At 43.2% G+C, this 288,358-nt stretch overlaps 6 protein-coding genes, 3 non-coding genes and 2 pseudogenes across 23 annotated transcripts; 4 read left to right on the plus strand and 7 right to left on the minus strand.

The window, feature by feature from the left end:
* Positions 1–79,082: 79,082 nt before the first annotated feature.
* On the minus strand, positions 79,083–125,713 carry SOD2 (superoxide dismutase 2). 2 transcript variants are annotated; one of them, XM_054492277.2, is made up of 6 exons: positions 125,549–125,713; positions 92,664–92,866; positions 88,121–88,237; positions 84,850–85,029; positions 82,465–82,629; positions 79,083–79,265 (listed from the first exon to the last, which is right to left on the minus strand). In XM_054492277.2, the coding sequence occupies exons 1-5, from the start codon at positions 125,638–125,640 to the stop codon at positions 82,484–82,486; spliced, it is 738 nt and encodes a 245-aa protein (XP_054348252.1). In that variant the 5' UTR covers positions 125,641–125,713; the 3' UTR covers positions 79,083–79,265; positions 82,465–82,483. The 2 variants fall into 2 exon arrangements, with proteins under 2 accessions (XP_054348252.1, XP_054348253.1); XM_054492278.1 differs by lacking the exon at positions 125,549–125,713 and adding an exon at positions 93,146–93,344.
* Positions 109,033–125,599, minus strand: LOC134739767 (heterogeneous nuclear ribonucleoprotein H2-like; annotated as a pseudogene).
* On the minus strand, positions 118,717–118,839 carry LOC129039786 (U4atac minor spliceosomal RNA). The gene has a single exon (XR_008503485.1). It is a non-coding gene; the product is annotated as a U4atac minor spliceosomal RNA (small nuclear RNA).
* On the plus strand, positions 125,258–154,675 carry WTAP (WT1 associated protein). 6 transcript variants are annotated; one of them, XM_054492271.2, is made up of 8 exons: positions 125,258–125,616; positions 134,599–134,636; positions 137,288–137,343; positions 140,384–140,442; positions 141,954–142,081; positions 146,510–146,688; positions 151,793–151,947; positions 153,399–154,675. In XM_054492271.2, the coding sequence occupies exons 2-8, from the start codon at positions 134,607–134,609 to the stop codon at positions 153,980–153,982; spliced, it is 1,191 nt and encodes a 396-aa protein (XP_054348246.1). In that variant the 5' UTR covers positions 125,258–125,616; positions 134,599–134,606; the 3' UTR covers positions 153,983–154,675. The 6 variants fall into 6 exon arrangements, with proteins under 6 accessions (XP_054348246.1, XP_054348250.1, XP_054348247.1 ...); XM_054492272.2 differs by lacking the exon at positions 125,258–125,616 and adding an exon at positions 125,751–125,972; XM_063666799.1 differs by lacking the exon at positions 125,258–125,616 and adding an exon at positions 132,047–133,608 and having other exon boundaries at positions 133,978–134,636.
* A 5,656-nt stretch (positions 154,676–160,331) lies between these two features.
* On the plus strand, positions 160,332–178,389 carry ACAT2 (acetyl-CoA acetyltransferase 2). Of its 2 annotated transcripts, none has more exons than XM_054492280.2 (9): positions 160,332–160,461; positions 161,239–161,373; positions 166,354–166,535; positions 167,861–167,978; positions 174,511–174,654; positions 175,495–175,617; positions 176,645–176,799; positions 177,521–177,631; positions 178,001–178,389. In XM_054492280.2, the coding sequence occupies exons 1-9, from the start codon at positions 160,407–160,409 to the stop codon at positions 178,169–178,171; spliced, it is 1,194 nt and encodes a 397-aa protein (XP_054348255.1). In that variant the 5' UTR covers positions 160,332–160,406; the 3' UTR covers positions 178,172–178,389. The 2 variants fall into 2 exon arrangements, with proteins under 2 accessions (XP_054348255.1, XP_054348256.1); XM_054492281.2 differs by lacking the exon at positions 160,332–160,461 and adding an exon at positions 160,797–161,098.
* TCP1 (t-complex 1) lies at positions 178,292–188,940 on the minus strand. Its single transcript, XM_054492279.2, has 12 exons — positions 188,741–188,940; positions 187,387–187,472; positions 187,072–187,200; positions 185,231–185,328; positions 184,716–184,826; positions 184,001–184,182; positions 183,277–183,403; positions 180,279–180,454; positions 179,782–179,905; positions 179,234–179,426; positions 178,971–179,134; positions 178,292–178,599 (listed from the first exon to the last, which is right to left on the minus strand). Exons 1-12 carry the CDS (start codon positions 188,802–188,804, stop codon positions 178,383–178,385), a joined length of 1,671 nt encoding a protein of 556 aa, XP_054348254.1. The 5' UTR covers positions 188,805–188,940; the 3' UTR covers positions 178,292–178,382.
* On the minus strand, positions 179,589–179,720 carry LOC129039769 (small nucleolar RNA SNORA20). The gene has a single exon (XR_008503470.1). It is a non-coding gene; the product is annotated as a small nucleolar RNA SNORA20 (small nucleolar RNA).
* LOC129039773 (small nucleolar RNA SNORA29) lies at positions 184,924–185,063 on the minus strand. Its single transcript, XR_008503474.1, has one exon. It is a non-coding gene; the product is annotated as a small nucleolar RNA SNORA29 (small nucleolar RNA).
* On the plus strand, positions 188,502–202,713 carry MRPL18 (mitochondrial ribosomal protein L18). 3 transcript variants are annotated; one of them, XM_054492282.2, is made up of 5 exons: positions 188,502–188,940; positions 189,760–189,975; positions 190,275–190,461; positions 201,571–201,802; positions 202,336–202,713. In XM_054492282.2, exons 1-5 carry the CDS (start codon positions 188,922–188,924, stop codon positions 202,405–202,407), a joined length of 726 nt encoding a protein of 241 aa, XP_054348257.2. In that variant the 5' UTR covers positions 188,502–188,921; the 3' UTR covers positions 202,408–202,713. The 3 variants fall into 3 exon arrangements, with proteins under 3 accessions (XP_054348257.2, XP_063522872.1, XP_063522873.1); XM_063666802.1 differs by lacking the exon at positions 188,502–188,940 and adding an exon at positions 189,187–189,285; XM_063666803.1 differs by lacking the exon at positions 188,502–188,940 and having other exon boundaries at positions 189,765–189,975; positions 201,571–201,653; positions 202,336–202,403.
* Positions 202,714–204,134: 1,421 nt separating this feature from the next.
* Positions 204,135–225,011, plus strand: PNLDC1 (PARN like ribonuclease domain containing exonuclease 1). Of its 6 annotated transcripts, none has more exons than XM_054492283.2 (19): positions 204,142–204,649; positions 205,037–205,094; positions 205,372–205,445; positions 207,557–207,596; positions 208,251–208,374; positions 208,823–208,911; positions 210,252–210,352; positions 212,998–213,074; positions 213,273–213,416; positions 214,274–214,343; positions 215,948–216,033; positions 217,816–217,871; positions 220,191–220,255; positions 220,814–220,867; positions 221,406–221,448; positions 222,861–222,960; positions 223,252–223,427; positions 223,560–223,658; positions 224,761–225,011. In XM_054492283.2, the coding sequence occupies exons 1-19, from the start codon at positions 204,574–204,576 to the stop codon at positions 224,822–224,824; spliced, it is 1,596 nt and encodes a 531-aa protein (XP_054348258.2). In that variant the 5' UTR covers positions 204,142–204,573; the 3' UTR covers positions 224,825–225,011. The 6 variants fall into 6 exon arrangements, with proteins under 6 accessions (XP_054348262.2, XP_054348258.2, XP_054348263.2 ...); XM_054492284.2 differs by having other exon boundaries at positions 204,541–204,649; positions 204,969–205,094; XM_054492287.2 differs by lacking the exons at positions 214,274–214,343; positions 215,948–216,033 and having other exon boundaries at positions 204,135–204,649.
* Positions 225,012–260,093: 35,082 nt separating this feature from the next.
* LOC129039145 (mas-related G-protein coupled receptor member H-like) lies at positions 260,094–268,866 on the minus strand (annotated as a pseudogene).
* Positions 268,867–288,358: the final 19,492 nt, after the last annotated feature.

The raw sequence follows: 288,358 nt of genomic DNA on the forward strand, positions 1-288,358 counted from the left end.
TTGATCATTTCAAACACCAGCTCTATCTTCTCCCTCATCATGGGTATCATGTTATGGAATTCACTTCTCCCTTCTTCTCTGCACACTTAAAGGTCTTTACAAGAATGTTTAAATCTCTTTACCCCCTTTTGTCTATGAAGTTCTTCATCCCATAGAAGGGGTGACAGGCTAGGAGGCTGAAGAACATCATGCATTCTGACAGAGAAATAACACTTTCACTACAAACTGAAAAATGTACCCTCCTGAGTCAGTATTTCCCTTGTGTTATTTACACAGTCCTATGAAATAATGAAACGTGGAAAGATCACTCCACCTTGAGGGCCCAGAAGAGTGAGCGATGGCCCTCTGGCTTCAGGGGAGCCCATGGTTAGCAGGCCATGGGCTTTAAGCCCTTCCTGGTTTAAAACTTCATCTGTTTCACGTTAACCTCATTTCTTTCCGGACCATTCTTCACCCTCCTTGCCTTCTCCCTACTGGCATCTCAGGCCTGAAATCACAGCTGTGTGTGAGGTGTAAATGTGTGTAGTGTGAATGTGTGTGTGGCATGAATATATATGTGGTGCATGTGTGGTGTGTGGTGTGTATAGTATGTATGTGTATGTGGTGTGTGGTGTGAACATGTGTGTGGTGTGAATGTATATGTGGTGCATGTGTGGTGTGTATAGTATGTATGTGTATGTGGTGTGTGTTGTGAATGTGCGTGTGGTGTGTGTGTGGTGTGAATGTATATGTGGTGTGTATAGTATGTATGTGTGTGATGTGTGTGGTGTGAATGTGTATGTGTGTGAGTGGATGGTGGGTGTGGAGTGTGTGGTATATGTGTCTGTGTGTGTGTAGTGTGTGGTATATGTGTCTGTGTGTGTGTAGTGTGTGAGTGCATGGGTGGCTGTGGTGTGTGTGGTGTGAGTGTGTGTGGTGTGTGTGATATATGTTGTGAATGGATAGTGAGTGTGGTGGGTGGTGTGAGTGTGAGTGGATGGTGGGTGTGGTGTGTGAGGTGTGAATATGTGTGTGGTGTCTGTTGTATGTGTGCAAGTGGATGGTGAGTGTGGTATGTGTGATGTGAATGTGTGTGTGGTGTGTGAGTGGATGGTAGGGGTGGTGTGTACATGGTGTGGTGTGTGTGTGTTTGTGGGTGTGTGTGTGTGCGTAGGGGGTTGTTCCTCTGGTTCTCACAGCAGCCATGTCAATGTCTTGTTGACACAAACCTCTGTCTTGGAAGTCAGCTTCTGTCTCCACTGCCAGGTTTCTCAGAGCTTTTAATATGCCAGTGTGCATCATGGAATGTATTACTTGACACAGGTGCTTATTGGCGGGTAGGGGCCCTGCTGGTCCCGACCGTCAAGTTATCTCTTCTTCTTTAACGTGATTAATACACCTCTTTTGGAAGCCCTATGTTGCCCTCAGAATCACCAAGGGGCATGCAGTTAGTGAGCAAAAATTAAATACCAGCCTCTGGCAACCCTAAATCCAAATATGTCCCCATTACTAAGTACAGTATAGTAGCCCTACAGGCAAGGGATGGGACTAACTGCATATAAATGACCAGCTCTGTCACCCAGGTTAGAGTGCAATGGCACAATCTCGGCTCACTGCAAACTTTGCCTCCTGGGTTTGAGCAATTCTCCTGTCTCAGCCTCCTGAGTAGCTGGGATTATAGGCATGCACCACCATGCTTGGCTAATTTTGTATTTTTAGTAGAGACGGGGTTTCACCATGTTGATCAGGCTGGTCCAGAATTCCTGACCTCAGATGATCCACCTGCCTCAGCCTCCCAAAGTGCTTTCTATCAGAGCATTTTGGAACTTAAAAGTTGTCCTCACTGTTGAGTTGTAAAGATACTTGTCTCAATGGATTAGCATCCTATGTGTTCTGCCCTGAAATGTAACCTTACATAGAAATCTAAGCTTGAACACCCATTGCTCTGCAAGTCCAGGACAAGAGTCTATTGCCAAAACCCTAGCTGAGTTTTCCAGAAAGAGCCCATATGAAGACTAGGGATGTTCTATCTTCCTCTAATTGCCTCCTAACCTCTTCCCCATTCCACTCTACCAGATCATTCCAAAATGAAGGAGATGAATGCTTTTATAATCCATTAGAGGAAACCCATAGAGGCCTCACCCAAAGCAGATCTGCAGTGAGCATTTGTGGCTAATAAAGATGCTGAAAACTGCCAACTCACCCTCATCAGAACCAGGTGAATAAAAAAAGGGGAAGGGTACTTAATGTGTGTAAGCAGTGCTGGGCAGTGACATAAGATAACTTGTTTGTACCACAAACAGTTTCAAAACATAAGCTTTATTATCTGTTTTACAAATAAGAAAACTCAAGCTCAGAAAGGCTATTTATTTACTTTTTATTTTTATTTTATTATTATTATTATTATTAGAGATGGGATCTCACTATGTTGCCCAGGCTGGTCCTGAACGCCTGGATTCAAGTGATCCTCCTGCCTTGGCCTCCCAAAGTGTTGGGATTATAGGCATGAGCCACCATGACCAGCCAAAAAGGCTATGTAATTTGTTTATGATCACAGCATTAAAAAAGCCATAATTTCAATTCAAGTTTATTTCTGACCTAGAAGCTTAAACTAATTCCACTATATCCACTGCTCTGTGTGGTACTTGTTTACGAGGCAAATGAGAATAGAAATGGTTTTTTGTATTGACACCTTTAACCAGGTTGGAGTTTCCTTCTATTTCTAGTTAACTGAGAGATGTTATCATAAATGAATACTGAATCTGACAATGCTTTCTCTTGGTCTATTGCAATGAAAATATGATTTGACTTTAGGTTTGTTTTTTTTTTGTTTTTGCTATGATATTTTGTTGTTTTTGTTTTAGTTTGTTAATGTGGTGAATTATACAGTTTGATTTTTACATTTTAAACCAATTTTGCATTCCTAGGATAAACTCCAGTTGGCTATAACATGTCATTCTTGTTGTATATTGTTGGATACAATTTGCTAAAAATTTGTTAAGAATTTCTGTAACTATTCTCATGATGATATTAGTCTGTAGTTTTCTTATAATGTCTTTGTCTGGTCTTATTATCCTTTATCATTTATTATAAGGTAATGCTAGCTTCATAGTGTGACATATGAAGTTCTCTCTTCTTTAATTGTCAGGAAGAATTTGGGTAGAACTGGAATAATTTTTTTTTGTAAATAATTGGTATGACTCATCAGTGAAACCATCTGTGCTTGAAGTTTTCTATGTGGGAAAGTTTATAGCTACGAATTCAATATTTTTAATACATACAGGACTATTTAAGTCATCTATCTCTTTTTGAGTGAGCTTTGGTAATTTACATCTCTCAAGGAATGTGCCCATTTCATCCAAGTTGTCAAATTTGTTGGCATAAAATTGTTCACAATAGTCTTTTATTATCTTTTAATATCTGTAGAATCTGTAATGATATCACATCTCTCATTTTTTATATTGGCAATTTGTGTCTTCTGTCTTTTTATCCTGGTCAGTATGGCTAAGATTTATCAATTTTATTAATTTTTCTCAAAGATAAATATTCTCTATTGTTTTTCAAGTATATATTTTATTGATTTCTTTATTATTTCCTCTCTTCTACTTACTTTGAAATTAATTTGCTTTTTAAGAAATTGTTTGTTTCCTGAGTTGGAAAGTGAAGTCACTGATTTAAGACTTTTCTTCTTTTCTGATATAATTTAGCGCCCTAACTTTCCCAAGTACTACTTTAGTGTCATGTCATAAATTGTTATATGCTGCATTTTCATTTTAATTCTGTTGAAAACACTTTTGAATTTCTCCTTTGAATTCTTCTTTGATTTATGAGGTTTTTTTAGAAGTGTGTTGTTTGATTTTCAAAGATCTGGATTTTCTAGAAATTTTTTTGTTACTGATATCTAATTTAATTTTATTAGATGAGAGAACATTTACTGCTGTATAAGTGTACTTATTTTCAATGTATTGAGACTTCTTTTATGGCTAATTATATGATCTATCTTAGTAAATGCTCTGTGTGCACTTGAAAAGAATGTGTATACTGCTATTGTTAAGTGGAGTGTTCTGTAAATGTCAATTAGGTCAAGTTCATTAACAGTGTTGTTCAGGTCCTCTTCTATATCTTTGACAATTTTTCTATCAACTTGTTCTTTTCATTATTAATAAAGAGGTATTGAAATCTCTAACATGCTTGTGGTCTGGCTATTTCTCCTTGTAGTTCTATCAGTTTTCGCATTACATATTTTGAAGCTCTGTTATTAGGCACATAAGTGTTTATAATTGTTATAACCTCTTGAATTGACCCTTTTATCATTATGAAATGATCTTCTTTATTTCTGTTAATTACTTTGTTCTGAAATCTACTTTGTCAGATATCATTATAGCCATCCCAGTTTTCTTTGGATTAATGTTCCCATTAGCATAGTGTTAGCATCCTTTTTTCAATAGTTTTACTCCAATTTGGTGAGAATTAGAAGTCTTCTGGACATCTTTTTTTCTTTTTCAGACTCTGATTCTAAAAGACAATTGACATGCCTTTCCTTGGTCTCAGCTACATGGGATACAGTGGAGGTGGGAGGACTTTTCAGGTTCTTCCCAGCCTGTGACACTTCATATCAGTGGGCCTGGTGAGGCTAGGATAGCTCTGTGAGTTCCCATACAGTTAGTTCCCTACTAGAGTTAGAATATTTGTCCTATGAACCCCATCCCACCTTTTATCCTATTTGCTTCTGAATCTTCATATTCAGCCCAAGAAAACTCTCTCATTTTCCTGATTGGTCTCACTCTTCTAACTGTAATCATGGCATATCTAATTAGACAGTACCCAAAGGTAGTATAGGGAACAGGGTGGGGGCCCTTTTATTCGAAGTGGGCTTACAATCATGGGAGAGATTCAGCTGTGAGTGCAGTCAACTCTAAATGATCAACTGGTTGAGATACAACATAAAAAAGAAATTGGAGTTTAATGAGGTAGTGAGGCTGGGGAGGAAGAGAAAGGTAACAAGGTGCCCTGAAGACAATTAGTTACTAACTACAGACATTTATCTTTCCGTCTTGAGAGAGCTAAAAGCACTACCCAGGAGTAAATATTTGTCAGATGTTGGCATTAGCCAACGCTTCTTCTAAGCTCCTCTTCAGCCATTCATCAATGTGATGCAAGCTCTCTGGTGGCCATGGCTCCAGATCTTCTCTTCTCATTGGAACTCACTTTTCGCCTCACCTACTTCTACCCACATGTGCATTGCTGCGTTCTCTGACTTCATCTTAAAGTTGTCTCTCATTCTTCCCACTTAAACTGCTGGAAACAGAGATAGTACAAACCTTACTCCCCAACCCTGAAACCCCAATGTATCTTGATGAGTACTTGTCCCATCCTTTTGCAAGGCCAGTGGGGCTCTGCTGCCACCTAACTTTTCGGACCAGCAGCACACCTTGCAGACCAGAGATTGCTAACTCATAGCCCCAGGCCAAGTCTGTCCTTCAAGGGTATTTATTGGACGATATATTGTACTTCTATCTTCAATTTCAAAAACTTTAAAAGTCAGGATATTTTATATTAAAATGTTAATTTCCAGCATATCTTGAAAAATCAGAACCTCTGGCAACACAGGATTGGTTTTTCTAAATGGCAACTCTCTTTAAATGGGCACTTGCTCTCCTGGTGGTCACAGTCACCCCCAGCTGGCTTCCCTCACATTCTTTATCTGCTTGGTCCCTATGAACATTTGGCACTGTTACTTCTGCTGCAGATGGAAACTTGTGCAGGATAAATATGGGCAGATGCTTTTTTTCCTCTTTGTTGGATGTCACAAACATAATGTCCAGATGTAAGAATTATTCTTAAGGGAGCAGGCGTATAAGACATTTGGACTAAATTATAAACTGTAATGAAAAAACTCATCATTTTGCTTTGAGAAATATTGCTTTAAGCCATTTCCTTTAGGCTGCTCACCTGCCTCAATTCTCAGAACTATGATTCAGCCCTGTGTTCATCCTTCAGAATTTTTCTGTTTAAAAGATTTGTTTTAAAACACTTAAATACTGACATACAAACTTTTTTTGGCCACAGCATTTTAAACTAAAATAGTATGGAAAGTACATCCCAAGGAAATTCTGAACCTTAAGAAAATGCATATTTTATCACATGTTTTCAATTATTTTGGAATGAAGTTGAAGCTGTGGAGACCAAGCTTGGCACTGGGAAGCATTGGCCTGGTCACCATCCCCACAGCTTTCATCATATGACACATACCAGCCTTCCAAGCAGAGCCTTCTGAGGTCAGCTTCCAAGTGTCATCTGGCCCAGTCCAGGCCTTTTACAAAGAGAGGAAAATATGTATTATCTACCCTCAAGCTCATGCCCCAGTGAATAAACCAGGATGTGAGATTCAGATGCTTCATTTGTCCTGCACATTGACTCTCAGAGGTGCCAGCTGCCTTCCCACCATCTTCCAGGTTTCATTCTTCATTGGAAACAGAAAAGCCTATTAGGGTAAAACTTTATTTTTCTACATGTGTTGCCTTTGAGAGATGGTTTACTTTGAACACCCACCTAGGTTGAATGAGAGTCTTTCCTGACTCAAAAATGGCACACTATTATTTATGGCCAAGTACAAAGTTTCTTTGGATGAATTATAGCAGAGAGATTCCATGAACCAACACTACATCCAAGGGACACTCGAATGGTCCAGTAGCAGTCGATTTAGTGTGTACCAGGAGATCTCAAAGAGTCACTCCTTCAGATGTGTAGGGGAAGAATATTTTTTCTTCAACCCCCATAGGTTCTTAGTTGGAATGGACTCCTTATAACAAAAGACAGATTAACAAAAGAAAAACAAACAGAAGCTTATGAACATGTATGTCTTATATATACATGACATATAAGACACCCAGAGAATGAGTAATTCTCCAAGAGGTAGCCTTGAATTCAGCTTATTTAGAGTCTTCAACAAAGAACAGTTAATTTTTAGAGAAGTGACAAAAGAAAAAAAAAGGACAAAACAAAGGAAAAGTCGCTAGGGGCAGCAACTAGTAAAAGGCAAATAAATGGCAGACAAAGGCTAGTTAGCAAAGCTTGCTCCTATAGATTCTTCTGGTACCATCTCCAGACAACAAAGGTCTAAAGTTGTGTTCAGTGGTTAACCTTCACTCTCTCTGGTAGAAGCACGGCAGGACACCTTTTGACTTTGCAAACCTATGTCCCACTTTAGGCAAACCGAGGGGGGCAGAGAGCTTTCCTGCATCTGCTTTCTCTTGTCTTCAGCTCAACAAACCTTCATGTTCTGGGCTGCATGTTCTGGTCTCCCACAAACAGATGGCATTCCAGCCACTCCTCAAGAGGCCTAGCAGTTCCACAGAAGTGTTTGTGGGCTGCCTCGAGGAGGAAAAGCCAAGAACGAGGGCTCAGCCCCCAACCCAGGCCTCAACTAAAGCAGCTCTGTCTTCATCTGATTTAATATTAGCCTTTAGAGTAATGTTTCATTTAAAGAAAAAAATCCATAAATGAAACATTCAAAAACCACTGCTTAGGTACAGAAAATATTTGGGCACCTAAATACACTCCCACAAAAAGTGTTGTTGTTGTTGTTGTTGTTGAGACACAGTCTCACTCTGTCCCCCAGGCTGGAGTGCAGTGGTGTGATCTCGGCTCACTGCAACCTCCACCTCCTGGGTTCAAGCTATTCTCTTGCCTTAGCCTCCTGAGTAGCTGGGATTACAGGCATGTGCCACCACACCCGGCTAATTTTTTGTATTTTTTAGTAGAGATGGAGTTTCACCATATAGGCCAGGATGGTCTCGATCTCCTGACCTCGTGATCCACCTGCCTCGGCCTCCCAAAGTGCTGGGATTACAGGCGTGAGCCACCATGCCTGGCCTTTGTTGCTTTTAAACAGCATGCATGACCTAATATAACCATCCCTCACTCTTAGAGCTATTTCTTTCCTGAATTTAGTCATGGAAGTCCAGATTGACATGTAAGGCTGCTTCTATTGAGTGACCGCTACCAGGCTCACAGTGTCAAATTTCCACTAAAGCTTCAATTAATTATATATTTTTTGAGATTTTCATGTTTAACCCCAAGCTACAAACATGAAATTTAAGAAAGATTACTGACATACAGAAAATAACATGAACAAAGATTCTACATATCTGACTCATGTTTAAGTCACATCTAATACTCAAAGTTCCTCAATTCATCATTCTAACAAAGGAAATGACAACAAAATGCACACACATTTGGATTTCTGATCACCTGGCCCACCACTGAAAACATGAAAACACTAGGTTACCTCTGAGTTGAGAACCTGACTAATCTGTTAAAAATGTGAATCCTCCTGTAAGTTGCCCCAATAAGCCATTCTTCAGCTCTAGCTCCTTAATAAGGCAAAGCAGAAAGCTGAGCTCAGAATCCCAAGGGAATGCATCATTTCGGGCCAATGGGATGCCACTATGTGGTTTATTTGTTTTTTTGTTTTGTTTTGTTTTGCTTTGTTTTGTTTTGAGACAGAGTCTTGCTCTGTCACCCAGGCTGGAGTGCACTGGCACAATCTTGGCTCACTGCAACCTCCGCCTTCTGGGTTCAATCAATTCTCCTGCCTCAGCCTCCCGAGTAGCTGGGACTACAGGCACGTACCACCACACCTGGCTAATTTTTGCATTTTTAGTAGAGATGGGGTTTCACCATGTTAGCCAGGATGGTCTTGATCTCCTGACCTTGTGATCCGCCCACCTCAGCCTCCCAAAGTTCTGGGATTACAGGCATGAGCCACCACGCCCAGCCCTACGTGTTCTGTAACTGTTTCTCAAGTCCAAAACTAGAATCCTTGGTCTAACACATTTTCCTGTGCTTTGGGGAATATTTATGCTGAATATTTAAAATCTGGACTGTTTAGAAAGTTCTGATTATACTCCCACCAAAAGCCCAGTGTCCCAGTGGGTAATACGGAAAGCCAGAAGACAAAAAATGATGGGCCAGAGGGCCCCAGCAGCAAGGCAGACATATACATCGCATGCCTCACCACTCACTCGCCCTGAGCCCTGAGCTTCACCACTGCTTCTTCCCACAGGTAGTGGAACTGGGGACAGGGGTTGGATAATGTATTAATCCCTTCTCATATTGTTATAAAGAGCTACCTGAGACTGGGTAGTTTATAAAGAAAAGAGGTTTACTTGACTCACAGTTCCACAGGCTGTACAGGAAGCATGGATGGGGAGGCTTCAGGAAATTTACAACTATGGCTGAAGGTGAAGAGGAAGCAGGTATGGCCTTCACATGGCCAGGAGATGGGGGGTGGGTGCTATACACTTCTAAACAAGCAGGTCTAGGAGGATGGTGCTAAGCCATTAGAAACCATCCCCATGATCCAATCACCTCCCACCAGGCCCCACCTCCAACACTAAGGGTCACAACTCAACATGAGATTTGGGTGGGGACAAGGAGCCAAACCATATCCACTACACTGGGAAAATGCCCTGAGCTGCTCAGAAACACCATCAGGACTTGGGCTTAGGAGCCAGTTTCCAAAACTATGCCACAACGCAGAAGATCCTATACGATTTCTTTCAAACAGAATCAATATCTCTCACTTTATTTTCCTTTTTGCCAATGTATAGGTTTCTTTTCAATATTTTCTATGTGACCCAACCCCACTTAATTCTGTAAACATTTCTGTTTGACTTTAGCAGACACTCACCACACACAAAGCAACAATAACATGCACACAGGGTGGGCTGAGAGAAGCACTGATACAGAAGAACACAGGACAAACCAAAGGATGGAGGCTCCAAGGACCCCCACTGCCTGGGTGACAGTGGCTGGAAAGCAGAGGCTATGGACAAAGGGAAGGCCCCTGGAGGCCCCTTTCCCAAACCACAGCCAATCACCGATTTCTACTTGTGTTTAAGATTGTTCATCTTCTTCTTATCGTAAAGGATGAGCGTGGAAAGATGACATCCTTGAGTCCTGCTAAATCCACCCTCTGTGAGTATAGTTTCTCCATGCAGGAGTAGGCACAAATATCCCAGCCCCTACTACAGGGAGCATAGTGCAGATGTCTGCATTTAGCTAGAGGCTAGTCATGTACTTTCTTAAGTCATTACATAGAATTATCAACACATAGGCACTAAGGAAACTTTTTTTGGTGAAAGTTCAAGGGGGAAAATTATCAAAGTGTAAATATTCCATCTTGTTTTTATTCTCCCATTTTATGAAATCATTTGTTTTCTTTCCTTTTGTCTTTCACTCAGTGATCATATATTTAATCATCATGCCCCAGTGGGGAAGCCAGAGACTCTAGAATGAGGATGGGAGTTGATGTAAAATTTCCAGACATCCATGCACTCACTTGTTCCACTGGACCCAGAAGAGCTGTCAAAAGTCCTCATTGCCCTATAAGTCACAGAAAGGAAGTCCTAGATCCTTTTTTCCTGGGTCTGAAAATGAATTTTGTCGAGAAAATCTTTCCAATACCATAATGAAGTGCCTTCTCCAACTGTTCAGCCTAGCAGTGGGCTCATAAGGCAAAAAGGAAACGGAGATGGAAAAGTAGCAAGACAGGCTGTTTCTCTTGGGCCCTGGGCCCCCAGCACACAGACACTGTTTCACAAAGTGTTGTGGGTGGTCGAAGGGAAAATAGAGAAAAGGATTGCCATTTTATCACATCAAAGTTAGGAAAATATATTTTATTTCTTGATTTTACTAAATGAAATGCTTCCACAGCTAACGTTGTTAATTGCTTTTTTTCTATTGATCTTTCCATTCTGTGGATTAGTGCTAGAATAGAGCTATGAAAGCAAATAAGCATGTGTGTTGAATGTCATAAAATGTTAAATATTCCTTCACATATCTTTATAAATATCTATGATAATTTATAAATATAATTAAATATATAACTAAAAATAAAACTACCATTTGATCCAGCAACCCCACTACTGGGTATCTATCTGTATTAATCCGTTCTCACACTGCTGATAAAGATATACCCAAGACTGGATAACTTATAAAGAAAAAGAGGTCTAATGGACTCACAGTTCCACGTGGCTGGGGAAGCCTCATAATCATGGTGGAAGGTGAAAGGCACATCTTACATGGTGGCAGACAAGAGAGAACTTGTGCAGGGAAACTCCCCTTTATAAAACCATCAGATCTCATGAGACTTATTCAATATCAGGAGAACAGCACAGCAGAGACTCATCCCCATCATTCAAATACCTCCCACCAGGTCCCTCCCACAACATGTGGGAATAATGGGAGCTACAATTCAAGATGAGATTTGGGTGGGGACACAGCCAAACCATATCACTATCCAAAGGAAAAGTAATCATTATATCAAAAAGATACCTGCACTCATATGTTTAACACAGCACTATTCACAGCAGCAAAGATGTAGAATCAACCTAAGTATCCATCAACAGATGATTGGATGAGGAAAATGTGGTATATATACACCATGAAATACTAGTCAGCCATAAAAAAGAATAAAATTGTGTCTTTTGCACAACATAGATGGAACTAGAGGCTGTTATCTTAAGTGAAATAACTCAAACAGAAAGTCAAATATCTCATGTTCTCACTTATAAGTGGGAGCTAAATAATGTGAACACATGGACATAAAGTGTGAAATAGTTGACATTGGAGACTCAGAAGGGTAGGAAGAGGTGAAGGATGACAAATTTCTTAATGCATACAATGTACATAACGCAGGTGATGGTTTTACTAAAAGCCCAGACTTCAACACTACACAATATATCCATGAAACAAAGCTACACTTATACCCCTTAAATTTATACAAATAAAAAACATACATTCATTGTGTCTTTATGTATATTAGCATGTTTATAAGTTATTGTTTACAAATTAATATAATTAATTATATCATGTTTATTGACTAATAAATTTGATATTAATTATAAGTATTCATGACATCTTTATAAATATTAGTATACTAATTTTAAAATAAGAAGAGTAGAGAAATAGAAAAATATGACTGAGGGCACATCAGAGGCTTCCCCTATTTCCAGAGGGGAAAAAAACTGGGGAAATAAGAATGAGGAAGAAGGAGAATGAGTAGCTGGGTGGATAGAAGCAAGGTCCAGGTCTTTTTGTTCTCCTGGGATCATCTCCACTGATGGCAGCAGCCAACTTCTCATTCAATGTCATTCTCCATTGGCCCAGGCAGGGCCAGTGCATTTCCCCTAGAGGAGCATCTTCTCTTGGGAATAGTTCATATTTCAATGCAAAAAAAAGTGATTGTTTATCCTCTCAAAATATGAACAAAGAAAAACTAAGGGTGGGAACAGAAATTTGCAAATGAAAGTCAGATTGCAGCCTCTTAAGAGTTTTCAAAAGATGATATCATCTCCATACTATGCACTAACGAGCTCTTGATAATCAGTACTATTTCCATTCTTATATTTACAGCAATCTCTTCAAGCTGTCAGAGCTGTGAGCCTCTGATCCCAGTGGGGCTGTGGAGTTACTACCTTCCAGCAGAAAATCCCCATGCCTATAGACAAAACAAGTAAATAAAGTGCTATATGTACCACTGTTTTCAAATGTATGTAAACACTTTGTAAATCATAAAATATAAGGTTATGTAAGGCATTACTAAAATTAATCTGTTTTTATCTTTACATTTTTTTCTGAGTGATTCAACATAAAAAGTACAACTACTACAAAGCAGATGCACTGGAAATGTCATATTTACTTTCTTTAACTCAGCTTAATTCCAATTCTGAGTTCCCATCCCTCTAGACAGGCAGGAAAATTGTTTTCTCCCAAGTTCCCCTCACTCAGATGCAGTGCTACTGTTCCCTCATCAGTTCTCATTCATTCTCCCCAGAGGTTTCATCAGATGTGGAACTCTTCAGTGCGTCTGGGTAGCAGATGGCTGGGGTCCAGCCCCATTGGGTGCAGCTGGCAGCTTCTAAGGGCATGCACCTGTTAGGGCCAGTACCACAGAGCTCCAAGGTCCTGCCAGTCTCCCGAACTCTCCCTACTCTAGGCTTCAAATGGGAAGGAAATAAATTACATATGGGAACAAACTCAACATGTCTATCAAATATGTACTATCATCTTATATCAGTTGGGGTCTAATTAGGAAACAAAAGAAACCACACAAGAGTTTTAACAGGGAAAGTTTAATATAAAGAAATGCTAATTATAACAGAGGATTAACTACATCCTAGAGATAAACAGAACATAAGGACAAAGAGGGGGTTTAATAAATATTTCACTGAAAATTTGATTGAGTGTCATATATGAATTTTTGTCATTCATAGGGGTAAGGAGAACTTTAAAGAATCCCCAAGGGATGAAGGAGAGTCCTCAAAGAAAAAAATCAAAGGTAAAAAGGTGAGGACCCACCTCTCCAAGGCTGGGATTCAGATCTCACTGGAAGAGGTGTGCTTGCAGCTCACAGGATGGTGGAGAAACTCACTGGGTTTTCCTGAGCCAGAGCCAGTCCACCAGGGCTAGGCAGAGGGTGGCAGACAGAGTACCATGAGCTGGGACTGGCAGTCTAGAAGCCTCCCACTGGCTGCTGGTGGTCCAAGCTATGGGCAAGGAGCTGCAGCTGGGACTGGCAATCAGGAAACACCCTGCTAGGGTGAAGGAGGCTCAAAGCTGAGCAGCTGACCACTAAAGTGCCTGCTAGACTCACTGAGAATCTGCCTGTGGGGAGGTCCCTGAAACTCAATGGAGGTGGGCTCCACTGGGTGTCCTCCATTCATGCCACAGGCTGCCACAGTAGGATTTAAAAGAAACAAACAGACAAAACCAGAACACTGGAACCTGGAAGTGATGCCCATTCTTCTTTACTGTCCATCTGGTGCCCTCTGCTAACAGAGCTTAACAATATACCAGCTGCAAAGGGGAGATACTCACAAGGCCCAGCTCCATTATCATAGAGCAGGCAATGAAGGGTGGAATTAGAGCTGAGAGGCCACAAATAGGTAACTGGCACACCTATAAAGAGATCTAAAAATGTCTTGTGTTACAAACAAGTCCTCATGTTCAAAGCATTCATCATAGACTTTTCATCCTGTTGTCTATGTCTGAGGCCAGGGCCCCAGCTCCGGTGGATATCATGTCTATGAACCACCATCTCTTCCCAAAAGGACCTACACCACAGACTCCTATTTTCTTTTCCAGGATCCAGTCCTTGTACCACTCTTCTCCCAGGGACCAGCCTGTTACATGGACCAGATGCCCAAGAATCCAACATATTTAACAAATATGCAACTTGAGGATTAAAAGGCAAAGACTACGAAAGTTCATATATGACACTTAATCAAACTTTCAGTGAAATATTTATTAAACCCCCTTTCTGGTACAGTTGCTCTATAAATATAACTTCCAAAAGTAACTTACATGCTGGAATATATGCTTCTCTGGTAAGAAATAAAATTGAATTATGTTAAACTGCTGCAGCCATCTACAAAGAACACACTTCATCATTACATATTATGCATCCACATACCCAAATGTATCATATTAGTTCTAATGGAAATAAAGTAAATTTTTGGCACTTTTTATAATTTGAATTAAAGGTCTCCACTGAGTTACAAAGTGCTTAGAAATTTTATTCAGAGATATAGATATTGCAAATAAAGAGAAAAATTTGCAAATGACAGTCTTATGCCACAAAGGGCAGAAATTGAGATTTTAAAGTTAGAATTAACAAAATTTTTCAATGAAGTGGTAAGAAAAACATTTAAACTATTTTCCCATATGCCAGCAAAAAAAAAAATTAAGATATAATGAAAAAAGACATTATATTATTAAAGTATCAGTAATGGTAAATACTTAAAAAGAACTCTATACCTTTTGCAAGAATAACTAGTGTCCAAAGGGCATTGGTAAAACAAAAGTGCTTGAGCCAGTGCCCGATACACAGCAGACTCCCCAAAACATTTACTGCATTGACTGAAATTGAAAACTTAAGACATTTTGGCAAACTGACTTTGATTTATTGAATCATATTTAAAGATAAGCAGAGTTGGCCAGGCGTGGTGGCTCACGTCTGTAATCCCAGCACTTTGGGAGGCCAAGGCTGGTGGATCACGAGGTCAGGAGTTCAAGACCAGCCTCGCCAACATGGTGGAACCTCGTCTTTACTAAAAATACAAAAATTAGCCGGGCGTGGTGGTGCGCATCTGTAGTCCCAGCTATTCGGGAGGCTGAGGCAGGAAAATTGCTTAAACCCAGGAGGCGGAGGTTGCAGTGAGCCGAGATCCCGCCATTGCACTCCAGCCTGGGTGACAGAGCGAGATTCTGTCTCAAAAAAAAAAAAAAAAAAAAAAAGAAAAGAAAAGAAAAAAAAAAAGATAAGCAGAGCTAACCTTTAGTAAATATGTCATCTGCAAAGTGTTGTCCACGAGGATCTATGCTTGACAATGTTGTTAGGGGCTGGCTCCCTCTGATAAAGGAGAACTGCCCGTGGCATGTGACTGAAATAGCACGTGTGCAATGTTGAGTGGAATGCCACCTCACAGCCCAAAAAGGCCAGGGCAATTGCCTGGGCGGAGTATATGAGTTGGGATGAGGGGAGGGCGTGCAGGAATCTTTATAAAGCTAGGAAGGAAATCAGACTTGGGGGGGCATTGTGGAAACTGATGGAAAGCCCATCGAATCAGAAGCTGCGCCCTTGTGTCTGCAGCAGCACAAGAGGCAGGGCCATTCACCTGTCAGGACTGAGAAGCGCATCTAGCACTGACACGGTGTGCAGTGGGCAGGCTTGTCTAGAGTGTGGGTAAAACTAGAGGCTCCTCGAAGCTTCACCCGTCTATGGGTGCCAACAAGATCACATTGATTGTAAGAGTTCCAAGCCGCGCTGGGGCTGGCCTACACTTCCCAACACGAGACCCACCCCCACTCCGCACCTCCAAATCCCACCAACCCCCTCAACCGGCCCCCAGCCCTGCCCACCCACACAGACTTCCCCCTCACTCCCAGGCTCCGTATTTCCTGGGGTCCCCTCGGGGTCTCTCACATGTGCCATAAAACGCCCAACCTTCCCCTGCACATTGGTTGATGCCCGGAAGCAGCTCTCCCCTCCAGTGCTGGAGACGCGCAATCCTGCTTCCCCTCCTGCGGAAGGTGAGCGTTCTCCCAGACTCAGGCAAACATGCTGGCCTCGCATCTCCAGTCGTCAGTTTGCCAACATACCCAGGCTCCAGTGGGGTCAACGTTCAGATTCTATCCCAGGAGGCGCCTCTTTGGTGGGGACTCCACAAAAGACTGAAGGGATTGGCTTCTCTCCCCCAACCCCACTCACAGCAATCAGCAGCTGCCCTCTTCCGCATTCTTTGATCAGTAAAAGAAGTAACATCTGAATCTTGTAGGAAGCCCTACACACAGGCAACTGTCAGACACACTTTCAGCTACGCCCTTCTAGCTTGGTTGCCATCCTCAGGCCCCTCCTACATAAAATTCTGGCATCTCTGCCTCCCAGGATCCCCATCCCGACCCCCACCATAAAGGCTTCTATGGGGCCCATCCTGTTTAGTGATAAATTTGTAGGAACACATCTCCAGCTTTCACAGATTCCAACCAGGACCCTCGAGCACCTACAGCATAATGCCCCACCAGCCACTACTAGATACTTTCTGAAAGAGCAGGTAGGCAGGAAAGCAACCACTTCCCAAACTCTTGCTCCCTTTCTAATGCTATTTCTAAGGTGAACCTTATAAGAAAAAGAATTTTATAATAATAAAGAGCTGGAAAAGATAATGAGCATTTAAAGGATAAGAATTTCTCAAGAATTACTTGTATATAAATTTTCCTTTGGCATTTTTTTTTTCAGAGATGTACCCTCTATTTACAGCAGGAGAAATTAGGCAAAAGGGTCATCTGGATTTGACCCAAAGTGAGGACCTGAGTTACTTGGACAGGTTTTTTGTTAGATTCAAGTTTTTGGGATCATTTTTCATTTTTGGGGGATGAGTTGGTTGGTTCATTGGTTGGTTAGTTAGCTGATATTTTAAATTGTGGAGGCTAGTTTAGTTTTGACAGAGCAACCATGCTCACGGGTGCTAGCTTCACAAAACAAGCAAACAAAAACAAAAAAAACCTCAGTGACTCAGGGATCAGAAGGGAACATAAATATATCCACCCACCTCTCAAACTTCTAGCACAGACATTAAGGGATTATTTTCCCTTGAAACATCCTAAAAAACAAAAGAAAAGAAGGGATGGATGGAGGGAGAGAGGGAGGGAGGGAAAAAAGGAGAGAGAGAGAAGAGAGAAAGGAAAATAAAGAAAAGAAAGAGAGAGTGAGAGTATCGGTTTGTGAGGGATTTTTTTAGATAGCAGCAGGGAGACTTCTTTTAAAAATCATTAAAATATGCATATATTCCAAAAGCAGAAACAGATGTTGGAGGAGGATTAAGAATTTAGCAATTTGCTATTTTAAAACTTTAGTCCTGTCTATACAAGGCTTCTGGGGGAGGGAGAGAGAGAGAGAGAGAGAGAGAGACAGAGAGAGAGAGAGAGAATTGGATCTAAACTCAGAATAGGCAGCTGGGTGGCATGGCCAGAACATTAAAATAAAAGTAGCATTTGTTCTAAACACAGAGAAAAATGTTTAGAATAATAGAATTATACTCAGCAAAGAAATAAGAGCACAGCTGTTACATATTCATATTTGAAACACATTACTGCTTTGGGGTTTACTTTTTACTAGACTTTATAAATTGTGAAACCCAGGATTAATTGCCTTTCTACTTGACAATGATTTTGTTCTTTTGTTAAAACACCGGCAGCTTTTGCTCACAGAGAAGTTCTCAACAGAGCAGTCAGCTCCTGAAAGTTGATCATAGCCTCACCGGCTCCAGTACAACACAGTGTATTAAGTATTTAACTAGAAAAGCAAGTTTCTTTGTCCATAATCCTACTGAAGCTGAGTAAAAGTGGAAAAATAATGGTACCCACCTCTTAAGGTTGTTGTGAGGATGAAATGGGTTATCAGCTGTGCAGCAAATGGCTCTGTGACTGACACATAATAGGCACCCAATAAATGCTAGCTCTAACCTTACTTCTCCTGTCTGGCTACTCTATTTCAAAATTCTTCAAGACCATTCACAGCATTTTCCAACACTTCCTACAAAAGTGGAAAATCTCAGCAATCAGAAGTTATAAAATCTCTTTTTAAATAATTTTTTAAACTTTTTTTGAGACAGGGTCCCACCTCAGCCCCCTAAGTAGCTGGGACTACAGGCATGTGCCACCATGCCAGGTTTTTGTTTGTTTTTTGGTAAAAAGGAGACCTTGCTATTTTGCCCAGGCTAGTCTCAAACTCCTGACCTCAAATTATTCTCCTTGGCCTCGGCCTCCCAAAGTGCTGGGATTACAGGCATGAACCACTGCATCTGGCCATCACCCTAAAATGTCACATATCCCATAGGAAAGTGAAAAGTCTACCATAAAGGAGAGCTTCATGCACAAGTATCTGTAAGCAAATCATCCAGAAGAAAATATCAAGCAACTGTCTAATAAACTGTTCCTAAACTCCATCACATTTATCTCAAGCATCAAAAAGGAAAATTCTTTTTTTCTAAAAGAAAATAGCTTTTTTGAAAATAAACCTTCCATCAAAAGTCTCCTATTTTAATTCTTTTTTTTTTTTTTTTTTGAGACAGAGTTTCACTCTTGTTGCCCAGGCTGGAGTGCAATGGCAAGATATTGGCTCACTGCAACCTCCACCTCCCAGGTTCAAGTGATTCTCCTGCCTCAACCTCCCAAGTAGCTGGGATTACAGGCGTGTGCCACCACACCCAGCTAATTTTTGTGTGTGTGTGTGTGTGTGTATTTTTAGTAGAGGCAGAGTTTCACCATGTTGGCCAAGCTGGTCTCAAACTCCTGACCTCAGGTGATCCACCCATGTCTACCTCCCAAAGTGCGGGAATTACAGGTGTGAGCCACAGCATTCAGCTAAATTCTTAATTTCAAAAAAAGAAAAGCAGTAAACTCTTCTTACAGTTATCCAATGAAATAAGCTAAGACATCTGAAAGACATAGTGTCTTAATCTGTTTTGTGCTACTATAACAGAATACCACAGACTGGCTAATTTAAAAAGAAAAGAAATTCATTTTTTTTAGTTCTGGAGCCTGGGATATCCAGTATCAAGGTACCAGCATCTGGCAAGAGCCTTCTTGCTGTGTCAGCCTATGGTAAAAGGGCAAAGAGAGGGTGAGACGAGAGCAAGAGGGGACTGAACTCATCTTTTTATAAGGAACCCATTCCCACAATAATGGCATTAATCCATTTATGAAGGCGGTGCCCCCGTGACCCAAACACCTTCCATTAGGCCTCACTTCCCAACACCACTGCACTGGGAATCAAATTTGCAACACATGAACTTTGGGGGACACATTCAAATCATAGCAGATACACTGAAATTTCTCTTGCATTTGCACAAATCTCTTCTATCTATTTACCCAGGGGAATGTTTTTCTCACATGGGCCATTAACATGTGAGGAAGAAAAAGGAAAGAAAACAATAAATGCATAAGTTGAAACAAAACATATGATGTAGAAACGCAAATATTTGAAAGTCTGCTGCATTTAAAAAGCTATATTGCATATAGATGGAGATTTTTCTTTACTCCACTTTCTCCTCACCAATATGTGATGCAATATTTTTCATCCAATGTTCTCAAAGTAATTTATCATCAGATTGTCAAGTCCTTCACCAGCCTACCACGAGGAATTTGCAACTGCGCATTCTGAATTTGGAGAATCTTATAAACTGATGACAGGAGACTATGATCATACAAGAAAAGAGAGCTTAGATTTAAGCCAGCCAGGGGGATGAACAAAGAAACAGCTTAGACATCAAGTCACTGTGCTTCAGAGCCTCTAACTCCTCTGGCTCTTCAGATGCTCCCAAATCTTCTTCCTCTTTCCTATTTATTTAAAATATGAAAGAAATATTCCAGCTTTTTACAATATTTAAAATAGAAAAAAAGAAAGAGCTTGAATACACAAAAATTGAAGAATAGTTAAATTATGGTTCACCACCCCAGTTGAGTCCTAGGAAGACATTTAAAATGATGGTGATTGATGCAGTCTGGATATTTGCCTCCTCCAAATATCATGTTGAAACATAATCCCCAATGTTAGAGGTGGGGTCTGGTGGCAGGTGTATGGGTCATGGGGGCAGGTTCTTCATGAATGGCATGGTGTCATCCCCTTCTTGATGAGTGTGTTCTCACTCTATTAGTTCACACGAGAGCTGGTAGTTTAAAAGAGTCTAGCCCCTCCTCCCCTCTTTCTTGCTCCTTCTCTCACCATGGATATGCCCGGCTTACCCCTTTGGCTTCCGCCATGATTGTGAGCTTCTTGAGCCCTCGCCAGAAGCAGATGCTGGACCTGTGCTTCTTGTGCATCCTGCAGAGCCATGAGCCAAATAAACCTCTTTTCTTTATAAATTACCCAGTCGCAGGTGTTCCTTTATAACAAAGCAAAATGGACTAATACAGTGATAAAGACTATGGAAAATGGGAAAATCAGAGCACCTCACACCTTGGGACGTGTGATGGCCATAGTCTGGAAACATAGACAAATTAACATAAGAAATGATGCACTGATATTACATTATAATACATGAGGTGTGAAATAACGTCACATGTTATGTTCACTTTGTTTCCTGTCACCGTGATATGCAATCCATCACAGTGGACACAGTGCTAAGGCTGCATTTCCACCTGTACCTGCATCAGTGATGCACTGCCTCAGATGATTTCTGTCTGATTTTTATGATGAAACCTGTGCGGGGCACAGTGGCTCACGTCTGTAATCACAGCACTGCGGGAGGCCGAGGCAGGAGAATCACTTGAGCCCGGGAGTTTGAGATCAGCCTGAGAAACATGGTGAAACTCTGTGTCTACAAAATATATATATTTTTAATTAGCCAGGCATGGTGGCACATGCCTATAGTCTGAGCTACTCAGGAGGCTAAGGTGGGAAGATCACGTGAGCCCAGGAGGTTAGGATGCAGTGAGCCACGATTGTGCCACTGCACTCCTGGCCCAGATAATAAAGTGAGACCCTGCCTCAAAACAAAAAATTAAATTAAAATTAAATTAACTAAAATTTTTAAAACCTATGCTTTTATCTTATTATAGAAGTAATCAAGGGCCTTCAGATCTAGCAAGCATGGCACCCTCTCCAGTTGGCCACATCATTCACCAGTTTGGGAAATTAATCATCTCACCACTCTGGCATAATGGGTGCTGTACATTCCTGTTAAAATCACTTCAAATGACTTTCTCCAGTCATTTAAAAACAGGCATTAGGATCACTTGAGGCCAGGAGTTTGAGACCAGCCTGGCCAACATAGTGAAACCGCATCTCTACTTTAAAAAATACAAAATTAACCGGGTATGGTGGCACATTATTTTAATCTCAGCTACTAGGGAAGCTGAGGCACAAGAATTGCTTGAACCCAGGAGGCAGAGGTTGCAGTGAGTCGATCTGGTGCCATTGCACTCCAGCCTGGGTGACAGAACAAGATTCTGTCAAAAAAAAAACAAAAAAAAAACTGGCATTAATTGACCACTTTAAAGGGATCAAATACATTGGATGATTGCCTGTGTTATCAGACTTTATGGGGCTGTCTATCGACCCAAGGATTCTGACATATCTCAGTGTGGCTTCAGCACTCTTCAGGGACTCACAAGCCTCTTGGAGAAAGACTTATCCTTAAGGAGAAGGAAATCAGTGTTCAGAGCTTGGCCAAAGAAAAACTCCTTAGCTTTAAAGGAAGGTGCAGTTATGAATACAGCCCTTCTCTCTAATTGTCCTCCAAAGAGCTCTCAAGAACAGACTTTCTTGAGACCTAAAGAGAAGAGGGCCTTGAATAAAATTGACATCTTTATGAAAATCCTGGGGGGTTACTGAGACACAGCTATCTTCAGATTATGTAAATGGGGCAGATCCATTGCCCCTCTGAAACAATGGCTCCAAACGTCCTTGAGTAATGAACAAGAAGAATCACAGAGACCACCTGGCTGGCGGAATCTTAGAAGAAGCATATTATGAGAGTCAATAAATATTTGAGGGTTTCTTACATCGTTTGTGAACTCCAAAATTACAATAACGTCTTCCACCATCTTACACATATTTCATCGTCATCTCAACAAACACTGTGACTATGACTGGGAAGTGAAAGGCAGGGGACAGGTGCTTACAGATATCGTGAGCATATAATTTATCACCCAACCCAGGAAATTTCTGAAGCTGTAAAAAAGACGCTATCAAGAATGATTCCAGGACGGCAGGTGTAAGCCAGGACTGACAAAGGGAAGCCAGTACACAGGATCACCCCATGAATCTACAGGCTGCAGAGAGAAAGCTTTAATCTTTAACTTTAGCCTTTTGTTCTCATCAGTTTTTTTTTTTTTTTTTTTTAATCCTCTCAGCTCTTGCTCTTGTATGCACATCTTTAGTCAAAGAAAATATGCAGGATGGCCGGGCACGGTGGCTCATGCCTGTAATCCCAGCACTTTGGGAGGCCGAGGCGGGTGGATCATGAGGTCAGGAAATTGAGACCATCCTGGCCAACATGGTGACACCCCGTCTCTACTAAAAATACAAAAATTAGCTGGGTGTGGTGGCACGTGCCTGTAATCCCAGCTACTTGGGAAGCTGATGCAGGAGAATCATTTGAACCCGGGAGGCAGAGGTTGCAGTGAGCTGAGATCGTGCCACTGCACTCCAGCCTGGGCGACAAAGTGAGACTCCGTCTCAAAAAAAAGAAAAGAAAAGAAAAAAGCAGGCTTTCCTGGACATCTTAACCTGCCAAACTAGAAAATCCCTAAATAATAGTCCTGTATACATACATTATTTTTATTTTTAAAATTTTTTTATTCTTATTTTTTGAGACAGGGTCTTGCTCTGTCACCCAGTTTGGAGTGCAGTGACACAATCTCGGCTCACTACAGCTTTGACCTCCCGGGCTGAAGCCATCCTTCTGCTGCAGCACCCCCAAGTAGCTGAGACTACAGGCGCACACCACCATGCCTGGCTAGTTGTAGAGACGGGGTTTCGCCATGTTACCCAGGCTGGTCTCAAACTCCTGGATTCAAGCAGTCCACCTGCCTCAGCCTCCCAAAGTGCTGAGCCTGAATAAACAGGCTCAGCATAAGCCACTGTGCCCAGCCTGAAAAAACAAACAAACAAAAAAACAGTTCTTAAATGCAAGGCACCACCCTAGATGTTGAGAACATGTCACTTGGCTCTTGGAGCTTGCACTCAGGGAGGCAGATGATGACTAGGTGGCAAATAAATCATTGAAGAGGTGCCTGATTAAGGTATTACCTCTGGGCATGGAAGAGTCTATTTATTTTAATTTAATTTTTTTTTTTTTTTGAGATGGAGTCTCGCTCTGTTTCCCAGGCTGGAGTGCAATGGCGTGATCTCGGCTCACTGCAACCTCCACCTCCTGGGTTCAAGCCATTCTCCTGCCTCAGCCTCCCAAGTAGCTGGGATTACAGATGCCTACCACCATACCTGGCAATTTTTTGTATTTTTAGTAGAGACAGGTTTGCCATGCTGACCAGGCTGGTCTCGAACTTCTGACCTCAGGTGATCCACCCACCTCAGCCTCCCAAAGTGCTGGGATTACAGGCGTGAGCCACCACACCTGGCTGGAAAAGCTTACTTTTAAAAACAAAGGTCAGGAAAGACATTTCTGAGAAGGTGACATTTGAGAATGTGACATTTGACCTGACTGCAGGACAGCACTGACCAGCCTGACAAACCCCTTCCACAGGCCTACAGTAGTTTTGTTTCCAGCCCTACACCACTTTTCCTGTTTCCTCCCTGTTTTCTTAGATCTCACGTAGTAATGGTAGTAGAAGTGATCCCTCAATGGTTTCCTCATGAGATGGAGTGAATACAGAGAAAAACAAAAGAGCTTTCTGTTGCAGGCTTAGGAAAACCATGGGGAATAGAATTATCACTATCAATCAGCATTGAGCAGCCATAGGGGTGCCTGGAATGAGATGCGCCTGAGTTTGCTTTTAATCATCTACAAAATTATCATGATCTTCTAGGAGTCCTTGGCTTTGAGATCAGTAAAGGAAATTTATACTCAGAGAAAGAGGGAGGACAGACTGTCCTGAGCTTTACTTAAGTGATCACAGTATTCTCTCAACTTTGAGTTCATGTTTACACTGAGGCCAGTGTGTCTCTGACCCCATAAGACTCCTAGTACTATTCCTAGCCTCCGTTGGCCACAGGTCCCACTGACAGATACGTTCTTGTGGTAAGATATTCATAGTGGTCAATATGATTCCTCCTGCAGGCATATTACATTGCAGTTTCTTATCCCACTGTTCATGGCTAATTAGAATAATCACTGTCTCTCTCTTCTAAACGTTAGCCGCATGGGGTCAAGTCAGCATCAAGCTAGTTTTTTTATCATAAACTTTCCATATTCCTCTTTTCTTCCACATACCAGGTCAAGATTGCTACACTCCTCTCAACTTTTTCCAACATATGAATTTTGGAAACGTAACAAGAAGAAAGACTGAATAGACCTTTCAACTGGGGACCAGCAAGAGCCAAAGGAAATGGAATAATGAAGCATGTTCTGCTATTGAGCACGGGTCTGTGACCGTGTCCAAATGAGGCTTTTGCTTTTTATAGGATGCAGATCATATCATTCACTCATGCTCCATAAGACCATAAGATTTATCCATAAGACTTATCCATAATATTTGCTCCAAAAGATTTATCCATAATAGCCTACTCTACTCCCCACTTTCTCACTCACTCTTTCCCCCTTTCTCTCTGTGAACCTTCTACTCAAAGCCAGGCTTTCATAAGGGCACATTTATGAGGCTATTGTTCACAGATGGTTTACCCAATTTTTCTTTATTAATACTCCTTTGATTGCTTTCAGATGTTGTCTCCTATTTTTCCAGATAGGTAACATATTTTTCAATCCTCATCCACACAGTAAAATATTGTCATTTGCCGTATTATTTGGATCCTCAATAGATTTTTTTCAGGTATATTTACTACTACTTGACATCCAGGCAATACCCAATAATAATAGTAAACTCTTAAATAGTATTTACTGTCTTCCAGGCACTGTTTCGAGCACTTTACATTTATTAGCTCATCAGATTCCCCAACAGCCTTGTGAAGTACATGGTGTTACAACAATTTACAGATGAAGAAACTGAGGCACAGAGAAGTCAAGTAAGTTGCCCAGTGTAAATCTCATACAGGTCTATTGTGTTTGTTCCTTGGCACTCAAACTTAGTAAAATTGCGTAATGATTTTGTCCGTGTTAATTTATCAAATTCCTATTTATCTCTTTTCTGAAACAGGAGAAATAGGTCAGTTCAAAATAATCATTAGGCCGGGCACAGTGGCTCACGCCTGTAATCCCAGCACTTTGGGAGGCCGAGGCGGGCAGATCACGAGGTCAACAGATCGAGACCATCCTGGCTAACACGGTGAAACCCTGTCTCTACTAAAAATACACACACAAAAAAAAATTAGCCAGGCGTGGTGGCGGGTGCCTCTAGCCCCAGCTACTTGGGAGGCTGAGGCAGGAGAATGGCGTGAACCCGGGAGACGGAGCTTGCAGTGAGCCGAGATCAGGCCACTGCACTCCAGCATGGGCAACAGAGCGAGACTCCATCTCAAACAAACAAACAAAAATCATTAACAGTCAAAATGGGACCAGACATCTTTTTCTGATTTACTAATTAAATTGGATTGGTTGTAGCTCTGCTCTTCCAGGAGAATGGATGGGTAGCTCCCTTGTAGGGAAATGACTCTGATTAGCTTTTCCAGGCCACTGATCTAACTCATTATCATTTAGGATATTTTTTCTGTCCAAATTCTACAGCTTGGCAAAGTGAACTTTTCATGACCTGCCTCCAGCTTCCTTCTTTCTTTCTTTCTTTTTTTTTTTTTTTTAATAATTTCAGCTTTTATTTTAGATTCAGGGGATATATATGCAGGTTTGTTACCTGGGTATATTGAGTGATGCTGAGGTTTGGGGTACAATTGATCCTGTTACTCAAGTTGTGAGCATAGTACTCAATAGTTAGTTTTTCAGCTCTTGCCCTCTGCTCCATCTCCCCACTCTAGTGGTCCCCAGTGTCTATTGTTGCCATCTTTATGTCCATGAGTACCCAAGGTTTAGGTCCTACTTATAAGTCAGAATATGCTATATTTTGTTTTCTGTTCCTGCATTAATTCATTTAGGATAATGGCCTCCAGCTGTATCCATATTGCTGCAAAGAACATGGTTTCATTCTTTTTATGGCTGCATAATATTCCATGATGTATATGTACCACATTTTCTTTATGCAATCCACTGTTGATGTGCACCTAAGTTGATTCCTTGTCTTTGGTGAATACAGCACTATTTGGTGAATAGTGCTGTAATCCCAGCACTTTGAGAGGCCGAGACAGGCAGATCACCTGAGGTCAGGAGTTCAAGACCAGCCTGGTCAACATAGTGAAACCCCATCTTTACCAAAAATACAAAAATTAGCCAAGCATGGTGGCGCACACCTGTAATCCCAGCTACTTGGGAGGCTGATGCAGGCGAAATCACTTAAATCTGGGAGGCGGAGATTGCAGTGAGCCAAGATCACTCCACTGCACTCCAGCCTGAGTGACAGAGCGAGACTCGGTCAAAGAAAGGAAGGAAGGAAGAAAGGAAGAAAGAGAGAAAGATAGGCCAGGTGCGGTGGCTCACGCCTGTAATCCCAGCACTTCAGGAGGCCGACCCGGGCAGATTGCTTGAGGTCAGGAGTTTGACCAGCCTAGCCAACATGGTGAAACCCCATCTCTACTAAAAAATTACAAAAATTAGCCAGGCATGGTGGTGGGAACCTGTAATCCCAGCTACTCAGGAGGCTGAGACTTGAGAACTGCTTGAACCCAGGAGGCAGAGGTCACAGTTAGCCTCAGCTCACTGTGATTGCACCAGTGCACACTCCAGCCTGGGCAACAGAGCAAGACTCGTCAAAAAACAAAGAAAAAGAAAAAGAAAAACAGCAGTCCCCTGCCCCATTTCCCACCCCCAAGTCTTAGCTACTTTCAACTCTTAATTGTGTCTTCTCCATATTTCTAAACAATATGTTTGTTAAATGAATTAGGATTATGTTCATTTGCAAGTAACAGAAACCCTTCTACAGTGACTTAAACAAGTAAAGAGTGTATTTGTCATACATGAAAAGAAACCCAGGCATGAATCCCAACAGGGCCTTCAGAAGCCAAGCTCCTTTCACCTTTCTATGATACCATTCTTGGTTTGTGACATTCATTCGAATGGTCACAAGGTGGCTGCTGTATCTCCAGGCATTGTGTCCACATCCCAGGAAAAACAGAATGGGGAAGGACAACGGCATCTTTCCTAGAAAAGCTCTGTTTTTAGTTTGAAAATGAATACCCACTGCAAAAACTCCTGCCTGTGCCTTCTTTAGTCTTTTCAAGATTGCGAGTTGTTGGGGCTTGTGGGTGGGGTGGGGGCGGCAGGAAGAGTTTTCTGCTCCTTTGTATAGCATCTCTATTTCCTCCAAATTCTTTTTTTCTGTTTGTTCATGTCTTTGCCATTTGTTTCTTACTGATCTGTCTCTAATGTTCAAAACTTTCCCCGAAGTCTTGTGATTTTTGCCTCCTCTTTCACGTTTAAGAGTAAAGCTCAGACAAAGTGGCTGGAATTTCTACGTGCTTGGACAGGACATGTGGACAGAGGTTTTCACTGCAGGGAGAATAAGTGTACCTTTTTACCGGACATACACTGTTGTCAGTATCTGTAGGCCTTTCACTTGGGCTGCTCAGTTTCCCCAGAGAGAACTCCTCCAGTGTTCTGCTGGTGACCTAGGAGCCTGGTTGACTTCGTCCTAAACAATGACTGGGGAAGGCTTTAGGGGATCTCACCATCAGCAGATCTCTCACCTTAACTGTGTCTGGCATCCCCGAGTCCAGAGTTCTTGTGGTCCAGTCTCTTCACAGAGAACCACACAGTCTTCTGCCAGGAGAAGGAAAGGGTAACTACCTGACCACGCTGAATGAAGGGACCCACTTAGTTCTGCAGACTTTCAACCAGTCCCCCAGCTTCAGCCCCACCTGCGTCTTCAGAGGATCCTGGGTCTCTGGGTCCTGAGCCTCTCCAGGCCCTGCCACATGGGCAGCTTTCACCTGGGCTTCCTTCCCCGCTGCTGTACCTGCTCTGCTAGGTCACTTCCCACTCATCCAGAGGTTTTCTGGCTTCCAGAATATCTCAGCATCCTCTCTACTCCTGCTTTATCATTTGCAATTTAAAGCTTTTCAAAATCACTATGTGGTTGTTTGAATGGGAATTCCAGAGAAAGGAGAGGTGCATCCACTAAGTTTATCCAGAAGTCACTTTTTCCATATCATGATACAGTCATCCCTCGAGGACCAGTGCAAATGTCTGCTCCTCTGTGAAGCTGTCACCGATTTTCTTTCCATCCTTCTCCACCCTAAAATTAATCCCTTCCTCTCTTACATTTCCACAGCACTCAGCACAATGCTCCCATCCTCCCTCTGATCACATCACATCACATCAGGATTGGGGATGCTAGCTCCCAGCTTGAGAACAAACTCGTAAAGGCAAACACATTTTAGCAGTCATCTTTGTATCCCTACCTCCTGCCGGTGTGTTTGACCTAAGTAACTTCTTAACTTTCTGTTTTTTATAAATTAATAAAGGCTGATATAAAAAATAATGGACTAGGGCCGGGCGCGGTGGCTCATGCCTGTAATCCCAGCATTTTGGGAGGCTGAGGTGGGTGGATCATGAGTCAGGAGTTCAAGACCAGCCTGGCCAACATGGTGAAACCCCATCTCTACTAAAAATACAAAAATTAGCCAGGCGTGGTGGCACGTGCCTTGTAATCCCAGCTACTTGGGAGGCTGAGGAAGAAAAATCGCTTGAACCCAGGAGGTGGAGGTTGCAGTGAGCCAAAACCGCACCACTGCACTCCAGCCTGGCGACACAGCAAGACTCTGGTCTCAAAAAAAAAAAAAAAAGAAAAATGGACTAGGAGGCAAGACCTTCAGGATTTCAATCCCAGCTGCTGTGCTGAGTTATTATCACTTTGTGTGCATTGTCCTGGTTCAAAGCCAGTGCTCAGTAAATGATATTATTCTTATTGCCAGTCTCTCTAAATGGCGCAAATGTCCAAATCTCATAGTAAATATAATAAGACAGACAACACACTTACCAGGAAGGGGAACTCCAAGATGAGGAACTCCAAGCTTTGAGCCAATGTCTCAAGAATAGAATAGGAAAAATTCTGGAGGCAGGGCTGGCTTGAGCACTAAGATGGCCAGTTACTTTTATTTTTCAACAGCTTTCTGTGTTGTAAATTAAAAGTAATGTTTGCTTTTAGTCGTAGGTTTTTCTTTAGCGTAAATTACAGTCTTTTAATTAAAAGTATTAGCATGCCTTCCTTAAAATTATTGCTAGTTAGTGATTTCAGTTATAAGAAATTTTATGTAATTATTTCTATGACACATTAGTCTTGTGGATGGCCTCATTTTACAAAAGAAATACAAAAGGCAAAAGCGGTACCTCAGTGGCCAGGATGTGCAGAAACAGACATGCCCAGCCTCTTGATGCAGATTCTTTCCTCTAGGTGGCACTGGGGTACGATTGTACTCTAGGAGCTAAAGCTCATATTTTTAGTAATGGGGTTCATAAGCACTTGTTATTAAACTGAACAATCACACTTCATTTACAAGTGATAAGGACCAGAACTGATATCATCTGATTAAATATTGTGCTTACTCCTAAAAACCATCCCAGGAAAATGATATGAAGTGACTTGAGACTCATTGGTTCTAGTTTTATATGCTGTAATACTCTCAATTCACTTCCACTATAATTGAGCTCACGTATTAAAATAAAGAAGAAAGAACAGCTGGGCACGGTGGCTCACACTTGTAATCCCAGCACTTTGGGAGGCCGAGGTGGGCAGATCACCTGAGGTCAGGAGTTTGAGACCAGCCTGGCCACATGGTGAAACCTCATCTCTGCTAAAAATATGAAAATTAGCTGGGCGTGGTAGTGCGTGCCTGTAATCCCAGCTACTCCGGAGCTGGGGCAGAAGAATCGCTTGGACCCAGGAGGCGGAGGTTGCAGTAAGCCAAGGTGACACCACTGCACTCCAGCCGACTCTGTCTCAAAAAAAAAAAAGGTCACAGAAAATTGAGCTCTCTCACTGAAGTTTCACCAGCTATTACAATGCCAGAAAATTCCTGATAGCTTAGCCCAAACTCTCTGAGGATAATGTTTGGACTTCCAGTGGATATCCCTCATCCGCATTCTTTCTTCTTCAAATGCATAGAAATCTGGGTAAAGTTAGTTATTCACTAGTATATACCCAAGCTCAAAAGCAAGAAAGAGAAAGTGCTAGGAGAAAGAGAGAAGAAGGAACCTTGCAGAGTGGGCAGGTTGGAGGAAATCTCCAGCTGGCCTGTAAGGGAGGAAGCAGAGGCACATGGAGAAACACCCTGGGGCAGGCCACCCGGAGGCAGAAACTGAGGATGAAAGAGCCAAGAAGTGCAAGCTCCTGCAGTGGGCCTGGCCCAGGGTGGGGAATTACTGTTACTACTTCAGCAAGAAGAAAATTTAGCTCAGAAGGGAGAAGAGTGCATGAAGCAATGAGCTTAAAACAAACAATAGAAAACTTGGAAACTCTAAATAAACACCTATCTCAAAAATAAAAATAACAACTCCTTTTGAGATTACAAACACATGTGGAACAAAAATAATAGATAACAATAATATGGAAGATGATAAGTTGATTCAAAGGGAAGTTACAGCATTCTAAGGTCACTGTTCATGAGTAGGATAAAGGTATTTATTAACCTTAGACTTTGTTAGAAAAATAAAAATTATATATGTGTGAATAGAGATAGAACTTATGTTAATAATTTCCAAATCCACAGAAGAACAAGGGAAACTTTTTATAAAAAGAAAGGAAAGAGAAAGAGAGAAAAAAAAGAAAAAGCTCTTTTAGTTCAATAGAATGCAGTAAAGAAAAAATAAGAGCTTGGCCAGCATGGTGGCTCATGAATCTCAGCACTTTGAGAGGCTAAGGAAGGAGGACTGCTTGAGCCCAGGAGTTCAAGACCAGCCTGGGCAACATGGCGAAACTCTGTCTCTACAAAAGATAAAAAAAAATTAGCTGGGCATGGTGGTGCTTGCCCGTGATCCCAGCTACTCAGGAGGCTGAGGCAGGAGGATCACTTAAGCCCAGAAGGTTGAGGCTGCAGTGAGCTGCGTTCACACCACTACCTTTCAGCATGGGTGACACAGCAAAATGCAATCTCAAAAATAAAAAAAAAAAGAAAGAATAAGAACCAAAGAAAAACATCGTTGACACAAAATAAGATGATAGAAAGAAGTCCAAATGCATAGTAATTATAGTAAGTGTAAATACATTTTGACCACTAGCTAAAAGACAGAAACTCCCAGAGGTTTTTTATAGAATATCTAGGCTTTTTATTCAAAAACTGGGTATAAAAATTTGAAAATAAGGCTAATTTAATAGTATTAATTTAGTCAAATAGAATTAAGGCCAACAATACTAATAAAGATAAAAAGGGAGCTAATAATAAAAGGAAAACATAACTAATAAGATGTAGAAATCATAAATTTGCTTCACCTAACAAAATATGCTTGAAATACATATGCCAAAAATTACCAGAATGTAAAAGTACAAATTGACAAATACACAATCATAGTGGTTTTTTTAACACATCTCCATCAGAAACTGTTCCATTAAGCATGATAAGAGCACAAATGATTCAAGCAATACAATCAATAGCTTGATATACATCCCAATAAATACAATTCACAGTCTTTTGTGAAAGCAATTCTCAACGCAGTTCAAAAAAAATTATATAACATAAACCAGGTTCTGTAATTGCAATAACATTACAAACGATAGTAGTTTTTTAATTGAAAAAATAAAAATACCTTTAGAAATTAAAAGGCAGATTTCTAAAATAATTTATGGTTTAAGGAAAAGCTCACATGAAAGTTACAAATATTTAGTACTAACAACAAAAACATAAGATATCAACATTTATTTGATACCACTAAACCAGGAAGCATATTTTAGGAAACAAAAAAGCCAAAACAATGAGATAAAAATCTTCAATCAAAAAGCTACAGAAGTCACAAACTGAAACAAAATTTGAACATCACATATATGGCCAGGCACATATAATATATAAAATTACATGCCTGTAATCCCAGCACTTTGGGAGGCCAAAGCCTGCGGAGACGAGGTCAGGAGTTCAAGACCAGCCTAGCCAAGATGGTGAAACCCCATCTTTACTAAAACTACAAAAATTAGCCAGGCGCGGTGGCAGGTGCCTGTAATCCCAGCTACTCAGGAGGCCGAGGCAGGACAATCGCTTGAACCTGGGAGGTGGAGGTTGCAGTGAGCCAAGATTGCGCCACTGCACTCCAGCCTGGGCAACAGAGTGAGACTCCATCACAAAAAAAAAAGAAAAAAGAAAGAAAGTCACATATATGATCAAGTATTTACATCTAGAAAATATAAAGGACTCTCAACACTCAATAATAAGAAAACAAACAACCCAATGAAAACACTTGGACAAAGTTGAACAGATGCCTTACCAAAGAAGATACACAGACAGCAAATTAGCATGTGAAAAGATGCTCAACATCTTTGATGCTAGTTTTAATTAGCATACCTAATTAAAACTATAATGAGAGCCTGGGCAAATAGCAAAACCCCATCTCTACAAAAAAATACAAAAATTAGCTGGGCATGGTGACACACGCTGTAGTCCCAGCTACTCAGGAGGCTGAGGTAGGAGGATTGTTTGAGCCTAGGAGGTCAAGGCTGCAGTGAGCAGAGATTGTGGCACTGCACTCTGGCCTAGGGGACAGAGTAAGACCCCCATCTCCAAAAAAAAAAAAAAAAAAGCCTATAATGAGATGTCACCATATACTAAATTAAAAGAATTGATCATTTGTAGTGTTGGTGATATGTGAACAAATGTTACCAGAAAGTTTCTTCAGGAGTCATTCCATGACTAGATATTTATTTATCCAAGAGAAATTAAAACATATATCCAAACAAAACTTGTACATAAATGTTCATATCACCTTTCTTTATAATAACTAAAAATCTAGTGAATGAGAAAAAAATATTTTCAGCCCACAAAAGTTCGTAGTTAGTCCAGGTGCAGTGGCCCATGCCTATGATCCCCACACTTTGAGAGGCCAAGGCGGGCAGAACACTTGAGACCACGAGTTCGAGACCAGCCTGGCCAACATAGTGAAACCCCATCTCTACTAAAAATACAAAAATTAGCCAGGTGTGGTTGCGCATGCCTGTAATCCCAGCTACTCAGGAAGCCGAGGCCAAAGAATCGCTTGAACCCGGGAGCCAAGATCATGCCACTACACTCCAGCCTGGGCCTCAGAGCAAGACTCTGTTTCAAAAAAAAAAAGTCTGTAGTTGGGACAGACTTTTGTAACAAAAGACAGATTAACAAGAGAAAAAGAAATTACTAATGTGTACAGTGCCTCAGTGGAAAGTGACTCAGGTAGTAGTTTAGGTGTGTGGCTTATATAGTATATTTAACCAAAAAAAATACATTTTAGAAAAGTGACAAGACAAAATAAAATAGTCCCAGGCTTCCAAAGGCAGGAAACTGTGGGAAGGTAAATATAGGAGAAGACAATAATGGAGTAAAGTCTGTTCACAGGTTTCACTAGTGCCATATCTGAGCTAATAAGGGTTTATCTAATAAAGGAGAATGTACATCCTGTCTTTAGGCAGAAAAGTTGGGGAAGGGGAATAGAAAGACCTTTTGTCTGTAAATTTCTGCCCTGTCTTTTTTTTTTTCTTTTTTTTTGAGATGGAGTCTCACTCTGCTACCCAGGCTGGAGTGCAGTGGCGCAATCTCAGCTCACTGCAACCTCTACCTCCCAGGTTCAAGAGATTATCCTGCCTCAGCCTCCCAAGTAGCTGGGATTACAGGTGCCTGCCACCACACCTGGCTAACTTTTTTATTTTTACTACAGACAAGGTTTCACCATGTTGATCAGGCTGGTCTCAAACTCCTGACCTCAGGTGATCCACCCCCCTCGGCCTCCCAAAGTGCTGGGATTACAGGTGTGAGCTACCACGCCCAGCCTCTGCCCTGCTTTTAAGCAAACAGAGAGAAAGCAGAGAACTCTCCTGCATCTTAACTGTCTTTAGCTCAACCATCTTTTATATTTTGGAGAGGTTATCCTGGTCTCTCACACCATAAACAACCCTAACGTCCATCAGTAAATGGATCAACAAACTGTGGTACATCCATACAATGGAATACTGCTATGCAGTGAAGAGGAATGAATTTCTGATACACACAACAGCATGGAGGAATTTCCAAATAATTATGCCAAGCAAAATAATCTATACAAAAAGAAATGCCTACTGTATGATTCCACTGATACAAGTTCTAGAAAATACAACCTGCACAGTGATGGGAAATGCTGGAACTCAGAGAATGATATCCAAAGTATGAAACTTTGACATGCTGAGTGCTTTAAACTAAAGAAGCAGCCTCAGAACCAAGGTCTTTCTGACTTTTCTCCACCCTGCTGTCTATCCTCTTTCTCCCTCAAAGCATGAGAAGGGGTTCTCTCTGAAGTTTTCTTTCTCTGACTAAGGGAGGTTCCTCCAGAAGGAGTGCCATTGTCATGAACCCCTTCCCTGAAATCTACATTAATCAGAGAAGTTGAACTTGTATTGCAGGAGAGGAGGCAAAAGGTCTCCATCCAGATCACATGCCCAGACTCTTCACCTACTCTTCTGAAGGCAGCTACCTGAGAGATTGCCTGCATAATAAGACAGCCTTTGTTCGCAATGCAGTTCCTCCCCCTGTTCTCCCATAGCTTGTCACCATCGCTCTCCAGGAGCCTCCAAGCCCCATTTCTTTCTGTATCTCAAAATGCTATTTAAGCTTCAACCATCTGGCCCATTTTTGAGTCTAATATTTTGTGTGGTTCCAGTGTGCATGTGCACATAATAAACTTGTATGCCTTTTCTCTTGTTTGTCTAATGTCAGTTGATTCCAGAGACTTAAATTATTGATCCTTTAGAGGATGGAAGGAAAGGTCCCTCTGCCCCTATGAAAGCAAATCATCAGTTGCCAGGATCTGGAGTTGGGAGAGGCAGAAGGAAGGGATTGCCAGGGGCATGAGGAAACTTTCAGGGGTGATGATGCGGTTGTGATTGTGGGGATGGTTTCATGGGTATATAAGTCAAAACTTATGAAACTGTAAACTAAATATGTGCAACGTATTGTATAATTAACAATTATACAATGTGTGTAATGTGCAATTGACCAATTATATCTCAATGAAACTTGTTTGAAAAAACAGTTTGGTGTCTGTGCAAGTGTTGATTAAAAAAAGATCAGTGAATCAGAACAGTGAGCCCATAAATTGATCTGTATATGTATAAATATAAACATATAATGTATATGTTATATATAAATATACATATATGTATATTTAGAAACTTGGTATAGGATAAAGATGGTATTACCAACAGTGGAGAACTGATGAATCATTCAATTAGTGGTATTGAGGCCGCTGGCTTTTCTTATTGAAAAGTTAAAGTAGACGCATACTTCCAAAATAAATATCAGGTTGATCAAAGACTCAAACGTGGAAAGAAGAAAAGAGGTTAAAATTATCAGTAAAGATGAGGAGCAATGACTCATGCCTGTAATTCCAGCATTTTGGGAGATCAAGGCAGGAGTATCACTTAAGGCCATGAGTCCAAGACCAGCCTGGGAAACATAGCAAGACTCTGTCTCTACAAAAAGCAAACAAACAAAATTAACTGGGTGTGGTGGTGCATGCCTATAGTCCCAAGTTATTCAGGAGGCTGAGGAGGGAGGATCCCTTGATCCTAGGAGTTCAAGGTTGCAGTGAACTATGATCACACCACTGCCCTCCAGTCTGGGCAATAGAGCAAGACCCTGCCTTTAAAAATAAAAAATAAACATGTTCATGACTAATCCTTTTCCCCAGGCCAAAGCAGAGTGAATGTTTAGGGGAAAAAAACTAAGTTGGCAAGTTTCTCACTTTTCTGCAGTTTTTATTCTCTCTTTAGTTTTCCTTTGGGACTTTCAGGATTAGTTGATCCAGAAGGCAAACAAAAGGATTTTGATTGAAGGTAGTATAACTGATTCCCAGGAAATAGGACAGAGACATGCATCAGAGTTTCAGCTGGCCTTGACTTTCAGCTGAGAGCCTCTTGAGCACTGGCAGGTGACAAAAGCACAGGGACGAGTTGCTGTCTTCTTACTCCCACAGCACCTCCTTCTTTCCTGCAGGAGCACTTTTCTGCACCTGGGGGAGCAGGACCACTAAGTCTCCAGTAATAGAAGGACTCACATGCCCTGAGGTCACATTTCTGATTTATTGTAGTGCCCTCTATGAATCAGATCCCTGCTAGGCTGGCCTGCCCATAATTCAACTGTCATTTTAAAAACTTACAAATCAATAATACAAAGAAAAACTACCCAATAAAAATATGCCAGGCAATAAATGGGCAAACTTCTTGATTTTCTTTTAGCGAGAACCTCCCAACACAGCCAAGTGCAAGCAGCAGGGCAGCCAGAACAAGGCATCTGGAAGTACCTCAGTTGTCATGTGCAAACTAAAGGAGAGGCCTCCTCTGGGTGGATAAGGTTCAGGGCTGGACTCCACAGCAGCTGAGCTCAGCGCCACTCACCCTCTCTGCCAGGTGCCAGGTGCCTTTTGGCCATGCAGAAATGTCATCATTTTCCATTGTATCCCTGGTCAGAATCCCTTTCCTCAGCTTATAGACCATTCATTAGCCCAGTTTTTCTCATTTGCCACCCTTCTCTCAGGAAGCCTTTTAGACATTTTTTTCCTAATCACTCCCTTCCATAAAGTGGTAATGATACAAGAGATAGAAATAAATTATTTAGGCAGATAGTGAGGGCAAAATAGTCCTCAGCAAAACTTCCTTTCTTACAAAAAGCAGCCCAAGAAATCATTTTCCTCTTACAAAGAGCAGCCAGAAAGATCAAGCTCCAAACATAGATAAAGAAGCTGGTAGCTTGCACGGGGGAATGCCAGCAGCTGTGCCAATAGAAAAAAACTGCCCAGGGCCAGGCATGTCCACCGTGGAAGTTCCACCTTCCCTTTTTTGTTAGCACGTGTACAGTAAGGAAGAAATTGGCAACAAGAGAAGCTCAGGCAGAGAACCCACCTGCATAATAAAAGATTGGGATGGGGGCTGCCAGAGATTCACGCCCTATGTAGTTGGCACATCTGGTTCTAGCCACCTCCCCACTAGCTCATCTATAAATACCCCTGTATTTCCCTGAGGATCAGCAACCAATTTTTTCCCAGACCCCTCTCTGTAGCAGAGAGCTAGTCACTTTCTTTCACCTATTAAATTTCCACTTTTAACCTCACCCTTTGTGTGTCCACATCCTTGATCTCCATGGCCATGAGAAAAGAAACCTCGGGTGTTGCCCAGACAATGAGGCTGCTTCAGTAATACACAGATATACTGCATATTGGTCATGGACTGAAGGACTTTAGAGGCCCTTAAACCATTGGCATTTCCAAGATTTTTTTACCCAACTTTTGAATAAACTTTTGCCCCCATAGGGTGATGTCACACTGTTGAGAGTTCATGCGTTAGCTGTTAGCTGTGGAGCCTGTCCTCCATCACTGGAGGAATCCACTCACCTGCAGTGAGGTTGAACACAGCCTTCACACTGATGGCACTAAGACAACTAGCTGGTACGCTCCAGGACCAGGCACCCAGTGACGGTCCTCCGGTACCACCCGCAGGCAGCAGGAACCTCGCATAGACCCCACCGCCTGCTGTGCCCACTCCTCATGCTCCCTCCACCTCACTAACCTCCACTCTTACCCGGTTTTCTTCTATTCTCACACGCTGCTTCCTGGTTTGTAGGGAGAGAGAGAGAGAGATTTAGCTCACAAGGGAATCTCATTATTTTTGAATGCTTGATGAACAAAACCTCATAGTCTCTAAACTGGCCAGCTGATAAAGTAACAAATTCTTTTATGTGCTAATTTGCTCATTCAATCAATGACAGCAGAAGGAGACGACCCTGTGCTAGGCTCGAAGCTGTGTGTGGGGGAACAGGAAGTTGTCCCGAAACACAGGACATTGGGGTGTGAGAGGTGCAGCGTCGACTCCAGAAAGAGCTGATGCTTGAGCACAGTCTTGAGGAATAAGCACGATTTGGTTTAGTGAATAATTGGGGACCTTTGTGCACAGACCAAGAAAGAAGATGGGCTTGGGAAACTGCATCATAATACAACAGCCATGGTGTGGAGTAAAGGCACGGAAACTGAGGGACTGAGGATGGTGGACAATGGGCTGGGAGATGCAGGCTGTGCCCAGTTGGTTTGTGTTACTAAATGGATAAGAAAAGATGTGGTGGCTCTTGACAAGTGATGCCTCAGGCTGTGCCCACAGAGAGGGGCAGGACTCCTGGGCCTGCAAGAGTTAAGCAGGGCTCTGCTGGAGGCTGCAGAGAGAGAGATAGCCTGTCAGGCTCAGATGGGACAGGACAGGCTTACAGGGAGAGAACTAGACCAGAATCCATCCAGACCCATGGGGCGGATGAAGCCTGAGGGTCTAAGCCTAATGCACTGTCTGATTTTAATAATTTCAGGAAGTCAAACAGGCATATGCACTTGAAAGTAGATTTGAGCCCATCAAGATTTAGGAAGAAAAGACACAGAAACCACTGGCCAAAGGCCTAAGCTGATTCTAATATGTCTGGTATTTAAGCAGCGACTGTGCAGGAAATCATCAGAGTTCAAATGGACAATCCATCTTCAGACCAGAATGGAGGAGCAGTGGGAATAACCAGCAGCCAGAATGAGCACATGAGCTTCCAAACAACAGCTTTCTGCATCCTCCTCAACAGGGAAAGAAAAGGAATGAAAAGAAATGAAGTGAAAAATAAAGTCTGGGTCTTCAGTTGGATTTGTGCCTTTTGCTAAAGAGTAGTATTCTATCTTTCCTTCTTTCCCTCCGCATGCTGCAGCAAATACCTGGAGAGAGGGTTGACTCCCCCACTGTGTTGCAATAGCATGATTTGAGGAGTTGATACCAGCTCCATGGATGGACTCCCTGGTCTACACTAAACAATTGTAATTTGGTCCTCTAAGTAGAGATTGGTTCAGGAACTTAGGCCTGAGCCCATTAGGGAATGGATTGATTCAGAAACGGGCATGTGGCTCAATTCAAACCAACGCAATGCAAGAAGTTTGGGTTTCTGGGTTTCTGCTCTTCAGAGAACCACAAGACATAAAACTCTCTCCCACTGGATGTGAACAGAGAAGCACGAAGCCCTGACTGAGCTGCAGCCAAACCACGACTCCTCAGAAAGCTAGTTTGTGGATGAAACTGATATTGCAGATGTCAGAAGATACCTGGATGCTTGAAGACCAACCACACTGAGCTGCTGGATCAAACAGCCCCAGAGTGCACCATAGCCTTAGATTTCTGTATGTGAGTCATTTCATTTTCTCTTAAAGCTGGCTTGAGTGGAGTTTCTTTTTCTTTGCAATTAAAACACACTAATGGTCCCCCCTCAATTTGGACGAACCCTCAGTCTCATGGTTCAGCATGCTTCTCACTCAATGTTCACCTAAGTGCGGGTGCTTGTCTATTAGCACCTTAAAAATGCAAAATGTGAATTAAAATTTCTAACATGATATTTTTGTTCTTTTATACTCTACAATGTTTCAACAAATTAGTGTTGTACACAATAAAAATTGTGTAATTGCAAGTATACACACACACAAATACATTATTCCCTCCAAAACGTTGATTTTTTTTCCCCCTCGTTAAGATTACACTAAGTAGACAGTAGGGCTCTAGTAAAAACAGTGAGCAAAAACCATAGTAACAGGCATGACACCAAGGATATCACAATAGCCCACATTCTACATGAGTAAATACATCTGTTTGCTGCGCTACTCTGTGGCCAGGTCTGTGCAACGCTAAACATCTGGTTGAAAACTAAAAATAATCAAGTAATAATTAGGGTCTCCAAATAGTCATGGCTTTCGAATATGAAATAGAATTTTACATGTTAAAGTTTTCATCCCACAATCTACCTACAATACAGTTTGTTGGAATTAAATTAAAATCTAAATTTTAATATTTGTGTACTTTGCAAATTAAGAGTTAACATATTGTATTCCTCAACTACTCCATAGACCAGAACTAGAAAATAAAACATAAAATTGAAGTCCCTGTACTTTTTCTTAATAAGGTCATCTAAATTTTGAGACTCCTATACATTTTCCAGATGTAGATTCCACATTAATTTCACAATTTAATTTTGAAACATTAATTTATTTCAAATGTTCACAGATGTTAGAATTCAAACACTCATATTTAAGACACATACATTCTCTGGCAGTAGTAAATATATACCGTATTTTTGAAGAATTCACAGAACACTTCAAAAAATGTTTGTGTAAAGTCAAGGAAAAAAGTAATGACATTTTAACTGAAATCTGCCTCGTGACAATTATGAAAGAACAAAAGCAGATAATTAACCTGTTTATTGTAATATAAACACCAGTAAGTTTTAGATAAACTATCTAATGAATGGTCTAGAATATAACAATATGGTAAACATCATCTCCAAACAAATTTTTAAATATTTGACTTAAGTGGAAAATAAAAAGCAATAGTATTGGCATTTGCCCAAGACACTCACTTGCAAGTTCTTGTATTTATTTTCTAGATCTACAGAGTATCTTTCATCTCAATAATTCCAGTGTAATGTCAAAAATCTTGAAAATAACCAGGGGCTAACACACTGCCTAGTTCTCCTCAAAAAACTCCCTAAGAGATTATATATCCATCAACATGTAAGAATCAGCTTAAACAATTATATTTAAAGAATAACTCTTGGAGGTCAGGCACAGTGGCTCACACCTGTAATCCCAGCACTTTGGAAGGCTGAGACAGGTGGATTGCTTGAGCCCAGGAGATCGAGACCAGCCTAGGCAACATGGCAAAACTCTGTCTGTACAAAAAATACAAGAAATTAGCCGGGTGTGGTGGTGGGCGCCTGTAGTCCCAGCTACTCAGGAGGCTGACGTGGGAGGATCACCTGAGCCAGGGAGGTCAAGGCTGCAATGAGCCGTGATCATGCCACTGCACTCCAGCCTGGGTAACACAGTGAGACCCTGTCTCAAAAAAAAAAAAAAAAAAAAAAAAAAGACTCCTCTCTCTCCCTCCTTCTCTGTCTTTCTCTTTCTTTCTCTCTCTTTCTCTCTCTCTCACACACACACACCCCATGCACATGACCACGTACATAAAGAAAAAAATACCAAATTGATTATTTGGATCTGAATAAATACGCAGTAACTAACTATTTAGCCTAATGTTTTTAAGCTACTATCATCTGATATATTTTTGGAGACTCTCAAATTTTCTGCCTAGATTATTAAATTTTCACTTCTTCATTTCAGTAATAATCTAACATAGTGAATGCAAGCATGCTCTGGGTTATTTAGGTGTCTGATTTCATTTGTGGTTGTGCTTCTTGATTACATGGTCATCAGGTAATATCACTTTAAGTTTGGTGGGCTATGCACAGATAGACTTAATAGATCAAGGTTTTTTTTTTTTTTTTTTTTTTTTTTGGAGACAGAGTCTAGCTCTGTCACTCAGGCTGGAGTGCAGTGGCGCCATCTCTGCTCACTGCAACCTCCCCCTCCCAGGTCAAGCAACCTCCCCCACCCAGGTCAATTCTCCCACCTCAGCCTCCCAAGTAGCTGAGACTACAGGCATGTACCACCACACCCGGCTAATTTTTTTGTATTTTTAGTAAAGACAGGGTTTCACTATGTTGACCAGGCTGGTCTTGAACTCCTGACCTCAAGTGATCCACCCACCTTGGCCTCCCAAAGTGCTGGGATTATAGACATGAGCCACCGTGCCCAGCCTAAGGATTATTTTTAACTCAGTGAAGGTAAATTTCCTTGCAGACCACAGAAGAAATATGTATTTTGCAATATTCTGAATAAAGAAAAGTGTTAGCAGAATTGCATTGCCTCAAGAGCGGAGCCTACCAAAGACCACAGAGGAGGGGAGGGGCAGACAGGAAGATTGTCAAGGTTAGGTGCAAATTTGTTTCACTGATGCTGTTAATTTGAATTAGATTGGTTTCATAACTTTGTTTGGATTAAATGATACATTAATCTTATTTTACAATTGAACAAGATCTGTGTAAATAGAGATGTATAGGTTTGTATTTTTACATATTCATATTAAATATAATAAAAAATAATTTAAGGTTAAAAAAAAAACAGCTAATTGAGTCTCCTGAATTCTTTCATTTACACACGCGCACACACACACACACACACACAATGGGTTTCTTATTAAAATTTACCATTCCTCTGAAATTTCACAACAAATTAGCAGAGTGGGAAATTCCAGACGACTGCTAAATCATGGCCTAACCCAGGCTCCATGACCTGCATCTTGCTAGCATAAAATGTAGACTTACGACATATTCTTAAATACACAGATTTTCACCCAACAATATGTCTGCTTATAGCTCTCCAAACAGAGGTTTCATAACATAGGTTCTGGCATTAAGGGAATAAAAAAATAAAAATAGTCACTGATTCAGTTCATTCATTCAACCAATATTTATTAAGTGTACAGTACACTGTAGCAGGTTCTGGGGATACAATGCTGATTTTCTGATTTTCTTTTCTTTTCTTTTTTTTTTTTTTTAAGAGAGGATCTCGCTCTGTCTCCCAGGCTGGAGTACAGTGGCACAATTATGGCTCGCTGCAGCCTCGAACTCCTGGACTCGAATGATTTTCTCACCTCAGCCTCCCAAATAGCTAGTATTATAGGTGAGCCACCATACCCAGGTAATTTCTTTTTTTTTTTTTTAAGAGAGGATGTCTCACTATCTTGCTCAGGCTGGTCTCAAACTCCTGAGCTCAGGCAGTTCTCTCACTTTGGCCTTCCAAAGTGCTGAGATTATACGCATGAGTCCCCGCACTCAGCCACAATGCTGGATTTCGAAACAACAGCAAGGCTTGTGCCTTCATGAAACTTGTGACCAAGTGGAGGAAATAGCTATTAACCACACAATCACATAATCAAGAAGGTAATAACTAACTGTGGTAAGTGCTCCAAGGCCACCTAGTACTTTGAGAAAGTTATACAGACAACCAAGTCAGGCTTCGTCAATCTAACAGTCTATTGTCAAAAAGGAGCCCTCGCTTTGATCTAGGAGTTGATTTAGACTAGCTTTCTGGCTGACAACACAATGAACACAGCTTTAGAAATCACACAAGTCACACTTTAAATAATCTTTCATAATCTTATCTCTCAACTCTCAGGAACACAGCTGACCCTCACATTGCCATTTAAGGAAAAAAATTTCATGTTGATCCACCAGGAGAAGGAGAAAGAGAGGAAGAGGAAAATGAAGGGAAAGAGGAAGGAAAAAAAGAGATAGAGATGAAGCCTGGCCAACATAGCAAAACCCCATCTCTACTAAAAATACAAAAAATTAGCTGGGCCGTGGTGGCGCACACCTGTAGTCCCAGCTACCCTGGAGGGTGAGGCACAAGAATCACTGGAACCTGAGAGGTGGAGGCTACAGTGAGCTAAGATCACACCTTTGCACTCCAGCCTGGGCAACAGAGTGAGACCCTGTCTCAAAAAAAAAAAAAAAAAGAGACAGAGAGAGATGAAAGAAAAGAAGGAAAAAGGAAAGAAAGGAATGGAGGGAGGTTAAAAGGAAGCAAGGAAGGAAAGAAGAAAGGGAGAGGGTGGGCAAGAGGAGAGGAAGGGAGAAAGGCAGCAGAGAGAGAGAAGGAAGAAGGATGGAGGAAAGCAAGGGCAGAGGGGAAAGAAGAAAGCTATGATATACAAGCTGAGCAACGTACTCTCAACTCACACCCCATCCAATGGCTCCCATCTCATCAGAGCAAAAGCCAGTGGCCCTCCAGAGGCCAATAAAGCCTCAGGGAACCACTTCCCTAGACAATCTTTCCACCTTGAGCCCTGAGTGGGGATGATCTTCCCTAGATATCTGTGTGTCTCACCCCAACTTTCTTCAAGTGTTCACTCAAATGATGCCTCAGGGAGGCCTACCATGCACCCTTCGTATAATGCCCCCTCTTCCCCACAGTCTCACTCTACTCTGCTCCATAGCACCCTTGCCCTCTCCTGTATTCAGTCATTTCCTTAATTTATTATGTTTCCTGCCTGCTCACCCGATGTCAACTAGAATACAATCTTCTTGAGGGCAGGGGTTATTTAATGTTTTGTTCATTGCTCTATCACCAGCAAGTTAAATTATGCCTGGCATGTAATAGTCAATCAACAAATACTTATTGAATAAATGAATGAATGAACATTTTGGCAACAGCCTTACCATAATACCACAAGGGACCCCTGTCTTACAATGTCAGCCCCATGCAGGCCAAGGACAGTACACAAATGTGCAGTTAATAACTATGTTAAAATAATTTTTAAAAATACATTAAAATATATCTCAGCTGGGTGAGGTGGCTCATGCCTGTAATCCCAACACTTTGGGAGGCCAAGGCAGGAGGATTGCTTGAGCCCAGGAGTTTGAGACCAGCCTGGGCAGCATGGCGAGATCCCATCTCGCCATATATATATACGGAGAGAGAGAGCATACTTACTATGGGCCAGGCACTGTGTTAAGTGCTGTCCATGAATTATTTGTTTCATCGTTGCCACAACCCTGTCAAGGGTATCTTTAACCCATGTTACAGATGAGGAAACTGAGGCAGAGAGGTCAGGTAACCTGCCAGCGGTACACGGCTGGCAAGAGGAAGAGCCAGGATCAGAGCAGGGTTCAGATCAGGGCCGTTGGTCTCCACAGCCCAAGCACTCAGCTACTTTCTTTTCCCCACCTGTTCAGTGAATGGAGGTCTACAAAAGGCCGCAATAACTCAGTGCACATGGGCAGCAGCCCAATGGTCTGCCCAGTTCAAGAATAATTTCTAGAGCATCTAGCAAAGTCCAGAGAACAGATAGACTTTACCATCATTATAAAAAAGAAGAGGAAGCCCATGTTGAGGGTGGGGAGAGAGCAAAATCTATCATTTATGGATTACTGTGTAACGTACTAGGCAGTCATGCTTCAGACAAATTCCTATAATTATTATGTCCTAATTTGTATAAATATTGGTCAGCAGTTTGGGGTTTTGCTCTGACAATTATCCAAAGTAAAATTACAGTATATGTTGCAAATTACGGACAGGTCTACCCTCCTCGTGAACCAATAGGGTTGAGGCAGGGTCTCTAGAATAAACTACAATGTGCCATTCACTCCACAGGAGGCGGCCCGGGATGGCAGCCAGAGGCAGAGCCATCATTTCCCAGGGTATGGTTCCAGGACCCCACAACACACAAATGGACCCTTGAACTCCAAGCTGTAGGCCATTAAGGATACCCACAATAATTGTTACCAGGCAAGTGTTTTTAAATGAATTTTACCAAATACTATTTGTAGCTGGGTCTTTTTTTTTTTAAATCTTAGTAAAGAGCCAGAAATGTCTTTAAACATTTTTACTTTTCAGAAGCTTAAATAAACTGAACCAATCATGCAGTGTGCTTAGCAATGAGCCTTCAGAATGACAGTCGGGCTTTGGAAGGGGCTACCTTATGTTACACTCCCTGATGATCATGAGATGTCTATTTAGACAACTCCTTGTTATTCATAATAAAGCCATCAGCATATGGGGTAATGCTTTCTAGTCTGTTTTCCTCAACTAAAAATATACGCCATCTTAACTGGGAAAAACGATGAACTAAAATAAAACGTGAGAAGGAAACACTCAAGGAGAGAGCTGTTAGGTTCTAAATATTCCCCATTTTAAATTGACACGCGCTAGGCGTCAAGCCCTGCGATAAGCTTTCAGGACACAAAAGTGAATAAGAGCCCCATTCCCATCCTGAGAAACTTGAAGTTGTGGGGAAAGCAGACCTAGAAGCAGATTAAACCAGCAAGTATCAGAAAAGAGGGAGGAGTAGAGGGAGTGATCGATTTGGCCTGGGACCTCAAAAAAAGGCACCGTTACACCGAATCACGGAGAATAAGGGGATTTTCCCAGACAGAAGGCACAAGAGAAACATTTGAGGAAACAGGAATTGAGAATTATAACTTACACAAATTGGATTACCTTCTTGTGGGAAGAAACTCCCAGGCAGGAAGTGAAGGGAATAAAATAAATACACACCATCATGATTGGCATTCACATGTGCGGTTACCCTACTGCCCCTTCACATGTCTGAAAACTGACTATGGCAACCTGGTAACCTAAGTAAGTCAGAACAAAGGATTCAGGAAAAAAAGAACTTGAAGCATGAGTTCTTGCCTTAGGAAATGTTTTCTAGATGGGTAAGAAAAAGGAGAACTATACCAGTGCATTCCAATTGGCATATGATAACAATTGATCCCTGTCAGACTGAGGCTGCCTGTGCAGGACTGTGTATGTAGGCTAAATACTCTACTCAAATGTATCGTAGAAGACAAATGGAAAGAGTGTTTTTCCATGGTCCCCACTTGCACAGGGTCATGTCAGCATCTAATGCAGGTTTCAAGTGGGTTTTAGTCCAGGGTGTTGGAGGCCAGAGCCAAGGCCAGCTTCTTAGACGGTGGGACCGGTGCAGATGCACGGGGACCATACACAGAAGATCCTCACTTTGTTTAATGCTCTACTGGCACCATCTGGAAACCCTTAATAATTTTATCTTTGAACTTGTGTTTTGGACGTGAAGTCCAACAGGACAGAGAACATGTGAATGAGCAGAGAAGACAGGCACAATGCCCATGTCTGCAGTTCCCAGATGTCACATGCGTAACATTGGCGATGCCCAGGAGCACAGAATTCCTGTAGCCCATGATGAGTGGCATTCGGTGACACCCAAACCAAGTACACAGCAAGTACATGCCACATTTGTGACAGAGTAACAGGGCACTGACAGCTCCAGGAGCCACACTCTGCATTTCAACTAGAACCTTTTTCTAAAGTAATGAAAGGAACACAAAAGACCAAGGAACCCTATCAAGTTTGTTATGACTCGTGTTATTTTGTTTTAACCAGCCAGCTACACAGAAAATAGTGATGTAGAAGGAAAAGCAAAGAGAGGGCTCCACATCATTCCTTTTCCTTTCCACCCTCCCTTACTCATCAGTAAGCCAAAGGCAGAGAGTGTCATAGAATGTGCATATATCAGGAGGAAATAAAAACAGGTGAGTTAGTGCTGTACGTTGTTTCCACCTTTCTGGTAAGAACAAAATACTCCTGTACGATCTGCAAATTATGCATTCTGTCATTATCAGTGAGTCCCCATATGAGTTAAATGCTCTTATATTTGCATTGAAAACTAGCATTACGGCAAGGCGTGGTGGCTCACACCTGAAGGCTGAGGTGGGCGGATCACCTGAGGTCAGGGGTTCAAGATCAGCCTGGCCAACATGGTGAAACCCCATCTCTACTAAAAATACAAAAGTTAGCTGGGTGTGGTGGCACACGCCCGTAGTCCCAGCTACTTGGGAGGTTGAGGCAGGAGAATCATTTGAACCTGGGAGGCAGAGGTTTCAGTGAGCCGAGATCGTGCCACTGCACTCCAGCCTGGGCGACAGAGCAAGACTCCATCTTGAAAAAAAAAGAAAAGAAAACTATCACTGCACAACATAAAGATGAATGTTAAAATTAATGCTAGTAATTTTTTTTTTTTGGTGTTATCTGCTTTTAATATTACATTTTGTCTCCACTTAAAATCCAAGATGTTATTTTTTTTTTTGAGGGCTCACTCTGTTGAATTTATTTATTTTATTTATTTTTTTTCTTTTTGTTATTATTATTATTATTATTATACTTTAGGCTCTATGGTACATGTGCGCAACGTGCAGGTAAGTTACATATGTATACACGTGCCATGCTGGTGTGCTGCACCCACCAACTCGTCATCTAGCATTAGGTATATCTCCCAATGCTATCCCTTCCCCCTCCCCCCACCCCACAACAGTCCCCGAAGTGTGATGTTCCCCTTCCTGTGTCCATGTGTTCTCATTGTTCAATTCCCACCTATGAGTGAGAATATGCAGTGTTTGGTTTTTTGTTCTTGCGATAGTTTACTGAGAATGATGATTTCCAATTTCATCCATGTCCCTACAAAGGACATGAACTCATCATTTTTTATGGCTGCATAGTATTCCATGGTGTATATGTGCCACATTTTCTTAATCCAGTCTATCATTGTTGAACATTTGGGTTGGTTCCAAGTCTTTGCTATTGTGAATAATGCTGCAATAAACATACGTGTGCATGTGTCTTTATAGCAGCATGATTTATAGTCCTTTGGGTATATACCCAGTAATGGGATGGCTGGGTCAAATGGAATTTCTAGTTCTAGATCCTTGAGGAATCGCCACACTGACTTCCACAAGGGTTGAACTAGTTTACAGTCCCACCAACAGTGTAAAAGTGTTCCTATTTCTCCACATCCTCTCCAGCACCTGTTGTTTGCTGACTTTTTAATGATTGCCATTCTAACTGGTGTGAGATGGTATCTCATTGTGGTTTTGATTTGCATTTCTCTAATGGCCAGTGATGGTGAGCATTTTTTCATGTGTTTTTTGGCTGCATAAATGTCTTCTTTTGAGAAGTGTCTGTTCATGTCCTTCGCCCACTTTTTGATGGGGTTGTTTGTTTTTTTCTTGTAAATTTGTTGGAGTTCATTGTAGATTCTGGATATTAGCCCTTTGTCAGATGAGTAGGTTGCGAAAATTTTCTCCCATTTTGTAGGTTGCCTGTTCACTCTGATGGTAGTTTCCTTTGCTGTGCAGAAGCTCTTTAGTTTAATTAGATCCCATTTGTCAATTTTGGCTTTTGTTGCCATTGCTTTTGGTGTTTTAGACATGAAGTCCTTGCCCATGCCTATGTCCTGAATGGTAATGCCTAGGTTTTCTTCTAGGGTTTTTATGGTTTTAGGTCTAACATTTAAGTCTTTAATCCATCTTGAATTGATTTTTGTATAAGGTGTAAGGAAGGGATCCAGTTTCAGCTTTCTACATATGGCTAGCCAGTTTTCCCAGCACCATTTATTAAATAGGGAATCCTTTCCCCATTTCTTGTTTTTCTCAGGTTTGTCAAAGATCAGATAGTTGTAGATATGTGGCATTATTTCTGACGGCTCTGTTCTGTTCCATTGATCTATATCTCTGTTTTGGTACCAGTACCATGCTGTTTTGGTTACTGTAGCCTTGTAGTATAGTTTGAAGTCAGGTAGTGTGATGCTTCCAGCTTTGTTCTTTTGGCTTAGGATTGACTTGGCGATGCGGGCTCTTTTTTAGTTCCATATGAACTTTAAAGTAGTTTTTTCCAATTCTGTGAAGAAAGTCATTGGTAACTTGATGGGGATGGCATTGAATCTGTAAATTACCTTGGGAAGGATGGCCATTTTCATGATATTGATTCTTCCTACCCATGAGCATGGAATGTTCTTCCATTTGTTTGTATCCTCTTTTATTTCCTTGAGCAGTGGTTTGTAGTTCTCCTTGAAGAGGTCCTTCACATCCCTTGTAAGTTGGATTCCTAGGTATTTTATTCTCTTTGAAGCAATTGTGAATGGGAGTTCACTCATGATTTGGCTCTCTGTTTGTCTGTTATTGATGTATAAGAATGCTTGTGATTTTTGTACATTGATTTTGTATCCTGAGACTTTGCTGAAGTTGCTTATCAGCTTAAGGAGATTTTGGGCTGAGACAGTGGGGTTTTCTAGATATACTATCATGTCATCTGCAAACACGGACAATTTGACTTCCTCTTTTCCTAATTGAATACCCTTGATTTCCTTCTCTTGCCTAATTGCCCTGGCCAGAACTTCCAACACTATGTTGAATAGAAGTGGTGAGAGAGGGCATCCCTGTCTTGTGCCAGTTTTCAAAGGGAATGCTTCCAGTTTTTGCCCATTCAGTATGATATTGGCTGTGGGTTTGTCATAAATAGCTCTTATTATTTTGAGATACATCCCATCAATACCTAATTTATTGAGAGTTTTTAGCATGAAGGGTTGTTGAATTTTGTCAAAGGCCTTTTCTGCATCTATTGAGATAATCATGTGGTTTTTGTCTTTGGTTCTGTTTATATGCTGTATTACATTTATTGATTTGCGTATATTGAACCAGCCTTGCATCCCAGGGATGAAGCCCACTTGATCATGGTGGATAAGCTTTTTGATGTGCTGCTGGATTCTGTTTGCCAGTATTTTATTGAGGATTTTTGCATCAATGTTCATCAAGGATATTGGTCTAAAATTCTCTTTTTTGGTTGTGTCTCTGCCAGGCTTTGGTATCAGGATGATGCTGGCCTCATAAAATGAGTTAGGGAGGATTCCCTCTTTTTCTATTGATTGGAATAGTTTCAGAAGGAATGGTACCAGCTCCTCCTTGTACCTCTGGTAGAATTCGGCTGTGAACCCATCTGGTCCTGGACTTTTTTTGGTGGTAAGCTATTGATTATTGCCACAATTTCAGCTCCTGTTATTGGTCTATTCAGAGATTCAACTTCTTCCTGGTTTAGTCTTGGGAGGGTGTATGTGTTGAGGAATTTATCCATTTCTTCTAGATTTTCTAGTTTATTTGCGTAGAGGTGTTTGTAATATTCTCTGATGGTAGTTTGTATTTCTGTGGGATCGGTGGTGATATCCCCTTTATCATTTTTTATTGCATCTATTTGATTCTTCTCTCTTTTTTCTTTATTATTCTTGCTAGCGGTCTATCAATTTTGTTGATCCTTTCAAAAAACCAGCTCCTGGATTCATTGATTTTTTGAAGGGTTTTTTGTGTCTCTATTTCCTTCAGTTCTGCTCTGATTTTAGTTATTTCTTGCCTTCTGCTAGCTTTTGAATGTGTTTGCTCTTGCTTTTCTAGTTCTTTTAATTGTGATGTTAGGGTGTCAATTTTGGATCTTTCCTGCTTTCTCTTGTGGGCATTTAGTGCTATAAATTTCCCTCTACACACTGCTTTGAATGCATCCCAGAGATTCTGGTATGTTGTGTCTTGGTTCTCGTTGGTTTCAAAGAACATCTTTATTTCTGCCTTCATTTCGTTATGTACCCAGTAGTCATTCAGGAGCAGGTTGTTCAGTTTCCACGTAGTTGAGCGGTTTTGAGTGAGATTCTTAATCCTGAGTTCTAGCTTGATTGCACTGTGATCTGAGAGATAGTTTGTTATAATTTCTGTTCTTTTACATTTATTGAGGAGAGCTTTACTTCCAAGTATATGGTCAATTTTGGAATAGGTGTGGTGTGGTGCTGAAAAAAATGTTTATTCTGTTGATTTGGGGTGGAGAGTTCTGTAGATGTCTATTAGGTCTGCTTGGTGCAGAGCTGAGTTCAATTCCTGGGTATCCTTGTTGACTTTCTGTCTCGTTGATCTGTCTAATGTTGACAGTGGGGTGTTAAAGTCTCCCATTACTAATGTGTGGGAGTCTAAGTCTCTTTGTAGGTCATTCAGGACTTGCTTTATGAATCTGGGTGCTCCTGTATTGGGTGCATATATATTTAGGATAGTTAGCTCTTCTTGTTGAATTAATCCCTTTACCATTATGTAATGGCCTTCTTTGTCTCTTTTGATCTTTGTTGGTTTAAAGTCTGTTTTATCAGAGACTAGGATTGCAACCCCTGCCTTTTTTTGTTTTCCATTTGCTTGGTAGATCTTCCTCCATCCTTTTATTCTGAGCCTATGTGTGTCTCTGCACGTGAGATGGGTTTCCTGAATACAGCACACTGATGGGTCTTGAGTCTTTATCCAATTTGCCAGTCTGTGTCTTTTAATTGGAGCATTTAGTCCATTTACATTTAAAGTTAATATTGTTATGTGTGAATCTGATCCTGTCATTATGATGTTAGCTGGTTATTTTGCTTGTTAGTTGATGCAGTCTCTTCCTAGTCTCGATGGTCTTTACATTTCGGTATGATTTTGCAGTGGCTGGTACCGGTTGTGCCTTTCCATGTTTAGCGCTTCCTTCAGGAGCTCTTTTAGGGCAGGCCTGGTGGTGACAAAATCTCTCAGCATTTGCTTGTCTGTAAAGTATTTTATTTCTCCTTCACTTATGAAGCTTAGTTTGGCTGGATATGAAATTCTGGGTTGAAAATTCTTTTCTTTAAGAATGTTGAATATTGGCCCCCACTCTCTTCTGGCTTGTAGGATTTCTGCCGAGAGATCCGCTGTTAGTCTGATGGGCTTCCCTTTGATTGTAACCCGACCTTTCTCTCTGGCTGCCCTTAACATTTTTTCCTTCATTTCAACTTTGGTGAATCTGACAATTATGTGTCTTGGAGTTGCTCTTCTCGAGGAGTATCTTTGTGGCGTTCTCTGTATTTCCTGAATCTGAATGTTGGCCTGCCTTGCTAGATTGGGGAAGTTCTCCTGGATAATATCCTGCAGAGTGTTTTCCAACTTGTTTCCATTCTCCCCGTCACTTTCAGGTACACCAATCAGATGTAGATTTGGTCTTTTCACATAGTCCCATATTTCTTGAAGGCTTTGCTCGTTTCTTTTTATTCTTTTTTCTCTAAACTTCCCTTCTCGCTTCATTTCATTCATTTCATCTTCCAGGGCTGATACCCTTTCTTCCATTTGATCGCATCGGCTCCTGAGGCTTCTGCATTCTTCACGTAGTTCTCGAGCCTTGGTTTTCAGCTCCATCAGCTCCTTTAAGCACTTCTCTGTATTGGTTATTCTAGTTATACATTCTTCTAAATTTTTTTCAAAGTTTTCAACTTCTTTGCCTTTGGTTTGAATATCCTCCCGTAGCTCGGAGTAATTTGATCGTCTGAAGCCTTCTTCTCTCAGCTCGTCAAAGTCATTCTCCATCCAGCTTTGTTCCGTTGCTGGTGAGGAACTGCGTTCCTTTGGAGGAGGAGAGGTACTCTGCTTTTTAGAGTTTCCAGTTTTTCTGCTCTGTTTTTTCCCCATCTTTGTGGTTTTATCTACTTTTGGTCTTTGATGATGGTGATGTACAGATGGGTTTCTGGTGTGGATGTCCTTTCTGTTAGTTTTCCTTCTAACAGACAGGACCCTCAGCTGCAGGTCTGTTGGAGTACCTGGCTGGCCGTGTGAGGTGTCAGTCTGCCCCTGCTGGGGGGTGCCTCCCAGTTAGGCTGCTCGGGGGTCAGGGGTCAGGGACCCACTTGAGGAGGCAGTCAGCCCGTTCTCAGATCTCCAGCTGCGTGCTGGGAGAACCACTGCTCTCCTCAAAGCTGTCAGACAGGGACATTTAAGTCTGCAGAGGTTACTGCTGTCTTTTTGTTTGTCTGTGCCCTGCCCCCAGAGGTGGAGCCTACAGAGGCAGGCAGGCCTCCTTGAGCTGTGGTGGGCTCCACCCAGTTCAAGCTTCCAGGCTGCTTTGTTTACCTAAGCGAGCCTGGGCAATGGCGGGCACCCCTCCCCCAGCCTCGCTGCCGACTTGCTGTTTGATCTCAGACTGCTGTGCTAGCAATCAGCGAGACTCCGTGGGCATAGGACCCTCTGAGCCAGGTGCGGGCTATACTCTCCTGGGGCACCGTTTCCTAAGCCCGTCGGAAAAGCAGAGTATTCGGGTGGGAGTGACCCGATTTTCCAGGTGCCGTCTGTCACCCCTGGAAAGGGAACTCCCTGACCCCTTGCGCTTCCCGAGTGAGGCAATGCCTCGCCCCTGCTTCGGCTGGCGCACGGTGCACTCACCCACTGACCTGCGCCCACTGTCTGGCACTCCCTAGTGAGATGAACACGATACCTCAGATGGAAATGCAGAAATCACCCGTCTTCTGCGTCGCTCGTGCTGGGAGCTGTAGACCGGAGCTGTTCCTATTCGGCCATCTTGGCTCCTCCCCCTAATTTAAATTTTAAATTATTCTTTCCTTAGAATGGCACTAAATAGCAAACAAAAATACTGTGAAAAGCTGAGAGGCTGTGAAAATACAGCAAAGGTCTATATTTCAGTACCTTTAATGGCCCTTTTTTTCTGCTTTTTGAACAAGGGACACCACATTTTCATTTTGCACTGTGCCTTGCAAATTATGTACACAGCTCTTGTGTGAATTCATGGTTTTCAATATATATAAATATAGAAATAAATGTAGCTGTATTTGTCTGATATATGTATATCTATATATGTATACATAAGTATATCTATACATATATGTATATATTTTTATATATGTATATGGACATATAAAAATATCTGTAGGTATGTGTGTATATGTATATATGTATAGCTATACATATATATTATATCTATATATCTATATAGGTATTTAGCTCTGCCCATCAAAAAGACCCACAAGCAATGATACTCCAATAGCAATGAGCTCACTTGAAACCACTCTACACAAAAAGACCCAGGGCTCTGAGGAGAAATGGCTGCTTTGGGATCAGAGGAAATACAATTTGAACTTTGAACATGTTGTGCCAGAAATTATTGATGGGCATATCAAAAGGTGATAAAAGACATCTTGAAGTACTTTCCACTGACTAAATCTGAAACAATTTGAGCATCAAAATAACCTATTGAAAGAAATAAAAATTCATCAGTCTATAAACAAATAAATAATTTGAAAGTTTGATAATAAACATGATACATAGTCTCAAAGTAACTCCTCACAAAAGTCCTATTAGCTACAAAGGGAAAGAGAATCTGTTTCCAATGGAGAAATCTGGCAGACATGAGGAGAATCAAGTGATCAAAGTTAACATCACTGATAATGAGACAAATCAACATGGTATGCCATCTGATAGTATGCAATGAGATGTCTGCCAAATATGCGTAACTTGAATCTGATATTACAAAATTTAGACAATCCCAAATTGAGGGACATGCTACAAAATAATGCATGTAATCTCAAAAGTATCAAGGTAATGGAAGACAAGGAAAGACTATGGAGCCAGTCTAGTTTGAAGGATGGTAGGAGATATGATAAGTAAATACTCTGGGTGATTGTGGACTGGGTTTTGCTACAAAGAGCACTATTGAAACAATTGGTGAATAGTATCTGAGGATTACAAGATGGTAATGTATCAACGTAAATTTCCTGATTTTGATGGCCATATGGTGGCTATGTAGGAGAATGGCCTTGTTTGCTGGAAATGCACATAAAGTATTCAGCGGTGATGGGACATCACATCAGCAACTTACACCCCAGTGACTCTGGAAAAACTAAGGTTCTTGTACTATAATTGCAACTTTTATGTAAATTTTAGATTGTCTCAGAATAAAAATAATTTAAAAGTTTGATAATGAAAATAAAGTAAAAGATTATCAGTTCTCAGTGAACAAAAAAAAAAAGTTCTGGGTAGAGCTCTGCTTGGTGGCACACACCTGTAATCCCAGGTACTCAGGAAGCTAAAGCAGGGGGATCTCTTTAGCCCAAGAGTTCAAGACCAGCTTGGGAAACACAGTGAGACTCTGTTTTATCTAAAAAAAAAAAAAAAAACAAACAAACAAACTTCTGGGTAATATGTGTCTTAGGAGAACTCCTTTAAGACTGTTCCAACACCCTGAACCCACTCTGCTTTTAGGTAAATCCTATTACATGAAAGGAAGAAAAGTGTAGAAATACTGCCACCTACCGGTTATGGAACAAATATATTTAAGCTAATAGAAAAAAAGAATTCTGAGATTTACTTGGTCGATGGAAAATGGAGCTTTTTAGGGACATTAACCTTAGAAGTTGTTGGAGAGCAAAGGAAACAGAGGTCTTTTAACCTTGAGGCATGCCTAGGAAATCTGAAACTCAGAGCAGATGGCAGATGGTTTTTTGATTTTCAGATGAGCCCCAGGACATACTCTAGAATGGGGAGTTTAAAAGAAGAGGTTCATCTAGAGGGTATAATAAAGACAAAATAATTTTTCACTCCCCACCCCAACCTCAACAGCCTTGGCAAAGATGAATTCCCTAGAAAACAGAAGAAATGGGAGTAGGGTACCAGGCCAGGACTCAAGGAGGGAGAAGACTGCTAGCAAGGCCTAAGCTAACTTGTGGGGCAACTTTGTAAGACCCAGAAGAGGAAGAATATCCTCTTCCTCCGAGCAGGTGCAGCTCCACGGGAGAAGTTTCTGACCATACCTGGAGCTGAGTCAATTTAGAGAGCTGAGTGAATTACAGGGGTAGAAGAAGCAGCGGAAAGGCGCTGGGAGCTCACTGGCCCCCAAGCAGGCCATTCCTGCCTGGCACCACCAGACACCCTTCGGGAGGGTGGCCGGAGGCATGGTGGGGGTGAGGAAAGGATGCCATGGGGAGAAGGAAGTCTCCAGCTGAACTCTGTAACAAAGTAACCATTTGAACTGGGTGAGAAGCCTCCTGGCCAGAACTCGGGGGAGGGTGCGAATCTGGTGTGCAGACTCCACAGGCAAGGAAAGAACCAAAGCCCTTTTCTTTCACAGCTGGGAGGTGGGTAGCCTGGGGCAAGTTCTGAAGCTCTGCTGGGGCTGTTGGCAGGGGCACTGTGGGAGTGAAACCAGCCCTTCGGATTGTGTGGGAGCTGGGTGAGGCCTATGACTCCCAGCTTTCCCCCACTTCCCTGACAACCTGCATGACTCTGCAGAGGCAGCCATAATCCTCCTAAGAACACAACTCCATTGACCTGGGAACCTAACTCCCAACCCCCGCAGCAGCAGCAGCAAGACCTGCCCAAGGAGAGTCAGCTCAGACACTCCTAGACCTGCCCCCACCTGATGGGCCTTCCCTACCCACCCTGGTAACTGAAGACAAAGGGCATATGCTCTGGGGAGTTCTAGGGTTCCGCCCACCGCCAGTTCCTCTCCATACTACCACCGCTGATGCTCTCTAGAAAGAGCCACCTCCAGCAGGAGACCAACCAGCACAAAAATAGAACATTAAACCACCAATGCTAAGAACCCTCACAGAGTCCATTTCACCCCCCTGCCACCTCCACTGGAACAGGTGCTGGTATCCACAGCTGAGAGACCCATAGATGGTTCACATCACAGGACTCTGTGCAGACAACCCCCAATACCAGCCGGAATCCGGCCAGACCCAGAAGAGAGATAACAATTACTGTAGCTCAGCTCACAGCAAGCCACATCCATAGGAAAAGAGGGAGAGTACTACATTAAGGGAATACCCCATGGGACAAAAGAATCTGAACAACAGCCTTCAGCCCTAGACCTTCCCTCTGACAGAACCTACCCAAATGAGAAGGAACCAGAAAACCAACTCCGGTAATATGACAAAACAAGCCTCTTTAACACCCCCCAAAAATCACACTAGCTCACTAGCAATGGATCCAAACCAAGAAGAAATCCATGATTTACCTGAAAAAGAATTCAGGAGGTTAGTTATTAAGCTAATCAGGGAAGCACCAGAGAAAGGTGAAGCCCAATGCAGGGAAACCCAAAACAAACAATACAAGAAGTGAAGGGAGAAATATTTAAGGAAATAGATAGCTTCAAGAAAAAACAATAAAAAATTCAGTAAACACTGGACACGTTTATAGAAATGCAATATGCTCTGGAAAATCTTAGCAATAGAATTGAACAAGTAGAAGAAAGAAAATCCAATCTCAAAGACAAGGTTGTTGAATTAACCCAATTCAACAAAGACAAAGAGAAAAGAATAAGAAAATATGAACAAATTCTGGGATTAAGTTAAACGACCAGACCTAAGATTAATTGGTATTCCTGAGGAAGAAGAGAAATCTGAAAGTTTGGAAAATATATTTGGGGGAGTAATCAAGGAAAACTGGCCTTGCTAGAGACCTAGACATCCAAATACAAGAAGCACAAAGAACACCTGGGAAATTTATCGTAAAAAGATCATCACCTAGGCACTTTGTCATCAGGTTATCTAAAGTTAAGATGAAGGAAAGAATCTTAACTGCTGTGAGACAAAAGCACCAGGTAACCTATAAAGGAAAACATATCAGATGAACAGCATATTTCTCAGTAGAAACCCTACAAGCTAGAAGGGATTGGGGCCCAATCTTCAGCCTTCTCAAACAAAACAGTTATCAGCCAAGAATTTTGTATCCAGTGAAACTAAGCATCATTTGTGAAGGAAAGATACAGTCTTTTGCAGACAAACAAATGCTGAGAGAATTCGCCACTACCAAGCCACCACTACAAGAACTGCTTAAAGGAACTCTAAATCTTGAAACAAATCCTGGAAACACATCAAAACAGAACCTCTTTAAAGCATAAATCACACAGGACCTATAAAACAAAAATACAAGTTAAAAAGCAAAAACAAAACAAACAAACAAACAAAAAACAAGGTATACAGGCAACAGATAGCACGATGAATGCAATGGTACCTCACATCTCACTACCAACATTGTAAATGACCTAAATGCTCCACTTAAAAGATACAGAACTGCAGAATAGATCAGAACTCACCAACCAACTATCCGCTGCCTTCAGGAGACTCACCTAACACGTAAGGACTCACATAAAGTAAAGGGGTGGAAAAAGGCATTTCATGCAAATGGACACCAAAAATGACCAGGGGTAGCTATTCTTATATCAAAAAAACAAACTTTAAAGCAACAGCAGTTAAAACAGACAAAGAGGGACATTATATAATGGTAAAAGGCCTTGTCCAGTCAGAAACTATCACAATCCTAAACATATATGCACCTAATACTGGAGCTCCCAAATTTATAAAACCTAATAGACCTAAGAAATGAGATAGACAGAAACATAATAATAGTGGGGGACTTCAATACTCCATGGACAGCACTAGACAGGTCATCAAGACAGAAAGTCAACAAAGAAACAATGGATTTAAACTATAGCTTGGAACAAATAGACTTAACAGATATATACAAAACATTTCATTCAACAACTGCAGAATGTACATTCTATTCAACAGCACATGGAACTTTCTCTAAGATAGACAATATGATAGGCCATAAAATGAACCTCAATCAATTTAAGAAAATTGAAATTATATCAAGCACCCTTTCAGACCACAGTGGAATAAAACTGGAAATCAACTCAACTCCAGAAGGAACCTTCAAAACCATGCAAATACATGGAAATTAAATAACCTGCTCCTGAATGAGCATTGAGTGAAAAACAAAATCAAGATGAAAATTTTAAAATTCTTCAAACTGAACAACAATAATGACACAACCTATCAAAATCTCTGGGATACAGCTAAGGCAGTGCTAAGAGGAAAGTTCACAGCTCTAAACGCCTACATCAAAAAGACCGAAAGAGCACAGATTGACATTCTAAGGTCACACCTCAAGGAACTAGAGAAACAAGAACAAACCAAACCCAAACCCTGCAGAAGAAAGGAAATAATCAAATCAGAGCAGAACTAAATGAAATTGAAACAAATCCCCCCAAAAAATACAAAAGATAAATAAAACAAAAAGCTGTTTCTCTGAAAAGATAAATAAAATTGATAGACAATTAGCAAGAGTAACCAAGAAAAGAAGAGAGAAAATCCAAATAACCTCATTAAGAAACAGAATGGGAGATATTACAACTGACACCACTGAAATCCAAAAGATGATTCAAGGCTGCTATGAACACCTATATGCACATAAACTAGAAAATCTAGAAGAGATAAATAAATTCCTGGAAAAATACAACCCTCCTAGCTTAAACCAGGAATAATTAGATACAGACCAATAACAAGCAGTGAGACTGAAATGATAATTAAAAGCTTACCACCACCAACAACAAAAAGTCCAGGACCAGACGGATTCAAAGCAGAATTCTACCAGACATTCAAAGAAAAATTGGTACCAATCCTTTTGACTCTATTCCACAAGACAGAGAAAGAGAGAACCTCCCTAATTTATTCTATGAAGCCAGCATCACCCAAATACCAAAACCAGGAAAGGACATAACCAAAAAAGAAAACTATAGACTGATATTCCTGATGAACATAGATGCTAAAATCCTTAACAAAATAATAGCTAACCGAATCCAACAACATATCAAAAAGATAACCCACCATGATCAAGTGGGCTTCATACCAGGGATGCAGGGATGGTTTAACATACACAAGTCAATAAATGTAATACACCACATAAACAGAATGAAAAACAAAAATCACAAGATTATCTAAATAGATGCAGAAAAAGCATTCGACAAAATCCACCATCACTTTTTTTTTTTTTTTTTTTTGAGATGGAGTCTCGCACTACTGCCCAGGCTGGAGTGCAATGGCACGATCTTGGCTCACTGCAACCTCTGCCTCCTGGGTTCAAGTGATTCTCCTGCCTCAGCCTCCCCAGTAGCTGGGCTTACAGGCACTCACCACCAAGCCTGGCTAATTTTTTGTATTTTTTAGTGGAGACAGGGTTTCACTATGTTGGCCAGGCTGGTCTCGAACTCCTGACCTCGTGATCCACCTGCCTCAGCCTTCCAAAGCACTGGGATTATAGGCGTGAGCCACCATGCCCAGCCCAGCATCCCTTTAAGATTAAAACTCTCAGTAAAATCAGCATACAAGGGACATACCTTAATGCAATAAAAGCCGTCTATGACAAACCCACAGCCAACATAATACCGAATGGGGAAAAGTTGAAAGCATTCCCTCTGAGAACTGAAACTGGGCAAGGATGCCCACTCTCACCACTCCTCTTCAACACAGTTCTAGAAGCCCTAGTCAGAGCAATTGAATAAGAGAAAGAAATAAAGGGCATCCAAACCAGTAAAGAGGAAATCAAACTGTCCCTGTTTACTGACGATATGATTGTTTATCTCAAAAAACCCTGAAGACTCCTCCAGAAAGCTCCTAGAACTTATAAAAGAATTCAGCAAAGTTTCTGGATACAAGATTAGTGTACACAAATCAGTAGCTCTTATATCTATCAACAGCAACGAACAGAGAATCAAATCAAGAACTCCACCCCTTTTACAATAGCTGCAAAAAAATAAAATAAAATACTTAGGAATATACCTAATCAAGGAGGCGAAAGACCTCTACAAGGAAAACTACAAAACACTGCTGAAAGAAATCTCAGACAACACAAACAAATGGAAACACAGCTCATGCTCATGGATAGGTAGAATCAATATTGAGAAGATGACCATACTGCCAAAAGCAATCACAAATTCAACACAACCCCTATCAAAATACCACCATCATTCTTCACGGAATTAAAAGAAACAATTCTATAATTCATATGGAACCAAAAAAGAGCCTGCATAGCCAAACAAGACTAAGCAAAAAGAACAAATCTGGAGGCATCACACTACCTGATTTCAAATTATACTATAAGGCCATAGTCACCAAAACAGCGTGGTATTGGTATGAAAATAGTCACATAGAGCAATGGAACAGAATAGAGAACCCAGAAATAAACCCAAATACTTAAAGCCAAATGATATTTGACAAAGCAAACAAAAACATAAAGTGGGGAAAGGACACCCTTTTCAACAAATGGTGCTGGGATAATTGGCAAGCCACATGAAGGAGAATGAAACTGGATCCTCATCTCTCACCTTACACAAAAATCAACACAAGATGGATTAAAGACTTAAATCTAAGACCTGAAACTATAAAAATTCTAGAAGATAACATTGGAAAACTCCTTCTAAGCATTGGTTTAGGCAAGAATTTCATGACCAAGAACCCAAAAGCAAACGCAATGAAAACAATGATAAATAGTTGGGACATAATTAAACTAAAGAGCTTTTGCACAGCAAAAGGAACAGTCAGTAGAGTAAATAGACAACTCACAGAGTGGGAGAAAATCTTCATAATCTATACACCTGACAAAGGACTAGTATCTAGAATCTGCAACAAACTCAAACAAATCAGTAAGATAAAAACAAGCAATCCCATCAAAAAGTGACATGAATAGAAAATTCTCAAAAGAAGATATACAAATGGCCAACAAACATATGAAACAATGCTTAACATCGCTAATGACAAGGAAAATGCAAATCAAAACCACAATGCAATACCACCTTACTCCTGCAAGAATGGTCATAATCAAAAAATCAAAAACAATAGATGTTGGCCTGGATGTGGTGATCAGGTAATACTTCTAAACTGCTGGTGGGAATGTAAATTAGTACAGCTGAGAGATGAAGCCAGTTGAGCTTCTGGGTGAGATGGTGACTTGGAGAACATTTGTGTCTAGCTAAAGGATTGTAAATGCACCAATCAGTGCTCTGTGTCTGGCTAAATGATTGTAAATGCACCAATCAGCACTCTGTAAAATGGACCAATCAGCACTCTGTAAAATGGACCAATCAGCGCTCTGTAAAATGGACCAATCAGGAGGATGTGAGCGGGGCCAAATTAGGGAATAAAAGCTGGCCACCCGAGCCAGCAGCGGCAACTCTTTGGGGTCCTTTTTGGTGCTGTGGAAGCTTTGTTCTTATGCTCTTCACAATAAATCTTGCTGCTGCTCACTCTTTGGGTCCGCACTACCTTTATCAACGGTAACACTCATCGCAAGGGTCTGTGGCTTCATTGCTGAAGTCAACGAGACCATGAACCCACCAGAGGAACAAACAACTCTGGACACGCCACCTTTAAGAGCTGTAACACTCACTGCGAAGGTCTGCGGCTTCACTCCTGAAGTCAGCGAGACCACGAACCCACTGGGAGGAACAAACGACTCCGGACACACCATCTTTGAGAGTTGTAACATTCACTGCGAGGGTCCGCGGCTTCATTCTTGAAGTCAGCAAGACCAAGAACCCATTGGAAGGATCCAATTCCGGACACACAGCCGCTATGGAAAACAGTGTGGAGTTTCCTTAAAGAACTAAAAGTAAAACTAACATTTGATCTGGCAATCCCACTACTGGGTATCTACCCAGAGGAAAAGAAGTTATCATATGAAAAAGATACTTGCACATGGTTTTTTTTTTTGTTGTTTGTTTTTTTTGAGATGGAGTTTCACTCTTGTTTCCCAAGCTAGAGTGCAGTGGCATGATCTCAGCTCACTGCAACCTCCGCCTCCAGGTTCGACCAATTTTCCTGCCTCAGCCTCCCAGATAGCTGGGATTACAGGCATGCACCATCACACCCAGCTAATTTTTGTAGTTTTAGCAGAGACGGGGCTTCACCATGTGGGCCAGGTCGATTTTGTACTCCTGACCTCAGGTCATCCACCCGGCTAGACCTCTCAAAGCGCTGGGGTTACAGGCGTGAGCTACCGTACCCAGCCCAAGCACACGCATGTTTATAGCAGCACAATTTGCATTGCAAAATTGTGGAACCAACCCAAATGCCCATCAATCAATGAGTGGCTAAAGAAACTGTGAGAGAGAGAGAGAGAGAGAGATATATATATATAATATTCCATCATATATATATTCTATCATATATGTATATTCCATCATATATATTCCATCATATATATATTCCATCATATATATATTCCATCATATATATATATTCCATCTATATATGTTCTATAATATATATTCCATCATATATATATTCCATCATATATATATTCCATCACATATATATTCCATCATATATTTCATCATATATATATTCCATCATATATATATTCCATCATATATATATTCCATCATATATATATTCCATCATATATATATATCCCATCATATATATATTCCATCATATATATATTCCATCATATATATGATGGAATTCTACTCAGCCATAAAAAGGAATGAATTAACAGCATTTGCAGTGACTTGGATAAGATTGGAGACTATTATTCTAAGTGAAGTAACTCAGGAATGGAAAACCAAACATTGTGTGTTCTCACTGATATGTTAGAGCTAAGCTATAAGGATGCAAAGGCATAAGAATGATGCAATGGACTTTGGGGACTTGGGGGAAAGGGTGGGAGGGGAGCGAGGAATAAAAGACTACAAATACGATGTCGTGTATACTGCTCAGGTGATGGGTGCACCAAAATCTCACAAGTCACCAATAAAGAACTCACATAACAAAATACCACCTCTACCCCAATAATCTATGGAAATTTTGTTTAAAAAAAGATTAAATGAAGTCATAAGAGTAGAGCTTGAATCTGATAGGACTGTAGCTCTCTCTCTCTCTCTTTCTTGCTCTCTCTTACTCTCTCTCACTCTCTCTGTTGTGTGAAGAACACAGCAAAAAGCCAGCTTTTTGCACACCAGGAAGAGAGTCCTTGCCAGGTTCTTGGACGTCCAGCATCAAGAACTATGAGAAAATAATTGTCTCTTGTTTAAGCCACTCAGTCTATGATATTTTGTTATTGCAGCCTAAGCTAAGAAAAACACTGTTGCCTTCCTGTTGGAAAACTTATTCGATGGAGACAGCTACAACTCCAAAAGACATGGCTATATATCTGTCACTCCAGCCTACATGATATTAATTGAGATATCATATTTGATATGCTTTAGTTCAGGAGAATCATAAACCCTGGAATCAATAGGGACCATAGACAATTTCTGGTCTGGGGATTTCAAACTGCATTGTTAGAACCTCTCAGGGCCTGCCACAGGCAGAGGAGAGTTTATATTTGAGCAACGACTATGTACTAGACACAGTGCCTGGAGAGTCAGCTATGGTACAAGGTTCCTGTCATCTTGAAGCTTACATTCTAATGGGGAGAGACAGATAATAGACAAATAAAAGAGTAAATAGCCAAGATAATGATAGACTCTCCTATGAAGGAAACAATAGGTTAAATAAGATGGTCAGGGGAGGCCTCTTGGGGAAGTGAGGCCATGAGAAGAAAGAGGAGTAACTTCCTAGGTAGAGGGAACAACAGGTTCCAAGGCCCAAATGTGCAAAAAGGCTTCAAGTGGCCTGGGAAAGATGGAATCCAGAATACCTGGCACATACCGAGCAAAGGGGAGAGGATGTGAGATGAGACTGCAGAAGCAGGCAAGAGCCAGCCCATGCAAGACCGTGAACATCTTGGTAGAGGATTTTAGGCTTTAAGAGCAAAAGAATGACACTGGACATTTTTCAAGCAGAAGAATGCACAACTGTAGGATTCTCCTGGTTGCTATATAAGGAATGAGTTAAGGGGAGGCAGGAATGGAAGCTGGAAGACCATTTATGGGGCCTTTGGAGAAGTGCAGGTGAGAGAGTATAGGGAGGAGAAGGTTATATTTTGGAGGTAGACTTGCTGCTAAATTGGATAAAGGAAGGGAAAGAAAGAGAAGACTTAAGAGTAACCTAGGCCAAGCACGGTGGCTCATGCCTGTAATTCCAGCACTTTGGGAGGCCAAGGCGAGTGGATCACCTGAGGTCAGGAGTTCGAGACCAGCCTGACCAACATGGAGAAAACCTGTCCCTACTAAAAATACAAAATTAGCCGGGTGTGGTGGCACATGCCTGTAACTACTTGGGAGGCTGAGGCAGGAGAATTGTTTGAACTCGGGAGGCAGAGGTTGCGGTGAGCCGAGATTGAGCCACTGCACTCCAGCCTGGGCAAAAAGTGAAACTCCATCTCAAAAAAAAAAAAAGAGTAACCTAAATTCTGAGTTCAATCAATTAAGTGTTACCACTCACTGAGGAGAAAGACTCAGAGATGAGCAGATTTGGGAACTGGCAGAATCCAGAGTTCACTTTGGAGCAAGTGAGTTTTGAATGCCTATTAACCACTCCAGTGGAGCAGTGAGATAGGGTGTATGAACTACGAAGTCCAGAGAGTGGAGGCTGGAGCTGGAACTGTAGTGGGGAAGAGTGTAAGTCAGTACTCTTCTGACTGCAAGAGACAAAAATTCAACTCAAGTAGCTTAAGCAAAATAAGTAACTAAACAAAAATTGAATACAATAATATTAGTGAACTTTCAGCTCACATAACCAGTAAACTCAAGGATGGGCTTCAGGCCCAGCTGGACCCAGAGACTCATATAATGCCATGGATTATGCCTCTCTCCATTGCTTGGTTCTTCCTTTCTCGATATACTGGATGAGGTGGCACCATCTCATAGGTCCTCTACACAGGAGTCCAGAGAAAGAGGAAAACTCTTTCCATAGCCCACATGCTGAGGCTTCAGGACAATTCTCATTGGCACAATTTGAGTCATGAGCCCATCTCTGAACTTATCATGCATTCGAAAAATAAAAGGACAACATGACTAGTCTGGGTTGTGAGCCAATGCAATGGGTCAAACTGCGGAAAGGAAGCCACAGAGCACAGAGATAAACAACCTTACCAACCCCTGATGAAGGGAAAAGTAGTTGCTCCCCCAAAGAATAAGTAGGGTACTTTATCAGACAGTGGGGATGGCTGCTAGATGCTGAGTAACATTAGTTATTGTAACAAGCAAATCCCAACATTTCTATGTCTGAACACATTAAAATGCTATTTCCTGCTCACATAATTTTTCTTTTTTGAGACAGGGTCTTGCTCTGTCACTCAGGCTGGAGGGCAGTGACATGATCTCAACTCACTGCAGCTTGGCTCTTCCTGGCTCAAGCCACCCTCACACCTCAGCCTCCTGAGTAGTTGGGACCACAGGCATGAGCCATCATGCCCAACCACTCACATAATCTATGTGTTCTTGATTGGGCAGCTTTCTTTGAAGCAGTGATTTGAGGAAACGGGTTTCTTCCCTTCTGTATCTGTGCCAGCTTCAACAAGCGGCTTCTAAATTTCTAACACTAAGCCAGGCATGGTGGCTTATGCCTGTAATCCCAGCACTTTGGGAGGCTAAGGTGGGCAGATTGCTTGAGCTGGGGAGTTCAAGACCAGCCTGGGAAACTTGGCAAAACCCCATCTGTATGTAAAAAATAAGACAAAAATAAAATAAAAATTTAAGAACAAACAAAAAAATAAAGTAGTAGCACTCACTCCTCTCAAGTCAGCAGAAACGGGTGAAGAAGATTAAGAAGACACACCCATTTCTTCACCACTTCTGGTCACATACAGAACTAGCCATGGGGCCCCACTATGTGAAAGGAAGTCTTGCAGAAGTCATACCTGGCTGGGCAACCACTCCCAGCAGCCACTCTGCACAATGGGAGGGAAACCTAAGCTTTTGGTGGACAGCAGCCATGTCTCCCACAGGTGCTGAGCAGACAAGGAGCAGATGTCCATCTCTAGCATCCAGCCAGCAGTCCTGCGCAGGACGGAGAGTGATCAGCCTGGGCTTACTCCATGCTTTTCTGGGCTGGTCTCTCTCACAGTGAAGCTCCATGTTTATGATTCTTGGCCCTAGATGTATATTAGAATCACTTGTTGCCAGGCGTAGTGGTTCATGCCTGTAATCCCAACACTTGGGAGGCTGAGGTGGGAGGATCACTTGAGCTGAGTTCAAGACCAGCCTGGGCAACACAGAGAAACCTCATCTCTACTAACATTAAAAAAAAAAAAAAATCAGCTGGGTGTGGTAGCACATCCCTGTAGTCCCACCTACTTGGGAGGGGTGGGCTGAGATGGGAGGATAACTTGAGCCCAAGAGGTTAAGGCTGCAGTGAGCCCTGATTGTGCCATTGCATTCCAGCATGGGTGACAGAGCAAGGCCCATATCCATGCTCAGACTGATTGAATCAGTCTTTCATGGGTAGAGCCTGGCATCATTATTTGGGTAAAACTCCTTTGAAGTGGCTCTAATGTGTACCCAGGAATGAGAAACATCTGGCTTAAATAAAAGAAAGACATTTGGCTGGGCACGGTGGCTCACGCCTGTAATCCCAACACTTTGGGAGCCGAGGTGGGCAGATCATCTGAGGTCGGGAGTTCAAGACCACCCTGACCAACATGGAGAAACCTGTCTCTACTAAAAATACAAAATTAGCCAGGCATGGTGGCGGGCGCCTGTAATCCCAGCTACTCTGGAGGCTGAGGCAGGAGAATCGCTGGAACCTGAGGGGTGCAGGTTGCAGTAAGCCAAGATCGCGCCATTACACTCCAGCCCGGGCGACAAGAGCGAAACTCCATCTCAAAAAAGAAAAAAAAAAGAAAAGAAAAAAAGGACATTTAATAGTTCTCAGTAATAAAGAGAGGAACCAACTGTCTTTTAAAATTGTAGTCTTAAAATTTTGAGGGAAGAAACCCAGTGAATCCCATCTTGGGACAGGTGGCCGTCACTATACTGGGGACCATCGCGAAAAAAAAAAAAAAGAAAAAGAAAAATGTGTCAGACAAAACTACAAATGTTCAGCACGGTGTTCAAACACACACTGGGCGTGGCAGCAAGATCAGAGGATGGGAGATGAGAAAGAAGCAGGACTGAAGGCTACACGTTCAAGGAGTTTGTCTCAGAAGGAAACTGCAAAATAAAGACCATCCCTGACATCTTGACATTGATGCTGAAAGGGAGAGAAAGCCCTGAAGGCCGGGCGTGGTGGCTCATGCCTGTAATGCCAGCACTTTGGGAGGCCAAGGCGGGCAGATCACCTGAGGTCGGGAGTTCAAGACCAGCCTGACCAACATGGAGAAACCCCATCTCTACTAAAAATACAAAATTAGTTGGGCATGGTGGCACATGCCTGTAATCCCAGCTACTCCAGAGGCTGAGGCATGAGAATTGCTGGAACCTGAGAGGCGGAGGTTGCGGTAAGCCAAGATTGTGCCTTTGCACTCCAGCCTGAGCAACAAGAGTAAAACTCCATCTCAAAAAAAAAAAAAAGGAAAGCCCTGGAGGAGTGACTCTTGGGACAGAAGTTTTGACACACTCAAAGTGAGAAAATCAATCATTCAGTATACACCATGCACAGGCCCGAACCTGGCCCCAAATATCTCATTTTGCCTGAAAAAAATGAAAATGTCACTTTCAACACCCCCAACCAAAATCTCAATTTGTTTACAAGAACCATGTAAGGAACCTTATTCCTTAACCATTTGATGGTTGAGTTCCCCAAAAATAGAAATTAAAGCCACACACTGTCTTTCATCTGCCCTCTTTGCAGGGGTACATTCACTTTGGGCTCATCCCAGGCATTCTTACAGAAAAGCTTAACCAAATAAAAATAAGCTTTTTAGGGGGTAAAAAACTGTTTTGTAAACAATGATATACTTTGGGACTAAGAAGGAAATGAAAGGATACATTTAAAACATGTATATCAAGAAGTAAATAAAAACATCAGTGGAAGTACTTTATTAAATCAGAAAATTACAGCATTTTTGTACATGAAAAAGCTTTCCCCCTACAACTAATAAGGTACAAATAACAGGCATTCTGTCGGAATTATCATGCACTGTGGTGGAAAGTACACTAAGGCAGGAAGTGGGTTCCAGAACTAGTCTGGTGAATGTTCCATGTGCTGATGAAAAGAACGTGTGTTCTGCAGCTATTAGAATGTTCTGTAAATGTCAGGTCCATTTGGTGTAAAGTGCAATTTAAATCCAATATTTATTGGTTTTATGTCTAGAAAATGTGTCCAATGCTGAGAGTAGAGTTAAGTCCTCAACTACTATTGTATTAGAGTCTATTTCTCCCTTTAAATCTAGTAACATTTGCTTTATACCTGGGTCATCCAGTGTGGGGTACATATATATTTATAATTATAATATCCTCAGGCCTGGCACAGTGGCTCATGCTATAATCCCAGCACCTTGGGAGGCCAAAGCAGGAGAACTGCTTTGAGACCCAGAGTTTGAGACTAGCCAGGCAACATAACATAACCCCATCTCTACAAAAAAATTTTCTTAATAAAAAAATATGATTATATCTTGCATGAATTGATCCTTGTATCATTACATAATGACCTTCTTTCTCTCTTTTTACAGTTTTTGACTTAAAGTCTATTTCATCTCATGTAAGTATAGTTATTTCTGCTCTTTTTTGGTTTCCATTTGTATGCAATATCTTTCTCCATCCCTTCACTTTTAGCCTGTCTTTACAGGAGAGGTTTCTTATAGGCAGCATATAGTCGAGTCATGGTGGTGGTTTTTAATCCATTCAGTCAATCTATATCTTTCAAGTGAGAGAATTTAATCCATTTACATTCAAGATTATCATCAATAGAGGTGCAGACTTTTTAAAAAAAAATATCTTCCCAGGAGAATCACTTGTTTTTTGAGAGACAGGGTCTCTTTCACCCAGACTGGAGTGCAGTGTAGACTCACACTGTAATCACAGCTCACTGTAGACTCCAACTCATGACCTCAAGGGATCCTCCCACCTCAGCCTCTTAAGTAGCTGGGACTATAGGGGTGTGCCAGCATGGCCAGCTAAATTTTAACTTTCTGTAGAGATGCGGTCTTGCTTTGTTGCCCAGGCTGGTCTCAAACTCCTAGACTCAAGAGATCCTCCTGCCTTGGCCTCCCAAAGTACAGGGATTACAAGTATAGGCCATCACACTCAGCCTTGATAGGTGAAGACTTACTTGTGTCATTTTTTAAATTGTTTTCTGGTAAAAATGCTAACAGCAACTAGGAGCTAAAAGATTCATTTGTTTTTTTCCTCTGGGCATCGACTCTGACCCCCAGTGAAGAATGGTGGCAGCTGTAAGCACTACCAGCAAGTATACCCTACTGGTTGGAGAACTTTGTTTAAAGTATATAAGTTGTATGCCTTCTGTAAATGATGATTTAATAATATCAATATCCATTTATCCTCTATAATCATAGTCAATACACAGAGAAAAACAAAAAATGCCAGAGTTGGGTTGGGTTCCAAGATGGCCGAATAGCAACAGCTCCAGTCTACAGCTCCCAGCGTGACCGATGCAGAAGACAGGTGATTTCTGCATTTCTAACTGAGGTACCAGGTTCATCTCACTGGGGCTTGTTGGACAGTGGGTGCAGGAAAGTGGGTGCAGCTCACTGAGCGTGAGCTGAAGCAGGGCAAGGCATCGCCTCACCAGGGAAGGCAAGGAGTCAGGGAATTCCCTTTTCTAGCCAAGGGAAGCTGTGACAGACGGCACCTGGAAAATCGGGTCACTCCCACCCTAATACTGCGTTTTTCTAATGGTCTTAGCAAATGGCACATCCGGAGATTATATCCTGTGCCTGGCTTGGAGGGTCCCATGCCCATGGAGCCTTGCTCATTGCTAGCACAGCAGTCTGAGATCAAACTGCAAGGCGGAAGCAAGGCTAGGGGAGGGGAGCCCGCCATTGCTGAGGCTTGAGTAGGTAAATAAAGCAGCCGGGAAGCTCGAACTGGGTGCAGCCCACTGCAGCTCAAGGAGGCCTGCCTGCCTCTGTAGACTCCACCTCTGGGGGCATGGCATAGCCGAACAAAAGGCAGCAGAAATCTCTGCAGACTTCAATGTCCCTGTCTGACAGCTTTGAAGAGAGTAGTGGTTCTCCCAGCACGGAGTTTGAGATCTGAGGACAGACTGCCTCCTCAAGTTGGTCCCTGATCCCCAAGTAGTCTAACTGGGAGGCACCCCCCAGTAGGGGCAGACTGACACCCCACATGGCCAGGTACCCCTCTGAGATGGAGCTTCCAGAGGAATGATCAGGCAGCAACATTTGCTGTTCAGCAATATTCGCTGTTCTACAGCCTCCACTGTGATACCCAGGCAAACAGGGTCTGGAGTGGACCTCCAGCAAACTCCAACAGACCTGCAGCTGGGGGTCCTGACTGTTAGAAGGAAAACTAACAAACAGAAAGGACATCCACATCAAAACCCCATCTGTACATCACCATCATCAAAGACCAAAGGGAGATAAAACCACAAAGATGGGGAAAAAACAGAGCAGAAAAGCTGAAAATTCTAAAAATCAGAGCGCCTCTCTCCCTCCAAAGGAACATAGCCCCTCGCCAGCAACAGAACAAAGCTGGACGGAGAATGACTTTGATGAGTTGAGAGAAGAAGGCTTCAGATGATCAAACTTCTCCAAGCTAAAGAAGGAAGTTTGAACCCATCACAAAGAAGCTAAAAACCTTGAAAAAAGATTAGACGAATGGCTAACTAGAATAACCAATGCAGAGAAGTCCTTAAAGGACCTGATAGAGCTGAAAACCATGGCACGAGAACTACGTGACGAATGCACAAGCTTCAGTAGCCAATTCGATCAACTGGAAGAAAGGGTATCAGTGATTGAAGATCAAATGAATGAAATGAAGCGAGAAGAGAAGTTTAGAGAAAAAAGAGTAAAAAGAAACAAACAAAGCCTCCAAGAAATATGGGACTATGTGAAAAGACCAAACCTACATCTGATTGGTGTACCTGAAAGTGATGGGGAGAATGGAATCAAGCTGGAAAACGCTCTGCAGGATATTATCCAGGAGAACTTCCCCAACCTAGCAAGGCAGGCCAACATTCAAATTCAGGAAATACAGAGAATGCCACAAAGATACTCTTCGAGAAGAGCAACTCCAAGACACATAATTGTCAGATTCACCAAAGTTGAAATGAAGGAAAAAATGTTAAGGGCAGCCAGAGAGAAAGGTCGGGTTACCCACAAAGGGAAGCCCATCAGACTAACAGCAGGTCTCTCGGCAGAAACTCTACAAGCCAGAAGAGAGTGGGAGCCAATATTCAATGTTCTTAAAGAAAAGAATTTTCAACCCAGAATTTCATATCCAGCCAAACTAAGCTTCATAAGTGAAGGAGAAATAAAATCCTTTACAGACAAGCAAATGCTGAGAGATTTTGTCACCACCAGGCCTGCCTTACAAGAGCTCCTGAAGGAAGCACTAAACATGGAATGGAACAACTGGTACCAGCCACTGCAAAAACATGCCAAACTGTAAAGACCATCGAGGCTAGGAAGAAACAGCATCAACTAACAAGCAAAATAATCAGCGAACATCACAATGACAGGATCAAATTCACACATAACAATATTAACCTTAAATATAAATGGACTAAATGCTCCAATTAAAAGACACAGACTGGCAAACTAGATAAAGAGTCAAGACCCATCAGTCTGCTGTATTCAGGAGACTCATCTCACGTACAGAGACACACATAGGCTCAAAATAAAGGGATGGAGGAAGGTCTACCAAGCAAATGGAAAACAAACAAACAAAAAAGGCAGGGGTTACAATCCTAGTCTCTGATAAAATGGACTTTAAATCAACAAAGATCAAAAGAGACAAAGAAGGCCATTACATAATGGTAAAGGGATCAATTCAACAAGAAGAGCTAACTATCTTAAATATATATGCACCCAATACAGGAGCACCCAGATTCATAAAGCAAGTCCTTAGAGACCTACAAAGAGACTTAGACTCCCACACAACAATAAAGGGAGACTTTAACACCCCACTGTCAACATTGGACAGATAAACGAGACAGAAAGTTAACAAGGATATCCAGGAATGGAATTCAGCTCTGCACCAAGCAGACCTAATAGACATCTACAGAACCCTCCACCCCAAATCAATAGAATGTACATTCTTCTCAGCACCACATTGCACTTATTCCAAAATTGACCACATAGTTGGAAGTAAAGCACTCCTCAGCAAATGTAAAAGAACAGAAATTATAACAAACTGTCTCTCAGACCACAGTGCAATCAAACTAGAACTCAGGATTAAGAAACTCACTCAAAACCACTCAACTACATGGAAACTGAACAACCTGCTCCTGAATGACTACTGGGTACATAACAAAATGAAGGCAGAAATAAAGATGTTCTCTGAAACCAATGAGAACAAAGACACAACATACCAGAATCTCTGGGATGCATTCAAAGCAGTGTGTAGAGGGAAATTTATAGCACTAAATGCCCACAAGAGAAAGCAGGAAAGATCTAAAATTGACACCCTAACATCACAATTAAAAGAACTAGAGAAGCAAGAGCAAACACATTCAAAAGCTAGCAGAAGGGAAGAAATAACTAAGATCAGAGCAGAACTGAAGGAGATAGAGACACAAAAAAGCCTTCAAAAAATCAATGAATCCAGGAGCTGGTTTTTTGAAAAGATCAACACAATTGATAGACCGCTAGCAAGACTAATGAAGAAGAAAAGAGAGAAGAATCAAATAGATGCAATAAAAAATGATAAAGGGGATATCACCACTGATCCCACAGAAATACAGAGTACACAGAGAATACTATAAACACCTCTATGCAAATAAACTAGAAAATCTAGAAGAAATGGATGAATTCCTGGACACATACACCCTCCCAAAACTAAACCAGGAAGAAGTTGAATCCCTGAATTAGACCAATAACAGGCTCTGAAATTGAGGCAATAATTAATAGCCTACCAACCAAAAAAAGTCCAGGACTAGATGGATTCACAGCCAAATTCTACCAGAGGTACAAGGAGGAGCTGGTACCATTCTTTCTGAAACTATTCCAATCAATAGAAAAAGAGGGAATCCTCTCTAACTCATTTTATGAGGCCAGCATCATCCTGATACCAAAGCCGGGCAGAGACACAACCAAAAAAGAGAATTTTAGACCAATATCCCTGATGAAAATCAATGCAAAAATCCTCAATAAAATACTGGCAAACAGAATCCAGCAGCACATCAAAAAGCTTATCCACCATGATCAAGTAGGCTTCATCCCTGGGATGCAAGGCTGGTTCAACATATGCAAGTCAATAAACGTAATCCAGCATATAAACAGAACCAAAGACAAAAACCACATGATTATCTCAATAGATGCAGAAAAGGCCTTTGACAAAATTCAACAGCCCTTCATGCTAAAAACTCTCAATAAATTAGGTATTGATGGGATGTATCTCAAAATAATAAGAACTATTTATGACAAACCCACAGCCAATATCATATTGCATGGGCAAAAACTAGAAGCATTCCCTTTGAAAACTGGCATAAGACAGGGATGCCCTCTCTCACCACTCCTATTCAACATAGTGTTGGAAGTTCTGGCCAGGGCAATCAGGCAGGAGAAGGGAATAAAGGGTATTCAATTAGGAAAAGAGGAAGTCAAATTGTCCCTGTTTGCAGATGATATGATTGTATATCTAGAAAACCCCGTCATCTCAGCCCAAAATCTTAAGCTGATAAGCAACTTCAGCAAAGTCTCAGGATATAAAATCAACGTGCAAAAATCACAAGCATTCTTATACATCAATAACAGACAAACAGAGAGCCAAATCATGAGTGAACTCCCATTCACAATTGCTTCAAAGAGAATAAAATACCTGGGAATCCAACTTACAAGGGATGTGAAGGACCTCTTCAAGGAGAACTACAAACCACTGCTCAATGAAATAAAAAAGGATACAAACAAATGGAAGAACATTCCATGTTCATGGGTAGGAAGAATCAATATTGTGAAAATGGCCATACTGCCTCAGGTAATTTATAGATTCAATGCCATCCCCATCAAGCTACCAATGACTTTCTTCACAGAATTGGAAAAAACTACTTTAAAGTTCATATGGAACCAAAAAAGAGCCTGCATTGCCAACACAATCCTAAGCCAAAAGAACAAAGCTGGAGGCATCATGCTACCTGATTTCAAACTATACTACAAGGCTACAGTAACCAAAACAGCATGGTACTGGTACCAAAACAGAGATATAGATCAATGGAACAGAACAGAGCCCTCAGAAATACCACACATCTACAACCATCTGATCTTTGACAAACCTGACAAAAACAAGAAATGGGGAAAGGATTCCCTATTTAATAAATGGTGTTGGGAAAACTGGCTAGCCATATGTAGAAAGCTGAAACTGGATCCCTTCCTTACACCCTATACAAAAATTAATTCGAGATGGATTAAAGACTTAAATGTTAGACCTAAAATCATAAAAACCCTAGAAGAAAACCTAGGCAATACCATTCAGGACATAGGCATGGGCAAGGACTCCATGTCTAAAACACCAAAAGCAATGGCAACAAAAGCCAAAATTGACAGATGGGATCTAATTAAACTGAAGAGCTTCTGCACAGCAAAAGAAACTACCATCAGAGTGAACAGGCAACCTACAGAATGGGAGAAAATTTTTGCAATCTACTCATCTGACAAAGGGCTAATATCCAGAATCTATAAAGAACTCAAACAACCCCATCAAAAAGTAGGCGAAGGATATGAACAGACACTTCTCAAAAGAAGACATCCATGCAGCTAACAGACACATGAAAAAATGCTCATCATCACTGGCCATCAGAGAAATGCCAATCAAAACCACAATGAGATATCATCTCACACCAGTTAGAATGGCGATCATTAAAAAGTCAGGAAACAACAGGTGCTGGAGAGGATGTGGAGAAATAGGAACACTTTTACACTGTTGGTGGGACTAGTTCAACCATTGTGGAAGACAGTGTGGCGATTCCTCAAGGATCTAGAACTAGAAATACCGTTTGACCCAGCCATCCCATTACTGGGTATATACCCAAAGGATTATAAATCATGTTGCTATAAAGACACATGCACACGTATGTTTATTGCGGCACTGTTCACAATAGCAAAGACTTGGAACCAACCCAAATGTCCAAAAATGATTGACTGGATTAAGAAAATGTGGCACATATACACCATGGAATACTATGCAGCCATAAAAAAGGAAGAGTTCATGTCCTTTGTAGGGAAATGGATGAAGCTGGAAACCATCATTCTCAGCAAACTATCTCAAGGACAAAAAACCAAACACTGCATGTTGTCACTCATAGGTGGGAATTGAACAATGAGAACACTTGGACACAGGAAGGGGAACATCACACACCAGGGCCTGTCGTGGGGTGGGGAGGTGGGGAGGGATAGCATTACGAGATATACCTAATGTAAATGATGAGTTAATAGGTGCAGCACACCAACATGGCACATGTATACATATGTAACAAACCTGCATGTTGTGCACATGTACCCTAGAACTTAAAGTATAATTAAAAAATAAATAAATAAAAAATAAAATGCCAGAGTTGGCACCTTAAGATCCTCTTTCACAGCAAAGAAGCAGGACTAAAACCAGGCATCTTGACCAGTATCCCACAGGTGCTTCGGTAAAATCTCCAAGACCAGGACCCAGGTCTTCCAGTACCTAATTCAGTGTTCTTTCCATGCCCACACAAAAGCAAGCAGCAGAAGGAGGGGCAAGCATAAGGCCTTCCCACTCACCACAGCCATGCTGTCAAACCTCTCTGTGGATATGCTGTGTTAACTTCTGAGCCTTGGGGATACCCATATTTACAATATGATAAATACAGTAAGTCACATTGTTTAATATTTGGATATGGGCCCAGACACACAAATGAACAAGAACCTCACGTCCTGGGACTTCATGGAGCACATATTATAGTGGGCAGAGAGGCAAACTTGGAATCACCATGACGCTGGGCATCGAGACTACTGGGTGCAACAATGGGACACACTGAAAGGTGACTAGCATGTCATAGGAACTTGAAAGCATTGGTGCTCCTTCCTTTTCACAAACTGAGAAATCTTCATTTTTTTTAACGTGTCCCAGAAGCATCTTGACAACAGAAGCACTCTCATTACTGTAAAGCCCACAATGAATAGCAGACGGCATGACTTCATCCTAGACAGGTCATGCCAACTTCATGTCCCTTTCCAAATAGTATGCCAGTACTATACCAAATAGTATACCACTCTAGGAAGAGTGGTACCAGGAGGTAAGCTCCTATATTCCAATGACCAGAGTAAAATATCACCAGAACTTTATGTAAAATACATCTTGCAAAAGTATGGTTGCTTTAGTTTTCAGAGTTAAGGCAATATTCTGTGGTTGGTTAATGTTCTAAGATGTTACAAGAACTTTAAGAAACAAGGTCTCACACTGTCACCCAGGCTGGAGTACAGTAGCACAATCATAGCTCACTACAGCCGCAAACTCCTGGGCCTGTGATCCTCCTGCCTTAGCTTCTTAGTAGCTGGGATGATAGGTGTGAGTAACCACACCCAGCTATTATGAGAAATATATAAAATACTATTTGTGATCATGTTATTTATAAGAAATATATATATTGTCTCAATCCTTGCTTGGTCTCTTGGCTCCTAAACCCCTTGAAGTGTCTTTTGTTTGCCAATGAAATGACTGGTGGCTGGGAGCCTCTAGGTAGCTTCAGGATGGGGGCTGCTTACCAGAAAGACCAAGGCAAGATTAGAAGGTTTGGACTCCCAGCCTCAGCCCCCAACCTCCAGAAAGGGGAGAGGGGCTGAAGGTTGAGTTAATCGCCAATTGCCAATGGTAATGCTGACATAATGCAGCCTCCGTAAAACCCGACCAAAGGGTCGGGGTCCAGATGAGCTTCTGGGCAGCTGATGGCGTGGAGAGGGCATGAAAGCTCCATACCCCTTCCTACATGCCTTGCCCTGTGCATCTCTTCCATCTGGCTGTTCATCTGTATCCTTTGAAATATCCTTTACAGGCCAGAGGCGGTGGCTCACACCTGTAATCTCAGCACTTTGGGAGGCTGAGGTGGGTGGATGACTTGAGGTCAGGAGTTTGAGACCAGCCTGGCCAACAGAGTGAAACCCCATATCTACTAAAAATACAAAAATTAGCTGGGCGTGGTGGTGCACACTTGTAATCCCAGCTACTTGGGAGGCTGAGGCACGAGAATCGCTTGAACTCAGGAGGTGGAGGTTGCAGTGAGCTGAGACTGCGCCACTGCACTCCAGCCTGGGTGACACAGTGAGACTCCATCTCTAAATAAATAAATAAATAAATAAATGAAATATCCTTTACAATAAATTAGTATTGTAACCAATATGTAATTTTAATAAAGTAATAAAATTAAAAATGGGTAAACATAAGTAGAGTGTTTCTCTGTGTTCTGGGAGCTGCTCTAGCAAATAAATCAAAACCAAGGAAGGGGTCATGGGAATCCCACTTTATAGCCAGTCAGTCAGAAGTACAGGGACTTGCGATTGGTATCTGGAGTGGGGGCAGTCTTGTGGGCTGAGCCCTCCACCTGTGGGATCTGACTCCAATTCCAGGTGGACAATGTCAGAATTGAATCATAGGACATCCAGCTGGTGTCCACCGGACAATCTGGTGTAAAAGTATTCAGTGGTATGTGACAACAGCAAAAACACTTTGGTTTTGTCGTATATCCCTAATACTATGCTTTTAGGTTATCAGATGATGTTATTACAGATATGACTGGAGATACAGGTCTTGGTCTTAAGAGTAATATTTCAACTACCCATTATTTACTATTCCTTTCCCATGGAAACTCAGTGAAAATGATAGAACATTATAGGATTTTTAATGTTTTTGACATGCAAGCATAATGCAGACCTCTTTGATGGTTGACAGATTCTTTTATTAACAGTCAAAAACTTCACACAATTGGAAAATAAATGTTTCTTCAATGAATAATCAAAAAAAAATTATCCAGGACCTTATAGGATTTTCAGTATGTACCAGGCTTGATGCACATCTTAGAAGACAGGACATTATCTTGCTGGGATCATTAGGGTATGACTGAAAATGAGAAACAGTAATTTTTAAAACATTTACCTAATAATAGCTTTCCCAAACAGTAGTTCCCCTGAAATTAAAACAGGAAATACAATTTATGTTTATACCTGGTTTTAGATATGACTCAATATACATCAATTTTAACGTTATGGTTTGGTATTACTTTTTTAAAGGTGCTCAATAGAAATTCAGATCTCACTTTAAGACCATGAATTTCAAGTTGCAATGAAGTGTACAATAAAGTTGTAATTTCTCAACATCAAAGTTTAATTATTACAAAATAGTTCAAGCAACAGATAGAATTTCAAAAACAGTATTTGCTTTGTTTCCTTGTTTTGCTCCAACACTAATCATGCTAAGGTTTTTGAAGCACAGCTATGACTAGGGCAGGCACTGCTGATTCAGTCACAAAAACCCTTCTTGGATGAACAATACTTGTTCTTTTCAGAAGAAAAGGCAATTTTACCTTTTCTATTTCTATTATGAAAAACAGAGCTAAACAATCTTTTAAAAATTTTTTTGTATTTTTAGTAGAGACAGGGTTTCACCACGTTGGCCAGGCTGGTCTTGAACTCCTTTCAAGTGGTCTGCCTGCCTTGGCCTCCCAAAGTGCTGGGATTACAGATGTGAGTCACCCGCCCAGCCCTAAACAATCTTAAAGTCTCCTTTTCCACCAGATGACTAAAATCTTTAGTTTGTAAATTCCCTTAGTCTCTTAAAATCAATCTATCCAGAAGAGAAGAAAGACAAACTTAGTGAAGGAAAGAATGCTTCCTCACTCTCTCACCAGAAAGCCAAAGCAAAAATAGAGCCCCATAGAAATTTCAACATTGAATATTTTTTAAATCTTAAAGCTTAGTAGGAATCAAAAAGCTTTATATAAGTCAGCAGATCTGCAAACCTTGTTAGTTCAATACAAACCATGATCTAGCAGACAACTTATATTCAAAAGCTCATCTTTCAAAAGGTTCCACCTTGCCCGTCTATTTAAACAGTCACGACCTTCTTTAGAGAGGCAAGCAGTAATCTTACATGACACATAAAAGCTGTTTCACTGTGATACATATATAATGAAAAGTAATCAGTCTCCAGAGTTTTTCTAATCCACAAGCATGCATACACACACACACATACACACACCGCTTTGGTACTCTTGTCTCTAATAATTTTTAAAACCTACTTTTCTAATTGAATTTTAAACGTACCTTGAATTTAAATTTTTTTTAAACTTCAGTCTTCAATATTGAAACTGCTAAGTTACCCCATTTTTCCATGAAAAAAAAAATAGAAAAATAAACTTGGGGAAAAAATTAAAAATAAAAAATAAACTTGGGAAAACATTACTAAATAGGTTTAAGAAAAAAGCCTATATAGGCCAGGTGCAGTGGCTCACACCTGTAATCCCAGCACTTTGGGAGGCTGAGCCAGACTGATCACTTGAGGTCAGGAGTTCGAGACCACCCTGGCCAACATGGTGAAACCCTGTCTCTGCTAAAAATACAAAAAGTAGCCAGGCGTGGTAGCATGCACCTGTAATCCCAGCTACTCAGGAGGCTGAGGTGGGACAATCACTTGAACCCGGGAAGTGGAGGTTGCAGTGAGCTGAGATCACACCACTGCACTCCAGCCTGGGCAACAGAGCAAGACTCTGTCTCCAAAAAAAAAAAAAAAGAAGAAGAAGAAAAAAAACCGCCTATATAAAGAAAATATTCCAATAGGAGATAAACCTATGTACACAGAGTTGCTCACCCCAGCATTATCTGTAATAACAATTAGAAACAAATGAAATATTCAAAAACAGTAAATTAGGCAGATGATGAAACAACATAGGAAATGCATGATGCTAAGCCAAATATACAAAAAGATCCCTGTGAGACGGAGCAGGGACCCCTCTTTGGGGTGTGCCAGGGGGATTCCCACAAGCACAGAAATAAAGGAGAATCTTGAGTTTCCTTCACCGAAAACTCCAGGCACCCAGCTTGCCCTGAGAAGGAAACCAGCAACCTGATAAGCAAGAAGGTCATAACAGTTTCAAACAACAGCCAGGGAAGTTAGAGTCACCTAGAGACATCCTTAACACGTGCCCCTGAGCTACTTTTCAGAAACTCAGACCCCACCAAATGGATTCACACAGACGTCAGATAAGGGGAAACACCAGGGACTAAACTCTGACCTCCATTCTTTGTTCTCAGTTTCTTCCTGAGGGGCCTGGCCAGACCTTAATGTTCCTTTCTGCGGACCCCAAGTTTTTAGACAAAGCTTTGCTTCCTTAACCAATCACAAATCAGGGAGTCTTTGAATACACCATAACCTGTAAGCCCACCCCCTGCCTACCCCACTTCACCTTTCAGGCCAAACCAATATATAAGCTTCATGTAGGGATTTACAATTTTGGTATACAGCCATACCACCCTGAAGGCACCCGATCTCGACTGATTTACAGTTTTACCTTTAACTTCTGCTTTCCTGAAGTGTACCACTGCCTTTAAAAACTCTAGCTTGTAGGTCATCATGGAGATTGGGTCTTAAGCATGAGCTGCCCAATTCTCCTTGCTTGGCACCCTGCAAATAAACATCCTCCTTTCTCCTGCTGCAAAAACCACCTTTTTGCAGTTTTGCTCTTGAAGTTTGCCTTTGTGCAGGTGAGCAAACCCCAGTTCAGTTCACCTGCTACATTTAAACAGTATACAGCTCTATTTGCAAAAACTATACAGGAACATTTGACCATAACAAAAACCACTGGGTGACATCTACCAGAAGTAGCACTACAGAGGATTACTCGACAAAAAGTGCAATTTTCTATAGAAAGCCGAGTGTTTCCCTTGGGAAAGTGTTAATATTTTATTGTTAAATAACTGGGGCAAAAGACTAGATTTTCTATAACTGCAATAGAATAGGACTAGAAAGGCATCCCTACAAGTCCCCAAAGTATACGGATGGAATATTTTTGATGGTTTTATAAATGACAATTATAATTTAGCTCTCTGAAGAAAATGTCCAATCAGATTCAATCACACAAAGCATTTACTATTTTCAATCACTTGCCCAATAACAAAATGTTTAGTAAGAAATTATTCAGAACATTAAGTTGTTTATGAAATATGTGACTAAGCAACATCAAGAAATGCTACAATAGAGCAGCTTACTGTATTCTGCAGTACTCTATACCACTACAAAAATAGTCATAGAGAGCTTAACATACTCAGTATAATGATCGTGGTTTACTTTTTGCAAGCCATGTATCTTTCTGTTACATTCTCCCAGTTGATTACATTCCAAATAGCTTTTAGATAATCAGGCCTGACATTTTTATACTGAAGGTAGTAAGCGTGCTCCCACACATCAATCCCCAGCAGTGGAATAAGGCCTGTTAGAAAGAAGGGGAAAAAGAACAAACCATCAGTTTCAGTCTAAAACATTACATCTTCTCAATTTCAACTTTTATTATTCTACCCACACAAAATTACCCTTTGTAACAATCTCATTCACTTGTTTCTTTATATAAGTAGGAAATCTAGGTAAGAATGAATATTCCTATAAAATATTTTTAATTTATTGTTTACAAAGAAAATGTGACAAATACTAACAATAAAATAGACTTGGGAAAATTAATAACAGTACTTTAATAGCTATTCTTAAAAATACCAACAAATTCATTCAAGAGCCAATTCCCAGCCTTCCTCATGGTGGTCTTAGGAGCAGCAGGAAGGGTGTGTTACATCTGTGGGAGCGGGCAGAGGCCCACTGAGAACCTCCTCCAAAGGGTCTGGGCACTCACAGGGGTTTACCAGGAACCAGCTCTGCTCCCCAAGGCTAATTTTAATCTTTGGGAATACAGAGCAGATGGAGGACACAGTGTTTTCAGAAATTAAGTGAGGTAAATTAAGAATTTAGTTCTATCTGTAAAACATCCATTTAAAAAAGCTTTCGGGCTGGGTGCAGTGGCTCAGGCCTGTAATCCCAGCACTTTGGGAGGCCGAGGCAGGCAGATCTCTTGAGGTCAGGAGTTCGAGACCAGCCTGGCCAACATGGTGAAACCCCATCTCTACTAAAAATACAAAAAATTAGCCTGGCAAGGTGGCAGGCGCCTGTAATCCCAGCTACTCAGGAAGCTGACACAGGAGAATTGCTTGAACCCGGGAGGCGGAGGTTGCAGTGAGCCAAGATTGCGCCACTACACTCCAGCCTGGGCAACAGAGTGAGACTCCATTACGCACACACAAAAACACTCAAAATAAATTATAGCTCTCTCTATGAAAACAATTCTTAACCAGTATGTCTTGATCAGTTGTGAGAGGGGTCACTAGTAATTTATTATTAATAATTTCAAGTAGCAAAATTTATTAATGATTTTTATAAACAAAAGGCCATGACATTCCCTTATTTTCCTTCTAACGTGTTTTCCACAGGGAGAGAAAGGAGTGTAGCTGGGACTCACAAATATCAGCCTTTCCGGTCATGTAGCTCTATAAATAACCTGACTATACAGATTGGTGCTCACAAATTTTTTGTGGCTTTTACAAATTGTTATGCCATTTCACTGTCCCAAAAGAGCTGTTCAGATTCTGCCAAAATCCGAGTCTATCCTGGGAAGTGAGCCACAGATCAAGAGTATTCCGATGTCAGGGGTAGAAGAAGGCGCGGAGAATGACTGTTGTTGATGTGAAGTTATCACTTTAAGTTCAAAGTCCCAACCCTCTGCCAGACAACTCATGGCTCTATTTCCCATACTCTTCAGTGACATTTTTTAAATCCAATTAGGCTCAACAGCAGAAAAGTATTTGGTGAGCCCAGCCTGGCACTTCCAAGCCAAATATTTTCATATACTCTACCAAAGAGCCCCAGAAAGGCAGAAGGTCTGGAAACCTGAGATCTAGTCCCAGTTTAACCTCAAATGCTCAGCAGAGGAGGTAACAGTACAAGCTCTGAAATCAGTCTCTGCTTATATTTCTTTTCCTCACTCTTGTTCTATAGCTAATTTTTTTTTTATTTTAGTACATATAATTATCTAAGCTGATACTAATTCTCTGTAGAATGAAGCAGAGTTAATAAGTAAAACATTTGGCTGGGCGTGGTGGCTCATGCCTGTAATCCCAGCACTTCAGGAGGCCGAGGCAGGCAGATACCTGAGGTCAGGAGTTCAAGACCAGCCTGGCCAACATGGTGAAACCCTGTCTGTACTAAAAACACAAAAATTAGCTGGGCATGGTGGTATGTGCCTGTAATCCCAGCTATTTGGGAGGCTGAGGCAGGAGAATCACTTGAACCCAGGAGGCGGAAGTTGCAGTGAACTGAGATCACACCACTGCACTCCAGCCTGGGCAACAGTGAGATCTGTCTCAAAAAAAAATAAATAAAAATAAAACATTTTTGTTAATGTACCTATAAAATTATGTGTACCTAATTTTATGAAATATCAGGACTTCTAAAACATTTTTACTTACACAAGACTCTGGGTGTTATCTGTTAAGATTTGCAAATTATTACATGTTCGTAAGTTAAAACACTGTTAGTTGTCCTTATTTCTAGTTGAACGCTTTACAGTAGAGCATCTCTCCCAAATGATATCACAATTTTTAAATCTAACCTGTCGTTCCTTGCAGTGGATCCTGATTCGGACAAGCAGCAATTTGTAAGTGTCCCCGTTCCTTATTGAAACCAAGCCAACCCCAACCTGAGCCTTGGACACCAACAGATGCAGCCGTCAGCTTCTCCTTAAACTTGTCAAAGGAACCAAAGTCACGTTTGATGGCTTCCAGCAACTCCCCTATTAAAAAAAAAATCCAAAAACACCCACAAATGAACAGATTTCAACAATTACAATAAAATGTTATATTACATGTATTAAAATATTTTTGTCATAGGGCCCAAGAAATTAGACAACATCAGAATGCGACACCTGGATCTAAGTTTCACAATTTTAATTCACGTTTTTGTTTTTTATAACTTCAACTTTTTTTTTTTTTTTTTTTTTCCATTTTTTACCTTTTGAGACGGAGTTTCACTCTTGTTGCCCAGGCTGGAGTGCAATGCCATGATCTCGGGTCACTGCAACCTCTGCCTCCCAGGTTCAAGCGATTCTCCTGCCTCAGCCTCCCGAGTAGCTGGGATTACAGACATGCGCCACCACGCCCAGCTAATTTTGTGTTTTTAGTAGAAACAGGGTTTCTCCATGTTGGTTAGGCTGGTCTCAAACTCCCAACCTCAAGTGATCCACCCGCCTCGGCCTCCCAAAATGCTGGGAATACAGGCGTGAACCACCGCGCCCAGTTGAAATTTTATTTTAAATTCAGAGGGTATATGCACAGGTTTGTTACATGGGTATCATATGATGCTGAGGTCTGGGGTGCAACTGATCCCATCACCCAGGTAGTGAGCTTAGTATACAACAGTTTTTCACCCCCTCCCCTTCTTTCTCCCTCCCTGCTCTGTCCCCAGTGTCTGTTATTGCCGTCTTTATATCCATAAGTACTCCATGTTTAGCTTCCACTTGGAAGAGAGACATGTGGTATTTGGTTTTCTGTTCCTGGGTTAATTCGCTTAGGATAACGGCCTCCAGCTGCGTAGTTCACATTTTTTAATGAATCGTGTTAGAGCGATTTCCCCACTCACTGTGCTATTTTCGTTAGGAAAGAAATACTACTTTCTGTTAGCTTTTTCTTTTCCCTGAATAGAAAATTTTCCTTTGACTTCTACCCTCCTTCTTCTATGCCTCCATTGTTAAAATGGAGTTATTAAACAAAATAAAGTTATTGTTCTTCTCCAAGGCAGCCCAGCTCTTCCTGTCTTGATGGAAAGTTCTCTCTACGACTGAACTAAGGGTATACTTTAAGAGCTATAATCCTTTTATTCTGTAGCGATACAGAATATAATTCTAGATTAGTCACATCAACTAAATCAACTGGGTCAAAATTTCACTTCTCTTATTCTACGGGTTTAAAAGTAATCATCTTTGTAAGCACAAATGATGGAATGTGGTACAGATTTAAAAAAAATGGCAGCATACCAAAACCATTGGTTGCATATGAATATATCTGATATTCTGGTAACTGACAAAACTTCAAAAGTATTAACCAATAGTCTAGAAGACTGAACTCAGAAAAAAAATAAGTTGGCCGGGCACGGTGGCTCACACCTGTAATCTCAGTACTTTGGGAGGCCGAGACAGGTGGATCAACTGAGGTCAGGAGTTCGAAACCAGCCTGACCAACATGGAGAAACTCCTCTCTACTAAAAATACAAAAAAATTAGCCGGGCATGGTGGCGGGCACCTATAATCCCAGTTACTCGGGAGGCTGAGGCAGAGAATCGCTTGAACCCAGGATAGGCGGAGGCTGCAGTGAGCCAAAATCAAGCCACTTCACTGTAGCCTGGGTGAAAGAGCTAAACTCCATTTCCAAAATAATAATGAATAAAAACAAAAATAAAGAAAAAGTTGCCCAGTTTCCCATGCTTACTCTCCTCATTCATCATTACCTTAAAATGAAATTGCTTATTTCAAGTGCATAAAATAGGCTGCCTTCCATAACACTGATTAAAAATGAACAATAAAACCACAGAAACTTAGGGTGCATATCTGGAGCCCAGAAACAAGAGACAAGAACTACATTTACGCCTCATGCCTTCCCTGGGTGAGGAAGATAATTAAAGTTATCTGGGCCTCCACAAGCTACACAGGAAGTCAAGGAAACAGTGATAGCGAACAAGACCATCTAGCCCTGTACTCTCCTCATTCCCTGAACACTTTTAAAAAATACCCAGAAAACCTAATTTCCTGGAACAACTGACTTTTTATCAGTTAGGAAGAGTGAAAAATAGCAAATGACACTATAATTTAATTCTCAAAACAATACCACTGTTATCCTTGTATCACATAGATGAAAAAAGGTACAGACGGTTAACTATCTAATCCAGGCCCCAGAAACTAGTAAACAGAAAGTTCATCCTTTCTAGGCTGGACGCGGTGGCTCACATCCATACCACAGCACTTTGGGAGGCCGAGGAGTTCGAGACCAGCCCTGCCAACATGGTGAAACCCTGTCTCTACTAAAAATATAAAAATTAGCCAGGAGTGATGCCACATGCCTGCAATCCCAGCTACTTGGGTGGCTGAGACATGAGAATTGCATGAACCTGAAAGGCGGAGGTTGCAGTGAGCCAAGATCGCACCACTGCACTCCAGCCTGGGCGACTGTAAGACTCCGTCTCAAAAAAAAAAAAAAAGAAAGTTCATAAAACAAAGTTTCTCAGTCTTTCCCTAATATGAAGTACCACCCAGAAACCAGAAGGTGGAGTTGATGTGATATTCTATGTGTGCGTGAACATAAAATCTTACAACATAACCCCATGAATGCATTCTCCATTCCTACTTGGGTCCTTTTGAAAGTTACAACTTTTATCATACTCGTTGTTATGAAAAATATGCCACTATGATACCTCTGGTAAGAATAAGGTAACTTAGGCCAGGCATGGTGGCTCATGCCTGTAATCCCAGCACTTTGGGAGTCCAAGGCGGGCAGATCACGAGGTCAGGAGTTCAAGACCAGCCTGGCCAACATGGTGAAACCTCATCTCTACTAAAAATGCAAAAATTAGCCGGGCATGGTAGCGGGCGCCTGTAATCCCAGCTACTCGGGAGGCTGAGGCAGGAGAATCACTTGAACCCAGGAAGCGGAGGTTGCAGTGAGCCAAGACTGCGCCACTGTACTCCAGCCTGGGCAACAAGAGCAAAACTCCATCTCAAAAAAAAAAACAACAAAAAAAACCCCAAAAAACAAGTATAAGGTAACTTAAGTAAATCAACAATCGATTCCTACTGTGCACAAAATGTAGATAAGGGTGCACCAATATATACCAACCTTTGGGTTCTCCACCACCGTTAGGGCTGAGGTTTGTCCAGAAAATGCTATGATTGATATGACCACCACCATTGAACTTCAGGGCAGGCTGAAGAGCTATCTGGGCTGTAACATCTCCTGAAAAGTTAAAATGCAAACACATTTTTTTTATTAACTCCTACTTTTTCAACCACTGTATACATTATATTTTTTTCTTTGTAAGCTATTAGATAATGGGACCAGCTTATCTATAACATCCCTGTTTGTCCTAAAATTCAGCACCCCCCCGCCCCAAAATTATTTGTCCCAGACATGCTGAACAACTGATGAAGGACCTAGCAGAGGTGGAAAAGCTAGAAAATTCACTCCTGGCTGCTAGGCTCAGGGTTCTCTTAGAAGAGATTTCAGGAAATGAAATACCAAAGAGGACAATCAAATAAAATAATAGAATGCTAAAATGTATGGCTCAACATACAGACTGTACAGAAAACCTTCAACTCTCATTTTCAAGACAGACAACGATTCATTGGGAAATATCTCCAAGTCACATTAACAAGAAACTCAACATACTCAAAATTGAGCTACTGATGTTCAACCCCAAACTTACTCCTCCTATTGTCTTCCCCATTTCAGTAAATGCCAGCTCTGTCCCTCAGGACATCCTTGGGAACCTGATGTCATTTTTGACTCCTCTCCCTTCACCCCACATCCAATCCACCAGCATATCCATTAGCAAAGCCAGCTCTACCTTTAAAATACATCCAGTCTACATAAAAGCACACAGAGAAAAATAAAAGAAAAAAATAAAACACAAGCAGAACCTAATCCCTTCTCCCTAACTCTACTGCCACCTCATTGGGACAGAGGACCAGTATCTCTCACTGCACTGGTGCCACTATCCCCTCAGTTTTGGGGGGTGGGGGTGGGCCTTGCTCCCTCCAAAGGCTCCCCTTCTCACTGGAGTGAACCCTAGGTGTTTACACTCAGCTACTCTCACTACCAAGAGGCGCTGCACTTGATCCCGTCATTGAGCACGTGCTCACCCAGCTGCAGCCACACTGGCCTTTTTGCACTCACATGACCAACTTGGATGTTCCCCTCAAGGCTAGCTGAGCACTGCTGCCTCTGCTGAACACTCTTCCCCAAGACAGTCTCATGCTGCATTCCTGTTCCTCCTTCAAGTCTCCACTGAAACATCAACCCCATCAGTGAAGCCTTCTCTAGCCACCATACATGAATTAGCAATTCCCTGCCACCCCTCCCAGACCCTTTACTCCTTCTCAATAGGCCCTGTAACTCCTGGCATACTGCATGGGTACCTTGCCAAACAAGTAGGCAAAATAAAATATTCTTTTCTATGCCTTCAAGAAGCTACAGATTAAATGAACTATTAGTATTAGAAAAAAATGGAAATCCTCTTGTTTAATAAATATTTTGTGCATATTATCCACAAGATACCAAGAGAAGCAAAGTAAAGGACACAGACCCACTGAGAGCTTTGCTCTCAAGGAGCTTACATTTTGGAAAAAGTTCTCAACTGCTGAACGTTCTGAAAGTGTACATTAAGAACATATGTCTGGGCCGGGTGCGGTGGCTCACGCCTGTAATCCCAGCACTTTGGGAGGCCGAGGCGGGCAGCTCTCTTCAGGTCAGGATTTCAAGACCAGCCTGGCCAACATGGTGAAAACCTGTCTTCACTAAAAATACAGAAATTAGGCAGGTATGGTGGCGTGTGCCTATAATCCCAGCTACTCAGAGCATGAGGCAGGAGAAAGGCTTGAACCCAGGAGGCAGAGGTTGCAGTGAACCAAGATCACGCCACTGCACTCCAGCCTGGGCGACAGGGCAATACTCCATCACCAAAAAAAAAAAAAAAGAAAGAAAAAGAAAAAAAGGTACATACAAAGCCAGGTGAGGTGGCTCACGCCTGTAATCCCAGCACTTTGGGAGGCCGAGGTGGGTGGATCACTTGAGGTCAGGAGTTCCAGACCAGCCTGGCCAACACGGAAAAACCCCGTCTCTACTAAAAAACCCACAAAAAGTAGCCAGGCGTGGTGGCGTACGCCTGTAATCCCAGCTACTCAGGAGGCTGAGGCAGGAGAATTGCTTGAACCCAGGAGACGGAGGTTGTAGTGAGCCGAGATCACATCACTGCACTCCAACCTGGGGGACAGACTGAGATTCCGTCAAAAAAAAAAAAAAAAAAAGTCTGACTAGGCATGGTGGCTCACGCCTGTAATCCCAGCACTCTGGAAGGCCGAGGTGCGTGGATGGGGGAGCCCAGGAATTCAAGAGCAGCCTGGGCAACACAGTGTGACCCCGTCTATTTTTTCAGATAAAATTAAAAAAAATTTTTTTTTAAAAGGAACATACGTAGGCAATGCTGCTTTCTGAAACAAGCTCCAGTTGTTTAGCGATTCAGAAAGGAGGAGAGAACCAACCGATATCTGAATACACAGCTAATCTCAAAGGGTTTTTTAAAGACACCAACTTTTTTTTTTCCTTTGCTAGGTTTACAAATAGTTTTTTGATAGATCTGTGTTTCCCTTATTAAATTTTCTTGAGAGTCACTCTAAAAATAGATGTAAATTTTCTATTGTTTTTTAATAAATCAATAGTAACTAAATTTTTAAAATGGGAAAGATACATGCTTAATGAGAGATAATTTAATAATCTTAACATCTTACAGTTTGCTTACTCATTTTAAAATTAATAAAAATTGAGGGCTTAATATCTGCTTTTAAGAACACTTTTTTGAAATTCAACATTTTATTTGGTTTCAGTTTAGTTTTTGCCTCAAATAATAATAAAAGTCAAATGCTTTTGGTTGAAAAATATTCATATTAGTCAGTTAAATGTGATGAGATTATGACATTGTTTTACCTTTCTTCCCCAAGTTTTCAAACATGAAAATCTAACTTTTTAATAATTTTTAAAATATGTTTAAGTAAAAGAAAGCTCTGCAGGTACTCAATCACCTATAAACAATATAGCACAATATAATAAAAAGTTTTTTTCCAGTGGGTTGTATTACATAAGTAAGGCTCTGATTCCACAAGTAAAGGACTGAAATTAAGTTGTTTTTAAAATACCGAAGAGAAAGGTTCCCGGGTGTCAGATGTTGCCTTACAGGAAGTACTTTCACAACTGGGGTATTCCCCAGTCTCTCCCCATTACATGTTTCCCAAATTTGTTATTTCCTAAATCACGGGTCCTTTTCCCGTAATTCAAGGTTCATCTGTCTCAAGTAAATCTTCCAGAATGTGGTAACTTCCTCCTCTTTCAGTCATTTACTTCAAACACAATCAGGCTGAAATACTGCATTTTTCCACTAGATGCCTCCAGTCAACAAGATGTGACTGTCTAAAAATTACTCAACAAATTTCATAACCCCGAAGTTCAAAACATTTAAGGAAAAGTAAACATTTTTTACTACGTAGTTTGCCAAGCAATACAGTCTAAAAAACATGACTGTCGATTATCTTCCTTGTGCAAACCACTAACGAATAGATTAAAAGGACAATACTATTTTGTAAAAGACGTGAAAACATAACATTCCCATACACACCCCCAAAAGGCACAGACTCAAAAAGTCCACATACCCCTGGTTTTATCAACTGAGCTCTTGAGGAAAAAAAAAAGTTAACACCATATATTTTAATTGCATTACAAATATGAGTCAATAGTAAATAAAAACAAGCCTGTTTCAGTTTCCCACTAAAGGGCTATTTTCCTTGTGAACTTTGACCCCTAAGTGAAATCAAGAAAAGTATCAAGTCTAAAGACCCTGAACTGTTCCACAGTTAGGTTACTGCTTTTTTGGTAACGCACACCATAATGGTGTGCCTCCTCCTCTCCCACCTGAAGTCAACAAGTGGGCTCAGTGAAGTTTCCCCTGCAGGGTAGCTGGGGATGCAGGGAGTCTCCAAGTCCTAGGCTGGACTCCCGACCCCGTTTGCTCTCAGGAGGATGACAAGGACCATGGTTCCTAGAACGGAGTAGTGTCCTCCTGTCTCCCACCTTCAGTGTGACCTGGCAGCAAGGCGCCACTCCCACTTCTATCAGGAGGTGACCCTGACACTCAGAGACACCTGCGGACCCGATGATGTCTGGCCACCAGTGGACAGGCGCGCTCAGCCCTCCTGCAAACGGCTGGCACACCTACCTGAGAGACCAAACATTTCCCCAGAGCGCATTATACAACAAGAACAATTTCAGTTTGCAAAAAAAAGAGTGACACAGTATTGCTTTCTTTTCAGGACCTACAATTCACCAGTGCTGGCAATATGGGTAACGGAATGCGGCTCACAACAGTAAGGCAAGCTCCTTCGCAGGACGCCAAGTTCCCTGAGATGACAGAAGTGTGTTCAAACCCATCGAGGCACTCCTTCTACAATGAGGTAGACCATGTGTTTAAAAGAGAGACTATCGTGCCTGGAAAACTCGGAACCGGTACAAATACGAAGCGAGCTCTCCTCCACGGAGAGGCCCGTCCGTATGGGGCCTGGCTCCCTGGGGTCGCCTCTGCCGGGGACTGCCTCCCGCCGCTCAGCCTGGAACCTACCCTTGGCCAACGCCTCCTGGTACTTCTCCTCGGTGACGTTCAGGTTGTTCACGTAGGCCGCGTGGTGCTTGCTGTGGTGCAGCTGCATGATCTGCGCGTTTATGTGAGGCTCCAGGGCGCCGTAGTCGTAGGGCAGGTCGGGGAGGCTGTGCTTCTGCCTGGAGCCCAGATATCCCAAAGCCGGCGCCAGCTGCCTGCTGGTGCTGAAGACGCGAAAGCACAGCCCGGTCAGTCAGCGCCGCGGGACCGTCTACGCAGGCTGGGCTGCCGAGGAACGGCAGCGCGCGGCGTCCCCCGAGTCCCCGCGTCCCCTCCCTGCGGATCCCCGCTCCAGCCGCCGCGCCGGGCACTCCCGGGAGAACCGCCCGCAGGTGCCCCGGCCCCCAGGCCTGGTGCGGCCACTGTCGCCATTGCCGCGGAGGCCCTGCCCGCCGCGAGCCCCTTCGCCCTTGGGGCCGTGACCGGGTCCCCTTTCATCTCACCCGCACACTGCCCGGCTCAACATGCTGCTAGTGCTGGTGCTACCGCTGATGCCGCCGATCTGCTGAAGCCGCTGCCGAGGCCGCCACAGCCACAACTGCTGCTCCTGGGCCGCCCGCGGGCCTTAAGAAAGCGCGGGGAGCAGCGCCGCGACCCCAGCTGCGCCGCAAGGGCACCGCCGCCCCGCCCCCCCCGCGGGCCCCGCCCCGGGCCCGCCGCGCCCAACCCCGGGGGTGCCCTGCGTGCCTGTCCCACCCGCCCGCGCTTGCCGTACACCCCGCGCCCAGGGCACGGGAGAAAGGAGGCTGCAGGCTAGCCTCGGCCTCGGCAATCTCGCTGCCTGTCTGCCGTACTTGGGTGGCGTGCGGCCGAAGGGAGGCGGCCCCTACCCCCGTGGAGTTGGTACGGCCCGAAGGCCCTGCCTCTGGCTCCGCCCCCTGCGGGTGCCCGCGGGGATCGCGCTGCGCGAGGCGGCTGCGGCGGCTGCGGCGCCTGCCCCTGAGTTTTGGTTGCGCTGCGCGGGGCCGCGGGGTCCAGAGGCCTCACTGCAAAAAGATATTCGTACCCTCCCAGGGCCCCCGTGGCCGTTCCTAGGGAAGACGGGGCCAAGCTGCTGGTCAGCGCCGCCCAGCCGGCCTATGAGCTGAGGGTAGATCCAGCGCCCTTCCAACCCGTATTCAGTACTCTTGCGCCGTACCCTTGCTTTGCAAGTAAGCCGACCTTGGGACCTACTCCAGGACAGGAGGCACACAGACTTTGTCCCCACCGGCTGCCTAAGAACAGTTCTTGGGCATCCACGACGTGCCCGAGACTGCCGGCAGGATTTGCACACATTTATCTTTATTTTTACCCCTAGGGTTGGTATTATTGATTCTAGTAACAGTGAAATCCTCTGAGGTTAAGCAGCTTCTTCTGGGCACAGTTACTAAGTGAGTCAGGACTAGTTCCTACTTTCCTCACTGCTAAGCCCTGGCAGTCATGTTTTGTGTGTTTACAGTAACTCTGTGAACCAACTGTTCAGGATAACATAAAAGGACAACAGAGGATTCTTTCCTGCGCTGTCTTGTAGCCTAGTAAGCTGTTAAGTATCAAGTGCTCTCTCAACAGTTAAACAATCCTGAATGGTGTGAATCTTCCATGTGTAGAGGTTAGGAAATCTACACTGCCATTGGCGGGAGTTGCCCCTTTATTGAAAAGAATATGATGGAAGGTAGCAGGTGCTGAACCGCTTCCGTTGCTTCTTGCAACCCCTGTACAGCCCTCCCAAGGATGACTAGGCTTCGGGTAAGTGGAATGGGAAAACATTCAGGCAAAGAGGAACCACCTGAACTTGGCTTCACAACAGGAAAGGCTGGGCTTGTTTACAGACGTCAGAAGAATGTAACTAGGGCTACGTGTTGGGGTGAAAAAGGAAATTCAGGCTGGGACCAGGTTATAGATACTCTTATTTTTTAAATTTATTACTTATTTATTTTTGAGACAGTCTCGCTCTGTCGCTCAGGCTGGAGTGCAGTGTCACGATGTCGGCTCACTGCAACCTCTGCCTCCCGGGTTCAAGCGATTCTTCTGCCTCAGCCTCCCGAGTAGCTGGAATTACAGGCGTGCGCCTCCACGCCCATTTTTTTTTTTTTTTTTTTTTTTTTTTTGCATTTTTGGTAGAGACGGGGTTTCACTATGTTGGTCAGGGTGGTCTCGAACACCTGACCTCAAGTGATCCACCCACCTCGGCCTTCCAAAGTGCTGGGATTACAGGTAGGAGCCACCGTGCCCGGCCTATAGATACCCTTAAAACGCAGACAAGAGCAGGGGTTCGATGTGGTTGTTAATTGGAAGCTGAGAAACGTTTCTGCTGACACACTGAAAGTGGTTTTTCAGGCAAGGTGGTCTGGCACTGACTTGGGGGGATGAAGGGAGTGCAGGCTAGTTAGGAAGCTGGTACATTTGTCTCAGCAGGAGGTACTGCAGGTCACTTTTAGGGCACTAGCTATGAGAACTGGAAGAAAAGGGCATTTTGAAGGATTAATCCACAGGATTCAGAGACAGATCAGTCATTGTAATGGAAAGACTTGATCTAGTGATAATGAAATATTCCTATTGGGAGGCTGAGCTCAGGCTACTTACTTGCACTTCTTGTTTGTATAGAGAGTGATACTTTGAGAGTTTAAAGCGACTCCTAGGACATGCGCTTTAGAACAAGCACCAAACGTTGGGGACTGGTAGGACTGATAGCAGCAGTCAGAAGAATCTCCAACATTACACCTGTCATCAGCTACATCATTACAAAACACTACCATGACTGTGAGCACATCCAACGTTGTGGGCTATGGGAGGTAAAGAAAAGTTTATCACCTTGTCTACCACACCCAGTGAACAGGCTCCGTTTTCTTTTTCTTTTTGTCGCCCAGGCTGGAGTGCAGCCGCGTGATCACGGCTCATTGCAGCGACTTGCTGGGCTCATGTGATTCTTCTACTTCAGCCTCCCAAGAAGCTGGAACTACAGGTGCATACTACCACGCCTGGCTAATTTTTTGTGTTTTTTGTAGAAACAGAGTTTCTCCACGTTGCCCAGGCTGACCTCAAACTCCTCGGCTCAAGTGATCCTCCCACCTCGGCCTTCCAAAGTTCTGGGATCTATATAGGCTTGAGCCACCGCACCTGGCTGCCTTTTTTTTAGGTGGCCACTGTAGGGGGTACTGAATGGCCTCAGAAGTTAGATTACAGTCGATTGACCTGTGTCCCAAGTTTCTCCAGCCAGCTCAGGATGTCCTCTGCAACATCAGGACACCATGAATATGGATTTCCCATAGATAAACTTCCTAAGGCTACATCACAGCCATCCTGAGACCCACCACAGTGCAGACCTATATTGTTTGGAACAGGCAACCAATGTGGGTTGAGATGAAGTCATTTTGAGCCAGTTATTAACTGCATTCATATTCCAGTAACAGATCCAGCCACAGTTTCTTAAACACAGAAGAGTGTATTCCCTCATGTAACAAAGATCTGGGGCAGTCAGTCCTGGGTTGGGATGAAATTCCATGGAGTCATCAAGGATGCAGGCTTTCTGTCTTCAAAGCTGCCTCATGGTCCATAATAGCTTCCACAGCACCAGCAACCTCATCTCCCTTCTAGGAAAGGGGAAGGACAAAAGACTGGGCTCCCACTGTCTCCCCCAACCTTTTTTTACTTTTTCTTTCCAAATCAAGAGTCTTGCTTTGTTGCCGGGCTGGAGTGCAGTGGTGCGATCTCAGCTCACTGCAACCTCCACCTCCCAAGTTCAAGTGATTCTCCTGCCTTAGCCTCCTGAGTAGCTGGGATTACAGGTGCGTGCCACCACGCCTGTCTAATTTTTGTATTTTTAGTGGAGATGGGGTTTCACCATGTTGGCCAGGCTGGTCTCGAACTCCTGACCTGAAGTGATCTGCCTGCCTCAGCCTCCCAAAGTGCTGGGATTGCAGGCATGAGCCACTGTGCCTGGCCCCACTATCTCCATTGTAAGGATCCTTTGTGGTAGATTCATCCAACAAATTCCACTCGCTGCTCACTGGTCAAAATTTAGGTACAAGGCTACCTAGCACAGCCTAGCCACAAAGGAAGCTGAGAAATGTAGTCAGGTATGGGGCCAGGTGCAGTGGTTCATGCTTGTAATCGCAGCTCTTTGAGAGGCTGAGGTGGGAAGATTGCTTGAGGCCAGGAGTTTGAGACCAGCTTGGGCAACATAGCAAGACTCTGTCTCTACCAAAAAAAGTAGCCGGGTGTGGTAGCATGTGCCTGCAATCCTAGCTATGCCAGGAGGCTGAAGGCAGGAGGATCACTTGAGCCCAAGAGTTCATGGCTGCAATGAGCTATGATTATGCGACCTTACTCCAGTCTGGGCAAGAGAAGGAGACCCTGACACACACACACACGCAGTCAGCTGTACACATTTGAAGTCAGAAAAAACTTGCAATTCTGTACCTACAGGAGAAAATGAGTTTAAAAAAATCGTTGTTGCTACATATCCTCCTATAAGGCATTATTTCCACATGCTCTGACATAAACTGATCATTAATGGAATTACCTTAGCTACATTCTCTTGTTTTTCTTTCTTCCTGCCTGTGGTTTGTGGGGTTTTTTTCTGCTTTTTTAAAATCTGGGGTCACAAATCTTATCCAGGCAGGAATCTGAGAATTGGTTGTACCAACCTGTCCTTTGCAAGAGTGGTATTGTTAATAGGACCAAAAGTAGTACTTAAGTTGCTAAAATGAAATGATCTAGGCTAAAAGAGAAAATGATTGTAGAGCTATATTAAGGTTTCAGTGTGAGCTTAATTTTTTTCCCCACTTCGGGCAAAATTACGATTAGATTGCATCCTCAAAGAACACATTAACTACTGGAAAGGAAAGGCGGAGCTTGGTTCAGAACAAAAGTGTTCTGTTGAACAAAGGGATAATGTGGGCATGTGTGGCAGGTAATCATGAGTCGATTACATCCATAAAGGGCAAAGGGAATTGGCATCATTGAGCAGATCCTCCATGTTGCTAGCTACTAAGTCAAATGCTTTATTCCTACTGTAAGCAAAGATAGTGACTTGACCAAGGTCACACATAGAGCTAGTAGGTAGTAAGGGGGATATGAATGTACGGTTGACCCCTGAATGATGCAGTGTCAGGGGTGCTGGTCCCTTCACAGTCAGAAATCTGCGTATAGGCCCGGCACCATGGCTCACCCCTGTAATCCCAGCACTTTGGGAGGCCGAGGTGGGCGGATCACCTGAGGTCAGGAAATCGAGATCAGCCTAGCCAACATGGTGAAACCCCATCTCTACTAAAAATACAAAAATTGGCAGGGCCCAGTGGCTCATGCCTATAATCCCAGGACTTAGGGAGGCCGAGGCAGGTGGATCATGAGGTCAGGAATTGGAGACCAGCCTGGCCAATATGGTGAAACTCTGTCTTTACTAAAAATACAAAAATTAGCCAGGCGTGGTGGCACGCACCTGTAGTCCCAGCTACTTGGGAGGCTGAGGCAGAAGAATCGCTTGAACCCGGGGGGCGGAGGCTGCAGTGAGCTGAGATCTCGCCACTGCACTCCAGCCTGGGCGACAGAGTGAGACTCAGTGTCAAAAACAAACAAACAAACAAACAAACAAAAAACAAAACAAAAAAAACACTTGAACCCAGGAGGTGGAGACTGCAGTCAGCCGAGATCCTGCCACTGCACTCTGCACTCCGGTCTGGGGAACAGAGGAAGACTCCATCTCAAAACAAACAAAAAATTAGCCAGGCACGGTGGCAAGCACCTGCAGTCCCAGTTACTCAGGAGACTGAGGCAGGAGAATCGCTTGAGCCTGGGAGGCAAAGGTTGCAGTGAGCTGAAATCGCGCCACTGCACTCCTGCCTGGGTGACAGAGTGAGACCTTGTCTCAAAAAAAAAAAACAAATCCAATAAAACATTTAGAAAAAAAAAAACAAGAAAAGAAATCTGACTGTAACTTTTGACTCCCCAAAAACTTAACCACTAATAGCCTGCTGTTGACTGGCAATAACATAAAGTTTGTACATCACAGAGAGGACAATAACAAAGTTGATTAGCACATATTTTTTATGTATATTGTGTTCTTAAAGTAAGCTAGAGAAAAGAAAAATGTTAATAAGAAAATCAAGGAAGAGAAATTATATTTACTATTCATTAAGCAGAAGTGGATCATCATAAAGGTCTTCATCCTCCTCATCTTTATGGTGAGTAGGCTGAGGAAGAGGAGAGGTTGATCTTGCTGTCTGGTGGGGGGGCGGGGGTCGAGGCAGAAGAAAATCTACATAGAAGTGGACCCATGCAGTTCAAACCCATGTTGTTCAAGGGTCAAGTGTATTGCTGTTAAACCTGTGTAACTCCATGCCTTTAAACAGCTGCCACTCCCTCTCCCACATTTTTCACGCCCAAAAGAATTGGGCCCAGCCTTATCTAATTGGAGCCCAAGGTTTGAAACTTTCTTCTTCCTTGTGTCCCTACACAACTTCCCAACTTATCCCTGTCTCAACTCCTGATTGGCCTGCTGTCCCATCTCTTACACATGACTCTGGTCATCACTCTTGGACCTAAAGCTTGATACTGCTTCTCTGCCCTGACCTTGGTCCATCTGCCCCTTAGATCACATTTGCTTTGTAGCCTCAGTGAAGACCCAGCTTCCTGGAGTTTCCCTTCACAATGGCCCAGCTGATTCTTCCCAACCTAGTCTAGTGAAAGACTCAGACTTGCTGGGGACCCAGGAGGCCAAAAGAGAAGGGTTGTCCCATATTGAGAGTCCGGCAGAGCCCTCCATAAGATCCTTTCATGAGGACTTCCTGCAACATCCTGCCTCCTTTATGGAAATGGACACCACCTCTTCCCCATTACTACTCCACGAGGAGAAAAAAAAAAAAAAAAAAAAACACATGGTCACTGCATTCTATGTAAGGGTGGGATCTGTCATTATTAAACTGCCAACTTCTAGTTCATATCCCAGGATTTGTCATGGAGTAAGACTGATTTCAGGTGCACAGTTCCAAGAATGACTCTCAAGAGCTACTCAAGCTACTAAAGAGTAGCCCAGGGCTGTGAGCAAGCATAAGGGTCTTGGCTGGCTGAATCTCTGGGCCAGCACAACCCAAGGGCTGCACTCCACACTGTACATCTACTCGGAGCAGCCAAAATAGGTACACAGGAGGAGTGGCCTCGCATACCACCCAGGTCCATGCCAGACTGTGGTCCACTGAGAACAGTACTGATATCAGAGTATTTCTGGGAACCTATGTCCCATCTCAGGCAACTCCCAGGACTCAATCCATCTTGGCCTGCATCACCCTCCTCTAGTGTCAGCTTACATCTGCATTGACCCTTTGGTGAGAAATTAGATAAAATCGCATAAAATAAAACTTCATTTTCATGCTAAAGACATTTAGTTTGAGGAACTAGTTAGCTATATGTTGGTACACTAGAGGTGAGCCACTAAAAACGATCACTGTTCAGTTAGATGTGGACAAAACATATTTAAGAGTGGGACAATTATTAAACATTTAAGGAATCAGATTGGTTTGCATGTGTCTTTAAATGCCACTCCACTTTAAAGAATTGATGGAAATTAGAGACAACACATTACTAGTGTGGTGATGCAGTAGCTCCAATAATTTTCTGGTTCTTCATCTGAATTCATTTACATGTTTTAAGGTAAAATGCATTGTTGGCCAGGCGCGGTGGCTCACGCCTGTAATCCGAGCATTTTGGGAGGCCGAGGTGGGTGGATCACAAGTTCAGGTGATCGAGACCATCCTGGCTAACACAGCGAAACCCTGTCTCTACTAAAAATACAAAAAATTAGCTGGGCGTGGTGGCAGGCACCTGTAGTCCCTGCTACTCGGGAGGCTGAGGGAGGAGAATGGCATGAACCCAGGAGGCGGAGCTTGCAGTGAGCCAAGATAGCGTCACTGCACTCCAGTCTTGGTGACAGTGCGAGACTCTGTCTCAACAAAAAAAAAAAAAAAAGCATTGTTAACATGTGTGGCATGTTTTCCAACTCCCATTTTTTTTATGGCATAGATAAGACTTAGTCTCTAAGTACTAAATGAAGAAGAACAAATATCTCTGAGTGCACTTTGAAAGTAATGCTTAAATGTCTGGTCTCTGGGACATAACATCTATCTTTGTTAAACTCTGACTTTTTACTGACCTGATTTTCATTTAGGTTCAGTCTAAGCTTTCCAAATCAAGCAGAGACCTAATTTTCTTAAGCTTCCCTGGAACACAATGTAGGATCTCGGCTTTTAGACTGAACTCCAGGAGACACAAATTCTCAGTGATGGGGTGGTCTCCAAAACCATGAAAAAGGGTCCACTTAAAGCAACTGTCAGGCAAGACAATATGTAAGATTTCCCTGTATTCCACCCACATGCCACCACTGTGAGCAATATAAATATAACCCCACACCTGCTTCCTCTCCAGGCCAATCCCTGGGGATGTGAGAAACCATGGTTAGCATGCTCAAAGATGAGCAGCAGCAGCAGAAGGCAAGACGCTAGAGAAGGCACCTGCCAGCTGCCAACATCTTTCTCCCTCTGTAGGCTGCTGGCCTGCTAGAGGCCTGTGATGAAGAAGTTTTTACTTTAAATCACTTTCGGAGTTTTGGTTCTCACATGGGACTGAGCATTTTGGATAGTGAATTGAGCCTGTGTTCTAACTTAAAGTGATTATAAGACTTTTTATTACTAAAGAACATATATTTTTTAAAAGGTCACGGGACCAAGCTGGGCGTGATAGCACATGCCTATACTCCCAGCTACTTGGGAGGCTGAGGCCCGAGGATCAACTTAGCCCAGGAGTTCGAGGCTGCAGTGAGCCATGATCATGCCACTGCACTCCAGCCTGGTGACAGAGTGAGACCCTGTTTCAAAAAAAAAAAAAAAAGTCATGGGACCAGCATTTGATCCAGGGACGAAGAAAAAACAAGCCCATGAAGCAAATTTAATGACCTATTGGGCAATAAAGGAATATCACTTCATGATCTCATCCATGAGTCATTGTTATTGTGTAATAGTCACACATCAGTGCTATGGTGGAATCTCAAAATCTCCCACATTTTTGGTATTTGAATGGTACCCAACATTTCCAGCTTGAATGTGGACTTTTCCCCAGCAATTTGCATATTCTATGAGTCATTTCAGTGGGGATTTTAGGAGAGAACCTGTGCTCATTCCCCCTCTTGCTGGAGGATCACCCACCCCCAGTCAGCCCAAGTGTGACCTTTACAGTTAGAAAGTGCTATACACAGCTGCTTTTCTCTCACTTTTTCCTGGAGAACAAGAACAAAATCTCCCTGCCTTGTATGTAAGGTTTTTCCTACTGAGAGAGAGACTTGTTATTCAGTTCAATGGTTTATGGGCATAAAATAAGGATGCCCCAAATAAGGGACCTTACTTTTATCATATAAATCTGATGAGCTTAAACATACTTTAGATTACATTCTCTGTAGTTAGTTGTGCCTTTATGCTGCTAAGCCTTTGTAGTGGCTAACGCCTGTAATCCCGGTGCTTTGGGAGGCTGAGGCGGGAGGATCCCTTGAAGCCAGGAGTTCAAGACCAGCCTGGGCAGCAAAGCAAGACCCTGTCTGTATAAAAAATTATTTTTTTTTCTTGAGACTGAGTCTCACTCTGTCACCCAGGCTGGAGTGCAGTGGTGCAATCTCGGCTCACTGTAACCTCCGCCTCCCAGGTTGAAGTGATTCTTGTGCCTCAGCCTCCCTAGGAGCTGGGACTACAGATGTGCACTGCCACACCCAGCTAATTTTTATATTTTAAGTAGATGGGGTTTCACCATGTTGGCCAGGCTGGTCTCAACCTCCCAACCTCAGATGATCTGCCCACCTCTGCGGCCTCCCAAAGTGCTGGGAATACAGGTGTGAGCCACCCTGCCCAGCCTATAAACAATTTTTAAAAAACTCAGCCAGCAGCAATACAGGGAGACTCTATCTCTCAAAAAAAAAAAAAAAAAAGAAAGAAAGAAAGAAAAAAAAAGCCAGGCATGGTGGTGTGTGCCTGTAGTCCCAGTTACTGAGAGGCTGAGGTGGGAGGATCACTTGAGCCCAGAAGGCAGAGGATGCAGTATGTTGTGATGGCACCACTGCAGTCCAGCCTGGGCGACAGAGCGAGACCCTATCTCAAAAAAAAAAAAAAAAGCTGGATGTTGTGGTATTTGCCTATAGTCCCAGCTACTCAGGAGGCTAAGGTAGGACTGCTTAATCCCAGGGGTTCGAGGCTGCAGTGAGCTCTGATTGCACCACTGCACTCCAGTCCGGCCAACAGTGAGACCTCATCTTTAAAAAAAATGGCTTCTGGCCGGGCATGGTGGCTCACGCCGGTAATCCCAGCACTTTGGGAGGCCAAGGCAGGCGGATCACCTGAGGTTGGGAGTTCGAGACCAGCCTAACCAACATGGAGAAACCCTGTCTCTACAAAAAATACAAAATTAGCCAGGCGTGGTGGTGCATGCCTGTAATCCCAGCTACTTGGGAGGCTGAGGCAGAAGAATAGCTTGAACCTGGGAGGCGGAGGTTGCAGTGGGCCGAGATTGCACCATTGCACTCCAGCCTGGGCGACAAGAGCAAAGGGCTTCTGTTTTTGTATGTATGTATGGAAATTCTGTTGTGTGTGTTTCAAGGAGTGGACAAAGAAAGCAGCTTACTACATGCAAGTTGAGGCTTTACCTCTTTTTTTTTTTTAAAGGAAGATTTAACAAGTTTCACTTAGTACAATACTTCTAAATGGAAATCACAAGGAAAGATTTAAACCAAAACCTCAGAATTCCATACAAATGAGATGACGAAACTCCTAAAGTATTAGTATTACATCTTAAAATTGTCCCATATCTTAAAAAAAAAGTAAAAGTGTACACTCGAGTGTACACTCACATGCCTTACAGGATATTAAACCAAAAAGCTAGAATTAACAAACATGCCAAATGTTTTCACATTGAATCGCATACACAGCCCCTATATTTGACGTGCATCCAAAATTTTCAATGTATTTGTGGGGTATAAGAGCAACATTTAACATAAGTGAAACTGCATCAACCTAAATATGCTTACTGCTTAGGTACACTCTTACAACATAACTAACTTGAAGAAAGCTGAAAATTTTTTTAATAGTTATGGTCAATACTGAACTTTGTTATGTCCTAGATGAATGTTTCAGTGTTCAAAATTACTGAGCTCAAAGTTTTAAAATAATCTTCCACTTTTACAGTAAGCATGTGACACAAGCCTGTAATGCAAAACTGTTAAACTTTTGTTTTCTTTAAAAAGGAAAGGCTGGGCATGGTGGCTCACGACAGTAATCCCGGCACTTTGGGAAGCTGAGGCGTGCAGATCATGAGGTCAAGAGATCGAGATCATCCTGGCCAACACGGTGAAACCCCATCTCTACTAAAAATACAAAAATTAGGAGAGGCGGATCCAAGATGGCCGAATAGGAACAGCTCCAGTCTACAGCTCCCAGCGTTAGCGATGCAGAAGACGGGTGATTTCTGCATTTCCAACTGAGGTACCGGGTTCATCTCACTGGGGCTTGTCGGAAAGTAGGTGCAGGGCACTGAGTGTGAGCCGAAGCAGGGCCAGGCATTGCCTCACCCGGGAAGTGCAAGGGATCAGGGAATTCACTTTCATAGCCAAGTAAACCTGTGACAGACGGCACCTGGAAAATCGGTTCACTCCCACCCTAATACTGCGCTTTTCCAATGGTCTTAGCAAACAGCACACCAGGAGATTACATCCTGTGCCTGGCTCAGAGGGTCCCACGCCCATGGAGCCTTGTTCACTGCTAGCACAGCAGCCTGAGATCGAACTCCAAGGCAGCAGTGAGGCTGGGGGAGGGGTGCCCGCCATTGCCAAGGCTTGAGTAGGTAAACAAAGTGGCCAGGAAGCTCAAAGTGGTGGAGCCCACTGCAGCTCAAGGAGGCCTGCCTGCCTCTGTAGACTCCACCTCTGGGGGCAGGGCATAGCTGAACAAAAGGCAACAGAAACCTCTGCACACTTCAATGTCCCTGTCTGACAGCTTTGAAGAGAGTAGTGGTTCTCCCAGCACGGAGTTTGAGATCTGAGAACAGACAGACCGCCTCCTCAAGTTGGTCCCTGACCCCCGAGTAGCCTAACTGGGAGGTATCCCCCAGTAGGGGCAGACTGACACCTCACACGGCCAGGTACCCCTCTGAGAGGAAACCTCCAGAGGAACGATCAGGCAGCAACATTTGCTGTTAAGCAATATTCGCTGTTCTGCAGCCTCCACTGCTGATTCCCAGGCAGACAGGGTTTAGAGTGGACCTCCAGCAAACTCCAACAGACCTGCAGCTGAGGGTCCTGTTAGAAGGAAAACTAACAAACAGAAAGGACATCCACACCAAAACCCCATCTGTACGTCACCATCATCAAAGAACAAAGGTAGATAAAACCACAAAGATGGGGAAAAAACAGAGCAGAAAAGCTGAAAATTCTAAAAATCAGAGCGCCTCTCCTCCTCCAAAGGAACACAGCTCCTCACCAGCAATGGAACAAAGCTGGACAGAGAATGACTTTGACGAGGTAAGAGAAGAAGGCTTCAGACGATCAAACTTCTCCGAGCTAAAGAAGGAAGTTTGAACCCATCGCAAAGAAGTTAAAAACATTGAAAAAAGATTAGATGAATGGCTAACTAGAATAACCAATGCAGAGAAGTCCTTAAAGGACCTGATGGAGCTGAAAACCATGGCACGAGAACTACGTGACGAATGCACAAGCTTCAGTAGCCGATTTGATCAACTGGAAGAAAGGGTATCAGTGATTGAAGGTCAAATGAATGAAATGAAGCGAGAAGAGAAGTTTAGAGAAAAAAGAGTAAAAAGAAACAAACAAAGCCTCCAAGAAATATGGGATTATGTGACAAGACCAAATCTATGTCTGATTGGTGTACCTGAAAGTGACGGGGAGAATGGAACCAAGTTGGAAAACGCTCTGCAGCATATTATCCAGGAGAACTTCCCCAACCTAGCAAGGCAGGCCAACATTCAAATGCAGGAAATACAGAGAACGCCACAAAGATACTCCTCGAGAAGAGCAACTCCAAGACACATAATTGTCAGATTCGCCAAAGTTGAAATGAAGCAAAAAATGTTAAGGGCAGCCAGAGAGAAAGGTCGGGTTACCCACAAAGGGAAGCCCATCAGACTAACAGCAGATCTCTCGGCAGAAACTCTACAAGCCAGAAGAGAGTGGGGGCCAATATTCAACGTTCTTAAAGAAAAGAATTTTCAACCCAGAATTTCATATCCAGCCAAACTAAGCTTCATAAGTGAAGGAGAAATAAAATCCATTACAGACAAGCAAATGCTGAGAGATTTTGTCACCACCAGGCCTGCCCTACAAGAGCTCCTGAAGGAAGCACTAAACATAGAAAGGAACAACTGGTACCAGCCACTGCAAAAACATGCCAAATTGTAAAGACCATCGATGCCAGGAAGAAACTGCATCAACTAATGAGCAAAATAACCAGCAAACATCATAATGACAGGATCAAATTCACACATAACAATATTAACCTTAAATGTAAATGGGCTAAATGCTCCAATTAAAAGACACAGACTGGCAAATTGGATAGAGTCAAGACCCATCAGTCTGCTGTATTCAGGAAACCCATCTCACATGCAGAGACACACATAGGCTCAAAATAAAGGGATGGAGGAAGATCTACCACGCAAATGGAATACCAAAAAAGGCAGGGGTTGCAATCCTAGTCTCTGATAAAACAGACTTTAAATCAACAAAGATCAAAAGAGACAAAGAAGGCCATTACATAATGGTAAAGGGATCAATTCAACAAGAAGAGCTAACTATCCTTAATATATATGCACCCAATACAGGAGCACCCAGATTCATAAAGCAAGTCCTTAGAGACCTACAAAGAGACTTATCAACTCCCACACAATAATAATGGGAGACTTTAACACCCCACTGTCAACATTAGACAGATCAACGAGACAGAAAGTTAACAAGGATATCCAGGAATGGAATTCAGCTCTGCACCAAGCGGACCTAATAGACATCCACAGAACTCTCCACCCCAAATCAACAGAATATACATTCTTCTCAGCACCACATTGCACTTATTCCAAAATTGGCCACATAGTTGGAAGTAAAGCACTCCTCAGCAAATGTAAAAGAACAGAAATTATAACAAACTGTCTCTCAGACCACAGTGCAATCAAACTAGAACTCAGGATTAAGAAACTCACTCAAAACCACTCAACTACATGGAAACTGAACAACCTGCTCCTGAATGACTACTGGGTACATAATGAGATGAAGACAAAAATAAAGATGTTCTTTGAAACCAACAAGAACAAAGACACAACATACCAGAATCTCTGGGACACATTTAAAGCAGTGTGTAGAGAGAAATTTATAGCACTAAATGCCCACAAGAGAAAGCAGGAAAGATCTAAAATTGACACCCTAACATCACAATTAAAAGAACTAGAGAAGCAAGAGCAAACATATTCAAAAACTAGCAGAAGGCAAGAAATAACTAAGATCAGAGCAGAACTGAAGGAGACAGAGACACAAAAAACCTTTCAAAAAAATCAATGACTCCAGGAGCTGGTTTTCTGAAAAGATCACAATTGATAGACCGCTAGCAAGACTAATAAAAAAGAAAGAGAGAAGAATCAAATAGACGCAATAAAAAATGATAAAGGAGATATCACCACCGATCCCACAGAAATACAAACTACCATCAGAGAATACTATAAACACCTGTACGCAAATAAACTAGAAAATATAGAAGAAATGGATAAATTCCTGGACACATACACCCTCCCAGGACTAAACCACGAAGAAGTTGAATCTCTGAGTAGACCAATAACAGGCTCTGAAATTGAGGCAATAATTAATAGCTTACCAACCAAAAAAAGTCCAGGACTAGATGGATTCACAGCCAAATTCTACCAGAGGTACAAGGAGGAGCTGGTACCATTCCTTCTGGAACTATTCCAATCAACAAAAAAAGAGGGAATCCTCCCTAACTCATTTTATGAGGCCAGCATCATCCTGATACCAAAGCCGGGCAGAGACACAACAAAAAAAGAGAATTTTAGACCAATATCCCTGATGAACATCGATGCAACAATCCTCAATAAAATACTGGCAAACCGAATCCAGCAGCACATCAGAAGTTTATCCACCATGATCAAGTGGGCGTCATCCCTGGGATGCAAGGCTGGTTCAACATACGCAAACCAATAAACATAATCCAGCATATAAACAGAACCAAAGACAAAAACCACATGATTATCTCAACAGATGCAGAAAAGGCCTTGGACAAAATTCAACAGCCCTTCATGCTAAAAACTCTCAATAAATTAGGTATTGATGGGACGTATCTCAAAATAATAAGAGCTATTTATGACAAACCCACAGCCAATATCATACTGAATGGGCAAAAATTGGAAGCATTCCCTTTGAAAACTGGCACAAGACAGGGATGCCCTCTCTCACCTCTCTTATTCAACACAGTGTTGGAAGTTCTGTCCAGGGCAATCAGGCAGGAGAAAGAAATAAAGGGTATTCAATTAGGAAAAGAGGAAGTCAAATTGTCCCTGTTTGCAGATGACATGATTGTATATCTAGAAAACCCCACTGTCTCAGCCCAAAATCTCCTTAAGCTGATAAGCAACTTCAGCAAAGTCTCAGGATACAAAATCAATGTGCAAAAATCACAAGCATTCTTATACATCAATAACAGACAAACAGCTAAATCATCAGTGAACTCCCATTCACAATTGCTTCAAAAAGAATAAAATACCTAGGAATCCAATTTACAAGGGATGTGAACGACCCCTTCAAGGAGAACTACAAATCATTGCTCAGTGAAATAAAAGAGGACACAAACAAATGGAAGAACATTCCACGCTCATGGATAGGAAGAATCAATATCGTGAAAATGGCCATGCTGCCCAAGGTAATTTATAGATTCAATGCCATCCCCATCAAGCTACCAATGACTTTCTTCACAGAATTAGAAAAAACTACTTTAAAGTTCACATGGAACCAAAAAAAAGCCCACATTGCCAAGTCAATCCTAAGGCAAAAGAACAAAGCTGGAGGCATCACGCTACCTGACTTCAAACTATACTACAAGGCTACAGTAACCAAAACAGCATGGTACTGATACCAAAACAGAGATATAGACCAATGGAACAGAACAGAGCCCTCAGAAATAACACCGCACATCTACAACTATCTGATCTTTGACAAACCTGACAAAAACAAGAAATGGGGAAAGGATTCCCTATTTAACAAATGGTGCTGGGAAAACTGGCTAGCCATATGTAGAAAGCTGAAACTGGATCCCTTCCTTACACCTTATACAAAAATTAATTGAAGATGGATTAAAGACTTAAATGTTAGACCTAAAACCATAAAAACCCTAGAAGAAAACCTAAGCAATACCATTCAGGACATAGGCATGGGCAAGGACTTCATGTCTAAAACACCAAAAGCAATGGCAATAAAAGCCAAAATTGACAAATGGGATCTAATTAAACTAAAGACCTTCTGCACAGCAAAAGAAACTACCATCAGAGTGAACAGGCAACCTACAGAATGGGAGAAAATTTTTGCAATCTACTCATCTGAAAAAGGGCTAATATCCAGAATCTACAATGAACTCAAACAAATTTACAAGAAAAAAACAAACAACCCCATCAAAAAGTGGGCAAAGGATATGAACAGACACTTCCCCAAAGAAGACATTTATGCAGCCAACAGACACATGAAAAAATGCTCATCATCACTGGCCATCAGAGAAATGCAAATCAAAACCACAATGAGATATCATTTCACACCAGTAAGAATGGCAATCATTAAAAAGTCAGGAAACAACAGGTGCTGGAGAGGATGTGGAGAAATAGGAACACTTTTACACTGGTGGTGGGACTCTAAACTAGTTCAACCATTGTGGAAGACAGTGTGGTGATTCCTCAGGGATCTAGAAGTAGAAATAACATTTGACCCAGCCATCCCATTACTAGGTATATACCCAAAGGAATATAAATCATGTTGCTATAAAGACACATGCACACGTATGTTTATTGTGGCACTACTCACAATAGCAAAGACTTGGAACCAACCCAAATGTCCAACAATGATAGACTGGATTAAGAAAATGTGGCACATATACACCATGGAATACTATGCAGCCATAAAAAATGATGAGTTCATGTCCTTTGTAGGGACATGGATGAAGCTGGAAACCATCATTCTCAGCAAACTATCCCAAGGACAAAAAACCAAACACCACATGTTCTCACTCATAGGTGGGAATTGAACAACTGAACTTGGACACATGAAGAGGAACATCACACACTGGGGCCTGTTGTGGGGTGGGGGGGAGGGGGGTGGGATAGCATTAGGAGATATACCTAATGTAAATGACGAGTTAATGGGTGTAGTACACCAACATGGCACATGTATACATATGTAACGAACCTGCACGTTGTGCATATGTACCCTAGAACTGAAAGTATAAATGCATATACATATATATATAAATACAAAAGTTAGCTGGGCATGGTGGCACGTGCCTATAGTCCCAGCTACTGGGAGGCTGAGGCAGGAGAAATCACTTGAACCTGGGAGGCGGAAGTTGCAGTGAGCCAAGATCGTGCCACTGCACTCCAACCTGGCGACAGAGTGAGACTCTGTCTCAAAAAAAGAAGAGAAAGAAAGAAGACAGAGAAGCTGACCAAGGGTGATCAGAATAAATTATATTTCCCATTTACCCATCACACTGGATGTACTAGACATCCCTCCCATTCTATTCAACTCCCATAAATGCACTGCTTTTATATCTGGAGTAGCCTCTTTAGTGCTCCTTCTCTACCTAACCAAGGTTTGACTTACAGTCACTGGAGTTTTCCTCCAGAACGTGGTCATATCCACTCATACTGCTCTGATCACCCTAACCACCTCCATAACCACCACTTGCACTGCTCTGACCACCACAACCACCACTCACACTGCTCTGACCTCCATAACCACCTCTGTAACCACCACTCAGCTGCTCTGACCACCATAACCACCTCCATAACCACCAGTCACACTGCTCTGACCACCAAAACCACCACTCATACTGCTCTGATCACCATAACCACCACTCAGCTGCTCTGACCTCCATAACCACCACTCACACTGCTCTGACCTCCATAACCACCTCCGTAACCACCACTCAGCTGCTCTGACCACCATAACCACCTCCATAACCACCAGTCACACTGCTCTGACCACCAAAACCACCACTCATACTGCTCTGATCACCATAACCACCACTCAGCTGCTCTGACCTCCATAACCACCACTCACACTGCTCGGACCACCATAACCTCCTCCATAACCACCACTCAGCTGCATAACTAGACTGGTTGGATAAGCCCATCTCTCCCATCATTTGGCTACCATAAGCACCACCACTTGCCCCTGCTGTAGAGTCAAGAAAAGTTCTACATAGCTGTGTTCATAAACCCCCCTACTTGTTCCTGCAGCATTTAAAAAGATCTCCATGTACCTGTGCTGCATATTAGCTTTGTCTTTTGCCATAGCTACCACTGCCATCTTTGTGAGCAGCAAACTCAACATCTGCCCTACCAGTAAACTCTGTCATCGGGTCCAATTTCAATATGTACTCTCACGTGGTTAAGAGGTGAATAGAAATGATAACATTCTTAGTGGCTCTGTAAGGTAAACCCCTCGTGTGTACACAGTGCCCTGTGGTGCTCTGGAAACTGGACCCACTATCTCCCTATCTATGATCAGACATTCCTGAAAAACAGTAATTGCAGTCTTTTCCAAATCTATCAGACCTAAAGCCATATCCATCATCACAGCCACAATAGTCATCACAGTCTCTATACCCTCCACCATAGGGACCCTGCCTCATCCTTTCAAACCCAGCTCCTCTGCCAATGCTATTATACCCTCGGCCAGCCCCTGGCCTATCACTGGGACCTGGCCACTGCACAGCCATGAGCTTCTGACAGGGATCACAGTAGGTATGAACTTCAGCTTGGCTATTCTAGAAGATTTCAATGTACCTGTGCCCTATTCTTTCCCTGTGTTTCTTCAACGCCGTCTCAGCTATCTCCTGCGAAGCCAACGGCACAAAGGCTTCCCCTGTGCTTCTGCCCTGAAAGTCCACTCACAGTGTTATCCCATTTGGCACAATTTCCAACCCTGAAAAGAAATGAACAATCTCTTCCTTGGACAGCCAAATGGAAGTCCTCTAAGCCAGACGAAGCCATCGTTGGCAGTATCAGGACTATTCAGACCTGTGTGCTTCGATACCCAATCCATTTCAACACTATTAGACTTGAATACTTCAACGTGTCTGTGTCCCATGGTTTCTCTGTCTTTAAAGCCAGTTCGCTTCATCTGCAGATTCAAGTTCAACAAATGCTTCACCACTTGGTCTGCCTTCTCTGGTGTAGATGAAACAAATACCTGATGTGCCATTTTGTATTTTGCAATCAGAGAAGTGCATCACTTCATCAGCTGAGCAGGACCAGGGTAGGCCCTGGACCTTCACCACGAACCCCTCCCTGCCTTCCGTGCTCAGCATCGTGGCGACTGTTGAGCTCTTGGTGGCAAGTTTGGCGGAATGCAATTTTGGTGTAGTGGGCAATTATCCTCCTTCTGCCTTCAAATGGGCTATAGCAAGATGACAACCAGAACTACTTGTGCTCACATAAGCAAGTGACCACATGAGCACACCGGCTTTACCTCTTATCTCTGCTGCCATCTAACTTCTCTGTGCCTCTGCTGTCCCATCTGTCACACGAGACTAATACAGGCCCTCACTTCCCTAGATGTCGGGTTGTGAGGACCAAAGAAACATCATTCCCCATCTCTTTCTCTGCCTATACCTTTTCCTCTTATTTTTTTCCCCTCCAGAAACCCAATGAGCTTGGACTTCCCTGAGTCCCACACTGGTTGACATATTACATATGGATTCTTCCCTCCAAGGGAAGATGAGCCTAGTTTCCATCGGGAACAGACCAGCACATTCCATCAGTCCCTTCTCCTGACTGTACATTCCCTACTTCACTCTCCAGGCAGGGCCTGGGTAGTGAACTTTTAAGAACCAACACTGATTTGACTTCCACCAGCAGGCTCAGCAGCACAGCCTCTAGATGTTTTGCTCTTGTTTCATCGCCAGGCGGTGCTCTTTCCCAGGGTACTATAAAGCAATTCCTGTTTTTCACTTTGCTGAAAATGTGTGCCAAATGACTGCAATTCTGTGTGCCCAGATTATGATAAGCCTACCCTGGTGTCCTGCCTAATTAATCACATCACAGCCCATTGGCATTTTCATCAGAAGCCTTTGCTTGAGTGGATGGGGGCAGGCTGCAGATTCCTCTCTGTTGTCTGGCTGGAGTAGAGCAGTTACTGTCTGAAGGTTTTCTGTCTTGGTAGACTGCCTCCTTTCCTGGACCTTTAGTTATACATAAGAGGCTTTTGCTGGCAGCTATTTTTGTCTGTGCTTGTTGATGTTTACAGATTGCTGGCTTCTGGGATGTATGAGGCAAAAATGAAACACAGGGAGTCACTCCTGTGTCAGTCCTTGGGTCCTGAAGTCCATAGCCAGTTTGCCTTTCAGTCTTCTTCTGCTTGTTTTACATATAATATTCAGGATTTTTAGCCGTACTTGGTGACAGGAACATGGAAAAGTATGTCTAGTCCATTTTCCCAGGAGTGGAAATTTCCCAGAATTATGTTTAGAAAAGGCTTGTTGTGTAGGAGACAGTTTTGATGGAAAGCAAAGATGAGTGGCAGAGGACCAACTGGGGGGCCACTGTTAGTCGACAACAAAAGCTGAAGACCTGGATTGGCCAGTGGTACTGGGACCCAAATGAGTGGGATAGAGAAAACTATTTAGAGATTTAGAAAAACAGGGAAGAGCAACAAAAACAAGTCTAACAGGAAGTCAGTGTAGTCCACAGTAGAACCATTGCTTAAGGCCCAGTGCTCTCCTCTGGCAGAAGAACGGATTTACAGTTTGTCAAGTCATGTAGTTTTTGAATGGACTTTCTCCTGTCCTAGTGGGTCTTCAATTTGTGGGGAACAAAAAACTGTCCTTTTAAAAACTCAAGAGATTTGACTGAAGGTTCGACCAAACAGGATCTTACTGTTGCATCCATAAGGTTAAACACAATTAGCAAGCAACAGAGGCAAACAGAATAGTATTTTGAAAAGTTCTGAAAATAGGCCAGGCATGGCGGCTCACGCCTGTAATCTAACACTTTGGGAGGCCAAGGTGGGAGGGTCACTTGAGCCCAGGAGTTTGAGACCAGCCTGGGCAACATGGTGAGACTCCATCTCCATAAAAAATGCAAAAATTAGCTGGGTATGGTAGTTCACACCTGTAGTCCCAGCTACTTGGGGGGCTGAGGTGGGAGTATCGCTTGAGCCCAGGAGGTGTAGGCTGCAGTGAACTGAGATCACACCACCAGTCTCCAGCCTGGGCAACAGAGCTAGACCCTGTCTCAAGGAAAAAAAAAAAAGTTCTGAAAATAAAATCCTTCAAGACCCTTATATTTTTATTGCAGTTAGCTTTTTGTCTTATAAAAGTTTGGTTTTCTGGAAATGAATAATGACTTTTAAATTTTTGCTTTATTGTGAAACAAGGGCTATGTACATCATAATGTAAAAACAACAACAATAAAGCAAAGTGTCACAGAAAAACCTAGTTTTGCTGGCACCTCTCCATTTTATTTCACTTGTTGATCATGTAAATGCCCTTCCTCTCTAACTAAGTTAGAATGTGTTTGGCTATGGGTAACAGGAATCCTGATGAACAGTCGTTTTAAATATAAGGACATATCTGTTTTACCTAATGAAAAGTACAAGAACTGGCAGTCCCTTGGTGAGTCTGGAAAATTAACAAGGTCATCCCGGACCCAGGGACTTTCCATTCTTGACTCTGAATTCCCAGCAGCCTGCTTTCATTTTCCAACTTGTTGCCTCATCGTCACAAGATGTTTTCTATAGGTGCAAGCATCACAGCCTCTCACAGCCTAGTAAGAGACAAGAAGGAAGGGAGCGGGAAAACATTTCACCTCGTGTGCCTCTCTCAGGAAGGAAAATTTTTCTCAGAAGCCCCGAGAGATTTCCTCTGATCCCAGCCAGAACTGCTCAACTGGCCAACTCTGCCTGCAAGAAGACTGAGCACCATCACTATGTGGTAAAGACCATGATAGCCATGCTTGCCTTAGACCAGGGGTTCTCATCAAGGGCATGACAGGAGGGGGCAGTATTGAAAATATAGAAAGGGACACTTTCAGTTGTCACATAAACAGAGAGGTGCTATTGGCATCTAGTGGGTTGGTCTGGGGATGCTAAATGTCCTAAAATGCACAAAATACTTTTCACACACACACACAAATTGTCTTGTCTAAAATTCCAGTAGCACACCTGTTGAGAAACACTGGCTTACGCCAGCCATAATTCATCTCCTGGCCTGAAGATACTATGACTCAAACACAATTTAGAAGTTCCTAGATTGTGCAAGAGGAGGAACATGGCTCCCAGTAGTGTGTGCCACAATATCCCAGCAGATGTTGGAAGGAGTACAGCAATGCCTAGTCATTCTGGCATGCTAAATCCTTTTCAGAAAGCTGCTATTATTTGTACCAAATGGGCAACTAGGAAAGAATTACAGGGATCAGGACAGGGAAATTACATGCAAAAGGTGCCTTTATTTTTCCTAATGAAGGGATTTTTTTCCAGTAGCTGGACAAGCCTGTTTCCGAGAATAATTGACTCTGAGTTACCCATACCTCTGTTACCTCTGTTGACTAACAGATGCTCCTCACTCCCACCAAGGAGTTCAGAATGTTTAAAACCTAACTCTATCTTTATTTTTTTTACAATTATTATTTTAGAATTAGAGACAGGGTCTCGCTATGTAGCCCAGGAGGGTCTTGAACTCCTGGGTTCAAGGACTTCTCCCACCTCAGTATCGCAAAGTTCCAGGCTTATAGGCATGAGACACTGTGCCTAACCATAAAATTATTATTTTTAATTGACACATAATAACTGTACATATTCTGGAGTACACTGTGATATTTCCATACATATATACAATGTGTAGTGATCAAATCAGGGTAACTGGCACATCTATCACTTCAAATATCTATTATTTCTTTGTGTTGAAAATATTCAAAATCTGCTCTTCTATTTGAAAATATACAATAAATTGTTGGTTATTATAGTTACCCAATGGTGCTGTAGAACACTAGCACTTATTCCTCCCATCTAGCTGGACTCTTGTATCTGTTAATAACCTCTGGCTGTCCCCTCCCTACCCCTACCCTTTCCAGCCTCTAGTAACCACTATTCTACTCTCTACTTCTATGAGATCAACTTTTTTAGCTTTCACGTATCAGTGAGAACATGCAGTATTTCTCTTTCTGTGCTTGGCTTATTTCACTTAATATAATGTCCTCCTGTGGCTAAATAGTATTCATACATATATATATGTATAGATATGTATGTATGTGTATATATATATATACACATATATATATACACACACCACATTTTCTTTTCTTTCTCTCTCCTTTTCTCTTTCTTTCTGGGACAGGGTCTCTCCCCTCTGTCACCCAGGCTGGAATGCAGAGGTGCATTCATAGCTCACCATAGCCTTGAACTCCTGGGCTCATGAAATCTTCTCACCTCAGCCTTCCAAATAGCTGGGACTATAGGCACACACCACCATGCCTGGCTGATTTTTATTTTTCTGTAGAGGCGGGGTCTCACTTTGTTGCCCAGGCTGGTCTCAAACCCTCCTTGAGCAATTCTCCCACTTCTAAATTCCCAGCCTCCTAAAGTGCTGGGATTACAGGTATGAGCCACCATGCCTCGTCATATATACCACATTTTCCTTATCCATTCATCTGTTGATGGACACTTAGGCTGAGTCTTTATCTTGGTTATTGTGAATGGTGCTGCAATATACACGGGAACGCAGATATCTCAACATTTGAATTTCTGAAATAATATTTTAATAATAGTCTAGTAAAAATTATGATAACAATCTACTTAATTTTTTTTTAAAAAACTTAGAATGTCAGAAGTCTTTGTGGTCTGCAGAGAAAATGAAGACTAAACATTATTAGCTTTAATTATAATTTTAAAAATCTAAATGTTCACTAAATCTGAAGGATTAGATACATTGGGTTGATATGTTGCATTGCTGCTCACAGTAAAATCTTGTAAGTCAGTATAAAATCCACTAGATTAGAAAAAGAAAAGTAGGCTAGGAAGTTTGGTTTGGCTTCCCTATCTGTAAAACCACAAAACTCTATGCTTGACACAAACTAAGGTAAATAAATAATGTTTCTTAGGCTAACTGCTAACGGTGAATAGGAGATAACCTGGCATAGAAGAGTAGAAAGAGCATTCCAGACAGAAAGAATGGACTCAGCCGAGGTACTAAATGGTGAAACAGCATGACATGGTCATAGTCACACCAGATGTGAGCTCTTGAGAGCATCGTAGATTAACATTAACATTTTTAACCAACAACTCTGATAATCTCTCCAGGATCCCTGGATTTCTGGGTGCCAATAACAAAAGCTAGACTTACTGTTTTTTTATTTTTCCTCTGTACTTCTGCAATAGATTGAATGTTTGCGTCCACCCAAAATTCATGTTGAAATCTTAACCCCTAATGTGGAGGTAGGTGGTGAGGCTCTTGGACGGTGATTAGGTCACGAAGGTAGGGCCTTCATGAATGAGATCAGTGCCCTTATAAAAGGGATCCCATAGAGCTCTCTTTTCCTGTTTTCACCACATAAGAGATAAGAGAAGTCGGCTGGCACGGTAGCCCATGCCTGTAATCCCAGCACTTTGGGAGGCCGAGGCAGGTGGATCACGAGGTCAGGAGTCCAAGACCAGCCTGGCCAACATGGTGAAACTCTGTCTCTACTATGTCTCTACTCATGTCTCTAGCCGAGCACGGTGGCATGTGCCTGTAATCCCAGCTACTCAGGATGCTGAGGTGGGAAAATCGCTTGAACCAAGGAGGCGGAGGTTGCAGTGAGCCGAGATCGGGAGAGGTGGCTTGTGCCTGTGGTCGCAGCTACTGGAGAGGCTGAGACAGGAGGATCACCTGGGCAAAGGAGGCAGAGTCTGCAGTGAGCCAAGATCGTGCTACCTCACTCTAGCCTGGGCAACAGAGGAACACCCTTTCTCAAAAAAAAAAAAAAAAAAAAAAGTTACAGTCTAAGTATTAGGCTGATGGCAAAGAAGTGGCCAATTCACTTAATCTAACTCACTATTACGGTTTTTTCTTTTCTTTTCTTTTTTTTTTTTGAGACAGTCTTGCTCTGTCTCCCAGGTTGGAGTGCAGTCATGCGACCTTGGCTCACTGCAACCTCCGCCTCCTGGGTTCAAGAGAGTCTCCTGCCTCAGCCTCCCGAGTAGTTGGGATTACAGGTGTGTGCCACCATGCCCGGCTAATTTTTGTATTTTTTAGCAGAGACAGGGTTTCACCATGTTGGCTAGGCTGGTCTCGAACTCCTGACCTCAAGTGATCTGCCCGCCTCAGTCTCCAAAAGTCCTGGGATTACAGGCATGAGACACCATGCCCAGCCTTGCTTTTTTTTTTTTTTTTTTTAAGGGGGGACAGAGTCTCACACCGTCTCCCAGGCTGGAGTGCAGTGGCACGATCTTGGCTCATTGCAACCTCTGCCTCCCGGGTTCAAGTGAATCTCCTGTCTCATCCTCCAGAGTAGCTGGGATTACAGGCGCCCACCACCATGCCCGGCTAAGTTTTGTGTGTATATATATATATATTTTTTAGCAGAGACAGAGTTTCACCATGTTGGCCAGGCTGGTCATGAACTCTTGACCTCAAATGATCCGCCCACCTCGGCCTCCTAGAGTGCTGGGATTACAGGCATAAGCCACTGTGCCCAGCCTGTATGTACTTTTTAATACAGTAATATGTAAATAACTGTGTGTGTATGGGAAAGCTGTTTTTCTTATTCCAAAAATTGCACCAAGGCAAAGCAAAGCTCTAGTTGATTTCGGTGTGTTGTGCAGGAGTTAGCAGTACTGCCCTCACTAGGTACCCATCGGACAGTAGCGCAACCCCAAAAGGATGGTTGTAAGTTAACTTTCATCATGCGTTGATATTTCATTCGAAATGGTGACTTGAAGCTGGTTAGATACTGAAACTGAGACTATAGTATGCCTAACTCAGCTGCTCAATAACTATTTATTGCTTATAGTCTTATGTCTTTTTTATAATAATTATCTTTGCTAGTACTATCAGATTTGCATGACAACCCTTTCTCTTGTATTCTCTGTAAACTGGAGGTTGTCCCACTATTACTGATGCTAAATTTGATGGTTTGGTTCAAATGGTGACCACCAGATGGCTCCACTATACAGGTATATTTTCTTTATCTTTTTTTTTTTTTTTTTTGAGACACTGTCTTGCTGTATTGCCCAGGCTGTAGTGCAATGGCGTGATCTCGGCTCAGTGCAACCTCTGCTCCTGGGTTCAAGCGATTCTCCTGCCTCAACCTCCCGAGGAGCTGGGACTACAGGCACATGCCACTGCACCCGACTAATTTTTTTTTGTATTTTTATTTTATTTTTATTTTTTAATTTTTTTTTTTTGAGACAGAGTCTCGCTCTGTCGCCCAGGCTGGAGTGCAGTGGCACAATCTCAGCTCGCTGCAAGCTTCGCCTCCGGGGTTCACGCCATTCTCCTGCCTCAGCCTCCCGAGTAGCTGGGACCACTGGTGCCCACCACCACGCCTGGCTAATTTTTTGTATTTTTAGTAGAGACGGGGTTTCACCATGTTAGCCAGGATGGTCTCAATCTCCTGACCTCGTGATCTGCCCGCCTTGGCCTCCCAAAGTGCTGGGATTACAGGCGTGAGCCACCGTGCCCAGCTGTTTTATGTATTTATTTATTTTTGAGACGCAGTTTTGCTCTCGTTGCCCAGGCTGGAGTGCAATGGTGCGATCTTGGCTCACCACAACCTCCACCTTCTAGCTTCAAGCAATTCTCCTGCCTCAGCCTCCTGAGTAGCTGGGATTACAGGCATGTGCCACCATGCCTGGCTAATTTTGTATTTTTAGTAGAGATGGGGTTTCTCCACGTTGGTCAGGCTGGTCTCGAACTCCCAACCTCAGGTGATCTGCCTGCCTTGGCCTCCCAAAGTGCTGGGATTACAGGCGTGAGCCACTGCGGCCGACCTTTTTTTGTGTGTGTGTGTTTTTTTTTTTGTATTTTTAGTAGAGATGGGGTTTCACTATGTTGGCCAGGTTGAACTCCTGACCTCATGATCCCCTTGCCTCGGCCTCCCAAAGTGCTGGGATTACAGGCGTGAGCCACCGCACCCAGCCTGTAATTTCTTTTACAATTAGGTAAGAAGCCTGTAGAGTGATACTTTGATGGCATTTCCCAGCAATCTTTCATCTAAAGGTTTTAAAGTCCATTGATAGTCCTTGTCTGAGTCAATTATTTCATTAAGGTTTGCATCATGGTTATTGTCTAATTCTGTATTTTATTCTATACTTATTAGCTAGCATCCTATAGTAAAGAAGAGTTTTTCTTCATCAACTGGGTATAAACCACATTCTTTATTAAAAAAAAAAAAACAGGGTAGTTTGGGAGCAGTGGCCAATGCCTGTACTCCCAGCACTTTGGGAGGTTGAGGTGGGAGCATCACTTGAGCCCAGGAGTTCAAGACCAGCCTGGGCAACATAGCAAGACCCCATCTCTAAAAAAACGCAAAAACACTTAGCCAGGTATGGTGGCGAGCACCCGTAGTCCCAGCTTCTGAGGAGACAGGAGGATCACTTGAGCCCAGGAGGTCAAGACTGCAGTAAGCCATGTTTGTGCCACTGCATTCCAGCCTGGATGACAGAGCAAGACTGTGTCTTAAAAACAAAAACAAATGGAACAAAAAACAAACAGGGTAAATGCTATCTCCCTTTAATAACTAATTTTCAGAGTATCAAATTGGTGTAATAGACACTACCAATGATGCAAAAATAGTTTCCCTCTTCTCATTCTCTCTTCTCTGTACTAGAGAGTAGATTTTTATTTATTCAGTATTTGCAATCAATTGTATTCATTTTCTTTTTGATGCTAAAACTGCCCTAAATTTGGCCCGTGGGAGATCCTTCAAGCTGGCTCCCATGTCTCTAAAATTTATTTTTAAGAGACTGAAAATACAAATGGTAAATGGCCAGAATATACATAAAAACAGAATTCTGACCCATTACCTACAACAACTAGCCCAGTAAACCAACCACTTATCTACCATAAGTGTACTCCCAGCCTGAAAGCCAAACCTGCTATCAACCAGACTTACAGGAAGTCAGACTGTTACTTCTGGTAGCAATCCAGGAAGCTAAATAATAACTTCTATGATAATCAGCTCAAAATGGCCAGGACTTGATTAAAAATTGACAGCTTCCCTAATTTTTGTCCCCACTTCTAGCTTATGACCATCCAGAGAAAGCCAAATATGCTCCTTTAACCAAGACCATAAGATGCCAACTTGTAGTTAGCTTCCAGCTTCCCCATGCCAACAGCTTCCAATCAGGCATACCTGTGAAACCTTTCCTTTTGTCCACTGTAAAGCTTAAAGCTTTCCCACTTCTCTGCATGCCTTTGAACCTCTGCTAAAACATAAGGGATGGTGGCTGACTCCCTTGCTACAGCAAGTTCTCAATCGACTTCGCTTTTCTCATTTGGTTTGCAATAAAATGCATCCTTTATAGTGACACAATTTGATGAATTTTGACAAATGTATACATCCCCATTAACCATGACACAGAACATTTCCATCACCCCCAAAAAGTTCTCCCATTTTCCTTTCCAGACAATTCCTTCTCTCTTCCCTTCCTAGCCAACCACTGATCTGCTGTCTATCACTACGGATTAGTGTTGTTTGTTCTCCTAAATACAGTTGGCATAGCCTCATTGGTCTAAGCACTTCCTTTGCATTCAGGCACAACGAAATACCTGGCTCAACTTGTACCTTTCCTGTCACAGAGCTGGAATCAGCCAGTTCTCCAAAGGAGCTCTGAATCTTTTTAGTGGGAAATGGAATTTAGAAACCAAGATCTCGGTGCTAGATGTGCTCACTGTTACTGTAGGGTGACCATGCCTGTACATCCTGGTTCAGCCAGGACTGTTCCAGTTTTAATCTGAAAGTCCAGCATCAAGAGAAAACCCCTCTTTGTGGCAAACTAGAACAACTGGTTACCCTAGCACTTCTAGGCCCTTTCAGTCCACAGAACTAGGACTTTTTTTTTGCAGTTTAAACTTTTTCTTCTTCTTTTTTTTCTTTTTGATAGGGTCTTATTGCCCAAGCTGGAGTGCAATGGTGAGATCACAGCTCACTGTAACTTTAAACTCCTGGGCTCAATTGGGCCTCTCGCCTCAGCCTCCCAAGCAGCTAGGACTATAGGCACAGGCCACCACCCCTGGCTATTTTATTATTTTGTATTTTGTAGAGACAAGATCTCACTGTGTTGCCCAGGCTGGTCTTGAACTCCTAAGCCACTCTGGCTTCCCAAAGCACTGGGATTACAGGTGTGTGCCACTGCACCCAGCCCTCCAGTTTAAACTCAATGTTACAGACTTTTTTTTTCTGAACTTCTTAAAATTCTTTATATTAGTTTCCACCCCCACCCCTGGATGAATGAACTTCTTAAAAATTGTTTTAAATTTTTTAAAAAATGGAGACGGGGGTCTTGCTATGTTGCCCAGGCTGATCTCAAACTCCTGGACTCTAGTGATCCTCCCACTTTGGCCTACCAAAGTGCTGGGATTACAGGCATCAGCCACCCGGCCCTTTTCTGAACTTCTTTGATCTTGCATTTGTATCTCATTCTCTCATACACTGCAAATCTTTGTATATAGTAACATTAAAATACTTATGTTATCCTACCATATACAGTACATAGTTTCAAAACCACAGTAACAGTGTTACCATTAATCACAAATCAGTGAAGCTGAAAGCTCCTGTGCACTTTTTCATCCTTAGAATACACAGTTGACTCTTGAACAACACTGGTTTGGACTGCCAGGGTCCACCTATATATGGATTTTTTTCACCCCAACACAGATGAAAAATACAGTGGGGCGAGGGACGGTGGCTCACACCTATAATCCCAGCATTTTGGGAGACTAGGTGGGAGGATCACTTGAGCCCAGGAGTTCAAGACCAGCCTAGGCAACATAGCTCTCTACAAAAAACAGAAAAAAATTAGCTAGATGTGCTGGCACATGCCTGTGGTCCCAGCTACTTGGGAGGCTGAGATGGGAGGATTGCTTGAGCCCAGGAACTCAAGGCTGTAGTGAGCCGTGATCGTACCACTGCACTCCAGACTGGACAACAGAGTCAGACCCTGTTCTCAAAAAAGAAAAAAAAAAAAGAAAAGCAAGGGAAGGGAAGGAAGGAAGGGAGGGGGGAAGAGAAAGAGGGAGGGAAGGAAGGAGGGAGGGAGAGGGGGAAGAGAGAAAAAAAGAAACGAAAAAGAAAAGAAAGGGAAGGAAGGAAGAAAACAAAACAGAAGTACAGTGGGATGCAAAACACGCCTATACAAAGAACCAACTTTCCCTATGCTCAGCTCCAGGACTTTAGTATGCAGATTTCTGTATATGCTCGCAGAAGGTTCTAAATCTAATCTCCTGCATATAAGGAAAGACTACACTATCTCAACACAGATTCACTACTAGAGTACTGTGTTCAAAAGCTTGGAGGGGCCAGTGGTGTTGATTCACTCCTGTAACCAACCTCACACCTGACCTCAGGTGATCCGCCTGCAGCACTTTGGGAGGCCAACCTGCAGGCAGATCACCTGAGGTCAGGAGTTCAAGACCCGCCTGGCCAACATGGTGAAACCCCATCTCTACTAAAAATACAAAAATCAGCAGGGGATGGTGGCGCATCCCTGTAATCCCAGCTACTCAGGAGGCTGAGGTGGGAGAATCGCTTGAACCCAGGAAGCAGATGTTGCAGTGAGCTGAGATTGCACCACTGCACTCCAGCCTGGGCAACAAAGCAAGACTGTCTCAAAAAAACCCAAAGAATAATTATTTTTTCTGTGTATCTTAGTTATATTAGTTAAGTTCATTTGCTTCAATTTGCTTTCAACCTTAGGATTTACTTTGTTTCCTTTTTTATTTACTTTTTTGGCTATGTAAAACTAAAAGTTCAAAGACAGAGAAATCTTGTCTCCCCCCCCACTCTTTATAGGTAACTAAAAATTTTAAGTTTCCAGGATATCCTTCCAATTCTTCCCCGAAAATAAGCATATATATATAAATATTCATATTAAATATAAATATATTTTTATATATTTAAGTAAATACATAAAAGCATATATGCTTATTTTTGCTTTTGAATACAGTGAATATTTACTACACTTAAGTATTTCAGTGAATACTTAATATAACCTGAGACTCATTCCAAAGCAACACATGATTATTTTCTGAATCTTTTTAATGGTTGCATTGTGTTCTACTGTATGGATGCACCATTCCCCATCAGTTCCCTATTAATGGATATTTGGGTTATCCCTAACTTTTGCTATGACAAATAGCACTGCAATAACCTTGTATACCTATTGTTTCCATGTGTGGAGCTGCACCTTCAGAATAAGGTTAGAGTTAGAAGTATAACTGCAAGGTATAAGAATAAACACAAGTAATTTTGTACTCCACAGAACTCGAACCATTTTTCCACTCCCACCAGGAAAGGTAATCTCAATGTGTATTTCCATTGTAAGTGAGGTGGAGCGACTTTCTATGTTTAAGGACCATTACGGTATTTTTTCTGAGAATCATCTGTTCATGTCCTTCCCCATTTTCTCCTTTGGTTTTTTGGACTTTTTGTTTTCAATTTTTGAGAGTTCTTGTGATACAAGTTGCAAAGATTTTCTCCAGACGGATCTGATTCACTGGGAATACACTACGACCATCTGGAGTGTACTTTAATCTTATCCTAATAAATCACCTTAACTACAAGACACTCCTTTGGGGATGAACAGGTTTGATAAAGCCGGCTAAGGACAGACCAATCAAAAGAATTACATGCTCTTCTAGTGTTTAGAGACTGTTTCACGTTCTCCAGGTAACACCGCCCTTACTCGGCGGTCCAGATGGCAGTCTTGCTTCAGGGAGTCTACTCCACTTGCAGGACCTCTTTGATGGGGTTCACTAAACCTCACAGGGCCGCCTTCCCCGCGTTCCAGTTAGCAAGGGGCCCTCAGCGCCGCGGACACAGCGCAACCTCAGACGCTAGAGAACAATAGCTCCTCGATGCGTCTCCGGAGATGTCAAGGAGGAACGAACTCAGCGGCCAGGAGACTGCGCCTCACGACTGAAGAGACGGAGGGCATCGGTTTCTAAGTTCTCAAAACTTACAGGTGAGCTTCTGCTAACAGTAAACGCCCGCGGCTCGCCGCCCACGGCCTCTCTCTTGAGGTGGCACCTGGTCCTACGACACGCGGAAGCATCACGGATGAGCGTCGCGAACACAGAGCGGCCAATCACGCGCGGCCTTCGCCCAAATCCCTCCGCACGAGGCAGCCCCACAGCGGCAGGTGGCCCCGGCGAGTACTTCCACCTTCCCTTCCCGTGATGCCCCGGGGCTGACCTCCGACCTCTCTGGTCCGCCCCTCCCTTCGGCCGCTTCCCTTACTGAGCTTGCTGAGCTCCGGGGCCCACGGAGCTCGCGCCAGGCTACTGGGAAAGGACGGGGCGTGTTACCGGGGAGCAGCTGCTCCATTGCGCCTCGAGTCCCCGATCGGGCTAGGCCGGCGGCCTCCCTCCCTTCACCTTTCCTCTCCTGGCGGGGCTCGGCGGCGGGCGAGTGACTGCGGCCACGCCTGAAAGGCGACTCTTCTGTGAGTGGGCCAGAACGCGAACATGGCGGAGCGGGGAGACTGGCGGGAGGCGGGAGGTAGTGGCGCTGGCCTGCGGCGCGTTCGGATCGGCTGTGGGGCGGGGCAGGGCGGAGCGGACCCGTGCGGCGGGGCGGGGCCGGGCGGCGGGGCCTGGTTTCCTCCCTCAGCGCCATTTTGTGGCAGCGAGACCCACAAATAAAGGGGAGCGCTGGGGTTGCGGCGGGACTAGGAGCGCGGCGGGGCCGGCGGCAGAGCTGTCCGGCTGCGCGGTGGCCCGGGGGGCCCGGGCGGCAGGGCAAGCAGCGCGGCCTCGGCCTATGCGACCGGTGGTGCCGGCCCGGCTTCTGCCTGGAGAGGTAGGTGCGGGCCGGCTGGCGGGAGCGGACGCGGGGGACCTCCGCGGCCTGAGGGCTGGCGCGCAGCCGCCCCCGGCGGGTAAGGGGCGGGCAGGGCCCGAAAGGCCACTCGGGCCTGGTGCGGCACCGGTCTCTCGTTATCCGCTCTACCTTCCCGCCTGCGGGGAACACTTCCGCCGCTTCGAGGCCATTTTATCTCCGTTCTCCGTCCTCAAGGCCCGGGGTGAGAGGGGTGCTCCGGCGGCCGGAGAGACCGGCCGCTCACGGAGGCCGGAGGATGCCCTTCCCGGGCTGAGCGGCGGCGCTCGTTTTTTCCTCGCCTCGGTGTCGCCCCCTCCACCTCCCTTGGGCCTCTCCCGAGGACCTGGCGGCACTAACGAGTTCAGCAAGGAAAAAAAGAAACATTCGTTTCCTACATTTCATGTCACGCAGTAGGATGTTACTACGTTCTCTTGTAGACTTCCATTTTTAAATGAGTGTAAGCATTCTGAGGAAAGAAACTGAATTACTGCAGATTTTTGTGAAATCCAAGTCTTACCTTGGATCTCTGTGAGACAGTTACTAGATTTTTTTTCACCGGTTTTCATAAGTCAGTGTACACGTAATGGAAAAGCCCAAGTTCTTGTTTTGATAAGAAAGTCACTTGGTTGTTTGATCCCAAAGGATTAGCTTAACATTGTCAAGGACTAGCATAACTGTGATTATGAAAAAACAAAAACAAAAAACTATTATTTAGTCTGGTAGGGAAATACTTCGATGAGTATGTTACAATTGGAAGTTGTATATGTGCCTATTTTATCTAGTTTTAGTTAATTCCATTGCTTCGGAAGATAAGTGGACGTCATAGATCCATCACAGGTTCTCGTTTTTTGGATTTTAAAATTTTGACCATTAAGTTTTCTACGGTAGATAAACATGTTGTGGACATTTAAAACCGTAATTTAAAACTATGAGTGAAAAATCTTTCCAAGATGGATACATTTTAATTCATTCAAGTAGCATCTGATTAGCCAAGTCGGGGAAAGATTATTGCAGTCCGCAAGTTGGCTTGTGTGATAAGGTTGAGGTTACATTTTAAGGGTTTGGGTAGGTGTGTTTCTTACAGTGCTCTTATATATTAAGGTATCTTAAGCAGACACATGGTTTAAAACTTCAGTATTTTTAGTACTTTTTCATTGGCAGAATTTGGACAAGCTACCAGAATTGCTAACTCCTAAAGGATAAAAGTAATAATAATAGTGTGTCCCAGGCACTGCTTATTTTTACATGGCTCTTTTATGTCTAGCTTTTCCAATTCAACGTTGAGTCATGTTTGCTGAAAATATTTTTGTGTATCGTTTGTCAGAAATAAGCTGGTAGAGATGAAACAGAAAATGTGTAAAAAGCCCTGTGATGTGGAGATGAGCATTGTCACAATTTGTACAGTACATTAAAGCGTTCAAGGTCTCTTATGGTCTTGTATGTAGTATTGAATCCCCTTCAATATATTGTTAAGCAGTTTTGATCATTATGTATTTGCTTCTTGCTCCTCAAAATTGTATGTTAGTTAGTAGGTCCTTCAGCAAAACAAGACTGAAGATAGTATTTTGGTTTTATTCTTGTTTTTAATTTTTTTAGTTGTCTCCAACTTTTCTGCCTCTAAATATTTTGTTTCTTGTAGTTACTAAGCTCAACACAGAAAAACTTTTCAGTATCTCCACAGTAGTATACTTCATTGTGTATTGTGTATAACAAGGTGTTCCATCTGACTAAAATATATTGCTATAAATATTTTCTGCCTTTGAAGATGTAGTTAATAGAATTTAATCTTTTCTAAGTGCACATTGAAGTTGCCTTTTATGTTCATATTATGTTCATATTTTATTTGAAAAATCTGTATAGCATTTTTATTGTGCTGAAAGCATTAGTATTTGCAGCACTTTGTGAGGCAGGCAAAATTATCTTTTTGCTGAGTTGGAAACTGCAAGAGTTAAAAGACTTGCTTGGAATCACACATGGCAGATAGAGGATAAGGAAAAGATGGCCTTTCAGTTCCTCATCAGTACCTTGCTACTACAGTGTCTGAAGATTGGTGTCTTATATTCAGCTATGATTTGTTTCACCAAGGTACTGTGTCTTCTTACTGAAGTTGTTTTGGCTGGCGCTTGCCTCCTTTCAGAGGAAACTGAGTTACCTAACTTTATGATGCTAAGAGCCAGGAAGGTACTGGGATCTGGGATGCTAGGCACCTAACCAGTCTAGACTGAACTCCATACTAAGCTGTTTTTCTATGTTAAGGCATCAAGAGTAGATGGTGGTCCTGATTTTCTGAGATATATTATCTCTGAATTATCTACATAAATAACTGAAACCTTTATGTAATTTTAAAACTAGTCAATCATGTTACCACCCTTTTGAGGGGCACCAAATTTGAGACCCTTACCCCCAATTTATTAATTAATAGCTGTTTTAATCACCTAATAGCTGATCATCTAATGACTAACAGTCATTTTCATCCTGGAAAATGGGAACTAACTTTGACTTTGAAAAGTGCTGTTATTAAATGTGTGATTCATAAGAACTGAGCATATTTTCTTTATTATTTTCCTCAGGATTCAACTTTAATTGACTCCAAATGATGTTATGGTCATTCTATTTTTCTGATACGAGAATAGATTGTTCTGAGAACCTAGAATATTCATTGCCTTTATGAATCTAGAATTGACTTTAAATGGTTAGTGTGTTTGTCATTTGCGCTAAAAAAAAAAAAAAAAAATCGCCCTGGGGAATACCAAACTTCTCGGTACATTCGTGTGGTGTGAAAGTCAAAATTGCCAGTTAGGTTCTATTTTGACCAAATAGTTGAATGTTGTAGACAGTTGTAAATTTTGAACCTGTTCTAATTTGCCTTTTGCCAGATGGTGCATTTAACTTCGTGGCATATCATCGACTTTCAAGGAAAGATTTACTTTTCGTCAGATTAAAGTTGAGGAAGGATTTTCTTTCTAAATACTGAGGCTCTGAATTTCCCAAGTTGGATACCCCAGACGGCTAGAGTGATCTTAAAAGTGACTCTGAGAGTTGACTTAGGAAGTGTAGACATTTATCCAAAATCTGCATTTACTCCTGACTTACATTACAAATACAGAATTTTATTTTTAAAGAAAATCTCAATAAAAAGCACCATTTAATTAAAATCTACTCAACATCAAACTTTTTAAAAAGAACATAAGCCAATATCAGGAGTTGGAGACCAGCCTGGCCAACATATTGAAACGCTGTCTCTACTAGGAAAAAAAAAAAAAAAAATACAAAAATTAGCTGGGCATGGTGGTGCGTGCCTGTAGTTCCAGCTCCTCAGGAGGCTGAGGCAGTAGAATCGCTTGAACCCGGGAGGCGGAGGTTGCAGTGAGCCGAGATCATGCCCGTGCACTCCAGCCTGGGCAACAGAGAGAGACTCCGTCTCAAAAAAACAAAAAGAAAGAAAAGAAATTTCAGTAATTGCAGGCTGGGCATGGTGGCTCACAACTGTAATCCCAGCACTTTTGGAGGCCCAAGCAGGAGGATTCCTGAGCCCAGGAGTTCAAGACCAGCCTGGGCAACATAGCAAGACCTCATCTCTACTAACAAGAAAAAAAAACAAATTAGCTGGGCTTGGTGGTTCATGCCTGTGATCCCAGCTACAAAGGAGGCTGAGGCAAGAGGATCAGTTGAGCCCAAGAGGTGGAGGCTGCAGTGAGCCGTGATCGAGTCACTGCACTCCAGCCTGGGCGACAGTGAGACTCTGTCTCAAAAAAAGAGAGGAAAAAAAAGAAAATTTAAGTAACTTCTGTTTAGAATTCTAAATATTGGAGATGCCAAAGAATTCTGCAGTAAGTGTTAGAAACAGTCAGGAGGACAGTATGATTATTAACCTCAACCTGTGGATTATCTCTTCAGGTTTTTCAAGAAATACTGAGTCTGTGTTTTTGATGGGGAGAAGAAACTATTAATTAAATGCCCATTTTGTGCCAGTTACCATGCTAAAGATTAATGTCTGTCTTCAGAAATAGCACAGTATTTGGGCCCTGGTTGTGTGGTAATTCTTTTTGAGATGGGGAAACTGAGGTGCAGAGATTTTGCTACTTTTGTATTTGCAAAGTTGACAGCCTGTTTTAGAATACCAAGGTTATCAGAACTTTCTTCATGTGTTTCTCAGTCCTTTTAATGCCCTTTAAAAACAGATTATCATCTCATTTTTTGCTAAGCTTACAGTTAATTTTATTTTAGTGGAATAAGAATATGGATACCTGTCTTTAAGAAGAGAGTAAGCAAGTAAACCTAGGGGAAGTATCAGGTTGTAGAACCACATACCGATGATCCTTGCCAAAATCCTGGCATAGGAATTTGAACCCTGGTGTATGAAAAGTCTGCCCTTTGCATACTCAGGTTTCGCATCCCGTGAATGCTGTATTTTTGATCCGAGTACTGTATTTTTTAATCTGAGTTTGATTGAAAAAAATCCACATATAAATGGACCCATGCAGCTAAAACCTGGGTTGTTCAAGGACCAACTATAATAACTTTCATAAACTGGAATTTATATTGAATAGCATCCATGATACTTTAATATTACAACTAAAATTGTACATACTGAATAGGTAGGATGCCCAGTAACTAGATAAAAGGTATACCACCTAGCCATAGTGATAAATATAGCTGTATTCAAACTGTCATTCACAGATCTCTACCACAGTACCATGAAGTTCCATGAAGTTCCATGAAGTTCCATGAAGTTCCATGAACTTCCATGAAGTTCCATGAACTTCCATGAAGTTCCATGAACTTCCATGAAGTTCCTGGTTGGTTCTCAAAATTTTATGTTCGCATATACATAGATACAGATACTGATATACTGGTTAAATATGTACAGCTCAAATAGCTAAAGTTGTCTTTAAGATTTTTTTAAATTAAAAATATTATTGGCCAGGCGCAGTGGCTTACACTTGTAATCCCAACACTTTGGGAGGCCAAGGCAGGCGGATCACCTGAGGTGAGGAGTTCGAGACCAGCCTGGTCAACATGGTGAAACTAAAAATACAAAAATTAGCCGGGCGTGGTGGTGGGCGCCTGTAATCTCAGCTCCTCTGGAGGCTGAGGCAGGAGAATCGCTTGAATCCAGGCGGTGGAGGTTGCAGTGAGCCGAGATTGCGCCATTGCACTCCAGCCTGGGCGGCGGGGGCGGGGGGGGGGGGGGTCTCTGTCTGTCTGTCTGTCTCTCTCTCTCTATATATATATATATATAGTGTGTGTGTGTGTGTGTGTGTGTAAAATTGATATTTAGCTCTAGATAAATGGGAAATTACAAGGAAATGCCAGATTTGATATCTGGGTTCTAAGACTTTGCAGCCTAATGCATGTGTCATGCTGAAATAGAAGTAGTTATACATGTGGAGTTAAATACGGTGATGGTTTCTCAAATGATTAAAATGACTGCCACCAGGTTAAGGTGGTTACAAAGCAGCTTTCTATAATGGCAGCAGAGATGATAAACTGGGCAACAAGGGTCATAAAGTAGGCAGGAACCAAATTAAAGAAAAAAAGAATAATATACATTTTATATCATAGTAATATAGTTTATGTCTTCATAGGACTGAGTGACTTGCTCAGTGAAACAGACTGTATACAATTAGCTCAGAAACAAATACTGAGGTTTTTATCTGTTTGCTGTATCCCTTGAGAAAGATTAAAGAGGGAAGGCAGGGTGCAGTGGCTCACACCTGTAATGCCAGCACTTCGGGAGGCCGAGGCAGTTGGATTGCTTGAGCCCAGGAGTTCGAGACCCGCCTGGGCAGCATGGTGAAACCCCGTCTCTACCAAAAAAAAGGACAAAAATTAGCTGGGTGTGGTGGCACATGCCTGTAGTCCCAGGTACTCAGGAGGCTGAGGTGGGAGGATCACTTGAGCCTGGGAGGTCAAGGTTGCAGTGAGCCATGATTGCACCACTGTACTCTGGTCTAGGTGACAGAGCGAGACTCTGTCTCAAAAAAAAAAAAAAAAAGCCCAGCACGCTGGCTCACGCCTGTAGTCCCAGCACTTGGGAGGCTGAGGTGGGCAGATCACCTGAGGTGGGCAGATCACCTGAGGTCGGGATTTCGAGACCACCCTGACCAACATGGAGAAACCCTGTCTCTACTAAAAATACAAGGAAGTTAGCCGGGCGTAGTGGTGCATGCCTGTAATCCCAGCTACTTGGGAGGCTGAGGCAGGAGAATTGCTTGTTTGTGGTGAGCCGAGATCACGCCATTGCACTCCAGCCCGGGCAACAAGAGCGAAACTCCATCTCCCAAAAAAAAAGATTAAAGAGAAAAAGAAGCAAGCCAGTAATCTAAGATCAATTTATGATTTTTCCTCTAAATTCAACACAGTTTACTTAATCTGAAAACCAGGGTTTAATAACAGTATGATTAGAATGTTTCATTTATAAAGTGGAGTTGAGATTGTACGTAGTATAAAAAATGCCGTTGGAAGATTATCTCCTTTTGAGGAATCTCAAAATCAAGTGGGAGAAATCAAGTAGTCTTGGTGTGTGTGTGTTTTGTTTGTTTTAATGAGAGACAGGGTCTTACCACATTGCCCAGGCTGGGTTCAAACTCCTAGGCTCAAGCAACTCTCCTGCCTCAGCCTCCCAAAGTGCTGGGATTACAAATGTGAGCCACCACACCAGCCTCAAGTAGCTTTCGAGATGACGCCACAGCACTCCAGCCTGGCAACAGAGTGAGACCCCATCTCAAAAAAAAAAAAAATTCAATTTAACATACCAAGCTTTTGGTCAAATTTCTAGTAGTTTAGAATTTATAAAAAGTATGGGTAATTAAAATAAACCATTAACACTTTAAGGGAACATTCATGAGTATGCTATTAGAAATAATACCTAGGGCTGGGCGTGATCCTTCCACAGGTAGTCCTAGCTACTTGGGAGGCTGAGGTAAGAAGATGACTTGAGCCCAAGAGTTCAAGACTAGTCTGGGCACTATGGTGGGTCCCCATCTCTTAAGAAAGAAAGAATAGGAATAACTAAATTAGTATAAGAACTAATTACTTAATTTGTATAAGTTATTAATATGCCAAATGCAATTTAGATGCTTTTTTAAAAGAGCACTGGTACTCAGAACCCTGATTCAATTTTTTAATCCTCATAGAATTTTTATATAAAGATTTTATGTTTGTCAGGTTAGCTCTTCATGTTGTATACTTTTTTTCCAACCTTGTATTTTAATGTGGTGTTTAAGGTATGTTTATTACACATTTTTTCTTTGTCTTTTTTTTTTTAGCGTGTGGATTTGTAGTTTAATGAATAATAGCTGCTATTAGCATTCGTTCTAAAAAACAGCATAATAAAGTGTTCCCTACTTGTATTCATTAACCTATCTTTGAAACAGGGTTAAGTGAATTTTGTATAATAAGCTAATTTTGAGATACAAAATATTTGGCATAAAATTAAATACTGTAGGAATATTTTTATTAAGTTGTGACGTACATGTGTATGTGAGTTTTTGTTGTTTGTTTGTTTGAGATGGAGTCTCTGTTGCCCAGGCTGGAATGCAGTGGGGCGCCATCTTGGCTCACTGCAACCTCCACCTCCTGGGTTCAGGCGATTCCTGCCTCAGTCTCCCTAGTAGCTGGGATTACAGGCGTGTGCCACTACGCCAGGCTAATTTTTTTTATTTTTTGGTAGAGACCGGGTTTCACCATGTTGGCCAGACTTGTCTTGAACTTGTGACCTCAAGTGATCCACCCACCAGCCTCCCAAAATGCGGGATTACAGTTGTAAGCCATCATGCCCAGCCAGTGTAACATATATTTTAAAATATATAATAGGATGGGCGTGGTGGTTCATGCCTGTAATCCCAGCACTTTGGGAGGCCAAGGCGGACAGGTTGCAATGTCAGGAGTTTGAGACCAGCCTGACCAACGCGGTGAAACCCCGTCTCTACTAAAAATACAAAAATTAGCCAGGTGTGGTGGCACGTACCTGTGGTCCCAGCTATTTAGGGGGCTGAGGCAGGAGAATTGCTTGAACCCTGGAGGCAGAGGTTGCAGTGAGCTGAGATCGCGCCACTGCACTCCATCCTGGGCGACAGAGCGAGACTGTGTCTCAAAAAAAAAAAAAATAAAATATATAATATGTCTAAAAAACTATTGGGCAGTAGGAAATTATGGCTGTGGTGGGTACTACCTTACTTTAACAACATAATGCTATAAAAGGAAAGACTTAAACTGGTATTACCCTTTTATAGCCCCTTAGCAACATGCCTAGGATACTATTTGAGGTCATTATATTTCTCTTGACCCTTTATGGCGACATCAAATGATTTGAATGGCTGATCAGCTTTTTTACGAGGGAATTTGTAAAAACTACCCAATAACTATAATAATGGAAGATGTTAACAAAGGAGGATCTGGGTACAGAGTGTATAGGAACTCTGTAATATCTTTGCCACTTTTTTGTAAATCTAAAACTATTTTAAAATTGTTTATTTAAATTCTAATTATTCGAGAGTAATTTAGTTCACTAATAAATTGATTTGAAAGAGTCAGTATTTTTTATTCCTACTTTCACTGGAAGAAAATCAATTGAACTTGTTTTCCGCAAATTTTTTTTTAGGATTCAAGATGACCAACGAAGAACCTCTTCCCAAGAAGGTATGGGTTTTGGTTTTGGGTTTTTTTGTTTTGTTTTGGGTTTTTTTTTTTTAAGCAGTTTTAAGCACTTTTAAAAATATAGACTTGAAGGGATTATCATTGTTTGCTTATTTTTCATTTCTTTGCCTTTATAACAATAATAGCATTGGAGTTGTACAGTGTGCCAGATTTTGTATCTTATATCCAGTATATTTTTAGAATATTTTCAGATTTTGGAAAACTTTAGTTATAATAGTATTCCCATGGTCTACTCTGAATGTTCATTATGTGAATATTTCCAGGTGCATGTATACAAATAATGTCACAAATGGACATGAGTATATTATTCTTCTTTTCCTAGTGTAAATCCCTTTGATTGTCATTAAAAACTACTTTATTTAAAAAAATGGTTATAGCTAATTTTCAAATTCTACCTTTTTCTCTGAAGTTTTGTTGTCTAGTCTCAAATCTCCCCGTTGTGCATTCCTACCTCTAGTTTAGTTACTCTTACATACACACACACACAGTGGCTGTTATAAAAGAGGTAACATCGTCTCTAGGAGGAATTTGTGATTCAATTGGGAAAGCTTACTAAACTTAATATTTAAGTGAATAATTTAGATATTACAGAAGTTTCCTATTGTGGAGTCAAATTACTCATAAAATGAATAAGGGATTGTACTATGCTTTCATAATCTGAGAATTACTGTGTGCTCCCTCTGGTACCCTTTGATTTTCCTCCCTTGGAACAGGGTCTTGCTCTCTCGCCCAGGTTGGAGTGCAGTGGTGCAATCTTGGCTTACTGCAGTCTCCGCCTCCTGGGCTCAAGCGATCATCCCACCTCAGCCTCCTGAGTATTTGGGGGCTACAAGTACGTGCCACCACGCCCAGCTAATTTTTGTATTTCTTGTAGTGATGGGGTTTTACCATGTTGCCCAGGCTGGTCTCGAACTCCTGGGCTCAAGAGATAGCCACCTGCCTCTGCCTTCCAAAGTGCTGGGATAATAGGCGTGAGCTGCCTCTGGCAGCCTTTCAGTATATTATCCTATAATAGTTCCCTCATTCCATTTTATGGTAATACTATTTTACTGGTTAGTATTATAATTTGAAACATTTTTAAGGAAAAAAATTTAAGTGTCTTGTAAGGGAATACTAATAAAGCCTTTATTTTATTTTTATTTTTTATTTTCTGAGATAGGGTCTCACTCTGTCACCCATGCTGGAGTGCAGTGGTACAGTCTTGGCTCATTGTGGCCTCATACCCCAGCTTATGCGATTCTCCCACCTCTGCCCCCGAAAGTAGCTCAGACTACAGGTGTGCTACTATGCCTGGCTAATTTTTGTATTTTTTGATAGAGATGGGGTTTTGCCATGTTACCCAGGCTGATCTTGAACTCCCGAGTTCAAGATATTCTCCTGCCTCTGTCTCCCAAAGTGCAGGAGGCGTGAGCCGCAATGCCCAGCCAAAGCCTTAATTTTATACTGAGGTAGGAGAGGTATCTCACCTTTACAGCCTTTATTTGGTGTAGTGAATATACTGTTTCTCAATTTTTGAAGAATGTTAGCTTATGCCCTTATTTCAACTTTTTGTTTTGAAATTATTATAGATTCATAGGAAGTTGCAAATAAATGTACAGAGAGGTTCTGTGCAACTTTCACTGAGCCTGCTTCATTGTTAACATCTTGCGTGACTAGCAGACATCTCTAATAACTATGAAAATCAGGGAATTGACATTGGTACAATCCACAGAGCTTATTCACATTTCACATTATACTTGCACTGTTAGTGGGGGAAGTGGGGAAGAGCTATATGCACTATTATCATGTCTAGCTTTGTGTAACCATCATTAATCAAGATACATATCTGAACTATCACCATAAAGCTTCATCCAGTTATTCTTTTATAGCCACATCTACCCCCTCCGTCTCCATGCCTGACCCCTGGCAACCACTAATTTATCTCCATTTGTATAATTGTTACTTCAGAGTGTTATATAAATGTAATCATGTAGTATGCATCTTTTTGAGACTGTTTTTTTTCCTTCCACTTAGCACAGTTTCCTTAAGGCTTATACAAATTGTTTCGTGTATGAGTAGTCCTGTTTCTTTTTATTGCTTAAAGTGTTCCATGGTGTGGCTCTATGATAGTTTAATCATTTGCCTGTTAAAGGACATTTGGATAGTTTTCAGTTTTTTAGCTTTTACAAGTGAAGCCGCTTGCATGTTAGTTTTCATTTCTTTGAGATACATGTTTAAGAGTGCAACTGCTGGGTTGTATGGCACATTCATTTTTAGTTGTATTAATAAAAGGAACCGCCATACTTCTTCAAATACCATTTTTACATCCTCACCTGCAGTGTGGGAAACTAGTTTCTCTGAATCCTCACCAGCATTTGCTGTTGCCACTAATTTTTATTTTAGCCATTCTAATCAGTGTGTGGTGATACCTGGGGTTTTAATGTGCATTTTCCTAATGATTGTGCCGATTGTTAAGATACCAAATAGTTTACCTTAAAAAAAAAAAACTTTTGTAATAAAATACTTTTTTTTTTAAATCATAATATGTACTGAGCCATTTAAATCTCACACTCGGGGGTTGTTTCATAGGTCTCATTATAGAACTTTGTGTCTTCAAGAAGATCACTAAATTCATATTGTAATTCTCTTTATAGGTTCGATTGAGTGAAACAGACTTCAAAGTTATGGCAAGAGATGAGTTAATTCTAAGGTAAAATGTTCTTTGTTCAAAAACAAAGTCTTTCTATAGAACATTATATTGTGACTCTACACTGTAATTGTCTTTGTGCCAGATATTGTTTTTAATGTTGTTATATCCTCAAATAATTCAATGTACTTTTTGAGCATACTATGACCTATTTCTTATATTAACACTGAGGAAAACGTAACACTTTAAAGAACTACTAGGAAGCTATAAGTTTAACAAATATATGGCTTGTTTTGTGTAGTTTTTCCTTTCGTGTTTAACATTTGAAAAATAAATGTAATCCTAAAAGATGCACTTATATTTATGGAAGAAATACATAATTTACTAATGAAGTGAGGTTACTTTTTCTTACTAGCGTGACCTTCACCAGCTCATATAACTTAATACTCTTCATTTTCTCATCTGTAAGTTGAAGAGGTTGGGTTAAGTTATTGTTAAAGGTGACTTCCAGTTCTGAATTTCTGTGGTTATCTTGTAAATGTCTTACAAAAGCAGATTGTCAAGTACAGCGTATAATCTTTTTAGGTCGTGTAAGAAATCAGGAAGTAGGATGTTCTGTGTTTTATAACTTATATTCTTTCTGTATTTTATTGCTATGGTTAGTAAGTTTCTTGATAACTTTTAGATAAAAATAAAATGAGTGTTTTAACAGGCTGAAAGTGGAGGAGAGAAAAGATGTTTTGTGAGATAGGCTAACACAGATTTTGTTGTTTCCTAGAGTGTGACAATTTCCTAATTTCACCTTTGGACAGCTACTGTATTATGAACACACTTTTTATCTTTTTTTTTTTTTTTTTTTTTTTTTGCCATAATCTCATACATAGGAGAGTTTCCATTGCATACCTTTGTCTTTCTGCACATAAAATTTAAATTTTTGGTATTCTAAAACACTTCTGTCTTACGCTGAAGTATATACTTAAGATATACTACTACTCAATGCTGGGTTTTTTTTGTTTGTTTTAATGTGCGTATAAATTATAATAGAGGTGAGGTGTTGCTCAGGCTGGTCTTGAATGCCTGGCCTGAAGTGATTCTCTCTCCTTGGCCTCCCAAAGTGCTGGGATTACAGGCATGGGCCACCATGCCCGGCCATGATTTTTTTTTTTTCCCCTATCTCTGGCATTGTACACTTTTTTTTATGCCTTCTTACATAATTGCTCTGGTTAGTCTGTGCAGTCATTTTCTTGATTTAACTGTAGGAGGGGAAAAATCAGTAATCTTAATAAAGAATCATAGAAATGTTTTATTTTAAGATACTTTTAAGGTTTCTAAATCATATGCAGTATATTTCCTTGCGGTCAGTTTAACATCTTTCTTTAGGGAATTCATGTAAGACTTTTAGGTGAGTTTTTTTCTCTTTAATTCCCTTGGAGATTTTAAACCAGCTGCTACTTATTTAAGTAGTCTGTGCCTTCTATCCTTGTGCTATACATGTTCTTGCTTCAGTTTTTATATTTTTCTGTTCTTCTAAAATAAATTGTTCTTTTATAGCCTCCACTGAAGACCTTTCTCTATACATCCCCAAATATTTGGTAAACTGTATGTGTCCTAGGTTGTAAGTGCCATAAAAATAAAGCATGGCCTTGGCTGAACATTAGTGTTCATATAGAAAGTGGATTAGTTTGGTATTAGGAAGGTTTTTCTTTTTCTTTCTTTTTTTTTTTTTTTTTTTTTAGACAGAGTCTTGCTCTGTCACCAGGCTGGAATGCAGTTGCGTGATCTCGGCTCACTGCAACCGCCGCCTCCCGGTAAAGCGATTCTCCTGCCTCAGCCTCCCAAGTAGCTGGGACTACGGGCATGCGCCACCACGCCCTGCTAATTTTTTTGTATTTTCAGTAGAGATGGGATTTCACTGTGTTGGCTAGGATGGTCTCGATTTCTTGACCTCATGATCTGCCTGCCTCGGCCTCCCAAAGTGCTGGGATTACAGGCATGAGCCTTTTTGTTCATAATGTTGTAATATTAATAACTCATGACAAGCCTGTTTTTAAGATTATAAAATGGTTTTCTAAAGCCAAATTTTAATTAACTGTACCTGAAGAGCAGCTTGAAAACATGGCTCTTAAGTATGCAGGATAGCAGACATTCAGGGCAGGGTACTTTCCATTAGGAACTGCCTAATAAGACTAGGAAAAATCTTTATTGCTAAGAGGACCTAGCAGTGTATATATTCAGGGCAGAGAAGTATAATGAAGAAAAACGGTCCCGTTGTATTCTGATAGCATATGGCATTTATGCAGGTTTCTGACAGTTAGATGTGATTGTTAAATTACAGTCTTGAAAAATGTTATATTCTCCCCCTGTGTTTACAGGCAGAAATTGATATTACCTTGAGAAGAGTCACATGGTATTTTCACAAAAGAGCCAAGATAAAGAACCTTCAATTCTACATAATGAGGCGCATTTCTAATATGCCTTTTGTTCTAAGTGGACAACATATGAAAGCAGCAGTAGGATTTTTTTTTTCAGCTTCTATAATCCAGGATTATCCTGAACATCATCAGTGATACCAAAGTGAATCTGGGGTTTGATCTCACCCAGAGCATGCTTGGCATGTTCTCAGCAGAAAACACCTTCTCTATATATCTCCTTTTACCTGTTTCCTGTAAAATGGGAAGGAATAATGAGGGACTACTTTATTATCAGTTAAACTAGATTTAGGCCGGGTGTGGTGACTCAGTCCTGTAATTTCAGCCGTTTGGGAGGCCAGGGTGTGAGGATCATTTGAGCTCAGGAGTTCAAGACCAGCCTGGGCAACATAGTGAGACCTCATCTCTACAAAAAAATTAGCCATGTGCCTTTGGTCCCAGCTATACAGGAAGCTGAGGCAGGGATATCGTTTGAGCCCAGACCCTGTTTGCGCCACACTGCAGTCCAGCCTGGGGGACAGAGCAAGACTCTGTCTAAAAAAAACTAGATTTAAAATGAAAAATCCAGAAGAATGCTCAGTGTTACTAAAATCTGTGAGTTTATAGATATCTTCTAGTTTATTTAATAAAAACTATTTTATCGTAACAACTAATGTATGGATTTTTTTTATTAGATGGAAACAATATGAAGCATATGTACAAGCTTTGGAGGGCAAGTACACAGATCTTAACTGTAAGTTTGAGTTTTAGCTTCCTAAAGACTGAATAATCTCTTTGATTGTTGTTACAATCAAAATTGGTTTTATTAAAGCAAATGTAATTTTTCTCATGTTTTATTATAAGAACTATACATAGGCATTGTGTTGGGTGCAAGAAAATATAAAGATGAATGAGACACAGTCTCAGTCATTGGAGAAGACAGACGTGTAATACTCATGTAATGGCATGACTTAGCAAAATTATATGCAAGGTTCTGAGTATAGATACAGTAACTCAGAACTACTTGAAACTTTTCTTACTTGTCCCTAACCCTTTCTGCATAGGAATTTGACTTGAAGCATGAGTTACTAGTCTAGAAGAGAAATAAATAGAAGCAACCAGTAAGATTTATGACAGCTTAAATCAATATATATAACTTAATTATATTTAATATATACAGATTTTTTTAAATTTGCTGAAAATAACAAAGTTATCATTTGAAGCCATTTTAGTCTGACTTTTTATTGTTTGAATCACATACTATTTGTTGAGTATAAAAACCAATATATACTGTTTTCTAACTTCAGAAGGGTTAATACCCTGAAATTCTAATTTTACATGACCATGTTACCCATAGAAGTCATGAACATTATGAAAGTTTAAGGCTAGGCACAGTGGCTCACACCTATAATCCCAGCACTTTGGGAGGCCAAGGTGGGAAGATCACTTGAGACCAGCATAGGCAACATAGGGAGACCTTGTCTCTACAAAAAAAAAAAAAAAAAAAAAAGGCAGGAGGATCATTTGAGCCCAGGAGGTCAAGGCTGCAGTGAGCCCTGATTGTGCCACTGGACTCCTGCCTAGGTAACAGAATAAGATCCTGCCTCAAGTTTAAAATATGAATTGTCCAGCAGTTATTACTATTTTATTTATTTATTTGTTTGTTTGAGACAGGGTCTCGCACTGTCGCCCAGGCTGAAGTGCAGTGGCACAATCTGAGCTTAGTGCAACCTCCGCCTCCCAGGTTCAAGTCACTCGCCTGCCTCAGCCTCCCAAGTAGCTGGGATTACAGACATGCATCACCACGACTGGCTAATTTTGTATTTTTAGTATAGATGGTGTTTCACCATGTTGGTTAGGCTGGTCTCAAACTCCTGACCTCAGGTAATCTACCCGCCTCGGCCTCCCAAAGTGCTGGGATTACAGGCATGAGTCACTGTGTCCAGACAGCATTTTTATATTAAATAGGTTAAAACATACTAATCAGGATTTTGTGAATACTGTATAACACAGATGTTTCCTGTCTTCTGTTGGGAATAGATGAAACTATAAAAACATAATTCAGTTAGTAGTCATGGAGCACTGTGACACTTTTGCCTCCTAAAGGAGCTCTCATGACCAGGAAAAAATTCACTTGTTATAAAAGTAGTTAGGATGGAAACTAAAGACTTGATTAATTTTTTGACCCTAGTTTTTATTGTTCTTGACAGAGGTATTTAGAACTTGATCTTAAAATTGCATTTATAATTTTTTTTTAATCATCAGCTAATGATGTAACTGGCCTAAGAGAGTCTGAAGAAAAACTAAAGCAACAACAGCAGGAGTCTGCACGCAGAGAAAACATCCTTGTAATGCGACTAGCAACCAAGGAACAAGAGATGCAAGAGTGTACTGTAAGTATTTCAAGTTATATAAATGTCTTTAGTTGAGGAATTGGTTTTTAGTCTACATTATTACATGTTAATTTTAAACACTTAATGCTAAATATAAGAGCTTATCTTTTATAGGTACGTACGATTTGAGCTTTGAGAATACTAGATGAAAAATTTTGATAATGTCTCATTTAGACATTTTTTTGTGGCCAAGAAGGCAAAGTTTTAAGTTTTTTTTTTTTTGAAATTTTCATGCCTTATAAATATTAGTTCATCAATTCCAGACATTTTTCAGATACCTTGGTGTCTGAGTGTGTAATCAATAAAAGAGCATTTGCTCTTTATTGCTTTACTTTCACTGATTAGGAAAGCCATCTGATGACCTTATCGCTGCTCTCTTGTTCCCTCTGTGTATAGAACTGTTTTTCCTAGTGTCAGCAACTTCTTCAGTGTCTCCTTTTTAATTGTTAGAACTTTGATGTGTACTGTGTAGTATTTACTATGTCTACGTAGATCTGAAATCTAGTGGCATAATTGATCATCCAGCTCTGGTAGTTTAGGCTCAATCTTCTGGTGTAATTATACAAAATAATTAGAGGCAGCTGTATCCTTGTTTCTGATTTTAAAATCTGAATGTTTCTTCAATTCTTTGTGTACTCTCCATTCATTTGATACTTATAGAAGTCTTCTAATGTGTTATTAAAATCATCTAAGGTAGTATTCTGGTCATTGGAGACACCAAAAATCTATGGGCACAGTCCTGTTCCTGTTTCTTTTGCCAATAGAATGTTCCTTAAGGCTCAGTCACAGTCCTTTTACTTCCCTTACAGAGATTGTTTAAATTTCCACAAAAGCACATATTTACTCTTCTTTCACTTGTTACTAAATGACTTCTTCACATTTTACTTTGCTAAAGGCTGGCTTTTATCATTTTCTTTACTTTTTTTTTCCACTAACCCCCCCGCCCCTCCCCCCCCCCCCTTTCTTGAGACAGGGCCTCTCTCTCATCCAGGCTGGAGTGCAGTGGTGTAATCACACCTCACTTCAGCTTCCCGAGTAATTGGGACTTCAGGCATGCGCCACCAAGCGCAGCTAATTTCTTAATTTTTGTAGAGATGAGGTCGTCCGTATGTTGCCCAGGCCGGTCTTGAACTCCTGTACTTTGGCAATCCTTACTCCTTGGTCTCCCAAAACTGTTGGGATTATAGGTGTGAGCCATCGCACCTGGCCTATTATCATTTTCTCTACCTTCTTACCGCATTTTGTCCTTCTGTTTCTATCAGTTTTGTTGTAATTCTCACCACCACTGATACTTCTTTCTCCATAGTTACTAATGAATGTTTTAACAAATTTCCCTTTATACGAAAAATGGATCTTACCTTTAGACTGCTAGAGTGTGAATAGAGTGTGAATAGATGGTGTTGATGGTAATATCTCATAGGATCAGAATGTCTTGAATTCCTTTTCTCTTCTGGATTCCTACTCTTGACATCATAGTTGATGTGTGCACATCACAATGTGTGTGCTATTCATGCACCTCTGATTCTCCATCTGTCCTGTATGTGCTGGCAGTTTTGATCATATTATGTCTGGTCAACCAAGGCCTTCGGTGATACCTCATCACTCTTATCTCCTCGACCTGGATTTTAAGGTTATTTCAACTATAATGGAACCTAACCTTTTCCAGCTTTTTTTTTTTTTTTAAAACAGCTGTCACTTGCACACGCCAGCTGAACAACTTGCTGTTCTTCCAATTATAATACAAGTGAGATTTTGCAGACAGGGCAGGGCAGCAGGAGCAAAATCACAAGGAAAGGGCAAGATTAGATATGGCAGATGAGGATAAAGTTTCAGGTGAGAGTGAAAAAAGATGAGGTCAGGCCTGGAATCTTGGGTAATCTAGAAGAGAGGGGATCACTGAAGAATTTTTCAGCAAGAGATGTATGTGATGGATCAGATTCAGATTTACATTTTAGGTAGATCACTCTGGCTTAAGTATGAAAGATAGATTTGAGAGGAACAGGACTTTAAGCAAGAAAACCAATTGTGAGGCTGTTAAAATAGTTCAGATGAAATACATGAAGCCACTGGTGATAGCAGACAGGACAGAATAGGTGTCTTGGAGGCACAGTCAATAGGACTTGTTTAGTTTGGATGCTGTTGTGGAAGGAATGAAAAAAAATCTAGGGAGGAATCACAGCTTCAGGTTTGTCTTGTTTGAGTAACAATGCTGCTAGGATAGAGCCTACAAAGATCAAATTTTAAAAGAAGAGTAGAGTGTGGTGTTAGGAAAACGAAATCCAGCGTTCCCTCCTCCTTCCCCAGAATATAAAGTGATTAAAACAAAGGCATACATAAAGTTCTGTACAATACGAATTTAAAATTGTTCGTTAGATTTGGCAGTTAAGAGGTTGTTGGCCAAGGAAGCCAAAAGATTGGATACCCCTGCTCTAGGGGAACTGTCAAGTGGGAAGTGAGAGAAACTGAATTTAAAGAGTAGAAAGAATGGGAGTTAGATACTATAGGAATTCGGAGGGAATAGGTTAAGCGAATGGTTGAAAGGATTGGCCCTGAGAAGGAGGGTTTCTTACCCTCTTGAGAGTGAAAAATAGTGGAAAGGTTTGTGTTAGGTACCTGCCCTTTAAACAGAGCTGCTGCATTTACCCTTGGTGTTTCAAATTAAGCTAAACTTAGAAAAAATAAAATATACATCCTTAGGAATCTATTTGTGTAGATCTTTTGTTTGTCCAGCATACTAACTCATCCATTTGATCTTTTAATAATAATGCTTTATTTCTTTGTCTACATGCAGTCTTTGCCAAGTACATCAGTAGTCAATTTAGTTAGTTTTGAGCATAAGGCATAAGTTAGCCACGTGGTTACTATATTCCTAACTATATACTATATTCGTAACTATATTCTATTTTGTTGGTAAGTAAAATCTGTCATTTTTGTTCACCTCGGTGGTATTTCTGTTTTTCATTTAGTCTTTTGCCAATCAACTCAAAATAGATTTAGGAATAAAACTAACTTTGAAAACACTTTACTCAGTGTTCTCTTCCCTAGAACATGGAATTTATTCTAGTTAGATTCACCTCTCTTTTCATGATTGAAAGTGTTGACTATTGAGTCTTTGTAAAGCTATAGTAACTGAGTCTCAGTCAGTGCTGTAGACTGTTTTAATCAGTCCTGTCAGTACATGGAGTGCACTGTAAGTCATGGTTTATTCTCGCTCTGTTAAGTTATCTTAGCAGCTGGCTTCACATTGACTATGCAGTTGTACTAGATTTTTGCTCAATGAAACAAATATATTCCCAAACCACTTAGTATATTTGTTCCTTTTACTAAATATATATTAGAAAATTTTAACTGTAATCCTATTTAAGCCTTAGTATGGAGTTAGATCTTGGGCCACATCTACTTTGAGTATGAAGAAAATGATGAATTTAATGCTAATAACTATATTTCATATTTTAGAAATGTATTTTTAGTGTGCTAGTAAATAGCACAACTGAAGTCGAAATTGAAGGTTTCATATGTAAGTAGAAGGGTTCTGGTATGGTGGAAAAAGCTCTAGACTGGGAATCAGAAGGCCAGAGAACTAGAGTTGTAGTCCCGCTATGGCACTGAACTAAACAGTTGGGTTATTTAATCTCAAAATAAGCAGTTTGGATTAGGTTAGTTACTTCCAGCTTTACAATTCTATGATTCGGATCTATTCAGAAGGGGAAAAATATGAATTATACTTTATTTTGGCTTAAGGTCCTATAGAGTTTTGCTTTTATAAAGCTGTAACAGCAACTCTTGTAGCTATAAGTACTGTATATTTTTTCCTTTAGAAATTCAAATGTGTATTTTAAGTTATAATCTTGCACCTGATGTATTTTTAGGGGACTTTACATAGAATAATTTCCATAGGCAAAAAATTAAGCAAACCAAAAGACTTCATTAATTCTTAGGTAATTAATATTTTAAACTTTGCTTTTTTCCAGTGGGTTGTCAGCATTTTTAGTAAATATAACGTTGATTTTTGTTTTTTTGGTAATGTTTGGATTGTAAAGTAAAATGTATGTAGCCACTTTAAAGTTAAGTCCCAGATTTGGAGATGTAATCAAATGGCCTCAATTCCTAAATGAGTAACCTTAAATAAATAGTTATTTTTTTAATTGACAAGTAAGTTTTGTACATATTCAAGGACTACTACATAGTGATGTTTCAATACATATAATGTATAGTGATCAGATTGGGGTAATTAGCATATTCATCAAATAGTTTTTAGTCTGTACTTTTTCTAGAAAGTTTTAAGATTTTTCTAGAGAATTTCAGGATCAAAGAGGGGAGGAGCTTAATCAAAGAGTTGGTAAATCAAGTGAATGGAGGAAGTTTTCCCCACCTTCTTATGTATGTTTCCTTTGATTTGGTTGTAATTGTTTCTTTTGCTTTGCACAGACTCAAATCCAGTACCTCAAGCAAGTCCAGCAGCCGAGCGTTGCTCAACTGAGATCAACAATGGTAGACCCAGCGATCAACTTGTTTTTCCTAAAAATGAAAGGTGAACTGGAACAGACTAAAGACAAACTGGAACAAGCCCAAAATGAACTGAGTGCCTGGAAGTTTACGCCTGATAGGTAAACAAATCATACTCCCCAGTCAAGACTTCCCTGACAGTCCCACTACGAGAAAGCTGTGGTGGGACAGCCAAGTACTCGTTTCCACACCAAGACTCAGACTTTTTGAGCCAAAAAAAAGCCACATTCTTACACTGTCCAGCTTGTAAAGGTTAATGTAAAACTTACCAGATGAACCTTGTGTTTCAGCTTTTTTCTTTTCCCCTTCCCCTTGCTTCAGAGGCCTGATGGCGTCGGACTATTCCGAAGAAGTGGCCACCTCCGAAAAATTCCCCTTCTAGAAAATGTAGACACTTGAGAAATGTTTCTGTTTGAAGAAAATAGAGAGAGAAACAGAAGTCTTAAGTCTGTGGCACACTGTGTCTTCAGACAGTTTGAAGGAATGAAAACCTAGAGATTTTAAATCATGAATTGAACATGTAAAATTCCAGTAAAATGTAAAAACGGAATATGCATCGCTCTTAACCTTGAGCATAGTGACTTAGAGACACTGTGTATCAGTTTTGCCAATAAGACTGTGGACTTCATGATTGTTGTTGAACTTCTGGGTCAAAACTCAAATGAGGTGAATTTTGCCTTTAAAGGGTTTATTTGCTGAGAACCAACTTTCAATAGTCACGAGAGAATCAAATAATAGATGTCCGTACAAGTAGCGCATATATTTAACCATTTAGTTTGGGGCTCTATATTACTTGCTTGAGCCTTAATCAATGTGGTTTTATTCAATGGTTTGTTCTTTGAATGGTTGCAAAAACTGTAGATAATCTTACTGAGGACTGTACAAACATGAAGGTGTGGTATCAAACTTCAGGTTGAAACTGTTTGAAGCATTATAAACATTCATTTCACAACTAGATTGTATAAGGATATTAGCTGTGATGAGACTCACTGCATTATTTTTTTTTTAGTGAATTTTATGAAATCCCCATTCCATTCAACAGGCACATGTTTAAAAGAGCTTTGTCGTTGGTGTTAATGGGGGAATGTGTTCCTTCATTGTATTTGGGCCTTTTGTATTGCACTCTTGATATTAAATTAAATGTGCCTTGAAATAGTTGGTTTTTTTTTTTTTAAGTTCAAAGAATATTATGATGATTTTGTTGTACTCTTTAACATTTTAATTTGGGGCGGGGAGGGCCTGTTGAGAGCAGATTCATTTTGGAAATACTGTTGCTGTGCTCTTCAAAGTGAAGGAAAAGGCGTTGTGCCTCATTTTTAAAAGACCTACATAAAAGACAAGGAGACTTGACACTTGTTACTTTTATGACACTTTGTCCCAGGGTATTGCAGTAGAAAGTAATGCGGGACAGCTTCACAGGGTGTCTGCCAGAAGATAATGTGTTGGAACTGTGGGCTGGCCTAAGTAAGACATTTTGTGAATTGAAAAAAGGTATAGTGATCATTTCTAGCAAATTCATTTAATCATTTAGATAAATGAGGCATTATTTTCTTCATGCTTCCATCCAATCCTGGAGGTGAATTTTTTCCGTCAGATCATTCTATAAGTCACCAATTCAAATTTTCGCTTGGTGATAATGGAGTCTAAGATGAGTGGAAGATAAATGTTCCAGCTTGTCCCAACGTTTAAGTGCAGTTTTAACAAGGGTGACTTAAGTTCTCTCTTAATCATTCAAATCAATTGTAAGTATCATATGTTTGTGCTTTAGGGAACTGATTGTGGGGCAGAGGGTGGGTTGAAGAAGTGGTTTGTGTGACTTCAGCAAGAAATCTGCTTCTAAAATTCTCACTATTTGTGAGGGTTGGAGGGTAAGTAACCAGATCTGTTTGAAATTAGCTTATGTGCTTGCATTAAGGCTTTTGTAAATATTTTATGCCATTTAAGTTCACAGAAATGGCCTAAGTATCTTTTTAGTAGATTTTAGTAGAAAAGTAATCCATAAAATGTATTATTAACATGTACTCAAATTCAGCAAGCATCTTTCTTTGCCACTTAGATAACAGTCATGAATTCTATGGTTTTTTTCTTGTCATTGTTAAAGTTTTCTCTTTTAATAAGATAATACATGCTTGTGTATAAAATTGAAATACTGTAGAGAAAGGGGGAGATGAAAAGTGAGTGTCACTCCTGGATGTGACCTTGACATCCTCATTCTGTTCTCCAAGAGCAGTAACTGCGATTACTTTTTCTTGGGTATCATCAAGATAATTTCTGTGCATATACAGTCATTTTATGTATATTGTTTTAAACAAATGTGATCATACCATAAACACAGATGAGTTGCACCTTGTTTTTTTTTACTTGGTCTCTTTGGCATTTTTCCATTTTTTAGTGTATCTAGACAACTACATTTTTAATGGTTACATAGTATATTTCCGTTATATTAAGGAATCATAATTTATTTGAATCACTTATAAATGGATTTTTTTTTAAATAAAATTGGCTGTAAGCCAGAGTATATCAGGTACTATAAATACATCACTAATTTGAAACAAATAATGGCTCAGGCAATTCCCTGTCTGGAATATTTCCAGTAGTGGAATGGGTTTTGCTTTGGGTTGCGTGCGCACGCACGTGCATGTGTGTCTTCGCTTTACTGTTTTTCTGTTTTAATTTTGAGGAAGAAAGATTTCCAGAAGTAACCTGTCCAGTTCAGTTAAAATATTTCATTCATGTGAGAATGCACACATTTTAGAGTGTTTAGAGGTATATCTTTCAAAGTGCTTTCTATTATGTTTGTGGGTTAATCGATTTTAGGAATGGGTTGATTTTTTTGTTTGTAATTTAAAAAAATTATTTCAAAAACAATTACTTGTAATTAAATTATTTTTTTCAAAACTGTGGTTTTGTTAAAATTTATTTTACTAATCACTAGTTTTAAACGTGATATGGCTATCTTAGACATTTATTAAAAGGTATGACTTTTTAAACGAAACCTTTTTTGCATTAGAATTTGTGACATTTTTATATAGGGTTAAGTCAGGTCACAAATTAATGTATCTTACAAGTTGTCTTTTTCTACTCTTTAAAATTCATAAGAGTAAGAAGGTTAGTTGTAAACACCAATGAAATATATATACTTTGCAAGAAGACAGTTTTGAGAGCATAGGCAGTAAAGTGGAAGGAATTCCATTGTTATTGACAATCTTTCATATCTCTCATTTTCCCACTGTTTAATTTCTAAGTGGATGTTCAGTGGAGGCTAACGTCTGAGAGTGCTGGTGGGAAATGGTGGAAATCTGGAGCTACAGTAGCAGTGAACAAGAACACCAGCTAATAAAGTTATCATATCAAAGAATAAAGCCTTTACCATATGCTCACTGGTGGCTTTCACCTTAGGGCTCCTCTGAGCAGTAGTAACCCAGGTTGAACTCTTCACCTATTTTCTGGAAGAAAGCTTAATTACAAACATTTCCTTGAATTACATTAGGTTAGAAAACATGCAGCCAGGCACGGTAGCTCATGCCTGTAATCCCAACACTTTGGAAGGCTGAGGTACGCAGATCACTTGAGCTTAGGAGTTTGAGACCAGCCTGGGCAACAAGGCGAAACCCCATCTCTACTAAAAATCCAAAATTAGCTGGGGGTGCTCGTGCACACCTATAGTCCCAGCTACTCCGGAGGCTGAGGTGGGAGGATCACCTGAGCCTGGGGACGTCAAGGCTCCAGTGAGCTGAGATCACGCCACTGCACTCCAGCCTGGGCAACACAGTGAGACCCCCATCTCAAAAAAAAAAAAAAATGCTGTAGGTGAAAGAACCATGCAACACTTCAAAGACCGATAAAATATTTACAAAATGCTCTCATTTTTAAAGTTATAAGGCATCCTGTAGTAGTGTATCAGGCAAGTGAAAGCCTCACTAGAAGAAGGAAAGACTAGAATTTAAAAAATGTTTTAACCAATAAGGTCATCCTGGACTTATCCCAAGGACAAGAATGTCACACTGTCTTTATCCAAGTCTCAAAGGTAAATATCACAATTATTTACTTAGATCCCTTTAAAAGTGATCATTTCTTTTTTTTTTCTTTTTTGTCTTCATAAATAATTACAAGAACAAGCAAATAATTTCTCCTTTTATTGCTGAGGCTAAAGAAAACTAGTAAAATTTTATTGGGAAACATTTGAGCTTTTCATTACATATTTGCAATTGCTATGTATGTGCACATAAGTTTTATAGTATGTTGCACTAGCATTTGGAAACTAATTTGTGGAAAGTGTGACACTCCTAGATTGGCAGATATCTGCGTGTTTGAATTGTGATACATAACCACTGGTCTTATTTTTGTGTCAAAAGGATGATCTTTTCTGTTAAAGTCTTAAGTCTTTAAAAAAAAAAAAAAGAAAAACCTTAACTGCTGAATGTGCCTCAATTAATATAATAGATAATATTCTTGAGAGTTATGGAAGATGGGTGTACCAGAAAACTTCCCTCTCTCCTCCTCTTTTTTGAGACAGGGTCCCTGTTTCCGAAGCTGGAATGCAGTGGCATGGTCACAGAGTCAGCCACTTGGGCTTAAACAGTCCTCTCACCTCAGCCTTTCCAGAGGCTGGCACTACAAGCATGTGTGCCTGGCTACTTTTTAAAAAAGTTTTTGTAGAGTTGGGGTCTCACTATGTTGCCCATGCTGGAGGACTTCCTGTTAAGGAAAATCCTTATTAAATGTTTTTCTAGCAAGAATAAATACTCTCATTCATTTTTATTTGTAGGTACTCATTTTCATAGAGAAGTATTTGTGATTGATGTTGCATGTACCTTTTCAAGAACTTTTCTGATAAAGCGCTAGATTCCTTAGTGTAATAATATTGGTATAGCCAAGGTGTATGTTAATTAACTGGCTCTGTTTCCATTTCAAATGATAATTTGAGATGAAAATAGATGGATTTCAGAATTGATTATTGATGTAATAGAAACAAGGTGTAGCTGTTTGGGCACTTTTTGTTTAGGGTTTATTTTTGCTGCTGTGTTGGCAAAATACTGAAATGCAGAAGATGGATGTGTCCCAGAAAAGAAGATGGTAATTATGGGGAAGCATCTGCTGTGATATAGTTATGTTTGTATGTGTTACATCTATCACTGTAATAATCGTAAGCAAAGACAGAGAGTTTTGTCTTCATTTTGTGATGGATGGCTCTTTCCTTTGCAGCCAAACAGGGAAAAAGTTAATGGCGAAGTGTCGAATGCTTATCCAGGAGAATCAAGAGCTTGGAAGGCAGCTGTCCCAGGGACGTATTGCACAACTTGAAGCAGAGTTGGCTTTACAGAAGAAATATAGTGAGGAGCTTAAAAGCAGTCAGGATGGTAAGGGCTTTGTTTGTTTGTTTGTTTTTGGTTTTTTTTTTTTTTTGAGAAGTTCTCTTAACTTTGCATTGGCTTTTTAAAACTGCCAGTCATGAATATTATAGGTTAGATTCTGTACATTGTTACCCTCTGCCCTATGATTGTGTATTATTGTGAATGAAGCATTTTTAGTTGAGTCCGCAGACAAAGCCATATAATTTTAGTTTGTTTATCCCCACCCTCCTAATTCTTTATTGTTCAAAATTTCTTACGTTTTTGTTTTTAGTTGGGGGTAGGATTTGGTAAAAGATAAAAGGGTGTTGTATTACTTAACAAGATGGACAAATTTGTATTCATTGTTTGAAAGGGAGAATATCTTTAAGCATTTCTCGTTAAGTGTAAATCTTAGAAACATTGGCAGTTTTCAGCGATCTGAAAGTAATATAGTTGATTGTATCTGTGAAGGTTTTATTAGTGAATAAGAGATTTAATCTTTAAATTTGCTGAGATAAACAAAACTTGTCAGCCTCCATCCTTTTTAGTGCAAGTGTAGCTGCATCTGTTTGTCTTCTTTGTAAGGTGCATTATTAATAAGGAAAATATCCAAATTCTTTGAAATTTTAAATTGAAAATTAGTGTCTCTGGTTAATTGCAAAGATCATCAGTAGCCAAGCAATTTCTTCTGAACTACCTACCTTTTCAAAATCTTCAGGAATTATTTCCTGTGACTTTTGTCCTTATACATGTAACAGTCCTTGGTTGAGAACATGGGCCTCTTTGGAGTGCTATAGAGGACCACACTGTCCTTAAGGATCAGACCTGCTATGGAACTAAGGCACTGGGGTCAGGAATAAGGGGATTGGCCATAGTGGGGCCATAGGTAAACGTGAGTCAAACTTTGGGGCTGTAATCAGGCATATGGCAAGATGGATCAAAACAATTTTAACTTGGTTGCTTAATACAGTCACCCTCGGTATCCATGGTGGATTGGTGTCAGGACCTCCCACAGTAAGCCCCTCATATAAAATGATGTCATATTTACATATAAACCTATGTACATCTTCCCCTTTGAGCCATCTCTAGATTACTTAAGAGTACCTAATACAATATAAATGCTATGAAAATAGTTATTTTACTGTATTGTTTGGGGGATAATGACAAGGAAAAAAAACCTGTACATGTTCAGTATGGACCTAGTTCTTTCTTCTTCTAATATTTTCCTTCTACAGTTGGTTGAATTCATTGTTGCATGTGGAGGGCCAACTGTATATTATTTTAAGTATCTGACTTCCCCCAAAGCAAACTCAGTCATATTTTAAGATTCCAAGCAAAATTTTTAAATGTAGTGTGATTTTAGAATTGTATCTGTTTACTTAAGCATTTATTGACTCCCTTCTTTGTGGCAGGCACTAAAGAAACATTTTTCAGTGTTATAAACGATATTAAAGTTGGTCTGACTCTCCTTTGCACAGAACTGAATGACTTCATCATCCAGCTTGATGAAGAAGTAGAGGGTATGCAGAGTACCATTCTAGTTCTGCAGCAGCAGCTGAAGGAGACACGCCAGCAGTTGGCTCAGTACCAGCAGCAGCAGTCTCAGGCCTCTGCCCCAAGTACCAGCAGGACTACAGCTTCTGAACCTGTAGAACAGTCAGAGGCCACAAGTAAAGACTGCAGTCGTCTGACAAACGGACCAAGTAATGGTAGCTCCTCCCGCCAGAGGACGTCTGGGTCTGGATTTCACAGGGAGGGCAACACAACCGAAGATGACTTTCCTTCTTCTCCAGGGAATGGTAATAAGTCCTCCAACAGCTCAGAGGAGAGAACTGGCAGAGGAGGTAGTGGTTACGTAAATCAACTCAGTGCGGGGTATGAAAGTGTAGACTCTCCCACGGGCAGTGAAAACTCTCTCACACACCAATCAAATGACACAGACTCCAATCATGACCCTCAAGAGGAGAAAGCAGTGAGTGGGAAAGGTAACCGAACTGTGGGTTCCCGCCACGTTCAGAATGGCTTGGACTCAAGTGTAAATGTACAGGGTTCAGTTTTGTAATATTTTTTCAGCAAATTTTTATACAGTGTCATTTAATTTGGGAGAGGATACTGTCCAGAAAATTAATGCATACTTTTGTCACAATTTGCCTTTTTGTGGGTGTACATTTTGTTTTTTTTGTTGTTTTTTTCTCTTTTTTTTTTCTTTTTTTTTCTTTTTTTTGCTTCAATACCTCTGCCACTTTGGAAATTGTAACAGTTAATTACTTTGAATGTTGCTAAAAGGACATTTTGTGTAGGGTCAAGTTATTTTTATATGAGTTAATGTGAAATTGTAAATGGAAATTTTTCCTTAAAATATAACACAATGACGTCTATATAAATCTATGTCTGTTTAGAATCTGTGCTGTGTAAGGGCATTCGTACTCATGCTGTTACTGTACTTATGCACCATTCAGACTTGTTAGAGTAGATGTGGGTTTATGACTGCCAAGTTTGCCCAGTACAGTAGTTTTTTATCACTAAAAGTTGGACTCATTGATGGAGTCCTGTAGTAGTTTCAGTGTTAGATACAGTTTTTTCCACCATACATCTGTGCATTTTCTCTTTAGGTGACTGTTTAAGAAATTTGTGTGCATAGTTACTCAGTTTTTATGAACTGTTGTATCCTGTTAATGCATATTGCTCTGTGACTCCAGTATATCTTACCTGTACTGACCAAACCTAAATAAAGATTTTTATTGTAACTCCTTAATTAGCTTTTTTGTTTTGTTTTGGGTGTACGTTTAGCATTTGTCATTTTCATTGAGTCACTGAATTTCTACTCATTATCCTTCAAGTACCACAACAGTCAAATTTAAGACCAAGCATCGATTACGATTTTGCACACAATTTTTAATTTATGCCTTATTTTGCAAAATGGAGCTGGAGTTTAGGGCTACACTTAAAATTTTTTCTTGACTTATAATTGTTACAAAATATTTTAAAATACAGAAAAGTATAAAGAAAATAGTCATCTATTTCTTAGGCTTTTCTTTTTTTTTAAATTGAGACAGGGTCTCGCTTTGTCACCTAGACTCAAGTGCAGTGGTGCAGTAATGGCTCACTGCAGCCTCAAAGTCCTAGACTCAAGTGATCTTCCCACTTCAGGCTTCCGAGTACCTGAGACTATAGGCATATACTACCACACCCAGCTACATTTATTTTAATTTTAGTAGAGACAAGGCCTTGCTATGTTGCACAGGCTGGCCTCAAACTCCTGGCCCCAAGGGATCCTTCTGCCTTGGCTTCCCAACGTGTTGGGATTGCAGGAGTGAGCTACAGCTCCTGGCCCTTTTTGAGTTTTAATTGAAAAGCAGGGTTTGTTTTTTGTGACCTGATTTCAAGTAGAGTATCTTTGTAGTCAGTGATGTTTGTTTTAAAACGCTGGCCAGTACTACTGATTTTTACTGACAACATATCTGGTAATATTACACGAGTAAGGGGTGTTAGAATATAGGTAGGAGAAAATGTTTTTAAGATGGAAGAATGTCAAAGTTTGCTCCATTTTCTCAGAGGTAATTAAGTATAAAAGTCTATGATATTGAATGGCCTTCAAATGTGTAGCTTTCATATATGGTTGAAATGAAATTCCATTTCTGCTAAAAGCAAAGTTGTTTTAGACATAACTTGTAATACAATCAAGGAACCTTGGGAGTGGAGTTATAATACACGAAAACTGAGGTACAACTTATTTGAAAGTAACTGCTGCTTTTGCTTGTTTAGCTGATACAGGTATATCCAGTCTTCGGAAGTATATTAAATACTGCACTGTCTCTTGATTAACCTTTTCTTTTTTTTCTTTTTCTTTTTGCGAGAGTCTTGCTCTGCCACCCAGGCTGGAGTGCAGTGGCACCATCTTGGCTCACTGCAACCTCCACCTCCTGGATTGAAGCAATTCTGCCTCAGACTCCTGAGTAGCTGGGATTACAGGCGTGCGCCACCACGCCCGGCTTATTTTTGTATTTTTAGAAGAGACGGGGTTTCACTGTGTTGGCCAGGCTGGTCTCAAACTCCTGACCTTGTGATCCACCCACCTTGGCCTCCCAAAGTGCTGGGATTACAGGCGTGAACCACTGCGCCCAGCCTTGATTAACTTTTTCTACAGTCTGCTCAAGTGAGTAAAAAATCCTATATGATTTTTAATTTGCATGTGATTAAACATTTTGGTATTTGATATATCAGATACTGTGTTTGCCTTTTGTTATGTACATCCTTCAGCTTGACCAATTTAAACAAAAATGTAATTTCTCTGTCCTGTTGGTGTAATGTAATCAAGAGTTTGTCATAGGAAATTAATTTTTCAACCAGTGATAGCATTTTATGGCTGAATTTAATATTGACCTGTTAATGTGACATTTTCATGTTTCTGTTGAGTCTGCCTTGATGAATAACTCAGAGCACTTATTCTGTGGTACATAGAATCAGTATTTCTCATTTCTGGAATTGGATGCTTTATTTTCTGGTATGACTATGATAAGAGAGGTGATAGAGTGGCTTCTGCATCTAATTGGTTTGAATCCTGGTATTACACTTAACTGATTTGGGCAAATGTATCCTCGAGGCTCAATATTTTGTTTTGTTTTTCTCCCCTGTAAGAGCACTCACTACTATCTTAGCTCGGGCTGCTGTGAAACAAAAAACCCACAGACTGGGTGGTTTTACACGCTCATTCCTCACTGTTTTTGGAGGCTGGGAAGTCTAAAGATCACAGTGCCCCCTGATTGGTGCCCCAGTTTGGTTCCTGGTAGGAGTCCTCATACAGAGAGCGCAATAGATGTCAGTTTCCTTGGCTCCTCAGCTGTATTGGATACAACGGACTACTCCAGTTTTTGAGACACTTTTGCAAAACAATGTAAAGCCATTCCTTCTGACAACTTTCTTTCTCAGATGTTCCCTCTTCCATGAGTAGTTATGCCCTGTACTCAAATCATTGCCTGCTGCTCTATGTCACTGTCTTGGGAGTTCACCTATCCCTGTGGTTATAGTGAACACTTTCATAGTCCCAGGTAATGTCATTAACTGATCTGGACCCATCATGGGGTGGCTGTACTGAGGCAGTGTTGAGCTAGCCCCTAGTGGTAAGGAGCACACTGCTGACCTCCATCCTATGACAAATCCACTTTGGTGATTCACTGTTCCCCTCACGGAGACCAAGGAGGAATTTGCTACATGGTAGGTTGGTGAATCCAGCCTGTAGCAAAGACCTGGCTTGGACTCCTGCAACTCTTTATGAAACTTAACCAAGAATGATTGCATCTTACAGCGGGGGAAGATGCTGAGAAGGCCCCTTCAGGATAAACTGGCTCCATAGCACTGCTGTAATGGTGGCTCCTCATGAGTAAGCACTTGGAGATTTTTGTGGCTTCCTGCCCACTCACCCTGCTCACCAGTCCAGGTAGTTTATGATTTGAGCTCTAGATGTAATTTTATTTCATTTATTTATTTATTTATTTATTTAATTTATTCATTTTGAGACAGAGTTTCGCTCTTGTTGCCCAGGCTGGAGTGCAATGGCACAGTCTCGGCCCACCACAACCTCTGCCTCCCAGGTTCAAGCAATTCTCCTGCCTTAGCCTCCCTAGTAGCTGGGATTTACAGGCATGTGGCACCACGCCCAGCTAATTTTGTATTTTTAGTAGAGACAGAGTTTCTCCATGTTGGTCAGGCAGGTCTTGAACTCCCGACCTCAGGTGATCTGCCCGCCTCAGCCTCCCAAAGTGCTGGGATTACAGGCATGAGCCACCGCGCCCGGCCAAGACGTAATTTTAAAAATTATCTTCCAGTTGGCCAGGGGCGGTGGCTCACGCCTGTAATCCCAGCACTTTGGGAGGCCGAGGTGGGCGGATCACAAGGTCAGGAGTTGGAGACCAGCCTGACTAACATGGTGAAACCCCATCTTTACTAAAAATATAAAAATTAGCTGTGCATGGTGGCATGGGCCTGTAATCCCAGCTACTCGGGAGTCTGAGGCAGAAGAATCGCTTGAACCCGGGAGGTGGAGGTTGTGGTGAGCCGAGATCGCACCACTGCACTCCAGCCTGGGTGACAGAGCGAGACTCCGTCTCAAAAAAAAAAAAAAAAAATTCCTCTTCTTTCCTTCATTCATTATTCTTAGTCCCCGTCTATCCCATATGAGTAGGTAATCATATGAGTAGCTATAATGAGGACTCCTCAGGGAACAGATGCTGTTTGGCCACTCAACAGAAGCATGCAATTACCTTCTCAAGATTTGCTCCTAAACTTACTCTAGATAGAGCCTTCAGGCAGGAAACAATATATTCCTTGTCTCCAGAAGAATATATTCATACTCATTCAAATGTGCTAGGCACTGGCCATAAAGAATGTATTGGTGTTCATTCATAACTGCCTATAATGTGCTAGGAGCTGTGCATAAAGCATTGTAACAGGATCATCTTGCAAAGCTTATGTAGTCAGTAGAGGAGACAGATAAACTAGGAATTATATGGTAAGTTGAAAGAGGAAGTTAGGGGTAAGATGCTGCACCAAATGCAGGAGACTGCAAAGTTTTTCTGGAAGAAATGATGTTTAAGGGGAGTTTCAGAGGTAAATTTCTGGTTTGGTTAACAGAAGATAGTTACACTGCTCACTGAGATTACAGAAAAAACAGGCTGGAAGAGTTTGGTTTCAATATGTCAAATTTGATGTGCTTATAGGAAATTTTATTTATTTGAGACAGTTTCTGTTGCTCAGGCTGGAGTGCAGTGGTGTGATCTCGGCTCACTGAAACCTCTGCCTCCTAGGTTCAAGCGATTCTCCCATGTCAGCTTCCCCAGTAGCTGGGATTACAGGCGCACGCCACCACGCCCGGCTCATTTTTGTATTTTATGGTAGAAACGGGATATCACCATGCTGGCCAGGCTGGTCTCAAACTGCTGACCTCAAATGATCCGCCCTCCTCGGCCTCCGCAAGTGCTGGGATTACAGGTGTGAGCCAAAGTGGCCGACCTGATGTGCTTGTTAGAATTTAAATGAAGAGGGTCAGTCAGCTTAGGAGACGAGGTTAGATGTAAGGATTTCAGACTTGTCAGTATACAGGTGATGATTGATGCCATAGGAATGACTGGTATTACCCAGGGAGCTGGTGCAAAGTAGGAGCCTTGGGGAACATGTTAAGGGGATGTGAGAGTAAGCCCACAAAGACTCACAAGTGGCCAGGGGGTAAGGGGAAAATGGGATAGAATACAGCAAAAGCCATGGGAGGCATTCCTTGAATTCCTTGGACTCAGATATGTTAGGGGACAGAAAACACATTCAAGACAACTGAAAAGAAGAGACTTAAGTGTGCTGCTGAGTTCTTAGCAGGGGAGACAGCTGATTTCACCACTATTCCAGACCCTAAAGATTTCTCCTGAAATTGCACTGTTAGGTAATTTTTTTCCTTATTTATTGCCCCACCTCTGGGGCCTACACTCTATCTTCTCTGATTTATCTGACCCATCCGCATATCTCTGCAAAGTCTTAATGTAGGTTTCCAGGATTTAATGATTCTTTCAATCTACTTTAAAGTTCTTCAGGAAGATTCTCCAGGTCCGTCAACAGTTTTCCCCTTCATGACTTTGTGACAAAGCTTTCTTGTTCCACTATCCAGGTGTTCCCAACAAGTTGCTGTGATGGTGGCCCCTCACAAGCTTGCCTGGAAACCCTAGAAAGCTCAGAAAAATTATGAACTTTGCCCAGTAAGAGGCTGGGAAGTCAGAAAGCGTTTTAAACAAAACTGACCCCACTTGTTACATGCTCCTTTCACTGTCCAAACGTCAACCAAAGGAACTTTTCACCGTGGGACGCTAAGACGCTGCCGGCGTCCTCACCCGTTCACCGCCAGAGTTGATCTTAGAAGGCAGGGGGCTCGCACCGAGACGCTCCCAGCAAGCCCCTCACGCGAGCGAGTGACTGGCGCCAGGCGAAACGCATAGGACCTCCCGAAGCCGCCGAGAGCAAAAGGACCCATCAGAGCTGTGCTGAGACCCGCGGCGGGCCGGGCTCGCACTCGAGATTCTCGCCCGTGGGATTCCAGTCCTGAGCTGAACGAGAGATTAGTCTTTGTCACCCCCCCAGTCTTTACTGTTTCGAAAAACCCTAAGATTAAAAAAAAAAAAAAGCCCAAAACGTCAACTCGGGGAACTCCAACACTGGGGTGTCCAGAAACACTGGGGTCTTCAGGCGCTCTGTAAACGCGTCCAAGGTCCGCGGTTCTGCCCGCAACCCCAGACCCCGGCCTCACTTCCGCCCTGCGGCCCGCGCCCCGCGCGCCCCCACCCACCCCCGCTCCGGCCTTGCGCCTGCGCACAGTGGAATGCGCGGGGAGGTGGTGGGCGAGGGGCGGGGCTACCTCAGGTCCCGCCCGCGGCCGGCCTGTGGGCTGCGAGGAGGAGCTTTGCCTAGCTTGCAGGCAGCGCAGGGCAGACGGCGGCAGGAGAAGCAAGATGAATTCAGGCTCAGATCCCGTGGTCATCGTCTCGGCGGCGCGGACCATCATAGGTGAGTGGCCGGCGGGCCCCGCGCAGAGTCCGAGGCGCCTGCTGCTTCGGCAGGAGCGCCGAGGGCCGGACTCGTGTAGGAGAGGGGCGTATGTGGAGGAAGCCAGTCAAGCCAAGCCGCGAGGACCCGCGGGATCCCTGGAACCCTGCGCCTCCCGCGTTCCCTGACCTGGTGCTACAGCCCCACCCTCTCCTCTTCCGATGTGCGCACTCCGTCCCTCGTGCTCGGATTGGCTCCCGGGCTAGACCCATCGCGTGGCCTGCCTCTCCCATTGGTTGGCTTAGGGAGGAGTTCTCCTCCGGGGTCCCTGATTGGCCGGCTCCGGGAGGCGCCATCGGTAATGCCTGCGGCAGGGGCGGAACTGCTAGGTGGTCTGAGCCCGGCTTTGGGCTGGGGTCGGGCTGTCACACAATGGCTGGAAGTCGTGACTTCGTCTCCTTCGTGCGGCATGGTTTTCAACGCCCTTGACCCGCCGGTTCCTTTTGTTTGGGAAGCATGAAGCCGCATCCAGTCCTTCGGATTTGGGGAAATAGAAGGGCTGTAGCGGCGTCCCTAGGCCGTTCTGGAGGTCGCCTGTCCGGCCCTCGGCCGCTGCGAGTCGTGGCACCCACCTTGACCTTTGCTCAGACCAGCAGGTGTAGGAACGTGTGGGAGAAGAGGGCACTGCCTCCTCGCAGTGGCCTTGCCAAACAGGGTCATGAGGCCCGCTTGCTCGTGGGTGGTTTCTGCATTACCCGCAGGGTTGTGATGTCCACGCTCTCCGCCTTTCCATTGTAGGTTCCTTCAATGGTGCCTTAGCTGCTGTTCCTGTCCAGGACCTGGGCTCCACTGTCATCAAAGAAGTCTTGAAGAGGGCCACTGTGGCTCCGGAAGATGTGTCTGAGGTCATCTTTGGACATGTTTTGGCAGCAGGTAACTCTCAGTGATTCCAGGAGAAGTCAGGCTTATTAGAAACAGCCCATAAACACACACACACACACACACACACACACACACACTCTCACACACTCTTTCACTCAAGTTCTTGCCTCCTTGCTTTTGCTCAGAGTTCCCTCTGTTATGATTCCTCCTGTTGGCCCACTTCTTCCAGCCCTGTCAGTAGCTTCTATTCAGCTTGAGACTCAGCTTCTTGGCCAGGCAGGGCAGCTCCCGCCTGTAATCCCAGCACTTTGGGAGGCGGAGGAGGAAGGATCACTTGAGGCCAGAAGTTTGAGACTAGCCTGGGCAACAAAGCAAGACACCGTCTCTACAAAAAATAAAATAGCCAGGTATGATGGCCTGTGCCTCCCAGCTACTGGAGAGGCTGAGGTGGGAGGATCACTTGAGCCCAGGAGTTTGAGGCTGCAGTGATTGTGTCACTGCACTCCATCCTGGGTGACAGAGTGAGACCCTTTCTCTAAACAAACAAAAAGACTTAGCTTCATTAATATGCTTTTTGTGAATGAACTTAGACCACTGACCTACACTGAAGGAGTGGCCTGCCCCTCCACACCTGTGGGTATTTCTAGTCGGGTGGGATGAGAGACGGAGAAAAGAAATAAGAAACAGAGACAAAGTATAAAGAAACAACAGTGGGTCCAGGGGACCAGCACTCAGCACACCAAGGACCTGCACCGGCACTGGCCTCTGAGTTTCCTCAGTTTTTATTGATTATTATTTTCATTATTTTAGCAAAAAGGAATGTAGTAAGAGAGCAGTGTGATAATAAGGAGAAGGTCAATAAAATACTGTGAGCAAAAGAATCTATATCATGATTAAGTTTAAGGGAAGGTACTATGCCTGGACGTGCACGTAGGCCAGATTTATGTTTCTCTCCACCCAAACATCTCAGTGGAGTAAAGAATAACAAGGCAGTATTACCGCAAACATGTCTCGCCTCCCGCCACAGGGCAGCTTTTCTCCTGTCTCAGAGTTGAACAAATGTACAATCGGGTTTTACACCGAGACATTCAGTTCCCAGGGGCAGGCAGGAGACAGTGGCCTTCCTCTATCTCAACTGCAAGAGGCTTTCCTCTTTTACTAATCCACCTCAGCACAGACCCTTTACGGGTGTCGGGCTGGGGGACAGTCAGGTCTTTCTCATCCCACGAGGCCATATTTCAGACTATTACATGGGGAGAAATCTTGGACAATACCCTGCTTTTAAGGGCAGAGGTCCCTGCAGCTTTCCACAGTGTATTGTGCCCCTGGTTTATTGAGACTAGAGAATGGCAATGACCTTTACCAAGTATACTGCTTGTAAATATTTTGTTAACAAGGCACGTCCTGCACAGCCCTAGGTCCATTAAACCTTGATTTTATACAACACATGTTTTTGTGAGCTCCAAGTTGGGTCAAAGTGGCTGGGTCAAAGTGGCTGGGGCAAAGCTACAAATTAACAACATCTCAGCAAAGCAATTGTTTAAAGTACAGGTCTTTTTTAAAATGGAGTCTCATGTCTTTCCTTTCTACATAGACACAGTGACAGTCTGATCTCTCTTCCTTTTCCCTACACTACACTACCTACACTGCCTTTTCATTTTTTTTTTTTTTTGAGATGGAGTCTCTCTCTGTGGCCCAGGCTGGAGTGCAGTGGCGTCATCTCGGCTCACTGCAAGCTCCGCCTGCGAGGTTCACACCATTCTCCTGCCTCAGCCTCCCGAGTAGCTGGGACTATAGGCGGCCCACTGCCTTTTCATTCTTAAGAAGCAGGGCCGGCCAGGCACAGTGGCTCACGCCTGTAATCCCAGCACTTTGGGAGGCCGAGGTGGGCAGATCATGAGGTCAGGAGATCAAGATCATCCTGGCTGACACGGTGAAACCCCGTCTCTACTAAAAACACAAAAAATTAGCCGGGCGTGGTGGCGGGCGCCTGTAGTCCCAGCTACTTGGGAGGCTGAGACAGGAGAATGGCATCAACTCGGGAGGCGGAGCTTACAGTGAGCTGAGATTGTGCCACTGCACTCCATCCAGCCTGGGCGACAGAGTGAGACTCCTTTTCAAAAAAAAAAAGGAAGAAGAAGCAGGGCCAGCCTGATGCATAGGAAAGTATGCCTGCTCCTCGTTATTACCTCAAAGTGTCACTCATTCAACAAAAATGTATTCAGTTCCTCCTATGTGCCCCATACTGTGCTTAGTGCTGGGAGTATGGTTCCAACAATACAGGTAAGTTCCCTGCCCTCTTAGGGCTCAGTTCTGAGCTTGGAAAATAGGTGCCACATCATGCCCCTTGCAAGTGGGGCATATCACTCCCTAGAGGAATGTAGCTGAGTCCTGAGAGTGCCCCCATCTTCTGTCTTCTGATTCTTTCTATTTGAACACTCTTAATTAATTAATTAATTTATTATTATTATTATTATTTAAAGAGACAGGGTTTTACTCTGTTGTCCAGGCTGGAATGCAGTAGTGTAATCAATCATAGCCCACTATAACCTCAAACTCCTGGTCTCCACAGTATCCTCCCACCTCAGCCTCTGGAGTAGCTGGGATTACAGGAGCAGGCCACCACACCTGGCTAATTTTTAAAATTTTTTTGTAGAAGTGGAGTCTCTGTCTGTTGCCTAGGCTCGAGTGCAGTGGCTGTTCACAGGCACAATCATGGTGCGCCATGCCCTTGAACTTCTGAGCTAGCTGGGACTACCGGTGCATGTCTACTAAGTTTAAGGCTTTTAAAGCACTGTGCTAAATGCTTTCCTGTCATTACCTCATTTAATCTTCCTTACAAGTCTGTTATATCCTGTTATCTTCATTTTACAAATGAATAAATGAGAGTTTAAGAGGTTAAATGACTTACCAGGGTCACAGTTTGAAGTGGAGCTAGCACTTGAACTTATATCTGTCCTATTCCTTATGCCACATACCTTCTACGATCATGTAACAAATGTTTATTGAGCACCTACTTTGTGCCAGGCACTATTTTAGCAGCTGGAGATAAGCAATGTTCATATCAGATAGAAATTCTCATTCTCATGAAGCTCATAGTATGCTAAATGCTCGCATTATTAATTATGTTAGCACCTCATTTCTTTCTTTTTCTTTTTTTTTTTTTTTTTGAGATGGAGTCCCACTCTGTTGCCCAGGCTGGAGTGCAGTGACGCAATCTTGACTCACTGCAACTTCTGCCTCCCGGGTTCCAGTGATTCTCCTGCCTCAGCCTCCCAAGTAACTGGGATTACAGGTGCCCGCCACTGTGCCCACCTAATTTTTGTATTTTTAGTAGAGATGGGGTTTCAACATGTTGGCCAGGCTGGTCTCGAACTTCTGACCTCAAGTTATCCACCCGCCTAGGCCTCCCAAAGTGCTGGGATTACAGGCGTGAGCCGCCATGCCCAGCCCTGTACCTCATTTCTTCTTTTTCTTTTTTTTGAGATGGAGTCTCACTCTGTTGCCCAGGCTGGTGGAATGCAGCCGTACGATCTCGGCTCACTGCAACCCCTGTTTCTCAGGTTCAAGCGATTCTCCTGCCTCAGCCTCCTGAGTAGCTGGGATTACAGGCATGCACCACCATGCCCAGCTAATTTTTGTATTTTTAGTAGAGAGGGGGGTTTCACCATGTTGGCCAGGCTGGTCTCGAACTCCTGACCTCAAGTAATGCTCCCCCCTTGGCCTCCCAAAGTGCTGGGATTACAGGTGTGAGCCACTGCTCACAGCCTGAGGCACCACGCCGGGCCTGTCTTTTTAATATGTATATGATCCTGCATATGTTTTCAGTCTCAAGTAACTTTACCTGTTTTTAGTTTCCAGCCTAATCCCAGATTGATAACATTGTGATGAATATAATCTCTAAGTTTTTGTCAGTGACTTATTTGCTAGTTCTTCCCCACAAACTCACCAAGGAAGGGTGATGGGTATGAGTATATCTGAAACTGGGAATAGAGTAACCACTTTATAAACATTTACCGTTGACTGATAACAGACAATGGCGATTGAGAATATTTGAAACTTTTAACTCCATTCTCTTCTGTGCTACTTTAAGTAAATTATGTGTTTCTTCCCAACTAAAGGAAGTCCCATAGTTGAATTATAAAAAGATATTTGTGTTTCAGTACTGAGAATGAGAAAAAAAGGTATTTGTGAATTCTGAGTTTGTATATATTTTGTTATATAACCATTTAAGCATAGTGTAATGAATACTAAGCAAGAACAGAACTGCTTATTATCAAAGGTTTTCCTTTTTAAGTAACCCCTTTTCTTCTCAAGTGTCTTAAGCCATGATCTTGGGAGCAGATGGCCCTAGTTAGAAACACTGATAATGCCTAGGTTATATCCTGTGTTTATTAGACATAGGTTTGATAATGCTTATTTAAGCCCCCCCCCCTTTTTTTTTTGAGACAGAGTTTCGCTCTTGTTGCCCAGGCTGGAGTATAATGGCGTGATCTCAGCTCATTGCAACCTCCGCTTCCCAGGTTCAAGCAATTCTCCTGCCTCAGCCTCCCGAGTAACTAGGATTATACTCATGCACCACCACGCCTAGCTAATTTTGTATTTTTAGTAGAGACGGAGTTTCTCCATGTTGGTCAGGCTGGTCTCAAACTCCCGACCTCAGGTGATCTGCCCTCCTTGGCCTCCCAAAGTGCTGGGATTACAGGCGTGAGCCACCGCGCCCAGCTGTTTAAGCCATATCAAAAGATGAGGATGACACTTCTTTCTTAAGATATTAATGACTTCTTTATGGAGGAGAAAGCTTATATCTATGAAATACCTACAGAGCAGCACAAGGCAGTATATATTCAAGGGCTAGACTGTGACAGGTGGAGAGTGTATACAGGCCTTTTTGCCTCCAGTGGGCACTTACCTGACCTGTAGGCTTTCAGAAGTGGCAGGTAACCCAACTGGCAATTTTACACACACTTTCACTGTGACATTTTGTCTTTCTCCTTGATTGCTAAGAGTCCTCTGTGTTCCTCTTTCTAGGCTGTGGGCAGAATCCTGTTAGACAAGCCAGCGTGGGTGCAGGAATTCCCTACTCTGTTCCAGCATGGAGCTGCCAGATGATCTGTGGGTCAGGCCTAAAAGCTGTGTGCCTTGCAGTCCAGTCAATAGGGATAGGAGACTCCAGCATTGTGGTTGCAGGAGGCATGGAAAATATGAGCAAGGTAAGGCCTCTCTGATGAGGTGGCTTTCACTGACCTCACACTGAGAAACTCGTGTCTGTGCCAGAACAGAGTAAACTGATGCATAGCAGAGCTGGAACCAAACAGTGAACAAATAAACAGAAATGACAACCTTGATCCCTACTTGAATATGAATTATTCTTCAGTTTGGGTGGGAAATCCAGGTTGATAAAAAGTTTATCAACCAGTGTGATTGGAACCGAATATACTTTTTCTAAACTATTAATGAAGCATGTAATATTTTCTGAATTAAATTCATATTAGTTGCTTGATGTCCTTGGTTTTAAATTTCTTTCCCATTGTGAGTAAAAGGCAAAAAACAGATGGTGCCACTTACCTTCCTGCACATGACAAGGAGATCCTGGGGACCAGACTTTTTTGACCTTTTCAGGGTACAGAACATGTAAAAGAGGACCACCAAGTGGTGCCCTTCTCCAGTAGGTTTGCCAGGCACGATTTGTTTCACCAAGTTCCATACCTCAAATTGGCATAGTGATTGAAAGAAAAAGTATATCCCCTGCTTCCTACTGAGGCAGCTCAGGGGCTGAGGTGCAGATTCCCTAGATAGAAGCTGATTCAGCCCAGCCATTGCTGAGGTTCGGGAGGAGGCAGACTAAAGGTAACAAAAATAATCGGAGTGATTTTGACGGGATGACACTGACATCTGTGTTGTACTTTACCAGGTGTTTTTGTACATATGTTCACAACAGCCCCATCTAGGGTAGATGATATCATTCCCAGTTTACAGGTAAGGAAACTGAGGGCCAGAGCCAGCATTCAAATACAACTCTTCCGATTCTAAGTCCAATCAATGACTCTTTCCATTGTAATATACCTGCTGTTGAGTTGGTGAGAGTTAAGACTGGCCGCTACTCAGAAATCCCTCCCCATCATTTAGTTAGCCTGATTATTCTCACTGTAGACATTATGTCATCCATTAAAATAGGTAACACATTGTTAGCTTTACTTAAGCCCTTAGAAGATTTCTTCATTTAACAGATAATTAATTGCCTCGATGGAAAGAATAAATGGAATTCTTAAGGAAACAGGACACAGAATGGGTAGGTTTGAGGGAGAATTGAAAATGGGTAGGTAGGAGAGTAATGGTTCCCAACAATAGGAAAGATGAAGTCTGCTAATTCCAGGGGTCTTTAGACCCTGGCCTGGCTGAGGACCTATAACTGGGGAGAAGGGCTGCAAAGGGGCCTAGATGAAGACTTAGGAAATACTAGATAGTTTTGAGTTGTATTCTGGGGAGAAGACTAATTACAACTAAGCCTAAATCCATTTTTATTTCTGACTTCTAGGCTCCTCACTTGGCTTACTTGAGAACAGGAGTAAAGATAGGTGAGATGCCACTGACTGACAGTATACTCTGTGATGGTCTTACAGATGCATTTCACAACTGTCATATGGGTATTACAGGTAAGGCAGACATAGCTGAAACTGTATTAGCTTTAAAAAGGTTAAAAAGACCATGTAATAATCTGCTTCTTAGGTGCTTTCGTCCTTATAGCCAGAGACTGTCTTAAGGATTTTTGTATCTCTTCTTTGATTAACTGAAGTGAAGTAAGTATTCTCTTCTTTGTGAACCCTTGATTATCAGAGAATGTTAGAAGTGGGAAGTACCTCAGAGTTCTTCTGGATCAACCCCTCATTTTACCAAATGAAGAAACAGGGCCCACAAATAGTGCTTGTGTGGCAGAGGTAGTAACAGAGATAAACCAGTTGTTTTTTTGGTACCTAACTGTACTTTTTGTACTACACAATTGGGTTATTGGTCATTCATGTTGAATGGTCCTGTGGTCTAGGTTTAATGGCAAAGCAACTGGGAAATCAAAAGCACTCTTGTCTTTAGTATACATGTAAAACTTAGGAAACAGAATAGACATTTTAGAGTTAAAGAATCAAACCCTGAGAAGTTAAACACCTTGCTCAAATGCATGCAGCAATGGCTCTGGTTTTATGTAACATATAAATATGTGAAAAAGGTAATGGGGAAAAGTACAAGATTCCAAGAGGGAACTGTGTGCATGAATGCTAGGAAGGAAGGAAGGGCTTAGGGATATGTGAAGCAATGAGAAGCTCAAGGCATCTTGACCACTTCTCGACTTAGAGCCACAACAGAGAAGGCTATAAAAACACAGGCAGACAATGGAAGACACTGTGTGACCAACTGCCTCAACCATAACTAGAGGTGGTCATTAAAAATTCAGATCCCGAGCCCTTTCCAAGGTGTACTGTGGATTGAATTGTACTCTTCCAGCCTCCAGAACTGTAAGAAAATAAATTGCTCTTCTTTAGAAAAAAAAAAAGAAAAGAAAAAAGGCTCAGCTCATGATGGAGTAATTGACAAAGATTAGATTTCCTACTATAAACAAGCATAAAACTTGTGAAAATATATAAAGCCACTGTTTTATATATGTCAGGTTTTGAGTAATACTCCTGTAAGACTGAGATCCTTGAGAGAAGGGAAAACCCCACTGTCACTGTCTCTACCTGGGGCACTTCCCAAACTGTGTTATGGAGAGGCAGAGCCTAAGCTGGAAACAGTGGTCTCAGTGATCTGAAGAAGCAGAGAATTTGGGGCTTCTGAGATGGCTGGAGTTTGTGGGGTAGAATAAGGGGGAGAAGAAAAAAAGAGCTCCAGAAATCTGCAAAAGGGTCCCCTTAAGTCTTTGATCAAATACTAAGCTTGTAGATGACAGCTTACAAGGCCTAGTAGAAAAGAGCTGCAGGGGAGAGGTGAACTGGAGATTTTATAGATTACTAGGAGATAAAAGTTCCGGACAAGTGAGTGGAAACCTTACTGAACCCCTTGGACACTCTATTGACATCTCAGAAAGACCACAGTTTAGGGGTAGGGCCAAAGCCATAGAGTAAAAGCTACTCTAGACCCAAATTAATAAGCTTAAAAACAAGCCTCAAAAGGATCAAGGTGATTTGCCAGTATTTTGACGGCTTGTGGAAACAAAACTCAATATATTCTCTAAAGATAATAAAATCCATATGTCCAACTATGTAGCAACTATAATGTTCAGCATGCAATAAGAACTTTCTAGATACACAAAGAATTAGGAAAATATAGCTTACAACCAGGGTGGAAAAAAACCACAACAGTCAACAGACCCTGCAATACTAGAATTATCAGACAAGGATCTTAAAGGCTCTATTTTACGTATGTTTAAAGATACAAAGGAAAATATAATCTTCATGGAGGAATAGAAGTGGACATCTCAGGAGTAAAAGGAAAAAATATAAACAAGAACCAAATAGAAATTCTCGAACTTGCAAAGTACACAATCTGAAATTAAGAATTCACTGGGATGGGGCTGGGCATGGTGGCTCACACCTGTAATCCCAGCACCTTGAGAGGCTGAGGCAGGAGGATCACTTGAGGCTGGGAGTTTGAGACCAGGCTGAGCAACAATAGTTAGACCTCATCTCTAAAAAAAAAAAGAAAAAAAAATTCTGAATGGCCTTAACAGCATCTTGGAGACAGAAGAAAAAGGGTCAGGAAGTTTGAAGATAGATCATATACACAACCTGAAGAACACAGAGAAAAATAATGGAGAATAAATGAACAGGCCAGGCATGGTAGCTCACGCCTGTAATCTCAGCACTTTGGGAGGCCAAGCCGGGTAGATCATCTGAGGTCAGGAGTTCAAGACAAGCCTGGCCAACGTGGTGAAACCCTGTCTCTACTAAAAATACAAAAATTAGCTGGATGTGGTGGCCCAAGCCTGTAATCCCAACTACTTGGGAGGCTGAGGCAGAAGAATAGCTTGAACCCAGGAGGTGGAGGTTGCAGCAAGCTGAGATCGCACCATTGTGCTCCAGCCTGGGTTACAAGCAAAACTCTTGTCTCAAAAAATTAAATTAAATTAAATTAAAAAATAGGCCAGGTGTGGTGGCTCACACCTGTAATCCCAGCACTTTGGGAGGCCAACGCAGGCAGATCACCTGAGGTCGGGAGTTCGAGACCTACCTGACCAACATGGAGAAACTCCATCTCTACTAAAAATACGAAATTAGCCAGGCTGGTGGCGCATGCCTGTAATCCCAGCTACTCGGGAGGCTGAGGCAGGAGAATCGTTTGAACCTGGGAGGCGGAGGTTGCGTTGAGCTGAGATCATGCCATTGCACTCCAGCCTGGGCAACAAGAGTGAAACTCTGTCTCAAAAAAATAAAATATAAATGAACAGAGCCTTGGTGGTCTGCAGGACAAAATAAATAGGACTAGCATGCATAGAATAGGAATCTCATACATAAGGAAGAGAGAGAATGGGGCAGAAAAAAACTGAAGAAAATTTCCAAATTTGGTGCGAAAAGAAGTTCAAAGACCAAGATGGACAAGGGAAAAATTGCACTTTAGCAAATTGTAGTAAAAAGTTAAAAAAAGATCGTGCCACTACACTCCAGTCTGGGCAACAGAGTGAGACTCTGTCTCAAAAAAAAAAAAAAGGAAAAGAAAAAAAAAAAAAGAATGAAAGTGAAGAGCCATTTTTAGATGAAGGAAAATGAATTGCCTGCACATCTACACTACAAGAAATACTAAAGGAGCCAGGCATGGTGGTATGTGCCTGTAGTCCCACCTACTCAAGAGCTGAGGCAGGAGATTGCTTGAATCCGAGAGTTTGAGTCTAGCCTGGGCAACGCTATCATAGTTTACTATGATTGCACCTGTGAGTATCTACTGCATTCCAGTCTGGGTAACATAGTGACACAACAACAACAACAAAAGAATAGCTTCCGGCCGGGCGCAGTGGCTCACGCCTGTAATCCTAGCACTTTGGGAGGCCAAGGTGGGTGGATCATGAGGTCAGGAGATCGAGACCATCCTGGCTAACACAGTGAAACCCCGTCTCTACTAAAACTACAAAAAATTAGCTGGGTGTGGCGGCAGGCGCCTGTAGTCCCGGCTACTCTGGAGGCCAAGGCAGGAGACTTGCTTGAACCTGGGAGGCGGAGGTTGCAGTAAGCTGAGATATTGCACCATTGCACTCCCGCCTGGGCAACAAGAATGAAACTCCATCTCTAAATAAATAAATAAATAGTGTAAATAAATACTGTATAAAATGCAAAGCACTCAGAATAGCCAAAACAATTTTGAAGTCAGAAAATAGCACTTATGTGCTCTGATTTTAACATTACCTATAAAGCTGTGGTAAACAAGACAGTGTGGTTTTGGCATAAGGACAGAGAAAGAGAACAGAGTTCAGAAATAGACCCAGACTTATGCTCATTTTCAACAAAGGCATCAATGGAATGAAATGGAGAAATTAAAGTCTTTTCAACAAATGGTGCTGGAACAACAGATTACTCACATGGGAAAGATGAACCTAGATCCCTACCTCACACCCTATATAAAAGCTAATTTGAGATAAATCATGGATCTAAAAATAAAAGCAAAAACTGTAAAGCTTCTAGAAGTATATGTAAGAGAATAGCTTTTACAGGGTGCAGTGGCAGGTGCCTACAGTCCCAGCTACTAGGGAGGCTGTGATGAGAGGATCACTTGAGGCCTGCAGTTTGAGGTTGTATAGTATACTATGGTTGATTTTGCCTGTTAGTAGCTGCTGCACTCCAGCCTGGTCAACATAGTGAGACATCATCCAAAAAAAAAAAAAAAGAAGAAGAAAAACAGCTTGGTAAGTAAAGACAAGACATAGAAAGCAAAGCAATAACTTTGTGTGTGTGTGTGTGTGTGTGTGTGTGTGTGTGGAGACAGGTCTCACTCTGTCACCCAGATTGGAGTGCAGTGGCTCAATCTTGGCTCACTGCAACCCCCACCTCAGCCTCCTAAGTAGCTGGGACCACAGGTACGCACCACCATGCCTGGCTAATTTTTTGTATTTTTTGTAGAAATGGGGTTTCACCATGTTGCCCAGGCTGGCCTCAAACTCCTGAGCTCAAGGGATCCTCCCACCTCAGCCTCCCAAAGTGCTGGGATTACAGGTGTGACCCACCAAACCTGGCCAATTCTCACATTTGTAGAAGAGAGTTACAAATACAGAAAGGGAGAAGAATGTAGCTTGTGGTGTTAGGTTGCATTTTGGAGAACTCAAAATGCAGTATGAACTCAAGGTGTTACCATGAGTATATGTGTATATGTAAAATTATAAATAATACATATGGAAGTTTCTACTGAACAGACCTAGAAACAATGACAAACCAGTAACAACAAGCAGTCCTGACACCCAGATCTTCTAAATTTATCCACTAAAAGGAACTAAGGTTGTTTGGAGAAATGGCCCTTTCCAAGGCTAGGGAAAAAATGCTAAAAAATTAAGGACATGCTCGGGGACATGTCGAAAGTACACAGGAGGCAGCCTACGGGGCTTCCACTTCCCTGTAGTGGAATTTTGAACAATTTGAGCATCAAAGTCAATAATGATAGTAATGGGTTATAACTGCCCAAATTTTGAACAATTCCAGCATGCAAATAAGTAATGATAGTAATGGGTTATAACTGCCCAAGTTTTGAACAATTTCAGCATCAAAGTAAGTAATGATAGTAATGAGTTATAACTTATTCAATAAAATGAAAATGTATGAGTCCATCCTGATATAAATAACTGAATAAATGGGAGAAAAGGAAAAACTTTTCTTTATGGTAAAATGCCAATTAATACCTTACCAATAGAAGGAATGTTGGAGTTAGAAAGTCATGAATGAATGCTAAAACTAGTGGGTGAAAATATGATGGGGAAGAAGATATTTTGATAATCCAAAAAGAACCTCCGATAAATTATTGATTACTTATAAATGAAAAAATGGTGCCTTTAAAAGTTAGAAACCTGGTGAATACTAAACCATTTTAACCAAGTGATCAAAGATAACATCAGCTGGGATAAACTGATTGTCATTTGTGTCCTAATAAGACTCACTGAGAAAAATCGTACTATCATTCAGTGGTATACCTGCCTTTTGGCAGAATCTTAATCTAATTCTGAGGAAACATCAGACAAATCAAAATTGATGACCCTTAACAAAAGAACTGGCCCATGTTCTTCAAAAATATCAAGCTTAAGAAGCATAGTCTGAAGAACTGTTACAGGTAAAAGCAAACTAGAGAGATTGATAGTTGTACAATGCATGCTTCTTTATTGGCTCAAATAAAGGAGCTAGAAGGACATTACTGGAATAATGAAATTTGAATGTGGACCAAGGATTAGATAATAGTGTTTGATTCATGTTAAATTTCCTGATTTTTGTTTTGTTTTGTGAGACAACAAGCACCCAGGCTGGAGTGCAGAGGCACAATCATGGCTCACTGCAGCCTTGAACTCCTAGGCTCAAGTGATCCTTCTGCCTCAGCCTCCCAAGCAGCTAGGACTACTAGCTACGTGACACACACACCATGCCCAGCTAAATTTATTTTTAATGGAGACAGGGTCTTGCTGTGCCCAGGCTGGTCTCAAACTCCTGGGCTCAAGTGATCCTCCCACCGCGGCCTCGCAAAATGCTGGGATTACAGGTGTGAGCTGCCACACTTGGCCCAATTTCTTGAGTTTTATAACTGTGCTTATGTAAGAAAGTGGCCTTGTTTTGGGGAAGTATACACTGAAATTAAAATTTAAGAGTAAGAAGGCATTGTATCTCCAACTTTCTCTCAAATGGTTCAGAAAGAAAATATTAAAGCAAATGGAGGGAAAATATAAATGGTGACTCTGGGTGAAGGAAATTTCTGTAAGTTTACAATTATATAGAAAGGGAAGGAGAGAAGTATGACTCCTGAGAGTCACTGCAACATTTCCAAACCAACTGCCAGTGGCAGGCAGGGCCACCCCACACAGAGCATTGCACGGGCCACCCCACACAGAGCATTGCACGGGCCACCATGAGCCTGCTAGCATGTGTGGTCAGTCAGTGCTTGGTCAAATGTGGACAACTTGAGCTATCAAATGCCAGTTCATGAAAATGTTAGTTTTTTGCTGTTTTTCTCCTTTCCCAGCTGAAAATGTAGCCAAAAAATGGCAAGTGAGTAGAGAAGATCAGGACAAGGTTGCAGTTCTGTCCCAGAACAGGACAGAGAATGCACAGAAAGCTGGCCATTTTGACAAAGAGATTGTACCAGTTTTGGTGTCAACTAGAAAAGGTGAGTATATCATAATGGTTTAATTAAACATCAACCTATTTATAGGTAAGAGTAACATCTAAAAGAGTAATACATAGGAATCTTTAGAAATTATATCTTAGTTACGTTTTTCAGGTTGCAAATATATGTCCTGGCTACATGAATGTGGGGAGGGGGTATGCTGGGTTTACAGGACACGGTAACATGGGACCTATGTCAGCACTCAGGCACTCTTGGTTCCAGAGTGTCCGTGACCACTGTGCACACACAGCAGGTTTCATGAGAAGCTGGAGCACTGGCTCATGGTTGTTAGGAGGCACCAGCTGACCTGTTTCCTGTATAGGCTCAACCTCCTCAGAAGTGGACACCCATTACTTCTCGCTGCTTCTGTGTGATCTGCATTTCACATTTCTAAAGGGTGGATCTTTTGGGGTCACTCGCTATTTTCTAATACAGAATGCTCCCGTCAAGCTCCCTTATTGATAACTGACATCTCTTATGTCCTGCCAGCAGTGCACGATTGGCTTTGAGACTCCCTGATCCACTCACTCATAACGAGCCAAGTACTATGACCCAAACTATAGCAGAATTTGGCACAAACAAGTCCCTGGTAGCTACTTTACTCAGGAAGGCCTATGGATTTGGAAAACACAGGTGTCTCATAAGGACATACTCATAAATTGTTTTCATGTACAATAATTCTTGTGTGTACTTTCCTCCTGTTGTAATCAAAGTGGTCACATATTAAAACTTTTCTGCTAAATATGAATCCTCATGTTTAATGTCAGAGAACCCACCATTCCCAGCACACTTACTTCTGTCTCTGGACTAATCTTGAGTAATTGGTTTTCCTTTGTTTAGGTCTTATTGAAGTTAAAACAGATGAGTTTCCTCGCCACGGGAGCAACATAGAAGCCATGTCCAAGCTAAAGCCTTACTTCCTTACCGATGGAACGGGAACAGTCACCCCAGCCAATGCTTCAGGTTAGATTTTCTGAAGGACATCTGGGGGAATACTATGTTCTATAAGGTCTACCAAGTGAGTATTTTTCTATTTATATACAAAAGTACTATTTTTTGAGAAAGGGACTCACTCTGCCAGCCAGGTTGGAGTGCAGCGGTATGATCATTGCTCACTCGCAGCCTCAAACTCCTGGGCTCAAGTGAGCCCCCTGCCTTAACCTCCCAAGTAGCTGGGGGACTATAGGCATGAGCCACCACACCCAACTCATATTTATATACAAAATTATTCTTAAAACAGTTTAAGGAAACATGTCATTTCTCTGTATTTGATCATTGATTTAACCTATGCTGAAAGAACTAATTTGGTTTCTTGACATCCCAACTAGACATACAAATGAAGAAGTAAATTAGGGAACTTCAGTTTATCTACCTTTGTATTTTTCCAGTACCAGAAACTCCCAATACCTCCTTGTGAGGCCCAGGCTTATTCTTCCGTTTCCTGTCAGAGATCTCCCCTCCCCAACTGCTGTAATCTTTTTTTTTTTTTTTAAGACGGAGCGTCACTCTGTCGCCCAGGCTGGAGTGCAGTGGTGCAATCTTGGCTCACTGCAACGTCCGCCTCCCAGGTTCAAGCAATTCTGTCTCAGCTTCCTGAGTGGCTGGGACTATAGGCGCACGCCACCACACCGGCTAATTTTTCTATTTTAAGTAGAGATGGGTTTCACCCTATTGGTCAGGCTGGTCTCAGACTCCTGACCTCAGGAGATCCACCCTCCTCCACCTCCCAAAGTGCTGGGATTACAGGCGTGAGCCACCACGCCCAGCCCCGACTACTGTAATCCTATCACTTTCTCTAGTTGGAAAGTTTTGTGGTCGATATATTGCCAAACATAATTTCTATGCATACTGTAAAGTCTGTTGAATTATAGTAAATGCTTTAGCCAACAGGTAAAATCATTTAACTCATGTCTTCAGGTGGTAAAGAAGCCACAGATACGTAACTGAGGTTAATAAGCATTGTAGAAATTAAGTCACTCATATTTTATAGGAATAAATGATGGTGCTGCAGCTGTGGTTCTTATGAAGAAGTCAGAAGCTGATAAACGTGGGCTTACACCTTTAGCACGGATAGTTTCCTGGTCCCAAGTGGGTGTGGAGCCTTCCATTATGGGAATAGGACCAATTCCAGCCATAAAGCAAGCTGTGAGTATAACCCTATTCCCTTTTATGAAATTTGTCTTCCTGTTAGGCTTAAATGAGCTTATTCATGTGGTTATCTCTAGTCTTTCCCTATCGGAAGAGTAACCAAGAGCATTTATTTCTATTTTTGAGACAAGGTCTTGCTCTGTTGTCCAGGCGGGAGTGCAGTGGCACGTCATAGCTCACTGCAGCCTCAAAACTTCTAGGCTCAAATATTCCTCCTGCCTCAGCCTCCCAAGTTACCTCGAACTACAGGTGCACCACCATGCCTTCTTCATTTTGTGGAGACAAGGTCTATGTTGCCCAGGCTGGTTTTGAACTCCTAAGTTCAATTGATCCTCTTGCCATAGGCTCCCCAAGTGTTGAGATTTCAGGTGTGAGCCACTACCCCCAGCCACTGAGAGCATTTAGATCACATGCTTTTTAGGGGAACTGATTCTGTTACATTACCCTTAGGTACACATAACAGATGCTACTGGTTCAAAATTTAAGACAATTTAGAATTTCTAAGGGATCTTTTAGATCACATCCTTAACCTTTTGGATGGAATGGATGTCACTAAGGCAAAAATGTGTGGGAATGTCACTGTATTAACCTAAGAACAAACCAAAGTAGCAGTTATCAGTATCATGCAGCATATTTCATATTTATGTTGACAAAGAATGGTTTAACTTTAGCCTTTCCACCCGAGTTTAGACCTCTTTTCTATGAATCTTTCCCCTAGGTTACAAAAGCAGGTTGGTCACTGGAGGATGTTGACATATTTGAAATCAATGAAGCCTTTGCAGCCGTCTCTGTTGCAATAGTTAAAGAACTTGGATTAAATCCAGAGAAGGTAAAGATGCACAAGTAACCCTGAGAGCTTACCAGTGAATTTCACAATCCAATTTTAAGATAGATAGTATCTTCCAGGTGTTGGCCATGTGGGTAATAGTTAAAGAAATACTAGTTACTAGGACTGAGTTCATTACTTCCCACGGTTTAAAAAAAAAAAAAGACATTAGCTTACTTGGCATAAAAGGAACGAGGTAAGATAGGCAGGGATGAATTTTCACAAAGGTGTAAGTTTATTCCTAAGCAGTTAAAATGAAAATTTGACTTTGGAAGGGTAGCATGCTGATACATTAAGAGGAAAAAGACAACTTTAAGATTTTAAACTGTGTCCACAGAAGAATAAACAATCTAAATCTTTTCTCCCCCTTAGGTCAACATTGAAGGAGGGGCTATAGCGTTGGGCCACCCTCTTGGAGCATCTGGCTGTCGAATTCTTGTGACCCTGTTACACACACTGGAGAGAACCGGCGGAAGTCGTGGTGTTGCAGCCCTGTGCATTGGGGGTGGGATGGGAATAGCAATGTGTGTTCAGAGAGGATGAATTGCTTAAACTGAACAACCTCAATTTCTTTTTAAACTAATAAAGTACTAGGTTGCAATATGTGAAATCAGAGGACCAAAGTACAGATGGAAACCATTTCCTACATCACAAAAACCCAAGTTTACAGCTTGTTGTACTTTAATGTGTAATACTCAACTCAAGGTACAAGACAATTGCATTTAACATTGTTATAAATAAAAGAGACATCAGATCAATCATTAAGGGCTCCAGAGTGAACAGCATCTTCATAACTTCCATGTTTATCATCTTTACTTTCTGGATGTAATTTAATAAGATCATCAATTCGAAGAATGGTAATTGCAGCTTCTGTTGCAAATTTCAAACTCTTAACTTTAACTATGGTTGGTTCAAACACCCCTGCTTGTTTGTTGTCTCGAGGTTTACCATTGCTCAAATCAAGACCAATCCTGCAATTAAGAAAGAACTATTAAACGGCCGCTTACAACTTAATTAGGTGGCCTATTAACTCCAGCATTTCATTCAAGTATTAAGCTTGATTTTTAAGTCAGACTAGAGATCTTGTAGGTAGTCTTTCTACCCAAAGCAGCAGGGAGAGATTAAGCAATCAGAGTTGTTAACTAAGGCACACAAGTGCTAATAATTAGCCATTATCCCTTGAATTACAGTGACTGAACAACAAATGCTTGCTGTGAAGTTTTTCATTTTAAGTATTTGACAAGTCTGTTACTTATGTTTGCTGACATGTAATTGACTACTATCCTTTTTAATGCAACCTGTTTTGCAGAGGTTAAGAAAGAGCAGGAAATTGTATGCTTACCATTTTAGATTTTTACGTTCTGGGTTAACCTGAGCCTCATTATGAAAAGCTCTTAATTTTGCAACCAGATCTGTGGAGTCCTGGGCAGCATTAACTGCTAGTGTATTGGGAATAACAAGAAGTGATCTTGCAAACTCTGCAATAGCAAGCTGTTCCCGAGACCCCTAGGAAAAGACAATTAGGTGACTTCACAAAAGGGAAAAAAAATTAAAGTCCACAGCTACTGCTCTCAGGCCTCTAAGACAAGAAATAACTCTTCTTACCATGCTGGTTGCATAGTTCTCAAGGTATATGGAAAGGGCTGCTTCTACAGCACCCCCACCGGGAACCACAGATTTTGACTCCAAAACTCTCTTCACTACACAAAGTGCATCATGTAAAGAGCGCTCCATCTCATCACACATGAAATCATTTGCCCCACGTAAGATAATCGATGCAGATGTACGAGCCTTAGTACTGTTCAAAACAAAAGTGAAATTCTTGTAACAGCATTTTTTAAAAAATTTTTTTTGCCAAGACCATCAATTTCTCAAAAAAATGGCATTTTAATAAAATAAATCTACATAAAGTTCCCTTAAGTCCTGCCTACACAGGATATTTAGATATACTATACAGAAACAATGTCTAGTCCATGCAGAAGAGATGAAAATGGTTACTTCATCTCAATTTACAGTGGCCCAATGTTATTTTATCCCATGCGTATAACTGCTCATATCACTGTGAGACTACAAGCAGCAAATAAATGGGAAGAAAACCTACTTTTACTTAAGAAAATCGGTATAACTTCACAATTTTATTAAGTAGCTCTTACTTTTTGATTAAGATCAGCTCATCATCACAAATTCTCTCCTGTACCACTTCTTCTGCCTGTCCCAACATTGCAGCTTCAAAAGTTTCTTCACCTTCCAAATTGGCCAGGGTTGACAGAATAGTTGCTATTAAGAGAGTTACAAAGGATCTGTGAATATTGCTCTTTCATGATTTTAATATCCTTGGACTCAGTAGCATTTGTGATAAAAGTGCTATATTACAAGTTTAGAATTTAGTTAGGCAGCACACAGTAACTCCTTTTATCCTAAGATGGAACTATGTCATTTTAGAAATGAACAAATTCAGTTCATGAATTTCCAACAAACAATTTCTCCAGTTACATGAAAAATGGCTCTATAAATGTGTTGGTAGCACAAAGCATTAAGAGAATATAAATGTTTCTGAAGCTGTTTTCTGTCAATATTCCAATGTAAAAAGGCCTTTGATGGGGTCAGGTATAATAAAAGTATTTTATGTGACAGCCAGCCCAAGACATACCTCCAGAAGCTTTAGCAATGCGTTTAAGGTCCCTTTTTAAAACTCTTCTAACTGCCATAGCACCAGCCTCCACAAAATACTTCAGACACATATCATCAATTCCACCAGTGGTTAGAATAACATTGGCACCAGTTGTCAGGATCTTCTGAATTCTCTCCTTGGTGATATCTGATTCTCTGCAAAGTATTTTTGTAACCCGAATTACCTTCTGTGATTTTTAAAAATAATTTAGCTTTAACTTCTATTAAGTATTTATCACAAGATAATCATAGATCAAATTGTATTAACCTTTGTTATCTCTGACCAGAATTTAAATTAGTCCAATTCATGGAAAATTTGAAGGAATTAAAAATTACCACTTAGCTCTCCCCAACCCAAATTTGAATTACTAATTGAGAACTATGGTTAAACAGGGAACACAGGTCCTGCCTTCAAGGATCTAGTGGGGAGAGGGATTACCAATCACACTCCAGGGCAAGTGTCACTAAAGTGGTATGCAGAGATTACAAGCACATAAAAGACATAAATGTAGCCTAGGAGATGGACAATGAAGAGGAGTCCAGGTCAAGCGCAGTGGCTCACGCCTGTAATCCCAGCACTTTGGGAGGCCGAGGCAGGCAGATGACCTGAGGTTCAGGAGTTCCAGACCAGCCTGGCCAACACGGTGAAACTGTCTCTACTAAAAATACAAAAAATTAGTCGGGCCTGGTGGCGGGCACCTGTAATCCCAGATACTCAGGAGACTGAGGCAGGAGAATCACTTAAACCCAGGAGGCGGAGGTCGCAGTGAGCCAAGATCACGCCACAGCACTCCAGCCTGGGCAACAAGAGCAAAACTCCATCTCAAAAAAAAAAACAAAAAACAGGAGTCCAGAGTTGAAAGCACAAAAGAAGGTAGAACCAGAAAAGTGAAAAATCTTGCAGGTTACACCAAACAGTCTAGATACTAAGAAGCTTAATATCTTTAAGCAAGACTAGTATATTATCTGTGTTTTCAAAAGGATTCCCTGATATCAATGTGGAAATTGCACTGAATGGCTGAAGACAAGAAGATAGTAACGAGATATAAGCTGAAAGACAACCTAAACAGAAAAGTCAAATTTTATGGCTTGGGTGACTCCTGGAGTAAAATAAATAGCAATAGTTTTGGGGGCAGGATGGGAAATCAGAGTTCAGTTTAGGACAAGATTAAGTTTGAAGTCTCTGTTGTTACGCAGGACAAGCTCCCAGGAGGCAGTCACTTACATCATGGAAACCACAAACTATGGGAGATACAGATTTGAAGAGTCAATATGAGTGAAGCCATGTGAATAGATCATTCGAAGAATTTTTAAAGTAAAATGAAATACAGATCAACCTCAAAAGCAGCTTGTCTACTGAACAAGTACTGTGTGCTATACACTGTTATATAAACTCATGGTAAAAACTGTAGTAAGCCACAGGAAGACAAAATACAGGAAGTTACAACAATATAATTTAGATTGAAGAAGAAAGAAAAGCTTCTCTAAGAGACTAGCTTGGGTGTGTTTCTACAACAGTCTAGGCAAGAAAATGAAAAGTAGGTAAATTTAGAGGTAGAAATCAAGTGGTCTTGGTGACAGATTAGGAGAAAAGGTGTTGGTAAAAAGGAGGAGTTAAGGACATTTCCTAGTTTTTTGCCTGTGTGGAGGAGTCCCCATCACTAAAATGGTCAAAAGCAGATTTGCAGTATTATCACAAGTTCAGTTTTAGACATGTTCACTTTGAGATGCTTGAAAAGCATCTATTAGATAGAGGTATGTGTGTTTGGAGCTCAGAAAAACAGCCGAAAGAGTCTCTGACATAGAGAGATAATACGTGAAGTCATGCGAACAAAGGGGCTATCCTGGAGAGTATTATGGGGTGGTCCAGACAAAGCAGCATCACAAAGCCTTCCATCCCCAAAAGCATTTCAAGAAGGAATAATCAAAGGGTTGGTAAAGCTCAAGTAAGAGGAAGGCTGAAAATGTCTTCCGAATTTCACACTAGAGACCTTAACATGCAGTCCCTCAAATGGAGAACAGGGCTGAAAAGGGATGAGAAGAAAAGCACCAGAAAAGTTTTGTGTAGTAAATCATTCATGACATCCGCCTGTAAAGATGTATGACAGGGAGTACCTACAGCATGAGGATGTACGAAGAAGCTTGAAGGACAGAAGAGCCACACGAAGAATCCAGGAAAGAGCATAATTATTTGAAGATGCAGGTATGAAAGAAGAATCAAAGACAAGGCTCTAGAGCAGAAGGAAACAGACTCTACTGGCTTTGATGGAAGAAAGGACACTTTGTTGTATCAGGAAGGAAGGAAAAAGGAATACCCGTGCAGATTGATTTAAAAGATGACAGCACATTTCTTACTCTTGGCAAAGCTTTCTTGTAGGTCTGGTTTAACTACTGTTTAAACTATTCACTGTTTTTTTTTGGTTTTTTTTTTTTTTTTGAGACAGGGTCTCACTGTCACCCAGGTTGGAGTACAGTGGTACAATCACAGCTCACTGCAGCCTCAACCTCCTGGGTTGCAGATTCTTGCCACCTCAGCCTCTCAAAGTGTTGCGATTACAGGCATGCACCACTGTGCCCAGCCTAAACAATTTATTGTTTTAAGTGACTGTCAGGCAGTCAAATCTATAGCAGTGGTCACACAACCTCCACCATTAGCTCTTCTGGCATGCCAACCACTAATATCACCTGTAACTCCAGTATCTAGCAAACAGTAGGCTACAGTCAATACCATACTGCTGAGTTCTGTACTGCTTTGAGGAAATTAGATTCCTGTCTTTTACATCTTTAATATTAATAGACTCATACAATCAAAATTCCACAAAAAGGCCGATTTTCATAGAGGTTGTATAACCCCAAATCCCTCTAAAAACACCACCACGCTAATTTTTCTGGAAGTAAAATAGTTTGACTTGGCTAAAAATGTTAAAGTCCTCCAAGACACTCACACTTAAAAGGCCAAAAATAATCTCTCAACATACCTCTGTCTAATTTGGTCCAGTTTTTCAGGGTCTGTAATGACCACCTGTACACCAAGCTTCATTTTTGTTTTTTGCAGGCTAAAGTCAAGGCAAGCAATTTTTGCATTTACGATTCTCTTGGGCATGCCTACAATTGAACATAAGATTAAGTTAATACGTCTATCCTTAAAAGCATAATAAAGAGTACCTATAATCGATTGTATGTAAACACACAAATTTAGACTATAACTCATTACATTTTATCTTAGAAAAATTTTATGGCATTAAATGCATGTAATTTCTTTAAATTCACATTCCTTCTAACATGTTGTATGTGCTTTAAATTACAAAAAGATGTACTGCACATAATCCACAAAAAAAGGTTTTTTTTGTTTTTTTTTTTTTTGAGACGGAGTCTCTGTGGCCCAGGATGGAGTGCAGTGGTGTGATCTTGGCTCACTGCAATCTCCGCCTCCCAGGTTCAAGCGATTCTCCTGCCTCAGCCTCCCGAGTAGCTGGGACTACAGGCGGGTGCCACCATGCCCAGCTAATTTTTGTATTTTTTAGTAGAGATGGGGTTTCACCATATTGGACAGGCTGCTCTCAAACTCCTGACCTCGTGATCCCCCTGCCTGGGCCTCCCAAAGTGCTGGGATTACAGGCACGAGCCACCGCGCCCAGCCAAAAAAACAGCTAGTTTTAATCTGTGGCAATATCATTCTATAAACCAAATCCCAAACCTTACCCTGGGATCCCACCACACAGTTAAGTGCATAGCCACTGATGAGCATACTCTCCATTTGACTTCTCCCATGGGCTTTCAAAATATTAACAGAATTGACGGGATAACGTGGCTGGCCTCTTATGTCTGTGTATTTAATAGCAAGTACAGCATCTACTACCATGTTAGCAAAGAAATCACCATTTCTAAGCCAAAAGTTAAGGACAGTTAACAGGTCTGGAATGGACAAAGGGTACACACGTGAAAAATCAAGGGTAATTTGAAGGGACTTCCTTTTAGTAATCTAATCTATTAAAGAAGCAAGTATTACTTATGTCACCAAAATGTTACATTATCACTATCTGCAATTCATATCACTTTACACATGCTTTTTATTACCTTTTCACCCTAAAAAAGCAGGGAAGGCAACAGGTAATTTCAATACAGCATTACTCCTCTCTATTGATATCAATTTGCATAAAATTGGTTATTCAAAATTTTATTGCACAAAATTGATATTGCTATTACGCACGCACGCACGCACACATGCACACACACACACCCCCTCCTAAGACAGGGTCTTGCTATGTTGCCCACATTGGACTGTAACTCCTGGGTTCAATTAATCCTCCTGCCTCAGCCTCCTTAGTAGCTGGGACTACAGGCACACACCACCATGCCCATCTCAAAGTCTTATGCTTTAAAAAGCCTAAATTTTATCTGACAACCACAAGGATACATTCCAATGATTTTGGAAGACATAGATGTCTTAGCAGCATTAATCAGGCAATCTCTTCCCAGTTCATCTGTGTTAACAATTAGGTTTTCATTGATATAACGCACTGCTTCCCTGTTTAAAAGTGTGGGGGAGAAAAACGCTTATAAAGTCACTACTCAAACTCTTTGCATTCATCATGCTTAACACAGAGCCAAAATGTCATAAGTAATAATATCTGTTCTGCCATTTCATATAGGAGGAGGACATGAAAAAACCCTCCCTCTTCAGATCATGGCAAGTTTAATCTATCCCATAAGCATAGCCACTAAAATCTATTATTAGGAGAAAATGTGGTAGTCAAATGGGAAAAAAGATACTGATCCAAGTTTTTAACTTCAAATATTACTACTTAAATGCTAAAACATTTAAATTGAAGGTTTTCAAATTAAAATTTAGTTATTAATCAAAACGTTAAGACAACACAGTTTACAACTATTACATCAAAAAAAAATTTCTCTGAATGCAAACAATCTTACTTGCAAGCAAGTCGATAGCCACTAATAACTGATGTGGGGTGAATTTTCTGTTTGACTAATTCATCTGCATTTTTTAGGAGTTCTGCTGCAATAATAACCTGTTGAGAAAACATTCACTGATCTGAGTATGCCGGATATTCAACATGTGCAATACATATGAAATGACACTAAAATGGCCATATATTATTAACCAAAATGGTAGTGGTGAAATGAATTAACTGGTTATTAGAAACCTAGGGGGTGAAAGGAGAAGAACGCTACAAAACACTCTAAGTCCTCAATGTTACTCACAAATTCTTGGAAACTGCCACTTTAAGCACAACAATGGACAGCAACTTCTCAAATACAGTTGTTTACTGTAATGCTGATGGGGGGAGGAAAACTTGTTTTTTTATACATCATCTTTCCTCTTAAAGTCAGTTTCCATGAATCCATTGTGGATGTTCAGTGAGGTCTTATTGCATTATAAATGCAAATGCCCAAAACTGGGTAGGAGCCAGAAAAATGTTCTAAGAAACTAGTTCAGCAATACAACCGTAAAAGACAACACATCTATTACCTTTAGAGACAGTGCTCAACAGAAGCTAAACCGAGTGTGACTATTCATATGACCTGTATTAGACTATTATTTTATTTAAAAAAGATAGTTCTTTTAAGTTGATAAAACACTAAGAAATATTTTTAAAGCAAAAAGACAAAGTCTTGTCAGCTTCTTATGGGAGCAAAACTACATTTGTTAAATCACATTATCATAAGTTAGACAAAGATCATATTCATATTTTAGGAGTAGATTCCATTCTTTCACAGCAGAAGTTTAATCTAGAAATACATTTTCCCCACAAACTATCTCGTTTCTCCAGAATTAACATCTTTCTCACCAAACAACAGTGTTTCTACTATACCAGCATGCTGGATGATCTACGAAGAGTTTATACTGTATACCACATTTACTGACTCGGTAAGATCACACTGTCATATCATGATGTATTTATTAATTTCTCACACTCCCATTTTGAATTCCTGAGATTACCTGTCAGGATTTAAAAAATAAAACAGGCTGAGTGCAGCTCATGCTTGTAATCCCAGCACTACAGAGGCCGAGAAGGGAGGATCACTTGAGGCCAGGAGTTCAAGACCAGCCTGGGCAACATAGCGAGACCTTGCCTCTACCAAAAAAAAAAAAAAAAAAAAAAAAGTTTTTAATTAGTTGGTTGTGGTGGCGTATGCCTGCAACCCCAAGCACTCCGGGAGGCTAAGGCGGGAGGACTGCTTGAGCCCAGGAGTTCCAGGCTGCAGTGAGATATGACAGCACTGCAGCACTTCAGCCTGTGCTACAGATAGTCTTTTAAAAAAATAATAATATAAAAACATTGTTTCTCCCCGCAATTGGTAACATTTTATCCTCCAAATAATCAGAAAAGTTTAGAGCTTTCCAAGTCTCAAGGGGTGATGAGGGAGGAAACAAGACTTTTGAGAGACCATAAAAAAATCTGTGTGATGTCTGAATACTGCCATAAAGGGAAAAATAAGCCCTCAAAACTTGTGAATACCAACATTTAAAACAATGGGGCTATGTTAAATGAACTCAAATTCTTTCCTACTTAAACTGTACAAACTAGCTGTAACTATCAACTTACAAATTCTGTTTCTGAATCTGTACCTAAGCAGCTTATTTCCCCTCTTAAATGTGTAACTACTTTTGTTTTTTCTTCTTGCTCAATCTTCTAGGCTTTCAGAATAAGTAACTTATTTCTGACACAGCACAAATGATCCTACGGCTTCAACTTTCTGAAAGCCGGTCGTTTTTAGAAAAATGACGATTCTTTAGCCAGTCTACCTACCACTGAGGTAGTTCCATCTCCAACTTCTTTGTCTTGCAGATCAGCCAGCTCACAAAGAACTTTAGCTGCAGGATGTTCTACCTCCAGTAACTTCAGGATGGTTGCACCATCGTTAGTAATGGTTACATCCTAAGAAATTAGCAGGAAAAAATATGAACCACTTAAACAAATCAACACAGCCCCATTATAATACACATTCACCTTTAATATCACCTTCCAGTACATGGATTCTGATAAAGTCAAAGAACGAACATAGCAAAACACTGAAGATAGTTTTACTTTAAGGCAACTAACACAACAGTTATGTGTACTTACACCAATATCATCCACCAACATTTTATCCAAGCCAACTGGACCAAGAGAACTTTTTACAATATTGGCAATCGAAGCTGCAGCCATAACTGTAGACAATCAATTAAAAACAAAAATAAAAAAGAAATGAGGATAAGCCACAACTCTGAAAGACAGTAATTTCAGCCTAAAGGTAAATGACATCCAACAGCCCCTGTATTTCCCAAATCTACAAATCTGTGTTAATTATTTAAAAACCACCTACTAAGAGTCTAAATGGGGCCGGACACTGTGGCTCACATCTGTAATCCCAACACTGGGAGGCTGACGCAGGAGGATCGCTTGATGCCAAGAGTTTGAGACCCCTTTGGGCAACATAGCGAAACCCATTTCTACAAAAAAAATTAAAAAGCCGGATGCGGCGGCGCGGGCCTGTGTTTGGAGACTGCAGTGAGCTATGATGGCACTCTCGTCTGGACAAGTGGGACCCTGTCCCTAAACAAAGCGAACCTATTTGGTACAGCTTTGATGGGGGTGGAATCTGATGGCGGGAGAAAAAAAAAAAAAGTAATAACCACAATTTCATGCTCTGCCACTTCGTACACCTATACCAGCCTTTTCCTTCAGATCCTGCAAGTTTTTTGCTCATTAAAACTCTCTCTATCTGTGAGGAGAGAAATCGGTAGTCAACGGGGAAGGTGGTGACTTTCAGATTTGTTTACGAAAAAAATTAGGAATCTATCAAGAAACAGTAAGCTCTGTAGGTATCCAAAGGCCCGACAGCAAACGCTCTGCTAAGTTGGCGCTGCCGTCTCCTAGGGTCAACGCACTCGAGTGGCGTTTCCTGGGCTAACTCTACTGTAAGAAGCTGTCAACCCGGATACGGCTGTACGCCGGGCGCCCGACCTCGACTGCAGCTGCGGGCAGACAGGGCACCGGGCTCATCCGAGGGCGCGCGGATGAACCTACTCTTTTTCTGGTAAATGGTCCTAAAATTAAACCTGGCGTTTAACATGGACGCTCAGGGGGTCGCCCTGAAACAAAAGGGGGTGCGAGGCGTGGCCCGCACGTGCGAGCCGGGGAGGCCCGCTTTCCCGCGGAGGGCGCGTTTCCAACGCCGCCCCGGGCACCACATCCACGCGGTGCCGGTCTCAAAACCTTGCCGCGCGCTCCGGGGCTCCTCCCCGCTGTGGGAAGAGGGGGGCCACAGAGCCCTGCCCCAGAGAACGGCGGGTGGGCTGGGTCCGGCTGCGGGGCCCCGAGGCCCATTCTGCGGAGGTAAAGAAGGAGAGGCACAAGGAGGGCAGCCGAGGTCCGGTCGCGGTGGGACTCGGCCCTCCCCGCCCGCAAGCCCGACCCAGGCCCGGCCCTCCCTTACCGTTCTGGGAGCGGATCGCTTCCCCAGTGCTGCGGTCACCGAACACGGACAACGGCCCCTCCATCTTCACGACAGCGATACACGTCGAATTCTGCTTACACCGCGGGCAACCAGTATCGCGGCCCCTCGGCCGACCGGCGACCACAGCAGTGCCTGCGACGGCGTGGAGCGTACCGGAGCGATGCCCCAGGAGCTACTGGGTAACACACCGCCCCACCCGCTTCTCGGCTGACCCGGCCCCGCCGCGGGGCACGGCGGGAAGGAAAAGGAGGCAGGGGCAACAGGGACAGAAACGGGACTGTGCAGGAAGTGAGGCTCCCGGGAAGGGGTGGGCTCGGCATTTTTGTCCAATTAGATAGCCGATGGGAAGGGCGCGAAAGAGGAGAACGGAAGTCGGATGTTGGACCGCTGGAAAGAGGCTGAACTTTCGCCTCAAACGACGTTGCGCAGACGCAATGGGCCATTCTAGTGCCTTCTAGAAAAGGTTGTAGAAAGGGTGGAGCTTGGAGCTGGGGTGTAACTGGAGGGGCGGGCCCTTCTCCAAGGTACAGTTGGGGTTCTGAGCGAGTCTTGCGTTTTAGGTTTAGTGTCTTTTCCTTGTCCCTGCTCGGGGAGCGTGAGGCAGATCGGCCGGCTTTGCTCCAGGCCTCAGGAGTATAAGTTTAGGAGCGCGAACCTGGGTGGGACGGGGCAGTTTTTCCAGCGGGCCATACGGGAAAATTTTTGGTTGGAGGAAGACAACCACCCTTTTTAAGGAGAAAACTGCATCTTGCTCTGCCTCATTCCTACGCGGTGCCCAGTTGGGGTGTGTGTGGACCAGTCAATGACCGCCCAAGCTCTCCGAGTAGAGAACCCAAACATGGTTTTGTGGGGTGGATGCCCTTGACCCTTGACTTAAGCAAAAAGTGTGGTCGTGGGCGTAGCTACGAGGTGGTTGGTGGGCTCCAGGGCCTGCGTGCCCCTCGACGCGAGCGATGATTGGCTGTGCAGGATAACAGATCGCCCTCTTGGCCACTCAGTGACAGGGGACTTGCTACTTCCGGGTCGGCGGCGTCTGGCTTGGAGAGTTTGGGGATCTACAGCAGCCGAAGGCTTTTCCCTGACTTTATATGGCTACGCCCGGCGAGCGACTGAGTCGTCCGTGAGGAAAAAGAGGCGAGGCTTTTCCGACATCGTCTCAGCGATGGCGCTTCGGTCGCGGTTTTGGGGGTTGTTCTCGGTTTGCAGGAACCCTGGTAATTAGTCTTGCCCCCTTCTCCCAGCTCACTCGCCAGGGCTTGCACAGTACATTGGAACGTGCGGGTTCTATTGTGTATTCGACGTGCCGGATCGAAATAGAGCTCGCGGCACTGCGAAGACCACAGTAGGAAGTTAAGGACGGGGTCAGTGCTGACTCCACCCTGTGGGCATACGTATTTTTCGTCCCCTCGGGCCTGAAGATTGGGGGTGTAAAAGCGGATAGACGTTAGAGCGGGTTCGTGCGCTGTCCGTATCCGTCATTTTTAAGCCCCGTGCTGTTGTTTCCGTTGCCCAGGTTGCAGGTTCGCAGCCCTGTCAACCAGCTCCGAGCCGTCAGCGAAACCTGAAGTGAACCCTGTGGAAAATGAAGCTGTCGCCCCAGAGTTCACCAACCGGAACCCCCGGAACCTGGAGCTTTTATCTGTAGCCAGGAAAGAGCGGGGCTGGCGGACGGTGTTTCCCTGCCGTGAGTTCTGGCACAGGTAATTGACAAGGGCAGTGCACCCTACAGACTATTTTCATTCATTCAACTCCAGGCACTCTCCCAGGTAGCTGCCATGCGGCGGGTAGAGGCAGGGTTCGCGGAGGGGCTGGAACAAACAACAAATAGGTGTGATGGGGGATATTTAAAGAGGATGTTAGAGTAGCGGACAGGATACCTACTAAGGCCTGTCTGAGGTGACATTTAAGAAGCTGAGATCTGAAAGAGGAAGAAGCCGAGTCATCTGCCAGAAAGAGCATTCCTAGCAGAGGAAACTGCTGGGGTGAGGAACTGAAGGGCTTGTGGATCTGAAACTCAATGGGCAGAGGGTGAATGGCCTAAGATGAACATGGAGGGGTAAGGAGGCGACAGATCATTAGCTTTGTAAGTCAAGATGAGCACTTTAGACTTTATTTTCATTATAGTGGGAAACTAGAGGATTTAAAGCTTGAGCCCGAATTGGTTTTTCAAGATCATTCTGGCTGGGAGCGGTGTCTCATGCCTGTAATCCCAGCACTTTAGGGAGCCAGCCGAGGAAGGCCGATCATCTGAGGTCAGGAGTTTGAGACCAACCTGACTAACATGGTGAAACCCCGTCTCTACTAAAAATACAAAAATTAGACGGGCGTGGTGGTGCACGCCTGTAATCCCAGCTACTCCAGTGGCTGAGGCACGAGAATCACTTGAACCCAGGAGGCGGAGATTGCAGTGAGCTAAGCGCCTGAGCGACAGAGGAAAATTCTGTCTCAAAAAAAAAAAATCATTCTAGCTGCTTTTTGGAAGACTAAATTTTTTAGGGAGCAGGACTTGAAGAAAGACCAGTTAGGAGTCTAGTATGACTTGAGATACTTTGTTATAAAGGTGGTTGTTTAACGAACACTTATATTTGCCAGGAATTATGCTACTTGCTTTATATATTTTTTGTCATTTAATCCTTAAAATTACATCATGAAGCAGTTAAAATTTCCCCCATTTTACAGGAGCAAAGAAATTGAGGTTTAGGGAGACATGATTAGTAAGTGCCAGAGCTAAGATTTACATATGTTCTAACTGACCTCAGAGCCAGGACGCTAAGTTATTACGACTATACTACAGCATGTAAGTGTTTATCAGGTTTATCTGCGGCTTATCTGCTTGGTGAGGATTTTTTAGAATTTCTTAAGGACTTCTTAAGGACTATATAAAGTTATAAGAGTAAATTGGAAATCATAACTGTGTGATGTATTATTTATTTATTGAACAAACATTGTACCTGTATCGCTTGCTAGGCATTGTGTTAGAGGTAGGAGTTACAAAGATAAAGTAGATGTTATCCCTGTCATCAAAAGTCTTAAGTTTCATAGTGGAAAGTGGAATGAGGATAATGATGTGTTACAGTTGCTGTGATACATTTTTACTCATAGAGGAGGGAGTCCAAGAAAGGGAGTAGGCAGTTCACTTTTTTTTTAATTAATTAATTAATTTATTATTATTATACTTCAGGTTTTAGGGTACATGTGCACAATGTGCAGGTTAGTTACATACATATACATGTGCCATGCTGGTGCGCTGCACCCACTAACTCGTCATCTAGCATTAGGTATATCTCCCAGTGCTATCCCTACCCCCTCCCCCTACCCCACAACAGTCCCCAGAGTGTGATGTTCCCCTTCCTGTGTCCATGTGTTCTCATTGTTCAATTCCCACCTATGAGTGAGAATATGCGGTGTTTGGTTTTTTGTTCTTGCGATAGTTTACTGAGAATGATGATTTCCAATTTCATCCATGTCCCTACAAAGGACATGAACTCATCATTTTTTATGGCTGCATAGTATTCCATGGTGTATATGTGCCACATTTTCTTAATCCAGTCTATCATTGTTGGACATTTGGGTTGGTTCCAAGTCTTTGCTATTGTGACTATTGCCGCAATAAACATAAGTGTGCATGTGTCTTTATAGCAGCATGATTTATAGTCCTTTGGGTATATACCCAGTAATGGGATGGCTGGGTCAAATGGAATTTCTAGTTCTAGATCCCTGAGGAATCGCCACACTGACTTCCACAACGGTTGAACTAGTTTACAGTTCCACCAACAGTGTAAAAGTGTTCCTATTTCTCCACATCCTCTCCAGCACCTGTTGTTTCCTGACTTTTTAATGATTGCCATTCTAACTGGTGTGAGATGGTATCTCATTGTGGTTTTGAGTTGCATTTCTCTGATGGCCAGTGATGGTGAGCATTTTTTCATGTGTTTTTTGGCTGCATAAATGTCTTCTTTTGAGAAGTCTCTGTTCATGTCCTTTGCCCACTTTTTGATGGGGTTGTTTGTTTTTTTCTTGGAAATTTGTTTGAGTTCATTGTAGATTCTGGATATTAGCCCTTTGTCAGATGAGTAGGTTATGAAAATTTTCTCCCATTTTGTAGGTTGCCTATGTCCTGAATGGTAATGCCTAGGTTTTCTTCTAGGGTTTTTATGGTTTTAGGTCTAACATTTAAGTCTTTAATCCATCTTGAATTGATTTTTGTATAAGGTGTAAGGAAGGGATCCAGTTTCAGCTTTCTACATATGGCTAGCCAGTTTTCCCAGCACCATTTATTAAATAGGGAATCCTTTCCCCATTGCTTGTTTTTCTCAGGTTTGTCAAAGATCACATAGTTGTAGATATGTGGCGTTATTTCTGAGGGCTCTGTTCTGTTCCATTGATCTATATCTCTGTTTTGGTACCAGTACCATGCTGTTTTGGTTACTGTAGCCTTGTAGTATAGTTTGAAGTCAGGCAGTGTGATGCCTCCAGCTTTGTTCTTTTGGCTTAGGATTGACTTGGCGATGCGGGCTCTTTTTTGGTTCCATATGAACTTTGAAGTAGTTTTTTCCAATTCTGTGAAGAAAGTCATTGGTAGCTTGATGGGCATGGCATTGAATCTGTAAATTACCTTGGGCAGTATGGCCATTTTCACGATATTGATTCTTCCTACCCATGAGCATGGAATGTTCTTCCATTTGTTTGTATCCTCTTTTATTTCCTTGAGCAGTGGTTTGTAGTTCTCCTTGAAGAGGTCCTTCACGTCCCTTGGAAGTTGGATTCCTAGGTATTTTATTCTCTTTGAAGCAATTGTGAATGGGAGTTCACTCATGATTTGGCTCTCTGTTTGTCTGTTGTTGGTGTATAAGAATGCTTGTGATTTTTGTACATTGATTTTGTATCCTGAGACTTTGCTGAAGTTGCTTATCAGCTTAAGGAGATTTTGGGCTGAGACAATGGGGTTTTCTAGATATACAATCATGTCGTCTGCAAACAGGGACAATTTGACTTCCTCTTTTCCTAATTGAATACCCTTTATCCCCTTCTCCTGCCTGATTGCCCTGGCCAGAACTTCCAACACTATGTTGAATAGAAGTGGTGAGAGAGGGCATCCCTGTCTTGTGCCAGTTTTCAAAGGGAATGCTTCCAGTTTTTGCCCATTCAGTATGATATTGGCTGTGGGTTTGTCATAGATAGCTCTTATTATTTTGAGATACATCCCATCAATACCTAATTTATTGAGAGTTTTTAGCATGCAGGATTGTTGAATTTTGTCAAAGGCCTTTTCTGCATCTATTGAGATAATCATGTGGTTTTTGTCTTTGGTTCTGTTTATATGCTGGATTACATTTATTGATTTGCATATATTGAACCAGCCTTGCATCCCAGGGATGAAGCCCACTTGATCATGGTGGATAAGCTTTTTGATGTGCTGCTGGATTCAGTTTGCCAGTATTTTATTGAGGATTTTTGCATCAATGTTCATCAAGGATATTGGTCTAAAATTCTCTTTTTTGGTTGTGTCTCTGCCAGGCTTTGGTATCAGGATGATGCTGGGCCTCATAAAATGAGTGAGGGAGGATTCCCTCTTTTTCTATTGGTTGGAATAGTTTCAGAAGGAATGGTACCAGTTCCTCCTTGTACCTCTGGTAGAATTCGGCTGTGAATCCATCTGGTCCTGGACTCTTTTTGGTTGGTAAGCTATTGATTATTGCCACAATTTCAGCTCCTGTTATTGGTCTATTCAGAGATTCAACTTCTTCCTGGTTTAGTCTTGGGAGAGTGTGTGTGTCGAGGAATTTATCCATTTCTGCTAGATTTTCTAGTTTATTTGCATAGAGGTGTTTATAGTATTCTCTGTGTACTCTGTATTTCTGTGGGATCAGTGGTGATATCCCCTTTATCATTTTTTATTGCATTTATTTGATTCTTCTCTCTCTTCTTCTTCATTAGTCTTGCTAGCAGTCTATCAATTGTGTTGATCTTTTCAAAAAACCAGCTCCTGGATTCATTAATTTTTTGAAGGATTTTTTGTGTCTCTATTTCCTTCAGTTCTGCTCTGATTTTAGTTATTTCTTGCCTTCTGCTAGCTTTTGAATGTGTTTGCTCTTGCTTTTCTAGTTCTTTTAATTGTGATGTTAGGGTGTCAATTTTGGATCTTTCCTGCTTTCTCTTGTGGGCATTTAGTGCTATAAATTTCCCTCTGTGCACTGCTTTGAATGCATCCCAGAGATTCTGGTATGTTGTGTCTTGGTTCTCGTTGGTTTCAAAGAACATCTTTATTTCTGCCTTCATTTCATTATGTACCCAGTAGTCATTCAGGAGCAGGTTGTTCAGTTTCCATGTAGTTGAGTGGTTTTGAGTGAGATTCTTAATCCTGAGTTCTAGCTTGATTGCACTGTGATCTGAGAGACAGTTTGTTATAATTTCTGTTCTTTTACATTTACTGAGGAGAGCTTTACTTCCAAGTATGTGGTCAATTTTGGAATAGGTGTGGTGTGGTGCTGAAAAAAATGTATATTCTGTTGATTTGGGGTGGAGAGTTCTGTAGATGTCTATTAGGTCCGCTTGGTGCAGAGCTGAGTTCAATTCCTGGGTATCCTTGTTGACTTTCTGTCTCGTTCATCTGTCTAATATTGACAGTGGGGTGTTAAAGTCTCCCATTATTAATGTGTGGGAGTCTAAGTCTCTTTGTAGGTCACTCAGGACTTGCTTTATGTATCTGGGTGCTCCTGTATTGGGTGCATATATATTTAGGATAGTTAGCTCTTCTTGTTGAATTGATCCCTTTACCATTATGTAATGGCCTTCTTTGTCTCTTTTGATCTTTGTTGGTTTAAAGTCTGTTTTATCGAGATTAGGATTGCAACCCCTGCCTTTTTTTGTTTTCCATTTGCTTGGTAGATCTTCCTCCATCCTTTTATTTTGAGCCTGTGTGTGTCTCTGCACGTGAGATGGATTTCGTGAATACAGCACACTGATGGGTCTTGACTCTATCCAATTTGCCAGTCTGTGTCTTTTAATTGGAGCATTTAGTCCATTTACATTTAAAGTTAATATTGTTATGTGTGAATTTGATCTTGTCATTATGATATTAGCTGGTTATTTTGCTCGTTAGTTGATGCAGTCTCTTCCTAGTCTCGATGGTCTTTACATTTTGGCATGATTTTGCACCAGCTGGTACCGGTTGTGCCTTTCCATGTTTAGCGCTTCCTTCAGGAGCTCTTTTAGGGCAGGCCTGGTGGTGACAAAATCTCTCAGCATTTGCTTGTCTGTAAAATATTTCTCCTTCACTTATGAAGCTTAGTTTGGCTGGATATGAAATTCTGGGTTGAAAATTCTTTTCTTTAAGAATGCTGAATATTGGCCCCCACTCTCTTCTGGCTTGTAGAGTTTCTGCCGAGAGATCTGCTGTTAGTCTGATGGGCTTCCCTTTGAGGGTAACCCGACCTTTCTCTCTGGCTGCCCTTAACATTTTTTCCTTCATTTCAACTTTGGTGAATCTGACAATTATGTGTCTTGGAGTTGCTCTTCTCGAGGAGTATCTTTGTGGCGTTCTCTGTATTTCCTGAATCTGAATGTTGGCCTGCCTTGCTAGATTGGGGAAGTTCTCCTGGATAATATCCTGCAGAGTGTTTTCCAACTTGGTTCCATTCTCTCCATCACTTTCAGGTACACCAATCAGACGTAGATTTGGTCTTTTCACATAGTCCCATATTTCTTGGAGGCTTTGCTCGTTTCTTTTTATTCTTTTTTCTCTAAACTTCCCTTCTCGCTTCATTTCATTCATTTCATCTTCCAGGGCTGATACCCTTTCTTCCATTTGATCGCATCGGCTCCTGAGGCTTCTGCATTCTTCCCGTAGTTCTCGAGCCTTGGTTTTCAGCTCCATCAGCTCCTTTAAGCACTTCTCTGTATTGGTTATTCTAGTTATACATTCTTCTAAATTTTTTTCAAAGTTTTCAACTTCTTTGCCTTTGGTTTGAATATCCTCCCGTAGCTCGGAGTAATTTGATTGTCTGAAGCCTTCTTCTCTCAGCTCGTCATTCTCCATCCAGCTTTGATCCGTTGCTGGTGAGGAACTACGTTCCTTTGGAGGAGGAGAGGCGCGCTTTGCTTTTTAGAGTTTCCAGTTTTTCTGCTCTGTTTTTTCCCCATCTTTGTGGTTTTATCTACTTTTGGTCTTTGATGATGGTGATGTACAGATGGGTTTTTGGTGTGGATGTCCTTTCTGTTTGTTAGTTTTCCTTCTAACAGACAGGACCCTCAGCTGCAGGTCTGTTGGAGTACCCGGCTGGCTGTGTGAGGTGTCAGTCTGCCCCTGCTGGGGGGTGCCTCCCAGTTAGGCTGCTTGGGGGTCAGGGGTCAGGGACCCACTTGAGGAGGCAGTCTGCCCATTCTCAGATCTCCAGCTGCGTGCTGGGAGAACCACTGCTCTCTTCAAAGCTGTCAGACAGGGACATTTAAGTCTGCAGAGGTTACTGCTGTCTTTTTGTTTGTCTGTGCCCTGCCCCCAGAGGTGGAGCCTACAGAGGCAGGCAGGGCTCCTTGAGCTGTGGTGGGCTCCACCCAGTTCGAGCTTCCCAGCTGCTTTGTTTACCTAAGCAAGCCTGGGCAATGGCGGCCGCCCCTCCCCCAGCCTCGTTGCCACCTTGCAGTTTGATCTCAGACTGCTGTGCTAGCAATCAGCGAGACTCCGTGGGCGTAGGACCCTCTGAGCCAGGTGCGGGATACAATCTCCTGGTGCGCCATTTTTTAAGCCCGTCGGAAAAGCGCAGTATTCGGGTGGGAGTGACCTGATTTTCCAGGTGCCGTCTATCACCCCTTTCTTTGACTAGGAAAGGGAACTCCCTGACCCCTTGCGCTTCCCGAGTGAGGCAATGCCTCGCCCTTCGGCTCGTGCACGGTGCGCGCACCCACTGACCTGCGCCCACTGTCTGGCACTCCCTAGTGAGATGAACCCGGTACCTCAGATGGAAATGCAGAAATCACCCGTCTTCTGCGACGCTCACGCTAGGAGCTGTAGACCGGAGCTGTTCCTATTCGGCCATCTTTGGCAGTTCACTTTTTAAATAATCTGGATCTTAAGGCTAAAAATCTTTTGAAACACCCAACCTATTACTTTCTTTTTTCTTTGTTTTTGAGACAGGGTCTGGGTCTGTTGCCCAGGCTAGAATGCAGTGGTATGATATCTGCTTACTGCATCCTTGACTTCCCTGGGCTCAAGCAATCTTCCCACCTCAGCCTCCTGAGTGGCCGGGACTAGAGGCACATGCCACTACTCCCAGCTAATTTGTTTTGTTTGAGACAAGCTCTGGCTCTGTCACCCAGGCTGGAGTGCAGTGGTACAGTATCAGCTCACTGCGACCTCCGCCTCCCAGGCTCAAACGATTCTCCCATCTCAGCTTCCTGAGCATCTGGGACTGCAGGCACACACCACCATGCCCGGCTAATTTTTTTCTTTTTCTTTTATTTTCCTGGTATTTTTTGTAGAGATGGAGTTTCGCCGCTGCCCAGGCTGGTCTCGAGCTCTCGAGCTCTCGAGCTCAAGAGATCTGCCTGACTCAGCCTCCCAAAGTGCTGGGATTACAGGCGTGAACCACTGCACTCAGCCCCAACATATTACTTTGATTTAATATTTGGATCATTAAAAATAACTAAAGATGTATTTCCTCATTTTTTCTCTGTCTGCCTTACTCGCAATATTAAAAGTAGAGAACTTCAGAATATTATAGTAGGAAATGACCTTTAACATAATGAATCGGGCCCTTCATTGAACAAATGGTTTAAGACGGTTCAGCAAACTACGGCCCGTGGGCCAAAGGTAGTTTGTGAGCTAAAAACTTGTTTTTACTTTTTTAAGTTAAAAAAAAAATCAAAAGACTGTTTTGTGACTTGGGAAAATTAAATGAAAATCAAATTTCATTGCCCAGGTTCTTAGAACATAGCTGTACCTATTCTCATTTGTTTACGCATCACCTGGCTGTTCTAGCACTACAATGGCTGAGTCGAACAGTTTCAACAGAAGCTGTATGGCCTAGAAAGCCTGAAATATTTACCATCTGGCACTTTGTGGGAAAAGATTGTTGACTCCTGGTTTAAGAGATTGTGATTTTTGGCCGGGCGCGGTGGCTCACGCTTGTAATCCCAGCACTTTGGGAGGCCAAGGCGGGCGGATCACGAGGTCAGGAGATCAAGACCATCCTGGCTAACACGGTGAAACCCCGTCTCTACTAAAAATACACAGAAAAATTAGCCGGGCGTGGTGGCAGGCGCCTGTAGTCCCAGCTACTAGGGAGGCTGAGACAGGAGAGTGGCGTGAACCTGGGAGGCGGAGCTTGCAGTGAGCCGAAGCTTGCAGTGAGCCTAGATCGAGCCACTGCACTCCAGCCTGGGCGACAGAGTGAGACTCCGTCTCAAAAAAAAAATAAATAAAAGAGATTGTGATTTCTTACTAAAGCCACCAGGAAAACCAGGAGTAGACTCCATATTTCCAAATCTAATGCCTCTTCTATTTCACATTGAGAATCCTAGTGAGACTCTTCTGATTTGGGTGTGTTTTAACTTAAACTTAACTTTTTAAAGTATAACATATACGTATGTTATAAAATCCAAAGGGAGTACAGTTTCTTGTGTGTCCTTCTAAAGATTGTCTATGCATTTAAGCAAAAACTGTTAAAAACAATAAATCTTAGCATACCATAAACACTTCCGCATCTTTCTTCACCACCACCCTCAACCACCCCAAGCACGCACTTAAAAATACATCTTGGAGATTCTTCATGGCAGTTAAGAGCATTGACTCTGGAGCCAGACACTGGGACTTAAACCATGGCTCCATTACTTACTAGTTTTAATCTTTTTCAAGTTACTTAACCTTTCTGTGTTTCTGCAGCTTAAAAAAATATATAGAAAAAATAATAGAATTGAGACATAAGCTTTATCTATAAACCGTTAAGACAGGCTTGGCATATACTAAGTGCTCAGTAAATGTTAACTATTATCTTCATCATTATAAAGCATTATTTTATTCATTTCATTAACTGTATGGAATACTATTGCATGGATTTTACTTAACTGGCTCCCAGAGGGTATTATCTTTTAGGATTACAATGTTGCATCGAATTGTCTTGTCCATGCATTTTGTTAGTGAGATTGAGCATATTTTTGTGAATTTGAGTCATTAATATTTTTCTTTTCTGTGAACAGTCTGTTCGGATAATGCTTTGCCTATTAAGTTATTGATCATTTTCTTGTTAATTATAGGAGGCTTTTAACATATTGTGTAAATTAGCTCTTTGAACAATATATGAGTTTAAAATATTTTTTCTTTTTATGTTTTTGTGACAGGGTTTCACTCTGTCACCCAGGCTGGAGTGCAGGGCATTATCTCGGCTCACTGCAGCCACAACCTCCCGGGCTCAGTCTTCCCACCTCAGCCTCCCAGGTAGCTGGGACTACAGGTGCACACCATCACGCCTGGCTGATTTTTTCTATTTTTTGTAGAGACAGAGTGTCACTATGTTGCCTGGGCTGGTCTTGAACTCCTTGGCTCTAGCAGTCCTCCTGCCTCAGCCTCCCAAAGTGCTGGGATTACAAGCATGAGTCACATGGCCAGCCTAAAATATTTTTTGTTTCATTGCTTTTCTTTTGACTTCATTTTACTTTTTTTTTTTTTTAACCATGCAGCAAATTTTGTCCATCATTTCTTTTTTATGCCATATGAGGGGCTGGGCATGGTGGCTCAGCCTGTAACCCCAGCACATTAGGAGGCTGAGGTGGGCAGACTGCTTGAGCTTAGGAGTTCGAGACCAGCCTGGGCAATATGGCAAATTTTTCTCTACAAAAAAATACAAAAATTAGCTGGGTGCAGTGGCATGCGCCTGTAGTCCCAGCTATTTGGGAGGTTGAGGTGGAAGGATGACTTGAACCCAGGAGGCAGAGGCTGCTGTGAGCCAAGTTCGTGCCTCTGTATTCTAGCCTGAGAGACAGAGGCAGACCCTGTCTCAAAAAAAAAAAAAAAAAAAAAAAAAAGGCCATATGAAGCTGGACACAGTGGCTCATGCCTGTAATCCCAGTGCTTTGGGAGGTTGAGAAGGGTGGGTCGCTTGAGGCCAGGAGTTTGATACCAGCCTGGGCAACATAGTGAGACCCTGCCTCTACAAAATAAAAATTATCTTGGTGCAGTGGCATGCACCTGTAATGCCAACTACTTGGGAGACTAAGGCAGGAGAGTTGCTTGAGCCTAGCGGTTTGAGGCTACAGTGAGTTGTGGTTGCACTACTGTACTCCGAGCTGGGTGACAGTGAGACCCTGTTTCTGAAAAATAATAAAAGCCATATGACATGGTTTGATGTCATATTTAAATATGCATACCTTGAGATTATAAAAAAATTTCTCATGTTTTCTTCTAGTACTGTTATGATTTCAGTTTTTGCATTTAAATTTTTGCTCCGTCTTAAATTTATTTTGGTGCTAGCTATAAATAAAAGCAAAAAGTAAGTATATCCACATCATGCATATGTTCAGTAACTTAGCTCTGCCTCTTCAAATCTCTTTTTGAAGTAGATCTGTAAATAAAACTCAGCTCTTCAGAAACAAATTTCTTCATGATACTTGAACTATTTAATTTGTTATTATTGAGGATATTCTCATAAAGGTGGAGGGAAAACACTTTTCCCAAGCAAAATCCAAGTTAAATATGTTGAAGTAAATTAAGCAAACACTGGATTGTTGAAAAATATTTAGTCATTTATTCACCTCAATTAATGTAACTTTAGGATACAGATTCTTCTGTGATTTTATTATCTTCTCATCCCATTTAGGTTGCGAGTTATAAGGACTCAGCATCATGTAGAAGCACTTGTGGAGCATCAGAATGGCAAGGTTGTGGTTTCGGCCTCCACTCGTGAGTGGGCTATTAAAAAGCACCTTTACAGTACCAGAAATGTGGTGGCTTGTGAGAGTATAGGACGAGTGCTGGCACAGAGATGCTTAGAGGCGGGAATCAACTTCATGGTCTACCAGCCAACCCCGTGGGAGGCAGCCTCAGACTCGGTATTTGTGTTTTCATGTACTTATTGAAGAGGTATTGTGTTAATTCTTGGCATTAGATAACTTACATAATAATAACAGTTTTTACTTACCAAATACTTTCCATGTGTCAGACCCTTTGGTGAGTATTCAACAGTGTTACTTCATTTAATCCTCACATCAGTCCATAGGGTAGGGACTAGTACTCTCATTCTATACAGAAATAAACTGAGGCTTACTTGCCCAGAGTCAGTGTATGGTGGATTTCAAACCCAGGGTGACTGATTCTGTAGTCCATGATGTCAGCCGCTGTATTTCCTATTCATATATTGACATCTTGTCGATATAATATTTTGAAATGCTGCTGAACCTTGACATCTCTACATTTCCTTTTTACTTACATCATTATTAAGATCACTTTCTGAAAAACCATTGTAGGCTGAGAAGTTAGCAAGAACAAATCAGTTTATTTCTGTCTTTTGGAAGGTGAAAGTATTTTCAGCCTACTCATGCTGCTGACTTAATCTTTTCCTTTTTTTTCTGATCTTCAAAACCAGATGAAACGACTACGAAGTGCCATGACAGAAGGTGGTGTGGTTCTACGGGAACCTCAGAGAATCTATGAATAAATGGAAGCATTAATTGTTTTGAACATGTAAATATAAAACTGTCAGCCACTACAGCCATCAAAAGAGAGCATCTGGAAGAACAGCCAGCTTGGAAGTTTTACAGCAATAATGTTGCAGTGGAATATTATTTGTAGTTAAGGTCATCCTCCTCCCTTTTCTGTTTTTTTAAATCAAGAACTACATTCTGCCCTTCTCTTGGGCTTCAGAAGCATCTAAGAAAAGCAGTCATCAATTATAATTAGCTTTCAAAGGGCAAGTCAGAAGTTGTTTATAAATTACAAAATAAAGGCATATTATGAACTCGTATTTTCTGGTTATATGACATTTTCTCTCTGAGCTCACTGTGGCAGTGGAGCACATATGAGGTTGATGTAAAGCACTTATTACTGTGTCTAGTTCATGGCGAGTGATCTCAGTGAATGATAGTTGTTTGCTGCTCAGAGTGTGGGGTGTTTTTTAAAACAGGAAATGTCAGTATCAGTCTAAGCTTATAGAACAGTCAGTATGTGAAAATGAAAGGACCCAAATGCCAACCTCACTTGGACTCTTGGTTCCCAACAGTAAGAGAAACAAATTTGAAAGAGGAAGGAGGTGGCATGAGGAGCTGAAAGCAGAGGTGGAAATGGATGGGGTTAGTGGGCGCTCAATTTGCCATGAAGTGAACATTTTATTAGATAGGAGATGAAACTTGAAATGCATGCAAGTTAATCTAAAATTTGAGCTTGGGTAGATGGGAATCATGGCAGTTCTCTGAAAGGAGCTGATTAAGGTGTTAATTTTTGGCTATTTGATAAATGTGAGAAAAAACCTGTAGGCAGTTAAGGTGGCTTCTAGAGCATTGTTTTCCAGTTTTTTAAATGTATACCCCAATTACACGTTTGTTTAGAAGTGAAATATGTTACTTCTGCCAATTTGAGTATTCAATGTGTTATTTTAAATAGAACACAAATCTGTATGAAGTATGATTTGTTCTGAGAGGCCTTCAGAATCAAATGGCTTAACAGTCCCCTTTTGCTTAATTAATGTCCCAGAGAGGCATTTAAAAGTATAATTGAAGATCGGATGCAGTGCCTCACACCTGTAATCCCAGCACTTTAGGAGGCTGAGGCAGGTGGATCACTTGAGGCCAGGAATTCGAGACCAGCCTGGCCAATACGGTTTAACCCTATCTCTACTAAAAACAAAAATGAGTTTGGCATGGTGGTGCATGCCTGTAATCCCAGGTGTTCCGGAGGCTGAGGCGGGAGAATTGCTTGAACTCAGGAGGTGGAGATTGCAGAGAGCCGAGATGGCACCACTGCACTCCAGCCTGGGTGACAAAGTGAGACTGTCTCAAAAGGAAAAAAAAAAGTATAATGGTAATGTTTTCTCCGCTAACCTTAAAGATTGATTTGAGCACCTCACTTTGAGGACCATAGTTCCAAAACGCTGTTCAAGTAGAAGCCTAGAATTCAAGGGAGGACACCGTAAGGAAGACCATGGACTAGTTGCACTGGAAACAGTAACAAAAGTAAAAATTAAGCTCACATGTAAGTGATGGTGTAGGTAGGGATTTCTGCAAGGAGTGAGTGCACGAGATAATCCCTGGGGACCAACGATTCCTTAAATTTAATGGGCAGTTCTTGAGGCTTCGCAAAGTTTGATTGCAGGTGTGAAGACAGTGGTAAGGTGGACGACAGAATGAGGAAAAAGATGTCCAGGGGCGTGGGAGAGGAAATGGGGACAGACATACTGGCAGTGATGGAGAAATTGGGAAGAGGTGATTTAGAAGACCGTGAGCCGCAGCAAAGGATCTGCTTGTTGCAGTTGCGTCCGGTGTTGTTCCTGCTCCGCTTTTCTGATTTCACCCTTTCTGGGGACTCTGTCTTCCTCTCCTGCCACGCCTCTTAACATTCTAAGTCCATGTAAATGACATTCTCACGTTAAGGGCTGCAAAGAAATTGCTGAGGAGCCAGGTAAACAGGCTTTGATTGCAATTGCAAATCGTACAATTAAAACACCCGCAGGCAGGTGTGGGCGACGCCAGCGGCACACAGGGGAGCTGGGCACGTGGGGCGGAGGCCGCTGCCTGGTTTCCACGCGTGCGCCCTTTAAGACCCGGCGGCGCGACGGAAGCGCGTGGGCAGCACGTAATATCTCTGGGCGACTCGGCGGAGCTGCGCGGCCATGGACGTCGGCGCCGACGAGTTCGAGGAGAGCCTCCCTCTGCTGCAGGAGCTAGTCCAGGAGGCCGACTTCGTGGGTGAGGAGCCTGGGATTCGTGGCTGTGCCGGACAGAGCCCCTGGCCCCGGGCGAGCTTGGGGAGGGGGTGGCGGGACGGTTGCCAGGCCATAGGGGCTCAGAGAGGGCCTCGGGAAGGACAGGGGGCTTCCTTTTCCAGCCCCGGGGCGGTGGGACTTTGAGCAGCAAGTACACTCCGAGCCCCGTGTGCCTTGTTGACCAGAGCCCTGTGCGCCCAGGTGCCTGGCTGCTCCTTGCCTTGGTTCCTCCATTTTCCCTTCCTGACCTCACCTGGCTTCCTGAGCACAGAGGTGAGCCCGGGTGCCTTGGCCGCCTGCAGATCTACAGTATGAGGAGTGCTGGCGATGTTCTGCACCCGAGGACTGGTATTTTTTGCCTTCCCGGCAGGTCTCGACATAGAGTTCACGGGCCTTCGTTCTAACCTGTCTGGGCCTCAGCAGATCAGGTAAAACTAGAGCTGTGTCCCCTCTGTATAAGATCCTGGCCAGACCATCATTGTTTCTGGCCAGCAGCCTGTTGGCATTTGGGGGGCAGGACGTTTCTTGTGGCTTGCTCCTACGTGTTGGAGGACCTTGCTTTCTGTCCACTAAATGATGGTAGTGTTCCCTAGTTGTAACAAGGAAAAAATCCTCCCCGGTTGCAAGTGGTGATCCTGCCGCGGAGGCCGTAGTGCCGGGATGGGATGTCATTGCTCGTGGAATGAGACGCCTGTTTGTTCACAGTCTTTTTGATTTGCCATCGGAGTGGTATCTAAAGACCCGTCAGAGTGTTCAGCAATTTACAATCTGTCAGATTGGTGAGTTTAATATCCAGCTGTTAGAGTTTTTCAAAAAGGTATTTTTATTGTCTTTGGATTTCCTACTGTGAAAACAGCTCTGAGATTTTTCAAGGATATTGAGTATCGTTTTGTATGCTTGTTTTGTGTTGGGCCATTTTATACATATGGAATCAACACTTCGGAGCAAACAAAATTTAGCAGCATTGTTTCCGTGCTTAAATAAGTCAGTATTAAGGAACACTCACTGTTACTCTTTCAAGTAAAACTGTGTGTGTGCGATTTTTGTTTTATTTTGTGAGACAAGGTCTTGCTCTGTCACCAAGGCTGGAGTGCAGTAGCATAGTCTCAGCTCACTGCAGCCTAGACTTCCTGGGCTCAAGTGATCCTAGCAGGTCAGCCTCCTGAGTAAACTGGGACTACAGGCTCACCACCACACCCAGCTAATTTTTAAATCTTTTGTTCAGATGGGTTTTCGCCATGTTGCCCAGGCTGGTCTTGACTTCCTGGGCTCAAGCAATCTTTCTGCCTCTGCCTCTCAAAGTGATGGAATTATAAGCATGAGCAACCACACCTGGCCTGTGATTTTTTTTTTTTCTTAAGAAAATTTACACACAAAAATAATTTTTTGTAAGGTCATCTCAGTTTCAGAAACTTTTTTTTTTCCTTGATGGGATTTGGGGATCTTTCTGTATCAGTTCATACAGGTCTATTTGTTGATTTAGTTATTAGTTTATTTTCTGAGATGGAGTCTTGCTTTGTTGCCCAGGCTGGAGTGCAGTAGCGTGATGTGGGCTCACCGCAACCTCCGCCTCCCAGGTTGGGGCGATTCTCCTGCCTCAGCCTCCTGAGCAGCTGGGATTACAGGCAATTGCCACCCGGCCCGGCTGATTTTTGTATTTTTAGTAGCGATGGGGTTTCACCATGTTGGCCAGGCTGGTCAAGACAGAGCTGTTAACAGTTGCGTAATGCGGTTTCTTTTACAACTACTCAATCCTGCTTTTGTAATGTGAAATTAGCTGTAGATAATACATGAACAAATGAGCATGGCTCCATTCCAGTAAAATGTTATTGTATTTACAGAAACAGACCCTGGGCCAGATTTTACTTTTCTGGGTTTGTCTGTGCCCTCTCCCGTACCATGGGGTTTTTGCTGTGTTGCCCAGGCTGGGCTCAAACTTTTGGGCTCTGGAGATCCTCCAGTCTCAGCTTCTCAAGTAGCTGGGAGTGCTGCCATGCCCATCCCCTGCTTTTACTATGAATGATGCTGAACGTGTGTGTGTTTTCCTCTCTATCCTGATCCTTTGCTACTTTTCTGTTATGGTTGTTTTTTTGTTCATTTGTTTTTAATTATAAGACCTCTTTGAGAAGTATGGGAAACAGTTGTAGGTATGTTTCCAGTGTTATACCCAAATTTGAAGTCCTTTTTTTTTTTTTTTTTTGGTTGGGGGGAGGGGGGACAGAGTCTTACTCTGTTGCTCAGGCTGGAGTGCAGGGGCACGATCTCGGCTCCCTGCAACACCCCCGCCTCCCAGGCCCAAGCAATTCTGCCTCAGCCTCCCGAGTAGCTGGGATTACAGGTGTGCGCCACCACACCTAGCTAATTTTTGTGTTTTTAGTAGAGACAGGGTTTCACCATGTTGGTCAGGCTGGTCTCGAACTCCTGACCTCAAGTGAGCCACCTGCCTAGGTCTCCCAAAGTGTTGGGATTACAGGCATAAGCCACCGCACCTGGCCTCAAGTCTTTTTTTTTTTTTTTTTTTTACTTTGCTTATGGTTTTCTTTGAGGGGGGTGGAACAGACATTTTAAATGAGTTAAATATATAAATCTTAATGGTTTTTGGTATTTTCTGTGGTTAGTTTTAAAACTATGAGAATGTCACTTTAATATTTACTTCTGTATTTGAAGAACAGGCCACAATTAGATTTTAGCAAATTAAGTGTGAATTACAATTTGACACTTCTCATGCTTCCAGTCTGTCTTTTCTTTTTTGTCATTAAAGATGTTATCCTGTGGTACAGCCCACATAGTATCTGTGGGCGCAAAGTACTGTTTGAATTGTTTTTGTCTTTGTAGTGAAATTCAGGTTGCTTTTCCTTGGCATTCATTCCCTCTACGGTCATTCTTCCAGGATTGTCTGTGTTTTCCGCTATTGAAGGAGAGGCAAACAAGTACGTATCAAGAGCTTCTGCAAACATAGGTGCTTCCCACCTATGTTCCACAGCTGCCCCCTTCAAATTCTGCCTCAGGTGCCCCGATCACTTTTGCCCTGGATGTTCTGTATTCTCTCCTATGTCTGTTCCTCCACTCGCTCTGCCCTCTGCAGATTACAGCTTGTCTTTGATGTCTCTCTGGAAGCAGTACCTTTCCCGCCAGCCTTGCTCTGTACCTTAAGTGCTCCTTTCCCTGTTTCCATCATCTCCAGTGTGCACCTGTATTAATAAAAGCACCTGACACAGTGTGGTATAATGAAAGTGATATTTAAACTACCTGACACAGTAGGCAGAAAGAATGCCCCAACTATCAGGATGCCTCCCCCCAACCATGAGCAGTTGAGGGTGCCAGCCTGCATGCCCTAACCTGGCATCCCTGGGTGGCTTGTGGAGGGGCTGTCTCTGTGGTAGACCCTGGCCCTGAAGGCAGGCTCTCTGCCTTTTTTCATTTAGCACCCCCAGTGCCAATCATAGCTCCTGAAACACAGCAGACACTTGGGCACACTCAGATTCTTCTTGCCTAAAAGAAAGAGCCCACCCTGAAGTCAGCCCTGGGAGCCAGAGTTTTTTAAATGGTTGTGGCTTTTTCTCTGTATGTTTGTTTTATTATAGGTATACAGCCCATTCATGTAACTTCTATCTCTTCCCTACAACGTTTGGGATTTTGGACTCAGAATTCTCTTTCCAGGCTTCCAGTGTTCAGTTTTTGAATCAGTATGGCTTCAACTATAACAAGGTATGGCATTGGAGGAGGGGAATGGGACTGTCTTTTGTTTGTTTTTGAGATGGAGTCTTGCTCTGTTGCCCAGGCTGGAGTGCAGTGGTGCAATCTTCGCCTCCCGGGTTCAAGTGACTTTCCTGCTTCAGCCTCCCAAGTAGCTGGGATTACAGGCACCTGCCACCACGCTCAGCTAATTCTTTTTGTATTTTTAGTAGAGACGGGGTTTCACCATGTTGGTCAGGCTGGTGTTGAACTCCTACCCTCAAGCAGTCCACCTGCCTCGGCCTCCCAAAGTGCTGAGGTTATAGGCATGAGCCACCGCACCTGGCCTGGGAATGTCTTACAAGTGATCTAGACTAACTGGCCTATACAGCCCGTCTCCTTTCCCCTTTCTACCTGTCCTCGTGAGATCAGGCACAGAGGATCCCTCTGACTTGTCTCCTTGTTCTGTTTCTGTCTTAAGTTTCTCAAAAATGGAATCCCATATATGAATGAAGAACAGGAGAAGAAAATTAGACACGATATCCTGACTGGGAACTGGAGAGTTCGCAGGTATGGCCTGTTTCTCCAGGTGCCTTTTTGTTTCCTTGTTGCTGTTGTCTGCATTTCCCGTGGGCGGGCGTGCTGTTTTCCAGGAGTGTGGTGACCTCCATCCATGCTTGGCGGGGATGGCTTCAGCTGCCTATGCAGCTGGTGCTGCTCTCCCTGTGCCCGAACTGAGAATGGCTTTCACCTGTCTCCATCGTGTTCCACTCCCTCATGAACCTCTCACTGCGTAGAGTGTGAGTTTCAGTGTTTAAAAAGAAAAAGAAACTGACTCCTAATTTGGAACTCAAAGAAACAAGAATTCCATTCCAGTGCTAGAGGGGAAGAAATGGTTCTGTTGGACTTGCTGTGAGATGTTATGTTGATCCTCCATGTGATCTTCTGAGGGATTTTTCAAGGATATCTCTCGGGCAACCTTGACTGTGCCAGTCATACTGGGCACTGACTTCAGATGTGCCTTGGTTAGGCTGTGTCTGCTCTGCCGTGCCTGACCCTGCTCCCCTAGGCCGGGACCTCTGCCTTTTTACTTTGGCTCTCTGTGCCAGCCCCAGTCTCCGAAACCTTGTATTCCTGTAGAGCTGGGGTCAGGAGTGACCACAGAGAGAGCAACAGCATTGTGGGTAGACGGACCGGGGGCCTTGGGGCTGGTACCCTCACCTGGAGCCAAGTGCTGTCAGCTAGGTGTGGGTTTGAACAAGGCATGGAAGCTCTTTGCCTTTATCAGGAAGGGGTGATTAAATGAACATCTGAAATGCGATGAGTGAGGATCTCTTCCAGATAATTCTGTTATGTTGGAGGAATTTTTGTCTCTTTGTATTTTTCCTGCTGGTTTTCATGTAAAAATGTAGCTTTTTGTAGGGGACAAACAAGTTGAATTTTTAACCTTCTTTTATTTTCAAGAGTTGGAGAAAGGCCTTTCCTTATCTCAAAATGATATTAGGTTCTCTTTCTGACGCAAGAGACAATGTGTTTACCAAAGTCCTTGTCTTTTCCTGATTGTCCCAGATAGAGACTTTATCACCCCTGAAAGCTGAATAAAGAAGACGGTCCTGATAGCAATGCTTGGTATTGGCTAGATACTAATAGCTTTTCCTCCATGCATCCTAGTGAAGCAGGAGGGGATTGAATGTATGCCTGGATCCTATGGAAGGTTGTGGGCTATTCTGATTGTTTGGCTTCCTGTTGCATAAGAGCCTCAGAGAAGAAATCGTCTTCTTTTGGCCCATTTTCTTTGTAGATTGCAACATGAAAACCAGAGGGTTCAGAAACTGCTCTCATGTTAACATAGTCTCACGGTTCTGATGTGTTTTTCTCTGACATGTTCACTTTCATGCGCCCATTTTCAGCTCTCCGGATAAAGACCAAATCAAGGTGGTGATTGACGAAGTGACGCGGTGGCTGGACCTGGCCAAGGAAGGCGACTGGATGACTCTTCCTGGGATCACTGGTAGGCAGGGGCTGTTCCTCCCAACGCAGGAGCATCGGGACAGGTCACTGTCACCTGCCAGGAGTTGGGGGAAACACACCCTTTCTTGGGATCCTGGTCCCAAATGCCTCATGACTGCGTCTGATGCCAGCATTTGTTCGGCGGATACGTAGTCTTTGTGGTTAAAGCTCTGACCTGCATTCACACGTTGAAGGCTTTCAACATACTTTGGGTTTCAAGGCTGAGAAAGTCAAGTTCCATTCCTGAGCCATTCCTTTTATCTCAGTCCTGGGTGCCCTGTATTATCTTGACTTTTGTTAATCTCTAAGCTTTTCCCCCACCATGTGGTGTGGAGCTACAGTGAACGCGCCGTAGCTTAGCAGCTCTCAGAGGCTGGTCTGTGGATCCTAGAGTCTCTGGGACCCTTTCCAATGGGTATGTGAGGTCAAAACGGTTTTCCAAGTATCCCTCAGCTGTACTTGCTATTGTCATTGTGCCATTTGCATTGGTGCCCAAGCAATGTCGGACAAAGCTGCTGGCACCTCAGCACACATTAAGGCAGGAGCATCATACCGTGTTCTTCGTTACCACTTACTCTCAGTTAAAAACGGAAAGGCCAATCTTACTAGCAGCCTCCTTGATGAAAAAGTAATATTCTTGTTTGTATTAAATCTCAATCTTTTGATTACTCATCGTTTAAATATATGTCAATATAGGTATGTAAAAAATACGCGTAAAACATTGCTCGGCTGTGTGCCAAAATACAGTGATTGTGTCAAGGAAAAGTGCTTGTGCAGTCTTTTGAATTGAGAGCTGAATTAGCTGCTTTTTTTTTTTTTTTTTGATACAGTTTTGTTCTTGTTGCCCGGGCTGGAGTGCAGTGGCACGATCTTGGCTCACTGCAACCTCCGCCTCCCAGGTTCAAGTGATTCTCCTGCCTCAGCCTCCTGAGTAGCTGGGATTACAGGTGTCCGCCACCTTGCCTGGCTAATTTTTGCATTTTTAGTAGAGACGGGGCTTAACCATGTTGGCCAGGTTAGTCTCAAACTCTTGACCTCAGGTGATCCTCCCACCTTGGCCTCCCAAAGTGCTGGGATAACAGGCATGAGCCACTGCACCTGGCCCCATGAAATATCATTTTTACTGGAAAGAACTGATTGGTTGCTTAGACTTGAAGGTTTCACAATCATTTTCTCAATGAAAAGAGCTTGTTGGCCGGGTACAATGGCTCATGCTTATAATCCCAGCATTTTGGGAGGCCAAGGCAGTGAGCTAAGATGACGCCACTGCACTCCACCCTGAGCAACACAACAAGACTGTTTCAAAGAAAAAAAAAAAAAAAAAAAGCCTGTCACTTCAAGGAAGATAACTCGCAGTATTTCCTAGTGATAAAATTACAGCTTTCAATCAAAAACTGGAATTTTGAAGAATTTACATGTGCCACTGTAAGCTTGACAGCTTCCCAGTACCACGACCTTTCTGATGAGATCAGTGATCATATTTTCCAATGTCTTCTGTTGGTATTGTGTAATAAAATGTGCAAACATTTGGGAGACCTACATAACCCTGCCAACCAGCATTTTCCAGATTACTAGCACATGATGTTACTATTGTGCACTATCTTATCTCATGGATAAGAGATCTATTCTAGGTATGAGATAGGCCAGTGGATTGTAATGTAGCAGTACAATAAAACTCATTAATGATGGTTTCAGATTCCACAGTGCAATTAATCTTTAAGAAACTACCACTTGTTGAGTTTGGTACAGTTCTAAAGAATATCCAAAGTCATTTGATAAGGCTGGTAATTCTGTTCCCTTTTCCACCTACATATCTGCTTGAGGCTGGATTTTTTTTTTTTTGAGATGGAATCTTACTCTGTTGCCCAAGCTGGAGTGCAGTGGCACCATCTTGGCTCACTGCAACCTCCGGCCTCCCGGGTTCAAGGGATTCTCCTGCCTCAGCCTCCTGAGTAGCTGGGGTTACAGGCACCCGCCACCATGCCTGGCTAATTTCTGTATTTTTAGTAGAGTCAGGGTTTCACCATGTTGGCCAGGTTGGTCTCGATTGAACTCCTGACCTCAGGTGATCCGCCCTCCTCAGCCTCGGAAAGTGCTGGAATTACAGGCATGAGCCACCGCGCCCAGCCTTGAGGCTGGATTTTCTTATGTTTCAACAATCACAGCATATCAACAGATTGAATGCAAATGCCGATATAACATTCCAGCCAAATATTAGAGATTTGCAAAAATGTAAAACAGTGTCACTCTTCTCGCTAAGTTTTTGTTTTAGAAAATAGTTGTTTTTTATAAGTGTTATTTTTGTTCATGTATAATGGGTTTTTGTTACTTAAAAAACTTCTTTAAATGTAAGAGTTTTAATTTCTAACATGCTTAACATCAATAGCTGTAACTCACATAAACACAAACTCTATGGCATCCCCAACTTAAGAGTGGCCCTGAGATTAAAAAAAACTCTTAGAATGCTGCCTCAGATCCCATCGTGACAGGCCAGGCCCTGCCACATGGCTCATGGGCTTGGGCACCCTTCAAGCTGCCTTTCCACTTGACCTCTCCATCTCAGCTTCTGCTCCTCCGGGGCTTCTCTTGTGGGGAACATGCCACACAGTTCTAGGTGCTGTGTGCCCCTATGTTTCCCTGCTGCAGGCTTCCAGGCCTTTGAGGTCCAACTGGTGCTGAGGCAGGCCCTCCCCAACATCTGGACGGTGCTGAAAGATGAGGGGGTGAGTTCTCACTGAGAACGGGGCATCAGTGGCTCCATCGTTTCTCTCTCATAATTGGCCAAATCTGGCCTCTGAAAAGCTTTTATCTTGCACGCTGCTAGTTTTTCCCCCTTTCCTTTTGTTTTGAGATGCAGAGCCATTTCTTTTGGCCTCATTCCTAGTAACCCAGGATTCAGGGAATTTGTCCCTGCTTTTCAGGTGGTAGTGAAGAAAGTGAGTAAACAACATCGTTGGTATCTTCAGAACACCTCTTGTGACCGAGAGAGCTGTTGGAAGGAAAATATTCTTCTCTCAGCAAGGGGTTTTTCTGCCTTTTTCCAAATGCTGGTGAAAGCCCAGAAGGTAGGAAAACATGTCTCTTTTCTTGACCTAAAGGCAGTCTTTAGTATTTCTGGTCATAGATACTAAAGGCTACTTCAACAAGATAAAATTCTTTAAGATAAGTGATTCCTTCTCATGAATTTTTTCATGTTTTACTTTCAGACAGGGTCTCACCTGTCACCCAGGCAGGAAGGAGTGCAGTGGCATGAACATGGTTCACTGCAGCCTTGACCTCCCAGGCTTAAGTGAAACTCACACCTCAGCTTCCCGAGTAGCTGGGACTACAGGCACATACCACCATACCTGGCTAAATTTTTTTTTTTTTTTTTTGAGACGGGATCTCGCAGTGTTGCCCAGGGTGGTCTCGAACTCCTGGGATCAAGTAATCTGCCTGCCTTGGCCTCCCAAAATGGTGGGATTATAGGCATGAGCCACTGCACCTGGCCTTCTTTCTCATTTATAAGTAGCTTCCTGGATCTAACCTTGCTTTCACCAAATCATGATAGGTTCATTTAGGGCAAGAGTATCCATAAGAAACAGTACGACTTCTTTGCTCCTTTCCGTAACACAGGAATTTCAGTACTAACTGACCTAAGGCCACTTGGGGAAACTGCAAGTGCCTGCTTCACAGTATAGGTTTCCAGCGTAGACCCTGCCTTACGTGCCTCCTACTTGTGAATTGTTTTCTTTTTTCTTTTTGTTGGCATTTAAGCGGTTGAACTACCTTTCACAGAGGCAAAGGAAGGTTAGGATGGAACTGTCAAGTGATCAGAATTGCAGTGGGTTCTAACGCTATATCTTTTGCAAGAAACTGTTAGTCTGTAGTGTCTGGATTACATTTTTTTATTTTCTCTCACCTGTTGATTTACTCCAAGTAGCCCTTAGTGGGACATAATATGATGATGGACCTGCTGCACCTCCATGAGAAGTTCTTCAGACCCCTCCCAGGTAGGGGCAAACCTGTCATTTCTCTTCCTTCATGCTGGTTTGCCATCTGGCAGAGGGATTGGTACAGAATTGTACCCTTGAGGCAGCTCCTAAAATGCACATTCCTCCCCAGTGTCTGCAGGTTTCTGGAAAGTTCTGGCAGAGGCCTATACTCTGATTTGTTACTGTCTCCCCAGAGTGGAAAACCAGGAGACTTTGTCAAGGGGAAAAAAATTTTAATTTGAATTGATAACCCCTCTCCCCATTACTAAAGCTGTTCAGAGTTATTGTATAAAACTTGGCAAAATCAGAAATGCATGAAGTCAGAAGTCACCTTTAATCAGCTAGTATCCTGAATTTTTACATATTTGATTACACTATATATTTGATTTTTGTTTGGCTTTTTTTCACTTACCCAAAGCATTATTTTATGTTGTTAAAAACCTAATAAATGCTGCTTCAATATCATGTGACACTGTCTTCTGGCTGTCCCCTGCTGTTTCATGGTTGATTCCATTATTGAACATGCAGTGGTGCAGCCTAGTGGGTAAAGTGGGGACTCGAGCCTTGGTGATCTCATCCATCCCACACTCACTATGTGTGTAGTCTCCAGCGAGTTGACATTACCTTAATTGTAAGATTGGGATAATAGTGCCAATATCAGAGTTGTGAGATTAAATGAATTAATAAAGGTACAAAGAACACTAGTCTAGATTACAAAGGGTAAGAAAATTTTAGGAGCCATTTCCCCAAGAAACGATGAAACACCTGAGTTTGGGCATATTGAGAGAGTTGGAGAATTAGCGGTGAAATTAATAATATACATTCACCAAAAAACTAAGTACAACAAAATAATCGCTGGGGGAACAAAAGCTGTGCAAGAAAGGAGAAGTCATTGTAGCCACCACAAAGCCTTTTGTGAATGACGCGCGTGAGGCAATATGGGCATGTGTGTGGAGGTGGAATGAGACGGGTCATTACCCTCTCAGCTGGTGGGAGGTCAGGAGTGAGGTGTCTAACACTGCACCATGTATGTGCTAGAGAGATGGGAATAAATACCGAAAGGAAAAGAACTGAAAGTGGTTACCTTTGGGGAGTAGGAGATGGGAGAGTAGCGGGAAGAGACCACAGGGTTTTGTTTTTAGTGTGTGTGTTTTGCAATAAACCTCTTTAGATGCAGGTATAACTTTGATAACTTTACCAACTGAGTTCTTGTGTAAATTTTCTTTTATCAGGACACTTTACTAGTTATAATTTTTTATTTTTTTTCTTGGATTTTTCTCTGAGCAATTATTTACAAATGATTTCATGTCTGCTTTTCTGATAATACTTCTATTTTTAAGTCTTATCCTATCGGCTAGAACTTCGCAAACTACATTAACTAAGGTTGGCAATAGAATGCATCCTGAATTTAATAAGAAAACCGGCCTTCACTATTAAAAGTGGTGATGGCAGCTTGATCTGAGTTTAGAAATCTTTAGTGGCTAGGATTAATGGTGTTTTCAATTCCTGTTTTGTTTCAGTTTGCTTTATTAATCAGTGCCGGTGGCAAGCTAGGTTCAAGAATGTTCCTTCCCATTTTTGCCAACAAATTCACTCTTGACTACCTGGGTTTTTCCCCTCAGAAAGCTACGATCAATTTAAGCAGAATATCCACAGCCTATTTCCTGTTCTCATTGATACCAAGAGCGTAACAAAGGATATCTGGAAGGTAATGAATAGAATTGCTTTGGTTTAAGAACTGCTTTTTCCATACCAGTAACACTTAGCTTTCTCTTGTGGGGTTTTTTCCTTGTGTTTTTTGTTTTGTTTTGTTTTGTTTTGCTTTTGAGAGGGAGTCTTGCTCTCAAAGCCAGGCTGGAGTGCAATGGCGCGATCTTGGCTCACTGCAACCTCCGACTCCCTTGTTCAAGCGATTCTCCTGCTTCAGCCTCCTGAATAGCTGGGATTACAGGTGCGCACCACCATGCCCTGCTAATTCTTTGTATTTTTAGAAAGATGGGGTTTCACCATGTTAGCCAGGATCGTCTTGATCTCCTGACCCCTCATGATCCACCCGCCTCGGCCTCCCAAAGTGCTGGGATTACAGGGGTGAGCCACTGCGCCCGGCCTGCCACTTGTGTTTTTTAAAGTTGTTCTTTGAATGCTTTTCTCTCTTCAAACCAGTATCAGTTTCCTTTTATATTTTGGCACCTGTGCGTCATTGTATTAGCTTATATATGACTTATTCCCTTTCTCTCACTCCAGTTTCCACATTTTGACTTATTTGTGTAGAGTTTTTGTGCTTATTTAGATCAGACAACAGAACAACTTATTTTAGAACTTGATGCATGCCTTAGGAATATTTGCAACAAGTGTACAGAGCACCGGGGGGAGGGGGTTCCCTCCTGAAGAATCTTGAGAAAACCTCTTCTTTATTGAGCCCTCCAGTCATGGGTTCTCAGTCCTGACAACATGTTAGAATCACGTGGGAAGTTGAGAATGCTGATAGCCAGGCTGCATTGGCAGCTTCTTGTCTGACCTCTAGGTGATTCTGCCCGGTGATTCTGTTGTGGAGTTGAGGCTATGTACTATGCGTAGAGAAAAGAGACCTGACTGGTTTAAATGCTGCTTAGAAACAAAGCTGAGAATAGCCAGGCGCAGTGGCTCACACCTGTAATCCCAGCATTTTGGGAGGCTGAGGTGGGTGAATGGCTTGAGCCCAGGAGTTTGAGACCAGTCTGAGCAATGTGGGTAAAACTCCATCTCTACAAAAAATACAAAAATTATCTGGGCATGTTGGTGCACATCTATAGTCCTGGCTACTTGGGAGGCGTAAGTGGGAGGGGATCACTTAAAGCCCGGGAAGTGGAGGTTGCAGTGAGCCGAGATTGCACCACTGTATTCCAGCCTGGGCAACAGAGGGAGATCCTGTCTCAAGGGAAAAAAAACAACAACTGAGGAACAGAGAAGGGGGCATCAGATCAATCTTGTGAAGCCTTAGAGTGATCCCTTATGAGTGAATTATCCAGGAAGGGAGCCACACAGATGGGAGTGGGGCGTGTGGTCTGTCTCTGCCCAGAGGCTGTTATTATTTGTAGTTGGCATATTTCCAGCTACTATGAACTTTTAGGGTTTAGTAACTAGGCATTGCCCCAAGGCCCTCTAGGCCTTAGAATACCTGCATGCTACATGTATGTCCCTGGCCTTTGTCCTAGTGCCTTGCTTTCCTGTGTTTATGGGTAATCTGTTGAACACATTTTCTAAGGGAGATAGTGTGTGTAGAGTTTTTTTCTAGCCTGGGTTTTTGAGAGTCCTTCTAGGAAACCCAGGAATACTGCGTAACCTGACATCCTAACTAAGGAATAAGGATGGTTGCACCCTTTGAACAGAAAGAGGAGGTTATAGGAGTGAGCATTTTCCAGGCCGTTTTAATGACCATTTGGTACTGCCTGAAACGGAGAATAAACAAAAGCGCAAATGTTTTCCTCTGGTTTGTTTTCCATCATTGTAGGAGATGAATTTCCCGAGGGTGTCGAATCTTTCCAAAGTCTATGAAGTCCTGAACAGGTGAGGACGGCGATTCCTGGAGCTACTGCTGGAGCGGCCTTGGTGGCCTCCCTGTGCCCCGCAGGCCTTTGGGCTCTCTAGGCGCGCCCACCATTCACAGTGATGCCTGCTTGGGACTTGGTCTCCTCCAGCTCCTCCTGCTTCATGGACCCCTTCCTCCGATGACCCTCTTGCCTTCGTTTCCAAAGAGAGAGAAGCCAGAGACAGGAAATCTCTCAACCCCTGCCCCTCAAACAGTTGCGCGATTACTGTCCCCTTTTTCATTGTCTCGCCTCTGTCACCAGCAAATGGAGCACCTTCCCTGTGCAAGGTCAGGCAGGAGGAGCTGCCACCTACTCGTCACCTTCACCCCTGCTCAGCAACTCCCCACCCTTACCTGCCCCTTCCTGGGGTGTCTCCACCTCTTTCTGTCTCCCTCTCATTTCCTTCCACATCAACAAGTGTTCTCCCAACTTAACGACAAAGCCTCCTGAACTCTCCGCGCTCCTCTTCCCTCAGCCCATGGCAGGCAGGGCCTTGTCTCCTTCACTTCTGCTCTCCTCAGGGGCACCCAGAGCCACCGGTCTGTCCCCAGTAAGCAGGACGAGGCACGAGAGGCGTTTGGAACAGGGGTGGCACCCTGTTCTGCATGTGTGTGTGCGCGATTTTTTTAAACCCATTCCTTGTGGTTCGTGTTCTCTACCTGTCTCCTGAGTTTTCTCTCAAGGGCCCCTCCTCAGCCGTGTTCCTGCTCATTCCCAGGCTCCTGTGTGGCCTCGTCCACCCGCTGGGCTTCAACTCCCAGCTCCTGTGTACAGCTGCGGTCCAGACCTCAGCATCCAGGACGCTGCGTTTACCAGCTGTCTTCTTGATGTTCCCACCTTCCATGACCTACAGGCACTTTCAACTTGACCCGCCTCTCTGTCCCTCAAGCATACTCCAGTGCCTGCAAACTCAGAAGTCTGGATGGCACCAGGCGTGATAGTGGGGGCTGTGTGTGCATGAGAGGGCGAACAGGGGAGAGAGCTTTGTTGTAAATGCACAGGCTCTGATTCCAGGCTTCCTGGGTTTAAATCCCAGCTTTGCCACTCACTGGTTCTGTGAGTGACCTTGAGAGAATTACTTAATCTCTCTGTGCCTCAGTTTAACTATCTGTGAGATGAGAAAATAGTGTGTAACTCCAAGGTGATTGTGAGGATTAAATGAGTTTGTAGATGTGGAAGGACTTAGAACAACTCCTTGCATGTAGTCCAGGTCTGTTGAATCTTAGCTGCCGTTGACAACTATCCCAATCCTAACGGACAGCTCATGGCACACCGACGACGACGATGCCTGTTTTACAGTTGGGAACGTTAGGGGTCACGAGGCTAAGCACATGAGGTTTCAGAACATCTTATTGAAAACCAAGGAAGCAAAGGTTTCCTTGTCACACGCCATCTCCATTCACCCGGGTCCTGGAGCCAAGACCTAGAAGGGGTCACAGAGCTGAATTGCTCACATCTATTGAGTCAAGTTTTATGGACTTGACCCTGTAAGTCTCTCAGACCTCTCCTTTCTCTGCATTCTCAGGATCATTGTCTTTTCATTCCAACCATGGAACTGTGGTGGTAGCCCCTGAGTGGTGTCCCAGCCTTGTGGCCTGCCCTCTTCATACCCCACACCGGCCCTTGAGTGATGATCTAGAATGTGAATTTGAATGGGCTCTTTTTTTCTGATCAGTCTTTCTGTGGTTTCTGAAACCCCTGCCTGTTGTAGGGCTCCTCCCCACCCTCTTGGCCCTCCCTTCACACAAAGGCTTCAGCCCCACTTCTCAGCTCACAGCTCCTGGGGGTCAGACCTCCTCCTTTTCCTCACTGTCTTTGCCTGCTCAAAATGCCTGCCATCTCCCCATTCCTTGAACTCCATTGGTTCCTGTGGTTTGGGACTCTCCATGAGTGCTGTCTGCCTCCAGAAGCCTGCAGGGTCCTGGCGTGACTGTCATGCCTCAGGCCTTGCGTTTACAAGAGACAGGCGTAATTGTCTCTGTAGTTGTCACTAGACAGGCCACTAGACAGCTCTGGAGGACAGAGACAGTATCTTGTCTATCTTGGTGCCTGGGCTCAAGTGAAGCATTTGATAAATGCCTGGAGTAACTCCACTGGGGCCTCCTGCACCATTGTTCTTTCCCCTTTCCTGTTGTCCAGTTACCAAGACCTTACCTGTCCATGCCTAGATTTGCACCTTAAAGATAAGTCCTCAGTACATTTAAAAAATTCATATTAACTTAAGGGACTGAGGGGGAAAACAAGAAGGGATTACTTTCAGCAAATTGTTTTTTATTCTGTTTTTCTTTTCTAATAGTGACTTGAATCCCACCAAGAATTCTGGACCAGAGATTGTTCACGCAAGCAGGTGTGAGAAATACGGTACGTTCCCATGAGCCCACAATTCTTGCACAGTCGGCAGAGTGCTGAGGTGCTCAGCTGAGCTTGTCGTTGACCCTGGTTCCCCCGCACCCCTCCCCACCACCACCCCCACTCCCCTCCCCTCCCCCCACCTCTCCCCCTGCCCCGCCCTGCCCTGCACCCGTCCCCACCCCCCCCACCCCCCTCCCCCCCACCTCTCCACTGCCCCGCCCTGCCCTGAACAGCAGGCGAGGGGGAGGTTTGTGTGGGGTTTTGCTTCACTCTACTTACTCCATGTAACTCCTGCCCCAAATGAGCGAGCCCAGAATGCATCCAAGAGCCCTGGGAGTTGTCCATTTCCTCCTTAATGTGGTCCTTAGTCTATAAGGCAGCTCTGATCTTGGGGCTTTCTCCACCGTGGGGAGGACCAAGGTGAAGTTGGTGTGTGGGCCCAGAGAAGGGTAAGCAGGACCATGGGGAGGTTGTATGAGCCGCAGCCGCTTGTGGATGGTGAGCTAGGATGGGGCGTGTTTCTAATGACTGCTCAATTCTCTCTCCTCCTGGTGGAAAATGCCTCAGTTGAGACAAAGTGCCCCCACGAAGCTGCGTATGATGCCTTCCTCTGTGGGTCAGGTAAGGATTGCGGTTCCTTTAAAAGGAAACTCACTTGTTTTTTTTTTTTTTTTTTTTTTTTTTTTTTTTTTTTTTTTTTTGAGACAGGGTCTCACTGTTGCCCAGGCTAGAGTACAGTGGTGAGGATCTTGGCTCACTGCAGCCTCTACCTCCTGGGCTCAAGTGATCCTCCCACCTCAGCTTCCCGAGTAGCTGGGACTACAGGTGTATGCCACCATGCCTGGCTGGGACTACAGGTGCACGCCACCACGCCTGGCTAATTTTTGTATTTTTTGTAGAGATGGGGTTTCACCATGCTGCCCAGGCTGGTCTCAAACTCCTGGGTTCAAGCAATCCGCCTGCCTGGGCCTCCCAAGGTGCTGGGATTACAGGCATGAGCTACCACACCCAGGCAGAGACTCACTTTTTGTTGGCAGTATGCCCCTGCCGTCCCTAGATTCTGCATTTATTGTCAGATTGGCTTGCACATGCTGAGATAAAGAATAAGCATGCACATTTTGATAAGCTCTATTGCATTTCTGTCTTTTTTCCTTCCTAGTTCTTTTGAAAGTGGCACACTTGCTTCTACAGAAGGTACACCGGTAAGTGTTCTTTCTTTTCATCCTGCTATTCAATCGGTGGTCAGGATTTATTGAGCCCTTGCTGGAAGCCAACACCTCTCCAGTCCAAGGGTTCTACCAAAGAAGGGAGAATGTGAGGTGTCACTGGTATAGAAATCTTGTCCCTGACTGGGCAGCAGCCCACAAATGGCCCTGTGCCACAGGAGTAGCCCTTCCTACCGCCCCTGCGCCTGCCTGCCTGCCTGTATGGGTCCTGGCCCCTCATCCCCGCAGATGTCAGGAGGCCAAGGCAGTGGGGTTAGGCTTAGGTTCTGACACCTGTCTCAGTCCTTCCCAGCCTGGTGTGTGCTTGATTGTCTCTCACTTGCTTTCTTTATAGCCGTGTAAGCAACAGTGAGGTATGAGGAGAAAGTGTTCAGGTCGATGAATGACATATCCACTGTTGGGGGGCACATAGGCTGGGGAGAGATGAGTGGAACCCCACATTGGAATCTTCAGTGCATTTCCCCATGGCAACACCATCTTTGATGCCTGCAGCCCTGGGTACATAGGCACCAGAAACACATTAGCAGCATGCACGCTACAGCACCGTCCTCGGCATGCACGTTTGTTAAGTAGGACTTAGCCAGCCAGGTGAAGGAGCCCATCAAAATTCTAATGTGTGCTTTGGGATTGATGTAGAAATATCTTTTTGGACTATAATCTATTAACTTGGGTACTGCCTATATTTGTCCATTTTAGCAGTGGATGTTATAAATACAAAAGTTCTGCGACACATGGATGGGAAGCTTATTTCTTAAATGCGCCAGCCTAACCCCCTCTCTTGTGGTTTGACTGTTAAAGGGCCCCCTGGTAAGTACGTGTGTGCTGGACAGTGAAGGCGCTAGCAGTAGTGGAGCACCTCAGTGCCGAGGGTCACACATCTTTTATTTCTTTTAATCCTCATGGCCTAAACGCCCTCCCTGCGTGGCCCGTGGTTTTGCTGGGGCCTGCACTCAGGTGTGTGTGCTCCCTGGACAGAGCGAGCGGGGCGCTGGCAGTGGGAGGAGGCTGTGGGATGAGGGGATGCCCTTTTGGAATCAAAGGTGATGTCATGCCAAGGGGGGACAGCATGGGGCTTTCTCTGAATAGTGGCCTCGCGCTGATTCTCTGAGCCTATTGCTGTTTGTCAGCAGTGGGACCCTCACCAAACCATCACCAGCAGATGGTGACCGTCTGGAAGCTCTTCTTCTGTGTGGCCACGGAGAATGCTTTTAGACTTGCCAGCTGGGGAAGCACCCAGCCAGAGCCCCAAGACTTGTGAAGGCAGGAGGGAGTGAGAGCCGTCCGAGGGAGTGTCCTTCTCCTGTTCTGTCACCGGATTCTTGGCTGTGGCCGAGGAAATGGATGAAGTTCCGTGTGCCCAACAGCTTTGGGGTTTTCTGTCCTTGCAGCATCGACCCCGTGCCCGAGTCATCCTTTCCTCAGTACCTTGACGTGCTGGCTCCTTACGTGAACCAAGTGAACCTCATCCGAGCGGGGGTCCCGAAGATCGTGAGTAGATCTCATTTGGCCCCCTCGCCCCATTCAGAGTTCGGAGGCTTCGCTGGGAAGTGGCCAGTGCTCTCTGGGACTCGTGAGAGGGATTTCAGTGGTCGCTGAGATGAGAGCTGGGTTTTTCTTTCCTCTCATGTTTCTCCACCAAAGCCAACGTGGACTCATCCTTCCTTCTCTTCCCCTCCCTGCCCCAAGCAGAGCGTTTCCTAGTTTCTTTTGAGATCTTCGGACTGGATAAGAAGTCAGGAAGAACTGTGGAAAATCTCTTGTGTTCTGCATGTTTTCTAGAATTTTTCTGGTCCAGATTATCCCGGTATCCGACCTCCCATCCTCATCCTCAGCGTCAAAAGGTGGCCTGGGGTCAGCGAGCAGCAAGTCTACCATAAGTTTCAGAATCTCTGCAAGTTTGATGTCAGGCGACTCACGAGAAGCCAGTTCTTACTCCTGACCAATAAGTTTAAGGAGTAGGTGCCTCTAAGTCCGCGTCCCCCACCCCTCCTGTGTTCATCCCTGTATCTCTCTGACTCCACCCGCCTGATCACAGCAGGCGGCGCCATCCTGCTGCCTGGCTGACCACAGCAAACTTGTTTTGGCAGCGCGCGGAACATCCTGAAGGAGTACCGGGGCCACCCGACCCTGTGCATCTCCCTGTACCGCTACTGGAGGCACTCCCCAAACGTCAACTGCCTGCTCCAGTAAGTGACAGGCTGAGGCTGCCTGCCTGTCCTGGGGTCCTAGAGTGCCCAGGGCCCCAGCATCCCAGCGTGGTCTGACTCGAGCACAGCTCACTCACTGGTGTGTGTTGCCAAGGGGGTTGTTGACGAGTGTGGTGCCCTGAACGTCATTGAGTGATGCCCCGTGTCTGTCGAGCACCTGCTGTGCTGGGTACCATCGTAGTTCTAGGGCCTCGTCAGTGAAGCAGAAAATCCCTGCTCTCATGGAGCTCACGTGCTGGGGGAGATAAACAGGATAAACAAATGGACCCTATAATGTATTGGGTGACAAGTATTTATTAAAGATGAGAGAGAAGGGTCAGGAGTGGGTGGCAGGCTGCAGTTCAAAGAAGCTGATGGGGGTCCTCATTAGAGACTTGGAGTGAGCCAGGCAGAGGGGACAGCAGGACGGAGCCCTCCAGTCAGGAGGTGCCGGGAGAGTCACGGGGAGAGGCCATCGTGAGCAGAACAGCAAGGAGGGGGATGCAGGAGAAGGAACCGGTGCCCCCCAGGTGGGGGCCACCCAGGGAGGACGTGGGCTTCTCTCAGGAGAGAGGGAATCGCGGAAGTTACAGCAAGAAGGTCCATAACCCAACTCAGGTTGTCTTCCATGTTGGGGTAGACTGTAGAGGCGAGACACTGTGAGAGCAGTCAGGAAGGAGATGCTTCAGCTGGGTCACAGCTCAGTGCAGCCAGGGGTAGCGGGGTGGAGTCAGCGACAGACCAGAGAAGGATCAAGTGCGAATCCAGGGTTTGGGTCCTGAACAGCTGGAAAGGCAGAGTTGCTGTCAGTTGAGCTTGGTGAGGTTCTGGCTTGCGGGTTAGGGGCCACATCCGTTAGAAAACAGCATTGCTGAAGAAGCACACTGGGCTCCGAGGCAAACCCTTTTTCTTTCAACCTGCGGTTTGCATCCCAGAGCCAGCCTAACCTCGAGAGGCAGAAGTTCAGTGTTGGCATCCGGAGAGTGACAGAGAGAAAGAACAACTGAGTGCACGGGGCTGGGAAGGAGGAGGGGCAAGCCTGTGTCGGTGCTTCTCGGCCTGCTGGGTGCCCCGGCCACTGACACGTGTCATTGTCTTGCAGAGTCTGCGGCATAGTGACTGCCTGGGCCCTTCTCGCGTTCACCCTCGGAAGATCTGGTCCCTGAGCGCAGTGAGGCCTCCTGAGGCCACCCTCAGGTCCCCATGCTCTCTGGGAGGTGTGCTGGGTGTGTTTGTGTAAATCAGATTCTGTTTGCAGATGGATCTGTTTGGTCTTTTCTAGAAATTCTGTTATGTCCTGAATGTGAAATTCTGTTAACACTCTCAATGATAAATCAGTCCTTGGGTATCGTACCTGTATGTGTGGTCAGAACTTTTCTTGCTATAAATGCAGGCGGAGCAGTCAGCACCTCGAGATTTAAGCTAATGTCTCATGAGCAGGTCACTGTGCTAGGAGCTGGACACCAGATGAAGAAAAGGTGACGTTATTTCTGGGAGAAAAACTAATGGCTTATTATTGGCTGTTGTTGACTTAGTTCTGAGAAATGGCCTTCCTAAGTTTAGTAAAGGAAGGATGTGAAGCTTGGAAGAGGGAAAGTCATGTGCACTAGGAACATTTTTGATAAGTGTTATAAACCGTAAGACATCCACATGCATTTAGAAACAATGACCCGTGCCCCAGTGTGCACCTTCGATGTCAGCACAATGGGACACTGTGTCTCCTCCGCAGCAGTCTGCACTACACTCAGCTTTCTCAGTAACTTTTCCTTGTGGGGATCTAGACTCGGCTGGGCTCTTTGCTCAACCTGGAGCTTCACTTGAGGGCTCTGCAAAGCTGATTTAAATTCAGCCTGGGAGACATTTTTCCTCTAGAAAAACAAGCATTAGTGGTGGTAGCTGTCCACAGGAGGGTTTGGGAACTACTTTTCCAGAGGTCACACACCTTTCCTGAGGGGTGAGGTGCCCAGTGGCCCTGCAGGATCCTCTGCGACTTATGATCCGACCAGCCACGCCACACTCCGAACAGCAGCTGTTTCCTCATCTGCTCAAACCGCATTGTCAGGGCAGTGTCAGGGTGTTGGGTTTTTTGTTGTTGTTGTTATTTTTCATCGAATGTAACTTGTTTTGAGACAGGGTCTCTGTCGCCCAGGTTGCAGTGCAGTGGCACAATTGTGGCTCACTGCAGCTGCAGCTTCTACCTCCAGAACTCAAGCAATCCTCCCACATCGGCCTCTCGAGTAGCTGGCACCACAGGTACGTGCCACCACACATGACTCATCTAAAACAATTGTTTTTGCAGTGATGGGGTCTCCCTATGTTGCCCAGGCTGATCTTGAACTCCTGGCTTCAGGCCATCCTCCTGCCTCAGCCTCCCAGAGTGCTGGGATTACAGGCATGAGCCACCACGCCAGGCTGATTGAACATAACTTTGCTGAGGAGAATTCCACTTTTCTTTCATGGGCTTTGGGCTTGACTGTGTTTGGGTAAGCCCTGCTTTAAGTACTCTTGCGAGCTCCTCTCAGCTGCCTGTCTTGAGGGCTGTTTGGCATCCCAGTGGCGGAGCAGGGCCGCCGGGTGCTGTAAGCTGTTCCGCAGAGCCCTGGAGTCGGAGGCACGCAGCACTTTCATAAGGCCTTGTTCATTCACCTCTTCTCTGTTCAGCATGTCTTCACTGGGCACCTGCTGCATGCCCTTCAGTGCACCGTGCTATGGGCAGGGTCCTCATGTCCATGGTGACCTGGCTGACCCCACAGCCCTGCATCACGCATGCTGTTCCCTAGGGCAGCCCTGAGCTGGAAGAGCTGGAAGCTGTGCCACAGCCAAGCTTTGTTGATCAAGTTTACTTTCTGAGCAGTGCCCAGGCGCTGCTGACCAGGCGCTGCTGACCAGGGTGCTGCTCAGAAATGCTGAGTGGTTCGGGGCCTCCTGCCCTTAGCAGCTCTTGCCCTGCCTAGGTGGTGGTGGGGGGACAAGGCAGGCTCTGAGTCTCTCCCAAGGTGCTCTCCCCGTTCCCCTAGCTCTTCAAGGCTGTGTTTTACCTGCAGGTCTCCCTCCCATCATTAAATGAATAAAACCGAAACAAGGCAAAAAGCCAGCCATTCTTCTCTCCTTCCCTAACTCTGTCCCCTCTCCCTGTGGCCCAGCTGCTCTTCTCTCTCCACCCAAGCTTTCGAGCACGTGCTTTCCATCGTTCCCGCCCCTGCGTGCCCAGGGCCCACGCCAGTCATTAGGGCCCCCTGGCTTCCCTCTCACTCCTCCACGGCCCTGGGTGGTGCAGCTCCTCTGGACGTTCTCCCCAAGTCTCTGGTCATTCTCTTCTCGATTGCCCTCAGCTCTTCCCCTGGCCCTTTAGATGTTGATGTTCAAGGACCTGGCACTGTCTGCCATGACGGTGCTGGGCCCTAGCATGACTCTGAAGTGTGTTCTCAGCTAACGTCTCTCTCCTGGGTCCCAGTTCACCTGCTGAGCCTCTAGATTTTCCCACAGACACGCCAAGCTCCACACAGGCAGGATGGATCACTTTCCCTCCAAGTCGCCTGCCTTGATGGAGGTTGTGAGCATCTCCCCAGCTGTAGCTTCCAGCTCCTAAACTCTCCCCACCTCCCTGCCCCACGTCTGAGCAGCCACCCACCTGCAGCTCCTAGACTCTCCCTGATCCCCTGCCCTCCTCTGAGCAGCCACTCACTGGCAGCTTCTGTCTCCATGCAGTCCTCCTGGCTGTCCAGACCATTTCAGGGTCTCCTCAGCTCTGGGAGAGCCCTGCCTGACTCCTCTCCTCCCTGTTCTGCTGTGGCCCTCAGGGACATAAGCGGGCTCCAGAAGGCAAATCTGGTCATCTCTCCTGCCCAAGGTCCTTCTGTGGATTCTGCACCAAGTCCACAAGCCCTTTCTCTCTGCATTTGGGGTCCTGCTGTGTCTGTGGTCCCCCACGGGTGTCTGTCCTTGGGCTCACTGTTTCTCTTCCTCTTCTCTGAGCCACTCATCACTCAAGACCCAGCTCAGTGGACATCTCCTCTAGGTTCTAGGTCACCGTTGTCTGCTGTACCTGTCAGGTGTCAGGGACTCAACCTGTCTCTGAGTGCCTCTTGCCTGTCACTGCTAGAGCACTTGGTGCTGTGTGGCAGTGTCCCCTGGCCTGGCCCTGCACAGGTGGGCAGTGGAGTTCTGGAACCTGTAGGGGCTCTCAGTATCCTCACAAGCCAGTGCTCCCCATGGCTGGAGGCTCTGCTGTGTTTTTCAACAGGGATTTGAGCACCTCACCTGCTGCTCAGGTGAGGTGCTTTGAAAATGGCATTGAGTAACTGATGTGCTTCTGCTTCTGCAGCAGAGGGAAAAGACAAATGGCAGCCTCCAAATCTCCCCAGCCCAGGGTGTTCTCACTGACCCACACGACCTGATCACTTAGAAGTGATGTGGCTTCATGTCCTTGTTCTTACAATTTTGGTTCTTGTTTGTGGTTTAAATTATTTCCATGAGATTTTTGGTATAAGAAAGAAAGTGACTAGAAATAACCTTAAATGATCTTAAAATTCGCTACTCTTTCTCTTTACATCCTTCAAGTACTAAGTTCAGGCTGCCGTAACAAAAATACCATAGACAGGGTGGCTTAAAAAACAGAATCTTATTTCTCACAGTTCTGGCGGCTGGGAACTCTGAGATCCGGCGCCAGGTGATCTGGCTCCTGGAGAGTGCTCTCTTCCTGGGCTTGTAGAGGGCTACCTTCTTGCTGCATCCTGACGTGGCAGAGACAGCGAACATCTCTCTCACGTCTCTTCTTGTAAGGGCACTAATCCAATAAGAGGGCCCCACCCTCATCACCTCCCAAAAGGCCTCACCTAAGACCATCCCCTTAGGGGTTAGGATTTCAACCTAGGAATTTGGGGGAAACACAAACATTCAGTCCATAGCAAGTATCTTTCCTTTTCTCTGAAAGATACAGAGGTTCATATCATTTATTGTTACTACAGAAAGCTTTTCTTTTTCTCTGTGGTCTTTTTAGCTCATGAGACAGCAATACTAATTTTCTTGGCATGAAATATGTGGTAGAGGTTGTAAATTTTGAGATACTTTCTGACTAAGGGGAAAAAAAGGCTGTTACTTTCTAACCACTAAAATCCTTGGTGTAATTTTCTATAAGTTTGTCTGAAAGTCCACTGTAAGACTAATTAAAACCTCATTTTTTGTGTGTGGTGGTGACTTACCAAATTAAAAATTATCTGGGGCCAGTCATGGTGGCTCACGTTTGTAATCCCAGCACTCTGGTAGGCCGAGGTGGGCGGATCACATGAGGTCAGGAGTTCGAGACCAGCCTGGGCAACACGTTGAGCCCCTATCTCCACCAAAAAATGCAAAAATTAGCTGAAAGCAAGGCGGAGTGGCTCACATCTGTAATCCCAGCACTTTGGGAAGCCGAGGCAGGTGGATCACCTGCAGTCAGGAGTTCAAGACCAGCCTAGCCAACATGGTAAAACCCTGTCTCTACAAAAATACAAAAAATTAGCCAGGCATGGAGGCGGGCACCTGTAATCCCAGCTACTCGGGGGGGGGGTTGAGGCAGGAGAATCACATGATGAACCCAAGAGGCAGAGCTTGCAATGAGCCGAGATCGTGCCATTGCACTCCAGCCTGGGCAACAACAGAGAAACTCCATCTCAAAAATAAATAAATAAATAAATATAAAAATAAAAATTAGCCAGGCGCGTGCACGCCTGTGCTCCCAGCTACTCAGGAGGCTGAGGCTGGAGAATCACTTGAACCCGGGAGGCAAAGGTTGCAGTGAGCCGAGATCGTGCCACTGCATTCCAGCCTGGGCAAGAGAGTGAGACACTATCTCAAAAAAAAAAAAAATTATTTGGGAAAATATAACAATCAGGAAACTTCTGAAAAAGAAAAGTGACCAAGATGACTTGTCCCACCTGCCGTATGGGAGTACATTGATCAAAGCTGTGCATTTTCTACCATTTTCACATCGTTGAGATTGGGTTATTTCTTACAGTCAATGGTGTGTGTTAATTTAATTGGTGTTTTCTTAATGTGCACAAAATTGGTGCCTTTGTAATTGCATGTTGATGAGACTATGGCATAAAGTTACAATTAATACATTGTGAGATTGGCATAGTAATAGAATATAGATAAGAAATAGACTGAGTGCATCTGGGAATTTCGCTGTGATAAAGGTAACATATTAAATCTGGGACAAAGAGCCATTTAGAAAAAAAAGTCAATTCTTTAGTCCTTACACCAAAATAAATTAGACATGTCATATATTTAAGGTTAAGAAAGGCAAATCATATAAAAGGAAATGAAAATGATTTAATCTTGGGATGAAGAAGGGCTTTCTAAGCATGAAACAAAAGCTTCAAGTGGTAATGAAATAGTTGATTGATTTGGTGCAACCGTATCTCATGTTGTCTGAGACATCCTTCACTGGAGAGTGACCAGTGTTTTGTGTTCCACTAAGGGAAAAATGCTGCCGGGGAGGTTTTTGTCCCTGATCCTAAGATACACCCTGATCTCAAAGATGTTGAAATGGAGGGAAAGTGCGTCTTGGAATGGGTGAAATACAGAAAAATATGCTTACTTACAACCAAAAACCTAAAAACCACCTAAAACTACTTGAACATGGGAAGCAAGCATTGTCATGGTGGGTTAGTTGCAGGATGGTTTTGGCAAAACTGGGGTGGCCTTGCTGCTGCCACTGCAACTCCTACTCTAGTTTTTGGTGGTTTACCCTGAGGAGGGGGTTACGAGGATGCTGCTGGTGGTGGTGGACGAGAAGCAGGAGCCCGCGCCAGGGCCTGGCGTTCTGCAGACTCTCATCCTCTCCTGCGCCACCTCACGTCAGTTAGAGCCACGAGTGCTTATCATAACGTAGAGAGGTAGATTTGTGTCCCTAACTCCCCAGTGTGTCTTCTCTACAATGCAGCTTCTCTCCAGAGCAGGGTGCCTACTGCTCATGTGGGCTGGCAGCACCACTGAGGGCCTGGGGCTGGCCCAGTCCCTGCCCACTGTCTAGTGAGGCGACAGTACACAAGCAATGGCTGTAAAGGTCAGCACGTCCTGGCTAGGGAGGGGCTGGGGCATCCCAGCCAAGGGCACCTAATCCAGAACAATTCCTAAGGATGAGCGACAGGGAGGGTGTTTTTGTCATTAGCACAGGAAAACCACTGTGTTAGTCTGTTCTCCCACTGCTATAAAGAAATACCCAAGACTGGGTAATTTGTAGGAAAAGAGGTTTGATTGGCTCCCAGTTCTGCAGGCTGTACAGGAAATGTGGTGCTAGCATCTGCTTCTGGGGAGGCCTCAGGAAGCTTTTACTCATGACGGAAGGTGAAGCAGGAACAGGCTTCACATAGTGGATGCAGAAGAAAGAGAGGGGGCGGAGGGGGAAGGTGCCACACACTTCTAAACAATCAGATCTCAGGTGAACTCAGAGCCAGAGCTCACTCATCACCCAAGGGATGGCCCAGGCTGTTCATGGGAACTCTGCCCCCATGAGCCGGACACCTCCCACTAGACCCCACCTTCAGCACTGGGGATTACAATTCAACGTGAAATTTGAGGGGGAACAAATATCCAAACTGTATCAACCGTGTACAGTGTGGTCATGAGTACAGTGGAAAAACCTGAGAAGGTTCACCCCAAAATGTTAGGGGATGACATTACTGAGCAATTATCGCACACCAGATGCTGAATAAAGTCTTTTGCTGTTATTAATTCATGTGCTCCCCCCAGTAACCTTCCAAGTAAGTACTCTCACTGCCCAGTGACCTTCCAAGTAAGTACTATCACTGTGCCCGCATAGGACAGAGACGCCTGACACCCACAGGGCGGGTGCTTGGCTTTGGCATGCCCCGGCCAGCGGTGCAGCTTCTCTTGATGCCACACTGCCTGCAGGTCATGAGTTATTTCAATTTTCTTATTTTTTTTCTGTTTTATATCATAGTTGTCTATCGTGAATATATATGGTGTAATTTCAAACTGGTTTAAAATAACAAGGCAAGTCAGGCAGCATCCACAGGACTGCAGCTCGTGCCTCAGGCTCAGGCTCAGCCCCAGCCCTGGCGCCTCCTGGCAGAGTGTGGCCCTGGGGCTCTCCCAGGCTGCTGTTCGGCTGCGGCTTCTGTTCCAGCTGCAGCCGTGTGGCTCTTGTGTCCCACCTGTCATCTTGAGACTCGTCCAGCTCTTGAAACCACAGTTGGTGCTGAGCTGCTCCAGCACTCACTGCAGGTATGGAGGGAGGAGTGGTTCTCAAAAGACTGTTTCTCTTTTCCATAGGAACAGTGCTATAGAGTATTTGTCCTTTCTTGCACTGCTATAAAGAAATACCTGCCGGGCACGGTGGCTCACACCTGTAATCCCAGCACTTTGGGAGGCCGAGGCATGCAGATTGCTTGAGGTCAGGAGTTCGAGACCAGCCTGGCCAACATGGTGAAACCCTGTCTCTACTAAAAATATAAAAATTAGCCAGGTGTGGTGGCGTGTGCCTATAATCCCAGCTACTTAGGAGGCTGAGGCAGGAGAATCACTTGAACCCAGGAGGTGGACATTGCAGTGAGCTGCGATCGTGTCACTACACTCCAGTCTGGGCAACAGCGTAAGATTCTCTCTCAAAAAAAAAAAAAAAAAGAAAAAAAAATACCTGAGACTGGGTAATTTATAAAGAAAAGAGGTTTGACTCACGGTTCCCTAGACTGTACAGGTAACATGGCTGAGGAGGCCTCAGGAAACAAAATCATGGCAGAAGGCAAAGGGAAAGCCGGCACATCTTACGTGGCTGGGGCAGGAGGAAGAGAGAAGGGGGAGGTGCTACACACTTTTAAACAACCAGAGAACTCACTAGCACAAGAACAGCAGAGGGTCGTTCACCCCCCCCCCATCCAATCACCTCCCACCAGGCCCCTCCCCCAACACTGGGGATTCCAATTCCACATGATACTTGGGCGGGGCAAAGAGCCAAACCACATCAAGCATCATCTGCTGCCTGTTTTTATGGCCAAAGAACTCGAGTGATCTGGATCTTTGGATTGCTGACCTTTAAATAACTTGGACTGTTGTTTTGTGATGGAATCTGGGGGATGGTGGTGGTTGGCAGGAAACACTAATAACCTGTAATCAATCATCTCTCCCCTCTTCTAACACCTGTGATTATTCCTGTGTAGGCAAGAAAAGGTGTACTATATAAGGTATTCTCATCCTTTAAAAAAATAAAATACATTAAAATGTTATCTCTCGAGGGGCTCTTGGTGATTTCGAATTTGTCATATATTTTTCTGTACTATAAAAATCTTGAGTGTGCATCCCTTCAAAACCAGAAATATACTATTTTTAAAAAATTAGTACATATAACTTAGCATCTGAGTGATGACAGTTATATTTTAAAAGTGAAATCGGCCATGCGCGGTAGCTCACGCCTGTAATCTTAGCACTTTGGGAGACCGTGGCGGGTAGATCACCTGAGGTCAGGAGTTCAAGACCAGCTTGGCCAACATGGTGAAACCCCGTATCTACTAAAAAAAAAAATACAAAAATTAGCTGGGTGTGGTGGTGGGTGCCTGTCATCCCAGCTACTCGGGAGGCTGAAGCAGGAGAATCACTTGAATTCAGGAGGTGGAGGCTGTAGTGAGCCGAGATCGCACCACTGCACTACAACCTGGGCGAGAAGAGTGAAACTCCATCTCAAATAAAAAATGAAAGTGGACTTAAAGGCCGGGCACAGTGGTTCACACATGTAATCCCAGCACTTAGGGAGGCCAAGGCAGGTGGATTGCCTGAGCTCAGGAGTTCCACCCCAGGCTGGGCACCATGGCAAAACCCCATCTCTACCAAAAATACAAAAAACTAGCCGGGCATCATGGTGCCCACCTGTGGTCCCAGCTACTCGGGAGGATGAGGTGGGAGGACTACTTGAGTCTGGGAGGTAGAGGTTGCAGTGAGCCAAGTTCATGCACCACTGTATTCCAGCCTGACAGAGTGAGACCCTGTCTCCAAAAAAAAAAGTGAACTTAAAACTGAAAGAAAATGCACAGAAGTCTTGGTGGAGGCTACCCCAAAATAGGTGGACCATATGGTTTTTTTTTTTTCTGTATTTTTAGGGACCTTTTTACCTTTTTTTTTTTTTTTTTTTTTACAATGAGCATGTATTTCTATCACTTTAAACATGAAAATGCATTAAAATTTTTTTGTTGAAAATAGAGCTGTCTTGTCCTGCTTGGGGGGACAGCCCTATGAAATATTTTTAGTTTTTATTGCATTTTACTGGACACGGTCACACCTACTTCTTTAGTTTCCTATTTCCTGCTATAACAAGTCATCACAAATGTAGTGGCTTAAAATAGCACAAAATTACCATTTTGCATTTCTTTTTTTTTTTTTTTTTTTGAGATGGAGTCTTGCTCTGTCGCCCAGGCTGGAGTGCAATGGCGCGATCTCGGCTCACTGCAACCTCCGCCTCCTGGGTTCAGCCATTCTCCTGCCTCAGCCTCCCGAGTAGCTGGGGCTACAGGCGCCCGCCACCACGCCCAGCTGATTTTTTATTTTTTATTTTTTTAGTAGAGACGGGGTTTCAGCGTGTTAGCCAGGATGGTCTCAATCTCCTGTCCTCGTGATCCACCCGCCTCGGCCTCCCAAAGTGCTGGGATTACAGGCTTGAGCCACTGCGCCCGGCCTACCATTTTGCGTTTCTGGAGGTTAGAAGTCCAACACAGGTCTCAGGGCTAAAATCAAGATGTCGGGGTGGAAGGGCTGTGAGCCTTTCCAGAGGCCTCAGGGAGAAGCTGCTTCCTCCCCTTTTCCAGCTTCTAGAGGTTGCCCACATTCCCAGGATCGTCGCCCTGTTCTTCCATCTTCAGCAGCAGTGATGTGGAATCTCTCTGATCGATCCTTCTGTAGCATCATCTCCTCTGACCACAGCAGGGAGTGCTTTGCCATGCTTTAGAGCCCATGTGATTAGGTGGATCCTCCTCCCCGGATGACCCTGGATAATCTCCCCACCTCAAAGCCCTTAATTATGTCTGCAGAGTCCCTCTTGCCACATCAGGTGCTATACTCACAGGTTCTGGGGTTAGGCTGTGGGCACTGGGCATCTTTGGGGAGCCATTATTCTGCTTGCCACGTTCTCCACACTGATGAAGCACCTGCCCAGGTAAGTGATACTCCTACTTCATACTCCCCAGTGAGTAGGGTTAGCCCTGCCCAGAAAGCAGGGTCTGATGCGGCTGAGCTGGTTACAGGCCTTACAGACTGCACGGCCACCACAGTGACCCACCATCCACACAGTCTCCTGCGACGCTGTTCTGGAAGCTCTGCTGCAGTGCTGGATGGCTTCAGCCGGATTTCAGCGCTCGGAAGCTCCCCCATAGTCCCTCATTCTTCCCTATCCCTGCCCCAGCTGTTGCTATTGTTTGCCTTTATCCCTTTTTCCTACGAGAAGAACCAGATTCAAACATTTGCCTGCCGGCAATAGCGTTTCTGAGGAAGACACTGCGAAGGGAACAGCGGGTCGAGGCAAGCCTGCTCTGAGCGCAAGATCGTAGGAGAGCTCTCTCGCACACAGCTGCACACTCTGTCCGTACTCTCCCCTGGGAGAGAATCCCTGGTGTAGACTTAGTCCCAATCCTCAGAAGAGCTCCCCCAGTGTGTGATGTGGCTCTGCCAAAGATCGTGAGAAAGTAGAGATCCAAAAATAAGTATTCTCTGGGCAGCACAAGCCAGATAAAGTTGTTCTCAAGTTGGCTCTGGCTGGTTTGTGGAGGGCACAGAGGCTTTGACACGTGAGCTTGTAAAGATGCTTTCTTTCCCATCCCAGGGAGCTGCCCGACCCCTCCTGGCCGCCGAGGCCCTGTCCTCAGCCCAGTGGAGCAGCAGCAGTGGCTGCTGCCTGCGTGACCCTGCTGAGACCTGTGCTCGTAGTCAGATGGGATGTTCTGAACTCTTGGAAGCCAAAGGTTATAGTTTTTTAAAGACTAAAAAAGGAATATTGTATTGTGTAAAACAGAAAAGGAAGGGAAGCACTCATTCTCCCATTCCCTTATTGATCAGTTTGGGCTTGTTCCTGTCTCTAAAATCTGCATATGTTTTACACTGTAAGACCCTGGAGCGCAGGCTTTCATTCCATGCAAATGTACCTGCTCTGTACCAGGCACTGTTCCAGATGCCCCGGCTGCAGCCATTAAAGCAAAGATTCAGGGATTTGCATTCGCATGGAGTTGTTAGACAAGCAACGAGATAAGAGTGCCTGTGAGGTGATCAAGTGCTGGTTACAGAGAAACTTGGAGGAGAGGTCGGGTGCTGCCTTCCAGTGCTCAGGCAGGGTGCGCAGAGAAGGGGATGCCTGAGCAGAGACCTGGCAGAGATGAGGGCTGAGACACCTGTCCGGCTGTGGACAGAGCTCCAGGCGCTGTCTGGCCCAGGGCCCAGTGGGAGCGCCTGGCCCTGAAAAGAGTCTCCAGCCACCCGGATAGCTGAGAGAACTTGGGTGGGTGAGGCAGGAGCCAAGGCCAGGGAAGAAGTGGAGGGCTGGTCAGGTGGGGCACAGAAGGCACTGGTGATTGCTTTGACTTCTCAGCAGAGGTGTGAGCCATTGAGGGGCTGCCAGCTCAGAGTGACAGGGTCTGACTGACTAGGGAAGGAAGAAGGCAAAAGAGGCGGCTGTGGCCCAGTGGGGAGGTGTGCAGGGGCTCTAGATCTGGGTGGATTTTGACAGTGGAGCCGCTATGATGTCCTGACGGTGAATGTGGAGTTAAGGGAAAGAGGGGTCAAGAATGATGAAGTTTTGGCCTGAGCCAAGGTGTGGAGATGAGGTAGAAGGTGGGACTTGACTCCAGAGGCAGGGCTCAGACACCGGGCCAAACTGAGGACTAGCTAAAACAGGTTATAGGGGAAGCAGTTTTCCAGAAGACACACCCATCAGTGTGCCATGTCAGTTTACCATTGCCATGGCAACACCCAAAAATTATTGCCCCTTTCCATGGCAATGACCCAGTGATCAGGAAGTTACCACCCTCATCCTAGAAATTTCTGCATAAACCGCCCCTTAATTTACATATAATTAAAAGTGGGTATAAATATTAGTGCAGCCCTAAATCTGAGCTGCTCCTCTGGACACACTTCCCAGAGAGTGCCCTGTGCCGCAAGGAGCAGTGCCTCTGCTGCTCCTGGATGTTGCAGCTTCAATACAAGTTGCTGTTGAACACCACTGGGTAGCTCTTGAATTCTTTCCTGGGGGAAGCCAAGAACCCTCCCGGGCTAAACCCCAATTTTGGGCTTCACCTGTCCTGCATCAGAGTTGCCATCTGGTTGTGTCTAAATTGTTTTATCTCCGTGCCTGTGAATGACACAATGCTGTTGTTTCTCCTTTATTGGGGATTAGGGAAAGCAGAAAGGTGGAAGAAGGAGATGAGAGCCTCATCCAGAGCCACAGGGCCAGGTTATCTGGGTTCCCTAACAATGCACACCCCTCCCACCATGTACAGGTTATTATGTGGTTAACATGTCATCCAAGAAATGCTTTAGATTCAAGAGGGTTTCAGGGGAAGAAAAGCAAAAGGCTATTGTCCTCTGGGGAAGAAATGCCTCATGCCCTGCCTATCTCTAGGAGACTCTGGATGGGTGTGAGTGCAGCCTGCTGGCTGGGCTTCATGTCTTTGGAGAGTGGCATGAGCAGCAAAGCCACACAGCGCTGAGGCCATTTCACATGAACAGTCTCTGCTTCTCTTCTGGCACTCATGGGAATAGCTGTTGGTCACAGCGTCAACATCAGCTTGGGCTCTGGGCTTGGAAATAAAGCCAGGTTCCCTGGCTGCTTAGGTCTAGGTTCCTGAGGCCAGGTCCTTGCAGGAAAGGCTCTGCATGTTGTGCTCCGCACAGGACTGCCTGGCAGGAAAGATTGGGCCCAGAATCCAGCACCCCGATGTGGGGCTGCATCCCTCCGGAGGAAGGCAAACCGCTTCCTAATCCACACACAGGGCTGTCTAGTTTGTGGGAGGCCGTGACTGAGGCCTTCCCAGCAGAGGACATCTCCGCACGGCTCAGCCAGGGCTCCCTTCCTGCTCTGTGTGGCTCCCATAGGAGCCTATGGGGAAGGGTCACAGGCAAGAAGTGTCTGAGTGTTCCTGGGAGCCTTGGTTAAATGCCATCACTAGATCACCCTTTAATCACACCCTGAACGTTTTTAGTAGAATTTCAGACATTCGGGAATTAAGTTGGGGAAAAACGAGGCCCTCTCAGTGTTTCCTATAAATTTACCAAATTGGTGACAATTTACTAACCGTGGATGAAGCTCATGCTAAAAACCTGTGGATAATCTTGTGCAAAAAGATCTACAGCGGGGTTTGGAAAGAAAATATGAGAACCATATGTATTTTTCTTTTCCTTTAAATTTCCTATTTTGTGGGCACAATGGTTCACACCTGTAATCCCAACACTTTGGGAGGCTGAAGCAGGAAGATTGCTTGAGTCCAGGAGTTCGAGATCAGCCTGGGCAACATAAGGAGACTCCATCTCTAAAAATATAATACTAGTAAATTTCTTATTTTGTGTGTTTTATCATGTATGCAATGTTAGTACATGGAATACATGTGTGTACCTTATTAATACATGTGCACAGCCAGGATTTGTCCTCAGCTTTGTTTCAGCGATAAGGAAACAGGATTGAAATAGTTTGGAGACCATTTGCTCTAGTAATTTCCCTGGGTTCAACGTCAACGTGAGGAGTTTGACAGGGATTTATGAGAAGCCTTGGAGGCTGGTCCATGGTTAGCCACACACAGACCTGTAGGCACAATGTCTTCAAGATCTGATGAAGTCCGATGCTGCCTCCTGAAAGGGGCACCCTCAATCCTGGCCATCTTCCCTTCAGCTATTTTTTGGGTGGAGCAGAAAAGAGGTTTAACTGGCGGGTGAAATTGCACATACTTCACAGGTGGTGTCGCTCTTCTTTGGCTGGCAGTAAGGGAAGGAAGGCCCTCTGCAGCATAAAGCACACTCATCATGCCTAATCAGCGCAAGCAGGCGGGAAACAAGTGGAGCCTATCAGAAGGCAGAGTTGGACACTCCTAGCATGAAAAAAGCATTCAAAGTATTTATTCACTTATTTTATTAGAGACAGGGTCTCAATCTGTTGCCCAGGCTGGAGTGCAGGGGCATGATCATAGCTCACTGCAGTCTTCAACTCCTGGGCTCAAGTGATCTCCCTGCTTAGCCTCCTTAGTAGTTGGGACTACTGGCACCCACCACCACTCTCTATTAATTTTGAAAAAAATTTAGAGATGCGATCTTGCTATGTTGCCCAGGCTAGTCTCAAACTCCTGGCCTCAAACAATCCTCGTGCCTCAGCCTGCCGAGGAGCTGGGATTATGGGCTCAAGTCATCATGCCCAGCAAAAGTACTGATATTTAATATAAGATTTCAATCAGTTCTGAGGACCTAATTGGAGAGGGACCTGGCACTTAGGAAGTCCAGCTCTATAAAAATTGGAGCTGCAAAGCTCCAGCAGTTAGTCAGAATCCAAGCTTCCATGATCCTGCTCACCAGATTTCTACCATGGGAAGCACATTCTGAAATTTGCCTCACTGCTTGTTCTAGTGGCCAGTCTGAGAACCTCCACAAAGCTTCACTCTAGAGATTTAAAGGGTTATAAATATAGTCAAAATGAATTCACAAACCGTGAGCTCAGATGTGCGCATGTAAGTTCCTTTAACTCAGTTTAATTCCTTGCTGCAAGCTCCCATTCTGCCCAATGCAGAACCCAGAATTTAGGCAATACCAGATAAACGCTGCACATTCAGGGCTGTTTCCCTTTGGTGTCCACCCTCCTCCCTACCCTAAGACAGAAGCTCTGAGAGGCAGATGCAAAGGGCATGAAGTGGGGGGAGAGGGGTGGGGGGTCAGCTTGGACTTCTCTCTGTCCTGATTCTAAGCCAGCAGCCTTTGGGGTGTGACTTACCTGGGTGGCCTTCATACGCTCCCACCTGTATGTGGGCTGGGAGGCAGGGACCTCCTCTGTGATCTCTGTGGGGATGGGCCACCCAATCTCTGCCACAGGCTGCCCTTATCTCAGCTGAAAGGCCCCCAAAGGTGCTTCGGGTCCCTCATATCCTCTCTCTTTCTTCCCCTCCTCCCCACCGCCACCCCCCCCACCCCTCCCTCATCCCCCACCATTTCCTGTGGCAGGTGGAAGGGCTATCTGGCTTCCTGCACACCCCTACAGCTCACTCTGGATACCTCTTGTAGCCTCTCTGTGAATGTCACATGAGGGACCCTGGTGAGGCTGCCATGTCAACTACCTGAGTTCTAGAAAGACCAGCCAGGTGACAGGTACACTCTGCATGAGAATCTATTAAGAAAAAAATTATCCAAAATGTGGATGTCAGGCAAAAACAAGCCACATGACTTTTTTTTTTTTTTTTTTTGGAGACAGGTTCTTGCCTTGTTACCCGGGCTGAAATGCAGTGGGGCACAACTGTAACTCACTGCAGCCTCAAACTCTTGGGCTCAAGCAATCCTCCCATCTCAGCCTCCCCAGTAGCTGGGACCACAGATGTACGCTACAATGCCCATCTAATTTTTTAGGTTTTTTTTTTTTGTGTGTGTGTGTGTGTGTGTAGAGATGAGGTCTATGTTGCCCAGGCTGTCCTTGAACCCCTGGACTCAAACCCCTGGCCTCAAGCAATCCTCGCACTTCAGCTTCCCAAAGTGCTAGGATTGCAGGTGTGAGCCGCTGCGCCCAACTCACATGACTTTCATTGTCATACTAACAAGCTCACCTGGAGTCGTTTTATTTTAAGCCAATGTAACTTTGATTGGCTTATTAGTTTCTACCAATTAGAGGCCAAACATTTTACAATCCTGTAAAGTTAGGTGTTCACTTTTTGAAAACTGATAAGATGCAAATAATTGTTGTCCAATAACAACGAAAACAGTTCTTGCTCATAGGAGAGGATAACCCCAAAACCTGTGGTTTTATTGTCCTATAGGACACTAATCAGTCTATATGTAGCTTTGCAATTTCCCTCTAGCATTCTCTTTGTTGTTTTTGTTCACTTACCAGTTCACACTTCAGTCTCTCACCTCCGCTTTAAACTGGTTCCCATCGTTATTCCGAGGCCTGGAGGCACCTATCTTCATTCTCACTCCTTCCCTGCCCAACGCCAGGGATCCAGCAACAGACGAAAACCCAAGTTTTCCTCTTTCCTGGATCCTTTTTCCTCCACCTGAAGTGAAGTTGCTGCAGGTGCTGCCTGAGAAGCCAAGAGGCCCGGAGGAGAGGAGGAGGGAAAGCAGTTTTGTTGAATAGGACAGACTTGCAAATATTTCCTGTTTTATTTTTAGCTTAAAAGCCAATAACTGATTTCTTTGTTTCTCTGGTTCACCCATTGCTCACCACGTCTAAATGAGAAAGTACATTTCAAGGCCACCATAAAACAATTGTCCAAAAAGGCCTTCAATATGGAATAATCCGTTTTATTATCCCATGGCCGCTCTCCTGCCTGGCTGCCCAGATGGGGTAGGGGGAGCCTACAGTAAACAGCACATGAGAGAAGGAATATATCAGTGGATCTTCACATAACGCTAATACATGAGATTTGTATCTGAGAAGGCCCTGGGTGGTCTGTTTTCTTCTCAATTTCATTGCCATTGGCCAGGAATTTTCTTGAATGCCCAACTGTCTTTATCAAGACAGGAATTGGGATACAGTTTGCTCAAACATTAAAGAAAATTGTTGTTGATTTGCCAGTAGTCAGTTGGCAAGAGAAGAAAAGCTTTTCTCTATTTCTTTATTTGTAAAATGACAATAATAAGGTAACAGGATGCATTTTGGAGATTTTAAAGCTGAGGTTCCTGCTCCTCCTATCACAGCTCTTTATCCACCATAATCAGAAATATTAACTGTCCCAGGGGGATGGTAGGCTATATAGCCTACCAAAAAGTCAAATTCTTGGCTTCTGAGCTTAATCTATGTAGGATTTTGGAAGACAGAACAGAGGCAACTGTATGAAAGCCAGAGTGCTTTTGATTTGCAAAGCTGACTCTTGAGAGAGGTTTTACTTCATGTTTTTCACAATTCTGAAAACTTGGCATGGCGTATCCCCAGCAGAGCCTCCTGGATGCTGCCCAGTTTGTGAGGGAAATCATGGATAGAAAAATGCACAATGATAAAGGGGCCATTTTCCATCCAAGAATAGATACGTGCTCAAGCAGCCGCGCTGGTGGGAGGCCAGGGCTGGAAGGCCCAGGGTCTCCAAGGAGCTGTAGAAAAGAAGCCTGGAGGGACCCCGGAGCAGAAAGGCTACTGGGGGCTTCCCAGGGAGTGAGACCCCACAACAAACAGGAACGGCGAGGCGTGGCCAGGGGGTGCGCAGAGGGCAGGAGCTGCTAAGTGTCCTGCGACTTTCTATCAGGCAGCTTCGCATCAGGAAAACAATCCACTGTAGGGAACTGGATGCGCTGTTTCAGTTCTACAGACGATGGAAGAGACAAAAGGCTGCACAGGGAACGAGAGGGGCCCCAGGGCTTAGTAACAACCGAAATCCCCATGGCCCCTTGGGAGGGCTGGGAGGGAGGAGGGTGCTGCGGGGGCTGTGGAGGTCCTGCAGGGGCTGCCTGAGAAGCCAAAAGACGGTGAGAATGGATGACATCAGCTGGCTCCCCCATTCCTCCTGCCCCCACCTCCCCGCAGGGCATCCCACTGACTGAACCCAGCTGACAGTAGCTGGCAAGTCACCTGGGGCGGGGGGCCTCGAGACAGAGCGTGAGAAAAGTGAGGTGTGGCTCTCAGGGCGCAGAACTAGCTCGCCCCAAGGGGACCATATCAGCTCTGGGGGACCAACGATGCAGGAGGCGAGCGCCACGCGAGCAGGAGCCCACGCCAGGACGTAGGATCTCAGCAAGGAGGCAATGCATGACTGTGAGGACCAGCAAGAAACAGATTTCACAGAAGCCAGCAGAGGAAGCCAGAGGACCGGGTGCTCCTTCCCTGTAGCAGGAGCAGGAACCATCCGCCCTCCCCAGGGGGCTGCCATCACCTCCAGGGAGACGGGGAAGCGTCGGAGGAAGGGACTCCTGAGAAACTGAGTTCTGAATTGGTAGGACTGAATATTTTCGACCTCACGACCTGGGAAATGGAGTTATTTTTAATTGTGGAGAAATTATGAAGGGACATTTCTTCACATCCAAGTCTGTGGTTGTGAAAGTAGTGCCAGTAGTATTAATGTCAACCTTGCCGTTTTCGTGTTTGGTGAGATGGTGTATGGCAGATGCTTATGATAGCCCGGTGCAGTGGCTCACTTTGGAAGGCCGAGGCAGGGGGATTGCTTGAGCCAGGGAGTTTGAGACCAGCTGGGGCAACACAATGAGACCTCCATCTCCACAAAAAATTTTAAAAATTAGATGGGTGTGGTGGTGCACGCCTGTAGTCCTAGCTACTTGGGATGCTGAGGTGGGAGGATCTCTTGAGTCCAGGAGTTGGAGCAGGCTGCGATGAACTATGATTGTACCACTGCACTCCAGCCTGGGCTACAGAGGGGTATCCTGTCTCTTTAAAAAAAAAAAAAAAAAAAATGCTTAGCACAGGTGCATAGAGTGGTCATTATTATCCCTTTCTAATCATCTAAAAATATATTTCATGTGTGAGTTTGTCACTGAACACCAGGGGTTCAGTCTAGGTCCCCTTGCTTACTGCACAGAAAGCTAATACTGAGACAAAAAGTATTGCCAGGGAAGAAGGCTCTAATATATTATGGATGATACCAGCTATAGAATCCAGAGCCAAACCTCAAATCCATCCCTCCCTCCCAACTAACGTCAGGGGTTTAGACAGCCAGGAAGAAAAACAGGCAGGGCAAGGAGGAGGAGTTGATTAACAGGTAGGAGGTGGTTGAATGGGTTGGGGGAGGGGGGGGGGTCTAGCCTCTCATTGTAGCTACTTGTAGGAAAACAGGAATTAGGGAGTAGTAAGGAAGAGTTGGTCAACAGGCAGCAGGTGTGTCTTGTTGTGCAAATGTAAGTTTCTCAAGCTTCAGTTCTATGGGCATCCAGCTTGTTGGAAAATTGGACCTGTTTCAATTTCAAATACAGCCTATGATGCTTTTCTCCCCAGGCAGAATCAGCGCATGCAAAGCCCCATTCAACCTCCAGGTCTCAGCCTAAGTGTCGTCTCCCCAGAAGGGCTTGCCCTCCTCCCCAGGTCTGCATTACTCTCATTATCCTACTCTGTGACAGCACCTTGCGCTTTTCTTTCACCGCGTTTGTCACAGTTGGAAATGACGTGTGTGTTAGTTTGTTTGATGTTTGTCTTCCACCCTCCTGTCCTGCCACTGTAAGCCCCATGAGAGTGGCAACCTGGCCAATTTTGTTGTTCATGTTATTCCCAGTGCTAGCCCAGGCCTGACACAGCGTGGGTGCCTAATATTTGCTGAATGGAAGAAATGAATGAGTGGAGGAATAGGGATACTGTGGAGATGAAGTGAAACAATCTGGTACAGCACCACACAGCACACATAAGTACTTACTAATAGTAGCCATGATTATTAGATCTATTGTGTGCTCAGTATGAAAATTCGAGGATCCTTGGATAACATAAAGCCCTTAAAAGAAATTAAGAGATCCTCAAATTATCTTATTCTTCTAAATCACCCTATATCATCAGTGCAACTCATAGGGATGACTCATAGTTAGGACTTCTGTGATAAGAGTTAAGGTGAGAAGACAGCAGTCTCTTCTCTAAAGTCTGGAGTACCCATCTAAAGAAGGATCATAGAAAGGGCCTGACTATATTACAATCTAAACAAGGTCCCCAAATTCCCATTTTGCTTTTTTTTTTGAGACGGAGTCTTGCTCTGTTGCCCAGGCTGGAGTACAGTGGTGTGATCTCAGCACATTGCAACCTCCACCTCCCGGGTTCAAGTGATTCTCCTGACTCGGCCTCCCTAGTAGCTGGGACTACAGGTGCCTGCCACCAAGCCCAGCTAATTTTTTGTATTTTTAGTAGAGACAGGGTTTTACCATGTTAGCCAGGATGGTCTTGATCTCCTGACCTTGTGATCCACCCGCCTCGGCCTCACAAAGTGCTAGGATTACAGGAGTGAGCTGGCCCCATTTTGCTTTGAATAGCTTTCTCAGCTTATTTTGGCAGGTAATTTGCCCGGATTTAGTTAGTCTGCATCTAGTAAATAATGTATTCACTGAGAGGTTCATTTGCAACCTATTCATTTTAGTGGGTTGATTTGGAAGTTACATTCTCAAATTCCAGCTTTTCATGGGTGCGTTAATGTTTTTCTATGATAATGGTAGGCTACTGCTAACTGCTGCTCTCAAAGTCTTCAAGATCAAAGTCATCTGAGCGGGGCTTTAAGCTGTGCAAATTTCTTTTTCATTCACAAGCCATGGAAGACTCAGAACAGTTTGTGTGTATGTGTGTGTGTTGGTTTTTTTTGGTTTTGTTTTTTGTTTTTGTCTTTTGTGTGTTTTTTTTTTTTGAGATGAGTTTCACTCTGTCGCCAGGCTGGAGCACAGTGGCATGATCTCGGCTCACTGCAACCTCCGCCTCCTGGTTCAAGCGATTCTCCTGCTTCAGCCTCCCGAGTAGCTGGGACTACAGGTGCCCGCCACCACGCCTGGCTAATTTTTTGTATTTTTAGTAGAGACAGGGTTTCGCCATGTTGGTCAGACTGGTCTCGAACTCCTGACCTCGTGATCCGCCTGCCTCAGCCTCCCAAAGTGCTGGGATTACAAGCGTGAGCCACCACGCCTGGTCCTCAGAACAGTTTTCTAAGTAAATCCCTGTCTCGACCTGCCAGGGCTCGCATGACCTACCTTCATGCACAGATGGAATGGTTGTCTTTCTAAGTATAAATCTTCATTAGGGTTCTTAATTTTCACAAAAGGTTCTTTCTTCATCTCAACTGATCAGTTAATTTTTGACGTTTGTGAGTCAAACTTCAGTCTGGCTAAGCATGTGTCTTGCTCGTCCAAGCCTTTAGTCAGCATACACTTGGGCTGCTCTCCACTCAATTTTGATTAAATATTCCCCTGGAAAAGTTTAGGAACATAATTGAAGAATTTGTTGTACATCTCATCTCTTAGATATTCTGTTAACTCCATGGGACCCAGCTGGATTACCAGAAAGTCTACCCACCCCGACCCCCCTAGAAGTGTATTCTCTGCATAACTTTAAAAGAGACATAAGATAAATCCATATGGTAGAATATTATTTGGCAATAAAAAGAAATGAAGTATACACATGCTAAAACATGGATTGAAAACACTGTGCTAAGTGAAAGCCAGTGACAAAAGACCACATATGGTATGATTCCATTTATATGAAATTTCCAGAATGAACAAATCTATAGAGACAGAAATGTGGGTGCTCAGGGAGTAGGGAGTAGGGAATGACTGCTAATGGGTACATGCTTTTTCCTGGGGATGATAAAATGTTCTAAAGTTAGGTTGTGGTAATGGTTACACAATTCTGTGAATATGCTAAAAGCCACTGAATTATACATTTTAAATGGGAGAATTTCATGATATGTGAATTACATTCCAATAAAAATGTTTAAAAGGGTCATAAGAGGCTGGGTGCAGTGGCTCACGCCTGTAATCCCAGCACTTTGGGAGGTGGAGGCAGGTGGATCACCTGAGGTCAGGAGTTTGAGACCAGCCTGGCCAACATAGTGAAACCCCATCTCTACTGAAAATACAAAAATTAGCCAGACATGGTGGCGCACTCTTGTAATCCCAGCTACCTGGGAAGTTGAGGCAGGAAAATCACAGAAGTTGCAGTGAGCCGAGATCATGCCAATGCACTCCAGCCTGGGTGACAGAGCGAGACTCCATCTCAAAAAAAATAAATAAATAAAAATAAAAGTCTGGGCACAGTGGCTCACGCCTGTAATCCCAAATCCTAGCACTTTGGGAGGCCAAGGCTGGTGGATCATCTGAGGTTGGGTAACATTGTGAAACCCGGTCTCTACTGAAAATACAAAATTAGCTGGGTGTGGTGGAGGGCACCTGTAATCCCACCTACTTGGGAGGCTGAGGCAGTAGAATCGCTTGAACCCAGGAGGTGGAAGTTGCAGTGAGCTGGGATTGCGCCACTGCACTCCAGCCTCAGCAACAGAGTGAGATTCCGTCTTCCAAAAAAAAAAGAGTCATAAGAAACACCATCTCAGGCAACCCACTCGGGTCCCCTTCCACGCTGTGAAAGCTTTGTTCTTTCGCTCTTCATAAGAAATCTTGCTGCTGCTCAAAAAAAAAAGAAAAAAGAAAAAGAAACACCATCTGATGACTCCAGAGTTGCACTTATTGTAAAGTTGATTTTGAAGCCTTTGTTCACTACATCTCTAGGAAGATCTATCGTAGAAATTCTATTCCGACTGAAGTTGTGTGTGTCTCCTCCCTATTCCTACTATGTCTCCTGGTCAGGAATGACTGGGCCCATAGTGATGCAAGTCACCAGCACTGCTGTGTTTTTCCCCTGCTTTCACTCTAGGAAGCTTAGAGCCCAGCGGCTGGTGCAATGGTCTGCGTATTTATTCCTATATTTTCCCCACGGCCTTCGTCTCCTGTTCTACCTATGCTTTTCTGCTTTTCACTTTTATCTCTATCCACATTTTCATTTAATTTATATGTATTAGCCACTTCACATCCTTGGTGAAATAAAGGCAAGTAAAAGAAACAAAGACACACCTATGGACATTCCTTAGAGATGCCTACAAACAATGTCCTCCTTCAGTCTTCCCCATTATCTTACGATGTGCCTGGCAGGTGAAACACTCACTCCTCTTCAACAGTCGGACAGAAAAGACCCACTCACCATTTGGTTTTGGAGTGACCACTAGATGACCTATTTTAACTAGCCACTAGGTGGCCTATTTGCATGAAGGTTCTAGAACCCTCAGGACACAAAGAAAGGGAGACTTTGATGACTCTCCACATTGAATGGTCAGGTAGGTCTGGCTTGGAATCAGGCACTCTGGTGTTTGCACTTTTGACTAAGAAACAAATAATGAAATGCCATTTAAAAAATCTAGTAGGTTGATGACTTTGTATAATGTATGCCAAATATTTTTGTTAAATATATGACAACTCTACCCCTAAAATAAATAGCTACCTCCTAGAAAAATTCTGTGCTTTTAAGAAGATCAAAGTTCAGGAAAAGGTAATTTCATTTACTTCCGAAGGAGGAGAAAGGTAACAATAAATACAGTGATGAATATAATCATTAGAACCATTTATTAAAAACAAAAAAGATACATAATAGCACCCAAAATAAAGAACTAAAAGCAAGTTTCCACTGATTAATGTTGCAGTTGCTGTAAACACAATTATTTTCTCTTTTGGGTCATCTATAGGACTTTTTTTCTTTGTTTCTCCCTCTCTCTCTCTCTTTTTTTTTTTTTTAGATGGAGTCTCACTTTGTTGCCCAGGCTGGAGTGCAGTGGCACCATCTCGGCTCACTGCAAGCTCCGCCTCCCAGGTTCACGCCATTCTCCTGCCTCAGCCTCCTGAGTAGCTGGGATTACAGGCACGCGCCATCACACGTGGCTAATTTTTTGTGTTTTTAGTAGAGACGGGTTTTCACTATGTTGGCCAGATTGGTCTTGATTTCCTGACTTTGTGATCCGCCCACCTCAGCCTCCCAAAGTGCTGGGATTACAGGCGTGAACCACCACCACCACTCTGGATTTTATTTTTTTGAGATGGAGCCTCACTCTGTTCCCAGGCTGGAGTGCAGTGGTGCGATCTCGGCTCAATGCAGCCTCTGACTCCCTGGTTCAAGCGATTCTCCTGCCTCAGCCTCCCGAGTAGCTGGAGTTACAGACACATGCCACCATGCCCAGCTAATTTTTGCATTTTTAGTAGAGACGGGGTTTCACCATGTTGGCCAGGCTGGTCTTGATCTCCTGACCTCATGATCCGCCCACCTCAGCCTCCCAAAGTGCTGGGATTACAGGCTGTGAGCCACTGCACCCAGCCTTTTTTTTTTTTTTGAGATAGAGTCTTGCTCTGTCGCCCAGGCTGGAGTGCAATTGTGTGACCTTGGCTCACTGCAGCCTCTACCTCCCAGATTTAAGCAATTCTTGTGCCTCAGCCTCCCGAGTAGCTGGGATTACAGATGTGCGCCACCACGCCTGGCTAATTTTTGTATTTTTAGTAGAGATGGGGTTTCGCCATGTTGGCCAGGCTGGTCTTGAACTCCTGACCTCAAGTGATCCACCCATCTCGGCCTCCAAAAGTTCTGGGATTACAGGTGTGAGCCACCACTCCTGGCCTCTATAGACCTTTTCTGTAGCAATATCCTCTTAAAAACATTCAGTGGGTATATTAATGTCACAACATTTCATTTTTCCTGCCTGGTTTCTTTCTAGATTATCTTCAAGAAAGATAACAGAACAGAATTATTTTCTTTCTTTCTCCTCAATTATTTTCATTTGACTTTTCTTTGCATTTGATTTTCTTATTTTTATTTTTTTGAGATGGGATCTCACTCTGTTGCCCAGGCTAGAGTGCAGTGGTGCAACCATAGCTCACTCCTCGATCTCCCCAGGCTCAAGTGATCCTCCTGCCTTGGCCCCCTGGCGTAGCTGAGGCTACAGGTGTGTACCACCATGCCTGGCTAATGTTAAATTTTTTTTATACACAGTCCTTCTATGTTGCCCAGGCTGATCTCAGCCTCCTGAGCTCAAGCAGTCCTCCCACGTTGGCCTCCCAAAGTGCTGGGATTATAGGTGTGAGCCACTGTACTTGGCACATTTGATTTCCATTAACACTGTCCCTTCCTTCATTAACACCCATGCAGAATGCTTCTGCTACTACTGAAATGGTTTCGCTTTCTGTTGAGTACAAAGCCAAGGTCTGGAGTGGTGCTAGCAGGGCCCTGGGTGGACAGTGAGCAGATGCTCTGGCACACAGCTCTCGCCACTACACTCCAGCCTGGGTGACAGAGTGAGACTCCATCTCAAAAAACAAAAAACAACCACCACTGGTGATTCTTATGAGGCTCTTAGATTACAACTTTTAAAATTGTTAACAACAGTAGCTCTCTTCACTGACAGTGGCTGTGATAAGTCCTTCCTGGGACTGACATGTGATCCCTGTGCTGGGGTTGGGGGGTGGGGGGAGGCAGGTGCTATCGGTGTTCTCTTCTACCGAGGAGGGACTGAAATGTTGCACACTTGGGTGAGTTGCTCAGAGCCACAGAGCCAGTGAGTCTGGAGCTGGGCAGGATCTGAACCCAGGACCTGCTGCCCTGATGTGTGGGGACAGGGCATGGTGGCATTTCCCTCTCTGGGTGATGATTCTGAGGGGTCTTGGGCAGACTGAGGGCATGAGGGACTCTTTGCTTCCTCTGCCTTCCCTCCCCAGGCTGAGAGGTGGGGTGGGGCCATGGGACAGGTTTTGAGATTGGGCTCGCCAGCGGGCAGTCCATGGTGTCTCAGTCCCACAGCTGTATGTGACTGGATCATGTGGACAGCAAGCTTTCAGGCTAGATTTTAAGTGCAGCTGTATGTGACTAGGTCACAGGAACAGCAGGCTTCAGGTTACATTTGAAGTGTCACAGTGTTCCCAGTTCAGCCCGCAGTCGATCTGGAAAGGGTGGCACCGCCATTTCCAACACCTGCCACTTCTTGAGTTCTGAACAGCTGTCTACCTGCCCTCACCCGCTCAGCCCTACCCAGGGCTGGCCATCAGAAGTTGTTCTCTGTCAGGCAGTCACTGACTCTGGTAGCTTTGTCTCTCCAGGGCCTTGGATGGGGGCATGCTGGTCCTCTGTGTCACTCTGATTAAGGGAGGGGGATGGTTGGGCTTTGGCTTCTCCCTCCTATGAGGCTGTGGGATCCTTAGGAGTTTGTTTCACCCTTTCCCCACCCCGCCTTCCCCTTGAGCCCTCCATCCTGTCCCCTAGGCTTTTCTGGTGCCATCCAAGGGGCAGAGGCCCAGTGCCGGCTCTCCTGGGAGGCACGAGGCCTGCAGTGGCGCCACTCTCAGCCCTGGGCTTATGGCCTGGCCCTGCCTGCAACCTCCTGGCTCCAGCCCAGCTGCCCTTGGAGGCGCCCTTCCATGCCGGGGTGAGAGGAAGGGAGGCATCCTTTACAGCAAGTTGGGGGTGCTGTGCCCAGCTTGGCTCAGTCCTCTTCCCCCTCCCCACTGGGTGCCCCTGCCTGGGCTACTCTGGAAAGGAAATCGCTGCCTGCATTCCTGGCAGATGCCCCCTCTTAGGAGTTGAATTGTGTGCCCCAAAAGATGTGTTCAAGTCCTGATCCCACCCCCCTGTGAATGTGACCTTATTTGGAAATAGGGTCTTTGCAGATGTAATTGGTTAAGATGAGGTCACTAGGGTGGTCCCTTGGCCTGGGCAGTGAGTTTGCAGGTTAGGTTTTAAGTATCCTGGTGTTCCCAGCTCACGCCACCTCCTCGCCCCGGAAGCTCAGGAGTGCTCTGGCTGCCTGGAGACTGCACCTCCATCTCTGCACCCCCACACTCCAATGCCCATCCTTGCTTTTTCTCTTTAGCTTTTCCCATAGCCCAACACTGCCTATATTATCTAATTATTTCTTTTTTTTTTTTGGTATGTCTTCCTCCATAGAGTTTTTTTTCCCCAATTCAGCAAAAATTTATTGAGCACCGACTGTGTCCACAGGAACTCCCTAGGCTTTCAGCTGGGGCACTGCAATGAATCGGTCACGATTCCCCGGGTGTCCCCTGAAACATCGCTTTTTTTGTTCGTTTGTCTTTCCACTAGAGTTGAATCATTCTGCAAGCAGGGATTTCTGCTGTGTCTATTGTTGTGTCCCAAGGGCTTAGGGTGGCATGTGTCATCAGTCGGCCCTCAATGCGTATCTGTGGCTGAGTCATGGACGAATGGCTGTGGGAGAGGCGCTTATGGGGGCTTCCCGCTTCCTCTGGGTACTTGGGAGCCCGCCCTGCAGCTCAGTCCCAAACCTTCCCGATCTCAGGACTCCATGATCTCAGGGCCTCTGCTCGGAGGAGCAGCCCTCTCTGAGAACAGCCAGTTTCTCCTGACTCAGGGACAGGGACCTAAGGAGTACCCACACAGGCCCAGGCCAGCTCTTTCCTTTCCTGTGCCGGTTGGGGGCAGGAGGGAACATCTGAAAAGTGCTGAACAGTCTCTAAACAATTGGTTAGTAGTTCAACCTCTCCACCAGCATATTCTCATAAAGGGAAAAGCAAGGGAGGTGGGGTTGGTGTCATGTTTTCTGTCTGATCTACCGTGTATCCACTGGGGCATAGGATTGTGGAAGTGAGGAAAAAGATGGGAGCAGGGGCAAGGACTGGTTAGGCAGTTGGAATAAGTGAATTTATCCAGAGAGACAGTGATTCAGGATGGTACAAAATCACAATGCTGACTTAACATGCTGTGCCTTGTTTGCACTGTGGTAACTGACAATATTTTTATCTCCTATGATATTTTGTTAAACTTATGTATGTATTTATTCATATTTAGAGACAGGGTCTTCTATGTTGCCCAGGCTGGCCTTGAGCTCCTGGGCTCAAAGGATCCTCTTGCCTTAGCTTCCTGAGTAGCTGGGACTACAGGCGCATACCACCGCACACAGCTATGCAATGATTTTAATACTTATCTATATGGGAGCTCTTACATGGCTATAGTTTCCAGAAATTTTGGAATTGAGAACGGGTATCCAATTGTTGGCCATGAATTCTGAGTGTAGCTCCTAACTGCAGTGTATGAACATTGGCCTCTACTGAGCTCTGCAGTTGGTGTGTGATTTTGGGTGCTATAGCTGGGTATTTTTCAGACACCAGAGTCAAGGGTAATTGGAAACATCTTTACCTTTGTAACCTGCCACCAAAATCATTTGTTAAGTGCACACTGGGAGGGAAAAGGAAAGTTAAATGGTCCTGGCCCTCTGCAGCTACTACATAAGACAAGCAATAATGATAGAGACTTCCATGGAATAAAATGCAAAACATTACTATTGGTTCATTATATGTGAGTGCAGAAGTGTTACGAGCTAATGACCATTAGTAGCGACAAACTGGATGTAGAAATTAATTTATTCATGGAGTCTAATAAGTTTATTAATAATTCTGAGTTAGATATTTACAAAGCACTCAGTAATATTTTGTGGTTTCCCTGCTAGTGCAGTGATAGATATATAGGTAGGCAGGTAGATAGACAGATACTAGCACTTGACAGCTGGATAGAAACATAGATATCTAGGTAGATGTAATATGATTCCTGTCCTCAAATAGCTTGTTGTCTACCCAGGAGGCTGTGCTAACACACATAAAACAACAAGCAAACAATAAATGAATACATGGCACTAACTAAATCAATCAGCAATGTAATGGGACATGCCAGAAGGCATGATATGGTTTGGCTCTGTGTCCCCACGCAAATCTCATCTTGAATTGTACTCCCATAATTCCCATGTGTTGTGGGAGAGACTCCATCAGAGATAATTGAATCATGGGGGCGGTTCCCCCATACTGTTCTCATGGAAGTGAATAAGTCTCACCAGATCTGATGGTTTTAACAGGGGTTTCTGCTTTTGTATCTTCCTCATTCTCTCTTTGCCTGCTGCCATCCGTGTAAGACAGGACTTGCTACTCCTTGATTTCCACCATGATTGTGAGGCTTCCCCAGCCACGTGGAACTGTAAGTCCAATTAAACCTCTTTCTTTTTAAATTGCCCAGTCTTGGGTATGACTTTATCAGCAGCATGAAAATGGACTAATACAGTGAATTGGTACCAGTAGAGTGGGATGTTGCTGAAAAGATACCTGAAAATGTGGAAGAGACTTTGGAACTGGGTAACAGGCAGAGTTTGGAACAGTTTGGAGGGCTCAGAAGAGACAGGAAGATGTGGGAAAGTTTGGAACTTCCCTGAGAATTGTTAAATGGCTTTAACAAAAATGCTGATGGTGACATGAACAATAAGGTCCAGGCTGAGGTGGTCTCAGATGGAGATGAGGAACTTGTTGGGAACTGGAGCAAAGATGACTCTTGTTATGTTTTAGCAAAGAGACTTGCAACATTTTGCCCCGCCCTAGAGATTTGTGGAACTTTGAACTTGAGAGAGATGCTTTAGGGTATCTGGCAGAAAAAACTTCTAAGCAGCAAAGCATTCAAGAGGTGATTTGGGTGCTGTTAAACGCATTCAGTTTTAAAAGGGAAACAGTATAAAAGTTTGGAAAATTTGCAGCCTGACTATGTAATAGAAAGGCAAATCCTATTTTCTGAGGTGAAATTCAAGCCAGCTGCAGAAATTTACATAAGTAACAAGGAGCCTAACATTAATCCCCAAGACAATGGGGAAAATGTCTTGAGGGCAGGTCAGAGGTCTTCACAGCAGCCCCTCCTATCACAGGCCCAGAGGCCTAGGAGGAAAAAGTGGTTTTGTGGGCCAGGCCCAGGGTCCCCAAGCCGTGTGCAGCCTAGGGACTTAGTGTCCTGCATCCCAGCCACTCCAGCTGTGGCTTTAAAAAGCCAATGTAGTCTGGGTGTGGTGGCTCATGCCTGTAATCCCAGCACTTTGGGAGGCTGAGGTGGGCGGATCATGAGGTCAGGAGTTCGAGACCAGCCTGACCAATATGGTGAAACCTCATCTCTACGAAAAATACAAAAATTAGCCGGGTGCAGTGGCAGGCACCTGTAATCCCAGCTACTCAGGAGGCTGAGGCAGAGGAATCACTTGAACCGAGGAGGCAGAGGTTGTAATGAGCCGAGATCGCGCCATTGCACTCCAGCCTGGGCGACAGAGCAAGACTCTGTCTCAAAAAAAAAAAAGTAAATGTAGAGCTTGGGCCATGGCTTCAGAGGGTACAAGCTCCAAGCCTTGGCAACTTCCATGAGGTGTTGAGCCTGTGGGTGCACAGGAGTCAAGAATTGGGGATTTGGGACCGTGCGCCTAGATTTTAGAAGATGTATAGAAACGCCTGGATGCCCAGGCAGAAGTTTGCTGCAGGAGCGGGGCTCTCATGGAAAGCTCTGCTTGGGCAGTGTGGAAGGGAAATGTGGGGTCAGAGCCCCCACACAGAGTCCCTACTGTGGCACTGCCTAGTGGAGCTGTGAGAAGAGGGCTACTGTACTCTAGACCCCAGAATGGTACATCCACTGACAAATTGCACTGTGTGCCTGGAAAAGTTGCAGACACTCAACACCAGCCTGTGAAAGCAGTTGGGTGGGAGGCTGTACCCTGTAAAGCCACAGGGACAGAGCTGCCCAAGACCATGGTAACCTACATTTTGCATCAGCGTGACCTAGATGTGAGACATGGAGTCAAAGGAGGTCATTTTGGAGCTTTAATATTTGACTGCCCAGATGGATTTCCGACTTGCATGAGGCCTGTAGTCCCTTCATTTTGGCCAATTTCTCCCATTTGGAACAGTTGTATTTACCCAATGTCTGTATCCCCATTGTATCTAGGAAATAACTAGCTTGCTTTTGATTTTACAGGCTCATAGGCAGAAGGGACCTGCCTTGTCTCAGATGAGACTTTGGACTGTGGACTTTTTGATTAATGCTGAAATGAGTTAAGACTTTGGGGGACTGTTGGGAAGGCATGATTGGTTTTGAAATGTGAGGACATGAGATTTGGCAGAGGCTGGGGTGAAATGATATGGTTTGGCTCTGTGTCCCCACCCAAATGTCATCTTGAATTGTACTCTCATAATCCCCACATATTGTGGGAGGTACCTGGTGGGAGATAATTGAATCATGGGGGCAGTTTCCCCCGTACTGTTTTCATGGTAGTGAATGAGTCTCATGAGAGCTGATGGTTTTATCAGGGGTTTCTGCTTTTGTGTCTTCCTCATTCTCTCTTTGTCTGCTGCCATCCATGTAAGACAGAACTTGCTCCTCCTTGCCTTCTGCCATGATTGTGAGGCTTCTCCAGTCACGTGGAACTGTAAGTCCAATTAAACCTCTTTCTTTTATAGATTGCCTAGTCTCGGGTATGTCTTTAGCAGCAGCATGAAAACGGACTATTACAAGGCAGGAATTACAAAATTCTTGTATGTGGAATCTAATAATGCCAAACTTACAAAAGCTGAGAGTAGAATGGTAATTACCAGGGGCTAGGCAGGGGCTGGGGGGGACTGGGGAGATGTTGATCAAATGGTACAAAGTTTCAGTTAGACAGGAGGAATAAGTTTTCAAAGTCTATTGCACAGCATGGTGACCAGTTAATAACAATGTATTATATGTGTCAAAATTGCTAATAGAGTAGATTTTAAACATTCTCACTATAAAAAATTATAAGTAGGTAGGGTGAGGGATATGTTAATTAGCTTGATATAATCATTTCACAGTGTATACATGTATCAAAACATCACATCATACCCCATAAATGTATATGATTATTTATTCATTTATTTATTTATTTTTGAGACAGGGTCTCACTCTGTCACCCAGGCTGGAGTTCAGTGGCATCATCATGGCTCACTGCAGCCTCAACTTCCTGGACTCACTCAATCCTCCCACCTCAGCCTCCCAAGTAGCTGGGACTACATGCAAGTGCTACCACGCCCAGATAATTTTTGTATATTTAGTAGAGACAGGGTTTTACCATGTAGCCCAGGCTGGTCACAAACTCCTGGGCTCAAGTGATCCACCTGCCTCAGCCTCTCAAAGCAATGGGATTACAGGCATGGCCACCGTACCTAGCCTACAATTATTATTTGTCAATTAAAAATAAAGATTTTTAAAAAGAAGGCAAGAGTTATAAGATAACATTTATTGAATGCCTCTGAGGTGCCCAAAACTGCTTGGTGCTGGAAATACAAAGGTGAGTAAGACATAGTCTTAGCCTCAAGGGTCACTAGCCTGCAGGTCCAAGGGGACCCAGACTCCTGCAAAGCTATTAGACATCTTCCCAGAGTCTTGAGCCATGCCTCTCACAGTAGGTGCTTGAGATAAATTGGTTGAATAAGTAAAAACATAAATGTAACAATAATATAATAACAGTGTTTGCCATCATTATTTTCTAGAAGGAATAGAGGTATTTTATAGATGGAAGCTGCTACTTACATAAGCAATTACTAATACAGAAATTAAAATATACATTTAGAGATGCCTTAGGTTTTTATTTATTTATTTTTTTGATGGAGTCTTGCTCTGTGGCCCATGCTGGAGTGCAGTGGTGTGATCTTGACTCACTGCAACCTCAGTCTCCCAGGTTCATGTGATTCTCCTGCCTCAGCCTCCTGAGTAGCTGAGACCACAGGCCATGCCACCACACCCAGCTACTATTTTTGTATTTTTAATAGAGACAGAGTTTCGCCATGTTCACCAGGCTGGTCTCGAACTCCTGACCTCAAGTGATCCTCACCTTTGGCCTCCCAAAGTGCTGGGATTACAGGCATAAGCCAGTGCACCCAGCCAGATGCCCTAAATTTTTTATATCCCCCAAAAGTACTGAACATGACATAAATTATTTGCCCTAAAAATGACACAGAACGTCAGAAAAAGAACAGAGTCTCAGTTAAGAGCTTCCAGATATGATCTGGGATTTCCAAACTTTTTCAAAAATTCATTTCCAAACTTTCAAAAAGCCTCCTTTGACATCCAATTGGAGCTTATGAGTTTCTTTTAATAGTTTTAAAGAACTTACATTTATTTATACCCCCTTCCATCATTGCCGTGGTTCACCAAAACAGGGTGAATACTGAAGGCTGAAATAAATAACTGCAGACTGCAGGGGAAGCGTAACTATAGCAATGAATTAAAACCCATATTAGCAAACAACACAATTACTATATGGTCACATAAATTCACTTGAAGTAATTCATTAATTTCTTTCTGAGCTTCCTGGCAGTCAAAGCAAAAAAAGAAAAATGCTTAGCTTTAAGGGTCATACTTATAGGTTCATAGGTATTCAGAAGAAGCATAATTTTCCTGATCCTGAGATCTCTTAAAGAGGACACACCGCATGATGTGATGGGTGACATTCTCAACTCCGTCTCATTAACAAATAGAGCAGGAAAGTTACTAGGGCGATTTCTTACCATGTTTCTCAGGGCAAGCCAAAAACATGCCATCAAAGGGCAATTTTGTAAAGGCAACCTTCAGGAGAATGACATGGTGCTTTCTGACTACTCAGCTCCAAAGTGGCCTGATTTCCCTTCAGAGTAAAATCTCCAGTGTCTGGAGGCACAGAGAGATGGAACCTTTGTTCTTCTGGCGGTGATTTATGATTATGCTTTCTCCCGTTCCCTTATTGACGAGGATGGGATTCCAGAGAGTGCAAAGTAGTATTCGCAGTTGGGAGTTTGGAGGGGACATACTCTGTGTTGCTGTGACGACATCCTCTTCATTCTGTCAGCCAGGCAAAAGGCAGGTTAAAGTTCTCTTCTCAATACAGAGGAACTAGCCCAAGTAGCTGTTTATTGTCCTATCAGCAGTTTTTGTCAATGCCCTTCTCGCCACCCTCTGGCTAGCTACAAAGTCATGATTTTGTTTATTTTAGGCTTTGCTGTTTGTACAGGTTCAAATTGTGTTCTGTTACTGTAATTTTACATTTTTCATTAGTAGTGAGTTACAACTTTTTTTATGTTTGCAGGCCATTTGTTTTGCTTGTGTGTTTGTGTGGTACGTTTGGGTTATAAATTACCTACCATGTCCTTTACCTATTTAATCTGTTGGTGTCCCAATGTTTTTCTTCTTGATTTCATTGGGCATTCTATATTTTAAGGGATATTAACCCATTGTCATATTTATTAAAAATGCATTTTCTAATTTATGTCTTACAAGGCACATTCTCACCTTATGTTAGAACTGTCCAAACACCACCAAATCATAGAACATTCAGTAAAATTCCTGGTTGAGTAGAATTAAATACATATATATTTTTTGAGATGGAATCTCACTGTGTTGCCCAGGATGGACTGCAGTAGCAAAATCTCAGCTCACTGCAACCTCTGCCTCCTGGGGTCAAGTGATTCTTATGCCTCAGCCTCCCAAGTAGCTGGGATTACAGGCACACACCACCACGCCCAGCTAATTTTTTATTTTTATTTTTGTAATTTCAGTAAAGACAGGGTTTCCCTATATTGGCCAGGCTGGTCTTGAACTCCTGATCTCAGGTGATCCACCTGCCTTGGCCTCCCAAAGTTCTGGGATTAAAGGCATGAGCCACTGCACCCAGCTGAATAGAATTAAATTGAAGAAGGATTTATTATGTGACAATCAGGTTGGACCATGAGATTATCTCAGTAAGAAAATGGAAGGATGAGCAAAATCTATAAATAATCCTGGAAAGTGCCTTGGACTCAGCTGGCTTAAAATAGTGAAGTCCAGCAGTAGTGCCTTGGGACTGCAGCAGAATGTTTTCTTTGTGATTAAAAAAAAAATCGAGCACTTATTCCAAAAAGAATTGGCAACATTCAAAATCTCCTACTCAGTAATAAACTGAGGAATGATAGATGGTGGGCTGGAGAGATTGTGTAATAGCTGTTCTCCAAAATATTCTAGAAAAGTACATGATTTTGTTTTTTATACATTTTGCAAAGAAAATGTTTATCAGTGCTTTATATTTTATGCATGGATGTATACATACTCCATATTAAGAACACCAAACAGAAAGAAAAAAAGTGAAAATTTCCATGTGCAAGCCAAGCTACAATAATTCTTTTTGAAGCTCCTTGTCATTCTTATTGGAGGACTTTTTTTTTTTTTTTTTTTAGGTGGAGTCTTCCTCTGTCACCCAAGCTGAAGTGTAGTGGCTTCATGGTTCATGCAGCCTCGACCTCCCAGGCTCAAATGATCCTCCCACCTCAGAGGATGACATTCTTAAAGGATTTTTGGTACATCTCATCTATTTCCCACTCCATCCCAGAATGAGTTCTTAAGTGCACAATAAGGACATCTCTGTAGGATATTCCTATAGTCTTTCCATAAGTATTAATATGCACTGTCGTGCTCCAACAATATTTCCTATTCCTAAGGGGGAAAACATGGTTTCCCTCTGATGAATAGTGCAAGATTTAAAAAGGAGACACAAGTGAAAGAAAGTGGGGAGTGGTGTCAAAGGCAGCATGAAAAATACTTTACAGTGCTACCTCTCAAGGACTGTCCTTGGCATTATGGTTGTAAGCATGGGCTTGGGGGTTAGACTCCTTGGGTCCCAGCATGGCTCCATCACATCCATGCTCTGCAACTTTACTAAACCTTTCTAAGACTCACTCCTTCATGTCATGGTAGAACAACAATATTGGCTCATAAGGTTGTCAAGAAGATTAAATGAGACAATGTATGTAACACGTAGCTCAGTGCCTGGAATATAGTAAGTGTTCAAAAATGTCAGCTCTCGCAAAATCAACAATGGTAAAGTAGAGCACATGGACATCGTATGGTATCGTTAGAATTATTAATTCCTAGGAGGAACTGAGGAATTTCTTTTTTAATCTTAGATGAGCTACCAGGAAGGAAAATAGAGAAGTGACTTCAGAACAGTGTTATCTTTTCCCACGCTGAGATGACATAGAATAGTCTTCTCCCAAGGACATCGTAGCTGAAGGCCATTGAGAGGGTGAAGAAGGTTGTGCAACGTTCTCACTCAAGCCTGGCACTGGTTTTTCTTCCAAGGCCTTTTGCAGTGCTTCTTTTAGGGACTTTCTACTTTTCTTTCTCCTGATACTACCTACCACAAAATAGACAATTGGATTGACACTGCAATTGATAGTGGACAAAATATTCAAATAAAGATATGATTTCCACACCAAGTTCTTACTAGGATTAAAAAAAGGCTATGATGCACAGGACCTTCATGGACATGGCAAAGACAAGAAACAAGACCACAGTAGCTATGATGATTATGTAGAGCTTGGCAGGTTGGCGTGGCTTCGGGTTACAGCAGACTTAGATGAGGAGCCTCAAACTGGCGAAGACCATGAGAGGAACAAAGACAAGGAATGCCAAGATACCTAAAAATATATACACATATGGACATTTTGGGTATCTAGACTCATCTACCTGGATGCAGAAGAAGTTTTCTAATCCAGACACAAGAAGAGAAAGTGCCCACAGCAGAATGCAGGCTACAACAGATTGGTGCTTTGGGCATTGGCACTGGTACCAGATTGGGTAAAGCACAGAGAGAGACCGCTCCACACTGATGGTGGGGGGAAGGTGCAGACCTGTTGTTGTAGCCAAAAACGTATTGGGAAGATGATGTATTTCAGTAAGGTGTCATCATTGAGGTGTTCACAAAGCAGGATTATCAGCTGGAGGATGGATGTGTAGAGGAGGACCATGAAGTCAGCGATGGCGAGGTGTAGGATATAGACAGTGAATGGCTTCCTCTTGATGTAGAAGTGAGAAACAATATCAAAAGTCCATTCCCAATTACTCCCAGTATGCAAATAAGCAGGGAAATGTAGCTATAACTGCGCTGTTCTCGTGATTCTACTGGGGGCTGAGTCGCTTGCTCTGATGACTAGGTTGTTTGATTCAGGGATTCATTTCTGGTACAGGGTGTGGATTCCAGAGGGCTCACAGTCACTGCCAATAGCACCATTCTTGGGGAATCACCGGTTTTCTCCTGTAGACCTGTTGTCAGAAATGGAAGGTGGAGTTTATGGGTGTCATTTGCTCTGCATCTCACAATGAGCACAGTTTTATGAAGGACCCTCATCCACACAGTGGTGTGGGAGGGAGGATGTGAGACCAGAGAGGCTCCTGCTGTGTTTCGTCTCCTTCCCTCTGTTCTCTCCTTCCATCGTTTCCCCTCACGGGCACATTCCATTATGATCTCCATGTTTCCTCCCCTGAACCTGAGGGTTGGCTCCTAATTCCCTCCTCGGCTACTGCCTCAGACCAGGGTCCCCTTCCTCCTGGCCCTGTAGGAAATCCCACTATGTCCCCAGCTTGTCCCCTGCCTTCTGGAAAGAGATTTCTCAGGTTTCTTACCAGAACTAGGTGACAGATTCAAGAAAAGGATCAAAGAGACACTTATTTAAAAGACACCAATGAGCAAAAACCAACACACAAAAGAAGTAAAGAAAGTAAAGATAGTGCATTTAGAAATTCACCAATCATGTCTGTCTCATCTCTCTTCGCTATTCTGGTTTTGCCTTTGTAACATCCCCCCGGAAGTTTATCCATCCTAGATGAAGGTCATTCCCTTGGGCTTAGTTGATGAGAGAATCCAGCCATTAATGGGAAGATGGAAAGGAATGGGAGAGAGGAAGATGAAGAGGGTCTCTTGGAGTTGGGGTTCAAGAAGCAAAAGTCTATTCAGAGCTGGGTACAGGCAGAATTGTAATGTCCAGGCCCAGGCCAGTGCGTGGTCCCCAGGTGACCCTAGTGTTGTGATTCCTTGATTGTCCCACCACTTTTTCATCCTTACCCCATGTTCTCTGCTGCCTTAGTGGTGGCCTGACCCCAACCAACTGAGGTGGGAGGGAGCTGGGTTCCAGGAAGGGCTTCTAGAGCAAGACCTTCCTAGGTTTTCTTTGTGGACCCTTAAACAATAAAGGACAGGCACTCTTCTATTTATAGATGAGCACTGTGTTAAAAGTCACTTCTCAGGCCCCCTTGGAACTGAGAACACATTTTCTAGAGGATTGACTAGGTTTCCCAGGATGGTTGATAAACTCTGACATAACCATTGTCACTGGTGTGCACAACGGAATCATTCCTGTTGCAGTGGCTGCTGGGGAAATAAAAATACAGCCTCAGCCAGGCCTTTTCTTTCCCTTGCTCTCACCTCCTTCCCATCCTAGGCTGACTCCACTCTTGCCCCATTTTTGTCCTTCTTACTTGGGCTCAGGCCATAGCTCTCTGGTTTCCCTCTCCTTAGCCACCAGCCAGAGGCTGATGGGACTGTCTCTTCACCCCCAGCCCCTGCGGAGAGGGACAGCCCTCCCTGGGCTCCTCCCCTCCCTGGAGCAGGTGCAGGAGCCTTGGGGCAATTCCTTTGGTTTACATTGTAGAGTTTCATGGGGCATGGGAACAAGCAAGAGAGTCGCTGTTTCTGGAAGTCTCAGGCTCCCAGGCACAGTAGATGGCACAGGCCCTTCTCTCAGTCATCCTTGTCCCCTTCCCAGCATCACTCTGACGGCCCAAATCTTCTGTAACACAGGGGCCTCTGCTCAGACTCCTTTTGCATTTTTTTTGATAAAATATGTGGACTTTTCTTTTCTTTTTTCTTTTTTTTTTTGTTGTTGTTGTTGTTTTTGAGATGGAGTCTTGCTCTGTCGCCCAGGCCGGAGTGCAGTGGCATGATCTCGGCTCACTGCAAACTCTGCCTCCCAGGTTCACACCATTCTGCCTCAGCCTCCCGAGGAGATGGGACTACAGGAACCTGCCACTATGCCTGGCTAATTTTTTGTGTATTTAGTAGAGAAGGGGTTTCACCATGTTAGCCAGGATGGTCTCGATCTCCTGACCTCGTGATCCGCCCAGCTCGGCCTCCCAAAGTGCTGGGATTACAGGCGTGAGCCACCGCGCCTGGTCTATGTGGCTTTTCTTGATGATAAAAGTAACAAACTAATTTCACAAACTTTGGAAAATGCAGAAGGATGAAAAAATCAGCCTGTTTTCCTATTTTACCATCCAGATAATTTCTATTAATGTATTGATATATTACCTGGAAATGATAGTGTATATGGTTTTATACCTGTCCTTTTTTCTTTTTTTTTCTCTTTTTTTGAGATGGAGCCTTGATCTGTCATCCAGGCTGGAGTATAGTAGCACAGTCTTGGTTCACTGCAATCTCTGCCTCCCAGGTTCAAGTGATTCTCCTGCCTCAGCCTCCCGAGTATCTAGGATTACAGGTGTGCACCACTATGCCCAGCTAATTTTTGTTTTTAGTAGAGACAGAGTTTCATCATGTTGGCCAGACTGGTCTCGAACTGCTGACCTCAAGTGATCTGCCTGACTTTGCCTCCCAAAGTGCTGGGATTACAGGTGTGAGCCACCGTGCCCAGCCCAATACCTGCCCTTTAAACTTAATATTATGCCACCAATATTTTACAGTCATTAAGTTTTTTCAAAAATATGAAAATATGATCAATGACTACATAATATGATGTTTATCTTTTGTTCATGCTTTTTTTTTTTTTTTTTTTTTGAGACAGAGTTTTGCTCTTCTTGTCCAGGCACGATCCTCCGCCTCCTGGGTTCAAGTGATTCTCCTTCTTCAGCCTCCCAAGTAGCTGGGATTACAGGCATGTGCCACCATGCCCCGCTAATTTTGTATTTTTAGTAGAGATGAGGTATCACCATGTTGGTCAGGCTGATTTTGAACTCCTGACCTCAGGTGATCCACCCGCCTCAGCCTCCCAAAGTGTTGGGGTTACAGGCGTAAGCCACTGCGCCCGGCCTTGTTCATTATTTTACAATTTCCCTATTACTAAATATCTAGGGTGTTAATAATATCCCATAAATGGCAATACAGAGGACATCCTTGTGTATATAACTTTCCTGTATCTCTGATTATTTCCTTAGGATAGATTACTTCAAGAACAATTAAAAGGATTTTAAGGCTTTGAGACAGAAAAACATCGTGGTCAAGAATATGGGCTTCCGGGTCAGAGATGTGGGTTTGAATTCTGGTTTCAGGTTTCTAAGTATCTGACCTTGAGCAAGTTATTTATCTTTTTCTTTCTTTTGAGAGAAGATCTTGCTCTGTCACCCAGGCTGGAGTGCAATAGTGCAATTATAGCTCCCTGCACCCTCGACTTCCTGGGCTCAAGCAATCCTCCAACCTCAACCTCCCAAATATCTAGGACTATAGGTAGGCACCACCACACCCAGATAATTTTTAATTTTTTTTTTATACAGACAGGGTATTGCTGTGTTGTGCAGGCTGGTCTTGAACTCCTAGCCTGAAGCCATCCTTCCACTTTGGCCTCCCAAAGTGCTGAGATTACAGGCATGAGACACTGTGTCTGGCCCACATTATTTATCTTTAAACCTCAGTTTCTCTGTCTGTAAAATGGAGATAGTGGTAGTGTACTTCTAATGATTATTAGAAATCAAAATGATTTCATCCTTTGAAGGGCTTTAACTATAAGTACCTGACACAGACTGAATGTTTAATGAACATCAATTACTAGTACAACTGACTTCAGAAAGGTTTGTTTCAGAAGCAGCATAGGAGAGTGCTTTTGCAGTTGAACCCATTTCAGTGTTGATCATGTGTGTGTGCCAGCTTGATAACTTTGCCTCCTTGATGATGAAATCATGGTATTTAAAAGTTTTGATTTGCATGTTAATCATTAGTGAGGCTGTATATTTTTCATGAATCTATTAACATTTTTTTTTTTTTTTTTGAGATGGAGTCTCGCTGTCGCCAGCGGAGCGAGACTCCATCTCGCCCATCTTGCCCGGCGGAGTCTATTAACATTTTATATTCCTTCTTGTGTAAATTGTTCTGTGTTCTTTGCTCATCTTATTCTAGTGGGAATCAACGTCCTTGCTGACTTGTAAAAGACTTTGTTGATCTTGTTTGCATTCTTCTTGCCTCTCCAGGGCAAGCCCCAGGCCCCTGGGTCAGCCAGTTTGGCCTCAGAAGGGTGGGCCAACAAGGAGATGAATGTACATTCTTTTCTCACTCAAACTCCATTCTCTTTCCCTTTCTTGTCCCTCCTCTTCCCCTCCCCTAAGTCACCTTCCACCACCCTTCCCAGGGACTTGGGGTAAGCTGAGAAGCAGGATGGTGAGAAAGAACTCACAGGGATGTCTTTTTTCCGCCAGGCCAGGACCCATGGGGGGCCTCCCCGCAGCACCCTGTGCCAGGGTGGGTCTGGCGGCAGCCTGTAGGCGGGTGTAGAAAGCCAGCTCATGTTCACAGCTGCAGTTCCAAAGCAGTATGAAAAAATAAGGGAACTGTGCTCTCTTTACATAGTATTGCCCAAACTGACCTTTCTGCAGAATTCAAGTGCATTTGTAAACAAAAGTGTGCTGGCTCGAATTTTATGTCTTATTACTCCTGGCTGCGGGAAGCCTTGTTTTAAAAGAAACACAGGTTGGAGGGTATAAATAAACTGATAGGTAAAATGTGGCTCAACGTGTGCTGGGCATTCCATATGATTCTCAGAGGAGCCCTGTGAGGTAGGGGTCATCCCCATTCCACTCGGGGCTTCGGGGACCTGCCTTGGTCCCACAACTTGTCACACCCTTTCTGGATGCAGGTGTTTTCCAACCTCATGTCTCCCTCCAGATGGTCCCCGTGTACCCCATTCTCCCATAAACACAGCCTTTTCCTGTCCATAGAGATTCTCCTTGCAAAGAGGCAGGAACCTGCAGCAGGGAAGGGTACTTCCAAGGAGAGGTGGGGTAGAGTTTACAAAACCTTTGATGAGATTCCGGTATGTTGCTGTTGTTGGAGTTGGGGTAGTCACCCTTTTTCCAAAGGTATCCTCTGTTTCTGCTTTATATCATGTTGTGTGAAACATGTTAATTATTGGCTTTTCCAAAGATTACTTTTAGCTTCTCATCGTGGCTACAGATCCAATCACAGGAGCTCAGCAGGTGTTAAATGTGTTAATATTTTTATGACAATATTATAGCAGATAACATTAAACAAAAGTCATACCACATTTTATTACTGATGCTGTGTCATTTCTCTAAAGCACACTGACACTCTGTGTGTGTGTAGCCCAAGTGCCACACACACACACATACACACACACAAGAATAGGAGGAGACATACGTGGAAGGAGAAGGGCATTAAGGGGAACCTTCAGCTTTTAAAGATATTCTTGGGGGAGGCCCCATGCTCTCCACTGAAACAGAATGCCTCTGCTCTAGCACACAGATGGCAGAAGAGGTAGGTACCCCAAGGAAGCTTCTGGAATTTGGGATCCCCTTAAAGGAGGCTGTTTTTTTCCCACCCAGTGCAGCCCTTTGCAGAAGGATGGGGAAGAAGAGAGCTCACTGCAAACCCCAGTCACAGTGATCTTCCAGGAAGGAGTGGGTGGGACTACTCCCTGCCAAGTGATTTGGTCCTGGTTAAGTGGATCCTTCTTGGTGATTCTTAGTGCTCCCCTTCAGGTGTGTTGTTTCTGCAGATTGTGACCTGTTATCTAGCAAACCAGAGGAACCAGGAAAAGATTCTTGCAAGCTGAAAGAGCTTGTGTCAGTCTGGCAACAGTCTGTTCTCAGGGTCTTATTTTGGCCTCATCTGGCCAGTGAGATCTAAGTCTTGTTGGCAGCACTGGAGGCCAGAGGGTGTGACTGGCTCCCCTCTGAGCCTGTCGATCAAATGGATAAAGAATCACTCACCTACCAGGGCAGTCTGCTTCAAGTTTCAGCTCATCAGAAAACACCTCGTTTGGCCTCCAACAGTGAGCTTACAACATTTCATGATTTGAGATTGTTATTAGACTAAACTAAATGTGGGTCATTCCAAGTACTTGGTGTTGATACTGCTGCCTCTGAAAGCTGTTGCATTTCCTAGCATCTACACACAGATGGATTTGCCAACCTTCAGGCCCGAGGCTCCTTATCTGTGGTTGGTGCCATGGGTTGGCCAGACCTACTGCATTCCAGGCCCTTTCCCAGCCACTTCCAGACAGATACTCACTTCCCCCCTCCCTATGGCTGGCAATGGCCAAACAACTTGGCTGTGAAAGGGAGCATGGGGAGGCAGGTTGCAGAATGGGAGGTGGTATTTCTGGAAAGATCTTTGCTGGAGACTGGCAAAAAGGGGCTCCCAGCACTGTCCTATCCCATGTGACTTTTGGGGCCATGCCAGCTGTCTTGTGGTCCTGAGATGCTGATAAGAATGATGAGAGGAGGCATTATGGAAAGATTGACGGAGACTAGATCCTGAAGGTGGTGGTGGACAGCTTGAGCAATGCTGGCACCTCCAATGCTGTTGGTGCAATGCAAGAAAACTCCTCTCATTCAAGCCACTGAAGTCAGACAAACAATTACTTCCTGCTGAAATCATACATAGCAGTTGATTTGGGGGGATTTATTTATTTTTATTATTTTTTTAAATTGTACTTTAAGTTCTGGGGTAGATGTGCAGAATGTGCAGTTTTGTTACATAGGTATACATGTGCCATGGTGGTTTGCTGCACCCATCAACCTCTCATCTACATTAGGTATTTCTCCTAATGCTATCCCTCCCCTAGCCCCCACCCCCTGACAGGCCCGGTATGCGATGTTCCCCTCCCTGTGTCCACGTGTTCTCATTGTTCAGCTCCCACTTATGAGTGCGAACATGTGGTGTTTGGTTTTCTGTTCTTGTGTTAGTTTGCTGAGAATGATGGTTTCCAGCTTCATCTAATTCCCTGCAAAGGACATGAACTCATCTTTTTATGGCTGCATAGTATTCCATGGGGGATTTATTTTTTAAAAATCAAAAAGCACATGTAGAAGACATCCCCCACCTGCAAAAACTTCTGCCTTTGTAATTCCCTCCCCTTGAGGGGAGGGAGAACCTATGACTTGCTTCTAATGCATAGCATGTGTCTGTTCTAGGTGATGGGATGTCACTCCCTTAGTCAGGTTACATTATGACAAAGCTGATGGAATGCTGTTTTAAGGGTTTCTTTTAATCAGGTATGTAAGACACACAGACGTGGACATGACTGTCATAAAGCAAGAAGTTCATACTCACAGTCCCCTAGAAGAAGGAGGCAGGGTACGCCATGTAGGGCCACAAGGGGAAGCACCAGGGTGGGTTGGGAGGCAGGGCTGCGGGGACCGTGGTAAGAACCTTTATTGTGGTTTCTGTGGGAAGAAGTGGGCACAGCAGGGACAGCAGGTTGAGGACTGGCTAGTTGGAATAATTTCAGCAGGCCATGGGCACAGGGGCTGTCCCAAGTTGTCTGGTACCTGGCTCCAGGGTGACTTGGGCAGGTGGATAGTTGCCTAGGGTGTGAAAGCCTGATAAAGAAGGTGGCTGCAGGTATGGGCTCTGGATGAGTTAGTTTGCATTGGAAAGGTGCACTCTGGGGTGAGTTGTTTACTCTCTCTTGAAGCTAGTCACCCTGGGAGGGACACTCACTCATGGTGAGCAAGGTCTCAGATGTCAAAGCATCAGAAGACAGAAAATAAAGGCATGGTTAATACAGATGCCACTCACATGATTCCACTATGCTATGTGAGACTGTCATGGCAGGCTGGAGCGAGAAGCTCCTGCTGACCTTGGAGAAGCAAGCTGCTCACTGGGAACTGTCCACGGCAAGGGCTGGGGATCTGCAAGGTGGCCTCTAGGACCAAGGGCCTCAGTCCTACAGTTGCCAGGAACTGAATTCCGGCAGCAGCCATGTGAGCTCACAAAAAGTCCCCTAGCTTCCAATAAGACCCCAACCCCAGTTGACATCTTGTTGCCCCACATTGTGACACCCCGAGAAGAGGACCTAGTTATGCCATGCTCAGATTCCTGACCCAAAGAAACTGTGAGATAAATAAATGCATGCTACTTTAGGCTGCTAAATTTGTGTGGCAACTTGTTATATAGCAATAGAAAACTAATATGCTATGTGCATATAGTTAGAAATTAAATAGTACTTACAATATTTCATAAAAAAGCCCTTTCCCTTGTCATTTCCCAGTTCCACTTCTTAGTAACAACTACTGTAAATTCTAGAGATTTCTTCTGGGCTTATCCCTCAATTTTAAAATAATTGGTAGATATTTCTGTTCTTGACAATGAATGTCCAACATTATCTACTTCCAGTGTGGATGAGCATTTTGCTCTCTACACCACTGTCCCATCCAGCCACCATCTTCTCAATATACGTGGACCTGATTTTTAATTAGGTTCATTTTTCTTCATTTTTCCCTTTTATTTTTAGTTGACACAATATAATTGTACATATGTATGGGATAGAGAGTGATATTTTGATACATGTATATATGTGGAGGGATCAAAACAGGGTAATTAACATATCTATTACCTCAAACATTTGTCATTTGTGTTGTGAACATTCAAAATATTCTCTTCTAGCTTTTAAAAAATATTCAACAAATTGGTTATCTATATTTACCCTGTGCTGCTGTAGAACACCAGAACTCATTCCTCTCATCTAGCTGAAATTTTGTATTCCTTAACCAACCTCTCCCTATCCTCCTGGCCCCCTACCCTTCCTAGCCTCTATAGTGCCCACAATTCTACCTTCTACTTTTATGAGCTCCCACATATGAGTGAGGACATGTTGTATTCTTGTGCCACAAGAATTTTGCTTGAATATAGTGTCTTCTTATTGTGCTCTAATTTAATGTCTTCCACGCTCATCCATGTTTTTGTGAATGACAAGATTTCATTCTTTTTATGGTTGAATAGTACCCCATTACACATACACACACACACACACACACACACACACACACACACACCTCTATTTATCTATCTTAGATATATAATCTTTCTTAACTCATTCATCTGTTGATGGACATTTATGTTGATTCCATATCTTAGTATTGGGAATAGTGCTGCAGTAAATGTGGGAATGCAGGTATTCCTTTAATATGCCAACTTTCTTTCTTTTCGATAAATACTCAGTAGTGGGATTGCTGGATCATACGGTAGCTCTATTTTTGGTTTTCTGAAAAATTCCACACTGTTTTCTATAATGTCTATAATAATTTACCTTCCCACTAATAGTCTGGTAAGAGTTTTTCTCCACATCCTTGCCAGCATTTGTTATTTTTTGTCTTTTCAATGTAGCCATTCATTTTTTTGTTTTGTTTTGTTTTTTGTTTGTTTGTTTGTTTTTCTCAAGACCAAGTCTCACTCTGTCACCCAGCCTGGAGTGCAGTGGCGTGATCTTGGCTCACTGCAACCTCTGTCTCCCGGGTTCCAGCGATTCTCCTGCCTCAGCCTCCCAAGTAGCTGGGATTACAGTTGTGTGCCACCACACCCAGCTAATTTTTGTATTTTTAGTAAAGACAGGATTTCACCATGTTGGCCAGGCTGGCCTCAAACTCCTGACCTCAGGTGATCCACCCATCTCAGCCTCCCAGAGTGCTGGGATTACAGGCGTGAGCCATCGTGCCCAGCCGATATAGCCATTCTAACTAGGGTAAGATGATATCTCATTGTGGTATTAGTTTACAATTCCCTGATGATTAGTGATGTTACACCTGTTGGCCATTTGTATGTCTTTGAGAAATGTCTGTTCAGCTCACTTGCCCATTTTTCATTGGATTATTTGTGGGCTTTTTTGTTTGTTTTGCTGTTGAGTTCCTTGTATATTCTAGATATTCATTACTTGTTGGATGAACAGTTAGCAAATATTTTCTGTCATTCTGTAGGTAGTCTCTTCACCCTGTTGATTGTTCCTTTGCTGTACAGAAGAAGCTTTTTAGTTTAATATAGTCTCATTTATCTATTTTCATTTTTGTCACTTGTGCTTTTAAAGTCTCAGCCATAAAATCTTTGCCTAGACTAATCCCTGAAGCATTTCCCCTGCTTTCATCAAGTAGTTTTATAGTTTATGTTTAAATCTTTAATCCATTTTGAGTTGATTTTTGTGTATTTCTCACTTGTGTATCCCCACCAGTGAGTTTTAAACTTTTGTGTATTTTCATTGTGGTAGATATTGTCCTTCCTCTTCTAGATGTTCTTCCTTAAGCATTTTTTATAGGGCTGGTCTAGTGGTGATGAATTTCCTGTTTTTGTTTGTTTAAGAAAGACTATTTCTCCTTGATATCTAATGGATAGATTTAGTGGGTGTGGAGAAGTTTATCCTTTTTTTCCTTTTTTTTTCTCCTTTTAGCACCTTGAATATATCATCCCATTCTTTCCTGTAAGCTTTCTGCTAGCCTGTAAGTTTTCTGCTAAGAAATCTGCCGCTAGTCTGATGGGGATTCCCTTAAATACGTCTTGACATTTTTCTCTTGCTGTTCTCTTTGTCTTTTACTTTTGACAGTTTGACTATAATGTGCCTCCAATAAACCTTTTTGGATTAAATCTATTTGGGACTCCTTGAGTTGCCTGTCTGGATATCTTCATCTCTTCCAAGACTTGTGAGGTTTTTAGTGATTATTTCCTTAAATAGGTTTTCTTTGCTGTTTCCCATCCCTTTTCCTGTGGAACAAATTTTATGAAAATGTGTTTGGTTTACAGTATCCCAAATGTCACATAGGCTTTCTTCATGCTTTTTTTTTTTCCTTTTTTTTTCTTTCTTTTGTTTGACTGAATTATTTTAAAATACCTATCTTCAAGTTCAAAAATTCTTTCTTCTGCTCAATTTATTGTTGAAGCACTTCAGATCCAGGATTTCTGTTTGGTTCTTTTTTATATCTATATGTTTGTTTAATTGCTCATTCAGATTATGAATTATTTTTCTGATTTTCTTGTATTGTCTATCTGTGTTCTCTTGTAACAACTGGCCACTATTTTAAATTCCTTTTCAGGCATTTCATATATTTCCTTTTCTTTGGAATCTGTTACTGGAGAATTATTTTGGTTCCTTTGTCAGTGTCATGTTTCCTTGCTTTTTTCTGTTTCCTTTGTCCTTATGTAAATACGTGTTGCATCTGATGTAATACTTGCTTCTTCAAATTTTATGGAATGGCTTTCACAGGGAAATAATTTTTCCTGTAAATGTATCTATAGTGTTGCTTTGGCTTTGATTCTGGATGGGCACAATAATGTAGTCTCTGTATGATTTATTCAGCTTTAATCAATGTCAGTGGGGTCTGTGAGTTCTTGGGTGGCTTAGGCTATGATTATTAGTGGAGGCTGTGGCAAGGCTTTTCTGGGGACAAGGACATGAGGTAGGTTGGTCCTTGGTCCCCTGGGTAACATAAGCAGCCATCAGTGGTAGTAGGAGGGGGCCCGGGTATACTAGTTATTGGGCCTCTAGGCAGTGGTTGCAGCACTGGTGGTGGCAGTGCTAATGGCAAGCTGGCCTTCAGGTCCCTGGGCAGTGCTTATGGCAGTGGCAATGGCAGTAGTGATGGCAGGCTGGCCCTAGGGGTGGCACACATTGGTGCTGGTGGTTAGTTAGGTTTTCATTTTTATGATCACAATGTAAACATTTTCATCTAAGGGTCAAGTGTTTTATAGTGATTATTTTATTTTTTCTTGGGCAAATTCTTGTTTTCCCTAGTTACATATTGCCTTGTATTTTCCACTTTCACAGTTTCCTATGTATTCATTCTTATTTTTGCTTATACTATGCTCATTTTTTCCATTTAGTATGTCATGTGCCTAGCAATACATGTTTTTTAAATACTCAAACATATTGAGTAATTTGTTCTGACTTTTCCTGGGAATGCTTCCCCATGGAGCACCTTGTCAGACTTCCTCCCTCTCAGCCAGCCCTCTGTGGGCCCACGTCCCTTCCATTACCTGGGCTTTTCTTGGCTGCTTTTTGTGTTGAGGATTCCATGGGTTCTTTCCTGTAGCCAATCTATGAAGGACTTTAAAGGACAGGGTATGAGGGAGGCGGCTTTTTAAAAACTTTATATTATGATAAATTTTCAACAAAACCAAAGTAGAGAAAAGAGCATCAGAAGCTCTCATGTGTCCTTTTCCAAGTTTCCACAATCATCAACATAAGGCCAATATTGTTTCAGCTAAACTACTTCCCACTCCCTTTAACCCATGGATGTTTTAATGCAAATTCCAGATATCATATATTTCATCTGTAAATGTTTTATTATGCATTTCTATTTAAAGACCTCTGGGCATGGTGGCTCATGCCTGTAATCCCAGTACTTTGGGAGGCCAAGGTGGATCACTTGAGCCGAGAAATTCAAGACCAGCCTGGGCAACATAGTGAGACCCCCACCTCTACAAAAAGTTTAAAAATTAGGCAGATATGGTGGTGGGTGTCCATAGTCCCAGCTAGTCAGGAGGCTTAGGTGGGAGGATCACTTGAGCCTGGGAGGTTGAGGCTGCAGTGAGCTGTGATCACTCCATCACACTCTAGCCTGGGTGACAGAACAAGACCTTGTCTCAAAAAATTAAAATAAATAAATAAATAAATAAAACTTATAAAGAAAACTCCTAACCACAATGCCATTACCACACCTGAAAAAATTAGCAGTATTCTCTAAAGTCATCAAATATTCACTTGGTATCATACATGTGTTGGCTTTTTAAAAATACAATTAGTTTGAATCAGCATTCAAATAAGATTTGATTGTGATTAGCTATGTCTTTTAAGCCTCTTTTAACCTATAGGTTTTTCCCCCTTCCTTTTTTCTTGCAATATTTTTGTTGAAGAAACTTGGTCATTTTTGGCTGTGTCTCCACATGCATTTAACCTGTTCCTCTGTCTTGGTGTTCTACAGCCTCCATCTATTTCAGGTCTGATTTTATTTTGGCAAGATTATTTCACATGGATGTACTTCCAGCCATCAGATTGACTCTTCTCTTTCTGTGACGCTATCAGCCATTGATAATTACCTGAATCAACCAAAAGCAGTTTTACCCCGAACCCCACCCCACCTAGGGACATTTGGCATTGTCTGAAGACATTTTTGATTGTCCTGACTAGGGAGGAATGATGCTACAGGCATCCAGTGGGTAGAAGACAGGGATGCTGCTATATATCCTACAACAGTCAGGACAGCCCACAGCCCCCAACAAATACAATCATGTGTTGATTAACAACAGGGATACATTCAGAGAAATGTGTCGTTAGGAGACTTCATCATTGTGCAAACACCATAGAAGGCATTTAGATAAACCTACGTGTCGTATAGCCTAGCATACACCTAGGCTATATGGTATAGCCTACAAATCTAGGCTACAAATCTGTATAGCATGCTACTATACTAAATACTGTATGCGACTATAACACAATAGTATTTGTGTATCTAGACATAGAAAAGGTACAGCAAAAATACAATATTAAAACATTATGGGACCACCATCATATATGCAGTCCATCATTCACTGAAATATCATTTTGCAGTGTGTGACTGTAATTATCTAATCTAAATTGTCAATAGTGCTGAGATTCAAAAACTTTGATAAGATCTGTTTATTCCTTAGAGTTTCAAAGGGGGTTATGTTCTGCTTCTATTATGTCTTCTTTACTTATTAGCTGGAACAGGGCCAACATATATTAGGATTTTGACACATTTACTTCATCTATGCCCTTCCCCTTTTTTTGTTGTGGTTGAAGGATTTAAAAGCAAATCCCACATATCATCTTATTAATCCCAAACATACTAAAAAATATGGACATTTTCTTACATAGTCATAATGCTTTTATCACACCTAACAAAATTAGCAATAATCTTGGTATCCATATTCAAATTTACCTCAGTAAATGTGAACTACAAATTTACAAATGCTGAACTACAGCATTTTCTCTTTTTGTTTTATTTTTCAAAATTAGGATTCAAAAAAATCCACATGTTGTATTTTTAGTGGTTCTGTCTTAAGAACTTTCTAATCTAAAGCAGTGGAGGTGTCTGTGTAAGCCCTTGTATGTCTGCAATATTTTTCTTCTACCCTCATATTTGACTCATAGTTTCGTTGGTAGAGTGTACACCGTGGCTGCCTTCCTAGGATTCATTTAAACTTCCTCCTTCCTGATAAAATCCCGATCTTATTTGGATGTCCACTCCTCCCTCTTCAGCCACATGCCTCAAGAGAGGCTCATTCTCGAGGAGAACATGGGTAGTCTAAGCGTCTTTCACCCATCTGGACAGATTGGTTCAACCATGAGCATGCGATTCTTGGCTCTAAAACCTGAGGGGATATATATAGATTTTTGTTTTGAGACAGAGTCTCGTTCCGTCGCCCAGGCTGGAGTGCAGTGGTATGATCTTGGCTCACTGCAATCTCTGCCTCTCGGGTTCAAGCAATTCTCCTGCCTCAGCCTCCCAAGTAGCTGGGATTACAGGCATCAGCCAAAACGCCTGGCTAATTTTTATATTTTTAGTAGAGATAGGGTTTCACCATGTTGGCCAGGCTGGTCTCGAACTCTTGACCTCAAGTGATCTGCTCGCCTCAGCCTCCCAAATTCCTGGGATTACAGGTGTGAGCCACTGCACCCAGCCTGAAATGCCCTTTATTCTAAAAGAGAGACACTCAGAGATGTTTCTTTTCTGGGCATCATCAGGTCTGGATGAGATGCTGGAACTGCACCTCTCACCTCAGGACCCATCTCAGAGTTAGCCTGACCCTGAAGATGCCAAAACAGAAAGAAGTAGAGAACCTGGCCCAGCCACTCCTAGACCTGGTCTGTCTTTGTGCTTATTTATATAGCAAGAAAATATAACTGTTATTTTAAAAAACCTGTTCAAATGGTGGCTGCTCTTATTTGCAGCTGAAACATCCTCATGGATAGACATGGGTATAGAATTTTAGGTTGAAAATATTTTTTTCCTTAGGATTCTGGTACCATTGCTCCAATGCTTGCTTTAAAAAATACTTCTATTTCGAAATAGATTAACAGGAAGTTGTAAAATTAGTACACAGAGGTTCCACGTACCCTCCCCAGTTTCCCCTAGTGGATACATCCTACATAACTATAGTTAAATATACCAGGAAGGTGACTTGGGTTCCAATACTTTCTTATGTTCAGTATCGTTGTTGGAAAGTCAATGCCATTAAAGTACTTTTCTCTTGTTAATGTAACCTGATTTTTCTCTGTGGAAGCCTCCAGCATCTTCTTCTTAGCCCTGATATTCTGAAATTTATTGACAGCATGCCTTGATGTGGTCTTTTTTCATTCATTGCTCTGAACATTCTGAGTCTAGAGGCTTGTGGCTTTGGGGTCCTGGAAAATTTATGGTATTATGTATTTGACAATTTCCTGCCCTCTGTCTTCTCTATTTCTTCTTTGAACCGTGTTTTGGTGCTGAGCTCCCTGGATTGCTCTCTGATGACTTTATCTTTTGTTTTCTATTTCCCATCTTTGCCACTTTGTTCTTTTCTGTGTCTGACATTGCCTCCACCTCTGTTCTGTCCCTCCTGGTCCTGGTTCCTTGTTTTCTTCTCAGAGGGGTCTCAGGATTAATTGGCCCATGTATGAGTTTTCTGTTGTTGGCCTAATAAATCCCCCTAAAGTCAGCAGTTGAAAACAGCACACGTTTATTATCTCAGTTTCCACTGGTTGGAGTCCAGTTATGGGGCCGCTGGGCTGTCTACTCAGGTCTCCCCAGGCTGACATCAAAGCATTGACTGAGGCCGGGGTCTCCTCTGAGGCCCAGGACCCATTCAGGTTGTTGGCAGAACTTGGGTTCTTGCAGTTGTAGGGCTGAGGTTCCCACTTCCTAGTGGGTGCCCCCCATTTCCTGGCAGGTGGCCCTCTCCATCTGGGTAGTTTGTTTCTTCAAGGCCGCAGGAGGAGAGTATCTGCTGTGCTTCCTATGTCTTACCTCTAGACACACCAGGACAACATCCCTTTTTATCAACTCAAAGTCAACCGATGAGGGGCCACACTCCAAGGGAGGGAATGCTATAAGGTGTGTACACCAGGGGGCGGGAATCGGAGGCTACCTTAGGATCCTTCAGCCCACAGCACCCTCATGTGCTCTTCTCATACATCTCTGATTATAGCCTCTTGTTCTCACTCCCCACATTTTGTTTCTAGTTCTTGTCTGCCAACATTACCTCTCCTATCCTTTCTGTCTTTTCACTTCATCTTAGTGGTTTTTTGTTTTTTTTTGCAGGTTGGGAGGCATGAATGTTTGTGGTTCGTTTACGATGTTTATCTCAAAGTCCTTGAGCAGTTAAGTTTTTGAAGGTGTGAGTTTTTTCTTAATGAGTAATGCAGAGTGTTTCAATGCAACACACTCTTGTCTGAGAATTGATCGCTGAACAGCCTACTGAACAACTTTTAGAAAAAACCTACCTGAGGGAAAAAAATTCAAGTCACCACTTGATGGCACCAAAAAACAAGGAATTTAAAGGGGCTTCTCTGCCTGCTGGCGTGTCACATAGAACTTCATTTTCCCAAATGTGAGGGAGAAATACTATTTATTTATTTATTTATTTAGAGACAGGGTCTGGCTCTGTTGCCCTGGCTGGAGTGCAGTGGTATGATCACAGCTCACTGCAGCCTCGACTTCCTGGGCTCAAGCAATCCTCCCACCTCAGCCTCCTGAGTAGCTGGGACTACAGGCACACACAACCATGTCCGCCTAATTTTTTTCTATTTTTTGTAGAGACACAACCTCACTATAATGCTGGTCTCTAACTCTTGGGCTCAAGTGAACCTTCCATTTTAGCCTCCCAAAGTGCTGGGATTGCAGGCCTGAGCCACCGTGCCTGGCTGGGGATGCTATTCTTTGAGATATGTGTTGATGAGCTTTTGTTAGAAGAGCTTGTTACCGTGCTCTTTACCCTGAGGCTGAGGCTCCCTCCCACTGCCTGGGACAGACATAATTGCCTGGCTGGAGTTTCACACAGGGTTTTATTTTTTATTTTTTTTAAATTTTATTATTATTATACTTTAGGTTTTAGGGTACATGTGCACAACGTGCAGGTTTGTTACACAGGTATACATGTGCCATGTTGGTGTGCTGCACCCATTGACTCGTCATTTAGCATTAGGTATATCTCCTAATGCTATCCCTCCCCCCGCCCCCCCACCCCACAACAGTCCCCGGAGTGTGATGTTCCCCTTCCTGTGTCCATGTGTTCTCATTGTTCAATTCCCACCTATGAGTGAGAACATGCAGTGTTTGGTTTTTTGTCCTTGCGATAGTTTGCTGAGAATGATGGTTTCCAGTTTCATTCATGTCCCTACAAAGGACATGAACTCATCATTTTTTATGGCTGCATAGTATTCCATGGTGTATATGTGCCACATTTTCTTAATCCAGTCTATCGTTGTTGGACATTTAGGTTGGTTCCAAGTCTTTGCTATTGTGAATAGTGCCGCTATAAACATATGTCACACAGGGTTTTAAAAAAGTTCATTGCAGTTGGGTGCGGTGGCTCACACCTGTAATTCTAGCACTTTGGGAGGCCAAGGCGGGCCGATCATGAGGTCAAGAGATCAAGACCAGGACATGGATGAAGCTGCAAACCATCATTCTCAGCAAACTATCACAAGAACAGAAAACCAAACACCACATGTTCTCACTCATAAGTGGGAGCTGAACAATGAGAACACATGGACACAGGGAGGGGAACATCACACACCGGGGCCTGTTGGGGAATGGGGGGGCTAGGGGAGGGATGGCATTAGGAGAAATACCTAATGTAGGTGACAGGTTGATGGGTGCAGAAAACCACCATGGCACATGTATACCTATGTAACATAACTGCACGTTCTGCACATGTACCCCAGAACTTAAAGTATAATAATAATAATAATAATAATAATAATAATAATAATAATAAAAAGAGATCGAGACCATCCTGGCCAACCTGGTGAAACCCCGTTCTACTAAAAATACAAAAATTAGCAGGAGACTTGCTTGAACCCAGGAGGCAGAGGTTGCAGTGAGCTGAGATCATGCCACTGCACTCCAGCCTGGCAACAGAGCGAGACTCCGTCTCAAAAAAAAAAAGTTCATTGCAGATACCATTGAAGGACAGGAGTTCTGGGAACTTCTGAGGCTGGGCTGTAAATATCAGAATGCCTGGCCTGAAGGACTAAAGCACGGAGTGTTAATTTTCAGACAGACTGTGGGGATGTGGGGTGAGGAGGGGACGAGGTCCTAGAAAGGGAAAACCAACTGTGCTTCCTTCTACTGTCACACACTTCACATCAGACACCAAATAGGTAGGGTTTTCTGACACCAAGCAATTCTCCACTTTTCTGTGAATGCCAGCTGAATGTCCTACGATTTAATCCAGTTCTGACACCATCTGCCTGGAGTTAGCATCGGATCTCACAGGTGGAGGACTCAGCCCCACAAGGCTGCCCTGCTTCAGATGCCAATCGCAGGTCCAGGCCTCCCTTCTGAGTCCTGACTGGCCGGCTATGAACTGTGGATTCCCACAGCCCCCTCCTTGAATTCGATCATTTGCTAGAATGGCTCACGGAACTCAGGGAAACACTTTACTTTTGTTTACCCGTTTATTATGGAGAATACAGCTTAGGAACAGCCAAATCGCACCAGGCAAGGAAGGGAAAGGGGACCGAAGGCCCAGCACTTCCGTGTGTTCATCAACCCAGAAGCTCTGAGAACTACGTCCTTTTGGGTTTTTACAGAGGCCTCATTACATAGACACGATTGATTCCCTCATTGCCTCCTCAGAGGCTGGGGAGTGGGACTGAAAGTTCCAGCCTCCTCATCACCTGGTTGGCTTCTCTGGCAATCAGCCCCAAGCTTAGGCCTTTCCAAAAGTCACTTCACTCACACAAACTCATGAAGCAGGAACAGGCTCCCTATAAGCAATAAGAGATGCTCCTTTTTCACCTTTGTAGCTCCAGAGCTGTTCAGGAACTGGAGACAAAACCCAAATATTGTAACAAAAGCTGCTCCTGTCATTCTTATCACTTAGAAAAGTACAAGAGTTTTAGGAGCTGTGACTGGGAGCCAGGGACAATACCACAAGGCGTATTTTTTTTTTTTTTTTTCGAAACGGAGTTTTGCTGTGTCGCCCAGACTGGAGTGCGGTGGTACAATCTCGGCTCACCGCAACCTCTGCCTCCTGGGTTCAAGCGATTCTCCTGCCTCAGCCTCCTGAATAGCTGGGATTACAGGTGCCTGACACCACGCCCGGCTAATTTTTGTATTTTTAGTAGAGACGGGGTTTCACCATGTTGGCCAGCCTGATCTTGAACTCCTGATCTTGTATTTCTTATGATCCCACAGTATCAGAGCCTGCTAGTGCTGCCAGTAGGCCCTGGAGAAAGGAGGCCGAGGGGGACTGGGTGCAGACCCTCCCCACATTCAGACTCCAGGGCGGTTGGCCCAGAAGCTTCCAGAGCCTGGAGGTGAGGCAGCAGTGTTCTGCTTCCTGCCTGGAAGGCCAATGGAGGGGCTGAGGAGACTTGAGTCCCTGGGTGGCCGCAGGCTGGTGGAGTGTGTGTTGGCAGGAGCCTGCAACAGCGTCCTGGGAGGCTGCATCTGCCACAATTCACAGAGAAGATGCACATGAGCTCCCCTGTATCACTGTGCAGGGGCTCAGGAGGTGGCTGGGAACGAAGTGCTTGTGTGACTGTCTTGGAGAGATGTCGGGTGGGGCAGGGGTTGTCTCAAAGCCAGGAGGGACAGCTGAGAGAGAGCAAGGCCTGGAAACGGGGGTGCCTTAGGCCTGCCTGTCACCTCAACTGCAGGGGCCATGCTGCCCAAGGCCTGGCTGTGCCTGGGGTCTGCCTCTGCCCAGCTTCCTGGGGGCTCCCTCCAGGGTGCTGCAGAGGTGTGGGGCCGGTCCAGTTCCTGGGACACCGCTGACAGCCAGCCCGAGCTCAGGGACGCCTTGTGGCCTCTTGGAGCCTTCTCTGGGCCACAGGCAGGCCAGGCCCCCTCACCGGCCCTAACGCTTCCTGCCCCTGCCCCTGGCAGGCCTCCCCGGCTCTCTGGGTCCTGCGCATTCAGCCGCCTCTGTGTAAGCGCCCCGAGGACCAGGTCCCCACTGCCCTTGATGCCACAGGCCCCCCAGCTGCCCGGCATGCAGGCCGCTGCTCTGCAAAGGGGAAAGGAGAGGAAAGATTTCAGAGAGAACAGCCCTGCATGGAGTCAGAACCTTGAAATGACTGAATTTAGAACCAGAGTTGCCTGCTTACTGGAAAGGAGCTACTCAAACAGAAGAGACAGAGTGACACTGAGGTGCCAAGATGAAGTATATTTCCCGAACAAAGTGGGTAATGGGAATTAGAAAGCAAATAGCTCCACTCTAGAAAATTAAAGATGGGTGTATTTCTGCATATTGGGGCCAGAGTGAAGGAACCTCTGCCGGCTTCACTGCACATTAAGGACCCCCCTGGGCTGCTCTTGCCTCATGAATCTGATGCCCCCTGAGTGACCTATCACCCTTCAGCGCTGCTCAGGTGGGCTCTGTGCTGCTGTGCAGTGGAGCAGGTGGGAAAGGAATCCAAAATTCGCATCCACCCAGAACCTCAGAATGTGAGTTTGTTTGGAAATAAGCTCCTTGCAGATGTGATTAAGGCTCCAGCTGAGCTTATACTGGATTAGGGCAGGCCCTAAATCCAAGGAGAGAGCCTTGTAAGAGACAGAAAAGGACACACAGAGGCAAGAGGAAAGGGGCCAGGGAGATGGGGCAGAGACTGGAATGATGCTGCCACGAGCCAAGGAATGCTGGAAGCCACCAGAAGTGGGAAGGGGTGACGAAGACCCTTCCCTAGAGACTTCAGTGGGACCATGGCACTGCTGATAGCTTAGTGTTGGGCTGCTGGCCTCCAGAACTATGAAAGTAAATTTATGTTATTTTAAGCCACCCAGTTTGAGGTAATTCTTATGGCAGCCCTACAGATCAAATACACTTCTCTGACACAATTATGGTGATAAGAATTGGCCCAACCCTAACAATGTGGGGTCTGGCATAAGAGTACACATACCCCATGTCTAAATATTTAAAACCACAAACTGCTCTTCATATCCATTAGCATGGCTATTATTTAAAAGAACCCCCACAAACACAAAATAACAGATGTTGGTGAGAATGTGGAGAAATTGGAAATCTCCTGAATTGCTGGTGGGGTTGTAAAATGGTGCAGCCACTGTAGAAAACAGTTCCCCAAATAAACATAGATTCCCATTCGATTCCCTAGTTACACTTTGGGTATGTACCCTAAAGAATTGAAGGCAGGAACTTGAACAGATACTTGTACACCAAGGATCATAGCAGCCCTGATTCACACTAGCTGAAAGGTGGAAACAACCCAATTGCCCATGATGGAGGAATGGATACACAAAACGTGGTATGTAGCTACAACAGGACATCATTCAGCTGTAGAAAGGAAGGGAATTCTGACACACTGATACATGCTATAATATGGATGAACCTTGAAACCGTTATGCTGAGTGAAATAAGCCAGATGGAAAAGAAAAAATAAATATGATTCCACTTGCATGAGGTACCTAGAATAGGCAAATACATAGAGAGAGAAAATACAATGGTGGTTACCAGGGGCTGGGGAGAGAAGAATGGGGAGTTAGTGTTTAATGGGCACTAAGTTTCTGTTTGGAATGATGAAAGTTCTGGAAATGGATAGTGGTGTTGGTTGTACAACGTTGTGATTGTGCTTAATGCCCCTGAATTGTACTCTTAAAAATGGTTAAAATGGTAAATTGTATTTTATGTATATTTTACCACAATAAAAAATTTAAAACAAGCTACTAAACTGTTAAATAAAATGTTCTATTCTTTACCTTGACAAATATACATTTTTCCTTTATAATTGTTTTTATTTATTTATTTATTTATTTACTTATTTTGAGACAGAGCCTTGCTCTGTTGTCCAGGCTGGGGGGCAGTGGCACAATCTCTGCTCACTGCAACCTCTGAATCCCAGGTTCAAGCAATTCTCGTGCCTCAGCCACCTGAGTAGCTGGGATTACAGGCATGTGCCACCACACCCGACTAATTTTTTTGTATTTTCAATAGAGACGGGGTTTTGTCATGTTGCCCTGGCTGGTCTCAAACTCCTGGCCTCAAGTGATCCACTGCCTCGGCCTCCCATAGTGATGAGATTATAGGTGTGAGCCACCACAACTGGCCCTGTTTATTATTATTTTTAATTGACACATAATAATTGTAGATATTTATGGGGTACATTGTGATATTTCCATACACATATACAATATGTAATAAGCAAATCAGGGTAGTTAACATATCTGTTACCCCAAACATATTTTGTTTCTTTGTGTTGGGAATTTTCAAAATTTCCTCTTCTAGCTATTTGAAAATATACAATAAATTATTAATTATAGTTACCCCATAGTCCTATAGAACACTAGCACTTATTCTTCCTGTCTAGCTGTGCAGTTGTATCCCTTCATTAACCTCTAGCTTTGCCTCCCCACCCTTCCCAGTGTCTAGTAACCACTCTTCTATGCTCTACTTCTGTGAGATCAACTTTTCTAGCTTTCACATATGAGAACACGTTTTATCTTTCTGTGCCTGGCTTATTTCACTCCAAACTCATTCATGTTGTTGCAAATGACACAGATTTTTGTTCTTTTTTATGGCCAAATAGTATTCCACTGTGTATATATATACCACATTTTCTTTTTTTTAAATTTTCTTGGATGTGTAATATATGTGCATAGTATATCACATTAAAAAATCTATTCATCCATTGATGGACACTTAGATTGATTCCATATCTTCACTAGTATGATTAGTGCTGCAATAAACATGGGAATGAAGCTATCTCTTCAACATACTTATTTCCTTTCTTTCGGATATATACCCAGTAGTGGGATTGCTGGGTCATATGGTGGTTCTAGTTTTAGTTTTTTGAGAAACCTCAATACTGTTTTCCATAATGGCTGTACTAATTTACATTCCTGCCAACAATGTATAAAAGGTCCTTTTTCTCTTCAACTTCACTGACATTTGTTATTTTGAAAATCTTTTCATGCCAGCCATTCTAACTGGAGTAAGATGAATAGCTCATTGTGGTTTTGCTTTGGATTTCCCTGATGATCAGTGATGCTGAGAAATTTTTCATATACTTTTTGATCATTTGTATGTCTTTTAAAAGATGTCTATTCAGCTCATTTGCTCATTTTTAATGTTTTAATTTGTTTTAATGAGCAAAACAAATACATTATATTTGTCTTGCTTTGCTGTTGAGTTGTTTTTGAGTTCCTTGTATATTCTGGATATTAATCCCTTATCAGATGAATAGTTTGCAAATGTTTTCTCCCATTCTGCAGGTTGTCTCTTCACTATGTTGACTGTTTTCTTTGCTATGCAGAAGATTTTTTGGTTTGATATAATCCCATTTGTCTATTTTGCTTTTGTTGCCTGTGCTTCTGAGGTCTTCTCCATAAATTCCTTTTCCAGACCAATGTTCTGAAGTGTTTTCCATATATTTTCTTCTAGTAGTTTCATAGTTTTGGGTCTTACATTTAAGTGTTTAATCCACTTTGAGTTGGTTTTTGGATATGGTGAGAGATAAGGGGTCTAGCTTTATTTTTCTGCACTTATTGAAGCAACTGTTGAAGAGACTCTTCTTTCTCCAATGAATATTTTTGATATTCTTCTTGAATATTGGTTGGCTGTAAACATGTGGATATATTTCTGGTTTCTCTATTCTGTTCTTTTGGTTCATGTGTCTGTTTTTATGCCAATACCAGGCTGTTTTGGTTACTGTAGTATATTTTGAAGTCCAGTAGTGTGATACCTCCAGCTTTGTTATTTTTGCTCAAGATTGCTTTGGTTACTCAAGGTTTTTTGGGATAGCATACAAATTTTAGGATTACTTTTTCTGTTTCAGTGAAGAATGTCATTGGTATTTTGATGGGAGTTGTATTAAATCTGTGATCAGTCGTGGCAGTGTGGTCGTTTTTACAATATTAAATCCAATCCATGAAAATGATCTGTTTTTTGTGTCCTCTTCAATTTTATTTTTTTTAGCAGTGTTTCATAATTTTCCTTTTAGAGATCTTTCACCTCCTTGGTTAAATTTATTCCTAGGTATTTCATTTTTTGACAAATAGACATTTGAAACAATTGGAAGGCCAGGTTCAAGTTGAGAATTCTTGGACTCCTTGGAGTTCCTTGACAGAACATAGCCACAGAGTATGCCTGTGGCCTATAGCCCAGCCCTCTTCTCTTCCTGAGCTTGGCTCTGTTCCTCACTATAAGGAGCTTTACTTGCAAATGTGTGGCTACCCCTGGGAACATATCCAAGTTCCATGCACACCCTTTGAAAACAGCCCCGACTTGGCCACCCCTTGGCCCAGGAGTATAGCCACTGGCAGCATGCATTACCTTCAGGGGGACAGACACAGCGACAAGGCCTGTGCAGGCCCTGGAAGCAGGCTCAGAACTGTTTGGCCCAAAATACCAGGGTCTTTGATATCTAGAGTGCAACAAAAAGGGGAGGGCCATAGGCTGCAGGCAGGCACATGGCCTGGGTCCCACAGACTTTGACCGTATGGTGGAACATGATTGAGGAGGCCACTGTGGGCCTGTAAAGTGTGGGCTCAGGTAGGAGCCCCACATCATCAGGCCTAAGGCAGGATTAAATAGTTTGGGATGCTTACTACCTGGGATGGACTGAAATGGGGCTGGAGAGGTCATTAACACCTGAAGCGAATCTTTGTCTCTCCTTTTGGCCACCCAGAGTCTAACACCTTTTCCATGTTGGGGGAATTCTCCACCTCTATAATCTCACTTTCCTAGCTTCCCTTCCTGTGGGCCACAGGCTTTAATCTTGGCGCAGCCAATCAGATGTTTCTGGTTCTGACTTTGCCTTATCTGCTGCTGCCAAGAAGCGGCAGGCCACAGAGAATGCTCTCCCTGGTGGGGGTGATGATGGCAGGAAGATAGGTCGCAGGGTAGCAGGAGCAGCGCTAACAGCGTGTTGGTGCAGGGTATCAGTGGTAATAGGAGGTGCATCTGAGTCATCGTGGCTCGGGGGAGGTAGCAGCAGTGTCTTGATGCAGCTAATTATGCTGCATGATTTTAGCTCATGCAGTTGTTTTTGGAATTCTAACTTAGCCTGGATTTTTTTGTCTTCCTGGAGATTCTGTGAGCTAGATAATATCCTTTTAATAAATCCTCTTTCTACTCAGCTTAGTTGGTGTCTGTTTCTGTTGCTTGCACTTAAGAGCCCTGACTGATACAGGTTGCTTGTCATATGTGTGGTTTGGGGTCAGAAGTACCTGCAAAGTACCTTCCATTTAGTTTTAGATGAAGCATACCAGCCTATTGATTGCAAGAGGGCTCCTGAGAGCTAGATAGAACAAAGGATATTTGGGAAGTGATCTAGAAACATGTCCTCCAATGCACACTCTTTAAAAAGGTGCCCTCCAGCAACCGAAGTGCCCATCTACACATGAACAGATAAACAAAGTGTGGTTTACACACACAGCAAAATGTCATTCAACTTTCAAAAGGAGGGAAATTCTGACACATGCTATAACATGGATAAACATCGATATCATGGATAAACCATGATAAATCATGCTAAGTAAAATAAGCGAGACCCAAAAGGACAAATACTGTGTGATTCCACTTACATGAGGTCCCTAGAATGATCAGATTCTTCAAGAGAATATGGAATGGGGGTTGCCAGGGGCTGGGTGGAGGGGAAATAGGGAGGTATTGTTTAATGGGTCCGGAGTTTCAGTTTGGGAGGATGAAACAGTTGTGGAGATGGAGGGTGGTAATGGCTGCACAACATACTTAATGCCACTGAACTGTACATTTAAATGTGCTTAAACTGGTAAATTTTATGTTATGCATATTTTGCTACAGTAAAATCAATTACAGGCTGGGCATGGTGGCTCATACCTGTAGTCCTAGCACTTTGGGAGGCCGAGGTGGGTGGATTGCTTGAGCCTAGGAGTTCAAGACCAGCCTGGGCAACATGGTGAATCTCTGTCTCTATAAAAAATACAAAAATTAGCCAGGCATGGTGTTGTGCACCTGTAGTCCCAGCTACTTGGAAGGCTGAGGTGGGAGGCCACTTGAGCCTGGGAGGTCAAGCCTGCAGTGAGTGGAGATGGTGCCACTGTACTCCAGCCTGAGCAACAGAATGAGACCCTGTCTCAAAAAATTAAATCAATTATGAGGGGGGTGAGAGAGAGAGAGAGAGAGAGATACTCCACAGAGAAAGTTTTGTGTGTCAGTGTCTGAAAGTGAGACTTGAGCCCCACATCAAATTAGATTTCCTAGTCCTCAGATTGGCCCTTATAAACTGGCTTCAGGCATATGATATGGAGTCATCTCTGTGGTAAGGTCTGACAATGTTCTCTTCAGGTAACCCCTCACTGGAGCCAACACAGGTGCTGAGGTCCCAGGTGGGTGTCCATAACTATGATCTCGGGGTTCATCATGGACCTAGCTGCAGCAGCGAAGATGTGGATGCCCCTTCCTGCAGATCCCATACATGGATCCCTGAAAGTCTTCCCCAGGAAGGGCTTGAGGAAATCTAGACTCAAGGAGGTCAGGAGATATTCGTGGTCTGGCTAGAGATTCATGGCCCCCGCTCTCAAAGTAGCAAACTCCATGGCACCAGGCAGGCAGCTCCATGTCACTGCAGTTGAGGGAGGGAATGGATGAAGAGTAGGCAGGTGGCCCTGAGCTGAGTGAGTTATAAACGGGAACAAATGTTTCGTTCCCAAGGGCCTCATACTTTTACTGTGGAACTAGAAGAAAATGAGGTGTTGTCCTGAGTACTTCAAAGTCATGTCCCAGACTAGTGGCAAACAACTGATCATTCCTCTTGAGACATGTTCACTGGTTCTAAAGGCATTAAACAACGATTCCATTAAACAATGGACTTCTGGGGAGGGTACTTTTTGGGCCCCAGTTGACAGAATATGGCAATTCTATTTGAGAGCCTCGGGCTGTCTGTATCCAGATGAAGGTGACTGATGTCAGGGACAGCTTAGCTATGGACTCTTCAAAAGCAGCAAGCCTTGGGTGTTAATGTTCCTCAACAGCATGTCTTTGGACCTTGAGAGTGTGAGCCTTGGGAGCACACTGGTGTGCCTGCCAGACCACCCTCAGCACACAAGTGGAGTCCACCCCGGAACAGAAGGCACAGCCCACCTCTGGAATTCCAACATTTCAGCATGGGGTCTCCCAGCTAGAACCGTCCCATATTGGGTAATATACACAGGACATACCTCAGCTCTGAGAAGGACAGAAATCCAGAACTGTCTATCAGTCACTCTCTCAACTGGAGGCCTCAGCTGGAGAGATGTAACTGAACTGTCTAAAGATGCTGGGCATTAGGAT

Source organism: Pongo pygmaeus, chromosome 5, assembly GCF_028885625.2.
Source record: "Pongo pygmaeus isolate AG05252 chromosome 5, NHGRI_mPonPyg2-v2.0_pri, whole genome shotgun sequence".
Lineage (NCBI taxonomy): Eukaryota > Metazoa > Chordata > Mammalia > Primates > Hominidae > Pongo > Pongo pygmaeus.

Excerpts from the sequence above, each read along its gene's own strand:
- MRPL18 (XM_054492282.2), top strand. Across the intron at positions 190,462-201,570 it reads TGCCGTGAGTTCTGGCACAG|GTTGCGAGTTATAAGGACTC; the intron begins GTAATTGACAAG and ends CATCCCATTTAG. Across the intron at positions 201,803-202,335 it reads GGGAGGCAGCCTCAGACTCG|ATGAAACGACTACGAAGTGC; the intron begins GTATTTGTGTTT and ends CTTCAAAACCAG.
- SOD2 (XM_054492277.2), bottom strand. The coding sequence starts at position 125,640 with ATGTTCGCGTTCTGGCCCACTCACAGAAGAGTCGCCTTTCAGGCGTGG. Across the intron at positions 92,867-125,548 it reads GCCCCGCCAGGAGAGGAAAG|CACCAGCAGGCAGCTGGCGC; the intron begins GTGAAGGGAGGG and ends TCGCGTCTTCAG. Across the intron at positions 85,030-88,120 it reads CGGTGGTGGAGAACCCAAAG|GGGAGTTGCTGGAAGCCATC; the intron begins GTTGGTATATAT and ends TTTTTTTAATAG.
- TCP1 (XM_054492279.2), bottom strand. The coding sequence starts at position 188,804 with ATGGAGGGGCCGTTGTCCGTGTTCGGTGACCGCAGCACTGGGGAAGCG. Across the intron at positions 187,473-188,740 it reads AGCGATCCGCTCCCAGAACG|TTATGGCTGCAGCTTCGATT; the intron begins GTAAGGGAGGGC and ends GATTGTCTACAG. Across the intron at positions 184,183-184,715 it reads TCTTCCAAAATCATTGGAAT|AAATGGTGATTTCTTTGCTA; the intron begins GTATCCTTGTGG and ends CTTTTGGCTTAG.
- ACAT2 (XM_054492281.2), top strand. The coding sequence starts at position 160,957 with ATGAAGCCGCATCCAGTCCTTCGGATTTGGGGAAATAGAAGGGCTGTA. Across the intron at positions 161,099-161,238 it reads CTTTGCTCAGACCAGCAGGT|GTTCCTTCAATGGTGCCTTA; the intron begins GTAGGAACGTGT and ends TTTCCATTGTAG. Across the intron at positions 174,655-175,494 it reads TTTGGTGTCAACTAGAAAAG|GTCTTATTGAAGTTAAAACA; the intron begins GTGAGTATATCA and ends TCCTTTGTTTAG.
- PNLDC1 (XM_054492283.2), top strand. The coding sequence starts at position 204,574 with ATGGACGTCGGCGCCGACGAGTTCGAGGAGAGCCTCCCTCTGCTGCAG. Across the intron at positions 220,868-221,405 it reads TGCCTTCCTCTGTGGGTCAG|TTCTTTTGAAAGTGGCACAC; the intron begins GTAAGGATTGCG and ends TTTCCTTCCTAG. Across the intron at positions 223,659-224,760 it reads AACGTCAACTGCCTGCTCCA|AGTCTGCGGCATAGTGACTG; the intron begins GTAAGTGACAGG and ends ATTGTCTTGCAG.
- WTAP (XM_054492271.2), top strand. The coding sequence starts at position 134,607 with ATGACCAACGAAGAACCTCTTCCCAAGAAG. Across the intron at positions 134,637-137,287 it reads AAGAACCTCTTCCCAAGAAG|GTTCGATTGAGTGAAACAGA; the intron begins GTATGGGTTTTG and ends TTCTCTTTATAG. Across the intron at positions 137,344-140,383 it reads AGAGATGAGTTAATTCTAAG|ATGGAAACAATATGAAGCAT; the intron begins GTAAAATGTTCT and ends TTTTTTTATTAG.